Below are 288358 nucleotides of genomic sequence, written 5' to 3' on the forward strand. Positions count from 1 at the left end.
AATTTGTGTAGTGGTATAATTGAGCAGTTCATTGTGATCCCTGCTTTTGGAATGAAACTATGGGCAGGTAGTTATTTTTGATTGGTGTGCACATAAATGCAGTTTTTCCGAAATGCACTGTGAACTTGAGTGAGGTTTCAGGAAGATTAACTTTCTACTATTGTTATTCACAGGCAGGTCAGCAAAGGTCCTCAGCACACAGTAGGTGTCATTTTAGGCACCATGGCTAAATGCAATGGACTTTTAAAAACATGATCCAAAACAGGGAGGATTTTTTCTTGTTTTTCTCACAGTGGCTTTCACTGCAAGTCCAGCCAAGTATGTCACAGTTGGAGCTGCAGGAACTTACTTTCAGCAGAGATGTTCTTGAAAATGTGTCCCTATGATATTGGTTGAAGATGCCTCTCCAACCTCTCTGGGGATATGTCTACAAAATGTACTACAAACAGATGCAAGTCACTCTGTCACTTGCTCCAAACTGATACGAAGCTCTGTGAACAATGTTCACATGGCCCCAAGTGGGCTCCTGCTTCCCAGCCTGCGTGCTCTCTCTCTCATCGAGGCTTGTTATCCCAATACCCTGCTGTCAGCTCTGAGCCCATATGTTGGCAAAATATTATGTATAGACATCTACTGCCTAAGAACCAGCCTCCACAGGTCCCTGAGCCCAGAGTTTCCCCAGACTCTCATCTCCGACATCAGACTTTTTTGTTTTCCCTGGGGGTGGAATCTTGCAGGTTTCCCGTGCTAGACCAGGATTTGACTACCAGAGGCAAAACAGGTCTGCTGTAACCATTTCCTAGCATTTGCTGAGGTTCTGACATGTGGAAACCTGTGCCTGATCTTCTCAAAAACAAAGAATTTTTTGTTTAATGAAGCTTGGACTGAAGTGATTTTTAAAAAGTTAGCTGGCATCGTTAGTTGATGGAACCCGTGGGTTCGGGCTGTAAATCCCCCCGGCTAGCTTGGGATTTAAGCCCGCACGGATCCTACATGGACGAAGTAAAGGACGAGAAGCGCTCTTTCTCCACGTGGTTCTGATGTCCTGTTTATTAGCTGGAAGGGGACATCTGGATCGTAGGGTTTCCAGGTGAAGAAAGAGGGAGAGTTCCAAACTCAAGGGACATTTATACCCGCGGAATGGGAGGCGGGGACGGAAGGCCGCAGCCAAGGGGATACCAGTGGGGAGGGGCGAAGGGAGAGGCTACAAGGGACAAACCACCTTACCAGGGGGTACCATGGGAAAAGTTCATCCAGTGCAGAACATCTAAATATCTATATAGTGCATCACAACAGTTAGTTTCATCTAATCTGACACTTTCTCAAAGGCAAAATTAAATAAACTTTCCTCTTCTGTGTATGAGTGAGGTACTATTGAGAAGAACTAAACAACTTCTGGTCCTTGCTGGGACCTGAAAGCCACCGTAAGCCAAATGAAATCCCCATTTCTGCGTGTCCCTGACCACTGATCCACCTCTCATTTGAACTGTGTAAACTCAAATCACACGCTTCTGCAGTTAGTTCAGTGTTAGAACCAGCTTACAGTGTAGCGCTGAGAGAGGAGCACCAGAACACTGTGTAGTAGCAGAAATAAAGCTGTCACATACAAATTGTAAGGACAAGAGGAATTGCTTTGGCAATAGGATCTGTCAGAAGCTCCCAGATATAAATAGGAGCGTTTCAGGTGTGTACTCACTGCGCCTAAAAAGTAGCCTATAAAGATCCACTCAGATATCTGTTACTCTTTAACAAAAAGAAAACCACCACTTCACACCAGCTGGGTACCTTGGTAGGTCATCCTTAAATATATAATGCCTGGAGAGCAGAGGCACTGCGCTGGTACTTGCTGCAACAGCACTTTGTGTGCTGCTCCTCTCTGCTCAGGGGTTGACTCCCCTCCCTGTAGATGACTTTGTTGTGCAGAGCAGCTCTGGATTTGTGCAATCAAATTGTTCTGAAATAAACTCTATATACATACATATATATAGAGTTTACATACATATATATACATATATACACACACACACACACACACACACACACACACAAACATCAGTCATTCAATGACATTTCACTCTAATCTGTCCCAAGGGGTCTATTAACAAGAATTTCATTTACCTTGTCTTCAGGGGTGGGTTGTAACATGAGGGGCTACAGTGTTGCCCTCATTGGAAAAATATCTTTATCCCAGGCTTTGCTGCCTCCATACAAACCTCCTTTTGTCCAGTGTACAAGCTGTACATTGCCTGTTTAAATTAGGAGTGGATGGGCAGTGGGCAGTCCTGCTGGCACTGACAGATCTTCATTGTCTTGACCAGCCTCTCCTGGGACTCTTTCCCACTGCCTCTGCCCATGGCTCCAGGAACTCCAGTTCAGCTCAGGGCTTGCATCCCATTCCTGGGTCATGCTGTGGGCATACTTTTCTTTAGTCCTGTCTTTGGATTTATCTTCTGCCGCTCCTGTCTTGATCCCCTGAGAGGTCCACAGGACTGATTTGTGACATTGCCTGCTACAGAAACCTGCTGCCAGCTCCCTGCTCTGCCTGCCCCATTTGGGTGCTGTGGGGCTGCACCCTGGCTGGTGAGGTTACTGCTCTGCCTCTGCCGTGGTCAACCTTGGCCCCGGCTTTTGTTTCTTTCCAACACCTGGCTTCTCCTGTTAAAAAAACAACAGCAAGCAGGGCTGGCAAACTGAAGGTGCTGGTAATATATCTCCTGGGCAAGACTGATGCAGGGCATGCAGTGCTGCTCAAAGATCATTATTTTTATGACTGTGGGGTCTAGAGGCTCCTGTCACTTCAGTAGCTTCTTGCACGAGGCACTGCCAGTGGAGAGTGTCAGGGAATCCCATAAAATTGCCCTGTCTCAGGAGCCAATGTGGATGTTAGGGGTGTGGAGATGATTTACCAGTGCTGGTAAAGAAAGTGGAACTTCCCGTGGAAAAGTAAGAAATAGAGTTCAGCTTGTCAGGGACCCTGTCTTTTTTCTCAATAATCATGACATCCAGGGTATATGTAAATCAGCACAAGGCACCTCAACAGACTTATCCTGTAGTTATTCTGCAGGGTTTCTGCTTCACTTCTGTGCCTCCAGAGTTAGAAGATACTTGTGAAATATGCAGGTGACTACAGTGTCAGGATGAATGCACTGTCAGGAAATCAGTAGATATGCATTAGGGGAAAACCATAACAGGGAAATATATAAGGGGATACTTAAATATTGAAAAGGAGGGTTGTGCATCTTCAGGACTGGACTCTCCTTTCAGCTTCTTTATTTAAAATGTATCTGCTACTGCCCTGCTAATATAATTAGACATAGGAGAATAGCTATAGGTAACAAACATGATATGGCTTTGGAAATTTCTTTGTGTGACTTGTGGATGGAAAATCAGATTATTTATTCAGCACAAAACTGGCACACATCTGGAAAGGAGAAAGATTGAAATGACTTCAAGCTTTGCCTGTTTATTTGCCCTATCTGTACATGATAGGCTGCTTCCCCATTCTGCTGGTAGAGAAAACAAATGGATTGTCCAAGAGAGCAATTTCCAACACATTAATGGTAAATTGAAAAAAAAAAAAGCATCAAAACAGGAGGCTTCACGTCAAGAACATCAATTCCCTTCACTCCCCATTTGGCCTTGGACAGCCTTTGACGGAAAGCACTGCACTGAAGTGAATGACAAGTGGAGAATGAAGGTGATGCATAAAGGTAGTGTGGGGAAAGAAGGCAACCAATATTGGACCCTTACCAGTAACCCATGTGTCTTGTTGCTGGGATACAGTGGAGATGGATGGGAGAAGGCAGGAAGAAGTCATCTGCTTGAGGAAGTTGCTTAATAGACAAATAGCTAAGGCAAAGGGACAATTTAGAGGCCTAATAGAGAAATATAATCAGATTCCCATCAGCTTTTTCTGGACAATAACTCTGGTGTGTGTTCTGGTATAAACCTGATACCCAGTGCTTTACATCTCATGCTTTCAGCTACATTTTCAGAGGTCAGAGTGTCTCCAACAATGTGTTTTAGAGCAGCAACTCCTAGTGCTGCCTTAGGACTTGGATGCTGCAGTGTTTCACAGAGCTAAGTAATAGAAAATGCTTTAAGGAGAGTCAGGGAGAATCCAGGGTGTGCAAGATCTTTATTTATTGTTTGTTTGGGAGATACACACAGGAGGCCTGAAACTTGGCAGGGTTTATACAAGGAAAAGGAGTCCAGCTCCAGGACCCAGAGCTGAGTTGGTTTGCCCAGCCATCCACTGGGATTCTGTAGGGGAGACAAGAATTTAATCCTGAGTTTCAAGCCTCAGATGAATATTTCACCAACAAGCACACACTTTTTATTGGTGTTTTTGCCTGCAGGTGGTCAGAACTTCACAAACTTGATCTTGACTTCAGACCACTGCAAAGCCAAGGCCAGCAGATGAACCCTACAGAGATGGAGAAAAGCTGCACGATGGATCTTTTCAGTTTCTTCATGCATCAAGATGAAAGTCAAGACAGAGGGACATGAACATTGTAAAGGAACATGCTTTTAGCCTGCAGTCTAACCTCCTGGTTCTGTTTTTTTCTACTGCCTTTGGACATTCACTAGTGCAAAAGAAAATATTGATTTAGATATCTGTTGTAGCATTGTATCTTCCCTATTAAATACAGTGGGGAAATTGAGAATTCTGAGTATTGAATTTCAGAAAGAAAAAATTTATCAGCTACGGCAGCAGACTTTTCCAAACCACAGAAAGCACTATCAAAACATAAATGTAATATCAGAGCAGTCATGTAATTTGATTGGTTTTCTTCACTACCTTTCCCATGGTCCCACACTACAGCCAGCATTTGAGCTCTCTTGGCTCAGAAGATGCCTGCAGCATGGAAGAATGATGTGCACTTCCAGCTGTGCCCAGCTGCTCTCCAGCCAGCAGTCTGCTGTGGGGCAGACCCATTTTTTCAGATTTCTACCAGCACCAGTATTGGAGGGTGTTGGCTTTCTGATAATGTGATGTTCAAACTGTAAGGTTTTAATTTCACTTCACAGCAGCCCAGCCAGCCACTCTCCTAAGATGATTAAATGTTGGTTTTTGCCTGTTGAGCTCTGGCAGAGTGTTCCATGAGTGCACTCATACCCGGAAAGCTCTTAGAGCAGTTGGCTGGCTCTGGAAGTACCCTGCCAATGAGAACTGGAAAGGCTGCAGTATTTATCTTGCTGATTTGTGGGCATTTCATTTTTCAGATGGGAGCCTTTGGTTGCAAAAATGCCATTGACAAAGCTAAAGCAGCTGCTGTGAGACTTTCTCAAAGGAGCCTCTCTCCTGGACGTCTCAGGGTATTTTTAAAAATTGGTGCACATGTGAGTCACAAAATCTCCCTGTATTATACAGATGCCTAAAACAAAGAGGAAAAAGAAAAGCATACCCAGACTTCAAGAAAAGTTCTTCCTTAGTCTGGAAGGGACTGAAGGCTCTGGGTGATCCTTCTACAGTACCATACAAGAGGAAGGAAAAAAGTCCCACCTTAGCCTTGTTTGGAAAATAAAGTGGGTAAGAATTTATAGGTATTTCTGGTCTATTTGTAAATCAAATGGTGGCTGATATCTGCATCAAGGAACTTGAGAGAGCATGAGGTGTCTTTGCTGGGATGAGAATTAGACCCAGAGTTTTGAAGAATTGGGTTTTTGGTGTTGAGCCAAATCCTACAGCACCAGAGCATGGCCAGGCCTTACCAGGTCAGGTTTATCCTCAGAGGTGACTTTGTGCAGCTGGAGATCCAATACCTTGTTTCTGAACCTTTTTAGAGAAGCAGTGACTCAGCTGGAGCTCTTGCATCTGCTTGTGCCTTGAAATACAGAGGTACAGGTTAACTTTACCCTGAAGACTAAGAGAAAGCTGTCTCTTTAGCCAGCCTAATCTTCCTTTCACTCCAGAAAGCTCAGATTGGGTATTTAGTCCAGCAGCAGAGGATCACTTGCTTCACATTTGAAAGAAAAATCAAAAAAATAATTGCTAGTCGACTGTCATTGTTGATATCTTCTTGTAGAAGATGCAATTAAGGCTAAAAAAATATTCTGTGTCTGAAAATGGAAAAAAAGCAATAAAGAAGATTATGGTAGGGAATTCACTTCTCCTGAAACATTTATGTTTTGGAAGGTCAGCAGATAAGACATGTTGCAGGTAATGTGAAAAGATCACTTACAGATCACTTAGTTCTTACTCGAGCTAAATAAATTTAGTTCCAAACAGTGTTTTCTGCACAAGCCCCTTCTATGGCAGCAGGGGCTGCCTCTCCTGGTTGGGTGCTTGGGACACCCTGCTGTCTTCAGCAAGGCTCACAAATGTAAATCAGTCACCACCCTTGGGATATCCCAGGCTGAGGAGACACAGAAATGAGCAAGAGAGTAGGAACCTTCTTCAAAAAAGGCTTCCTGCAGATGGCTGAGGTCCACTAAAGTACCACTGAAGTGTAAACCTGTTCTACGCTCAGCACCAAGTGAGGAATGAGAGTGAGAAGTGATGTCCAATCTCAACAGAACAGATGGTTCTTGGCTCCCTTCAAGCAGACCTCATGCTCCTGTGTCTCTATCTTTCCAAAGCTGTTTTTGAGTCCATCCAACAACAGGATAGCAGCCTGTGCTCCTCTGGGAAGAATATCTTCCTTAAAAAAAAACACAGCACAGCTGGCTTCAGCTAAACCAAATGATTCCAGTAAAAGCCCACTTGGGGCTCATTTCACAGCTTGGTACTGTTGTCCTTAGCTGAGGTGGCCAGATTGTCAGAGGTGCTGGGCACAGGCATCAGGGAGTCTTTTTCATTGCCATTATTTTAATTGGGTGCCTTGAAGGCAAATTACTTCACAGGCTGATTAAATTTATGAATAATAATTATTTCATTAAGGTATACTGTACAATTAAGAACTTACCTTCTTATATACATATTTTTCTTTTAATCTTGTTACTTCATGTAGTATCTACAGAATTAGCCACAACATTTCTGTTTAGGAATGATCAGAGGCAAGCTGAAAACTAAAGCTAGAGAATATTGCAGTCCTTCTGCTCCTAATACTAAACTTGCAAATTCACAATATTAATTACATGTACAGGTGTTGTGCAGCCCATGCTACATTTGGTATGCTGTCTTAAGAACTGAAAAATGGTAGTTCTTTTTTTTTTGGTTTACACCTTTTTCTTCCTAAGGAAAGTGCACATTAAGAAGACTTTAAAATGTTTAGACTTGCGAGGATGGAACATATTTGTGCTCACAGTAATTCAAGGTTTTCATACAAGTGCTGAAAGTTTTTTAAGGTGCAGAAGACAAGAGAGCCAGTGTGTCTCTTTTTGGTGGGCAAGTGCTCTTGTGTCCTAGGATGGCTTTGAACTCCAAGTTCTGTGGGTGAGAAGAGCTCTGCTGGCACAAGGCTCACTTCAACAAGGCCCTGGGAAAAACATGGATTCAGCTTCTTCTCTGCTGTTAAAATGAAAGACTGAAATTAAGCATATTGCAAGTCTTCAAGCAATTGCTGGGAAAACTATCTGACAAAACAGGAGCATTTCTGATTTGGAGTGTGGGATAAAGAAATCCACACTGTTGGCCTGTTTATACTCAAAACACCAGCACAAGGAGTGCATTTTGCCGCTCACTAACACATCCTTCCTTGTTTCTTAAATGGTATTCTTTATGAATCCTCCCCTTCAGTCTAACAGCAGGTATATCAGATACTGCCCTATTTATGACTGCACAGCAGGACTTTGAACCCCCTTACACTTCTCAGAGAGTCCTGGGGCAAGCGCTGCAGCATACACCACCCTCCCTGTTAAAACACCTCCTAGGTGAGGAAAAATGACTGTGCCTAAATTCACCTGTTACTGATTTTATTTCTAGCCCCTGTTTCAGCTGGGGTTGCAGGTCTGTGCACTAATTTGGATCCTAATAGCCCAGGATTAGTGAATGTGTTCTCTGCATGGCTGCATGAATGAGGTCTGATGTAGCACAGCAAAACTGAGACTCTCTGTGTCAAGATACTCACCATCAATGATGAATGGCTGGAGCTGTGTATTAATCTAGGTCTGGTAAAAACAGGCAGAGGACTGTCCATAAGGATTTTTTTCCAAGGATTGCTATCAATACCATTTATCAGCTTAGTAGCATGCTATAGGGGGAGGTCTGGTTGAGGCCTCTCTTAACTTTCAGCTCAGGAAGGCCCACAGCAGAGGGTGTGGGGGAAGTTCTCGCCCCTGCTGGAGAAGCAAAGCGTCGATAAGGTACACACAAGTTGGCAATTTCAGTTCAAGCTTCCCGTAAATAAGCCTCAGCCTTCTGCTGTACATCAGGGTGATGAAGAGGCAAATGGTGCAGCTCAATTCCCATGATAGCCATTTCTTTTTCCTTTTGACTTAAAGAAATGTCAGCCCACTCTTGACACATTTGAAATATCTGCACCGTGGCCTGAAAGACCTGTTTCAGGACTTGTTAGAAGACATATTTCATGTTCCTATTTAGGTCCTTTTTATTTTTTTTTTACTGAGTCTTGGATAAACTGTTTGCTAATGATTTGCTTTAATGTTTCAGACTGTATTGCAGAAAACACTGCTCTTAGTCATACAAAGTAACTGCCAAGATACAACTCTAATATTAATTAGCATGGCTATCCAAATGAGAACAAAATAATAAAGATCCTCTTCCCAAGTCCCCCACTATTATTCCCACATCACTCAATTCCATCTTTCTTTACCAGAGTTCATTTCTAAAGTATATCCAAAAAGCACATTCCAGCCATGTCTGTACACTGAGAAGCTATTCTCTTTCTCCACTTGTTTTACTGGAATGAGTCACAATAAAGCAATTTATAGCAATTTATACAGGAAAAACACCACTCAGTACCTCATCTGTTAATATCTTTTTTTTTTTTCTCCCACTCATGCCATAGTTGGGCTGTGGGAGATCTTCTCACACAAAGGTATTTCCTGCCAGGAAATGCAGAAGCAATGCTGTTGCCTTTCCAGAGTCTCAGATGATGTGTTGTTGGCCCTGCCTTGCTCCAGCTTCTGCCTTGGGCCAGAGGAAGTGATGCCTGGGTCAGCAGCAAATTTGGGAGCTGCCATAACAGCACCCAAACTCATGTCCAGAACACCCCCCTTCTAGCTCAAATCACATGAATTGAATAAGAAAAACTGCTTTCCTCAGCAATCTGAGTGTTTTTGGGCCATTAACAAGCTCTTGGTCCCTCCCAAGCTGCCACAGATCCTGAGGGCAGAGGCAGCCCTACCAGTAGTAGGATTTTTTTCTTTCCAGACACTGCTCAAGCAGGTTTCCCAGGGGCAGTGGCAGAGCAGGTAAGATCCCAGCTAAGAAAGACACAGCACTTTCTCCTCCCATCCCCATGGTTTCAGCTTGAACAGAACCAGGAAGTATTTTAACCAGATTTCTCCTACCTGAAAATATTATTTTATTTGGTATTTTCCTTTGCTACTAAAGTGTTTCAGACTATTGATCTTTGCTAAATGGATCTAGTCAAGGATGGCTGTGCAGTAACACCTGGGATGACAATCCCTGGGGAGACTGAACTGGGAGGATATCTGCTACCAGCTAGAAAGTCACTTATTGACTGTGCTTGGCTCTGAGTTTTTGCTGTATCAGCTTGCAGAGGAGACTCAGGCAGAGCTGGGGGTCACTACAGCTTTTATGCTCGGGCAGCACACTGGGCAGGTCTGCTCAGACAAACTCAGAGGCTGACTCAGGCATAAGCCCAAAGCAGCTGTCCTGCTCCATCCCAGGATAATGGAGAGGAGGAGAGAAGAGAGGAGCCAAGTGCCAGAGAAAGGGCTTGTGAGTAACGGTGTCCTTAGTGCAGCCTATGGTCAAGCGAGTCATTGCCCATAAATCTTACCTGAGCCTAAACATTCCCTGCCCGTGCCAGGGCAGAGCAGGAGCTTCTCAAACCCACACTGCGAGTGAGGAATTGCCAACCATTTGAGAACAGGTGGAGCAGTGCAAAAGGGAGCTGGATAAGGTTTAGCTGGCTGGCAGCAAAGTGAGAGGAAGAGGAGTTGTGCTCCCTGCCACTGCACACAGTGGGTCAGACACAGCAAGGGGTGCAAGGAGCCAAATGCTGAACATCAACAGCATTGGAGGGGTTGTGGGAAGTGGCAGGAGCTCTTGGCAAAGGAATCGAATAGGGGCAACCTCCAGAAGAGCAGCAGCAACAGCCCTTATAGGGGGAATTTTTGAAATGCCAGTGCAATTTTTCAGAGTGAAACAGTTTAATGATGTTTAGAATTAGGTCACTGGCTGCCTTGGGAACTGTACCTTAAACTTTGATAACCCTCATTTTGGGAAGTAAGTGTCAATTAGGGCTTATTTAAAGGTGGCTGACCTTTTTAACCTGCACTGCTGTGTGAGAGATGGTCATGATCTACAGAGAACCTTGGGAAATATGCCTTATTTACCCAGAGAAAAAAAAATTGCAGAGCAATTCTCTTCAGTTTTCTAAGATTCATGTGCCAATGCAAGGCTGAATGTTCCATCCCTTGGAAGTGTTCAAGGCCAGGCTGGATGGGGTCAAGTGGAAGGTGTCCCTGCCCCTGGTAGTTAGGCTGGAGATCTTCAAGGTCCCTTCCAACCTTCTATGATTCTGTGTATCTAGGATTCTATGATTCTATTCTACTCTATTTGGCCTTCCCAAGGCCAGTGCAGATTGATAAAAACAAAGGACAAAAGCCCTCCTGGCTGTGAAGGTCTGTCACAGAGGAGAGAGAGAGCCAGATGAAGTGAGATCCTAAATCCAAATCCAAGCTGGTGGCCACGGGAATGTTCCTCTTGGTTCCCAAGCAGAGCAGTCAGCCATCAGATCTAGTCAATTCCTCTGCCTGTTTCTGGGAAATAATTCTTCAACATTATGCCAAATAATGTGTCTTATTTCTATCCTAATTCTTAGTGAAACAAGGTATTCATTAAAGGAGATTTTTGTATCTGCAGCTTTCACTCTGTCTTCTGAGACCTATCTGTCCTGGTTTCAGCTTCCTAGTAGCTGGTGAAGTGCTGTGTTTTGGATTCAACATGAAAAAAGGGTAGATAACACACTAATGTTTTAGTTGTTGCTCAGTAGTGCTTAACCTAAATCAAGGACATTTCAGTTTCCCATGCTCTAGCAACGAGAGTGAGAGGAAAGATCGTGTCTTTACAATTTGCTGGGTGAAATGGTGCTTAATGTCTGTACTAACTTTGGACAGCAGGTTTGTTGCAGAGCCCAGACAGCTTGGCTCCTGAAACAAACAAGTGGGTCTGCACAAGCCAGAGTTTCTGAGCTTTGGGCTCGAACAGGCAGCCCAGTTAGCACAGATGCTGCCTTTGGACTTTGCTGTTCCTAACATCCAACGAGGAAGGCAGAGACAGCAGCCGGGACAGCTGTACACAGGTGGCCCCATCACACTCAGGCCAAGGTCTCTACAGCCCCAGAGATTTGGAAATCTCAACTGGAAGAAAAGGATGGGAGACCTCGGCTACTAGTAGCCACGGACAAGGACCTCTAATAATTAATGGACTAATAAGAAGGGTCATTGGCTACTTTATTCTCTGTATTTGCTTGCCAGAGCTCCCTGAGGCACAGCACAGTCCAAGGAGCCCCTGGGGCTGCAGCCCCTCCAAACCCTGCTGCTTCCCGAGCACGGGCAGCTCTTCCTCGCCCCTCTCAGTGCTTCTGGCAGCACCTCCCTCGTGCCCTACATCCACATCCAGGAGGGGCGGGATGAAACAGGGATGGGACACCAGAAAATCCCATTTCTCCCAGGAGAGCGGACGGGAGCCAGGGAGTGACTGAAAATCCACCCAGGACGCCACGCGACCGATGGACGACCAGCAGCCCTGAGAATCCCGGCGGGCACGGTGTGGGGAGAAGGGAGGAGACGGCCCCGTTTTGCCCCGGTTCGTCCCGGTTTCCCGTTTTGCCCCATTTTGCCCCGCTTCGTCCCGGTTTGTCCCGTTTTGTCCCGGTTTGTCCCGTTTTGTCCCGGTTTGTCCCGTTTTGTCCCGGTTTGCACCGTTTTGTCCCGCTTTGTCCCTGTTTTCCGGGGCCGGCCCCGCGGGGCGCGGCCGCGGGCCAGCCGGAGTGGGGCGGGCGGGAATCTGCAGCGGGCGGTGGGAGCTTCCATACCGAAAGAAGCTTTGCTTTGCCAGACCCCTGAGGCAAGCTGGGAGGCAGCCCAGGCTGTCTAGGAACGAGGCGTGCTGCTAGTGCGGCTTCGTTTTCCGGCACGGCTCCGGATAGTTTGTCGGCTGCCGGGAACTCCTGTGGCACACACACGTGCGTGCCCAGGGTGACATCCTTCTCCGTGCCCAGGTGGAAGGAACACAGCGTTATTTTTTCCTAATCTACATTAATATCAGCTCAATCACAGCTGTCTGACACTGCAGACGGAGCAAATCACAAGATCCTATGCAGAATAAATCCACATCATCTGGCTTTAAATACCAAACAGCCTAAACCTGCCAGGACTGTTGGGTTTTTAGTTAAACTGTTTGGCGTGAAATGGCCAGCAGAGAAACTGCTCCAAAATATGCTGCCCAAATGCAATAACATTTTATCTGAAGGGAGCTTGAAAGCCCAAAATGGCTTTCTCCATGCCACAGAGTTGTCCTTTGACATTTGAGGCACATGGGACAGAGAGTTGGGATGCTCTGCACCCCACAGGGCTGCCGTGTTCTCTGATCTCAGTGCTGTCGCAGGGAAATTCCCACTTTCAACCTCCTCAGCTCTCCAGATCTGCCCCTGGGCCCAGTCCAATGTGGGCAAAGCAACCTAAGCAAGCAGTGAGAGGTTTCTAATGTTTATTTACACCGCTGGCTCTGTCTCACCGTGAGGTTTCCCATCTGTTTGGCCATGTACACATTAATCCCAGTGAAAACCAGAACTTGGCACATCCCACATCCTCAGAGGCCACCAGCCCCTGCAGTTTTCATTGAGCATGTATAGAGTTACAGGCAAAATCTAAGCCCGAAGATGGAGGAAGGAATTCAAGTCTTTGGCAAGAGGCGTTTTTCCACTTGGGAAATACATGGGAGTTTCCAACTTTTCTGGGACATCTCAAGCCTCCTTCCCTAGTGAAAAAAATGCTTTTATGGGGAAACAGCCAATCCCCCCAGCAGCCACAAGGCTGGATACCTGCTCTGTGGGGTGGTAATGCTCCCCTGTCCTCCCACACCTGGAAGCATCACCTGGGGGTCCTATCATTCCCACGGGCAACATCTGTGGGCAGCAACTGCATATGCTGGCAAAAAGCTATTTTTGAAGCTGTGTTCTTTCCTGTGCTTCTTCTGCCTACCCCTTTCATGCTCACACAAAGCCTCTTTGGTCTTCATTTAAGAGGGCTCAGGAACTCCTGTGTTACCAGCAATACCAGTAGCACCCCTGTGCTAAAAATACTAAGCAAGGGGGGGGGGGGGGGGGGGGAGGGTTAAAGTAATTTTGAGCATTTTCCACCCTAAGGAAGAAGTTTGCAGAAAAATATTCTGAGATCCTTTATCTAAATCCATAGTCCTGTGTTACCTGGTGGGTTCTTAGCTGCAGGTACCAACGTGGATCAGCCTGAATGATTTTTTGGACCCCATGTTCTTTGCTCTGTGCCATTTTTCTGTTCCTCTTGTCTTTGCCTCTCTCTAAAGAAGACTTCTAATGGCAGATAAGGAAAGCTGTCTGCAGCCACCCTGGCTGGATCATCACCCACATTCCTGCTGGTAACCCCCAAGGAGGAGGAAGCATCCAGCCTTGCTTCCAGGCATTGCAGGTGTGCCCTGAACTGCTGCAGTAGAGGATGACATGATACCAGAAGATGGGTACCATGTGGTACCACCTATTCACCACATGGGGTGAATAGGGCTGGAAAGCAAAAACCTCCTGAATATTCCTCAGTTTTGCAGGGATTGCTCTGGCACAAATGCAAATGCTGCTAATGCCTCCTCCTTCTCCAGAGCTGACATTTCCTGAGCAGAGCTCTCTTCTTTGACCTCTCTCTGTAAATATTGACATTGCATTCACAAGGATAATAGATTTCTGTCTACACTTACCACAGCTGAATGTTTCCACCGGGACTGTTACTACTTCTTATGGCTGGAAATGTACCTGCACCAGCTGTGAGGCTCAGCAGAGCCCCCCTGCCAGCCCTAATCCTCCAGGCTCTAAACAGACCGCCGCTGCTTTACCACCGCGAAGCCCTGACTCATCTTGAGACAGTGGGAAAGGAATATTTTCCTGACCCTTTCTTTTTATGGGGTAAAGAGAAAAACCCCATGAATTTGACTATCTTCCTCCTAAGTCACTTCCTCTGTCTAAAGCACATGATCCCATGGCAGGCATCCAGCATGAAAAATGACTTGTCTGCCACACATGACCCATACAGCTCCCCAGAATAACCCCACAGTGATGCCTGAGCCTCCCAAGGAATATTCCTCCGAAGGAAGAATATTCCCAAGGAGGAATATTCTGAGGTTTTGGTTTTCCAGTAACAATCCAGCTATTTCTCCCCAAAATGAGATCACTCCTCATCCCCATCACCCAGGGATGAGCCTCAGTACTTGCTCTAATGCTTTGCCTCCAGCAAAACTTCACTGCAAAGCATTGCTTTGCTCTTTCAGCTCAGGGTGGTCTCTCTTGCCATGCCAGAGGCCTCCTTTAAAAGCAAAATGATTTGGTGAAGCCAAAAAGCAGCTTTCTAAGTCTCTGCTTTCCATAATATGAACACTTGGCAGGCTCTTGGAGGACAGCTTAAGGCAGGGCTTCAGGGAGGCAGTGCTGACTGGAGTGCAAGCACTGAGCTGTACACTTGAAAAAGAGTACTCAGGAGCTGGTTTTGTACAAATACCTGTTTTCCCCAGTTGCCTTGGCCCCTTTGCTGTCATATTCAGGCCTTTGTTTCCCCCCTCTCTCTCCCTAAATGCATCCTGTTGTGACACAGCCTTTGCCTTTCGCAGGGTCAGCACAACACTCTCAGGAGGGGTTTGGGGTTCAACACCAAGTGGCCAGACTTGCATGGCAATTTCCCCCTGGCTTTCCCTTGCTCCGTGCTCCCTCCCATGTGGAGGCGGCGTGTTATGGATGTGCCAAAAGCATCCTTTCCTTGCTGCCAGCTCTGGCTCATACACAGGAATAGCCACCCCCCCCCCCCCCCCCCCCCCCATTTTTTTTTTTTTTTTTTTATAGACATCTGGCATGCACTGAGCAGGAAAAATGTGGCAAGCTGGAATTTCCTTCACTGGGAGAAGTGCACACTGTTGTTTGGGCCAAGCCTAAAGTTTCTCACTTATGATTTTTGCATATGAATGGGAATTCAGGCTTGGTCCCTGGAGGGACCATCATTATATGCATTAACAGACAGCTGGGCTTTAGAAAAAGGGGGAAAGCAGAAAAAAAAATAGATGTTTATTCTGTACTTAGGCAAATTCATATGAGGGGAATCATCTCCCATTCTCGCTGCAGCACACTTTACTCTCTATAGACTCTGAATATATTCACTCATCAAGGCATATTGAGTAGCTGCTTATTAGCACAAGTTTGGTTCCCTTTCTGCATCCCTCAGACACACACAGAGAAATACAAGTCCTCGGTGTGGCCCATCTGGAGTGATTCTGTAGCTTTCTCTTATCTGGGGGAAGCACAAGATCATATTTCTAGAGCATTAAATTTGCTTTGATAAAGGCTTTTACATTTTTCAGTTTTTATTACACATATATTTCATATATTTTTTAAAAATATCCTCACATATTTTTTATAACCTCCCTTCATGCTGTCATGTCTCAAAGCTGGGAAATTTGCACTGTCTTGTGCCCTTACAGGGAATGTAAAAGGGCTTTACTGAGGGTCAGATTCTAATGAAGGTAATTCCAATCAAATCAAATCACAGGCTGAGGAAACAAAAAAAAAAACATTCTTTCATTTGACTCCTGATTTATCAGCTCCTATAAAGTCACGCTTCATCAGTGGGATGTTTCTGCAGTGAGCACAGTGACCTTTGTTTTCATCTCTCCTTTAGACAATAATATCTCTCCTCCCCTTGAATAGGTGAATAATTTTGAAAAAAGAACTTACACTGAGATAACAGTGCCATCTTGGGGACCAGATGCCCATACAATGCCATTACTGATGGAGGCGTTTCACCTTGCTGCCTTTTCCTTTTTTTGCCTGTTTTCATTTGTCTGTTTGCTTTTTTCTTTTTATTTTAGCTCATGGGGAGCCCAACATGGCTGCACAGAAAGTACCACAACCGGGCACTTCCCTTCCCAAGCTGTACTCAGGCTTTCCAAATTTACAGGGATCACCGGGATACTTATCTGGCTTTTTCAAGTCTTATTTTTACACTCAAGCCTGCTTCTAGTGATCAGGTTTTATATTTTTTTTGTTTTTTCCCCCCTTTTTTAGCGGTATTGGGATGTGACTGTCCCCAGACCATCTTGTGAAACGCTGGGGTGCTTAAATCCCGTCTATCACAAAGACCTAAATAGCGTCACTTTGAAATAAGCTGCGTTTTTCAAGGGAAAGGTCTGGCTTTAAAGAACTAGGGTGCAGTGCCAAGAGGGCTCACAGTATCCCTGGCTGGTACCTGGGGGTCTCAGCCACTGCTTTCAGAAATCTTTCTGTTCCTGAAGAAGCTGCGCTGTTTATCAGCTGCTTATCAGCTACAGCCATGAGGATCTGCGGAGCGTGGATGATAAACTAGTGGGAGGCAGGGCTCTTTTCTGCCCTCGTACCCTCTGCAGCCCAAGCCTGGATCTGAATGCACTCTCTTGCCATAATTTATTTCTCCATTAAATTTCTGACCAGGGCCCTGGCTTTGCAGCTATTGCTGTCAGCCTTTTGTCTTTCTGATTATGCTAACAGCAGCACTTGAATACTAATTGCCTTCCCCGATGAAGCAATCACACAAATTCGGGGTCCTAGGGAGGGATGGACAGTACACGAGGGCTTTGATCCTGGTGCAGGGGATGCAAATGCAGGGGCCAAGGATGCAGAGTCTCTTTGGCTGCTGCATAAAATGGGAGGCAATGAAGCACAGCTGGCAGGGATGGGAGAGGGATGGTTTTTGCAGGACTCATTTCTGTGCCCTGAAGCAACTATTCATGTTGATTTGGGACACTGCATCTCTAACACTTCCAAGGGACAGCCCAACTTTCCCTCTGCCAGAGCTAGCAACCTTTCCCTACACAGAATATTTACAATTATTTTATTTGTTATTTTTATTTGATTGTTTTTTTCTGGGATACGTGTAGTTGTGACTACAAAAAGATTTTGGCTGTACAGCCCTGTTCTCCAAACCCTGGCTTTCAAAGGGATGAAGGGACCACTAATGCTTCCCTTTCCCCTTACTGGGCCAAGGAAAGGACTCACAAGGGCACGTTCAAGACCTAAAGTCACTCAAACCCAGGTTTTAGCAGCTGCTGAGCAAGGCAGTCCTTGTGTAGGGCTCAGTGTGCACTCAGATGCTCACAAACTCTGGCTGTGAAACCCTGGTTTTCCACTCCAAAATACTAAAACCTCCCAAAAAGGGCTACTGTTTCCAAGCCAAGTAAACCTTTTTTTTCCCCACCCGGGCACCATGGACTGACCTTTACTCACATGGTCTGTGAGTGCCTTTCAAGCCCAAAAGCAATGGCCAAACCAGGATGAAAGCCATGCCTGTGGCTCCCCTCCATCTAATTTCTCCTAATTTCTTGCCAAATGCACTTTATCCAGTCCATTCAATCTGCCCTTCCCTGCTTTCATGGCTGGTGACTGCCCAGTGGCATGGAACTTGGGGGATTTTAGCACTAGTGAAAACACCCATCCCTTCTGCAGCCAACCTAGCACTGCCTCCCTCCTCTCCCAGCTGGGTCATTAATTCCTCCTAGGACAAGAACACTAATGAAAGCCAAATCCTTTCCAGTGCCACACCTTGATCATCTCCATCTATCCCCCCTGTCTAGCTGAAAACACTCTTTTCTACCCAATCCAGTCTCACTTCTTGATTATTTGCTGTCATTCACCATTTATTAGCCCTAATTCTAATGCCCTAATTCTTGTCTTAATTATGAGGTGATCACCCAGTGCTTCTGCATGTGTGTGCACATGTAGTCATGCATCTCTCTCTCAATATATTCCATACATACATATCTGCCTCCTTCCTTCTCCTCCTCCAGTAACTGTGTCCAACCATGAATCATATGCCATTTGAAAGGTATTAGCAAGCCCTGAGGAAGTCCTGAGCTCCCACATATCTCATGGAAAGGGACCACAGGATGCCACTTTGGCAGCATTTTGCCCACTGGATGGGGGAGGCTGCTCTCTATATTTTTTTTTTATATGAACATGTAATTTCCCTACCTTCTTTTTTTTTTTTTTTTTTTTTTTTCTCCCAATGAAATATTTTTACATTGCATGCCCTTTTTCTCAGCAGCTCCACACATCATATTTCTTGAGGAGCAAATGATTAAATTTTAGAGCCTGTAGTTTCATGTTTAAATGTCAAGCTTGAAACACAGACCTCAGAAGAGAAATCCATAGAATTTCTATTTTCTTGTAATAAATATGGTCTTTACTGGGAGCAAACCAAGAAAATGGCAGGCAGCCTATCTCACAGTTTTTCTGCTTTTTTTTTATTTTCAGCTTGGAAGATTTTTCCTTTGGTTTTGTAGTTAAAAAATAAGCTTTGAGAGAAATAAGTCATATTCACCAGCACGAATGTATCTGCTGGCCATTTAAGGGGGAGCTTGAAGAGTTCTGGGGTAAAAAAAAACCTGGTTAGAGCTGTTAATGGGTTATGAAAGCAGCACACCAGTGTAAGAAAACATCTCCTTTTCTTACACTCAATTTGCTGAATATTACTATAGCTGATGCTGTGAGTAACTGAGCTGATCCCAGCTAGAGGTGAGGAAATAAAGCAGTAAGGAAGTCACCTACATGCGTGCCTTGTTCTCCTCCATGGCTGGCTCACAGGACTTTATGGGAGGAAAAGAATGAGCTGTATGTTGATGGGTTGTCAAAGGTCACTGTTGGGGCCTGCAGCCATCAACATCCAGCGGCTTCCAAAGGAATTGCACCAGATGATCCCACAGGCAGTTGTATTATAGAGACAATGGGTGCATTCAGTGAGCACCACACACTTCACACCTGTTTCTCCAAGGCTTTTTTCCCCTGGAAACCCCATGGCATGCAATAACTGCAAACACACCCTGGTCTGCTATCATGGCTGCTAAAATGAGCAAAGCTTTCTGCTGGCCACCATGCTGCTCTGGCTCCCTTTTCCTACCCAATCTCAGCCTGAGATTGTTTTGATACCTGTCTTCATGTACATGAAATTTAAGCTCTGTCAGCAGATGCATTATTAAAATTGCACACTTGGAAGGAAACATGCACCTGCTGAGGGAACTGCAACATGGAACACCACATTTTCAGCACTCATCCCTGCACCGAGTTTTCCTGCATCCTCTTTTTCCAGTGACATTCTCTTTTTCCAGTGCTACCTCACTCTGAGCTGTCTCTTTGTGCCCCAGTGCCATTCACTTTCTACACTGACCTATCTGCTGGTGCAATAGTTTGTCCTAGCATCTCCATAAGTCCCACACCGCATCCGAGGCATTGTGGGTGAGGTGGTTCCTCTCCTGCCCCCCACACATTTTACCAAGCAGAATAACGTGTGCCCCTCTCCAGTCCTCGCGGTCCATGTCCCTCCACTTACCAAAGATTAATTGTTCTGGCATGAGGTTGTGCTGTTTTGGCTGCTTCCTAATGCACCTGAGGGTGACTTTGAGAAGGCCCTGTTGACTTGGAAAAAATCTATCTCATTCTTTCATCTCTTCTGCTTGCTTCCCACTTTTTTTTTTTTTTTTTCCTTTGTGGAAGTATCCAGTCACAGTTTATGCATTGCATGCTATTTATGCAGCTCAGCCCATGAAAAATACATGAAGAGTCCCTCACTCTTTCTCCCCACAGCTTCATAAATCTTGCATTGCTTTCTGCATGGCAGCTCGGCTTCATGGGGTGATGGGGAGCAGCCTCCCCGCTGCTCCTGCCCTGGGGCCACAGCATCCTCTGGGGATTCTGGCATTACAGGCTTGAACCCTTCCAGGTTGGCAGAGGAGGGGAGAGGTTCAGAGCCCCCTCAGCCCCATTTTTATATTATTGGGTTGGAAAATAAGTCCATGTTACTGTTTAGCTGCCTTGCAATGTCTCCAGCACAGCCATCATCTTGCCTTGCAGGTTTTCAGTTTTACTGAAAACAAGAACGATGCAGAGAATATTACCCTGAGCACAGCTTGTTAAGCATTCACAAGAGCTGGTGTTTGCAACTCGAGATGCAGCTGCGCATTTATTCAGGGACCAGACAGGGGCTGTGCAGAAGAACCACCCAAAAACAAGTCAGGCATGTGCTTAAGGACCCACTTTGAAGGTGAAGCACCTTACCTTTCTGTGCAGGTAAATTTACTAGCTGGTGCCCATGAAGTGCAAGTGCCTTTTCTCAGTCTGAGCCCAGCAGAGGCAAATACTGATTTGAAATTTAAGAGCTGGTCCCAAGCCAATCTGAGCACAAAGGCTCAAATTGCCTAATTCCTTAGTTCTCACTTAAGATGGACCATTGTGGAAGGAGTTTGCAGCCAACTCTGACTTTTAATGAAAGTTTCCCCATGATTGTATTTTCCCCTTGGCAGGCTCTCTGCCTCCATGAAGCTATCAAGGATGATGTCTGCATGGGCAAATTAACAGTTCTTCCCTCTGTCCTCTGATTCCTTACAGCATCTGCCTCCATTGTGATCCAGCAGCAGACAACCTCAAGCTGAACAAGAAAACACTGAGTGGGGACTGGCATGTCAATCCACAGAGATTTTATCCAAGCTGCTGACAACCTCAATTTGCTAACCCAATTGACCTTGTGCTCCCTTTAATACATAAGGCAGCATTCCCCTGCTGTCCCAGCCTGCCATGCCTTTCCTGGCCACGGTGTGAGCGTACCACTACCCATCATCTGCCACATCTTCCTGTCATGTCAGGAGACACAGGATCTTTATCTGCACCTCTTCCCTTTCTGCTCTAGCAGTGGACAAGAAGATGGTGGCTGCCCATCACCACCTCCATCAAGACCTTTCCAGGTCAGTCTTTTCCCCCTTGGCCCTCAGCCTTTCCCGCCTATGGCTTTTCTCACCTCTCTTTAAGGCTGGCCCGTGCCCCTCTGCAGCATGTGGTTGCCCCCAAATCCATGGAGCAGGGGATGTGGTGGTGGGTGCTCCAGCTGGTCATGGGTTTGCTGGGGTCCCTCCCAGAAAAATTCAGAGAAAAATCCCATCTTGGGAGGAAAAAAAAAAGCATAAAAAAAAGGTTTTTCTGAGTGATATGTGATGAGGGACTGATTTGGGGCTTGGTTGGTATGGCAGGCCCTTTTCACAGAAACTAGACTAAAAATGTGTATTTCCCCCCCAAAACAGAGAGAAGTTCAAACAGCCTGTAACAAGGCCAGATGCATTCATGTGGGTCTACATGTCTCACTCATCCCAAAGGCCTCTCCCTCAGGGACCACAAGAGTAGCACCACACCTGTGTTTAGGAGAGAAAAATACAGAGAATTTATTTCCCTTCCATGGGGGGAAATCCTGATACTTTGTGGAAAGTCGAGGGGTCAAGCGTATGTGTGATCCACAACTGGATGTTGCTGTTAGTCAAAGGTTTTTATTTTTATGAAAATATAGAAAATTTTGCATCTTACACTACAAAAAAAAAAAAAAAAAAACAACCCCATGTACACAGACAAAATGCACAGAGAGCATCCAAAGAGGGGGAAAGGGGAGGAATAAATACAGCAATGCTACAGTCTCCTATAAGTTAAAACACTGATGCAAGGAGCTGAGACAGAGGCTGCAGCTCTGGCAGCACTGGATGCACCAGCTCCTGTTCTACCTGCTCTAAGGAATTACAATAAAGGATTGGCAACTAAGTGTTAATCTTAAGACTGCTACTGATGTATTTTACATCTGCCTTAACATCTAATTTCAAGCCCACAGCAGTCAAAGGAGTCACAATTTCTTGAGCACTGGGACTTTCTACATTATATTCAACACTGAATAGACAAAAAAAAATTGACCTTTATTTTTTATTCTTCTCACTATTAACATATGGGAGGAATAAATAAAACTTTAAACTGATTTTTCTCCCTTTTATATCAGTCTTCCTTTTTAAGGCTGAAGTAGTTTTTCCAAGTGGTAGTTACACAATGAAAGGGCATCAGTCTACACAAGCCATTCTTGGGGACACTTCCTTCTCCCAAAATGAAAAACTGTATCAAAAAAAGCCTGTCCACCTTTTTATTCTTTGAAATAACTCCCTCTCAATTATCAGCAAAATATACTGGAGAAAACGGAATCTGTTGGCTCAGCTGTAGTGAGCTGGAAAAGCAAAGTGCTTGGACTTACCATGGGCAGGAAATCCACCTACAGCCCTTTCCAAGAACATAACCAGCCAAATGTTGCTGTCATCTTGTTCTGCTGCACCCCAATACATACAATCATGCCCAACACACAAAGTTCTTGCAGCTCCTGGATGGGAACTGAAAACCTCCATTGTCTCTGTAATTTGCTCATGGACATAGAAGCTGTAACCTTTGGACCCTACACATTAAAACAATGTTTTATTTTTAGCCCCAAGACAAAGTCTATTATACAGAGATCTGTAGCAAAAACAGCTCTTGAAATAAATAGAAAAAGTTATTTATTTATTTATTGGAGGAAGCAAGAAGAGGTGCCCAATTTACAAATGCAGTCTGGCTTAAGAGCAGTTTTGTTTTCCACTGGTTTGTCATTTTGAACGTTACTCCAGAATCTGGTAGGTATTCCAGCAATACAAGTGATGAAAAGAGGATTTTGCTTTTAAGAGCCCAGGAAAAAAAAAAAGGACCAAGTTCAATTCCTCCCACAGAGCCAACAGGACAGGAATGAGTGGAGAAGATGGGCAGAAAGTGCTACATATTTGCACACAGCATATTTGCACAATGCCGCCAATGGATGCAGGCAAACGAACGATTCCTCCTGATGAAACGAGCTGTTTCTGTCTTCCTACATGTATTTTCCCAAGTGTTGCAGACAGGGAGGCACAAATAATCTCAAGAGTCTTGACTCTTCTGCTGACAGCTCTAATAATCTTATTTATTATATGACAAATCTCTTTTCTGCGACGAAATTGTTATGTCTTGATACCCTCTTCCTCTTTTGTGGTCTGGTGGCTGCCAAAATGAAACAATGGGATGAGAAATGACACTATCAAGATTTGTTAGACCTCACTGTGGCTCTTTTCCCTCCTATTTCTCCTGATTCCTGAGGAACTCAGCAATTGCAGAGGCGGAGGGGGCCATTTCAGGACAGGAAAATATTGCCTGAAGAAGCCCTGCTGTAAGCCAACAAAGCCCTGCTGCTAAGGAAAAAAACCACTCAACTTCTTCCCCTTAGGTGCTTCCCATCTTTAAAAAAACATTTTGTGTATCAAATCTCATCCAAAGGCTGGGGGAAATGAAAGAAAGACTTTGAAACAGCTTCAGGTGCCTTGCAACACCTGTTTCTGCAGGACATGAAGGACACAGGCCTCCTTTTGGCTGTTTGAGCTCTTTGGGTTTGGCTCTGCAGCATTGGGGATGAAGGGACTGGGACTCTATATATACAGCAACTCTATATATTGATGTTATTGCTAAGGAAGGATGCCACAAGATGCTGTCCAAACTCTAAGGAAGCAATACATTTACAGAAACAACAAACCCTTGCAATCCACTGAGCTGTTTTAAAATCTTTATAAAAATCTTCACAAAATAAAAGCCCAACCTATGAATACCAAATTAACTGTGCTGTTTAATCCTATCTACAATAAAAACAGGAGGACAACCCCAAAATATTTCTTGGTGTGATTCCCAGGGGACTGGGTTGCCCTCAGGTCCCTCTGAAAGTACCAGCCATGGGCTTTAATGGATATGCGTTGAGCCCCAGCTACATCCAAGTCCTGATCCAGCTGTGCCAACCCCAGACGAATGGCATCTCCTTGCCCTGAGGATGCCATTGCTGTGAACATGTTGGGCTACTCTGCTCTTCCCTCCTCTCTATGCTCTGTCACGAAGTGGCCAGGTCCACAGCAAACCTAGAATGCTGAGAGACAGCTTAGGACAGTACAGTTCCAAAAATAATCCCACTCCCACCACTGTGGGAGAAATATTACTAAATCTCCACACTGGATGCCACAGGCTCATTTCCAAACTGTGCCCCAGGACTTAACCAACATCATCAGAAAAGGAAAAACAAAATTCCTTCCTTCCAGCTAAAACCACCTCATGCTTTCTCTCCTGGGCCCCGGGAACAGAGGCAATGGCTGCACTGGGTGACAGCTACTGGACTGAAGCACCTGTGCAGAGGCGATCCCCTGCCACCTTTGGCCAGGAGACAGAAAAATCGATGCCACGTTGTTGCTGGAGGCCATCAAGAACCAGATGTTTTATTTCTCTTCTTCTGGATGTCCTCAACTCATGGTGCAAAGGAAGAGGGAGGGAACATCTTTTATTTGAGCAACTTCCTTCTACCTCATATACATAATGAAAACTCCTGAAGGCTTTTTGTGTTGATCAAACCAAACCACAGCAAAAATACAAAGCACAGAGGTAACACAAAAGGGAGACTGAGTAAAAGAGGGAGGAAAGAAGGAACAAACCAAGGAAAGAGCCCCAATCTTGTACCTGATGCGTAGCAAACTGTACAGTATATACATCTTCAACATGTATTATCCTCCCCAAAGAGCAAATAAAAAGAACTTGGTAACACAGAAGGAGGAAAACAAAATATACACCCTGTATTGTATTTGCCATGGAGCAAGCGACATGTTTATATGCTAGTCTTCTCTATAACTTAATGCTGTGTAACAGCATTTTTTTCATTTTCTTTAAATTTACAAAACAAAATATCTATCGAGAAATAATCTAATCATATTGCTCTTCAATACACTTCTGTAGACAAGTAGGACTCGAAGTTATACTTCAGCAAACTGCAGCTATTGGGAGTCCATGAACGACCACAAAAATCTGCCATTCAAGTCAGTCCTTGGAAGCATTACCATGTGCTGCTGTAATTCAGTATATAAAGGTGCTATATATATATATATATATATGTACCTCCCATGTACAGACAACACGTGGTGGAAGGCTTGTCATCACCGCTGGAGCTTAAGAGACTGGTTAACCTCATGTACAGCAGATTTGTTTCCACGTTCCATGCATCTTACATTGACTTCATGAAAATAAGGACACAAATAGGAAGAAAAGCAAAACTTTAGTCAAACACTGCTTTAGAAATGCTGCAGCAGAGGCCAATGTCCTTCAGTTATAGAAATCACTGAATGTCCCTTTTTATCTTTTCTTGGTTTTTTTTTAGTCAAAATAAATCTCAGGGCTAGAGTACAAAGTGCAGGACCGACCCACTTGAGGAAGCAACTTTAAAAACCGTGTTACAACGGCACCATCCCATTCACCAACTGGACCTTCATCTCTTGAAGGCTGTTCATTATCTTCTTCTGGTGACCAACAAGTGTCACTCCCAGACGCCTCAAATCCCTGTGGGAGAAAGCAGACGTTGGTTCCATGGACCTCTTAGGCACACGTCGCCGCGCACACCACGCGCCGCAAGCGCTGCTGCCGCTGCCAGCGCCTACCTGTTATCACTGGCAGCTCCCAGAGCCAAGTTTAGTTGGCAGGTTTTATTTTCCCCATTTGTAAATTTTTTTTTCTTTTTTTTTCGTTTTTTTGGCTGACAGCACTTCAGAGAGGTGATGTGATTTGAATGAGATCACCTCGCTGGCCAAGGAGAAAGGCCAGACAGCAAAGTGTCAGCATCATCTTTGGCCAAGGATTCTGCTAGGCGTGAAAAGTCCTATTTCCAACAGGAAAGCCATGTAAGAAAGCCCATGTTGCTGTTTCCTCTTCTCATGGGAGAGGCTGGCATTTGATCTTGGATATGAGCAGTGAGAAGTGAGGACAATCCATGCTTTCTTCCTCTTCAGATGAGGGAAAGCCAAAGAAACACAAATGGCAAAAGCCTCGAGCATGGCCACCATCCTGATGACTCCTTAAAATCAACAAGAATTAGCAAAGCAGCTCCCCTTTGCGTCTTTGCAAATCTTCCCATAAACCCACATTTGGTTTTGCTTTGGAGAGGTGAATTCTAGATGCCAAGGGCATTTGTGTTGATTCTGCCTACTGGGCTACCACTACAGGAAAGCTGTAAAATGAGACAGTTTTAATGTAAAATGCAGGATCAGGAGGAAAGATTGTTTGTCATCAACTCCACCCTCCAAAATTCAGGTGTATAGATGAAGGTAATTGCTTTCATGTGATTCACATGAATGGCATTAAGAGGCACCTCCAGGCTATACAATTCATCCCATCTAAAGACAGGAGTGGGACAAATCATCTCCTGGAGATGGCACAGCAGGACCTTGGTTTATCAATGACACCTCTAAGCCAGATAAGGCCATCAGTTATGGCAGAGTGTAACTGTAGAAAATTCTTATAGAAAAGTGTTAACAAAGAAATTGTACAAATAAAAGCTCAGCAGAAACATCAAGACAGTTGCATATATGTTTCCAGCCCAAAACACAGAAGCTGTTAGAGAAGCAGGTTGACTATAAGAGATGTGGTGTTTTGTCTGAAGACTTCCACTGATAAAAAAATATCAGTCCCTCACTTTCTACCACCAGACTGGAGTGAATTAAGGATGTTTCTAAGTTGTGCCGTACGGTCCTGATACACTTGTGAATCCTCAAGCTGCTGATACCCTGTCTGCAACTCCTTTAGGAGAAAGTTCTCCACCAAAAGCCACTGAGATGTGGCCTTGATCACGCAGCTGCTTTTTGGAAACCACGCTGCTGCATTCATGCAAAGGCTGGAAATCCCCAGCAACACCTGGGAGCCCAACCATCACCTGAGACATAACTGCAAACCTGGCCCACAGTTCACAGCAGGGCTGTGTGCTGGACTGCAGGAGAGTACTTGCAAGGAGCACCAAAACATTTTCACACGAGCTACCCATGAAGGTGGGCCTCTCTCAGCAGCTTCACATTCTGGACAGAAAATCCTGTGCAAGTAACAACCAATTATCCATGTTCACAAATTACACAGATGAGTGCTGCTTTGAATAAAAAGCAGTCTTGAGTGAAGGCTAATACATTAACACATAAACTAGTTGAAGCCAAAAGCTACATCTGTACTTCTCCAAGGACTGTCATGTTTTCTGCCTTTTGATTTGGAAAATACCAAGTTTTTTGCTTCAGGCTAAACACATAATTTCATTATTGTACTCTTTTTCAGCAATGCTTCTTGATGTTGTAAAGGGAAATCATAACGTAAGGGGCACAGAGCAAAGGAGGTCAATGAGACACATCAGCAGTGCTCCTTACCTGGCAGAGAAAAGGCTGCAGCACCTGCAAAAGGTGTCTACCTTCTCAGGGGGACATGCTTTCATTTCTGCCTCCACTGAATTGTGAAACTAGTTCAGCAACCCATCTTAATAATGAAGGAAAATGAAGTAATGCTATTGTTACATGCAATTTATTTTATGTACACAGCACAGTTGGAAGTTCACACCAGAGATCAAAAAAAAAACCAAAAAAACAAACCAAAACAAAACAAAAACCAAACCAACCCCCGAAACCAACACAGTATAGGACCTGATTTTTAAAAGAGACAACATCCATCTTCCCCCTGCTGAGTCCTGCTCTGCTGGCACTTTTTGAAAAATCATCTTTTTTTTTTTTTTTTTCTGGGTATCTAAAGTGCAAGCTGAGCTCTTTTGAAAATCCAGTACCATGTATTTCACAGATGTATAATTTCTGACACTCTCGCATGTTATGCTGGAAGAAAACAGCCTCAAACTCGGAGAAAAGCATGCATGTCTTGGCCTTTCACACACAGCCCCATCAGTCCAATAAACCCCCCACCCAGTTCCCTACACAGCCTTTTTTCCTCCCCATATAGTATCCCCTTAACTCAATATCCTTGAGGAGCGTCTCATTGATTTACAAGAGGGAAAGAAGAAAAAAGAGTTTCTGGTTTCAGTACATTAACCAATACATTAACTGCTCACCAGGGGATTCAGTCTCTCTTTTTTCTTTTTTTTTTTTTGAATATCAAATCCTCTCAAATGTGAAGCCACCAGCCAAAAGCATGGGGGACTCCTTAGAGAGGGAAAAAACACTACTGTGGGGTCTTGCACCTCAGCAAAGATGAGCCAGAAGACACAGCTCCTGAACCAGATGCTTGCCAAGTATAAAAATCAGCAGGTTTATTCAAAAGCCACCTTGCACATATCAAGGACAACGACAAAACCTTCTAAAAACTTCCTAGAGAATGTAGGAACTTTAATTTTGATGTTTCAAGCATGACTTACAGCACATTGCATGCTCCCATGCATCCAGTGCTAAAGGACTTAAAGTGGTATAAGGCAGAAGACAATTTTGAACAGAACGGGGTGCACAAACGAGCTGGTCTGGGGACAAAAATTCCCCAACAACTTCTGTGCCGAAGTGCTGCAAAAACAACTGCCTTTAAGCTCCAGTCCAGAGCTGCTTGGCTCCTGTTACTGCAGCCAAATGGAAATTTCACTGGGCTCAGCTCTGCAGAGGTGATGTGTGCAGACACCCACAGGGGCTTTACAATAAAAATATGCATTCCCTGCAGGAAAAGGCACAACTGAGACCCGCGGGCACCTGCGATCAGGATCCAGGCTGCTCCTTGCTGTGGAAGTGACCTGACCCCTGGTGTTGGGTTTTGTGTGTGCCTCTGCAGTGGAGATCCGTGCACCCATGTGCTGGGCGGTCTCCCTGCTTCAAAATACTTGGCCTCCCCAGCCATGAGACAACTTTTATTCTTATTTTCGGGAGGAAGTTTATCTTTTCACTTCTTTCATTCATGTAGGAATGGAAATTAAAGCAGGCAGGAATTTGAATCACTTGTCAACAAGGTATTAAAAGGCTTACCTAAGCTGACCAAAAAAGCCAAGGAAATAAAGGGGAAAATTGGTGTCAGCTCACCCCAAGCAGCCTGTACACAGCTGCATGCATGCTGCTCTCTTACCACTGCCAGCTGGAACATGCCAGTGACAACATGGTCTCCCCTTCCCTGCAATAGCCTCCACTTGCAAGGGTTGAATTCACAGTCTCCATGTTGTAAGAAATAGGTTTAAAACATTTTATTTACAAATAGAACTACTTATACACCATGGACCAGTTTGCCAAACACAGTGTAGACTAGGACTGGATTGCCACATAAAATACAACCCCCTCACCAGCCGGTTTACTCATGCAAGCAAAAGGGCCACAGTCCTGAAAGACCTCCGAGGTCAGCAGCCGTCAGCCTACCACAGGTATTTCGTATTTCATCTCCCATGCAGGGCAGATCTCACCACTCTTCTGCACGTGGTGTAGCTACAGCTGCCCATGCAGATTGGGACTACTCATGGAGTTAGTTAGTTGTCAGTTTGAATGAGGGGAAACAAGAAGAACCTCAAAGACCTTCAGACGATGCTAAAGAGAGAGGAATCCGCTTGCTAGGGACATTTGCATGAAATGAGGACTTAAAAAAAATTGTTTTAAGAGTTCATCTGCTCTTACTCATAATTCCCATTCCACTTGATTACAAGATGAGAATTTGTTCAGAAGCAGACACAGCATCAAAATCCCAGGACTGAGATTTCAGGTTAAGAATAAGCATCTAGAGCAGGTGAACTCTTAAATGTTCTTCATCCAGTATAACTTTCAATAAATAATTTATTTTATTTTAGAAGAAAAATATATACAATGCAAAGCAACACAACACATATTATTACAAATATTCAGAGCTCTTCATCTAATAACAAACAACAGGGTGTCCTGAGATTCAGTGAGTACAGATCTTTCAAAAGGTGAAAATATGTAGTCCACATGGTTAGTAAGTGGTCCAGTCAAGGGTCAGACTGAAACTCATGTCATGGATCTATCTATTGTTGAGTATTGTCCTGGTAAAGTTATTCTTGCAGTGGATTGAAAGAGCTCCAGACACACTCAAAGTCACTAGGTGGTCCACAAGTTTAAAGAGCAGGTCTGGTCCACTGGAAAGGTTCCCTTCAAGTCTGATATCCAGTTGGAAAGAGAGGGTGGAGGGTGAGGCTCCACTTTTCACAAGGTGATTCATCCCTTTGCAAGAATTAGAGCTAAATGTAGAAATCACTCTTTGTTTGAACACATACATTTTCAGGTCTTTAAGTAGGCAGAGCTTAGGACTTGGGGTGATATCCATTAATCTTAGATTTTTAATATTTTGCTTTCAGAAATTTGTCACTAATACTACTATTTTCTGGAATAAATGCATCAAACCATCAGTTTGAAAGAATCAGAATGGTAATCAGGATTTTGCTTCTCATGCCAGGGGAGGGAGGTTTAAAAAAAAAAAGAAAAAAGCAAAAAAAAAAAGCTGAACATCAACCATCTCAACCAGGTCCTGTAAAGAAGCCACAAGCTGGGCACCCACAATTACCAGTCTAGTCAGTGTCATGGCCAACTCCTCCTACAGCACTAGTAGATTTTTTTCAGTAGATTTTAGAAATTCTTTACATTTATCATTTTTGTCCTGCTTTTTCTGGCAGCAGTTATCCACCTAATTTCTACATCTGTCTCCTGCACGGTTTGAATTTGGCAAAGATCATTTTGGATGGTATTTGAAGGCAACCTCTTAAATTGCAAAGACTGATTTACTGATGTCATTTGGGGAAAGCAAGCTACTTTCAGATGTTCAGATCATCTTTTCACCCGATCCCCCCAAGTCCCAGCTCTGGAATATACAGAACAGTTGCCTCTATTAAAAATGACAAGGAACATTTAACCTGAATTCTCCTTTGTAGAGTACAAAATGTTTTGTTGCTCCCTTTTACAGGGAGAAAAAAATATTAAAACTTCCAGAAAACCAACCCCTCTCAGTATATCAACCTCTAAAGAACTTTGCTTGTTCTGGTGTTTATTTTATGGAGAACCCATGAGAGTCTCAGCTGAGCCCACCAGGAGCCATTTTTCTCCCTTACTTTATTTTTTAAGGGCAGTCTGCCAGTTTACTTCAGGCTGAATTCAGGACTTCATTACAAGACACTTTTCCTCTTAAGCTACTGTGATGGTTTCTCTTTTTGCAACAGCTGAGAATATGCTGTTTTTTTCTTTTTTTTTACTGTTTCTGAGAGGGATGAGAGAAGTTTTGATTGGGATGGGTACTTGGCCTTTGGATTAATCTTCCACAGGTTTTCCAACAACAAACCTGAGTGGGTTCAAGCCTTTTTGCCCAGCCATCTCTGCAATGCAAAGGTGTGTGGGCTGACAGAGAAGAACCAAGCAGGTATCTCTGCAAGAATCTCTGTCCATGGGCAGCTGGGGTGGGGAGGAGGAATTTATTTGCTGACATGCATAACTAGCTGGAATAGGTTTCAACATTTTATCAGCTTCAACTGAAATGGAAGATGGGTCCATGAAATCCCTCCTTCCAGCTTAAAAGAAAACAAACCCATAAGCTCCCCCAGGCTGGCAGGCATCAGCTCCTTTGCACTGCTCTGCTGCTCTAAAAGCCCAGAAGGAAGCTGAAGCTGAGTAGCTCAGACATGCTGTCTCCACTGGGACCAGTGGGATGACATTTGTGCCATAGAGGACATCCTGGGACCTGGTGAGGGGGCCTTTGAGGAGGTTTGCAGCTGGTGAGAGTCAGAGCATCTCTGGCAGCTATCAATTTCACACCAACTCGCCTTTCTGGCTAGAACTGTTGCAGGTAATGGGTTTCTTGGTTCATTGCCAATTAGAAAAAACATTTAAAATCACTTTTTGCATCACCTGAAAAGATTTTGGGGGACATTTTTTAAATTTCTGGAATACTAAAAAGTAAACATAGGGAAATAGTTAAATTTTAAAGTCAAATTAAGGATCTTACTTCATAATCTGAAATGTTGCACGTTAGGAATTTGAAGGTCAGGAATACTTTTGTCAGCAGCATGGCATGCTAAGACAGTGTAGGAGGGATAGCAAGATTGCTTTAAGTTACACAAGTAAGGAAACTTCTAATTTGCCGTTGAAAACACCCACTAATTTGGGTTTCAAGTCAACATTTTCTGTGACCCAAACAAATCATTTTACTTCTGACCATTTCATGTAGAGCTCTTGAAACTGCAGAAAATTCTAAAGAGGAACAAGGTAGAAGCCTAATTTTCTTTTTTGACATGACTAATTAAGCCAAACAGCAATAAATCTGTGATGGATTTTAGACAACCTGCATTTTCTACCAGAAGTTGCTCTGGTTGTCAGATTGGGGTGGTACTGTGGAGGGGAATGCTCCAATGTTTTCCTTTTCTCATGAATTACTGCTTCATCCTCTCCCCCTTCTTCCCACTCAGCCTCTGGCTAGCTATTTCTGCTGTGTGGACTCTGACCAGCCTGGGGATGGATGCCCTCTTCCTTGGTCCATGTTTGCAGATCATCAGTCTAAACTGTGGAATCCTCAAAAGCCCAAATGACGTGACACATAATTGCAGGACAAGGCTGGGAAACAACATGTAAGGGTCTCAGGAGCTGTAAAGAGGATCCAGGTAAGAATCCATGCACCCTGATTTCCCAGACAGTTGCTGGAGAGGACTTCATCCCTAGCTCAGGGTTTTCATGTGAATGGCTGAAAAAAGACTGGATGAGTCCAGGGGCAAATATTGATGGTGTGAGTGGAGCAGATAAAATCAGAGTGAGAGCAGATAGGCTCCTGCATTCCCTCTGTGTATGTAATGGAAAACTGAACTCCATGGAGATGTCACTGACCTGCATCACACTCCTGTGCTGTATGGTGAGCTCCACAGCAAGCACTGTGGCAGACAGGAGGAAATGCTGCAGCTCCGTGGGGTAGGGGGATTTTTCTTGGTTTATTCTTAATCCTCAGAAGCAATTCTGTATGTGCAGTGGCAATCTGCATGTGGTCAGAGGAGACACAACCTTCTCCAAAGCAGCACAGTACAATTCTTCCCAGTCTGCCTTAATGCCTGCAGTGAGCTAAGCTCGAATTAACCCAGCTAGAGCGGCAGGCTTTGAGGGGAGTTTGAGACAGCGCAGGCAGCAGCAGCAAAGTACTGACACAATTACACAAGCAAGGCAGGCAATTAAAGGTGCAGCACAGCAAATTAGCAGCCCTGAGGCATTTACCAAGTCATTTGAAGGCTGTTGCCTCAACTGCAGTCACACCCACGTGCAAAAGCCACCGGCACATTCAGAAGGAAGGGTCTCGTTCAGGAAGCCTGTCCTCTAGAGCTGTGGGTTGCTGATGCTCTTGCGCTGGCATCAGCTCTTACCTATTCCTGTTTATGCTGAGTACCATTTCCACACCTTACTGGGCTTCACTGTTCACTTGCTTATATCCAGATCAGCCATGAAACCAGCTCATCTGCTGTGAAGCCAGGGTGTCTCAGCAGGGACCTATACATTTACTAGTAGGGTTGAGGGTTTATTTTGTTGGTAATCCCAAATAATCAACTGCTATTGTGTTAAGAGGATGGGCTGGCAATTGCAGAAAGTCATGCATTAATTTCTGTGAGTAAAGGAGACAAAATACTGGCTGCCAATGTAGTAATTGTAAATTTTAGTCTTGCCTCCACTTGTTATCAATAGAGATCCTGTAAGGGAAACTGCTGACTGCAAACACTGGATAACGTTTTCCCTTTCTGCAGCCTCATCCTTACATATTCTTGAATGATTTGTCTTTCTCCTCCCTCCTCCCGTTGCAATTCCAAGAAATGAGGTGAAAATGATCTGGATACTACTCACTCTAGGGTCACCTGAGCCACTGCATCCATTGAACTGTATCCATTCTCCATGAAGATCTCTGTGTATCGGCCCATTTTGATGGCTTCCAGCCACTCACCCACGGACCTGTAGGCACCACTCCCGACTGGACTGTGCTCTACCAACAGATTTGACACTCTAAAGGTAAGCAAAAACAAAGAAGCAAACAGAATCAGTATTGAGAGATACACAACATGACTCAAGTTGCTTGCATTTTTTTATGGTAAAGATGATTCTTTTGTTCCATTTTTAGTGATTGCTGCAGTCTAAATCCTCCTAGCAGGCTTGATATGAAATGTATCAAACACAGCACTTCACCTGCAACCTCAACTATTCTTGAGTTAACTCCTGCCATTTCCAGTCCTCACCACGAGCAGAAAGAGAAGGACAGGAGTGGCATCCACCCCAGTTACCTCCTGGCCACAAGTAGGCTTCCCCAGTCACTCCTAATTCAAAGTCTTTGCTTTGATGACTCCTGCTTTGCTCTCTTCCTCCACCTTTAAAGCTCCTAATTAACTTAAGACAGCGCAGAGCCTGGAAGCTGAAACCCAAATTACATTTCCCAGCAGCAGCCATCAATGGCAGGCAGCTGTTCCCAGTCCAGGGAGCATTAAACAGTCCAGGGGCTGCTCCTGCAGAGTCACGGGAAGGGGGGCTTCAGATGCCGACAGCATCCAACGAGCCTGCAGGGAGCAGCAATGCTCCAGCCCTGCAAACAGAGGCACACTCCTGCTCCCACACCCTCACTCCAGAGCCTGCCAGGCAACTGCTCCCTGCTCAGCTATGCCACGCACGGAAGAAGCAATTCAGGCAAATAATAACCCTTCACCACAGCTGGAGCACTGATACAGTACCTGGCACAAGCAGGGTCCACCACCCCACTAATGATGTGCAGAGAGCAAAGAGGGCTTGTCCAAGGTCAGCCAGGAAAGAAACCAGATGTGTTCCCTACTTTGTAAAAGGGGACACACAGCTAACACAAGCCCTGTGCAAAGATTTTTACCCACAGGTAAAAAAAAACATTTTCCAGGTCAGCCTCTGATGGTGGCTATTATACTTAAAATACTTTCAACTGGAAGGAGAGCTGGGATATTATATTATTATAGCACTTCAGGAATCTTCATATATTTTATGAGCACATTAGTATTATTTGTTTATTTAATAGCAATGCTGAAGGGTCTAATAAAATGTGAATACTTGCAGTACCAAGAACATAATGGCTTCCCATAACATTTTATACACATGAGAAATTCAAAACTCCTAAGTAATCATAATGAGAAGTGGATTTTCATCACTAATGTCAGGAGGTACCTAGTGATATCATAGCACACGCTGTAATGTAGAGAGTGACTTCCTCCCTTATTTGCATTAATGAGAATTTCCATAAAGAACACATTACATATATAAAAAAAATCCTTTACAGCTGCTCTATATTGAAATTATGATTCATTTGGAATTACTATGGTCTGGGCACAGCAATCTATGAGAATAGAAACACAGCCCCAAAGCCTGACTGTTTAGGTGCTTCATCCTTATCAAAAATATCCACAGCAGCTCTGAAAAGGAGAGGTTTGGAATTGCATGGACCCATTCATGGAATAAAACATCAGCAAAGTGCTTAGCAGCTCAAAGAAATGGTTTCCTGCCTATTTTCCTCATCTGTCATAACAGTTTGGTATAAAAGAGTGCAGGAAACACCATGCAACAGGCCTGGAAAATAACTGTTCTGAGTTGAAAATAAAAGAGAAACCTCACATATTTCATGCTGTCATAAACCTTTTCTGGCAGGTTTGCTGGCACTGACATTACATCTAATTGCTAATAAGAATAATTAATTTCTTCTTCAGATGGTAAATGGCACATGTAAAATAGCCTGAGGAACCAGATCTAGCTTGTATATAAAAATTAACAGAAATTTCAGGTTCTTCTCTTTCAGTGCATGAAATGCCATGCACAGGGACATGCCACCAGAGGAATGCCCAGTTGCAGCACAGGAGATGTGCCACATGCAGCTGTGCGAGGCTCATTTGGAAGGTGTGGGGACAAATGACTACAAGCTCACAGCAGTGTATCTCTTTTGGCCCATACCACCAGTCTAACCTAATCTTATCTCCCTCATTCCTGTTTAAAGAAAACAACATATCTTTTTTTGTCCCTCCTCTGAGGATAAACTTTCCTGAAGGGCCTTTTCCATGGTTAATCTGAGGAACTCCACTGCCACCAGTGAAACAGCAATAATATACATATATACATACATATACATATAACTTCTTTATGACCTTGCAAGGGACTGCGTGATTAGCAACACTGATGAAGTAAATATGTGCTTGCAGTGAAAATAGAAAAAGCCTCTCCAAGACTATTTAGCTCTTTCTCCCCAAGTGCAGCTGTATTTCTTGCTTGTGTTTACCTTACTTGTAGCTGTGTAGTTATTCAGATTCATGTTTAAATACAAACTGGCTGTTCTATTCACTTCATGTGGTTTTAACAAAGGGTTTGTGTACAATACTTTGGTAACCAGAGACCTCCTCTTCCAATTACCACGACTCTCACGACTTGTAGTGGTGGCTAGCATGCCTGGGAATAGTTGTGAAGGATGTACCTGGAATCCACAAGCTTTTGCACACCCTGAGAGCTTCCCCAAGAGGCAGTCTTTGTTTGTATTACCAAGGTAAAGTCAACAGGCAGATAATTGGAGCAGTATTTACTATCTACCTTGTGCACTCAAGTCTTGCCTTCTCTAACCTTGCAACAGAGCACAGGTAGTTTTGTCACAGACAAAGTACTGCCGAAACTCTTGTTTCTGAAAGACAGACCATGGTAATTTTCTTTGTGGTAGCAGCACTGCATTTGGAGTGAGTGCCAACTGCAACAGAAAAAGTTGATATGAGTCAACTCCCCTGGACATAACAAAGCTGAAGGAACATTCCCCCAAGAACACTCGGGCTTAATAATCAGCAAGAATCCAGCCCTAGGGTGGGTGTTCAGACAAGGAGCTTGCTCTGAGAAATGGTTCTGGGCTGAGTCTGTACCTGCTTGATGCATTAACCAACGTCTTCAAGCTGCTGGGGTTACGGATGAGCTTGTCCAACATGCTGACAATCTCGTCAAACTTGGGCCTGCTGTTGCGGTCTTTCTGCCAGCAGTCCAGCATTAGTTGGTAGAGAGCAGCAGGGCAGTCCATGGGACTTGGCAGGCGATAGCCTTCCTCCACAGCTTTAATCACCTACAGGACACAAAACACAAGGCTTTTCTTCCCCTCATCTTTTTCCCAAATGCAAACTGACTTTAACATAGAACTTTGGGATCAGCAATATTGTCACAAATCTTTCATATTTTCCATGAGATGTGTTGAATAATTTTATTTTTAGTCATTGCAAAGTGAATGTAGATAGCCAAAGCACTGCTGCAACCGAGAGGCCAGATTGCCTGGTTGCACTTGTTCAAAGCTCAGTTGTGGTCTCTATGTTATATACCAGGAAACTCCTGGAGCCTATACTACATCCATGAAAAAAGCCTACAGGGCTTTCTGGCATCTTCTTGGAGTGCAGTGATTTTGTTTATTCAGATGTTGGCTTCTTTTTAAATGAAAAGGCATGTGCTAGACCACAAATTTGTATTACAGTAATAAAAGTCTGACTGTATTTCAAAAGAGACTTTGAATGCTAATTGATGGATGGATTCAAGGCAGAGGCAGAACAACCATCTCATATATCATTCAATACTGTCTGGGTCTAGTAGTTTCTTAGTGTGGCCACATTTCTGCCAGGAATTTAAAATGTCAGCCCAAGAGTATGTAAATTAAAACCAGGGGAGTTGTTGCACTGATTTCAAATACAAACCATCGAGGGTTTTCTTTTTAAAACAAGTGATATGCATGTGTGGTGCCTGCCCTCTTGAAAGGCAGAAATGAAAAAATGAGGGCAGAATCGAAGAAGGCAACTTGTTTTCCCCAGTTTGGGGCAGATCTGTGGCAGGGCTTTAAGCCCAGCAGTTCCCATTTTTTGAACCACTATAATTTTCAGGAGAATGCAGCTTGTGTTTCAAGCCACAAGGCTCTGTGTCTGTGCCAAGGGAGTCAGGGCAGCCCATCTTCACACCCTCCACTCCCCCAAGATTCTTTGATGAAAAAGAGCTGGAAGCAGGTATTTGCTATGACCACATGAAAACCACACATGCTTCACTATCCACTCCAAAGACTACCTTAAATGCCATTCACTCATTTCACAATTTGAAAACATCCTGTGTTGAAAAAGAAGGCTCTATAATTAGCATGGAGATTGCTGTCTTGGTCTTTAGTGGCTAGATGAGTAGTACAGGATGAGCTGTGTCAGGCTAGCACTGCATTTCAGAAGGCTTCAAAATTCAAAATAGAATGGTTTTAAATTGTCCTCCATCACAGAGGACACTTTTGCTAAGTGTAAGAGTTGCAGGAATGAGCCAGGCTGACTGAGCAGCAGTAGTGGGAACCTCAAACTCTCTGAGGATGTACACAGCAGAGAAGCAGTTAGGTGAGGTTTTACCATCTCCTCCAAGGGTAAAAAGCACAGCAGAAGATCTGGGCCACAACATGTGCAGTCCTTTTGTGCCCATCTGAGATTTCATCTTTTGGTGGAGCAGTTGCACCACTCTCCACCCAACCTGAACTTGGAAGGCAATTTCTTCTATGGCCTGGCTGTTGCTCCCAGCTCCACCACACTGTGCTATTTATACTCTCTGTTCTTCACACCATGCTTTTCAGCTGGTCCCTGATTCCAAAGTTGCAGCTGCCCTATAAAGAAAAAGCTTCAGTGTGGCACAGCCATGAGAATGTTATTTGCTGTGTCCACCTCTGTATTTATAACAATAATGGGTCGTCCTCCAACTGTAGCAAAAAGAAAATAGTAGCAAGACAGGGAGCAGACCATCTGGCACCAGATCAGAATATCTGAACTATATCTGCAGTGGGGTTATGTGTGCTGGATATTCCTGGCAGTAACATCACAATCAATAGCGTTAACTCAATTTACAGGATGTCATCCGTCCTGGTGATATGCAAGAAGCTAGGATGCTGAAATACACTCTTGCATCTGAAGGTGCCTTCAGGCATCTAGCAGTAAGAGGAGCAAAAAAACTAAAACAACAAAGACTGAGTCACTTGCAGCCACCAGAGTGATTAGAAAATAAGAAAACTGGACATTTGCTGCTCCATTCATTGGTGTGTACTGTGAGACTTGTAGATTTAGAATTTGCACCTAAGGAGGCACTTTTGTCTCTCTTCCTCCTCTGTTCAACACTGTTCAGACTGGGGTGACTGAACTTGATGTTTAGGAGAGGACAATTTGGTATACCCTATTCCAGTAAAGCAAAGCAACATTCAGTGGTGTTTTCATAGATTCACCAGTCTGAACACTAAAATTCAACCATCATGATTATTTAGCTTGTCAACCTGTGCAACACAGGCCACAATATTCCTCTCAATAATTCCTGCATAAAAAGCCTTATCTTGTGGTCAAGCCAAAGCATATTTTTAGAGGGCCATCCAGAAACCAGCATGACTTTAAAATGTGATTTGTAGCCTTAAAACATTTTCTGCCCTATTGCACTTCACCTCCTTTAAAGCAAGCCATCTGTAACAGGGTGAGAATAATTTTGCTCATCATCAGCTGTGCTTGAAAACTATGTGCTTTAATTACAAGCCATACAACAAGAAACTCTTGTGCAACAGAGTCCAAAATTTATGTGACCCCTTTTTTCTCTGCACAAAAGCCAATGTTGTATCTACCACCACTGACTCTTCAGTCAACACAAGCAGAGGAGGAAAGAAGAGGAGGCCTTCAGGAGCTGAAGGAGGAAGAATTGCCCAAGAAATACGCCACAGCACTGAATTAAGTTCCTATGCCACCACCATCTAGGCACTTACCACCTGCACAATGGGCAGAGGCAAGTAACAGAGGTTACACAAGCAAAGCCTAAGCAGGAACTGATGCTCATAAACATCTCATTAGTCCTTTGCTTTCTGCTTTCACTCCAGGCAAGTCTGTGCCCCACAGAACATGGAGGCATTTGGGCTTTTTGGAACAGTTCTGTAAAGTGTGGATGCTCACAGTGTTATGATTCAGACAAGGGAGTCCCCTGGCCACAGACCATTACCTCACTGGCACCAGCCTCAATCTTAGCCTGGCATTTACTGAACAACATCTGCGCTATGCCAGTACATCAGCATTAAAGACAGTTACAGTGCTCAGTGTGAACGAAAAAGCTTGGCTCTCAACTGCTGCATTCTCTGCACAGACTATGGAAGCAAGTCCCTGTATTTGATTAAGATGAATCCCTGTGTAGGTACATGCTGCTTTACTGAACTTCCTGCAAATCTGACAGCCTCAGCAATGCAGGAGCAGTGGGGCATTCATGCCAAACAGCGCGTTCAGGTCCCTGGCAGGAAGCATGGCGTGACCATCTCAAAGGTACCACTTGTTTCCATGCCTGGACTCAAAGTGAGATGAGACAGCAGCTCAGTGTGACAGGTAGTAACATCCACTGATGGCAAAGGCTTGCTAACAAAACTCAGGGAGAGCAGAATGCTCAGCCAGAGCCTTTGCTGCCAGTGAAATGGAAGAAAATTGCTGGAATAAGAAGGAACACGGCTCAAAAAAGCAGAGAGGACGAAACACCAAGTACTGTGACCAGAGGAAACCCATCCAGCAGTAAGATCTCCACAGGTAGCAGGGCTGCCCCACATGCCCTGTTGGTGAATCTGACCCCATGAGTAGCTGGTATTCTCACAGACCTTCACAAATCATAGTTCTCAGAGATGTGAAGAGGAAGGAGGGACCTAGAAAATCTGGCTACCCCAGGCTTAAATTTTTTTAGCCTTAGACAAGGATAGATGTTGATGGTGAGCTCAGGGTAGAATGCGGTAGGATCAAATGCTGCAGTAGGATCAAAAAGATCCTTACCCAGGCTGGGATTGGACCTGCAGTCAGGTGGGAGAGTGTATTCCCAGGTATCTCTCTGTTTGGAGCTGCTTCAGAGGCCTCGAGGTCAGAGACTCAAAGGGGCACTGGAACCCAGGAGCAAGGGGACACAACTGGAAGGGTACTGTACAAATGAATGAGAACTTGTGCAAGTACAGACTTACAAGATGTTCACAACTGAAGCAAAACTATTCTCTTGAGATCAGCAATGCAAGAACAACCAAGATTCTTGGTACTCTGTGGACTGCTGTCACTAGGTCAAATCACCCAGCTTTTCTGCCGGGAAACAAAGCCCTCACCACAACTCTCTTGAGTCTCTGCTTTATGTGGCTGCAGGGGTTTGAACACACAACTGAAATGCTGCCAGTTTATCAGCATCTATCCCCTGGCAGGCCTTTGTCATTAAGCAGAGGAGGGACAGGCTCCAGCTCTAATAGCATTAGTGAAGCTCCAGCGGTCTGCTGGGGGAACAGGCTTGTCTCTGTGCAGACACATTTCCCTCTGAGCACAGCTTGTTCTGGGTTGCTGCAAAAAAAAAGAGCATCAAAGGGGAGGATCATTTCTGTCTGGCATGGGGCAGCAAAGCCATTTTTACAGCAGCTCTCCTCCTCTAGTCCCCATTCTGCCTCTCTGACAGCAGAATGAATGCTGAGCCCTCAAAGTCCCATCACACAGCAGCTCTGGCACATGCTTACATCTTGGTTTGTCATTTCCCAGTAAGGCCTCTCGCCGTAGGACATCACCTCCCACATCACGATGCCGTAGCTCCAGACGTCGCTGGCAGATGTGAATTTGCGGAAGGCGATCGCTTCAGGTGCTGTCCATCGAATGGGGATCTTCCCTCCCTAAATGGAAAAGAAATGGAGAAAAACCCTAAAAAATAGATTGCAGAGGAGGGCAGAGAACATGTGAAAAAAGTCAAAACAGCTCTTCTCAGAGCACCAAGGGATGTTATTTTCTCTCTGGAAAGAGACATCGAATTTTAAAGTAAATCTGTTTGACAGCATGGGGCCCCTTTCCACATTATCTCAGCCCATAAGCATTTGTAGGCTGCCTACTAATTGGCTGTCCTGAAGGTTTGTTGTTTGAATGTTGTTTGAATGCTGGGACATGTATAGGATCAACATCTCAATTATGTTGCACGGATTGGTAAGGGAATACAGTTCCTCCATTTCTGAGAGCGAGCGGGGGAGGAACAGACAGTTCTGAGGCTGAGGAAGACTTTGATCTAACGAGGGCTTCATGCAAATTGCTGCGGAAGTAATTCCCTTTTTTTATTTTTTCTTTCTTTTTTTTTTTTTTTTTTTTTTTTTTAATGCAGTCCTGGTCCTGCAGAGAGATCTGTGTAGCAGGCACAGAAATCTGTGTGCGCAAAGACCAGCCGGCTTAGCCTCTGCTGTGGGACTCAAAATGATGCCACAGCTGTCAAATGTGCTTTGCTGTTTCCTTTTCTCCTTTCTATCACTTTAGAAATCAAACTTCAGATCAGGTCTGAGAAGGGAAAGGGGAGGGAAAGGAGAGTCTGGATTAAGGAATACTTTTCTCATTGGGTTTAAAGAGCTGTCTCTCTTGATTTATATTAAAAAATATTTTGCTGTGAAGTCCCTTCCTCTACGTGTTGAGCTAAATATTGGAAGGTCTCCCTGAATGCCCCCTAACAGTGTTTGTTATTGGAAAAAGACAGCATTTGGAACACATTTTCAAAGCAACTTTTAAAAAGTCTCTTCTTCCCATAATTACTTATTCACAAGCTCAGCAGCGCATGCCTTAAGTGAAGGGCCAGATTCTCAGCAGTGCCAATTAGCACCTGGCAGCACATGGGAGCCACAGCAGGGCTGGCCAAGAGCCCTTCAGCCTGCAGGGGAGTGCCAGTCCAGCTGTGCACTGTGTCCCATCATGGGGCCATGACTGACAAAAGCTGAAAGGCCTTTCTAAGACGTCCACAGGAACAGGGAACATGACTCAAAACAGCTCCCATCTCCCTCAAAACAATACCCTTGGAAAAACACAGTAATAAGACATGCCCAAGGAGTGCCAATCACTGCCATTAATATTGGAGGCTCTCTTCAAGTCTGTGCTGTTGAAGGTGGGTCCTGCCCACCCCCTCTCTTCAACGCCAGTGCCATGTGGGCAGAGCGCTGAGGTTGGAAAAGCTCTTTCTTGGGTCGGGAGAAATTACTCTCATCCAGGTAATGCTGAGGGCGATGTGCATTATTTACAGTGGGCATTCATTACACACTTAACAATGTTTTAAAAGGGTCAAATTGTTCAGAAGACCATGGCTTACATTACAGGATGGGTGCCAGAGCAAAGCAATTGCTTATTCTTCCCTTTGGTATTCACCAAAGAGGACAGAGTAGAGCTTGGAAGCACGGCAACTTTGCAAAGTTTGCTATTTGACTCCTGTACTCAAACTTCAGAGTTAATAATTAAGCTCTGTGTTATTTGGCCACCCCCACTATAAATTAAAGGCATTTGCAAAATTAATCTGGTGACAATTAACTGTTATCACCTGATCTAACCATCTTGCACAGTTTAGAGGCTCAAGATTTGTAGTAACTCTTTGCTAGAGAGCCTGAACACCAAAATGTGGCAAGAAGTGCGTTTCTGTTGAGCTCAATCAGTTTGGTATCCCCATTAACTGACCCTGGTTGTGTATGCTGCTTCAGGGTCATCTTCTAGGACTCTGGAGAGACCGAAGTCCGACACTTTGCAGACCAAGTTGCTGTTGATCAGGATATTCCTGGCGGCCAGATCTCTGTGCACGTAACCCATGTCAGACAGGTACTTCATTCCTGAGGCGATGCCTCGCAGCATCCCGACCAGCTGGATGACGGTGAACTGCCCATCATTCTTCTGCAAAAGGAAGGAGACATTTGATGAGCTGAGAGCCTCTGCACCCTCAGCATTGTATGTGCATGAATAAAAATGCAAAGGCAAGTCTCCAAGGAAGGAAACCAGGAAAATTAATAATTCATTCCTCTCATGCTCTGACCATGAAGCTTTTCTAAGTTTTGCTGTTTAGATTAAGATCTCTAGAGACAAAGCTAAGGAAAAGCAGTTCTTTTAACTTGAGATCAAGGAACGAGCTGCATCTACTGGTGACTGATAGAGAGACTGCGACCGGAGCAAACACGTATATAAGGTGTATAAGGGCACCAGGCTGGGCTGTTTCTCAGTCAGGCAACTGAATGGCACCAAGCTGCATGGAAATCCCACCTGCAGGTGTTCATGAGCACTTGAGGGGGTAGGGGCTCTTCTCCATGTTGCCACATTGCATTTCTAACCACTTCCCTCACTCTCCCTTCTCTAGCTCTTACATTTCATGGAAAAACTCTGACAAGTCTGGGCTTTGCCATGATGCAGTATGGGTCTGCTCCTGAATCACAACACATTTTGCAGGATAAGTTCATACCTTCCACTGCCTTTTAAAATAAACGTAACATCCTCCAATTTATTCTTACCTGTTTCTATCATTGCATGCCCCAGGTCCTTCATGATTCAGTGTAAATGCAGATCAAAGACACAACTGAGCTACTCCTGCCTCCAGACAGCACCAACACCCAAAAAACATTTTCACTGACATTAACCATCTACAAAGAACCCCAACCTTAACCAAGTCCCCAGGTCTCCCTAGAAAAAGGATCTAAGTAATACCTTTAAAAATGTATCCAGAGAGCCATTCTCCATGTATTCAGTCACTATCATTACTGGTTTGCCTAGAATAAAAAAGTGCACGAGTTTGTAAGGAATTTATCTAAAAAACATGAGCAATAAAAAAGTCTTTTAATAATGTCTCTGCATTGGGATATACAGCCATGCAACAGTCAATCTACACCAAGACACTGCTGTCCCAGCAGGATGACAAAAGTTGTTCCCAGAATACATAGAGAAGCAGGGAAATTGAGGAGGAGGGGATGAAAAACTAATTCCATATTATGGGTGGGGTACCAAGCCCTATACCCTTTAGATGATGATTGAGAAGGATGTTGCAAGCTGAACCCAGGCAGCCTTGTTCTTGTCTCTGCCAACAAGCTGAAAGCTTGCAGAGGCCAAACTGGACAAGTCTTTGGACCCTTCCCTCAGGCTTCAACCCTGAAGTAACCACAGGAGCGCAACAAGAGCAACAAGGATGTTCTGAAGCTTGGGCTTGGTAGCCACCAAAACCAAGACTAGGAAAGGATGGGATTGCATTCCTTGTAATTCAAGTAATTCCATGTGACTACCCTTGTAAACACATCTGGAAGTAAGAGAAGGAATATTTATATTGCAGAACAAAAGCTCATTTAGTGTGGAATGAGTGCAAGCGGAAATCAAAGTAAAAGTTCTTAACAAAAGACCTGGTGTCCTATTGTTGACAGGAATAATAATGTTTTTCCAAATCTGTTTGATTAATTTTCATGCCCGAGTCATTTTAATGGTAATTATATATAGTTTTTGCTCAGTTTTTAAATCTAATTTCTCGCTAGCTTGCCACAATGGCGTAGCAATAATTAATGTGGTGTGCTCCAGCCCTTGTAAATTCAATGAAATCTTATAAGAACATGTAAATTATTTTTTATTTAAATCAATTTCCATTAGCTAGCACGAAGCACAGACAAAAGAGAAGCTGTCAGTTATTTGTAAAGTGCATTATAAATGTCTTTTATAGAAATGATCAACGAGAGCTGCCGTGTGTCATAACATGCACATGAAGGTAAATACTAAAAATCAGCACATGTTCTGCCCTTTAGATAGATCTTAATTTTCCCATTTTTGATTTCCTTAACTATTTTGCCTAATTTACTGCTTAATTATGTACATAACAAAGGTAATTGTGAACTTGTCAATCAAAATACTCATTGCTGTGCAAACGTTACCTTTGCAGCATGAAGGACTTGTGTTGCTTCAATTTGTTTATGTTACTCTCACAGCTGCTGCCCAAGCTTGAAACTCACCCAAGATATTACTTTGATATGAGAAATGCACCTTGGGACCATGAAAAATATTGCTGAATCCCAAATGAAAGATGGGCCCCACCTTTAAGGATGACAGCCATCTGTCTATGCACAGCACAGGCTGAATGTAGGAGGGAGGAGAGATCTCAGAGGCCATTGCTATTGGATAGCAAACATGTCAGTGGCTTTGCAGAGAAGAAAACTCCAGGGATATCTCAAATGTTAATGTTTTGTTTTGCTTTTAAAAGCTAAACACCCAACTGTAGCATGGGGTCCTTTATCTCTGACACTTCAAGGCAGCGTTGCAGGGAGAATGGTGTCTTGTTATGCCACCACCCTGGGGGACCTCCTCCAGACTCCTGCCTTTGGATGCCATCAGAGAAAAAAACAGTAAGATTTCTGGCACTTATGTTTCATTATCTGACTGCTGCAGGTTGGCAGCAATCATGGAATAAATTAACCTCATCTCCAAGAGCATGGAAATAAGGACACAAATAGATAACTTTCAATAAAGTAAATTAAAAGTAAACATCAGCCCTTCCAAAGTGCTGGGCCAATTCTCTGTGTCACCAGGGCTTCCTCCTGCTGGCATTACATGGTCATAAAATATATGTGGATGGCACTCATGTCAGTGGTGTGCACGTTGCATCAGTGCAACCAAATGGGATGCAAATGAACTACCTTTGTAAAGCAGAAATAGCAAAGGGTTTGTCTGCAAGAGGACAATGAACATGATTAGTCCAAATTAACTAAGGTGTTCATTTGAACTATATTAGTTAAATACAATGATATTCTCATTCAGAATTAAAAATGGCCTAATTCAATTTAACCTGATTTACTTCCAAGGTAAATCATGATGCAGCGAAGACATCTTACCCTAAAGATCTGATTCTGCAAAAGGCCAATGACCAAGATACTAAAGGGTAAAAGAAGTTAAATTCTTAGAGATTCATAAAAGTTGCTTTGGTTCATGTAAAAGAAAAGGGAAAACCTATGAAGATGCTACAGATGTCTGCTGGAAAAAAAATTATGTGCAGCAAACAAATATTTACTGAGCTAATGAGAAGCTCTGGGTACATACTGAATCCAAACTCTAGTTGCTCCAAGTCCAATTTAGAAGCAGGGCTCCCTGTGTTTCCACAGCTTTTGGAGCAGACAGCCACTTTTATAAAGGCAGCTTGCTAGGGAAGCACATTCTCACTAAAAGTGGGATTTCCAACCCTCCTCTGAGGCCCCAGAAGGACTCAGGCCAATGCCAGTAGCAGCTTTCATGGATGTATAATCATCACTAGTTCCCTGCCCAAAATTCCACATCCCTGCAGGGCTAGAAATTGGAGCTCTTATACAGGTTGTCCCCAAGAGATTTTGGTATTTATGAAAATTTTGGGAGAAATCCATTTTGGTTATTTTTTTCTTAAAAGTTTCAGGAAATGCAATTTCAAAGAAAAATGCAAGAAAAGGCTGTTGATTACAAAACAGCATTGATTTTGTGGAGATTACAAGGACAAACAGCTGGAGCCTCTGCACCTTCTGTATTGCAGCTCTGAAAAAGAACTAATGTTGGAGGTGCTTCCTCTGAGGAATGACAAAGGGTACTGAGAGCAGCACATGGCCCCAAATGCCACCATCTGAACGGCAGCAGCTAAGCAAGCTCTGACATTGCCAAACATGAAGGCAAGAGGGGAGACAGCCATTCACACCTGTGAGGCTGGTGCTTCTCCACTTAAAACACATCTTAAAATAAAGAAGTAGTTATTTATTTTAGAATTTAGAATTAGTTAACAAAATAATCCTTGATGCCAATAATGTAGATCCTCCAAGGCTCTAAAATGGACAAGTAACAACCACTCTACACATTTTCCACGGGCTCAGCACAGCATCAACAGTCTTGTGCTGGGCACATTCGGATGTGCTGTCCCTTTCCCTGCCCTCATCTTTAGTGCATACTGCAATTTGGAGAAGAACTGGGCTGGAAAAGTTACAGAAGGCTGTTTCGCTAACTGAGCAGTCAGACCTCAGTGACTCTCGTGCTGGGATGCCCTCAATCCCTCCCATACACCAGCATCATGGGCAACTATTATCAGGGGCATCCCTAGCAGATCCCGGAGGGAGCTTGCTTTAATTGTGGTTTTATACATTCCTGACATCTTCACCTACAGTCCCATTCTTCTTCCCTCCTTCTGGAAAGTTTTTTTTTGAGAAATGACGAGAAGTGCATTCAGAACAGGCATCACCTAAGTCTTTCTCCCTTTACCAACTCTCCCAACAGCCAGAGCTCACAGTGAGGAGCCCACAGCAAGTTGTACCCACTTTTTGTGACGACACCTTCCAGGTGGATGATGTTGGGGTGGTCAAACTGCCCCATGATGCTTGCTTCTCCCAAGAAATCTCTCCTCTGTTTCTCCGTGTATCCCACCTTCAGGGTTTTGATTGCCACTGGAAACTCACGCTTTCCCTGCAGCTTCAGCCTCCCACTGCAGACTTCCCCAAATTCACCTGCAGAAGAAAATGAGGAAGAACAGGATCACACCACATCAAGGAAACACATGATGTGCCTGTGTCTACAGGATGCAGCACAGCCTTGGCTGATGGAAAGCTCAAAGGGTTGCCCTGCATTCACAGATACGAACTGCTGAACATCGCAGCGATGACTGTCTCAAACAGCCACTGCACCACAAGCCAAGTAATTCATAAGCACAAGAAAACTTTGAGTAAATATGTAATTTTCCTATATTTAAGTTATGCTTTATATTCCACAGGGTTTCCTTCTCAATCAATATTTTTGTCTACTATATGAAAGAGCCGTCATATCCTATACCACTGCCCTGTGTGGATAGCTGTAAAACTCAAACCACTTCTTAACCTTCCTTTGGTAAGTTACATAGATGGAAAACTGTCAGCCTTTCACAGTAACATATATTTTTATAGAGTTTTAAGAGTTTTATAAACACTTTACAATTTTATTACTACCTTTCCCAAAAAGTAACCTAAATGGATTTTTTTTTTTCTGGTGAACACTAAATTACATCCAAACCCACAATTTCAGAGGATAGAAAGTACTCCTAAGGTTGGTTGGAAGTCCAAACAAACAGCTTTACTGGAAACAAAATGGGAGTTTCTTCTTCTAACCAAGGAAGTTTTAAGCTTTGGACTTTGGCTTGTGCTTCTTTAATGTCTCAAGTGACCTCTTATTTTTAATTTTTGCTTCAAGACTGCCCTTAATGTTGGGGGATAAAAAGGTTCAAACAGTAAAAAGAATGTAAAACTTAAGTGACTCCTTTCTCTTAGCATTCATTGAAACAGCTCAGCTGACCATTTGGGACCATTTTCTGGACCATTTTCTGGAATTTTCTGAATTTTCAATTCAGCTTCTGAATTTCAAAACTGCAGACAGTGACAGGTCTGTCCCAAATTTCAGCTGGAACATGCTCACCTTCCCTTGCAGGGTACCTAACAGCTCGAATATTTCATGGCCCTTCCCAGATCTCTCATGCTAAGAAAGCCAACCCTTCGTGTTGCAAAGGGCCATGGAATGCATCTCCATACCAGCTCCAATAACTCTTTCAATGGTTATGCATGAAGCTTCAATTTCCTTAGCAAACTCGTGGACAGCTTGATTAGGGTCCTCGTAGGTGTGGGGGTCAACATAGGTCCTCACTCCAGGCAGCTTAACTGCAAACACAAATAAGGCACATTTAATGGCACACGACATCACGGAAAATGGGCATTACACACTCCTGTCCCTTGCACTCTGCTATGCTGGAAATTTATTTCCATGGTGAAAATGAGTATCATTCTTGAAAAATGTTATTTAGTTTATATGGGACATATGTGCAACTTTGGCATATTTAGAAAAGCACAGGACTGCTCGGCTGGAATGATGTGCAGCTAAAAGCCCCTTTTGGTGCTGTGTAATGGCTTGGTCCAGCATCTGGTAGAAAATAATTCCTTTCTGGAACTAGAGAGGGTACACCAGGAGGAAAAGTAAAAATAGCAAAATGTTACAGGAGTAACTTGCAAAGCAAGCTGGATGGATGGGGGTTGATGGAGAGCTGAAATAAATTATGCCCTACCAGTCACACATCAGCTAATCAATCGCCCACATTATTTCAGATGGAGTTACTGAGATTTAAAAGAACTGCATGTTTGCAGTACAAAGCCTGTGGGTTGTATCAGTATAAATATAATCAATAGTGTTTTTTTTCTCCAGGACTTGAGAGGGGAAAAAGTATTTTCATTATCCATATTATAAGTTTGTTTTGACAATCATTAAGGCTACTCACATAAAGAATTGCTCATCAGTCTAATGAGACAGCTACATTACACTGTGGCTCTTAATTGATTTGCTTCCTGCTGCCTTCATTACATAGCACTAATGGAAATTTGACTTTCACTCACAATGTGTTTGCCTTTTCCACCCCAAAAGGCACCTCACTGTTACCCATCCCCAGATCCCACAGCTCTTGATGAAGGAAGGACTGATAGCAACCACAAGATTTACTTTCTAGCATCACTGCAGAGGGGTTTTCTATACAAGGGCATTAACACAACATTTCTGAAACCTTCCTAGGTGCAGAAATAGGTGTTACTCCTCACACCTCTGCAGAGGCATCCAAGCTGAAGAGTAGCAGTGGGCTTGGTCCTCACAGCTGCCTAGATTGGGTGAAGCAAAGGGTGAAGCAAAGGTTTCGCACAGGTATTTTGGAATGATGTCTCCAGACGACAAAAATGTCAAGTTGTTAGGTGCTGAGCAGAAAAAATTAATAACATCTTGGTTCACACAGCAAAGACAGAGGAACAAACCAAAATGGCTCACTAGAATGATCTGGTGCAAACATACAGGTATGAATAGCTCAGCACATATAAGGACTGTTCAAATCTTCAGTTCTCCGTGGGGCTTGCAGCAGGGGCAGGAGGGAACTTCTGCACAAACAATTCTTTTGGGAATTACCACCAAAAGCAGATTTTTTTTCTTCAGAAAACCACCTCTCAGTTGAATTTCTCATTACCACAGAAAGCCAAAACCACATATATATGTTTTCTCTTTACTCACTGTGGCCATTATGAAAATGCATCTTTTCTTCTTCTGGATCTTGCTTAGCCTTGCTATAGCCACATCGCCTGGGAAAAAAAAACAAACCACAACAGAAGAGTATTTTTGTCTCTGGTATGGCAGAACGCCATTCTTTACTTTGAATCATACAATGCTCAAAAACCCAGAGCAGTGACGAACCCAACCTCTCTGGTGGCTCTATTGCTGCTGTCCCAGTTTTAGCTCATCAAACTGGTTGCAGTTTCCCTAACGGGATTCAGGGCTCAAGGCCCATGGATTTTCAATTGGACTCGTGTTTCCAAATCCCACAGATGCTTCTGAAAAACTCCACTCTACCTGACATTTAATGCAGCTATTTTTAAGAAGAAAAGAAAGCGGGCACAGGAAGGACAATGAAAGGGGAATGGGATGAAACATTAGAATTGCAGAAACAAAATCTCCTGGACTGCAGAGCTTTTGCAGGCACTGCGTTATATGTCTTGCATGCTCCCCTTCATCCACTGTGCATTTGGACAGAACTTTAAACTATGGTATTTTAGAAAATGTCCTTGTGTAAATATTAACATCTTATAGACATGCAAAATAATGGCTTAAAACAAAGCAAAACCAAACCTGTTGCCTCACTGCCTTCAGGTGTCTCCTACATATTGTTGGCTCTGCACAGCATTTCATGCACATCTCCTGTCTTTCCACAGGGGAGCTACCATTCATGGAATCCCCTCTGCCCAGCAGAAAACAGATGGAAGAAGGCAAGCTGCCTGGCCTATCCCGCTCCATTAGGGCCAGACAAGGATGGTGCTGAATACTACCATGGAGTTGCAACTACAGTTGTATGGAAGTTGCATCTCCCCCAGGGAATCTCCTATTAGTTTTTGGTTGCTCTTCCCTGACTCTTCATTCTTCTCAGTGGTTTTCTAGGTGATAGTTTTGCATTAGCATTAACTGTCTGCTTTGGTGGCACTTCTGAGATCTGCTTCACTTAGACAACCACATAGAAGCCCCAGGACAACTGCAGTGGCAAGAAAAATTGCTACACACACACACACACACATTTAAAAATACAGGATGATGTATGTAGGATACACAAAGATATGCCTGTCTTTCCAAGGACCTGATAACATAACTGGAAATGGGAACAGGATCATCCTACAGAAAACTGCATGAACATGAGACTGAAGGACACTGCTTGGTAGAATGAAAAACCTGGAACCAGCCAGCATGCAGTGCAATCACTAGCTGGCACTCCTCAAAGAAAGCCTCAGGCCACTAAGAAGCCACTTAAAGCTGAGAAACCTCTCTTCCATTGCTTCCATGAGTTTTGAGCTAGGGGCATGTGAGCAATCCAGCATCACTCACAGCAAGGAGGAGCATATGATTAGCAGGAACAAAACTGCAATTAGGAGGAGGCAGTAACAGGCATCTGCATGAAACATGCCCTCAGCATGAAGTCCTATTACAGGGAACTGCTGTCTGCCCAGATGAAAGGGGCCAAGCAGCCTTTCGGCTATAGGATTCTGGCACTGGGTTTGTGAAATGATCACAATTACAGACAAAAGCCCAGACACGATGAGACCCCACCATTGAGCTGGACTCAGTTGAGGAGGGGAAAAGCAACATGAGCTTCTGGGGGTATTCCTGGGAAGAGGAAGCTTACCTTGGGGACAAAGGAGACCTGTGCTACAGGGAGAGGAAGGAAAAAGAGATTGCAAAGGTTGTGCAAGCACAGGGGAATGGATCAAGAAAACAAGGGAAGGCTGGCAGGCAGTCTGGGGAGGCAGGCAGGGAGATAAAGAGGTTGCACTTGATAAACAGCCAGGCTATACATGCAGGGCATGATTTCAGCAGCAGCAACCAAGCTAGGACCATAACACTTTGAATGCAAACCCCACAAGAACAGCACTGAGGTGCCCAGAGATGTGGCTCAGTTATTTGCATCTCAGTGCTCAATGCCTTGTTCTAAAAGCAGCAGTGCCATTTCCTGAGATGGGGTCCTGCATAATTAACTCAAAATCTAAGCACTGGGTGTACATGGAGACCCTGGGAGTAAGGGTCATTTCAAAGCACATTCTGGTGTTCACAAACCCTTGGTGAGAATAGATTCTTCTTCTTCATCATACGACTTCCCCTTTAACTAAATAGAGAGATGAGTCTCAGTATCAAGTCTCACTTCTGGCAACCCCAATTTTTTCTGCTGCAAGTTGCCAAAATTACATCAGCTTTCTGCAGAACTAATTTTTCTGGATGGAGGCGTATGACTCAGTTTACCTTTTAAAAATACACAAATAACTCAATTCATCCTTCTACCAAAGGCATGTATCCGATAATTCTTTTGTTTTGCCTTTTGGAGCAAATGTCCTTATCTCTTCCTCAAGTTTGGAGCACTTTGCCTGTAAAAATGCTTTTCTAACATCATCCTTTCTACGACCTCCTACGCATCTCCCAATTCCTTGACCATAAATACAGGAGACAGAGAGACGCCATCCCCTGCACACAGTGATCCAAGCACACCTTGCTGCACACCAGTCCATGTTTTACTGCCTGGGGATGTAGTCCAAGGGCCAACACAAACCAGTTGGCTGCAGCTGCCCCCTTCTCTCGAGCTGGGTAACACATACAGCAGCACATCACATTAGCATACGAAATCAGGCTCTGGGACGCCTGAAGCATCGTTAAAACGAGCCTTGACAAGGCACATCAAAGTGAAATGGCAGCTAGTGGACTGTGACTGTCAAGCAACAGTTGGGTGTCACTAATAAAGCTTGCTGCAAAACCTACCATCACTTGTGCCCTTCACACGCTTTCTCAAACTACCCAAGAGTCCGCGCTGACTGGGGCCAAACTGTGCTTCTTCCATTCTTGACCTTCAGATGCTTTAAATAACACACACAAGCAGTTTTTTCTCCTTTCTTCCCCAACTAAATCTCATAAAAATCTGTAATTTTGGGTTAACAGTCCAGAGTCACTTTGTGAATCTTACTGGCAGATTAAAGTATGTAAATATTGCGGCTTTGAAATATATTTTGGGTGAAAAAAAGCTCTCTACTGTTTGTAAGATAATCCATTTCTGCATGTGCATTTGCTCTTAATATTTATTGGTTAAGCTGTGAGTCAAAAGCTCCGATGGAAGACTGATTCTCTACTTTATTATCACTGTACAAGCCATAGATTTCCTATATCTTTTCTGTATCACGCACAGCAAAAGCATAAAGATCCTGACACTCACTTCATCTCCCACTGAGCTGGAGACGCTCAGCCAAAGAGTTAACGTAATTCAGCAGTACACCTGAATCTCAATTCATTTACTCCTGTTGTGGGTTTGTCCCAGTTTCTCTATGTGGAAAGCAGATGCCTTCCTTGCACAGCTCTGTGTTTTTCAATAAAAGTATCAGAGGTAAAAAGAAAAGTGAGACTTTAAATATTCTTAAGGCATCATGTCTTATTTAAAAACTACTTGCAGATTGGCAGACAGCTCGTAAAATATTTATGGAGCAGATTGTAAAAGTGAAGTTATAAAATGATCCCTATATAGGTTTATAAAATATAAAATGGACAGGTAGAAAGATGAACAATCCAGCTGGGAAACCAATGCCCACTACCTTCCATGCCAGAAGCCAATTCACAGACAAAAATCCTTCACAAAGTGAGGCAGAAAGATGCTTGCTCTCCCTGGACTGATAGAGATTCTTTTGTTTCAGAATACCCTTGCTGGGTTGTGTGTGGCCCTTTGGCCACTCAAGGCATTCCCCTGAAAACCACAGAATGCTCAAGGGAAAGAGTTTTCATCTCCCTAGCTAGGGCCACCATTCTGGTCACAGCCCAGGCAAGACATAGCCAGGGGACTGTGAACCTGGACCTTGGATGTCAAGCCTTGGGTGATGATGTGAAAAAATCTTGACATACTTTTTTTACAGGCATAGGCCAAAGCATTTCAGCACACAGCCAAGGCATTACTGGAAATGCAGGTGGGGACAGCATTGAGACATCCCTGATGAGGAAAGCGACTTCACCTTGCCAGGTGCAGTCAGTACCATCGAACAGGTTGTGCCCTGAAGCAGCATGCAGTCCCTCATCCCAGTCTTGCAGAGATTTACACATGTATTTAATCTCTCAAATATGAGATAAACGAAGCACAGGCACTTCTCTGAAACAGACACAAACCACTTTTTTTTTTTTTTTTTTCAGGGGTGAGACCTTCACTCAGAAGCATGTCTTTTACAATAAATCAACTTAGAGAAATGCTTCCAACCCATCTCAAGCTGTCACTTTACAGGAGGTATGCAAGAACTGCAAGGTTATTGTCTACAAGGGGTTAGCACTTATTTCAGACTATTTGTTTCAAGATGTTAAAGCAATAAAGCTGCATACGTGTTGCAGTGCAGGATCGTGTTCCATGCAGAGGAACAAACAAACAAGCATGGATCTCTCCATCTGGCCAAGATCCTGCCGCCTCAGCTCAGTGTGGAGACAATAACTTGCTCAGTGAATAGCTTTATCCTTGATAAACAACGCTGATACTGAGAGCCAGAGGCAAAAGACTACCACTAGTGATGTTAGTCTGTGTTCAGCATTTGCCTCTGCTGCTTGCAATCCTAGGGCAAATTCAGTATCAAAAAGCCAGGGAATACTCAAGGGACTGGTGTAAACTGAACAGCTTCTATACTGGAAGTTGATTTCAGTTTTTGTTGTTCACTTTCCTCTTGCACAAGATCAAAAGAGCAGTAAAAGGTCTGCTGATGACAAGCCAAGACCTTTAGCTCAGCTCAGGAGACACAGGAGATGGCTGGCCTGAGAAGAACGGGGCAGATTCCCTTCCAAAGGGCTGCAGGCTCACAATCTTCTCAGCTGCTTTCCCAGCACTGCTGTCCCCCTCTACACTTGTGTGACCCTGTATTTGACCTCTGATTAACTTGGATGCCTTACAAAGGAAGTTTCACAAATCCAGCAGTGGTATTTTTAGCCTTTAGTCCTTCCCTGCCTTTGCGCTGAATGACTCCCTGCTTTCCTAAACCACCGCCAGAACAATTAAAAATAATTTAAACAAGATACCGTTTTCCTCTCTTGCAGGAAGCTCCCTCTGAAGTGATTTCCATAAATCTCTCTAAAGAGGTTGTCGTGCCTTCCCATAGCACAGCCAATGGCATCCGTGCCTTGAAGTAACTTCTCCCATTTACCCCTCCCAGCCTGCTGCCACATTAGTCTCCCTGCACCTTAGGAGGAAACCTGCAGAGGGTGTTTTCCAGGTCAGCCAAGTTTTCCTTGTGTGTCTCTCTTCTTCATAGCCATTCAGTCCAATCCTGGTCTTCTCTGAGAACTATTTTCCATTGCTGCCATCCTCCAGTTGGGGGCTTTGGTTGAGGACATTTGAAGCATGACTTGCAGTGAGGGACTGCCTCGTACCTGCACTGGTACCACAGGCATGACAGACAGTAGAAGCACTGCAAGGTTTTCTTTCAGAGCAATCACTGCCAAAACAGTGGCCCACATACCAGAACAACTTTTTACAGGCACACACTTTGAGCTGAGCATCCTTGCTTGCTAAATCTGCTCTTAAGCACTGAAAAGTCACAAAAAACCAAGTGAAAAATATTCCACCAGGGAGAAAAACCAAAACCCAAACTCCTCCTCTATCAAAATAAAAAATACAGCATCAGAGGACCCAAAAATGGTCCACCTTAGCAACTGCTATGCCCCATAGCAAGGAACTGCACCACAACCCAGCTACCACCATGCAAAGCCTCAGCATTCCTCAGAAAACACAGCAGAAGAGTTCCACACCTCTCACCAGCTATGCTGAGAAAACTTCCCAGCTTAATAATGCATGTGGGATGTCTCAGAAATTCTGTGGTCTCAAGCAGCTATCTGATGGGGATGGCGATTGCATGCGTCTCTTAGGAGGCTTAGGAAGATCTCTGCCCACACAAGTATTACAGTTGATTCTTCTTTGGGAAGCAACTCAACTTGCATCCAGTCAAACCAACAGAAATTAAAATCACCCCTCCTTTGACCAGTTAGAAAAGAGGGGAGAGTACAAGAGAGCAGAAAGTGGTGAGGCAGCCCAGATGGTGGCAGAACAGGACAGCATGCAGCACGGACACGCACCTCAGGACACCCGCCGAGATATGTCCACTGCTGCTGGAGCATATCGGGGGCAAGCAGCACCATGTCATTGCTGTGTATGTCATACACTGCCATGTATGTCCATGACATACACTTCATTCCACTGACATGCATGCCACATGCCACTAAATAATACTTTCCTGCTCCCGCCTACCCCCTGCCTCCTCTGGGGGCACATTTCCTCCCCCCGGCCCCTTTGGATGCCAAGAAGCAGGACTCGATGGGTGTCCAGCATCCATGGTGTTTTATCAGACACCTGCTGCAGTGTCTGGATTGATCATTACACAGAGGGTTTTTGCCCCTGAGATCCCTGCTCTTGCTGAAGATACACTCTGCTTCAGGTCATGCTATTTCCAGTTGTTGAGATAGACAAGCTGGGTACAGAGATCAGATGAGAAAGTGATTTCCAGGCCAATACAAGAAAGGAAGGGAGAGGCAGACTGTGCACAGAAAACACGGACGGAGGACACGAAGTAGGAGCCAGCACGGGTGGGAACACTGACCATGTTAGGCTCGGATAGGCAACAGCACGCAGAGAAGAAGCCCACCCACAGCCATGATCGCAGCAACTGAAAAGCAAACAAAAAGGCCCAGGATAAGGAAAAATCCCACCGCCCTGGCAAGGTGCAAATACATTCACAACATTTCTATATGTATTTTCTTCCTTCTTATTGCATTTATTGTTGGGACCCGAACACCCTGGGCTGCAAAAATTTCATGGCATATGCTATTGTTGGTGAAACATGCCTTGGGGAGAGTGTCTAGATCCTGGTGCTGTAAAGCAATTAACCATGTGCTTCCTGTACTGGAGTACCACCATCAGGATTAACGGGGCCACCCATGTGCTTAAACTTAAGCACCTGCCTTGAAGCAGGCAAAGTGACTTTTTTTCCACAAGCGTGCATGTGGTACAATTGCCTTTAAAAAAGGAAAAGCACTGGATGAATAGGAGCTCTGCTTTTGCAGATCCTTATGCACGTACTCACAGAGCCCTTTCTGCATCTCCCATGTGTCAGCGAAGCCTTGCACATGTTAGGTATCTGCAGAAGCAGCACCCTGTGAGAGCATTCAGCCTAAATAAACTTAAAATATGGTGAGCTGAAAGGCACTCCATGCAGCCACAGCTTGCCTTTGACGACTGCTCAGCCATTACTTTTATCAGACCATGGGTTTGCCTGGCATCAGTTCTCAACCCAGTGCTGGCTGCACCTCAGTATTTGCCCGTTATCCTTGTCAGAGAACTTGCACAGACAATTTTTCTATTACCACATCTATTAAGATAGTTCATCCTGGAAAAGAACATAGTGCAGAAGAAACAACAGGAAGGACTTCAGTACAAGCAGGAGCCCAGTGCTGCAGGTATACTTCAATTAAAGTCAGCTGAAGATCTCCTCACTTCATTTCTCCTCAGTCATCACAAGAAGTCATTCTTGAAAAAAATCCTGTGCACATCAGATTTTTACACAGTATGACTTACAATGCCTAAATACATTAAAATAGTTTATTTAGACAAAATTAACATTCTACAACTGCATTGCCTTAAATTATGATGCAAAACAACTTCAGGCATGCAATGATTTACAGAATTATACACTGGATTATGCGCTTACTTAAATTAAAACTGGTGAAGAATGTCTTCTAAGCTCCTTTTGCATCAGCAAAACAACTCGTAACATTTTCTAAACAGCAATGCCAATATCTCTAACTATAATTAACAATATTTTCTATTTTCATAATGCCCCTACTTGTTCAGTCATACTAATATGGAAGGAGATCAGCCTTCACTAACCCACTCCATAGATCCAAGTTAACACCAAGTTAACACCAGAGATCCAAAACTCAGAGGCACACAAAGGGAACCCAAGCCCATCTTGAGTCAATTGTGCCACTTTCTTCCTTTAACCTTGCAGGATCTGAGTGCAGGGAACTGGTGCATCTCCAGAAGATCAGCTTGGCTGTGACCCTTCAGCTTACGTTTCAGCTAGGAGGACCTTTCCCCCCCAGGCATTTTCTAATGTTGCTGCCACCAGACCTTCCCACACCTCCACACCACTCAGCAGGCAAAGTCAAAGTTTTCCAAACAACTGTTCAATTACCCTGAAAAGCAACCACTTCCTTAAAATGAAGAGAGCTCAATGTTTCCCTGAACAAAGAAACCTCTTTAAGACCTCATCAGCAACAGGGCTGCTCTGAGACTAAATCAGTTCCCTCCACTGAATCCAGATCTCGCTCTTTTTATACAGAGTAAAAAACAAATGTTCAGGTGCAAGAGAAAGGTACTTCAGTGTAGCCTTGCTCCTACAAACCCATCAGCTGTGCACTTGTGGTCAAAATACTCTGAGGTTTAGCATTAGGGGAAATCTAAAGTGCTTGGAAACAAACGAAACAGGATCAGCAGACAATAAAATTCACTTTCCGGTCCATGGAGCACTTGGTTAGGTAAGTGAGCTTACTAATTGGTCTGAACAGTCAGGACAAAGGAAGATTTATTACTACTTGTGTTAAAAGGATGGCTTGATTTGGCAGATAAACTTTAAAATATAAAAATCCTGAGGCAAACAAAACCGATGTTAAACTCAAGCAAAGCCATCATGCATCTTGTGGCCATCGGATTTGGGTGCCTGATGGCTTCTAGGAGGAGCCCAGTTCCCATCTCCTCCTTTCCTGCAGGGCTTTCTTAGTCTAAAATCTGAGGAGCTGAAAGCAAAAGCCTTCCAGACAGGATCAAATGCTATGGATAAGATTGAAATGCTTTTTAATGAAATACAGCCAGACTTCTCCAGGGTTTTATATCTTTAGCCATTAAGCTGACCTACACTGGAAAGCAGAGTTGAACCAAGCACTGCATACACCAATTTTATCTGCAAAGTCTCCTCCAACCTCACTGAATCAACCAGTAAACTATGAGGAGAGCTAGTAGGGGCTGCTTCTGGTCTGATCAGCTTTAGCAGCTCTGATCTGCTTTAGGATAACAGATGACATGTCCATGTAACAGCAAAGGTTATTGAGAAAACACCTGCAGTGTTAAATCCCCTTGGCTGGGAAAGAACAGGCTCTGAGGTGACACCATCTCCAAAAGCCAAGCTTGCTTGAAACAAGGTGTGACACCTGCTTCTAGCCCTGGTTTCTAGGAAAGGGCTGCAGATGGGGAAAAAAAAAAGCAGAAAAGCAGAGTAACCTGCAGCTGCAGTGACACCTCCAGGACCTCTGTCGCCTGCTGACACTGCCCTGCTCCCTGGCCAACCCAACTCTGCTGCTTTCAGCTATCTCAGGCACACAGAGACAACACTCCTCCTGTTCTAGATAAGGTGACCTGCACAAAGCTTATGTGGCTTGCAAACCCAACTGTCCAGAGCACAAACTTTAATAAACCTGTGCGAGGAGCACTTATCAACACCCTTGGCATTGTTTCAAACCCTGGGCTTGGTTAATGAAATGTACATATATCATGGGCCCCAGCAACCGTGCCTGCAATTAATGTAATTAATTTACCACAAGTCTGCAGATGACCCAGAGAGCATTTGGAATTAAACTACATTTTTAATGGCTAGATAGAATTCAGAGAGCCTCTGCCATATATAGATGTGGCTTTTAAGAGTTATAAGCTGAAGTCTTGGAATCATGATAAATGGAAGTCTCATTTGTTGCTTTTAATAAGCTGTTCTAATGGGATGTTCTTCAGAGGCTTGCAATTAGAGACTGAAATACTTGAGGGTGCCTGGGAAGATTTTTCTAATCCTTCATACAGCCTTGAGCGTTGGTAATGATTGCTTCCTGCATCTCCAGGTCAGGAGGGCAGCTCTACACCTAGCAATTCTTGAGTCAACACGCTTGCTCTAAACATCAGAGAAATACCATTACACACTGAGAGCTGCTAGGAACATATTCCCACTTTGTCCCAAAATACACAAATGTTTAAGGAGTCACCTGCTCTTCCTGCTGGGCTATCCTAGTTCATACATTAAAGTGTGTCTCTGCACTGTTTGAGAAAAACTGAGAACGCAGAAGGCCAAGCAGATGACAGCTATGCAGTCACTATGGGGAAGGAAAGCAATGTCTTCAGGGAAAGGAACTGCACTTGGAAAGACCTCTGGCATTATACTTTTCTATGTCTAAGACATAAGAAAGCAGAGATAACCTTTTTTCTAGGTAAGAGGCCAAATGCTGCTACATGGTGAAGCCCCAGGAGAGGTCACACTTCTGATTTCAAAGCAAGGTGAAACATCCACATATTCAGAAGTGCAGAAGGACAAGAGTCTGACTTCCTTCTTCATTCTCTACCCGCTCCACAGTCAAGAGAAGACACTGTAAAATCCCACCTTCAAAGACTACATACACAAGGGGTGCTGAGCAGAAGCCTCAAGCTGCTACAAGTTCCAGCTTGAAGGGCAGCCCAGTTCCCTTCTCCACGTGGAAACAGGGCTTGCACAATGCCATCAAACAAATCACCTGCAAGAAGGCGAGGAGGTTTCATCACTTACTGCTGCACTACCCCCCATTTTCCCCACTCAGACAAAGCTTATACTGGTTGATATCTGTTCATCACAGTCCTTCCAGCCCACTCCCTTGGCTGCTGCCAGAGGAACTCAGAAATAACTTGATAGCTCAGTTACAGATTTGGTCAACTCTCACCTTCTGTCTGGGCCAAAGTCATCCAAAGGCAGATTAGCCTGGGTCCTTCAACCTGTCTTGAAACTGCAGAGCACAGACTGCCTTGAGCCTGGCAAGTTTGCACTAAGCCAAAAAGTGTTTAGAGTAGAAGAGGAATGAGGTGTTGGAGCAGCCAAATTTGACAAGCTGGTCTTGAGAGGATGTTAGAGACAGGTGCTATGGGCAGCAGACTTCCACAGAGACCCTAGGAAGGTATGACCCCGTGCAGAAGGGTGCACTGGAGCACTCTCCCTTCAGAGAGCTGTACTATGCTGCTCCTCTCTGGGAAAATGTACCAGCAAAGAGGCTGTAAATAGGATGAAAGTAGTGAAAACCTTGACCCCAACAGAAGAAGGACCAGACCCTGCCTGCTTTTGGGTGGATGGGAATTTTGACTTGGCAGAGCAGTAGCTTCCTCAATAAAATCCTTCCTCTTGTCAGGTGAATCGTGGGGAATATTTGGCAGTAGGTAGCATAATAAAGCGGCTATAAATCACAGGAGACAATGTCCTGCAGGAAGAAGGAAGAGCAGACAAGAACGTAGAGATAAAAACCTTTAAAATGTCCCAACTAACAAAAATTGTGACTCATGCTGGAAAAATTCTCTATGAAAACCATTATCTATGGACTGTCTCCCATTTCCTACGGAAATATAGAAAAAGCAAACTATTTTAAGCTCTGACACAACTTGGAAAATAGGATGGAGGGAGGCTGTGGAAAAATTCATCTATTTTGACCTTCCACATCACAGAAAGTTGTAAACACTCTCTCAGGACCTGGGACATACACCACAATCTTTCACCCTCTCTAGTCCCTGAAAGTCACTTTTTAACAAGATGCACATATTTGTGTCCAGAAAGTAGCCCTCTGCCACCACAGGCACAGATATTTAAAAGTCTAAATCAGCTAAGGTCAAGGATGGATACGCTGGTGTAAGAGCCTCTAATTGCCAATACCCAGGTGGCAAGATTTGTCTTTGCTTTGTCTTTCAGAGGCTAGCTCCTTACCAGAAGGAGACTTTCTATATATGCATGACACAGGGTGAGGAGGAGTTTTTTTGCTGCTTCAAATTTTTTTTTCCCCTAAGTTCTATGAAAAGCTCCCTCTGGTTCTTTGGAAGATCACTTGAGATGGAAAGGTCATCCATAATGGGTAGTTGGCTATAAATGCAGATGCACAGTTGACTTGGCTGTTTTGAACAGCTTTTGCAAACATGCACAGCATTGACCTAATATCTTCCCCACTTTACTCTGTAAAAGCTCATGCTTTTGTTCAGTGCTATGAAGTTTGAAAGCTTGAGGGACTGGAGGGACCAGCAGTCTCTTAACACTGACCCTAAGACCTTGTCTGTTTTGCAAAGAGGGCCGGGTTTGAAGGACAAAAGAGGAGTACTGCTCTAGAGCAGCTGGTCTCCTCCCCAGACTGCTGAAAATCTGGCTCTTTACCTCACTTTGTAGGGAGAAAGAGACTGATACCACACAACAAAAACTGAGGCACTTTACTGCTCCCTGTGAGATGGAGTGCAAAGATGTTTGTCACTGGACTGTCTGACACAGACTTCAAAACAAAAGTCAGTAATGATTTTAGATTAATACGTACTTCAGTCAGAACAGGAATGGTAACAGACATCTAATTCATGCATTGCTAGGAAAGCCAAATTTATAGATTCGCTCTATCTGTAAAATGCACAGCACTTCTGAGAACACATAATCCTAACAAAACAGAGATAATAACAACTCTGTGTTCTTTAATTGAATACTTGTAGCTGGTTTAATAATAGATTTTCAATCCACTTCTCTTTTTTATGCTGAGACAACTGCAGTCTGATTTAGTGAATCTCTTTGATTTGCGATCCCAATTGTTATATTATTAATATGTCCTTGATGCAAGGAGCAGGATAACTTAAAAAAGTGATCAGCTATTTCGCTTGGCATTTATGACCTTGGTCAGAGAACGTGTTATTTACAGGAAGTTTTCTGGAGCATCTGCAAGTAAATCAGCTCTGAAATGCAGCTTAATTGTTTAGGGCAAAGCACATTTAGTTTCAAATTCCCAGGAATCTCCAGCTTCAGACGCAAAGTGCATTTCCACAGATGGACGCTGACATGTGGAAATGCCACCACGACTACTGTTCAGCTGACCTTTGGTTTAGGGCCAGCTGCCAACGGGAAATGCCAAGCTGTTACTTATATTCATTCAAAAGAAACGAGAAAACTGCAGAGACCTGAAAACAAAAAAAAAAGAGGACAGAGGTGTGGCCCTGCCTTTGGGAACCTAGCCAAAAAAAAAAAAAAAGCCTGCAAACTCTCAGCCCTGTGACTGCAAACTCCTCACAGAACTGCCGAGAGCAGGTCAGCATTCCCTTCACACTGCAGAGCTGCTCTCAAGCCTCTGCTTGCTACAGCCTGGCACTGGGGAGGATAGGTGTAAAGAGGTGCCATACAGCATCCTAGGGAGGAATATCCTGAGGTGTCCAGGGCCTCTCAGGGACCTGGGAGCACAAAGTAGCCTATTGGCAAGAGCTGGCCAGGCTACATTCTCAGTGTGGCAGAGCAAGATGGTTTTTCTCCTTCTCCTGCTCTCTTACATCAACAGAAAAGACAGGTCTGAGCTTTGCACAGCTTGCTTGGTGTGGCAAGTAGTAGTGATTCCAGCTGGAGTTCAGAATAGCTGTTTTCCTAATAGCAAATACAGGAAAGAATTAGGAAAGAAAATGCAATCCCCCCTGGAACCAGACACTGGAACAACACAACCACTCCAGAGGTTTAATAGGAAAACATCTCCCAGAAACAGGTTAACTGCTTCAGAAAGGGATTATCCCATGACTTGGAACATGTTTATTGTCCCTGCTGTCACAGCAGGAGAGTTACTCCACAAATTGTCTTGAATCCATATCCAAGGCAAAGCAGCATGAGTAACACATCTCCCTGGCATCTCTGCTTTCTTCCAAACCAGAGTAATTTCTTTGTGTTGTTTTGTTTAATTTCAAATTGTCTGTCAACTTTCTGCATTTTTGGGGTTTATTTTGGTGTTCTCACAAGTCACTCAATGTACTAGATGGGCTTTAAAATTCATGGGAAGTCAAACTGGCAGAGAAGTCCTGTGGTTTTGAAGTCAATTTTCTAATAATGGACCAAACCTTGGTGCGGGAGGCTTCTCCACCAGCTCTAAATGAAGGACTGTGGTCTTTTCAGTTAGGGGAAGGGTTGAAAAGATAAAAATGGATGAAGAGCTCAGCTCCCTGTGCCTACCCTTCCCAGATATCCAGTGTGGCACCATGGAGAATGTCCCAGGAACCTGCAGCTGCCCTGGGGTCCACAGAGGGAAGTGTGAGTACAAGGCAGGAGGATTAAGGTAGCAGCAGAGGCAGCAATAAAACTCTAGCCAAAGGACACAAGGGCTTTTCATAAGCATGCCAAGAGATAAAGAGCTAAGAGGAAGCACATCCTGGAAAGCACATCAGGCAAGAGGACAGAAGGATGTAACTAATGAGAACTGCTGACAAATGGCTCCGGGTTTGCAACTGCTTGCTGAGACCAGAAAGAGTAGCAGTGAAAAGGAGACTTGCACAGGTACATCCTCCTCAGAGGGGTACTGAGCCCTTGCCAGCGACTGTAGAAAGAGCAGGAGCTACTGGCAGCCACACAGCTGTGATTCCCTATGGCCACAGAGGGATGTACATTCCTCCACCTGTCATTCACCCCCCAGAGTCTTCCTTGCAGAGGTGCCAGGTTACATCCACAGCTTCCCTACAGTCACACATGCATTCTCCTGTTTGCACCAACACAAGCACACATCCAGGCTGGGGGAAACCAAGGTTCACATCCACCTGCTCTGACTGAAGAGGAATTTCAATCACAACCCCTAGTCTTTAAGGAGAGACTTGAATCCTGTCTAGAGTGTTCAGAGCCAAGTCTTTTGACTACAGCTTTCCTGTAGGCCCCAGTGTGAATTGCCTGTAGCCATTGACTCACCCCACTCCCTCTCTGCTGCTGCATGCTTCTCATGCAGCATGAGAAGCATTTACTTATCCATTTTTAAGCCAAACAAGTCACTCAAAGCAGACAGGAGCTCGAACAGCTGAGCTGGAAGAGACTGTCAGTCTCTGACCTTGACTGGAGATGAGTCTGGCAGCACACTTACCTTTCAAGACAGGAAATAACTGTGTCCGTGTCCTTCCACGGATGCCTTATGCCTGGGGACAGAGTTGCTCCGCCTGGCAGGATTTCACTGCTCTGCATTTGCAGACTGATACCTTACCTCCTCTGGGAAATAAGACCCTCAACCAACAAATTCAGTGCAGTTCCTCTGCATCTGTAACATCTCTTAATGTTTACAATATCCTGTAAATTACAGCCACCTTGCTAGACCTGAGCTTAGGACAGACCTGTATCATAAAAGCAACTGTGGGCTGATGGGTACCTTAGAAGCATAAATGTTTATTTTGCACTGAAAACAAATCCAGCCTTATCAGCAGATGTACTTCACAAGGCTTTGTGGAGTACTTCACATATGCATGAAGGATGTTGCATTGTTTGACTACTGCTGCTAAAAAAAGGTACTAATATACAGGTAGAATATGAAAAAGTGCCTTCCATGCTGGCTGCCAAACAAGTTTAATGTTGCAGTACAAACTTATCCTGATAAAAGCCAGATTTTGCCCAAGTACCACAATCTCTTGTTCATCAAAAAATTCCATCAACTTCCATTAGAGTTGTCAAAGATGGTATAGTCCAGGCTTTCATCACTTGCCTACGTTTAAGCACATGAGAAGTCAATGGGATGGTTTGAGGCAGAGTGTCTCCCTCTGTGGGGGAAGCTCTCTGTATGATTTACTAACGCTTGGGGGACACATTAGTATCGTACACATGAGAAATTAAATCCAGATCTGACCAAAATGTGGGGCATTTGGCCATTTCAGTGGCTTTATTCTCATTTTCTTTGCACGTGTTTTCCTGAAGTTTTCTCCGTGAGCAAAGTCCATTGCAAGGTCTGAGTACAAACATATGGGGGTGAAGATATTTTACCTGTAATAAAATGTTCTGCTTATTTTTAAAGGAATGTGAAAACAGTCCTGTGAGAATCAAGTCAAATAATCAGGGCCAGCCTACACACAGATGACAATCATTGGGAAGTGAACTACATCTGTGAGAGTGCCTTTGTCATTCCTGCTTGTCCAAACAGATCAATCAGCCCACCCTCGTGCTGTTTTACAGTGCTACCGCTTGACAGCTTTGTTCACATGCTGCTTTTGCCTAAATCACACTAATCAGCTGGTCAGATAAAAGTTATTACAAAAGTTGAAGAAGTATAAATACACAGCTTCTTCTCTTACCTTCCGCTGAGAAGGAAACCGATAACAACAGCCAGCAGAATGACTCCCACTGTTACAGACACAACAATTATAGGAATCTGGCTTTGGTCGCTGGATGCAGCTACTGCTGAGATGAGAAACAGAAAATGGAGATTAGGGTTAAAATGACAGTCAACACTCATTTGAGTCTTTCTAGTGAGGCTGCCAGCAAGGTTTCAAGTCTTACCAGTTCGTTTATTCTTTTACGGTTTGTGTTTTCCCCCTTTTGCTGTCTGTTTCTAGTTTGGAAAGGATATGGGTGCAAAGGAAACAAAACCATATGCAACACTAAGCCAAAAACCCAACAAGATTCCATCTCATTGCTGAATTCAGAAACCAAAGCATTGCAGGACGCAGACTTTGAGTTTGTGAAGTCAAGTTTTTCTCCCTGAGTTAGCTGCATTAGAAATCAGAGATAAAATATGAAAACCCAACAGGCTCTCATTTGGATGAAAACCCAACAGTCAGAGAGAACATTAATGAAATGTTATTGCTAACAGACACAAGAAAAATCTACAAGATAAAAAGAATTACCTGCACTTCAAGAAGCTATAAATAATTATAAACTAACTCCTTGTGGCACGTTTACCACACGGCCATGAAGTGCCCTCTGTAAAACAGGAATTTGCTAAGACATGTACAGTGGTTGATCTTTGTATTGGCCAAAACTAGGGGAAGCAAAACTCTTCCAGTCTGTGCCTTGTAAGGAGTCCTCCTGCCAAAAGGCAGGAGACTAAGCTGGTGATAAAGATGCCAGCAGAAAGTTCAAGAGAGCTGACTGAGAACTGAGTTTTGACATGGGTCAAATAAGAGCAGGTGACCAAGCTCCTGTAGGCTGCAAAATGGAAACACTAATACCACTCGTGTCTTGTTTATCTGCCCTACTTGGCAGGGGAAGGAGCCCATTTCCCCCCAGGGGTTTGTATGTGGGGCTCCCCAAGCAGAAACCAAAGCCTCCTCACCTTGCCCTCTTGGCTGCCAGCTTATTTAGCTGCACGTATATAACCGCCCCAGGGTGGTTATAACCACCCTCACATCCTCCCTGCAAGACCAGCTCCCTGGCACAGGAACCACTGCTCTGTGGGGGAAAACCTCATTACAGCTCTTAACCTCCTGCCAGCCCAGGATGAAGCTCCATCCACCCCAGAGAGCAGCAGGAATTGATTGCTTACTGAAGAAGCCTCTAACTAAATGATTAAACTAAAAAAGGGTCCTTAGCACAGGATTAACGTTATGAAGGCTATAAAATAACTGAATATGGTCCCATATTAATTGTTAAAGGAAAGGAAAGACAGAAAGGTATGGCATTAAACATTGATCTGCACTGGGCTTCAAGCAGCTCTTCATATGGAAGCTCTCTGGTGCTTAACCACGAGCGGGGTGGACCTGCTACAGCAGTGTAAGTGATTTCAGAAGGACTGGTCCTGATACATTAAATATTTTATGTTAATTGCTCCAAACCCCTGCCATCATCCAGAGATTTTATTAGCGTCACAAAGTTATGGGGGCTCCTTAAGATGGTGTTTTATTGCTTTCTTGACAAAATAATTTTAAAAAAACCATTTAAGGGAGAACATTAAGCAGTGATTGGTGGTTTTTTGCACAGCTCAAGGGGTGGGGAAATGAGATAAATTCTACTGCGATCTATGGCAGATGAAAAGCCAGAATCCATAAGCCAGGCTGGGGCTTGCTGCCATTCAAAGGGACACCCCCTTCCCCCACCCCCCGCATTACCCCTTCTCAGCTTGGTGATATGTCCCTACTCCTGCCCAGCAGACCAGCTAGATTAGCTCACCAATCCAGCCAAAACACAGTTCTTGGCAAGGTTAGTTTTTGGGGCTAGACAAGCTTGGTGGCATTTGGAAAGGATGAAGCAACAAGTAGATACACCCAGCAACACCTTCCACTCAAATAAAAAAATTTTGCTGAAAATTGAAGGCCTGGCTGCTTCATGGTGCTTTGCAGAATTGCACAAGCAGGGAGAAGTATGTAAAAATTCCCAAAATCTGGAAAAAGAGGGAAGTCCAAAACAGCTCTCCATTGCATTTCTCAGGCTGTTGTTGTATAATTCCTCCAAACGTATTAAAGATAACTATAGAAACCTTGCGAACTGGAAACAGAACATGTTGTTTAGTCCAAACGACTTGGAAATTGTTTTTGTTTCTCAGAACAGCCACTGAAAGGTTTTCATCTGTGCTTGAATAAAAGTAATTTGCTTTGGTTCTAACAAGAAGTTCAGATCTGTACTCTGATTTAGCAGTGAGATTTCGATCTGTGCTTGCTTTCAAAATCTCCAGGATGTTCAGGAAAGCAGTGGGAGTCAGGTCACACTCCTGACACTAATATTGACTTTATATAGGGCTTTGGGGAAAAAAAAAGCTTTTTATAAGGTTTTAAATGTCAAACAGAGCTGCATTTTGCAAGATACTGAGGCTTATGTTGTATTTCAATCCTGTTAAGTGTTGAACTATCTGGTTAAGTCTGGCCTCAGCCAGAGCTTGAGTCCAGCAGATAAACAATTCCCATTCCCAAACTGGGGACCATGCAGTAAGTATTCCTCTGACTATACCAGCAACTTCTCAATAGTAGAATACCTATTCCTCTGCCTTTAAAATGTGAAAATGACTGGGACGTGGGTATGACTAAATGACCCATAGAATTTCCAGTGTTTAAAAGTATTTCCACGTGATGTCCTTCAAAAGTCCTGATTAACACAGATACTTACAGGATGGGCTTGATGAAAGTGCCATTATTTTTGGACCAGGATCATAGGAAATAGATCAACTGTGCATATATTTCATGTGTTACTCATTAATAGACCAGAACACTATTACTCAAACAACTCTAAGCTAGAAACTTTCCAACTGAGAAAAACTATACAGAATAATTTTTTTGGCACAACATGATTTGGTTGCTAGTTATGGAGCACAATTAATGGTTAATACCTTAAGAAATACATTAAATAGACTGTCCTTACTGCATTAATGTTTGCATTGTGATGCAATTTTCACCATATTAGCTTAATCACTGGCTCCACAGCTACATTTGCACATGTGTAATGACTCCTTGAAAATCTATTATGACTTCAAAGGCAGCATGCACTGAAAAGACAACTCCGCATCTTCTCCCTGAAGATGATTAATTTTAAATAAACTGGAGTAACAGTAATCAAAGTATTAATGAATTTAAATTTCCAAGGAAAACACAGCAAACAGTCCCTTTCCCACAGGAATGATCAGAGTATTTCCATCATAAAATTCCTCTTCCATGCACACAGTATAAAAATTAATAAATGACAGCTGTACAAACTAATAGAGAGAAGACATATTTTCTGGTGGACAAAATTGTACTTGACACCTTGGCAAAATTCTGTATTTGGAACAAAAAGAATTTCCCCACAGCTGTGCCTAAACACAGAAGAAAGAGCAGCTGAGCCTCTGTGTGCCTCAGGAGTTCACCCTGCCACAGAATCTGTTCCAGAATCCAGCCCTGGATAAGTTTCATTAAAAAAAAATAAAATAAAGAAAATTTAAAAAAACCCACAAATGTAACAGGCCAAGAAGAAGTCCTGTACCTGCAGTACATATTTTTTACCATTTCTGATTACAGCCTTTTTCTTGAGGCTGTGGCCTTGGGAGCCAACAGAAACAATCTTTTAACTTGACAGGAACTCTCCCCAGAAAACACAAAAGACACTAATGCTGGTTCAACCCTTCTCCTTGCAGAGAGGCACCATTTCAGGGTTTTTCCCCCCAGATGGATATATTTAAGAGAGCTCAGCATTCTCTGCAGCCAGCCTTTAAGGAGCAGGTCCCATCCCTTTGTCCCTTCTGAGAGGAATGACTCTCTCACACCAGGCTCCTGTAAATACATGATTTTTCTAAGCATGGAATGCCATGAACATCTGAAGCCTGAAGATCTCCTGCCCCACCATGAGGAAGCAAAGGACAGATATGCCAAGTGCAGAGTCACGATGTGCCAAACATTTCCAAAGTCAAGGGATGAAGCAACACAAGGAAGTGCTCTCTGCAGCGGTATCGATCCACTGACTGTTTCAGGGCAGCGCTGCAGGGACACGGGTGACAGTAATTGAAAGCACTTACACACTGGGCTGGTTTCGAACTCGAACCTGCGGCTGAAGCCCCCGTAGCCGGCAGCTGTCCGGGCTCGGATCTGGAAGACGTACACTGAGCCTGGCTTCAAGCCATCCGCCGTAATCGTCGTCTCTTTGGACTTGATGATGGTGTAGCTCGTCTCCTGGTCCTGTTCCCAACACCCCCCCAAAAACCACAAAGTTCAAACACACACAGGGTGGCTTCTCAGAGAGCTCACAACCCACAGAGAAACATGACAAAAGATGACTGAAGTATGCATTTTTGAGAACTTCTTCCTCAAAACCCTCTCCCTCTCTGAAGGTCCTTTCTGCAATACAAAACGTGAGATCTGCTTTTCTCTTTTATAATCAATGATTCTAGGAGGCACACAACCAGCATCTGCAGTAGAAGCAGCTTTCCCCTGCTCGGGATGTACGTGGCCTGGGGCAATGGAAAGGTTTATCATACAGAGATCAATCCCAAGGCACAAGGAAGATAAAATAAGTCCCATCGCCTTAAAAAAGGATTTTGATTTACACCAAAATGGCTTCCCAGTAGTGTAAGTAGACCTAAAAGAGAATAATGTATTACACACTATACAACTTTATGCCTGCATTTCTAGAACCATGAATTAGACCTTGGGAAGAGAATAATAAACCAAAACTCCAGGAAAACACCTAATTTTTGCACTGTTCTTCTGAAGCAATGAACTTGAAGAAAAATTGCTGAAATAAATCTTCATCTACATCAGTTTCTAATGTGAAACAGTTCCAGTACTTTGATTAAAATTTTGTTGAAATGCTAAGTAATTACTCTTAGAATTATTTACTGTAACACATAATCTAGACAAGAGCTCATAAATTAAGGTCTACAAATTTGGAAACTGCTTTTTATTCACCATATCCTCTCATATCCAAATTATTATGAGTTAAACCAGAGTTTTTAGTAGTTCCTTACCAAGATTTCTGGATAGCTCTTAGAATCTGAGCTCATTTTTCTTTTTTTAAAATTTAATGGCCAGCTTCCCATTGACAACAATATGCCTGGCTAAGGTGCTGGAAATTCCTTGAATGTAAGATTACAAAATTTCTTAATAGAAGCCAGTTTTGGAGAAATGTGTATACACCCACCCACACATGTGCCCTTTTTTTCTTATTAAGGAGTGATCCCTCTTATAGGAATGCAATCTGACAAAACTCAGTTTTCCCAAACATTTAATATAAATCGTTCTTGTCCCTTGGAAATGAATGTGAATTTACCCTTATGAAGGGCTGAAAACTGAGAGAATATAAATTATAGTAGCAACAAAGAAAAAGGATTAAGGACAATACCCCAAGCCTATCTCAACTACTGGTAAAAAAGCAGTAAGTGAATATTAGGTCACATCCTTGCTTGTATGCCAGCCAATTAACTTTTCAATACACTGTTGGCTTCTGCAAACACTCGGACTCTTGAGCTTTTCTATGGAAAATACAAAGCTTCACTCTCAGCCTGAAGAAATTAAATCAAGACAGCATAAACTTGGACTGGCTGGAGCTACCTCTCCACAAAGGACTCACTCTTGAAGAACTATTTGCTGAAGCTATTTGAGACTAGTTCTGGACTATAAATACAACATTTTAAGTTCCCTCTCCTGCCAATTTGTTTGAAAACAAACTAAGGAAAATGAAGAAATACACATTTTTTTTTTCATTTTAATTATTTGCTTTACCTTTTTTTTTTTTTTGTTTCTAAAAGCTGTTCTTCCCAAGCCATTCCATTGTAAGGATTCAATGTACCCCAAGAGTCATTCAAACAAGTTAATAAAATAATTAGTAATGGATTATTTCCAGCAACAGAATAACCTGATTATTGCTGTGTCTTCAGCCCCATTTAAGTCACTCACATATCTATTTCACAAGCTCCCTCTTCTGCACAAATAATGTTAATTTTATTTTGATGGAGAAGATTTATGAAATTCTTTCCCCTGTTTGCATGGACTGCTTGAGCAGGTCCTTCCCACGGTCAGAGAAAGAAGATAGAAGGAGTAAGGATCTAATCCTGGTCCATGGTGAGCAATTTCACCTGGATCACAGATAGAGCTAATGGAATATCTTCCTTAAAAGAGAAATTCAATCCCCCTAAAAAAAGTGAATTGTGACTCAATTTTATTATTTTTCTTTTGTTTTCATGTAGAAAGCCTGGATGTTTCTGAGGAAAAAAGAACACCTTACAATTCCTTACAGCTAAGGCAAAAAAATTGCTATTCAATCGAATCCTGAAAACCTGATTTTTGGAAATTTAAGATTTCTAGAGATTTAAGGCCATATCACTCAAAAGACACAATTTTGATAAAGTGCATTTGTAACCATTTTCCTTTAAATGACATTAATTTTGCAGGAAGATAACAAGTCACTATTTGAAATGAAGACTAGGAGGGGCAAGTTTTGTGGGGAGACTGCTTCCTTTTAAACTAAGAGAAAGAGCTGGAAAACCCAGGCAAGTTTTTAAGCCAAGATGCCCTTCTTCATATCAGAGCACATGCAGTCTCTCTCCACATCCTCCTTCTCCTCTTCTTTCACAGTGGATGGAAAATCAAGTGAGAACTTGAAATACCAAAGGCAAGGGATTGCCTGATGTTTCTGGGAGGAGACAGATGCTCAGTCCCCAACCCCTTCTATTTTTAACAAATGAGCAGGCTCTACCTTAATGTGATAAGGCTGGAGAAGAATCTGACATGCGGATTTAATGTATTTGTTCAAGAGAAGTGGCACACTAATGGAAAACAACACCCTCATTTCAAGTCTTCCTAATCATTTACTGCAAAATCAATCTGACATTGATTTATGCATAAAATCTCTCCATTCCCTTCCATGACTCAAATAATAATAACTAAAAGAAGAAAACAATAAAGAGAAGGTACTTGGGAAGTTCAGCAATCAGTCCATCACACCTTTTCAAAATATTTGATTTCGTATTCCAGGATGATGCCATTGGGTCGATCTGGCTCCTGCCAGGAAAGGGAGATGCTATTTTTAGTTATCTTCCCTTTTTTCACAGTACTGACTGGAGAAGGTGCTGCAAGACAGGAGAAAAACAGAACAGATGAAAACCATGGTTAGTAAGATGGTCTGCCTCAGCCAAAGTCAAACTCATCAGTGCATGCTCAAACACAAGGCAATTCTTAGCTACTGCAGATCAGTGGGGTCTGTTTTCACCTTGGTGGTATTTGCCCACTTTTAACAACCAGACTTACACAGATTTGTGGTAGCATGACCACCAAGGCAAAGTAATAACATGAACTACTATCACAGCTTACACATTAACCCCATCTTTTCAAGCAATTTTCAAACACATCTAACCCACACCTTCTCTTTTCAAATGTGTCAGGGGTCTACATTATCAGAATTACATATTGATTATGCTTTGCTTTCTTTTGCCTGCTTTCAAGGCATATATTTTTCAGAAGACCATAGATTACATGGGCTCCTTAACTATTTTTGGATTTTAAGTAGTTTAAGCTTAGGCATCTTTCAGCCCCTTCCTTTCAGAAGCAAGGAATAGTACAACCTTTATAATTCAATTGCTCTCCATAAATATCACTGGGGTGTTGCAGGCTCACATAGTGATGCTAATTCCTTGCAAATGGCAAAAGATTTTAATGGCAATCACAGTTTGGAAGTTCTCAGTGTGCTTGGGGAAGACACAGCATGAGAGCAGCCATACAAGCTCTGCTTATTATTTTAAGATGCAGCCCTGAAAGGTTATCTGCCCTTTGCAGCACACATGTGCATCAGAAACCGGCTTGATCCTTTGTATTCAGTCCGATGTCTGCAGAGACTTTTGAAGTTGTGGTTGCTGCCACCCCTGCCAGCTCTCCAGCAGAAGTTGCTATGGGCAATGCAACCCTAACAACCCAGGTGTTTCATGCCACTGATTACGAAACAACACTGAGAGAAAAGAAAAGGGGACGCGAGAAACTCATAGTCTCCCATTTGCAGGGCCAAGAGCAGCTTCTCCAGAGATAAAAACAGGTCATGCCTGGATGAGGGACTTCAACTCATCCTCCACACAGGCAGGCTCCTGCAAGGATGACAGGGGGCCTGAGGAGACCCATGGCAAAGACTTGTGTGGCCATATGGTAAATGGAATGGAAAGAGCAGCAGCAAACAATCACATTTCATCTTCCAAAATGTATTTGGAACAATAGAAAACAACTGCGTCTATATGCAGGACTAGCTAATTATCTTAACACTATAAAAAACCCCAACCCATTAAGAGAAATAAAGACAACAAATACATTAATTTTTCCAGGTCTGATTTTAAGCCAAAAAGTAAGGGAAGAGCTCTAGACAATTATTCTTGGACTGAAGGCTAGCAGCAAGACTTCTCTGTTAGAGCAAGTTGCCACATCTCAGTCTTGCTTCAGCCCTAGTTTTTTACACTCCTGTTTACTTTCCCCACTTGGCTCTTGAAGGATCCTGAAAGGTGTTGGCTATTTCCATACTGGTTTCTGCTGAAGAGCTGGCATCAAGCTGTACAGACAGTGTTTGCTTTTTAACTGTGCATCCACCACTGTGCTTACAACTGCTCCATTGAGTGAGTAAAAACCACCTTGACTTGAACGATGACCACATTATTTATGCAGGCACAGCATGGTGATTGTCAACTGTTTTCCTCTGCCAAAGTCACCTTACCCCTCCCTGACTGTCATCCTATATAAGTTTTTGGGCTACATGAAGGTAAATAACAACCTAAATACAAACTGCTAATCTGGTACAGGAATTTCTGTTACTTAGCCTAGGTGCCTAAATATGCTCTGTGTGTACATGTGCACAGCAAACTGAGTTGTGCATCTGAGACACGAGATTTGTGTACACGTGTACGGTCAGATATATTAGCTCAGAGAAGACAGAGAGAGTAGGTAGCTCCATCAAAACAGAATGAAGCCCCTTCTGATGCAAGGGAGCTACATAATTTTCAGGGCCATTGGATAACAAGCCTCGCTGTATGGTGATGGTGCCAAGTAAAAGAAGACTGTACAACCCTCGTTAAACAAATGATCACTTATCATGAGCCACTCAGATGCTACCATGTACAGGGAGGAGCCACCAAAATACTCAAAAAAAAAGGACCTATGCCCTCTGGGACTGATCTCCAATACCCCCAAATTCCTGAAATGCCTATCCCATGCTTACAGAGCTGGCAGCAGAGGTCTGGTAGGATAGAGAACATTAGTGCTGAGCATTAAACCATTTAAAACTCCTATTAGCAAAAGTAAACTTGAGAAGAGCAGTGAGGGGAGACCTCAGTTCTCCCTGGTATTGAATGCCTCTCAGGAAGGTGAAAATCATGCAATTCCCAGTATCAAAATCACCTGATAAAACAGTGGATTTTTCATCCACTTTATTGAGGTTTCCCAAAGTGTTTATAGGACTGAGGCTCACAAGTGCTTTACAGCCAAGAAAACAATGCAAGTGCTCCCAAACTCTGCTGCAAAACCTTTCCCTAAGAGGTTCAGGGCACATTAGCTCTCCTTTACGTGTACCTGCATAGTACAACACAAAATACACCACCAGCCAACCCAAACACACCCATCAAACTTGCTACACCCCTAAACTAGAAGATTCCCTTTAAAAAGCATGTGCAAAAAGCTTGGCTAGTGAGCAGCTTCGAAGACTTAAATCTCTGTGTGTGCAAGTCTCTAAAACGTTCAATTGTGGCTCACAGAATGCTCTGCTCTACCGGGAAATGGATGGAAGATAAGAAATGAGTAACCCAACTCTCGAAGTAAATTAGAAGAGGAGTAACTGTATCCTTTCTGAATCTCCTTCAAAAGAAGTGTTAAAGTGTAACCGTGAGATAAAGTCCAATTAAGTAAATTCAATAAATCCCAGCGGTGCTGGCATGATACAGCAACCACTCTGCATCCTCAATGCACAGAGATTATGATGCTCTGAAGTGAAGGAAGGAAGGTATAAGTATTTTAGAGTTTTCTTTGTCAAACAAAATGTAATTCAATCCAGGCAAGTGGACAAAGTCTGCAATCATTCCATCTTAAAAGCCTGCAACTGGATACCGTGCTATATGATCTCAGAAAAATAAAAGGATTACTTAAGACTTGCTTTTCAAAGGTCACTGCTTCTGCAAGGGCAGCATCCTCTTAATAGAAAGAAGTCAAACCACAGAGCCCTTCCATTTGGAGTACAACATGCAAAAAAATAAATTCACGTAAGAGTCAAGATATATAAAGCTGTAATATCCCATGTTTCTTACGTAAGCAGACAGAAGTCTTGTTCAACTCCCTGCCTTGACACAACAAAAGGTGGGTGTACATTGTGAATTGTTCGTGTTCTGCACACATGCATTTATTTCTCAGCAACACAGTCAAGATCAAAGAGGGATATTACATCATTTATGTTTATGTTTGCCATTTATGAAAACAGCCATGCATGTGATGAAAGCAAACAGAAGATGTAACAAGGTGTGAAATTGCCAATGTACATTTTTGCTTTCCTGAGACCAAAAATTAGTCACGAAGCAAAGAAAAGCATAGAAAACTGATTCTTCCTTTTTTTTTCTTGTTCTAACATTTCTTAGGAAGAGTAAGGGGACATACCAAATAAATAAATAAAAGTTTCTGCAGAAGACACATCATTAGTCACATCTGAATAACTATAGGAAATTATTTCACAAGGAACAGACTTTTTAGGACATTACTCTGCAACCTTTGATAATGATGTCAGCACTGAATTAACCATCTAGGCACCAAAGGCCATATTTACAACATACTGTGCTGTGTCCCACTAATATATAACACACAATAATGCTTAGTGGAATGAAATGCTAATTATAGTTTAAGAGAAACCAGTGTTATCAGGTGTACAATCACTGTACCAAGACAAAACAAACAATCCAGTTTCTACTTTTCATGGTCTATCTAATGCTCTCTCCAGGCCAATTACTTTTGCCCAGGTATTTTTCACTCTGGCAGAAACAACAGCTAATGGCTCCCCATCGTACTCGGTCCCAAAGTCATAACCTTTATCTGTTACTATATAACCAAACAGTTATGTTATAATAACTTAATAAAACCAGGTAAAATTGAAGAAAATAAAATCTATATTAGACGAGTAACCACAAGGCAAGTAACTCTGGTTTCACTTCAAAAGCCTGGCATATTGTAATTTTTCACTCAGTTTCTAATTTCTTTCTCAGGCCTTTGGTGACTTCAACATTTGAAGCAAGACTTGCCTAATTCACCAAGTCACACTAAAGGCATTGTGAAATTGCAGGTGGCTTCAAGCAGTAGGTAAATTTAAAAAATACAGGTATGTTAGTTAAAATAGAAACACTGAAAGGGGAAGGGAAAACAATGCTTTCACTGTATTATCTCTGCATGTCTACATAGGAACTTTTAGGGCAGCTTAACATCCAGTGGCTCTCTTAAAGGCACTTTTACTGTGAATATTACACCTGGGTCAGAATTTAGGATTTAATTCATAACTTGTCTTTCGTGCTGCAATTTTTCATATCCCCAAAGTGCACTCACGTTTGTCTGATAATGGATTTCAAAATTCTGTGTCCCTTGAGAACAAAGAGTTGCAAACCATGGCTGGCTAGTTAGGCAAACAGGCTGGGCCCCAAGTTTGCAGGTGCTTGTAAGTGTTTTTGGAAACTGAGTCCAGGGAATGAAAGGTCCTTGTACTAAGTAGCATTAAATGCTATTTCTATTTAATCTGAGATCTTTCATAGGACTTCAATCCTGCACAGACCCTAAATAAGGCAAAGAGGTAAATTTTAGCCCCAGGATTAGATTAAATCCAAACACCTTGCCAAGTAGGAGCCAAACCCTAAAACATTGTTCATGTATGGAGATAATTTTCTTTTGAATGATTCTTCAAAGCATCTCTTGTGTAGATGGGGACTTCATGTTAGTCCTTTTCACACATCAAATATCAAAAATGAGAACACAATCTTCAAACTGCTTTGGCAATGGATATATAATATTTCTTCACAACTTCTACATTCCAAGATGAACCCCTGAGGTGTCAGGTCTTAGATCTCTTTGCAGTCTGAAGGGACATTTTGAATGCCTCTGGAACCTGAGATGCCCTGACCTGTACCTTGAAAGAAAACAGGTTCTTCTCAAACAAGAGAGAAGAACCCAAATGAAGCACTCTATAGCCCTGACAGAAGGGCAGGGCCTCATTTTTGTAATATGAATCCATGACTAACCCAAGCAAGCAGATCTATCTCATTTGAAAAGGGGTGATCTTTCAGGTGGCTCCCATCCTGGTTCCTCTAAGATTCAACACAGTTCCTTAAGCTCAACACCATGACATGACTAGATATCCAAGCTGGTCATGGCCAATGCACTCCCAAGACTTTGCTGCCTCCCAGATGAACTTCTCTCTAGGCTTCTAATCCTTGGATTTAAGACACCAGAAAAATCCCTTGGCTAAAGGTAAAGAGAGCAGTGGGGATGCTGTGGTTTTGTGGACACTATTAACCCAATGCTTTTAATTACCAGCGATCCCACTACAGAGAAGTGCTCTTGTGTCGGTAAACACAAACCAGGAAAAACACTTTCAATTCATACTCACATTAGGGAAATAACAGAAGTAATCTGCATGTAATTTGCATTAGCACAGGCATGATGGCTCATCTCTTACTTCTGATCTCTGTTAACAGCTCAGGAGATCTGTGTGGCTATGCACCAATGTGGTCTAAGGCCTCAAGATTTACTGTGCCCCAATACTCAGTGTTCTTGCAGTAATTGAAGTGTGTTTAGGGGAAGGCTAGGTGTGTGTGCACTAAATTCAATAATTCAAGGCTTTCTTTTCTCTGAGTATCTCCTAAAGAAGCTTGCAAGAGAATCAGCAAAGACAAAAAACAGAGGAAACCACAGCAACAAGCTAACATCAACTGACCCACCCGTAAGGACCTACCGCTTCTTACGGTAAATCTTCAGATGAACACTCAATGATATTTTGCTACTCCTGTAAAATGGTTTTAAAAGAACAAATAGCAAAAAATGTGTTGCTGCACATGAAAAATCACTACTGAGATCCTTCCTGCAATAATTTGTGTTGTAAAAATGTGTCTCTAAAATATTCTTTGTTATTATGACCAAGTACTGAGTATTGACATATAAATTACTAAAACAAATCCATAGCTTTAAATGTTTGTATGAAGTCTTTTCCTCTTAATCAAAATATGTTGTTAATTGTGAAACAGCAGAACTCAACACATATTCCTCAAAGGACAGTGGATGCAACCAGTGAAAGCTTTGCCATCCACAAAATTTTTTACTGTAACAGAATATTGCTAAGTGCCTACCTAAGTGCCTACCTTTGTGGAGGCAACTCAGGTAGGTGTAGCAAAATCTCACCTCTGGCACTCTTCTCTCTTGCTCACTGCATGAAAGTTTCCAAAATTCACTGCTTACACCAAAAGCAAGCAAATAATTTCTACAAAATCTACCATAAGGAAGTTACTTTGTTTCAGGGCTGTCATATATTAAAACCACAAAAGGATTACAAGCAGAGCCTACAGACACCACAAAATCCAGGCACAAAACTACAGAGCCTTTGGGGTAAGACTGCCTTGTCATTCCTCATGTGCACACCACCCCATATAGAAGAGCCAGAATATTTAATGATACCTATCATATATCACTGCCATCTCAAAGAAACACATAACCTTTGGCAAGGCTCTTAAAAGCACATGGTTTCAAAAAATAAATTGGGTCCTTGCCATTTGCCTTCTGTTTACAGAGTTGCACAGACACGCTCTCGGCTCCTGCCAATCATGGATGAGAGACATGAACTCTTAAAGAATGGAAGCTGCCTGCAGAGCCACAAAACTTGCAAGCACAAGGCCTGAGGAAAACATGACCAGATACCACAAGAGAAAATTTTGTAATATTGAGCCCACTCATCTCAAAGGAGGGGAAGTATTACCTCCAGCTTGTCCATCAACAAACACATTCAAGTCCTTAGCAGGAATATTGGTATACAACAGTTTCAAGGAATTTTAAGGACTCTGTATAATGAAGGCTACAAAGAGCACCATGATCTGTAACACCAATGGAGGTAATTTCTTTCTCTTGAAACCTGGAGGCTTGCAAACACTCACCTGTATTTTGCAGGGTGCAAAGTCCCCTTCATACAGATACAGGCTGTTTGGAAAAAAATAATTCAAAAAATTGGCCTGACAAGACTGGCCCTGACCATAGTTCATTGTTTGAGGAACTTTTTTTCAATTTCCAGGCCTAACATACATTCATTTGGATTTACTGCAACATCAGTCCTGTGTCCTGCACAGCCAGTTCCTTTTAAGCTGCCATTTACTGTGATCCTCAGAATAGAGAGGGAGACATTAGGGCATCACAGGTTGCCTGGGCTCAGGAAAAAGAGGCACCCCTGATATCCCTAGCAGGTACTTGCACTCATGGCCAATGTGTATCTGAGACAAATATTTCCTGAAGCAGGGAAGAGAGCATGAAGAAATATCTTCCTATAGGGTGCAGATCCACAGGAAATTCCAATACTTGATTTTGTTTTTCTAGCGCCTCTGGAAATCGAGATAGTAAGTTTTTCTGAAAGCTGGAGAACAGATTGTGGTTAAGACAAGAGCCAGATTTTTTCACACCACAGAAAAGTTGTAATTTCCCTATATTCCATTAGTGGTTTAGCTGTGAAGCCTAAGAATAAATACTATTGACTTACAAGACTTTCATAAATTCACTCCTAGCAAGGTGATAAGGACTCCAGCTCTGATCCATCACAGCATTTTTGGAAAATGCTCAATTTTAAGTGCATGAGTGCTACCACTACTGTCAGCATTTTGCTGGATCATAGCCACGGGGCTCAGCATTTTGCCATAGAATTCTCATTATTGAGTACATTTATCAGACCAGCTTCCACCACACTTACCAAGGAGTGCCTTCCCTATCTTTAGTAACCTAATATCTGATTTGCATTTAAGCGAAAACTTCCTTTTAGAAACCACATGCCATTAAGAACAAAACAAAGCCAAACCACAGCTACTGAATTAAATGTAAAATGTGCAGGTTCCTGCTCCCTACTATCTCACCTTCTTAATTCCTAAACTGGCTCCTTTCTTTGTACAAGACTTGCTGAGCCCCTTTTCTAGCTGTTATCAAACTCTAAACCCAGCAAATTCATAGACCATTTTTAAATTGTGTGGGAAATTTCCTTCTCTGCCAAGCCTGCCACTCTGTATGATACAGCAATCAGTCTTGCTGATGAATTCTAACATTAAAGCCAAATTACTGAACACTCTAGTGAAATTAGGGGCAGCCAAATTAATTCCTTATGTTTCCACTTGAAGAACAGCTACTGAAGAGGTGCATCAGGTCAGAGTGAAGAATAGGCAAAGTCCTTAACTCCCACTGTGGCTTGTTTTAGAGTTCCTGTGGTATTTGGTCTCTCTGAATACCACCACTGTTCTTATCTCACCACTCATTCAGAAATGGGACAAAAGCATGAGCCCACCACTTGTCACAGAAGCCTAAGCTGGTCACAGCTTTGCAGAACCACAATCCAGACCTCTTCCATAAGTGAGTTCCCCAATGAAGACTGGAAGACTTGAAATATAATTCTTAAAAACAAATAAAAATATATCAAACAGGTAACACTAGATCAAACCCCTATATCAGTAAAACCTCAAAATTACTAGAGCTGAAATGGAAAGGTTTATGTACCTGTGATTATATAAAACCCTTGGTTTGAGACTGACAGTGGCTTCTCTGGATCACACCAAATGCTGCCTAGGCTCCTACTGCTTTTAAGGGAAATGGCAGACAAATAAAAAAATCTAATAGATCTCATCATTGCTGCCAGCTATGCTGGGATATCCTGCCCAGTCTTTTGGCATTAAAGTCTGATCATGAGCAGTGTTAGTTCTAAAATCTCAGGTTCCAAATGTTGAGATGAAGCTAACTACCAAAGTCAGCATAAATCCAAGTTTTACTACATGTGTTTGGGAAAACACCTCTTCATACTATCAAGTGAAATCTGTGTACCTTCAGCTTCCTAAAGGGTAACCTCTGCAGTGTGAAACATGGGAGCATGCAATGCCCCTTTGGAAGGAAGGAAGAAGATGCAGCTTCACAGATAGTCTGAGTTGGAAGAGACCTTAAAGATCACCTAGTTCCAAGCCTAATGCCAGGGGCAGGGACACTTTCCTGTTAGACCAGGTAACCTAGAGCCTCTGCCTGGCCTTGAACACTTCTAGGAAGGTCACAACCACAAGTTCTCTGGGCAGCTGGTGCCAGTGCCTCAACATCCTCACGATAATTATTTTTGGCTTATATCTAGTGTGAACCTACCCTCTCGTAGTCTAAAGGCATTACCCCTTGTCCTATCCTTACAGGCCCTTTTTGTAAAAGTCCTCTCCAGCTTTCTTGTAGGCCCCCTTTGGGCCCTGGATGGTGCTGTAAGGTCTTCCCATAGGTTTTCTGCTGTTGGTTCTGACTTCAGACTGGTAGGAATAGGATGAGTTGAGTTTCTTCCCCCCTTTAAGTCAGCAGACTGTGACCTCCTGGTACACCCTCCCACACAAACTGCCATGCCATGCCCTGTTTCCCTCCTGGTCACTCACAGCTCTCCCTGGGGCTGCTCTTTTTGGCAGTGGCACTCCTGTCCCCACAGACTCATCAGCCACTCCTGTACAAGCTGTGGGCTTCTGGCGGGTCTCGGCAACCCCCAGGGGTGTCCCTGGCTCAGCAAACCTTCCTGTACCTCTTGATGCCCTGCTCTGCCATGGAAAGCACCTTGTCCATGCTGTTTGCTTTGACAAGTCCTCAAACCAGGGCTTCCCAGTAGGCAAAGCGATTTATCAGGTTTTTGGGGAGAAGGAGGAAGCACTTGAGGGAGCTCCAGACCGTGCCCCTTTCTGGATGTCAGGAAGAACACAGTGCATTTTTATGGAATCCAAGAGGGAGTTGGAGAAAACCTACAAGTTAAGAAAGCTGTGAACAGAGACTGGGGAAAAGGAGACTGAAAGAGAATATGAGTCTCTGGAGCAGGACAAGCACAGTATTAAATTTAGGAACAACTTTCTATGGACAAAAATAATGCAGCATTGGAAAAATATCTCCCAGTGAAGCTGTGGCCTCTGTGGAGATTTTACAGCAGGTTAGATGAGCACATCCTGAGATCCTTCCAGACACAGGGCTCTACACAGACACCTGGTTATCACAAGGTAAGTGATAAAAATGTAAAGAATCTTGAGATCCAAGAGACATATATGTAGTGCCATTTACTAGCTGGCTTGTTTGTGCCAGGAGACATGACAGAAAAATCTAAATTACTGAAAATGGCGAGTCACACAAAAGGATGGCACTGGGATAAAAGCATCAGACCAGAGGAAACAGTACTCTGCTTTCTGGCTCTGCCAGAGACTCCTAGTATGACCATGGGCAAGTCGCTTCATCTTTCTGTGCTGTTATTTGTGCAATGAAGATAATGATAATTCCTTTATCTGTACAGACTTGAGGGGCAGGAACTAACTATTCAGGTGCTGCCAGCACAATCTTTGCTTTGGCCTGCAGGCACTGCTGTAAGGCAAATAAAGAAAAGAAGGAATACCTGCCAGCATAACTCCTGACAGCTGGTTTCTTCTATTTAAATCACAAGCAACCTGGTGACGTCACACTGCGCTCAAACATGGAACAAAACCCCTATGTGAGTGACAAAGAGGAAAATTGTGGGGAAATTTGTGGCAAAGGCTTGTTTTCATAATTTAATAACTCTCTCCAACTTCTGTTTCCAAGGGGAAGCACTAGTTCTGTGCTTAAAGACAAGCACTGCAAAATTGCTTTGCTGAGGGAAAACTGCAGAGATCACGACTGAGCAACACAAGCTCAGAACATCAACCTTTAGAATGGGATAAATGCAGCTGCATATGAAAGCACAGCTTTTGACTCTCCCACCCTGCAGAGGCATCATTTTTCTGCAGGAAGCAAATACAGAGTCTTCTGACAAAATATGGCAGGCTTTTTCAGTCCAGTTAGTTACTCAAAGTGTTGATAAGGATTTCGAGACAAACTTAAAATATGCCAGAACGTTTCTAGCATGAAACCCCAATTTAAGGACTGTACAGGGACTCTTTAGTCCAATTTTTCCCCTTACTGCTCACAGGATATGTCCTAAGCCCTTGTCTACTTAACTGGGTCACCACAGCCCGTGGAGGTCAGGGCAATGCAATGGTACCAGGAGAACAGCCTGAACATCTGAGGGTGGGATTGCCATCCAGAAGCCAATGGTTCCAGCAGAGATTCTGTCTGTTTCTTATGGTATCTGCACATGCACTCTCTAATGTATCCCGAGGCTTTGGTGACACGGCTCATTCGGCATTCCCATGACATTGTAGAAAGATGGAAGAAAGACAAGTTTCACAGCATCCACAGTCCTCTCTGGGTTCACAGCCACTCTAACAGGATTTGGTTTTTGGCAAGTTCTCCTTATACTGATCACTCGCTTCATCTCAGCTTTGTGGCTGTTAGAAGAGAAAAGGGCATTTTAACATCAGTCCTCCTTCTGAGGGGTTTCTTGGCTCTCTTCTCCAACTTGGACCAGGGAATGACTTAGATAGACGTAAGGAAGTGCCCTAGTCCTTCCAACTTTATCATCTTCATCTTTATTCAGTGTGAGGACTAGACCGCCAAAAGATTTACTGAGAATTAAAATACATGTAGGTATGGCTTCATGGATGCAATACATAAAACACTTGCCTGTTTGGTAGCACCCTGCACATTTGTGACTCTCCTTTGACCAACCTTCACACTGCAATTGCTCATTGCATCTAGTGGCTGGCTGAAATTGTGCCTTGAAGACATCTGAAAGTAGTCCAAACAGCAGATGACAGGATGGCATGGATACTAGAGATCACTGCACCAACACCAGCTGCTCACAGGCATTTTCCCGTCTCCTTCACAGAACTGTGATGATGTTAGCTGCCACTTGCTCTTGGAAAAAAGCAGCTTCCAGCACCACTGAGAACTACCCACCCAGTACAGATGGGAGCTCATGAAGGTTTTCCTTCAGATGATGCCTGAGTCATCTGCAGGGGTATCATCTCAAGCTCAGACATGTACAACAGTTTGCACGGGTTCAGGCTGCTGAGATTGAAGAGACAGAAATCAAACCATACAGGTTCCCCACTATTCTGTTCCCCAGGTTGTTGCCTATTAGCATGGCTCTCTCTCCCTAAATGTTCCCTGCATAAATGTGAGATTAAAGCAGTAAGTGGCATTAAAAACGTGAATGATGAATGCTATGCATCAGGCAGGATGATTAAATAACTATGTGTAGATTCTGGGGCATATTAGCTTCTCTGCCTTCTGACATGATAATTGATCATTCCTAATCTATAGCAGAAACAAAACAGAGATTACCTCCTCTCAAACAATTCAGCTTCTATTCTCCTTTGTTCATTCCCCCAGCCCCTCCCTCACACAAGGGGGAAGCCCATTAACTAGCTCTAACTGTTTTTAATTCAGTGGTATTGAAAATGGGATCCTAGTAATGCACGTAATTGATCCCATTTCACAGGACTGCCTTCCAAGGAGCAGTAAAGGTGAAGCATTCACATCATCAAGGTCACTGCAGTGAATGCAAGAATAACAAAGACTTGGATTTGCATCAGGATTCAATTACAGTGAAGTATACAAATGTTGCTTGACTGCCCCCCCAAAATGAGAAGTACTCTAAGAGAGCTAAACACAGCTAAGCAGAATTAATAAAAAGAAAAACATTTAAAATGGTTTTGTTAAAACCCTGTACAAATACAGTGGACTCAAACAGAATGTGTTTTATGTTCATTTAACTTGAATTTGTAAATTTATAGGCAGCAGGTAAAGCAAGATAATTTTAAATCAATATACCTAGATCTTAAGGCCAAAAGAGATCATTTAGCCCTCCCACAAAACACCACTGACTTTTCATCTTCCTTTAAATCAATAACAATTCACTCCTGAGGGCAGATTACCAAACTTCACCACACAGTGACTTGCTGCTCCATCGTGCCACTTGGTTAAAAGAATAAAACATTTTAAGAGATAACTGAACTTTGTTCTAGAAATTAGTACTGAAGAAAAAAATTTGTTTTTTAAAAAAATCAATACAACAGTTACTGTCTGAGAGCATGAAAAACAAAAAAGACACTTTTAAATATAGATATACACACATCCACACTTTCATAAGCCACACAGAAAAAAAAATCAAGAAGAGCCTGAAGAAAGGACGTATGCTTAAAGTGTAGTTTTTAAAGCTGAATGTCCCTTGAAGACTGCCAGTAAATTTCCAAGCAATTTGGTAACATTTATCAGTTCATAAAAATTACAAAAAAGCTTGATTTTACAAGGCCTGCAGATGCTGAACTATCACATCTGATCAGTGGGAACTGCCCACATGCATTTTTATGCTCTACAGCACTGTAGAGTACAGAATTCAGCTCTGTGGATTACCCTCCTATGGGCCTGTTTCTATCAGTGAAGAATGCATCTGAGGAAAGAAATAAATTTTGCCCAGTGTTATCATCCACTTGAACTATCACATAACTAAGAAAACAGAAAAAAAAATTCCATCCAGTCATTCAACTGCCAAGCAACTCTTCGCAGAGACTGCTTACTTTGTGTGGTATTCAGTCACTTCATTTACTGTGCTCCAACCAAAACTACTCAGGCCATGTCTAACTGCCAGTCTAACTGCCAGTCTAACTGCCAGTCTTAATGCCAGTCTAACTTCTTGAGCATCACTCTGATAAGAACTTCATATTACTTACTTCCTTCTGCAGCTAAATGAAAGGAATGCTGACCACATAGGCACATCTTACCTTGTATCCTGGCATGGTTTCCAGTGGCTGGTTAGTCTGGTATCTGCTGCATAAATATGGACCACAGGTTCCCTCTGGATCATCAGGATGCTGCTCATTTTAAAGATGCTTGAGCTAGCTGCATTCTCTTTTGTTTATTCTAAGACTATGGCCTTTAAAGTCTGGATGTGACATTTAAAAGGCCCAGTAAATGCCATATCCTCTCTCAACCATGAACCTTGTCTAACACAGCAGTGTATTATGATCTCAATGATCTAATTCTTGAGATCATCTCTTTACTAACAAGACCCAGGATGGCCACTATGATAAAGCTCTGGGAACTCAAAAAACATCTCAGTCAGTGACCCAATAATAAATCTGGTGTTCTCTGCTTCATCTTTTCCTCAGTAAGGCATGTCAAATCATATACTACAACTACATACTGAATGACCTGGGCAAAAGGATTTTCAGAATGTGGGGAAGACACTACATTGATAAAATAACAAAAATCAAAATGATGGTATTTTCACTTGCTTTCTCAATACCCTGGGGAAAAAAATTATGTTTAGAGCCAAAATTTCTAGAGTCCAAACAGAAACACAAGAGCAGCTATGAAAACATCCCGAGAAAAAAATGTGGTGATCAAACCCACCTGAGACATCAGGCCCCTCCTTGCATTGATCTACATGAGAGGCTACTCACCGACTCCATCAAAAGTAGCTTCTACACAAGCAAGACAAGAATTTGATCCACTATGGGAAGGCAAAATGAAATACATCCCTCCGAGTACTGAATTAGCCAAAGAAATGAATGAAACAGCAGATCACTTGCACCTATGGTCAGATGCAGCTTTACACAGAGAAAATCTGCCCATCCATTTTGGAAAAGATCCTATTTATGGTCTTGTACTTCATTCCTTCATCAGGAAGGACTTGGATGTACACCAGGATTCAATCCCTAACCCTGTATTCCTGTGTAGAGCTCTAAAAAGCAGTCAAGAAACATGGGGACTAAAGGAAGGACACATATAACTAAGTTACATTTGTCTCCACCTTGAATCCAGCAAAGCAGAGTGCCTCTAGACCCTGGTGACTTTTGGTCTCTTCCTGGACCTGCTTATGAACTGATGGGTGACCTTGGGAAAAATCACTTCACTCTCTTTTGCAGCTATAAATGCAAGTGCAGGAGGGACACTCCTGCTGCTCACAAAGCACTATGAGGCTTGCAGTTAACATCTTCCACTGCAGCATGTACACCCTCATCTTTGGTGGCATCCTGAAGTAGTTGAAACAATCTCTCCCCTGAGATTTTATTTGCCCATTCCTTCCCAAACATTTAATTAAAAAGCCCCAAGTGATGAGTTTCTAGCTATGATCTTTTACTGAAAATCATCTTCCCCTGGCAAGTTGTTCCCATCTTATTCCTAGGCAAGACTTCCAGACTTGCTAATTTCTGCAACACGCCGCTTCTACCTAGACTTTGACTTTCTTTGATGGGCTGACAAGGGAACATGTTTAATTCCCTGCAACATTTTTTTTTCATTCAAGGTGGCAGAACCCTGTGCCTGTGCCATCTATCTGGGGTTACTTTGCAGGCCTTTTCTCAGGGGCTCCCCAGAATCAAGGTTTCTCTCCTCCAATGCTGGCATGCAGAAATACCCTGCACAACAGAGCACAAATGGAACACTTCTCCCTCCTGGACCCGGCCATTTTATTTATTTATTTATTTATGTGTGTAAATAAAACAGGCAGAGGTGAATATTGCAGCCAGCAACAGGTAAACCTCTGGAAATGCACAAATATCAGGAGCCCACAATATTATTGCAGCAGGGCTATGGAAACCATCTGGTGCCTCTCCAAGTGTTCTCCAACACCTGATGTTACAACTGCTTGGATGATGGGAGCATCTCTGACAGGCTCTTAAGTCTCCTAAACTAGATTAATCTATATGCAGCATACAGCAAAGCTACAGATACTTCCTAATGGTCTGAAGTGCCAACTTCCATGATAAATATATGCATCCTATGTGCAATTATGCTTGTATCTTAACAGTGTTGAGATGGCTGCAAGACACTAATGATCAAATAAGAATTTTGCAATTATACTCCATCATACCTTCCTCCTGACACAGCTACTTTTAAATAAACAAGGATTTGTTTTCTGCATCACCAAAGAAAGAGGAGTTTTCTCCTTTGCCTTGTTCTAGCTTACCAAGTGTGATCATGGAATTAAAGAAGAGAAAAAAAATTCCACTCGCTGAAGTACTGCTACTGTTTCACTGAAGCCCTTTCACTGCTGTTTAAGAAACACTGTTAACCCTTTTAGGAATCAGGGGGAGGACAATGTTACCTAAAACAAAAGCAATCTCACTATCCAATACCTCCTATTCTTCAGCCAGAATTTCAGTGTTGGTCATGAACTGTCTGCAGACTTACCTTTACTTTAATTACCAATTCCACAAGATCCAAAGTATTGCCCTTTTCTCTAATGCTGATGTTGTTAGACAAAACCTCTTACCTGCACCATCTGTGGAGATACTGGCAAACAGCTTACACCACAAGTAAAGAGCACAGAGATGCTTCCTTCTGAGAGAATTGTGCCAATGCCACTCAGACATGAAGGCACTGTCCTTGCAGTGAAGTCAGTGGCAAAGTCCCTGGTTTACTAAAGTGCAGAGGGAATTAAGCCAGTGCTGAGCAATTGATATATCTCCCCTTTAAATGTTACCTCCTAACATAAAAATAAATGGGCATCATGACCATCTGAATAAGAAGCTGTTTAGGTGAGATTATAGCAAGGATAATTCAAACTAGTCCAAACCATTCCATGATTCTAAATGTGAGCATCCGCAGCAATGTGAGAGGATGCGCTGATGACAGCAATATTTTCCCACTATTCATGCAGCATGGAGACAAATATTGTGATCCGTCTCTGTCTGCATTTTCTGGAGTTCCATTTTATGACACAGTTAATGAATTAGCAAAAAAAAAAAAAGAAAAGGAAAGGAAAAGTAACAGCCCTGTACTGCAGCAATTGCAAATGATCTTTGGCTTCCATCTTGGAAGAGGATTAACAGACTGTGTTTGACCCCTTTATACGCATTTTGCTTGTGACAGAGGGAGGTGGAAGAGAACTTGAAGTAATCATCTAAAGATGTAAGTGTGCAAATGATGCCATGATGTATGACTATCTTGTTTACCATAATCCTTAGCCATAGATATCACTGTGGCCTTAAAACATGCTGTACATCTTTTTGTTCATCTTCTCACCCCTACTTTCCCTTCTAATTGCAACTCAGTCTGTGAAATGTAATTAAAGCTCTCATAAATACTGCCAGCAAGTGCACCCTTTTTCATCCAAGTAACTACTAACATCTCGGAGAAGACCTCATCAACCTCTGCTACAATACAGACCAATGTATCTTCTCACACACCCCACTCAGGATAGGGAAGTCAATCTTACCACTTTCCACATAATTAACGTCATCCACGTTAGGTACTTTTCCTTCACCACTCCCTCCCCTTCTCTGACACATGTATTACCCTGTCATCAGCTGCTTTCCTGTCATTTAATTTATTCTGTTTCTAATCACTGAGCAAAATCCAGTATTTTCGAGAAGACCTGGAGCAGTCCTAGGCATCTGCTCAGTCACAGGTTTCTTCTATTAGAAGACAGCACTTTCCACTCTCCTTTAAGAGGGATTATTTCCTGCAATCTACAGAGTTTATTCATGCCTGGAGTGAAAAAAAAAATACCCTTTTCCATTCACAGTAAATGACTGTGACATTAACAATGAAATTCAATGGTACTTCAAAGACTCCTATGGGCCCTAAAGGTTGTGCAAGGCAGCCTGGGGACTGAATAAAGCCCAGTTAACCCAACAGGTGGCTTCATTTGCTCTGTGAAAAATAGCTGCTGCTTCTTTTGGAGGGGAAAACACTCCTATACTCAGCCAAACAGCAGCTGTAAAATTGTCTGACTTGCGGCATTTCTAAAGTTTTCAAGCACCCTCATGGCAAAGGGAGAAGGCGGCAGGGGTGCTTGCCAAAGCCTTCCTCCTGCTAGGGCAAAGTGCAGAGAACTTCCATGGTCCGCTGGTTCATGAGCCATGTGCATGCCTTGTCCCCAGGATCATTACTTCTAGGAGGCACAGTAACTGGAGATGGAGACAGGGAGGCAGGAGACCTGATCATTCCATACTTCAGATATTTGGATATTCTCCCATCCAATCCTGGGCAAAGCCCCTTGGGCACCTGCTTGGGGCTCAGCCATGGGGACCAGGGAGCAGAGGGCTGTGTGACCCTCGAGCCTGACACAGCCCCTGGCTGGGAGGCAGCCACCTCACCAGTCCCTGGCAGATGGGCTCGTGATCTATGTTAAAAAGTTGAAGAAAAGCAGAGGAACCGGGAGGAGCCCCCAAAATCTTTGCTAAAGTGCTCAAGCGGATAAACACAGTGCCAGTGTCTTTAGTAGTTTATCCCTGCAATCACTTGATTTTGTTAAGTGCTTTTTTTTGGACCCTCATCAGTGAACAGTTGCCAAGCCACTCTAAATACTATTACTGCCAGAGGCCAAATAAAACTCAACTGTATTTACTGAACAGGTAGCAATGGCTCTCTTGCTAGATACCAAATCAAAACGATCAGGATTTTATTTACATTTAATCGCCTGGGCAGTGGAATTTGTAACAGCTTGGGATGGACATTGTCACATTATTAACAACTCCCTTTCTAGAAGACAAAAGCACAGTTCACCGAGCAGATGTATTGAAGGCAACACCTTGCACTCAGCTGGACTTGGATCAAAGATTGTCTCTCCTGACAGAAGGTGCAAAAGAGGAAAGGAAGAAATTTTCACTATTGCAAGCAATTAAGACTGGGAGCAAAGGGGCCCCCTGTCACACATTTCCCCAAGCTATTCAGCACACTTTAGCTCACTAAATGCTTTGGATAAATACACTGTTGTCTGACGTTTCTATCTCTAATGCTGCAGTGAAACTGAAACCACAATAATACTGAAACCGATTCAGAAAAAGCAACCCTGAACCCAACAGCCCGTCTCCACTGGACTCTGGCCAGCCTCTTTTTTCTGCTCTTAAGTTAGTTTGGCAAACAGGTTAGGAAACATTTCCAATGCATCTTAGTGCTCGAGCCCTACGGGAAGAGTTCAGCAGGGGCAAGGAGCAGCAAGAAGAGTCCCAGTCAGGGTATGTGTCCTCAAGCCTGTCACACCTACCTCCATGGCTCAGTTCCCCTATCAATGAGCCAGGTGCCTGAAAAACCTCCCTGATGAAGGCAATGCATAAAGTTTTAGGCATTGAAACAGCAATTTACTGACATTTGGTATCCCTTCCAATGATGCTGTATCCATCAGGTCTGCATACAAGAAAGCTGAGCCAACTTGCATTAATTTGCATAACTACCATGTATTTAACGTCCCCATTTTGTCCTAAATGAAGAACAGGACACTGTACAAACGGAATTTAAAATAGCAGTTCTCATTCACTGACCAATATCAGAAGATAGAGGAAGAGTGTGAGGCCACAACAGATGCACAATTGTTACCAGAGCACAAAAAGTATTATCATCTGACTATTTTATGGGGGATTTGTTTTGCTTTACAGAGATGTTCTGCAGGGGTTGCAAATAGCACTTAAAGCCTTCAGGGCTATTTGACTCTGGCAGAAGTCCCCCTTGGAGCTTCAGCCAACATGTAGCAGAGGGTTTGGTGCAACACCTCTGTGGAAGGCACCGGGCATTTCGTCCTTCATGCACACCCAGCTTTGCTAGTTGCTGTCTGCAGTTTTGGAAGAGGTGGCGATAGCTCTGTGCCCTCATGTGCATCCTTACCCAGTCATCCTCTAGTTCCTTTCCATGTCCTTGGCAGGGGCTGAGTTGCACCGGGGACAGAGGGATGTACAATAAATTAAATAACCCAGTCATTTCTGCAGCTATAGTCTTCCAGTTTACTGAACTGGGTGAGAGCACGTCTCTGTGGAAACTGTCCTTGCATGGCCAGGTGTTTAAAGGCTCAGACCATAAGTCTCCAACAAGGACAGCGAACAATTTCATGCTCTTGGTGCCACCCCTCAGGAGAACAAGGCAGAACCATGGAGCTTCATGGCTTAATGATCCAAGCAGGAGCCCATTGTGGGGAAGGTAGAGCTCTGGAGATGACAGGATAATGTGCAGTGCAGATCAGCCCCCTGTAATAAGCCACACTAATGCTGAACTGTGTGGAAGGCAACTCAGGAAATAGAATAATTAATAATCTACTTGGCTGAGCAGCACTTTCTCTGCTTGGATTGAGGCAGACTGCAGAAAGTTGGAAAGAAGCTACAAAGAAATGGCACACAGGGTTCCATAAACCCTTGCAAACTGAAGGAGGGAGGGCAAGCCCAGTTTTGTGTTTTTACCCGCTTCAGCTTTGCTTCCTTTTATCTCCTGTAGGGGCAGAGAGCAAAGATGCACAAGATTTGCACAGCAGGATGCAGAAGCACAGTGGGCAATTGTGCTGTGTATTCCTGGGAAGGCAGTAAGCAGTGCTAGTGCCCTCCACTGGCATTTTCCACCTGATTCCCTAATTCTCCAAATTTACTTTTGAGGCATCGTTCCCTCTCTGCAGAGCCCAGGGGCCAGATGCAAAAGGCTCCTTGTACCACTCTGCACACCCACCACCTCTGACCAAAACCCACAGGGCAGATTTCGTCAAATGCATGAGAGAATTTGCTATTTTTTCCATCCATTTCCCCAGACCAGTGCTCTCTCCAAGGCTTGCCAAAGCACTTAGAGAGTCCAGTGTGGTCAGCCCCTCTGCACAAAGAGCAGTGGCTCACTTCAGTTTCCTGCACTGCAGCAGAAAAACCCTCACCCAGCACCACCATAGCCAGTGGGTGCTCCACATCAATTTGTACAGAGCCTTTTGATCAGAGCTTGTATTCTTAGAAACTGCCAAGCCCAAAAAAAAGAGGAAAATATATAAATAATAACACTTCCCTTCTGGTGATTTCTATTGTACTGATCTAGCCGGAAATCCCATTGGTTACTTGCTTTTGATCAGGACTGCTCCTCCAGGACCAGGAGATGCAGCAAGCATTCAATGACGCTGGCAAAAGAGCACATCTGAAGTGTGTTTTAATTAAAGCCTTCCAACTCTTGAGCTTTTTGTAGTATTTGCATGTAGCTGAACTTTGGCCCAGCTGCTGTGGAAGAAATATCATTTATTGCTGGGTTGTCTGTCACCTTAGTGCTACTCTCAGCTCTTCAGATAGAGCTCTCCACTCCCTGTCCCCATGTTCTCCCCAGAGTGGGGAAAGAAAGGGCAGTAATCTGGAAAAAAGTACTAGCCAGCCCTACTACTGCTATTATATTAGCCCTTTGCAAGAAATACAAGTGTCAGAAGTAGCATTTTGGAAACCTTTCAAGGAATGAGCAAGGGGTTTGCTGTCGAAATATATTGCAATAGCAATCACAACAGAAAACGTGGAAAAACATTCCAAGCCTCATTGAAACAACACCTCTCCAATGAGAAGCAATCCAGGTGAGAAAAGCACTTCAGCCTGATGCTATAAAACCCTAACTGTGAACCTGTAATTCATGCACATTGAGAGCTGGAGCTCAGTTCTGATACAGCAAAATCCTTCCCGGGATACAGAAGCCAGCCTGCTGTGTGGGTGCAGACACCAGGCACAATAGCAACCAAGGGAAAAAAATCTGGCCATATGAACAAATAAATACTACAAACTGCTTACTAAAGAAGGGTCATGCTCACGGCAAAAGAAAACAGACAGAAGGAAAAAGGGACCAGAGAACTGCTGGGTAGCCTTGCAGCACAGAGAGCCACCCTCTTCAAGTGGGCCCTCTTCATGTGGGACCAGTTCAGCAGCAATTTGGCACACGGACATGAAGAGTGAAAGGCACCTGAAGTGTCTGAGCTTTACCAAGCTGTCACAGATACCCACATAAAACAAAGGTGGGTAACCTCTGTGTTCTATCCAGCACGTGTCCACACAAAAATGCACGGAATCACAGAACCACTAGGCTGGAAGAGGCCTTCAAGATCATTGAGTCCAACCCATGCCCTAAAACCTCAACTAAACCATGGCAACCCCAACTGAACCATGGCATACACGCTGTTACACCTTCAACACTCCTAGAAATTCATTTCATTAGCATGATGGGTGCATGGGAAAGGAGAAATGCCCTGTGAAGCTGCATACCCTGAGTAGTGTTTCTATGGGACAACTCTCTCAATGAACAACTACTGAAACACAAATGTCCAAACTCCTGTTTCCTCCACTGCTATATTTAATGTTTGAGGGAGATTACTATAAAGAGCTTACTTGGTTTGGTACTGTAGCCAGAGAACAAGTGGGTTTTATTAAATGTCTGCAAGTCCACTGCTATTTCTCTAACAGCACTGAAAGTATTTTTACATTCTTTTTTGGCTGTTTCTGAGTCCTGATGTCTTAAGAGTACTCTCCAAAGTATCATTTATGCAGACTGTTAAAAACGAAAAACTACTTTTAATGCTAAAATCAGAGAAATAACATGGGAGACAATGGAATTACCAGCTTGCAGACTGAGATTAAAGAGCTGAATGGGACTTTATCAGCAGAGAAATTCAAAAGCAACATTCATGGGGGAAAAAAAAATCCATAAATTGATGTCATCTGGCCAGTAGAACCATTTCAGATGCTTTACTTTTGCTCTCTGCCAGGTACTGCGCTCAGCACAATACAAAGAGAACTCACTGGCCTTGAAGAATGTGTTTTAGGGGATTAGAATTAGATTAGTATAAGATTACTTGGAAATCCTTTAAAAATATGCCAACAAATTGGGAAATAAGATTTTAAACCAGCTCCATCACTCTTGTAATGTAACATGAGTAATGCCCTGCAAAAACACAAGTTTCTTAAAGCTCTGACCTTGTGAAGTTCTTACTACACCTGATCGCAGCATGGCCTGCTCAATGCTTCTTGGAAAAAACTCAGTATTTGCTACTCATACACCTCTAAAAACCTGGTCTCAGATTGCCCAATATCTGCTACTTTACCCCAAGCCTGAGGTGATGTTGCTGCTGGAGATTCCAGTGGCTTGGGGATGTTACAGAGCAGTGTCAATCCTGCTGGTCGCAGCATCTCAAGCCAAGTATTTGGGCAGCTCTTTCTCCCTCACACCCATCTGCATGGCACCATGTGGGTGCAGTCCATGGATTCATTTTCCCCAGGTATAACCCAGGATTTACTTTTTGTACCTCAGGCCTCATGAGTAGCACACTTTGAAGAAGACTAATTGCTTTACCGTAAAGATGTTTGTCTCACTGCCACTGGGAGACGGTAAAACCTGCACCCTTCTGCACAAGACACAATGGTTGTCATCAGCTGAATCTCATCATGAGATCTTCGGCATCCTTCTTTTTCCCTTTTTCAGGAGGAGGGTGGATAGAGACAACTATTTCTTTCTATTTTTATTTTCATCTATAAATAAGATGTTTTAATTTCATGGCAAAATTGAAAGGTCCATCTGAAGATGGAGGAAAATGGTTTTTATTCCATCTTTTAATGTCCTTATATATCAACCACAGGGTTGTCTCACATACTTCCAGAAAAAAATGTCCTCTAACTAAAAGTCATATTGTAATTTGGGGTTTTTTTCATATTCCAAAGACTTGTCTCAGTATTCAAGCATGTATTTCTAATATGTGAAGTATAACAAAAAGACTTATAACAACTATGAAAAAGTAGCAATTACCAATAGGGGAGTTGTAAATAAAACTGTAAAATATTAATGTGATCCATAATTCATTTGGTAGCAGACATCCAGCCATCTGGGCTGGGGTGAACTCATGACTCCGGAATAGGACGCTGGATGAAGATTTTGCATTCAGTATAAATGCAGCCATCACCAAAAAACAACAAAAAAAAAATTCAAACAACCAACCTTTTGTACAGCACCAGCTTTCAGGTTTTACTTTGCCAGTGTGTTTGCTTTTCACAACCTGCAATTGCATGCTCAGATTGCACAACACCATGGTTCAAAAATATACCAAAATACTTCTTGAAGCTGATTACCAGCATATGCATGGAACTTCACAAATGAAATTATTCTCTTTCTGGCTGAACCTTCACTGGCAGATCAACACTAATTTTCACATTTCCCTGAACATGAAGGCTGTTCACAGCCAGCAGAAAGATCCTGCTACAAGGGGCAGTGCAGGGTGCACTCAGCTTCAAATAGAGACTGTGGTCTCTGAGGCTGTACAGTTTACCTGCACATATTAAAATACCCCTGTAGTCACACATCCTGGTATGGAAGACATTCTTTGCTTTTAAGATAACATTGTTCTAGGTTAAATGCTGCAATACCTGGGTTAACACACTGGAAGCCAGTGCTGCATCTCTAAATGGCAGTGCTTTCTACAGAGATGGGCAATTGCAAACCTTAAAACCTCTATTTATGCCACTAATAGCTCCTCTCTGGCCAGTGTGAATCTAAAGCAGAGTTTAAACTACCAGACATACCAAATTCATAAAGGATTGCCTGCAGCCGTTAGAATTTTCTCAGAGTCCATAAAATAATTAGACAAATTCATGCGAGAAAAATCCATTAAGGGCTATAAAGCACAGAGAGGTGTTCCCTGGAGGTTGGAGAGCGCTCTAAGGAAGCCCTGGGACGTGTGTGCTTCCTGCTCTTAGCCCTTCTATGGTATCCACTACTGGGAAGGTGATGCAGCCCATTGGATCAAGTATGGTTACAATGGATGTTTGAAGGCAAGCCCTGCTTTACATGCTGGTTGTGGAAAGGCAGTTTTTCAGAAGCGAGCATCTGCTTAAGCTTTTGCAGATCCTGGGCTAGCAGTTCTGGCTGTAAAGTAGAGCTGCAAGACAAGTCTTGCTTCTTGTGTGAGATGATGGAACATGCTGCCTCTACTGGAGCATCCCCTTGGAAATTTTATGTTATTCCTGAAGAAAATAAGTAAACTGCTCCCTTCCCACACCAAACCAAACAAACCTGTGAAGACTTCAAAACTGGAAGAATCAGACCCTGAATTTTACAGGACTTTAACCCATCAGTTCCTGAAGGCAATCTCTGGAAATGTGGATCACATCTCTTGCCTCATTTTCTGATGTCTTCTTCCCAGACTGTGCAGGGCTGTAGTCTCTTGGTTTCAAGAGCATGCAGATACTGATGTAAGATTGCAGCAAGCTCTACGTTGCAGGTTTCCCTTTCTAAATCACCCTTGGCTGCTTTTCAAAGAATGTACACATCCTGACTGCTATGGAAAACACCTTCTCCCTTGCTCCCCTCCAGTGCAGCATCCCAGCCTGTGCAATGAAAGGAAGGACCGTGGTTTTCAGCACACTTCCTCACACCAAGAGCCTTCTGGCTGCTCCAAGCATCTAGTGGTTTTTGGTCAAATAACCTAGCCATGCCTCCCAGACAGCACTACAGGTTGCCAGGTTCTGTCCTCCAACACCTTTGCTTAAAAAGCACTGCTGCTCCACAGGATGCAACTTCTATCTCTGGTTTGGCCTCAGGCACGCAGACTCCTTGAAGCATTAGACATATTAACTCCTCCTCTGTTAGCAGACACATCTGTACCTTTCTTCTCCTCCTTGCCCAGAAGGAGGGCAAAAATATCATACAGGTCACAGAAGGGGATTGAACAGTGGCTTCTGACTTTTCAAACAGAAAACAAGCAGGGGGTTTATCTAAAAACACACACAGAGAAGGTCTTTAAGTGCAAAGGAGTCTGTGGCATCTGGGATGCCGGCAGGAGAACTGCCCCACTCTCATACCCCCCACCTCCAGGCCAGTTCTGTGCCTGAAGCCATTCCCAGCATGGGACTTGCTGACATCAAAAGCAAAGAAAATTGCTTGGCTGTTTAGGCTGGCACAAACTCCTGGCAGGTTTTAAGCCTAGAAAGGTTTTAAACATTTCATCTTTCCAGCGTGCTCCTGCAATGATACAATGGGTGCGCAGGCAACTGTGAATCAAAACTGCTTGCTCCCCATGGAGCCATTACGAGACACGCCTCTGACCAGGACGTCATGGGGGGGTGCTTTCTGTACACAGGGCAGATAAGATGAAAGATCTCAAGGGAGATGCACATCTCTGTCCAGAGCGACAGCATACCTTAATCATCCAGCTTGGTGAAAGCGCTGAGAACAAAAAAATAAAAAAGTTATGCAGCTGCCACTTGAAAAGCAAACTTCAATATTAGCAGCACACACAGACTGCTCTCTGGGAACCATTTAAATAGGTGGCAGTTTCAAAAATATGAAAACTTGAGCAAAACCGTGAGCAAGGGAAGGATGGCTAACTCAATCCTATCATTGCCACTTATGAATTATTCACTGTGCTCCAGCGCACGTGCACGAGGCACACTCTTTAACACACTGTGAGACTGCATTACAGATGGCTCCCTGCCATCTGTGCTGGGAAGTCCCTTGGACACATATTTTGCAGCAATGCCACGGGGAAAAACCATGCTTGGGTCAATTCTTGTGCCTACAAAGGGAAGAAGGTCTTCTGTCTGCCTGCTGCACCTCTAGGGTTGCCACAACGGAGGCCAGCACAATTTCTATCTCTCATGGCTTGTGGCATTGCTCATCCTTTCTAGACACATGTTTTCCAGCAGAAAAACACCAGCAAAATCCCACAGAAACAACAGAGGTTTGCAGATTGCAAGAGGGCTACAGGAAAACTAGTCCTGTATTTGGAGCCTAAGTCTACTGCATCCTGCATGGATCAGCCCCATCCCAAGTACTGCCAGGTCTCCAAGGACTGGAGGAACAGAAGAATGCTGGGGTCACCAATGGAGATTAGCAATCAGCCTCTTCTTGTGCACAAAAGTTTACTGTTCCCTCTCTGCATTTCCAAATTTGATTTCAAAAGTTCAGAGTAAAATTGCATCAGTCTGAAAATGCCAGATGGATTGAGAACACCAATTCTTTTACTCATTATTTAAATAGAGACGAGAGGAAGAGGGACAAACTGAGGGACAAACTATTTTGGAGAGAACCACCCTTTTTTTTTTTTTTTTCCCCAGGAAGGAATCCCTTTGAGAGTCTAATCCAGAGGTAGTTTCTGCTGCCAAAAGCTGCCATACCCAGAAGAGGTGGTGCACATAAGGACTCACTGCCTGCACATTCTTTACAGTTCTGAAATGAGCATGGTCTTCTTGGGATGGACAAAAGCCAAACCAACAAAACAGGCCCTGGCATTTCTCTGCAGTGCTGGGTTACTGAATATGTGCCAGCAGGACTCCAGCAGCCAGACCTATCCCATGGCATGCAATTTTTCAATTTCCTGCAGCCAACAGATCTTGTAGCAGGATTTCTCCTACTGCTGCAGTTGGCCTTGTGTCACCAATTCAATTTCATTAACCAACCTCTGTGAAAATATAATCACCATCAGAAAACCTGTGCAAGGGAAAAGATGAGACACAAGAGCTGCACATCTTAGAGGTAATTCCAGGGGAAAGGTGGGTGGCCTGAGATTCCCTGAGGCCAGATGTGCCCTGCCTACTCTTACTTGAGAAAGGACCATTGAAGTCAGTCTTTATATCCAGAATCAATGGGCATGGAGCACTCCATTACTTGCCTCAAAGGACATTTTTTGGAGGCACCTTAAAAAACTAGATACTCACTTTCCATGCTCAGCAGTTAGTCTGATTTGCAAAGTCCCTCTTTCCATCTGCTTTATTTCTGGCATGGGCAAACCGATGATGGCCCAGGGGAGTGCTGAAAGAGCACATCACTGGGAAGCCCATTTGATGCTACAGCTCCAGCAGACAGGCCAGGCTCACGTCACAAACACATGTCGGGACCAGCCAGAGAGACAAGAAAACAGTCACCACTGCTTTCTTTACACTGCAGTTTGGTTGAACCTCCTGTTGAATCAACCACGAGAGCGCACCAACGCAATTTCCACACCACACAGTGTATCAAACACCCATGGCTTGATCCACACGTATCTCCTGTGACTGTGGCTCCACTAAGATAAACAGGGAGACTTAACCAGAAGCTACACCTACCCACTTGTCCCTAGCATGGGACACATTTGTCACAGGTTTCCCATTTCCTCTAAGAGACCTTCCAATACAAAGCTGCAAGTGATAACTGTGCAAGGGGGTTATTCTTGGCCTGATGCACAGACACAGCTACGTGGATAAATTCTGCTGCAGCTATGGAGAGTATGTGACATAAGTCACAAAACAGGACCTTTTCCTCACTGATCAGCGAGGTATCATCTCCTCATGCACAGCTACATTTACTGAGATTTACGTGTATTTAATGCCACACATCAGGGAAAATCCAGTGGCAGCAATGAAATACCAGTGCAAACCCATGAACAGGAAAATATACTTCCAACAGCAGAGTTACTGGCAGCAGCCTTCGCAACAGGAAAACAGCAAACAGCATTAGGACCATGACACCCACTGATCTGCACTAAACAGGTGCCTTTAACAGGTGTCATACTGCTGTCCTCTAATATTCCTCCAGCAGATTCCATGCCACATCTATCTGCAGCTCTCCCAGCATGCCTTTATTTCTTCTCCTCAAGAAACATATGAATGATCTGTCCAACACTTCAACAATCCAGTTTAATTACCAGGACAGGTATCTGCATTTCCCTGCTGCTGGCTGCCAAGCCTGTGCACGTACACCTGGGTGGCAGGAATGAGATGCAGCCCTGCTTCAGCTAGAGTTTTTCTGTTCCACAGTGAGGATCTGCCAATCTACATCCAGCTGTCACACTGAATTGCCACTGAGTTTCCTGGCTGAACCTTGTCTGGAGAAGGCAGGGGGTGGCTCCAGTGATCTGGCAGCACAGTCCTCACAGTCTCAAACGCCACCTGTTAATAGTCTTGGAAGGGCTTCATGGTAGATAAATGCCACTGGGGAGCCCTAAATTAAATGGCAGGAAGTAAGCCAGATAGGAAGAGACCCTAAAACACAGAGCATGAGGGACCAGAGAAGGATGGGTCAGTCTCCAGGGTTTTACAGAAGTTGCTTGATGTGCCTGGAGTGTTGATGCACATGGAAGGAGATGCAATAATGTTCTTGCCTTCCACCATACCTCCAAGTGACAGGGGACAATGGCAACTCCATGCCTGTGTCCAATGTGACAGGTCATTTCAACTTCTGGGCAAAGGAAGGGCAGACAGATCAGAGCCCTGGACAAAGGAATAAACCACTCTACATGATCTCTGTCTGTACAGTGCAAAACCAAGAATAACACAGTATGAGTGAAATCCTAACCCTATGTTGTCAGGGAAGCAGTGACAATGTACCATACCTCATCAGCCTGAGCCCAGTCACTTTAGCATCACAGTGTAGAAGAGGGATTAACTTTCCCGAAGTCACTAAAAACAATTTTCTTAAGGTAACTGTTTGTAAAGTTTAGATGTTTTAGCCATTTTTAGTCACAATGGACTCTTAGAAATTTCCCTTTTCCAACAGGAAAGACAGCCTTTTTTTCCTGGTTTATTGGACAGATACACCAACATGTGAAGAAGTGGAGGTATCTCCATAGATCCTAGTGTAAAAGGAAAAAGTCACAAATCCTAAAAATGTGTCCTGCTGAAAGGAAACATGCTGAAGACTGCAGTAATTATAACCTATGAGACAAGCACTGCCCACCTCCCACCCCCCATATTTGAAGAAGCCATAGTCCAGCCCTCCATCCTGGAGACATCCACCCATTCCAAAGGGAGGTCTGCACTGGGTCTGATTGGCTCAGGCTCCCACCCCTGACATTCCCCCAGGTTGAAGATCCACTTACCTGCCTGGTTTGTGGTTACATTTACAGACACAAACTGCCGGGCTCCGGGGTTCTGGTCGGACACTCCATTCACTGCCTCAATTTCAAAGGTATAGTTTGTATGAGCAAGCAGATCCACCATCATGACAGAGGTGTTTTTCAGGCCGGTTTGCTGGGGAAGGTACCTGACATGACCGCCACACGCCTCACACAGACCCGAGTGTGAGCTGCACTTCTTGCATGCAATATAATAAGACACATCTTTCCTTCCACCAGTATCAGCAGGAGGAATCCATTCCAGAAAGACACTAGTCTCGTTAACATTTGAGATGGCACTCCGAGGAGCAGAGGGGGGTCCTGGTTTGCAAAGTGAGAAAAACACATGGTAAAAACAGTATCATCAGTCATCCTGCTCGCTACTACTCTCTAGGGCTGAAAAGAGATGCCCCGTTGCTCACGGGGACCATTTGCAACAACACCTGAAGAACTGGGAAAACAGGGATTTGTTTTGAGCACTCACCTCGCTCAAGAGATCTGTGTTGGGATGGAGTCACCTGCATGGGAGGACAAACTCAAACTCAAGAGAAGGAGCACTACACCCTGGGGCATTGTCTCTGGCGCTCTCCTTGCTCTTCCTGAGAAGGGATTAGCAAGTCTTTGCCTTGTCCAAGTTCCTGTCGGCTTCACCAGGGGCAAGATTCCTCCTCCTCACCCCACTGCCCCTCTACCACTAACCCCTAGGTCCTTAAAAAAAGACACACACTGGGGTTTTCACACCACCCAGGTACTCAACTCAGATGCCAACTCTCTCCTCTGTATGCAGCCACCTCTTCCCATCAGCCATTTGGCAGCAGTGAAACCAAAGCTTAGCTATCCAAATCACACTTAAGTGAGATGCTCGATGTAGCCCAAAGCAGATGGTGATCTACACGGGCCACTGGGAACACGGCTGCATCCAGCCACTCCATGGCAATCCTCCTGGTCCCCGCCAGGCTGTGGCACGGCTGGTTACCCACGCCGCACTTGCTTACTTTGCCAAGCCTCCCTGCTCAGGATGCCAGCATGGCACTGGCAAGGCTATCCAAGGAGGAGCAGCTGCTGCAGAGGTACCAGAGCACCTGCACAAAGTGGGCTGCTTCTCTTCATCCTGGTGGGAAAGGCCACGGCTGGGCAAGCAAAGCCTACCTGGAGGCACCTTCAAGACTTGCTTCCTCGCAGAAGGTGCTGCAAGGCTTTTGTTTTGAACAGGCTTGGGCTGCACATGAAGGGCAAGCTGCAGATACACCCTGAAGACAATGTGAAAGGACAAGCAGGAGTCTCATGCAAGATATCCTCGTGTTAAGTACTCAGGGAATGCTAATGAACGAGGAAGAAAGAGGAAATCTATCAAAGCAAGCCAGGATGGATATTAGTCACAGCACCACCAGAAACTATACAACAAGGGCTGGGATTTTTGCGAGGGAAGGCAACACAACACACTCCTCTGCAGTTTGAATGAAGTTGTCAAAACCCATGAGCAGCTCCTTGAAAAGGGTCCAACAAGTAGCTTCACTAGCTAGACATCCATATGAATCTTAACAGGCTGACTCAGGCTGTCATCTTCTCATTTTGTTGTGATAACTAAACTCGATTCGTTATTTAAAACAGGCAGTGTTGCAAAAATGAAATCACCTTATAAACCAGAAGCATTCTCCTCCATTTCCTTTTTCTATTTCCCTCTCTGAGTCTATAAAATTTGTAACACTGATAAACTGAAACACTGTAATGATTTCGACTCAAGCTGTTCTGATTCAATGAGAAACTCACTGCCAGAGGAAATAAATAATCCTGATGTATTTTTTCTTTTGTTTTTCAGAGGAAAAGCACTTGACGAAAAAAGCTAAGTTGGCTTAGGAAATGCCAGATCATCTTTGTTTTGTTCTGTGATCCCTTCAGATCCCTACAAACAGAGAGCAATCCACTCCCAAGCTGCACCCCAGGGATCAGCACTATTGAGCTAACGACACCAACATAGAGCCCAAGTCAGGTCTATTTTCTGTAGTGTCATACTTGTACTGATATAATGGAAACTATGGAATTCATCACTGGAGCTGTATGGAGTTAAATGTGCTGCACTTGAGGATTTTTTATACGTTTTTTACTGGTTAAATTGCCCTATTTTTTCTTCCACTGGATGAATGCCCTTTTGCTGATGCCAGTACTCCAGGAAAAAATAGAGAACTCAGGCACAAGAAACACTTACTGGACAATGTGTCTTTAACAGGGGATAAATTATTACTTTTGTAAAGTCACCAGAGGTTTTCACTTGCTTTGTACAGAAAAGTCAGCTACTCTTCTTGAAGGCTTGAAAACATCAGCTTCAGTGGAAATGCTTTAAAACTGGCTTTTGCAACCTATAAAATTAGTGTTCTCACAGGGCCTCAGAGAAAGGTCTTTAGTAGAATCCTGAAGCTGTACCTGAATAAAACTTGGCTAAACCCCAGCTGGGAGAACAAAAAGGTGTTTTACCTTCAGAATAGGGGGGCCCTACATCTGCTAAGGTGGTCTGCTTTAATTTCCAAACTCCTGTTGTCAAGGGCACAGATATTAGTCTACTCACTTTTAAAAAGATATATATAAGTTTTGAATTTGCTACTTTATACCCTCAGATTCACACCTTTTGCACCACAGTTCTCTGACAAGAGGCAAAAACTTTCTGAAAACAAAAATATTGGTATTTTCCTTGATGGACAGCAAACCTGTTTACCAACGCCCATATTTTAAAAATATAACCTAAGAGAGAAATTACTCTGAAGATAGAAATACATGTATGTAAGCACTCGAAGTTAACTGTAAAGTTTTTGCAAGTAGACTATTACAGTAAATACAATAAAGTCTCTGATTTGTCCCATGTGTCATAATACTACAAATATTTTCCCAACATGCTCTGAGCAACAATAAGGCTACTTGTAAGAGACATGAGGAGAAAAGAAAAGGGTGGAACTGTTTTGGTTTTAAAGAGATGTTGTGCAAGGAACTGAAAATAGGGTTACTTAGTTAAGAAGAAATAAAATGCAATTACTTCCTGGAAGATGCATAATAATAATATTAAAAGAATTCTCAAATATCCATCAGGACCAAAATTTTTTCTTTTTTGTTTGAGAGCACTAATTATTTCAGACTGCATCACAGCACTATTAGTTTCAAAATTACCAATCATTACTTAAAAAAAATACTTAAGAAACTGGAAAAATTGAACAAAATGTATTCCTCCCTCGCCCTGTACTTAAATGAGCAAGTGACAGTGATATAGCAGCTAGTTTTCTTTAGTGATGCTGGTGGTGGTGGTGGTGGTGGTGGTAGGGAGACTCATGCAGCTTGGAACTGAAAAACACTCACTTTAAATTAAGAAAATGTGATTTTACAGCTATACTGAGTGGCAAGGGGACTTTGCAGGTGTAGATGTGAAAACAAACATTGATGTATTCTCTAAAATTAACTGCATTTCTTGTTGAAGGAATGCTATGAATATTATTAACTCCTGTGGCAATAAATAATAAAAAACATTAAAAAAAAACCCCTTGCAATATTTTCCTATCTATCACTCATGACTCAAGTCTCTCTCACTTTTGTTTTAGTTCATGATGAGCTGTTGCCTTCCAGATATAACTGGACTGGTTTAAAACACCTGTGTTGCTACCTACTCTTTATTGCCCCTGCCAAAATCTTCTACCCCTGCTGCTGAGCTGGCGCAGCACATGGAGCCCCTCCTCATCACCTTCAGCACAAACAGAGCAGTATTAGGACAAAATCCTGAGAAAATATGCATGGGGAAGCTGAGGGTGACAGAAGCACATGGAGAAGCTCAGATATTCCACCCTGCTTTTGGGGTGGTAGGCATGAATGCCAGCAGAGGTGCTGCAATGTCCTCAGCTGTGGCTCTGGGGTTTGCAGTGGGAAGCAGAAGCTGAGCTGTGCCTTGCTGGGTATTAAACTTCTCATCTGCCCCAGCAGGACTTGGTACCCTGCCAAGCCATATCCTAACACAGCTTCAGGCACCACGTCTAGGCTTTAAACTAGCTTACAGTAAGCTCTCAAAACAAAAGTAAAACCCACACTGAAAGAAAACCACCCAAACAGTAAAAGCCAACAAACTTAGACAGTCACCACCAATAAATAAGCACAAAATCCCCAAACAAACAGAAAAAGAAAATCCCATGGCATTTGCAGAGTTGGAAATTACAGCCTTCATCTAGAGGGTTTGAACTGCGCTAGAAACCTGGGAGAGACAGGCTCTTGAACTTAATTTCTTTTTAACAGGAATTGTTCACCTCACTTGCTTGTGCCTCTCCAAACCCTGCCAATGTTGCTCAGGCCATGCATGAACATCCTCCTCTGGGATGGCAGCTCCCTCCCTGGCTAATGCACCAGCAGGACAGACTGCGTGTGTACCTTTCCGTTCTGAGAAGGGCAGAGAGCAACACCACTGATGGAGGGCAGGAGGCACAGCGGACACCAGAGTCTGGCATAACTCTCTCTCAGTTGCTGGCTTTGGCTCTGTCTGTGCAGAAAAGCCTACTTTATGAGTGTTCCAGAGCTCAGTGTGTTTCCCAATACCATGCTGGACCACATTTATCTGAGTTTTTAAAGTCAGGCCAAGGGGTAAAATGAACATCAATAAATGCTGGTATCAGATTTTTCATGCTATAACCCACCCTGGCTATGACTCCAAAAGGCTCTGGCACACCTATTTAATAAACTGGGAAGTGCTTGCATGACTCACCCCCCAGACCTCTTTGATCTGACAGCACCAGTGACTCCAATGCTGCCTAAGGCTGCCTTCTCCTTCCCTGCAGCACAGCTTCCAACAGCCATGCTCCTTTGCCTGGTGAAAATCAAAGGCAGAGTTCAAGGGGCCCAATTCTGCTCCAAGTGCCTCCTGCAGGCAAGCAGGGAGCTGCCAAGGGCAGTTTCCTTTGAGAGAGTGCGTCTCCAACAGGAACAGACTTTTTCTTTCTCTTTTTGAAGTGGAAAGATGAGGAGATAGGAAGGACATCTGCATTCACTGGGAAAGGCACAAAAGCTGCTACCATCCCTACATGATGCAAAGTACTTCCCTACAGTATGGAAGTCACCACTGCACCATTGTCCAGTGGCTCTGGGCATGTATGGAGTCATAAATCTACTTTCTCCTCCATTGCCTAAGATTCTTGGAAGCCCCAACTGCTCCTGCACCAGCAGCTCAACTCCATTTCAGTAATTTTCAACCACTTCTGCACCACAAAAGTTACATTTGGAGCGTGACAGTCCCAGCTGAGATCTGTGCTATTCTCGGCAGGACTAGGTGGGGGCATGGAAACTGTGGCCTTAAGTATCCAAAACAAACTGAACAAGGGACTTTCAAGGTACAGCTGACAGGACAGCTCATGGATGGCAGAAGAAGGGTAAAATTAGTGATTCTGATTACACCAGCTCCACCCTGGAGTCCCAGTAGCCCAATGTGCCTGTTATACTGCCCACCCCTACACCCAGGCGATAAGTTTGACATTTTGGAGAAGCAGTTTCCATCACAGAGTTTTGAGAAGAGTGGCCATCTCCAGGGATATTGGAAAGATATGACTCTCTCCCAGCTGGTTTACTGAAAATAAGCTACGGGATGACACCAAGCAGGGCCATGGAGATTCTATCCATGCCTACTGCTGGCCAGGACTACGCGAGGTTAATTCTGTGTGTGTGCCGCGCCCTGGCACCCGAGCACACAGCGGCAGGGATGTCTGGTGCCATGCTAATGGCTGAGTACACCCAGCAGTGCAGGGGGACAGATGGAGCATTTGCTCATTACATAAAATCTTCCTGGCTTGGATGGCAGCTGTCAAAGCTAAAAGCACTGAGAAGCCTCTTCTTGCGTAACCCAAAGTACAGTGGACAATGACAGCGACATTACAAGTGTGTCAAGACTAGCTCAGACTCCAGTGCAGAGCCTGAAAAAGCACATTAGTTAGTATCATAATGTCTAGTCACAGTACAGGAACAGCTTGAAAGGATTAAAAACAACCCTATAAGCACATGCTTACTTGTACAGGCCATTGTAGGTGGGTCTGATTCCTTCCTAAAATAGTGTTCTTCACACAGGCAAGATGTGGATGCTTCATCAAGTGTGTAGCTGTGAGGGGGACATTTGCTGCAGGATGGACTGTGGGGTGAAGCTTTGAAGAACCCAGGTCTGCATACTGTGAAAAGAAGAACCACAGGCTAAGCTCTCCCATCATAAAATTAGTCTCTTCACATTTCCTTTTTAAAAACCCCCATATCTTCAGCTATAAAACAGACAAATACTCACGAGCTATTTAGTTTGCATATTTTAAAACAGTCTATGCCACTAGCAGATAGTGCATACTTAAATATCTGCATGAAAAGAGAATGTGAATTTGTTGATGATTTCTTTCCCCTAGCATCTGCCATTGCTGGATATTTATTTTCCTTGTTGAATGCATTAGAGGTAACATCATCTGGGCTCTGCTTTAGAAAACATTACTGTGATTTTTTTTTCGTTCAGTCTTAGGAAAACAGGTAAAATACATTTCTTGGTTTTTTTTGTTTAAGATGTTCTACACCCAGAAATCAATGTCTCAGCAAACAAATAGCAACACAGTGGTGGAGGGGATCTCAAGATCGACATCTTTAAGACATTGTGATAAGGCTACTTCCCTAGGGTCTTTCCCTCTGCAAACCTGTGAGGAATTTTAAAGTGCTCCATATGACAGGCTGTTCCGGGTACAGTCTGAACCAGGCATGCTAACAATACAAGATATTTCTTCCAGCTCCAATACATATGCATGACGAGGCACAAGGACTTGATCTGAGAGCTACTTTTTTTCTTACAAAAATCCGCGGCTATGGGTGGCTTGGGATTTTTTTTTTTTAAGTAGTTTGAAATGAATACAGTAATATCTTGTTCCATCCTCCTGAAACAAGTGCTTTTTCACCTATGCAAAGCTCTCTGCACTTCACCTGTGTGTGCACACTCTGCCAGAAGCAGTGATAGCCACATTTTTGCAAGTGTTTTTATATGAAAAAAAGCCCAGCTGGCTCTGTATCCTACCATTGTATACAGAATTACAAATGCACTGTTCGCAAAAGGAGGAAATGTTGATTTTCTGTTTGTCTCCAAAAGCAGAGACACGGAGACATGCTAAAGCAGCTGTAAAGTGCGGTTACCTTTCTTCCTTCTGAATTGCTGTAAAATATTTCTGCCCAGTATGATATTAATGATGCACAGATCTGCTAGCAGACTTGAAGAAGTTACCTGTAAATCCCAGAGCCTTTCCATCTGCATTCAAACTCTCCCAGTTGTAATTAGCTTGCAAAGGAAATGAGTCCACAGCGAAAGCACTAATATTATCCCATCAGGAATGTCCCAGACAATCACAGCATGTGCTAAAACTCAGCAAGTGATGACAGAATTCATCTTCACCATAGGTAAAGTATAGGTTTTCACTAGTGATCCCTTTCCTCTGATGGACCAACTAAGACAACTGCTTCTAAAGTTGGCTCTGCTTCCTGCAGTACCAGAGAAACCCCCTTGACATCTTCCTTTTTACGTCAGTAGTTTCGCCACCAAAGGTGAGACACTTGCACGTGAATTCCCAACTCCCAGAGCTGAACTGTAAGTCTTTGGTGATGAAGATCACTCATGCATCCAATGTGTGATTCAAGAGCATCCACCCAGACCCCACCTCCACAGCTTTGCCTAGACTATGCACCTCTTACCACACAGCCCTGAGCAGGTCTCAAGCTCAGCACAGGCTGCCAGGTCACCCCCATGGATCTGCAGCTGCTCCACCCTGCTGTATGGGGCGATGAGCTCCCTTCTGACCTCCCCAAACCAACACCCTCCCACTCTATTCCACAGCTTCCCTTTCTTCCCACAAGACAGGCAGAGAACAACTGGTTGGACTGGAGGGATTTACAGATTTTAAAAACCCATTTTCCAAAATTTATCATCATCCAACTAGTGTTCCATTGTCTGTGGTATCCATCTGCAGAGTGCAGTTGTTCTGCTTTGTGCCCAGACACCAGGACCAGTGAACAGATCTAGGGCTGAACCTGTTCTTGATGGCTTTTAGCAGACTTGCCACAAGCTGCCCTCATGATTTATGGCTCATCCCTCAGTTTCCAGCACATACTTAAATTCTTTTACTTACTTTACAATCACCTTCAAATGCTGTCCTACCTACAGCAAGGATTGTTATAGAGTCTCTGGAGAGTCTTCTGGGAGAGCAGACCACCGAATGGTACCTCTCCAGCCCACAGTTTGTATTTCAAGGCCAAATCAAACACCTTTGCACACACAGACAACAGAGGTGGGGAAATGAAAGCATGAAAATGTGTAACATGTAATGACAGCAGTGCACATCTATTGTGTACTCAACGTAATTAGCCCTCAAAAAAGGACCTGAATTTATCTCATTATGTTCTATCAAGACAGACAGAAAATCATTATAGCACAAGAGTTTACTGTGCTTCTATTTTGTGCAAAGCAGCAAATGCAAAATAAGTCAGTTTTCCTTGACAGATTTGAAACGAGGTGTAGCTTGTTGATGATGGTATGATACGTAGCTCAGCTCAAAGGGAATGTGTGGTTTTCATGAATAAACAGGGAGCCAAGAGATGCACAAGGCAAATAACCCGGGTTTTAATGAGAGATGTGAAATAGAACTGAACTAGACTAATTTTTTGTATAAACTGTAGGCTCTCATGGGTCAGGCAAGTGCCATTTATATTCAAAAAGTATTGGGAGGAATGCTCAAGAGCATTATGCTACCCTGAAGATTTCAGCACGAGTCCTCAAAACAAACAGGCAGCAGAGCAGCATCCTGTTGGACAGGTGAAATATTCCTGTGTGAGTAAGAAAGCAAGAATTCAGGGACAGGAGATAGGTAATGCAAGAAAGGGGAGTATAGAAAATCAAAATAAATGCAAGAAGCGCCACAGTGAATGGTGTTGGCTGAATCCACACACCTGAAACAGGTGCTTTGGGGAGGACAGGGGGATTTTCAAGGTTCCCCAGCAGAGTCTTCCAGGCTCTCATGACCAGCAGTTCTTGATGCAAGCCACGCTTGCACTAGCACGCTCAAGAACAGAAGCAGCTGTACCTGCACGAGTGTCTCAGGCACAACTTGTATCTACTGTGACACTTCCCTATGTATCCTTAGCTGTGTTTTGTGCTCAACACAAAGGAGAGGACAGCCTGTGAGATGGTTCAAGCAGCAATCGTTTAACAGACAGAGATGCTGTGACGGAACAGACCCTGCTTAGATGAAAGCTGACCCAGGGGCACCCTACGCCTCCACACTGCAGAGCAAGTACCAGAGCAGGTGCATGAGCACAGTCTTTGCTGAGCTGAACAGCCAAAAGCAGCAGCTGGTACCCTGTCCATTTTCTGCCACTGGTGGCAATGTCTCAGACATTTTGAAAATTTGTTTCAGAGCAGAACAGGGCCAAAACCAACTTACCTTGCATGTACCTTGGGTTTTGGTCTCTTATCTTACCATTCCTCTTCTGACAGTCAATCTTATAATCTCTTCATGAAGTATACATGACTTTATTTAAAATTACATGGGTGTCTGATGTTTAATTCCTAACTAAATCTTATTTTAGTCTTCTTATATTTTTATCTCATTATTTCCAATTCACCAGCCATTTAAAGGATACACAGAACTAGCACAGTACAGTCATACAGATAATGGTGCTATCTATTTTTTAAAGGGGAGCAGGAGAAATAAGATGAACTTAAGGTTCCCCATAATCTGCTGCAAGCCAGCCGAAAAGAAACCAAGTTTGAAGCTGTTGGTGAGATCTGCTTCTTTCTTCTCAATATTAAAACTCTTTAACTGATTAACAGCCAGTGATGTGTGAAAATAGTCTTTAAATTAAATCGGCTGCTAGAAAAAAAGTTATTATTTTTAGAGACAGCAAATACACCATAAACAACCTGCTAGTGTTAGGGACAAGTGGGATGTGTTTCTGTTAGTAGCACATCCATTATTAGCAAATCAATTTCACTCTTTTTATTTTTAATAGCAACCACAAAATGTGGCATGCACAGAGCATTAACATCTGTGCAGCCTCTTGCTGCACTCTTTAAAGGGGCCAGAGAGAGATGGCTGTAGTGAAGGATGGCAGCAAGAGCATCTTGGGATTGCAATGGCATGAGCTGATCCCTTAAACCAACAGCAGCTGGATTAGAAACTGTCTTTGTACCTTGCAAAGGGGAGCCCACAAGAGCCGTGCTGAAAGAAACCAGCTCCTGGAAGGAATGTGGGTGGATGGAGGCAGAACCACTGGTCCTCTTACAATGGAAACTGGCCTCTGCCAACAACATGCTGAATGTGCTATACCAGTACTAGAGACAGGGAGTACTGGTGAGGAGACAAAGCAAAAAGAGGGGAGAACAAGCCAGTAACATCAACCAGCTGGAACTACTTGCCAGATTATTTTCTGCAAGCCTTAACATCCAGTGATTTGCAGCTGCATCTCTGTTAACCATCCCTTCCCTGAGCTTTGGCTGAAGACTGCAGCCAACAGGAAGGGCTACTCTCCAGCTGCCCCATGCCTTCACTGCACACTGACCCAAGGCAACACATGCTGGAAACAAGGACCACATCCATGGCTTTCCCTCCTCACATGACCATGTCAGCAAAACCACCCAGCTCTCACAGAATCATTAAGGCTGGAAAAGACCTCCAAGATCATCGAGTCCAACCTGTGACTGAACACCACCATGTCAACTAAACCACAGCATGAAGTGCCACATCCAGTCATTTCTTGAACACTCCTAGGGATGGCAACGCCACCACTTCCCTGGGAAGCCTGTTTTAATATTTGAAAACCCTTTCAGTGAAGAAATTCTTTCAACGTCCAACCTGAATCTCACCTGGTGCAGCTTGAGGCCATTTCCCCATATCCAGTCACCAGCTGCCAGTCAGATGATTTCCTTCCTGAAGTATGTCCAGCCTTCCTGGACCCTTTTGTTATTAAGGACTGCATCTGAATCAGTGTCCTGAACAAGCCAAAGTCTGCCCCGTGGAAGTCCAAGGCAGGTTTTGTAGACCCCTTTCTTTACCTCATCAAGAAGCAAAAACTTTATAATTCCTTGGTCACAGTGCCCAAGGTGGCCTTCGACCCCCACATCTCCCACCAGCCCTACTCTCTTCACAAGCATCAGTCTAGCAGGACACTGCCCCTGGTAGGCTCACTCAACAGGTGTGTCAGGAAGACAATATTCCACACACTCCAGGAACCTCCTAGACAGTCTCCTCTCCACTGTGCTGCATTTCTAGCAGACATTCAGGAAGTTAAAGTGTCCCACAAGAACAAGGGATAATGTGAAATGTCAGCCAGCTGCTTGTAGGATACTCTATCGGTCTCTTTATCCTATAATTAGTGTTAGTGGGAATTCCAGTTTTGTCCCTGTAGAGAGAGAAGCTAGGAAACATGACCCAATAAGCCTTGAAACCCCAGGAGATATAATAAAGGTCCAACTTATTACTCTCTTCACACTCTTGTGATACTGGGAGGATAAGCTCACAGTACTTAAGTGCTTAGGATCAGTAAAGTGACCTTTCATATGTCCCAGAACATAAAACTCAAACAGGAATTACACTGTCTCCCTTGCAGAGCTCCAAATTAGTCTCCACAGTAATCAGAAACCACAAGTGTAACTCATAAGGTAGTGCCACTAATCCATAAATAAAACTAAAGGACTAAATCAAACAAAAATTAATGAGAATAAGGATGCCTACCCTAGGCAGAGCACAGGTTATCTGGCTGAGGTTTCCTCCCCAGCCTGGAAAGGCCCCTGGCTGTCCCCTTTACCTTTCCAGACTGCCAACTTCTTCACACGGGGACACAGAGCTCAAATTGTCACAGCTTTTAAAAGTAAGCATGGTGTAGAACTCTCTGCCCCATGGACAGACCCACAGTTCACAATGAGGCAGCTCTCAGCTGAAAGACAAGCAGGATATGGAGGCATGTGAATGTGTGTTTTCAGCTCTGTAGCTCACCAGCTCTGCTTTCATTAGCACATTGCTCTGGTGCAGGGAATATGCCCTGAGAGTTGAAGGATCTGAGCAAAAACAAGCTACAAATAAATCAACCCCTGTTCTCTGGAGTTGCCATGCCTTGAAGTGTTTGCACTGAGGAGAGGGTGCTGCTGCCTCTTAGATGAGTCCAAAACCTATAAAAGGGTTTAGTGAGGTACAGTCTTTACAATGTGGAATCAATTAAAATGCTGAGAGGCTCCAAGCCTCAGCTTGTGCTCCTGACACGCTCTTTTACTTACAAGAAAAAAACAAAACAGAAAACCACAACGGACTGTCTTCGTGTCTCCCAACAAGCATAAACATATGAATGCCAAGCTCTTCTAAAAAGTATTCAAAGAACTACAGGAACCCACCACAGAGCATCCTTCTGCAGAATTTACAAGCAGGCTTCCAAGAGCTAATCCAGCCCTCCCTATAAGATTTCCTGAACTGCAGGCTGACACCGAAATTGGTGCCAAAGCTACAAACTACAGAAAAATGTGTAAAATGCCCCGATTATATCTCTCTTAGGCTTGGTCTCTTCTATCTGCAATAGTGCTATGTTGCTTCCTGTAGCATGCCTTGGGGATTTGAAGGGAATTAAATAAATACCCACTAATAAAACATTGTAATTTGAAGCTGCCGGTTCACTTCAATCCAGCAGATTTGCCAGCATCTTTCAGGAAGCCCAGCACCCAATACTGCAGTCCAAGAGCTGCTAAAAGGTCCTTTTAAATGATGTCCTGGCGCTTGCTGGACAAGCGAGGCATCTGCACTTTGAAAAAAATTCTCAGCCTCTAGCTTGAATCTCAACCAATTCATGCATCTCAAATAGGAAATATTCTTTAAAGCTTTTTTTCTTTTGTTCTAAGAAAACATTGTCTTTTGATGCTGTCCTGCCCAACCCCACACTAACTCAGGCTGAATTATTTCCACTCTGCATTGAAATCAGCTCTAGCTCTGAATACAAAAACAACCTTAAAAACTAGAATATAAATAAGTTAATGCTTCCAGTTCCTTCCTCTGAAATACCACTTTTTTCTATCACGTGGCTCGCTAAATTGTCACACAATAATTTATTACATAACCGTAGTTGCTAGAAAACTAAGAATTAACTGCCACTAATGACATTAATGTCTTTCTTCTAAATGGTATAAAACTTTATCACATGGCATCACTGAAAAATCCATCAAATTCCCAAGTAATTCAAGACATAAAAATACCTAGAACACAACACATTTGAAAACGCTCATGCTTACATTAGTATCTTAATGGGCTATATTTCTGCTCATTCTGACTTTGCTCTAAAGAAGATTTTAAAGCAATCAATGAGGCAAAACCTGAGTCAAGCCTAAACTCTCAGCAGTGTGATGGAGGAGCAGGGAAAGAGATTTATACTGGCATATATGCAAACCCACACTATCATTTGGGTTGATTTCGCAGAAGGAAAGCAAGCTATGGAAAATAAATGGTCTTAGGGGAAACAGAAGATTTTTCAAAAGCATTTAGCACTGCTCAGGCTTGCTCCCTGTGCCAACTGCAGGGCTAGGCAGCTATGCTTTGGTTTTGTGGGGTCTTCCTTTTTGTCAAACTTACCTGCCCAAAAAAAACCTGAGAGAAACTGGTGCATTTCTAGAGAAAGCACTTAAGGTGAAGTGTCATTTCCTAGCAAATCCAAAATTTCTGTGACCAGCAGCTGCATGCTCTTGCAAGCATGTACAAGGGCTCCTTCAGCTCTCAGCACAGACAGCACCTGCAGTCTTCCTTGCTCTCTGGCTACAAGGGACAGATCCAGGTTGATCTGACTGAACCCCAACTATCTGGCTTACAATAAAAAAAGGAAGCCCACATCCTATTGCTGCAGCTTTTCTGCCTATCATATTTATAAATTATGTATCTTCACAAATCTCTAGGTCCACAAAAATCTGTGTATTTTTACTTTGTTCTCTGGGGTGTGGGACAAAGATACACTTAAATTACTCCTAAATTACTGTCTTCGTTTTTTTAATGAAGACAAACTGAAATCATTTTACTCCTTTAAACAGAGGAAGCCATGATTTACAGTGCTGCACCTAAAGGAAAAATACAATTTAAGACACAGAAGGCAGCAGAGACACATTTGTTTCCGCACGCTTGTAAACATAACTTAAGATGCCTGGCTCCACACGTAATCCAAGAGGCACAGGAGTCTATTTTGGGGGTTTCTGCACACAAAGACATACAAACGGGTTAGCCTTTGTTATGCGAATGGCGACTTAAACATTCAAGCTGCAGTGTCGGGCTAAGCGAGGGGAGGATTGATGGACAAGCCACAGAACTCCCTCGAGTTCCACAGCAGCATTGACTGAATAGCAATAACAAGCATAGTCCCTAAAGGCAGCTGGGGGGACAGGATCAAACTTGAAAATGATGCAGCCAAAACCCCCATGTCCATCTGTATACTCCTATTATGGACAGTAATGCAAAGATCAGTTGGCAAAATCTCCTAGAAAACAGTGCTCCTCAAAGCTACATGTCTGCTGGCACAATACTACAATGAAAGGGTTTTAGTCTTATGGTTCAGTCTGCCATAAGGATCTGGAGCCCAACTGGCAAAGAAAGAAACATTCTTTAATTATGCTGTGGTTTGGACTGCAAGCCATTGTGGTTAAGAAATATGATGATTGGGAGGATTTATTTTGATGATTTATGCCATGTGTGTTTACCAATATTTTAAGGTTTTAGCCTGAACTAATAAACTACATAAGCAGACAGTAAAGAGAATTAAAAATTCTTAAAATGTTTCCCTCCAATTGACTCTACCTTGCTTAACTTCATTTGTGTGAACAAGATTTCTTGCTGGTATAAAACCAGCCTTTCCTCTGCTGACTATTTGGTCCAAAATAGGCAGCATCCCACCAGTCTACAGTAATGCTAACACCTACTCAAAAGGATCCTTTCAAAGCTGGCGTCAAATGTTTAAGGGCTTGTTTGCTTCTAGCTTTATGATCATCTGTCTCAGGAGGCAAATTCGGCAGGATTGGCTGTAGACAATTTGGTTTAAAATTGTTCCTCTGTAATTTATGGCTGAACATATGTCACTCCAGACACATCTATTCAAATTCCATCAGAGGGCGACGGAGATGGATCTTTTATAGTCCTGACCGAAAAAAGATAGGAAGGATTTATCCGGAGTTGACAGAACTAAGTGTGCTAAACTCGTTTATGCACAGAACAATGACTTTGGGGAAGTGATGTCTCTTGGTGTGTGGGGTTTTTTTTGGGTATTTTGTTGTCATTGCAAATTTAAGGTACAGGTGATGCTAGCCAATTTTGCCGTGGGCAGGCAGCTGAGAGGGGCACAGAAAGAAACATGGACATATCTCTTGGGGAACACCTCCCTCCAGTCATGTCTCCTTCCACAGAAGCTCATGGGCTTTTGCACTGCAGCACGCTGGTTGGAGTTACAAAAGGAGGTCTCACTGAGCCAAATTCTGCCCTGATATGCATACCACAAGATGCTCTGCCTTGTTAGAAGGCCACAAATCAAGGAGAGTGCAAGAAAGGTATGGCAAATATTAATACCTCGAGAAATTTAACCAGGAAAGCTGAGCAAGCTCTAAACACACAACCAAGCGCAGAAACATCAAACAGTTGCAGATAGAATGCTTCATCTTTTCAGTTTAATTAACCAGACTGACTAGTTAATTAGAACCAGACTTAAAAATACTGATATTATTTGTTAAGTTGATTAAACTATCCCTTTGGGTCAGATGAACACTGCAACACTTTACAGCTCATCTGCCTTGCCAAGTAACTCCACCAAACAGCTTCTCTTTAGCAACAAGTTCAACAAAGGGCAACCTGAGGCACTGCTGTCTCTTCCCATGCCAGCCGGACAATACTGGGAGCTTTTCTTCTGTGCTGCAATCCATCAGAGAATTTATTTCAGTACCATCTCTCCTGTTTCTGGAGGAAAACTTGCCGCATACAAAACATGCTCAAACACAAGATAAAACAATGTAACTTGACACTTTAAACCCCTTGGTTTTGAAGCCAATCTCAATACTATTTGGGCAGGGAGCCTAATGGCTTTTGGATGCTGGAGTTGGGTCATCCTTGCCATGAACTTGCTAGAACTGCCATGACTCCAGCCCAGTCACAAAAAATCCAAAAGCCCAGAGGGAAAAAAAAATACAGTTATATCCCAAGATGATGTTTTATAAGACATACAAACATTACTTTCCATATAACATAAACATTACTTTGCATACAAACAGTACTTTTCTAAGACAAAAGCATCTATTGAGAGGAGACATCCTGATAACAGCCCTGTCCATTGCCTCTTCTCAAAGGCTTTGTTCTTGCCCCAAAAATGGCTGTTTGACATATGCAACTGTTCCAGAAATTCACATATGAAGCAAAAAGTAAAGCAAAGCAAACACTGCCTTCCCTCTTGCTACATGAAGCCTTATCATGATGTCCTTCCTGCCAAATCCATTTCCCCATACTGTAAAGTACTAGCCTGAAGCACACTTTGCAGCAGCAATGCTGGCATACTCACAGGCTTTTTATTTAAGGTTGTGAGCTGCCAAAGCTTGATTTATGGAGATTTAATTCTCAAACTATTATAAAGGAATACTGTTGCTCACATGTAGCTCACATGGCTGCCCAGCTATATCTAAAGAAATAAGCATTGCCTTATGAGCTTGTTTGCCCTGGAAACCCAGCACTGCATTCATTTGTAATTTTTGCTGCATCTCTGCACCCTTGCATTGCATCAACTTGAACAGTCTTTCTAAGGCAGCTTGGGGAAAAAAATCCAAATCAAACCTCCTGCTTTACAGAAACCATTCACATTGGATTTCTTCAGGGGAAGATTGGAAGACACCGAGAGGGGAGAAAAGGGAGCAGCTGGCATGGGCATAAGGGAACTGCACCCCTGGTTTGGCATACCTATACCTTACAAGAAAAAAGATTGCAACCTGCTGGTCTAATGTCTCATACACCACCACCCTCAACAGCGTGCCACTCCTCATTGCCAGTTCCAGTTCCACACCTTGTTTCCAAAGCCTTGTCAAGGGCTGTGGCATCTGTCCTGTGATACCCAGCAGGAAAGGGTGGCACAGGAAGGTGCTGCCTGTCCTCTCAGTAGCCCTGAAATGTAGAGACTGCAGAAGAGCATGAAGAATCAGTCTTGTCATTAAGAAGAGAATGCCCAAAAAAACCCAAGAGGGAAAAAGAGGTTACTAGCCCTTTTGAGAAAAAAGCCTGAAAATGAGAAAACCACCAGCAAAGACAGCAGGAGGCAAATGCAAAACATTGAGTATTAATTATTTTATTTGAAGAGGAACACCTAGCACTGAAAGACCAAATAGGAGTTTCTGGACTCAAGTATGGACTGGTAATATTCTCCTCCCTGTAATCTCTTGGCCTCCCCTATATCTAGCATCCATTCCATATGGATGTACTTTTGGATGTTGGTTTCTTTTCAGATGCACTAGAGAGCTGCCAGAAACTTCTGTGGCTCTGACACTTAGCCCAAATACCATCTACAATTTATTTTTTTTCAAATTTGTGCAAGTGGTAAAAATACAAGGTTCATTATTCCACACAGAAATTCTCTCATCCTCCAGCCAAATTTAAAAATAAATAGTTGCAATTAAATGTGTCTCTACATTATTTATGTAGATGCATTCAATTTGCAGAAAGCTGCTATAAAAATACTCCCCTTCAATCCATGGGAAATTTATTGCACTTTTATTGTATATTTTCTTCTCCCTGCTCAAATGTATGTTGCTCCCTGGCTTTTTTTCACCCGTGTTACTTAATACATTATTTTCCAGCCACTGTTTCTTCTACATTTGTCTTGAAAGAATGAGGGATGTAATCTAAATCCAAATGTTTCTTGATTATTTGTGAACAAGGCTGCTAAATGATTACTAGACAGATTCTAGTATTTCCCTTGAAATCAAGCACCACTCCTTGTCTCTGCATTTGGCTCTTACAGCTGTTGGGTAAATGATATGCACCAAGGCTGCCCAAGGCTTCTGCGTGCATATTAATTCTGTCAGAAACTCCAGACACTAAAGAATTGCTAATTTAACAACAGACTGTGAAATTATTTTTTCTTTCTTTATTAATTACTGTGCTATTTGAAAGTGACTTCACTGCCCCAACTGTATCTGGCATGAAGAACAGGGGGTATTTCATCCTGTGAGGAAATAACTTCAAGCTCTCTCCCCAGCAGTTCCTATATTCATAACCAGATATAAATATGTGAAACAACAGCTAATACAACCAGGTTAACTTGCTGCAGGTGTTCCTCTGTCAATTTAGCCAGGTGATATTAGCAAAATCTGACAGGGAAGCACAGTGATATATTTCATTTGTGCCTTGACATTTTGATTCTGTTTGTTAGAGTGTATGTGCAGGGATCTGGCTTTTTCTCCAAGACCTCTATAGCTGTCAGTCTGTACAAACAGGATTTGACAAGATGTCCATTTAGCAGGATGGGAGGGCAAAGGAAAAAGAAAAAAAGAGATGGAGAAACCAGGTATCTGGGTAAAGCTGCACTGCAGTGCAAAAATGGATGCTTTTCACATGCAGAGCAAGTCCAAAAAAAAAAAAAAAAAGAAAGAGCAGCTTGATATGCAGGATCTGAGACAGTTTGCATCCTTTAATCAATAACTCCTTCGAGAAAGGTGGCCAAGAATAACATAAATAGATGGCAGAGGAGAAAGAAGACAAAAGGTGAGAGCTGGAGAAGGCACACGATCACTGTACACTCATCCATGGAAGGCTTTTTGGCAAGTCTTAATTATTTTTTAAAAAGAGAGATTAAAAAAAGGATGCTTTCATTTCCTCGAGAGAAATTAGATTTAAGAATAAATCTAAATAGGAAGTTTTGCTTTCCAAGGCTGCCTTTTTCCAGCCTGAGGAAAGAAGCAGAAGGTGATGAAGCTGTCTCTTCCAGGGATAATATGGGAATTTAGAAGCCTTCAGCTTGTTTCTCCCTGCAAAGAACTTTGGACCAGAAGCAAGCAAAATGATTTACAATGAAACGGAGTACAAAATAGCTACAAAGATGAAACAACAGAAAATGAATGCAGCATTAAACAAGACAGTGCCCAGAATTTAAGAGATTTATGGCTACTGGCTGGTATATAAAGATAAGAAAGGGATTCTGATAGTCTGGGTGATTCCTGCATCTCTGCAAGCAAGGTTTAAAAGCAACACTGAATATACAACTCTAGTTAAAATTAAAAAAAAAAATTAATTAGCGGGGCTTTAACCACACTTTACCTTTCAAAATGTACCTCTACACAGCATCAGCCACAGCAGTGCTGCCTACAGGCTGCACAGCCAGGCAAGGGCTTGCTTCTTCCTGCTGCAGAGTGCATGACAGCTGCTCCTGCCAAAACTACACCAAGCTGCAGGGAGACATCTTCCTCCTGCCCGCTCCTCTCAAGGCCATGCAGCTGAACACACAGTTTTCATGGCCCAGGACACACGAGAGGATCACAGGACGAGTCCAGCACCCAGCCACTGCCCAGCTCACACAGAACCAGCTGGGTGTTGTCTGATGGACAGGAGAGCTGGGCATCCCATGGCTATGGGAGGGCATGTACCATACCACCACACACACATCATTCCACCACAACCTACAGCTCAGCCTGGGAGCAGGACCAAACCACAACACCCACAGCAGGGCCAGACACCTCCAAAGCCACCAAACCTGATCCCAGACACCAGGCATGTCTGCAAATGACCTGCCATCCCCCACAAAGGGAAGGCTTGAAATAAGTTGGTTTCAAAAAGAACCCATGACAGGCATCCCTGAGCAGTTTTGCACCTTCACAGCACTCCTGCACATCACCTCTGGCACAAAGGGATGAAAGGGGATCTCAGCTGAGCAGAGCCAGTCGTGTCCTCCTTACCTTGCTGCTCCACCGAGGTAGAAAATATGTATTACTCATGCCTTAAAGTGCTTACAATTATTGCTGCAAACCCAGTAATCTCCACTGATGTAGGTAAATTGCTGATCTCTCTATCACTGTTACTTACAATGCAAAAAAACCTTGGGTTTTCTCCGCAGCTTAATAAAACCTGCGGGGAATTGGGGCAAGGCTTTCATTCCTTATAGCCAGCCTTTAATGTAGAAGTCTAGATTTCCTGGAGGGGAGCTGAATAGTTTAGGATAATTAGTGATTTACATATAGAGCTGTCAACAAAGATACATGGTATTAAGTTACCGTGATGAAGGGCTCCACCTTCTCAGTTGCTACACTGGATTTGATTTTATTTAAAAATTCTGTATTTTAATTCTGCTCACATTCTGCAATCGCTAGTAAAGTGGCCTGAAGCGGACAGCAAGAGGAGAGCACTAAATCGAAGGCTTAAATCACTTCTTCCTCAGTTCCCCCTGGCAGATTTAAAGAGCAACCTGGCACTAATGCTTTCAAATAATATACTGCTGGACCTGACACAGCAGAGAAACTCTGCTTCAAATCACACAATGGTCCAGATGACCATGCAATTACAATTAACCTCCTGCCCGCTGTGCCTAATGACAAATGATCATGTGAATGATAAACTCAGGAAAGGACCCAGGTATCAAAAAAATTATTTCTGATTCTTACATATTTAAAAAGCCATTTTCAGTTAGGAAAAAGCCAAGGGACACTAATTTTAGTTTTGCATCCAAAAGAAATGAATAACCCTTGATAATACACATGCAGGCATAAGCACAGGCTGTCAGCCTTCTAGCAGCAAGAGGGATGCATGGAAGTCTCTTTCTGCCAGAGCTCTGTAATCGGAAAAGTACCAATATCCTCCACTGCTATAAATCTCAGCCCAGAACGGAGAGCATGAATTTTGTCCATGTTGGATAAAAAAAGGTAATATAACCTCAAAATAGCATGCAATATTTTTTGGCACACTTACTGGGCCCATGGGGTTCGCATTACAAGGTCAATAAGTAGGGAGTTATCCTGTGTTGTTCCGTCAGCTTTTGTGCTTCTCCTGCTTTATGTCCCTCATCTCATACTTACCTCGAGACCTCTCTTTACCAAGGAGAAGCCCCCTCTCTATGGTCACACAGCATCTTCAGAAGAAAGCAGAGCTGTTTTCCAATCTGCTCCCTCTGCAGAACAGGGAAGCACAAAGATCACACCATCCTGGGAAGTGCCGGGGGCACCTGTTTCCTTTGCTGTACTCAGCTCTAATGGGGTAAGAGTTTATTTGCCCCAGCTGTGCTCCTGGTCAGATGATCTGTCAGCAAAGCACCTGAAGTGATGGCTCCCTCAATTGCTTCAGTGAAGCAAGCTCATTAATTTAAATAATTTTTTAAGGTTTTTGAGAAGACACTCATTCTAATTACTGTCCAGACCTGACAGAGCAGAAACCTCTAGTTCAGGAGCAGCAGAGTGTGTGTGTGTGTGTATATGTATTTTTACATTTATATGTACAGGACATGCTTATGCAAATTCTATTTCCCATTCTTCCTAAATCTGGCATTTTCCAGATCTACCAAGAATGGCCGAAGCAATATGGATATGGCCACTCACCATTTGAAAGCATCAAATCACTTGCGGGCACTGCCGAGACCTCTTCTGAAGCAAGAGCAAGCCTTTAGGTCCTCCTTGCTCCAGAGTCAAAGGATGCAGCAGCACCAGGCACCCACAGGCCATACCCCCAGCCAAGATAAATGGGCAGCACCACGCTTGGGCAGGCCCCTCCTGCAGAGCCTGTTTTGGCAGGTATTTATGAAGTTGTATGCTGAGCTGTTTTATAGCAGCTAATCACAGGCATAACACAATTAGGAGATAAGCCTTGTAACACAGAACATTATGTATAAGGGTTTCTACATATATTTATAGCACCTGTTTCAGCATGCCTTCAGACAGAATCTTCTCATGTAAAAGAAATATACTGTACTCTGGCAATTTATTCTGATACTTGATTAGGGAAACATTGCTTCATGAATTCTAAGCCATGACATTTCCACTAATCTTTCCATTTCAACAGCACAGAAAGGAATGTCTTTCATATCTTCATGCTTATCATTTTCAAGCTGAGTATATTATCTACTCGTCTCTGGATTTACTTGATAGCTCTTAAAAAAAACTAAAACAGACCACCACAGTCTGTGAAACTTATGTGTGGCTTACTTGGAGAGCTGTTTGTCAATACAAAGATGAACAAATGTAGAAACTAGCTCTCATCTTTATTCCAACGTATGTCAAATAAATAAAAAATCCAGATTGCTATCTGTTATTTCCCTTCAATGAGACTGCTGCTTGAAAGGTTACAAATTATGATGTTTTTGCTTTTGCAAAAGGCCACACATTAAACGTCTCCTATTGCCTTGCAGGGATCAAATGGAATCTGTTTGGCGTCAGATTTCCTAAGCTTGTTTGCCAGGCCCTCCAATGCAACAGCTACCCCTGCCCTGCACACCAGCCTGCCCCTCAGAGACCTTACCCTGCCATCCTTGCAGCACCCCTCCTTCTGATCCCCAGCCCCACAGGCATTTGAACACTTACACACATAGTCAGGAGCTCCTCAGCTGGAGTTTCCAAGTTACAGATTTAATTTTTGTTGCTTGTCAGGTCCCTCAGCAGTGTGAGCTGTTCTTGTGTGCCACAACACCTTGTCCCCTCACAGTTTTACCTGGGACTGCTCTCTAACCATGGAGCATCATATGGACCTGTAACCTAGAACACAATCCCATCAGCTCATGAGGGAATAAAACTCAACATGAAGGTGTGTCCTGGGAGTGCACTGCTGCTCACAGCGCCTGCTCTAGGTTTTTCAACGGGGCCAAGCTACAGCCAGCACAAATCAGGGGCCTTGAAAGATGCACAGCACTCTGCTTCAGCCTATGAATCCATTCCCAAGACATCATCCCACCTGCTAATGTAAGAGAAAGAGCCTCTGCTATCATTAACTACAACAATAGTGCCTTTTGTTCTGCCGTAATACACACCTAGAGCAGCCTTTATTACATATTCAGACTCAACCTGTCTTTGGAATTTGCTTTCCCAATAGCTGTCATGCTCCAACACTTGTCAGTTGACTCAGATAACAAAATATTACTCTGATATTCACAGCACAATTTGGAAATTCCCTACACAAACTACAGGGAATTCTGCCAGTTCTGAGATAAATTAACTGCTTATCAAAGGCAAAACTGACAAGGGTTATTGGTTTGGTATTTTTTTGTTGGTTTTTTTTTTTTTTTTTGCATGAATCCATTGTTTATTACTTCCCAGCCCCGTAATGCTACTTAGCTTTTTCATGATCCATGCATGAAGACATTTAGATATATCACCTCGGATTAATAACAACACAATTACAACCACTTAATGTGTTTAAGGGAACAGTCCCAGCTTAATTTCCAGTAGGAGCATGCTCTGCTAGCAAGGCAAAACCCATCAGCTTGTGCTCAAACCTTCCTTTAGCTGCTTAGCCAGAAGCTTCCCTGCTCACCAGCACCAGGATGAGAGCTTAGCTCCTGATCCCAGCTCCTCAGGGCAAAGCCCACATGGCTTCTTTCAGGGTTTGACTGCAGCTCTTCCTTTTCTTGTACCAGAATCAATACCACCACAGCTCCTTCTGATGGTATGCTGAACTCTGGCAGAGTATCCTTCTTTTTCCTCATGAAATCAACCTTCTGGGTCACATTTTGGGGGTTATCTTCTAAAAAGCCCCAAATTGAGCCTGGCATCAATTGAGTCCCAAGCCCCAGAGTTTTCTCAGGACTTAAATGCCAAAGCATTTTGGCTTCCCGTGCCCCAGGAAAAGAAACTTACTCCGGAGACCTCATGGGCATAAGGATGCCAAGTCCTCTTGGCCTGAAGGACGTAAGAAAGCTACCAGCAGGTTACCAAAATCAGCCCTACTCATACAGCAGTCCAGGCTTGTGCTCAGCAGCCTGCCTACAGAGAAGCTGGCACCCCACCACTAAATAACCCCTTCCTCTCTATCACACATAGTCCATTATCCTTCCAACCAATTTCCAAACCTCTCTTTCTGGGGTGTGTGTGGGGAAAAGTATAATGTTTCCAACATGGAACAAAAGGGTGGGCATATTTCAGTGCCAGAGCAGAATTGATACTGCCCACACAACCTGGGGTTTGGAAATAATGTATTTATAGAAGTACATTAAGACCAATTTAGAAAAGGTTGATTAGATAAAGTAATGCTCATTCAGGCAAGCCTAAACAATTTTCTTATTTCATTGAATCAGCAATAATGTACTCCTACAAATGCAATAAATATATATCTAATCACCTCCTCCTTCAGTGACTTCTCCCCTTGTTCCTTTCATTTGGCAGCATTTGGTTTGGGTTGTTTTCAGAAAGGGAAAAAACCCCAGTAACTCATTTATAAAACCTTCCCTTCCTGGTAATTTTATTTTATCTCTGTAGCATAAGGCAATCTAGCAGAAGCAAACATTGTTTACTTGTTAATACCAAGCCAGAAGTCTTAAAGAGAGTCGATGAGACCACAGAGGAAAACTACTGTTTTCTTTGTTATTCTGCTGGAAGACCTGCGGTAACATGTCAGACATCAGTGGAGTCTTTTGGGGAAAATACAAATAGTTCCTCTGTTTCCATCCATATGCATGGGAAATCAAGCTGGTCTACAAGCACTGCAAGATACCGTGTTGCTGCTCCAGCGCATCTTCTCACACCGTAAGAACACATGCTTTAAAGAAAAATTCACTGCAATTTCCAATTCAGAAATCAAGGTATTTTTTAAATCCTGACTGTTTGATTGTGTTTCTGGATCTACTGATTATCACAAGGTACATCTCAGGAGATACACAGTGCTAACTGTAGACGAGGTTTCTGTGCCTGAGTCCTGGTGCCCCACAGCCCCCTGGGTGAGCCCCAAAGCCAGGATCCAACCCAGTGGCACTCAGATGAACTGAGAAATTGAGGGGCTGCAGGCAAATGAGGGTCCTAGCCAGACATATGCATACAAAATCCTTTTGTTTTTGTTGCCTGGTGACAACATCTGTTATTAGGACAGTGGCTGTTTACCTGTGGGTAAACATGCTTTCTGTCTTAAGAGTGCCTTCAGCTCAATGCCACATTTGGATCTCAGACTCCCTCCTAGCCTCTCCCTTCCCTGGTGGGGTGGGGGGGGGGGGGGGGAGAAGAATTGTTTTTGTCACCTCCTTTCTATTCAAGCATTTGCTGCTGAGGTATGAGGGCACATATATGTTCCTGCAACAACTGGCATGAAACATAGACATGGGGAGATTTCTGCTGCTGGGCAGAATTTTTGCAGCTGTGTTTGTGCCCAAACTAAATTCCCAAGCTACACTCTCTATGAAGCCTCTATCAACCAGCAGCATAGAGAATTGATTCACTGAGTATACCCTTATGAAGAGAGATATTTTTTTATCCCATGCTACAAATTCAACTTTAATCAAGAATACTGCTTAAGCAGGCTTTTTATTTTCCATATCTAAGTCCAGCAAATTTCTCTGGATCACTTTTGATTCAGCAAGGGGATGTTACTGGCTGCTACCAGAGCTTACTCCCTCCTAGCCAGAAAATGGCACCATTTGGCCTCTAAAAACAAAAAAGGTTCCAATTTAGCAAATAGTTAGCATCCCTTGCAAACAATAATCTTGTCCAGCAACATGCTAGGTAAAAACTTTTGAAGCCAGAACTGGGTTTTCACAAGTCCTGTGTGTACACTCATAAAAACCCAATCTTTAACTATTTGGTGAGCAATGTCCAAATCACTCCCAGTACCACTAACTGTTTTGAAAAGTCCTACACTTAAGCAAGAAATGCATGTGGGGTAAGTGTCTAGTCTCTCCTGGGGACGTAACAAATGCTCTCGGAAAACCAGGAATTATTAAAGCTACCATTAGCTTCAGTGGGATAGAGGTTTTACTCCATATCTTTCACTTACGTGCCTGGATGTAGCTTTGGAAACCTACCTTTAATTTGCTTCTCTTGGAAATCTAACTCTAAAAATTCAAAACAACCAACAAAAGCTTAATGAGGGAAACCAAATTAGTCAGACTTGCATAGCTATACAGCAATACAGACAGCTGACTGGCTACTTCTAAGGAGTCAGCATGAAAGCCTGGAAGAGATGATTTTCTGGTTTAAGGCTTGCACTATAATTTTGTTTGACTCAGAATTAATTCTGCTCAGAACTGAATTGAAAACAAATGAATATTTACATTTTTTGCGCTACAGTCAACACCCAAAGCAAGCTCAGCTCATCCTGAGGGTGGCATGGATGTAGCTCAAAGACCCCACTTGTGGAATCTCAGCAGCATGGGAAATAACCTGTTCTTTAATTTGTTCAGCAATGAAAAACAGGGAAGTAAGAAAAATCCTACTGATAAGAGAGATTCAGTCAAGAAAATTTCAGTGGATCCTCCAACTCTAGCCCCAAGAATAGTTCCTGTTGAAAACGTCAGGATGTGTTTTCTTTATATAGTTGCAGAATTTTTCTGAACCATCCCTGGTAGCTTTTCTCCACTATGTGCACTTTACATCCTTAGGGGAATACTCTTTCCTTGATGTTTTCCCCTGGAGCATCACCCAATCCTGAGCAACAATGCCCAGCATGCCCACCCTTGATGTGACCAAGACAAAAGTCAACTATGGTACTCCCAGGCAAGAAGGCACTGAAGAGAGCAAAAAATCCATAGTCAGAGAGAATGAAAGTCATGATGAAAAGGTGTGAAGCTTTTGCTTGAGAGAGCCAAAAGAACTTTCCACAGAGAAAACTAGGGAAAAAAATTAAGCGTAGAAGTAAAAGAATGTAGGGCCAGAAACTTGCTGGCAGTGCTGTTCTCTAGAACTCTATTGGCCGTGTCAGACAAATTAAGATATTTCTGCTTACTACCTAGCTTTTTTCCCCTGCTTTTTAAGGATTCTATTACAATAATAACCCCAGAATACCTTGCAACACTCGCTCTCACATGCATGCATAGATTAGGTCTAATATAATGCACTTCCCATTACTGAGCAAAGGTGTGAGTGCACCTGCTCCGCATTGCTTCAGGCAGACAATTGCCCTGTCCTAACCCCTTCTGCAGCCAACATGGCAAGCAATTTATCACCATCATCTAACTTCATTCACTTCCCTGCTGAGTGACAGCCATCAAAAGTCTCATTATTGGCGTGCTACTAGGTGGAAAGGCAATCACATCACCTAGCAAGGTCTTAAAGAGGACAGAAACTTCCCAAATCCCATTACCTAGAGGCCCTCCCTCCCCCAAGGTGAAGATTTGAGCATGTTTGTGCCGCAGATGTCAAATACATTTCTGACCCTTTTTAATCTTTCAACCTTGCTTCCAGGTGAATGAAGCAGGAGAGTCCTCCTGGAGATGCATGGATTTGCTTCGTGGAGTTTAAAACCATCAACAGTTGAATTTGCTGCATGTTTTCAAAGCAAATCCACTTACCTGACTAATAAGTAAGCCTTCTGGGCAGGGAAAAGTCACGCAGAGATTTACCCTTGGCAACTCCAGCACAGTGGCAGGAGTGCATTTCTCTACAATGCAGGACAACTATTTTTGTGTATTTGAGCCTATTACTGGAAGCAAAGACAAAACTCTTCCAAATCTACCTATTCCGTTAATTTTTGCGAGTGAAACGGCAAGGGAAACTTGTGGCAAATGGAAATCACAAAATAAGATTAACAAATAAGTTTAACAATGACAAGAATGACAATCAGCAGTCCAACTCAGTGGCTCACATCATCAGGCAATGCTACCAAGTCAGGTGAGGCAGTGGCTGCTGCCAGCCACAGCTAAGCACGAGTCATTCTGGGTTCATTGCACGGTTCTGCTGCAGCCGTGTCAGTCTGAAACACCACCTGCGGACTACTCCTGACTTCTCCATGGTAGGACCTGGAAGAACTGTGCTTTTTAACAGCTACACATCAGGGAGAGACAAGACAGAGACAACAAACCAAACAAACAAATTCAAGACATCATTTTTTGGCCAGCTCCCATGAGTGCAGTGCAGTGAGAAAGGCTGGCTTAGTCCCTTGAGCCTATGTAGTTCAACTCCCAGTCTGAATGCCAATATATGGGCTACCCCTGTATTGAAAAGGGTCCTGATGAGTAGGTCAGACCTCCTGGCTTTTAGTGTATGCTGCTCTACAGGACAATCTTGCCTTCGAGGTAAATTCATTTACCTTTCAGGAGCAAGCACACATGCCTGCTGCAGTTTGCATGCATCCTGCACATCTCCAAGCATCAGGACTCAGACTTACTGATGATTTCACCTACTATCACAAACCAGAGGCTCTTTTGATGCTGTTCATGTGTGGGAAGATGTGAGCAACTCTCCCCATGAACATGAGAGCAGCAATCACTCTCTGCCATGGGCTGCAAAAACTGCCAGAAATGTGCATCCTGGTACCTTTGGGATCCAAGGGAGAGCTGCTGAAGCATTTTCATGCAGGGACTATTTAAAAATCTTTTTTTTTCTCTGTTTTTTTCTTTTTTTGTTGTTTGTTTTTTTTTTTTTTTTTTGGAGTTTAGAATGGAGTAGTCTGGTGCACTATGCTGACTTCACAAAGCCAAAGCACCACTTTCAAACTTGAGGACTCGTAACACAGATTTATATTGACAGTCCAATGACCTAGTCCAATGGAAAATCAAAGAACCCAAAAAACCCCCATTCTATTTTCTTCCAGTGTTCGTTTTACCTTCAGGATTCCTCCCCTTGAATATCAGAATACCCACACAAGGGCATGTGTGCATACGTGAATATATACACATGTTAAAAAACATGCAACAGATACCACTCCCTGGCCATTCAAGATGTTAGTTACATCTTTCTGTATCTCGTTGTGTTGGAAGAGGAGAAGGTTTTGTTTCCTGCTTTTTCTTCCTGGCTTTGGTATGACAAGAAACTTAGACTGACTATTTTTCATGATGCAACACTTGGAAAAAAGGATCTGCTTAGCACAGAAGGACTTTCCATGTGTGGAAAAGGCAGGCATAAATGGTCTCCAACATATCTGTGAAATTGCTAGACTTTTATTAAATAGTTACTAGAACCCAGAATTTATTATGCTAAGAGGGACAATGGGGCACTGGGGGAACTTGGACACTCCAGTTACTCATCATCTGAATTCTTTTATAGCAAAACAGTCTGATGCATCTATAATTATGGTTGCTAAAATCTTTTCTCTGGAAACTACTTTTTTCTAAATGATCTTTCCTCTAAGAATTGCTAAATAATTAACATGTTTAAATAATTTCCACTCCTTGTCCAAAGTTCAGGTATTTTCATTCTACAAAAGGTTCTCTTAGTCAAAGTTATGAGAAAAACTTTATAAGGTTCTAATTCCATTCAGAAACATTCATGGAAAACACTTAGTAGTTGCTGTAATAACTAAGTCCACAGCACTAAGCCTTGCTGATGATGCATGTACTTCATATACCCTCAAAACACTTAGTTACATTCTTCCCATACAGCACCATGGCTGCCTCTTTAGGCTAATTTACAGCAGCATCTGGGACTTTTGGTCAAAATTCCTCTGGAGAACAGATCAGAAGAGAGAATGGGACAAGGGCTGAAACAAAGCCAGATCATAAGAACAGCTTACAAGGCATAAATTAACCTTTTTTCTTCACAAAAAACACAACATCCTCCAATTGACTCTGCTACAACTCACCATCAAACTGCAGCAGCTACCAGGGCAAATTAATGATTCTTTATTTTTGTGCAAGCGTGCTAATGAGGTTCACTCCCTTTGTTAGCCAAGGTGATCTAAACTGAGACTGGCAGATTTTTCTCTCTTAGTCCAGAGAGGTTTCCTGCCTGCAGTTGGGCCTGCAGAAACGTCCAAGAGAACAAAACGTACCCCAGTACAGGAATCCACCAGGTCTTGACCTCAGGTCTGAAGCAGAGCACACTCCACAACACCTGCTTATCAACCAGGTATTTAGATCTTCATCTCCTCGCCGAGTTGTGAAACATTATTCAGAGGTCATGTCTTAAATATATACTAGATAGCTTCACAGACACACCCATACCTAAACACACATCCATCCACAGCCCAAATGTGTTGGGATATTTTTGTAGGGCTTTTTTGGTGGGCTGTTTTCAAGGATATTCAAAGTTCAGCTTCTGCCAATTCCATTTTTTATCTCCTCTTTTTTTAAAAATCAAACTGCATTTCAGCTACAGATCATCTCTACAGGAGTCAGTTCTTATTATCAGTGGACTTCTTAATTAATGTTCACCCTGTCTTTTTCTGTTGCTATATTGAATTTGAGTGCATATGGCTTAATAGACACACCAGATGCTGCTTCCCTAGGTTGTTTAGAAGCTAATGCTTCATCATTTGAAGGTTTCTAAAAAAAAAGAGAGGCTCATTATTTAGTAGATTAGCCATCAGTTCAGAAGAGGAGACAACCTGGAGGAACTACCTTGCCTGGCTGGAAACCGAAGTCCAGACCTTAGGAGGGGCTGTGCTGCTGCTTCACTGGAGAAGGAAGTGGGCAGGCTGGGTGCCTTCTTTTTTTCAAAGCCTATTGACAGTGAAATAATGTCTTCCAGAAATAGCATCATTTCCTCCCCTCCTTCTTCAACCAGGCAAGGGCTGAACCCAGTGGATTCTTGACTTCTTCCAAGGCTGGAGGCTTTTTCTGCTCCAGTCACTTACTTCCCGTTTTGCCCTTCCTTCTGGTTTAGAAGGTGAATAGAGATATAAAACCACTGCCCTTAACAGCTGCCTTGCCACCCACAGAGATACCAGCAGTCAGCCAGCAGTGACATCTCAGACTCAGGCATGTGACAGCTTGAATCACTGAGTATGGTGATACCTATCCTCAACTCTCCTCCCCCCTGACCCCAACAGGTCAGGTAGAAATGTAAGCAATTCTTGCTCTCTATTACTGATAATCCCAGAAATATCTCACATGTGTCACTTTAAATGTATGAGGTCACATGTATTCGTTTAGGAAGTAGACAGGCAGGAGTCCAAGTATCTTTGGCTGCAAGGAACATGGGTGATGCAGTAAACCACGTGAGTGAAAGGTTGAAGTTTATAAAATGTTTTATAAACCAGAGTTGCATTGGTAAATGCATACAGTACAATCCAGGCACCAGAAAAAAGTTTGTAGTACATGGTGGTACTGTGCAGTCAGACAACCCACTTGTGAAATGCACTGAAACAACAACCACGTTTGTAGCATCTTTAGGCTGAGCCAACTCTAAACAATTTTTTTATTTAAGAAGATAAATAGGGAGGATCTGACAAGTCTACATCCAATGTTGTCATAGATTACAACTACAATACAGCCTCATTGCAAATAACCATCAATAACCTTGTGTTGGGTTAAGATTAAAAAAAACGAAAAAGAAAAAAAGAAAAGGAAGAAAAGAATGCAAAAGTAACCCTGCCTCCCCTGTCCTATATTGAACCCCAAAAATCCCAGCCACGGCCCAATGCCTTGCCACATCATGGCTGCTGTTAGCACGATGCTGACACTCCTAATATCAGAAGCTGCTCAGGCTGCTCTCCAAAAAGAGCTCTTCTCTGTCTCTCTCAGTCTCTTTAGAAAGCCTCAGCATGCCTGGAGGAGCTCGTAGGGATGGGCTGCAAAGACACACTCTGGGACTGCTTTATTTTCTCATTACAAGCAGGTGACATGGCCCCCAAGAGCAGAGGCCCACATTGTGCACATGCACAATTTCTCTGTAAAAATGTTCTCCTTTTGGCATGCTGGCAGCAGTTCATAATTATGAATTCATAGTTCACAATTATGGTTCATAATTCTTCCAAAATGGAGAGGCTGGAGAGACAGGTATCTAGAGAAAGAGCTGAATCAGCATTTCCCTTGATTTTCCTTCATTTCACGAGGAGTCTCCATATGGAGAAAGTCTAAACTTCAGCTTTTTGTTTTCAAATGAGTTTAAACCATACCTCTAGTTTATTTGGAGCAGGTGGTGCAATAAAAATACTAAAATGAGTTTATGGACAGGATTATGTGACTTAGTGCTTCTGTCAGACAAGGACTAGCACGAGAACAGTGGAAGTCCTCTCTGCTCTTCAGCCCTCTGCTTTCTAAGCTTTCTTGCTCAAACCAGAAGAGAAATACTAACTCATAACCTTTAGGCCAAGCCAGCCGTTTCCTGGCCCTTGCTGCCAGGCTCTGCAGCCAAGGCAGAAGCCTGGGCTAGAGCATTTGTTCACTCCCACCCAGCAAGAGAGGGTTTCACTCGCCCAAAGGCTCATCGCCTGCATCAGGCAGCCCGTGGCACAAATGGGTTGTCCTTGAAAGACCAGAGCTCACTGCTCCACATGAGCATGCCAGGCTCCAGTCTCTCTCTGGAGAGTGTTAAATATAAGCTGCTTTAGACTTCAGCTTCTGGAAACATGACATGCTGACAACAACATGAGGAGAGACAAGAAATTTGTGCAAAAATAGCTTATTGCAGCCCAGCCAACCCCCAACACATTTTGCCTCTCCACTGCTATCACACAGGAATCTTCACTTTTAAAAGGCAAGAGTTAAAGCCAGCTAAGAGAAAAGGACACACAGAACCTTGAGGCTTACAATGGTAGAAATACAGAGGGGAGAAAACATAATGACAGAGTCTTCACAAAGCATACACTGGTCCTGAAGAGGTCCCTAGGTGTGCTTCACACAGGCCAGGACTAACCCTTCAACGGCAGCTTATAAACATGTTTTCAAATAGATAAGGCTTAACATTCCCACCCCCAACTCAAGAGCAGATCGGGTAATTTCCCACTGATGCCAACTGATTAAGAGCCATAACCTTAACCAACAGCCACCTAGAGCTTGATCCCTGCAGCCCCATTTAGGCGCTCAAAGGACCTCAGCTGCAAAGGTGCTGGTCCTGCATCAGCCAGGAGGAGCCACCATCTCAGACCTCCCACGCTCACAGGAAGGACTACTGTAATCACCCAACATCATGGCAATTTCTGCCCAGAACCTTTTAGAGACAGCCCATCAACCGTAGCACAGCTGCAGCTTGTCCCAAACTGCCTTCATCCAAGCTCAGGCACGCCCTGGAGCCACAGGAGATGAGTTATCTCCTCATGCTGTAGGCAGCTCTCCTGGGCATGTTTCTCTGAAGGGCTGTCATGACCTCTGCAAAGCTCCTGCTGGCCCAGCAAAGCCTCCTGCTGCTGCAGCACCTTGGCTGCCCGGCCATCTCTGGTGGGGTGGGTCTGTCACTGCACAAGTGCCTGGGATGGTCCCCGTGCATTTGCTTTGTAAGATGGCAGGCGCCACCTCTGCTGCCAGAGAAGGGAGGTCTGACAACACAGTTTTACAGGGGGGATTGGAGCCCTCATCCAGTCCATGGTATGAGTGTTTCATTGTGCTGGGATTGGAAGGCTGGCTGATGATTTATAGAAGGAATGCAGTGACCTTTGGCTCATTTAATATCTGCTTAGATAATAGTCAGCCTTTGATGTACAAACTCATTCAACAGATTATTCCTCCAAGGTGTCTTTCTACCTCTAGTGCAAATCAGCCCAGAGATAATGTCAGAAACATGAACATATGCTTCCTTTCAATCTGCTCCTTCAACACATCCTGATACACATCACCTCAGAGCTCCCATCCCAGGGACATGTATGGATACTGCCGCATGTATTGCATCAGCTAGGTATTTCCAGAGAATAAAGCTGTGCACAGGCATAGCTCGGGGAAGGGGGGCATGCACCCATGCACATGCATGAGAAGCATGTGTGTCCAAGAAGTAAAAGCAGAACAGCACTTAGAACAAGAAAAAATACATCATCTTTTAAGTGCAGCCACCTAATCTTTTTTCTTTCAGGTCTGTGAGGCACAAGATCACATTGATAACACCATCTTATCAAGTCACCAACCAACACTATGCGGGGTGTTGTTGCTATTTTTTTTATTGTCAGAGAAAAAAAAAACCAACCTCTTTAATGAAGCTGTTCAGCCTTATGTTTGAAAAGCAAAAGCAGGAGCCGACCTCATCAGTGTTTAAGACTTACAGGGGCTGAGAGTGTTTTCTCACTGAGCATCAATTCCAGCTCTTTGAACCAATTGCCATAGATTCCAGGAGCTTGCCCACACTACAATTTTCACACTTAGCAACTGTAAAATTGTTAAAGCGATATCTTTCCACACGGTTGCTCTGTTATTAGTGCTTAGTTTGGCATGCCACCTTAGTTACGGGCTTTAAATGCCACTTTCCGGGGTAACCTTGACCATGAAATCGGAAAATCAGATCATTTTCTGGTCTTTTTTTTTCTTTTTCTCTGGATAAGATTAGATTTTGCTACGCCTGACTGACAAATCTCATTTGGGATTCCAGAGGAGGATGAAGCCCTGACCTCCTTAAGAAGTAGGAGGCAAAGATGTCTCAAGCTATGATAAGAAAGAAAGAGGTAATTTCAACACATCACCTAACAGGCAATTAGTAATTAATTTGCACTAAGAGACAAACATGCTTGCAAAATATGTTCAGACAGTGCTTCCCTGTCAAGTCAGGCTGCTTAGTTTTATTTCTCTAAAATGATGCTAAAACATAGGAGGTTTTCTTCTTTCTTTGTTTATCTATGTCTGTTATATTTATCTCAGGGAAACAGAAGGATAGGAGTTAGGGGCTTTCTTTAAATATTTTAACTAAATGCAATGAAGAAGCAGCCCACCAGCATTTTTAAGAATTATTTTTAACCATGTTTAAGTGATTATTTGACCTTTCTGTAGCTACAATCTTTTGACAGCTCATTATGTTCCAAGCATGTTATCTGTGCTAGATGCAGTGTTACATAAAAAGGATGACAAACTGCACATCAACCATAATGAACAACAGACAAATGTCAAGAAATTTAATTTCTAGTGTTTAGTCATGCTCCCACTGAAAGTTAACATCACATTAAATACTATTATGGAATATCATTCAAAATGACAGGGCAAAAGCTCAGCTGCTCCATCAAGTAATATACTTTAAACTGCAGGACTTCAATGGTTGGTCCATAGAGCTGTAATAACTGATGATATGCAGGACCACCCACTGACACCCTGAGACTTGCTGCTGATTAAGTAGGAATAAAAAACCGTATCAATTCAGCAGAGATGCCCTGTACTAAGATTTTCATTCTGGTTATTATCCTTAACATCCCCAAAGAAGAAAAGAAATCAATCAATATGCAGAGGCTGGAAATATTATAGATTAGGAGGATTAAAATACAAGGCACTCTAGAGAGACTGTAATCTTTGCCAGGAGTTATTCTATTCTATTCAACTAGAAAGGCTGTAGTAAAATTTAAGTACCCCCAAGAAGCACAGGCTCACAGGGTTTCCCTCCCTTCAGGAAAATGTCCTGGGAGTCCATTCAAACCTTAGCGCAAGTGCAAGCTGAGGAACCAACTGGAAAATGTACACATATGGACTGACTTCAGAGCTATAAGCCCCAAGAAGGCTTCTTCCCGAAGTAGCACTTCCAGCTCTTTGAACTGACTTCCACAGAAAGCTGTTTAAGACAGGTTCGAAGAGCTGGGAAAAAGGGATGGTCTGTCCCAGAGAGCAATTCAGAGAGGAGAGACTTTTCCAAGCAAAAATTAGCTTGCAATGGGAACCACCCCTCCAAACCCACCTTCAAAACCCCCACAAAGCTGACATGCCAGTGTCATGATAGGAATGCCTGTTTTGTGCCTTTGCAACCTTGCTGACAGTTGGAGGCCGCTAAACTTTTCCACTGGTGCCAATTATCCCCAGGCACTTGAGGCAGGGTAAATGAGGCACACTGACAAGTGACAGTAATTGATTTTTCAGCATGCATTTTTTATATTTAGACAGGGAGTGCCAAGCTAATGAAATGAACTACTAAAGTACAAAAGTGGATTACAGCATGTCAAATAGTCTGTGAAAAGCACCCATATCAATGTCCTTCAGTCTTTCACTGCCACCCTGCCTTGCAAGTACTGCTTGACTTTGACTTCAGTGGTCTTACCAACGCAGGCTCCTGCAATCACAGTCAATCAGACCAGGACCAGCCACTGCTGACAAGGTGACCATAAGGAGCCCCAAGGAACAGGGAGCATCAGTTCTGGAAAAACCCAGTAAGGTGAAACCTAACAAATACACTACAGACAGATGACAAAAAAAGACTTCCTCAGCCATGACCTGCCAATATTAAATGCCAGAAGCCATAGCAGCAATCAGTAACCCCCTCCAACATCTTGAGCAACAGTTCTGAATTTAATAAATAAGCCAATGCTGCTTAAAAGAAACCTGAAATCCCTTTGTTTTAGTGGTTACTGCACAAAATGTAGACTTGGGGATTAAGGCTTAAGGGCCTCCTGTCAAAAGTCTGTGCAAGTGTCACTAAAAGCAGATATGTGAGTAATAATACGGTTTAGTCTTTCCTGTCACTACCAAATCTCCATGAATTTTGTGCTCCAGGATCACATCACAACTCAGAGAGAAGCAGGAATTTGGAGACTTATTTCATATCATCGCTGTCCAGCTCACAAATGCTCTATGCAATGCAAAACCGTAACAATTTACTTTCTCATTAGACATTCACAGCTTTCCCTCAGACAAAACCAGCCATGCCATGCTCCAAGCTCAGCCCAATGTTGATGTTCAAGCTGGGATACAGCTTGGCTTCCCCACCTATGTCACAGCCTGGCACCCATTTGGACAAAATATGAGCTGGCAGTTTCATATGCACACCTTGCACAGAGGGCATTCCTTATGGAATATTATTTACGGGTGAGGAATGAGACAGGGCAGTTTGTGAACCTTGTCCAGCCAACACTCCACTCTCCCAGATCTGCAGCAGGAAGCCAGGAGACCAAATTCCTCAGGCATTTGTTTCTTAAAAAGGTAAAGGTTTATTTGACTGTTATCCCAGTTAACAAACAGGATAAAGGATTTCCATAGTGAAGATAAATGTCAGTAAATTTCATCATTCCCAGCTATTTTGCTGCTTAAAGGGCAATCACATGATTCAGATTCTTTTTCCAGGAAGAAGAACCCTTTCCAAGCCTGGTGCTTATCCCACATCTTTTTGATTTGTCTCCCCCTGACTGACTCACCCTACCTGCTTCCCATGTGATTGACTATTAATAGCATGAAATTTCCTATTTAATGTGACAAAGTTCTTTATCTGTTGGCAGTCTTGTATTTGATCTTCATCTTTTCTGCTTATCCTATGTTTTTGTTATGAATAAAATAAAAAATTAAAACGAGTAAGGTAATAAAATGAAATGAGATCATATAATGAATATCTTGGGCATTGCACATAGAAGGAAATTAGAAGGAGTTCTATAGAGCTGCATTTTTATTCAACAGGATATTAACACACACATGTGTCTTCAAGACCTAAATCAGAGCATCTTTTCATCTCTTGCAGTGACACAGGGGACTTGCAGGAGAAAGAGGATGTGGACAGTGTTGTAAATAAACTGTTCAGCAATGGAAAATATAAACAGGTAATAAATACCAATTTGATAAAGCCCAAGTTTCTGCCTGTTCTTAGATCAGACATGGAAATCAAACAAATCTTACTCTGGTATGGCGTGATGTTCATTCCTATTGCAATGCAGCAAGAGAAGTGTTGGGAGCAACTCTTAAAGATACAGTGATTTTGTCATCACGGAGTCTGCTTTTTAATGAAGAAGTTTGCTCTATTTTTTTAATGACAGAATTCCTGCTAAAAAAAAGATTTAGTATTTCTATCATGAGGAGGATGAATTGCAAAGGAGAGATGTGCACAAAGCACTGCTGTGTACGAAATGAACAGGTTTGAGCTCATCTTTCCCTCTTAGATCTGGAAAATGCTACAGCTGAGGGGAAAATTAATTTAAGGTTGAGATGACTCCTCTTTGCTCCTAGCTTAACATGCTCTTGGAGAACAGAGACACGAGGAAGATCCTGTCCTGCAGGTCCTCCTCCACAATACAGGCACTCTTCCTTCTGGGATCTACTATGTCCTTTTGCTCTTTTCTCAGGATTCATCAGAAGCAGAGCTGCATTCCTTGTCCTTTGCTTAGTTTTCTTTCTACAGAAACATTCCAGATCTTTTTCTTCAATTCTCCCTGCTTCTGTGAGAAATGCCACAACTCAGTCAAGGCTTTATGCTTTCAAAACCAACCCTCAGAGTTACTAGTCTTGCAGCAAAGAAGGGAGTTAGTGTTATTAGTCATATTGCTCTCCACCATTCATGTAAATGAATCTCATGGATAATAAAGCATATTTTCTTATACAAAAGATGTTTGTAAAAATTTTGGAATCTGTAAGGCTCAGAAGTGTCTGAACTGTTGCAATCCATCACGCCTGGGGCTTTCAGGGCCAAGGGTTGATCCTCCCCTCTGGTGCAACTTAATAAGAACTTCAGGTTTTGGAAATGAATTACAATACTACTCACCATGGACCCACTATCTTTACCTTCAAAGGGACTCTATAAAAATGAACCAAGTAACCTGCACTTAACCTTTTTATCTACTGAACTTTTATTTTAAAAGCTAATAAAACCAAACCTATGTGCTGCCTGTAGTACAGCGCTGTATTTTCTTAGCATAATAAACAGCCTATTTTACAAGCTACATAATTTATGTATATGGTAAACCCAGCAGAGAAAACTTACCATGATTAATAAGTTTAACATTTTTACTTAGGTCACATAGTCACTTTCCAAAGACATCAATAAAATGTTTTAGAGTTAAATAACAAATCAGTCACTGACAAGATACATCACTGTAATGGGCAACTACTTTCCAATTACACTTTATTTCTGCAGAAGTCATTTTGGGGAAACAGCATTAATTGCCATTTGGAATTGATAGGGCATTACCACCAGGCAGGGAGAGAGGCATCTCAGTTCAAAACTGTAAATGTCCTGTGTGATGCCAGCATGATACTTAAGTTGAAAATAAATCACAAGCAGCATGAAGATAGCAGGAGTAATAGTTCCCTCACTCCCCATAACAGATGACCTAAATAAATGAGAAACACAGCTCCGTAAAAGGTAAAATGATGCTTCATCTTCTTCTTTTTTTCTTTCTTTTTTTTTTTTAACAAGCTATTTTTTCATCTAGCAGCTCAGCTGCAGATTTTCTGTGGCCCTCACTGACTGCAAATATGCAAAGGTATTGGTTAGCTGTAATGTGCCTTCTAACTAATACAGACTTGTTCCAAGGACAGGCAAAAATGCACGAAGTATCAATGATTCCTGGGCAGTTACAGTTACAAGATGGCCAAAAGGAGCCAAACATTTCCAGAAAAAACTTCTTGCATCAAAATAACCAAAAGAGGAAAAAAGCCAGGATTGGTAAAGCAGAAAATCTTTAAAAGATATTACAACTACCCACAGTTCTAGAAGTTCCGACAGTCCTACAATTTGGAGTGACTTGCTATTTAGACAGTACAGGAGAGGGAGCTATTTTTGGGAAAAACCTAACACAAGATTGAAAAATATAAATTTCAAAATACATCAATTTTAAACATATAAGAAATATCAACATATTAAGGAGAAAAACACAATTAGAGAGCCTGAGTTCCTTTGACTGTCCCCCACACAGCACTTCCGTTCTCCCATCAGTTTAAGTCAGAGGTATCTAACAAGGTCTGGTCCTTCCAGAGTATGACAGTGTCACACAGACAAAGTGTGGGGAATAATGGATAGTCTTCTAGGGCTGAAATCCAAGTCCCTTTGTAGATTCAACTCCATCTGCCAAAAGACTCTAGAATGCATCTGCACCACAGGCCGGCAATCAGGCTGATGACCATAGCTCAGGTCAGCACAGCTACCTGCTGTGGCTCTCAAACTCAAGCATCTCAGGAGGATTAGGAAAAAAACTGTTTGATTTTCAGTTCAGCTAAAGCTTTATTAACAAGTCATAAAATGCCCAGTTGCAAACTATTGGTTTTTTTTTGTCTATTATACCTCTTTTAAATTATTGAAGCAAAGCAAATTTCTGGACTACACTAAAACCTGAGGAAGTCTGAATCATTCCCTTTCCCCGAGTTTTGATCTATAAATTTTGTAAAAGTCAGCATTAAGGACACATAAGAAGCAATGAAATTCAGGTCATTGTGGCTTTCCATAATGCAGTTAAGCAGAACTATCAATTCACTGATTCGGCACTGGGCAGCACCTGGAGGTCCTGCTGTAAGAACTCCAAGGGGAAGCATTAACTGGTCAGCACTATCCAGCAGCCAGCACGGTGGATTGTCCTGGCCTGGGCAGCACTGAGGGCATGCTCCACAAACAAGCCAGGCAGCTCTTCAGCAGCAAATCACCCATTTCCAAAGGAGCATCTGTGATCTATCGTCCCAACAGCTGCCCTCGGGTCTCTCCACAGTCTTTCCACAATGCAGTGTTTCCAGAGCGATTTCACAGGCTGTTCATTTTCAATAAATATTAGCCACCCAGGCTGCCTGTGCTGCACATGTCTGTGTGCTCTGCATAGTGAGCACATGTGTGAGTGCAGGTCAGACCATCTCCTAGGAGTCGCAGCAAATTCCAGGTTTACCTACTAATTTCAAACCTTCTTTTCCACCTGCTCATCTCCTTTCCCTTCTTGTCACTAATTCTTTCATGGATATGAACATCCAGGATGCGGCAGAAATGCTCTTGGACTCTCAGCTGATAGCTAGCATTAGTAAGGGCAAACAGATGGGTAAGCAAAAACCAAGTGCCAAGCACACTATTATGTGTAATATAGCAGTGCTGATATGCCCCAGATAAATGTCTGTGCCATTTACTATACTTTACTCCAAAAGATAGTAAAACTTGGCTGAACTGACAAGAAGGTGGAAAACAAGAAGAAAAAAAAGACTTGCCCAAGGTCAGAAGAACTGCTTTAAATATCCCAGCTTCTACTCCTTGTGCAGAGATGGATATGTTCACAGGACACTGCAATGCCTTTCCCAGATTTACATCAATCCCTTGCACTTCCTCTTTAGTCCTCAGAAATCAGGCTGTGCGTCTTCCTAAAAATGCAGGCTCAACAACACATTTGAGTCATAAGTCTCCAGAACAAGCCTGAACTTTCAGACGGAGATGCAATTTTGTCCCCAACGCTGCCTTTTGCATGACTCACTTGAAATTAGTCTTCTCAACACTCATTTGGGCACCTGAATAAGTCAACCAAGTAGAATAAGCCCTTTTGCTCTCTCAACTACTACTCACTTCAATACCAAGTGTGACTGTCAGGGCAATTGCACAGGAGCTGAAACATGGATTTGGGTGTCTCAGAGCAGCTACTGCTTAATAATATGCCCTGATGGTGATTAGTGTTTCTTCTCCAGCTACTTCTCCAGTTGCTTGTCACAAAGATGAGAAAATATCAGAATTTTTTCTTTGCCCCAAACAGCACTACTTACATTTTCTTTGATAACTAGCTGCATTTCAGCATATGGAAACAATGTGTAAGTAACCACAGAAATACATGAGGATCTGCCTCCTTCCTCTCCCCTTTTTCACGTAATGATTCCCCCTTCCCCAACCAGCCTAGCAGGGAACAAGGTGGCTTAGGTTCCCTTTGGTGAAAAGGGAGAACACCTCTGCTTTTACCAAATTTAATGGACAAGATGAGGCTTTCTGAGTACCCAGCACAGGCTTTATCTGTTCAGGCAGACAAAGCATCCAAGCACAGCCAGAGGACCCACAGCCCTGCCCAGTCCCAGTCCGTGCTTCTGAAGCACACAGATTATTTAGTATAGACAACATAAATTCCCCTTCCGGAAGCACAATGCAGTTATCTCCAAAGGCCTAATGCATATCCTGAAACAAGCTCTTCAACTACATGAGCATTACAAAATACTGAGAAGTTTCTAACCTCTGGTTTGTGATTTTCTAATTACCCTTAGCTTCCTTTGGGTGCAGAGAGAGGGAACAACCTGGCATAGGCAATTTCTAGCCAGACAAGAACAAAGGAAAAAATGTTGAGGTTTTATGGGCTGAATTGGAAGAGAGGCAAGATTTGCAGAAACTGTGAACTATGTCTTTTAGAGGCCAACATAAGGGCCCTGAGAACAGTTCCAATTTTTTGATTATTGGAATTTTGCTTGCAATAGGAGACTGGTCACATGGAAGAACCCTCCAGCTGGGATCCTGAAGAGCTCTCAAAGGTTTGGTCCACTGTGATTTCTCTCAAAACACAGAGCATGAAGTTCAAATACATGAACAGATATAAGGCTCCAATTCCTTCTCAAAACACCACAAATTGTTGCACTACACTTTCAGAACAAAGACAGAGGATTATTACATCTATGAGCAAAAAAAAACCCCAACCCACATCCATCCAGGAAGAAACTAATTACAATATGAAAAATAATATAATATCCTAACACGCTTTGGGCATTGCAATAGAAAATAAGCACACAGGGAGAAGAAGAATACGGTGATATCTGTGCTCTTGAGCCTTATACATAATTTCCCTAAAGCAGGTTATTGGGAAAAGAACGAGTAGTGGAGCACACTAAGCATGAAAAAAAGAGATAGAACAAAGGGTATTTCAAGGACATATTTTCTGAACACAATTTATAGTTGTATTGCTAGCACTGAAGCAATGGAAACAATTTCCACACTAACCTAGAAAAATCATGGGGTTTACACACGATGAAAACACTGTTTCTATTACTATCAGCAATACTGCAAGAAAGTAGATGTCCTATTTAAACTCAGTGATAGCCATAACATTCCTATAAGGCTGTACTCTTATATGCTTAAAAACACAACTGGAGTGAACTAAATCCAGCCATGGGTAGTCAAAATGAAATGTTTTAACAGGTAAAATGGTCTTCTAGCTTTATTCTTAGGTAGTGAATTTACTTTGTTTTATAAAAGCTGCTTTACAAAACTTTCTTAACTCCTACCATACCAGCCACTATTTCTCATGCTTTTTCCCTAACAGACCTGAAATTTCAACCAAAAATACCTAAAAAGTAGCTTTCTACTGGTTTCTTAAGGTCACTTGAGACTGTCCCACCTCTTATCCTAAAATTACCTCCTCAAAATGTACTTCCATTTGAGTAGTGATCATAATTCAGCTCCCACACTCTCCCCTTCTCCTCTTTTTGCCCCTTTTTCTGCACAAAAAGACTCAAAAACCCTGAGAGAGAGAGCAAAAGCATGTTGCTAGAATTAGACTAACAGTGTTTTGTAAGTATGACTGAATCAGACAGCTAAAGGAAAGAAGACTTCACAGTTCAGCTTTTGCATTCACACATAGTAAGGTAAGTTCAGAACAAATGGATTAAGGCGATTCCTAATACCCAGCAACACAACCACCATGCACTTCCAACACACCAACTCCCAATCCTTTCACCATACAAACATCAAGTATTGACTTGAAGGAAGAGGCTGGAGACAGTCTCAGATGGTCCTTCCCTTCCAAGGTCTCTGTCTGTCCTGCAAGCCCAGAGAAAACTAAAAAACCCCCTCAGGAGCATATCACCTCCTTGGACAGCTTCATCGCCACAACATGGGGTTGACTGCTGACAGAGCATCCAAGAGCAGAGACATCAGGATGGGAACCCTTCAACAGCATTAAGGACCAGGCAAAACCGTTAAAACTGTAATTCACTGAGCTGGGGTGATAGCTGTCAGGGCTTCAGGAAGTCCTCACAGAAACACAGGTCTTGGACGGTGAAGGTGGGAAGACAAAAAACAGAAGCCATCATTCCCCACCGTTTGCAAGATCAATTAATTACCAGTTTGTTCTTTTGAGCAAAATCAGACCGACAGCACAATGCTGCTCCAAATTAATTCACAGCAGTGCAGGAACAACTAGGAAAGACCATGGCACAGAAATGGCCAGAAGCATCTGCTGGTTAGCCATGCCCACTCCCACAAGCACCACATCGCCCTGTGCTGCTCGTGCCACAAGCATGGTTCCTCATCACCTTATGGTCCTCCTGCACATCACTGAGCACTGCATGCTTCTCATTCTCCTTCATCCCAGCAGGATGCTTCAGCAAAACCTGCTGGATTCCTCTTAGAAAGATAATTTACTGCAGAGGATCTCTCTAGGTCACGTCACAACCAGCTTTAAGACTGATTTGGGTAGCCTCCAATATCACTGAGGCATCCAGCATCCTTTGTTGTGAAAGATATGAAGAATTTAGGCATTTTAAATACTCTATACAGTAAACTGAATCTGGAGATAAGGTCATTACAGTCACAAATGCTTTTAACTGGTATTCTTGCTTAAATAATGACAAGTATTTCTCTTAGGAAATTCCCATTTTAGAGTGTTCTTTACATGGACATTTGCTGGCCATACCCTACCACCTAAAGGTAGGTATTCCATGATTTTATCCATGCCAATTCAGTACCAGATCCAACCACCATCAGTTTTTTCAGGATTTCAAGTGAGTTCTAAATCTATTTAAAGTAATAAATAATTAAAATAAATAAATAAATAAATAAATAAATAAAAAAAAGAAAATAATTCTCTCAATATCCACTGCATGCCACCACCTTAACTACCATTTTCAGGAAAACACAAAAAAGCAGAAACAACCTTAGGTTCACTTTTTGGAGAAAACTTCGCAAACAACTCCCACCAAATAAAAGACTGTTGTGAGACAGAGTTTCAAGCTGATGAAGTGCCTGCAGCTCCCCATGAGCTGCAGCGCACCATCATGCAGATGGTGCAGGAGAGACTGCACTGCAGACCTCTGGAACAGTCGGCACCTCCAGGGTTTGGTGTAGGTGAGCTTTGAGAAGACGGGTCAGAGACCACCTCTGCCCCAGTATAAAGATTTAAAGCTGGAATTTTCAATAAGGGAGGAGAGAAAGTGGTCAAACATTTATGTATCAGAGCTCAGGGAAGAGCTACAGCTATAAAGAAATACTACCAGTTGTGTCAGGACTTCCATCTGCTCCAAAGAAAGGCCGCACAGGATTGTTATAATTCAAACATGCTCATCACTCCCTAAAATAATGAAGTATTTCACACTATTATTTACAGGAAACAGAAAACCACTTCTAAGCCAAGGCTAAACCAGTTAAGGCATATATGATACATGCCACATATGATACAAATAGGTATACTGACTGCTTGCAGAGTAATGCCAACACAGAAATAGATGAAGTGTACCTCAGCACATAAATAATAGTGCTACAACTAGGAGACAGCTTTCAACTTCTCATGAACAGGTTCTAACCTGGACTGAGTTTGGAGTTTCATGTAGACAGCTTTAGTAACTAATATAACGGATATAAAAAATCCTAAAAGTTTCCTTCTAGGCACATCATTACACAGGGATTAAGGCCTGTGCTCAGCTTAGAGGTGTATGTCCTCATTTAGAAAATTTCAGTTGCTCCCCATTGTTTTTAAAGCTGAACATTTGTTTCTGCACTTTAGTCATTTGATACTCTCAGTATGGTAAAGAGAAAAAAATGCATCAGCCTCAAGGTCTTCTACAACTTCTAAGTATTCACTTCACCTACACTGGCCTTGCAATGCCACATTTTCCACTACCACATCTGCTTTAGTTACTCCTTCATGGCTAGCTGCCTGGTCCTGGTAAAAAAGTCTCCTATTTTCATGAGGCGGCACTAGCTGACAAAATAATTGACTCCTGGGAGCTGCATAGATACAAAGACCCCTAATGTATTATTAGGTATGATGTCATCTGTGAGGCACAATTTAATGACTATTTATCATGTATGAAACACTTCGTTTGGAAACATGCAGCATAATTTTTCATCTTCAGCCTACTGGACAAGATAAGAACTCGCCAAGTGTATTGATCTTATATAATTTACTACACCATGGGTAATATCTTAATTTGCTGGGAAAGAGAAGTGACAGAATGGCAGCACTAGGGACTAACATTTGTTTTTTTCCAACAGAGAATTCATTTAGTCTAGATAAAAGCAGTATGTATTCCCAAAACTCACCTCTATTATTTCAAGTCCTCTCAGAGCCTATTTACATTACAGGCTCTGATACAGACAGCAAGACTGATCTTCAGATGGGTACAGCTGTTTGCCCCTCTGATGAAAAAGACATTAGGCACAAAGCACTGAGACGTTAAAGGCAAATGGTTTCATTACACTAATCTCACCTCACCTAGGAGTGAATTCAAGTCAGAAAACCTAACCCAGTTTTTCCTGGAGCCACCCCCTCAATTAGAGCACTGAGCAATAGGTATCAGCTGCAAAAGGTTTGTTTATATTTTACTGCCACTCTTGACAAGACTCTCATCTTCATCCTGGTTTGTATTTTACATTAAATGACCCATCTGAATCACAATCTGCATCCTTCTTCTTCTTCTAATTAGGTTTGCAGGCTTCGCCTTTGCCAAGCAAAGATTTAAAACGAAAACGAAAGGCTCAAAATCTCTGAGGCAAATCAAAGAATTCAACAAATAAGTAGGATTTAAAATTCATGATTTTCAAGCAAACTGCACAACTTCTGCATGCATACATTTGCAATACTGTGATGCTGATAACTGCAAGAACCAACACACAGCCAATGCTCTACACATATCCTCATATCTTCCTCTTTTCCCACACTCCCACATCTATATACGGCCATCATATGGTAATTACATCTGGTCACTCTTGGCTTGAGACAAACTGGGACTTATCAACTGGAAATGAATATCAACCCCCTAAACCCTACCATTTCATAGACTGCATTCTGTGAAACCATCAACATAAAAAGGTTAGGAAAAGCCTCACAAGTTGCTAAATCCCAAGGATTTTCCCACTTTTTTTCCCCACAAACTGAAGGAATATGTAGTCTGAAACTTACTCTTTTCCAAGATGAACCTATATTTAACATGTTTAAGCCCATGTGTGGAGTCATATCTCTCACGAAGCATGTATGTTGCTGTTTCCCTTTTGGCTGCTTGACCCACACACCAACCCTTCCCCAGTCACCATGTCCACCTTCCCCCAGGGAGACTGGGAAAACCCACTGAACTATGTGTTTACTGACCACTTTTGACAAAGACTTCTTGTTAATAATTTATCAGGTTTGTTCTAGTAAGCACCACATATATTTTTAGGGATGTGAACATCTTCCCCTCCTGCCAACATCCCTTCGACCAGAAGAAAGATAAAGCCAGAGCATGGGTTAACACAAAAACTGCAAGCTATATGCAACTCAGGCTTATAACATTTTCAGCATGAATTCTTTATGTCCCTAGTTAATAAGGTAGGCTTTATTGAAACAAATCAGCCTGTATTCAGTTTGTTATTTTCCATGAAAACAAAGAAAAAAGAAAACTACTGCTTTTAAAAACAGACCAGAAAATTCTGGTCAATCAAAGCCTGCAGAGAAGATAAACTAAAAGATATTTTAAAGTAATTATACACTGCACCTAGCAACCTCCTGGTTTTCAACACTTACTCTTGATTCTCCCATGTTACATCTTATTTCACATCCAGCAGGATCCTGCAGTAGTATATTATTCAAAGCAGTATCATGACTGTTGTTTTCAATGCACTAGGTGGATCTGGTTATTTTGCAGACTCTTCTTTTTGCACTGACTAACAGCCATAATGGATAGCAACATCTCCCAAGGGAGTTTTCCAAGCCTTGTTAACAAATCAGATAGCCTTCCCCTTCCTTTCCACAAACTTACCAAGAAATAAGGAAACCAGTTTCTACTTCAAGGCTGTTTTATCAATTTTATTGCTGTGAACAGTGAAAAGAAGGTTTGTGTATTTCTTCCAAGGTGAAGGTCTCTTGCTGATGACATGAAAGAACTGATTAAAAATAAATTAATGCACTGGATATGTTTGACTTCTCTCTAAAAGGGTTGGCCTCAGAGACTGACCAGTTGCTACTGGAAGGAGAATACCCAGTACGTACAAAAGTTTCTTACAATCTTGCAAGCAACCTGGTAATGTTTCCCAAAGCCTAGGCACCAACAAAAATAGCTTCCTCCAAAAGGCTGACTTTTTCAAGGGTACAAATGGATACTTCCTCAAGTCCAGGAAAAATTACAAGCGACACCTTCCGTAAAAAAGCAGAAGACAGGGCATTCTCAAAGCCCCAGACCACACCCACACTCCTCACTCTCACATGTACCTGCTAAAAAGCTGAAAAAACCAACTCTCATGCTTTATAATATAATCCATCCCTCACGCAACTCAAGCTGTGCCTTCCCTCCATCACCCTCTGAGGCTCATATCATCATGCACCTCCTCCTCAGCAGCTGGAAGGCTGGAGTGTTCTCCAGTCCCACTCACTCAGCTGCTCATGGGAGGGAGCCCAGATGCTGGGTCCTGCCACTCCACCCATCCGAGCTGCCTGGGATGCTGCTGGGAGCAGGAAGGGTGTTACATCTCCTTTCTTCCCGCACACGCAGAACAAAACTGCCTGTTGAAAAAAAAAAAAAAAAAAAAGGCATTGATTCCACTTGCAAGGGACCCTGGTGACACTGTAAACCTGATCCCAAGGCAAAATGCAATCTGCATCCAAGCACATCAGCTCTTCCTGATGTGGATACCACAGAAAAACTTCAGCACTGGTGGGGTCTCAGAAGTGCATCGGAAGGGCTGTGGTGTGCAGAAGGGGGTTTATTCCACACCCTGGTGCATCAGGGAGGAGGGAGAGGGGCAGTGAAAATGCTAAGAATGAGTGGGGGGGGTTTCAGGAAAAAGCAGAGCCTGGCACAAGGTACCAGAGGGTGAGTGGGAGGGAATGAGAGCAGACATGTACTCGACAATTATAGCTGCATTTCGAGCAGCTCCAGCAAAACGCGGTGGTGTGTGTGACAGCAGAGAGGAGAGCCAGAGGCACTGAGGAAGCCGAGTTTCATTCCACCTCGGATCTCAAGGGGGACAGGGGCAGGAGGCGGACACAGGAAGCCAAGGGAGGTGGTGAAAATGAAAAATCCTATTTTTGTACCTTAAGAGGAGCTACGGGTAATTCACTTCAACGTGCACTTGGTTCAGAGCTCTTCACACTCCATCTGGGGGAGGAGCTACGTGGTCTCCACTCCTCTATCACCATCCCCAAAGCAGAAAAACCTCCCTGAAGCATCATCTCCTCTCTTGTGCCTCAGCATTGCTCTGCTCCAGCAGCACCACAGCACTCTGTAGCCACTCTCCCCTCAGTTTTTTCCTTCCCAGGCCAGATTTTTTATAGAGGAGGTCACCAGAACCAGCAGAAAACGTGCTAGTGACAGAGGCCAAGCACCACAAAGCAGCAGAACATTTGCCACTGATAATTTATCACAGCTACACAGTGGCACTGCTGAGAGAACGCACACACCGACTTTTGCAGTCTCTGTCTTTTGATTATTAAAAGGGCCAATTAGCACATAAATTGAGCTGTGAATAATGAAAGGGATTTGAAAACAGTAATAATTAAAGAGCAGGACAGTAACTGGGCTCATGAGCTGCCCCTCATCTTCCCTGGCCTGCTTGCCAAGCTGCTCACATATTGATGCAAGAAAAGCAGCAGTGCTCATTAACTGCGTTGTGGTGCTCAGGAGCATCCGTGCCCTGCCAGCCCCGAGCTTGCAAGCACACAGGCTCCCTGCCCCTTGACGAGAGACACAGTATTTATTTGCACTTCTCTAACTTGACACAGCACTGAGTCCCCAAGGAAACTTCTCACCTCCACCTCCTCAAAACACCTTAGGATCCACAGGTATTGCCTGATCTCAGCTAGATGGTGGGGCCAAACCCTGAAAGGGAAGGGGTGATAATGCCAGGAAGAGGAAAAATGCCAAAGCTCAGCACCCCACCCAGCTTTCCCTGTGTCAGCCACTGACTAATGAGGAGTATCTAATGGCAAACGATGTTCTCAGTCCTTAAGCTGCTCCCCAAGGAAACTGTCAGCATCTTTTATTTACAGACTGACGACAATCCCTAGGGAAAACACTGCCGACTCCTGCGTGGAGCATGGGAAATGTATCTCTTTTTAATCACCGCAGCACTGATTCATCTTCAAGGCTGGTGCAGTTTCCGCTCTTTGTTGCTCTGAAGCGACTGCAGTGATACAGCTCCCCTGTGAATACCACTGCCTCTCAACTGCAATATTTACTATTAGGATGGCTAAATACACTCACTGGCATGCAGGCAGCTCCATCCTGACTCCAGGGGCAAGGTCCCCTCAGCTCTCTCATAGGAGGAAGCTTGGCAAGGAAGGGAGGAAGAAGATGGACCCACTGTGCACTGAGTATAAATGATGACAGGTCTACAGAAGTTGAATGAACAAAGTATAATAAGGAAGTCACCAAGATTTCCATGGATGTTTCACATATATAAATAAGAACACGATCAAGCAATGTTCTCCCTTCTTCATTTGAAACCTACCAGTTTGATTACTTGCTATAAAAACTACCTTTGGCTAAAAAGAGGGAAAACTAAAATACCACAGGAAAAACATAAAAAAAATTACTGGAACTTACTTAGGAATAAACATTTGTAATAATGAAAACAACGGCATTTAGCACTGTGGGATACCTCTATGTGCCAGGCTGATGCAGCTACAAAGCTCCATCTCCCAATGCCTTGCAACCAGCAATTTCAAGTACAACACCCTTGTTGACAAGATCAAAAGGCAAGGATATAGCCAAGTTCACCAAAACCTCACAGGTAAGGCTTAAAAGAGAGTAAGAGTCAAACCCATGAACTCTTTCAGACAGGCTGTAGACACCTAGAGCACAACAGAAAGGCTAGGGTTTTTCTGTGGTCCTACAGAAAACACAGGGCAATTAATACCTTGTATAGACTCAGCAACAGTTTCCTCGTCACCTCTGATGTTAACAACTTTTAACAATAAAAGTGAGAGTCCATCAAATTCATGCAGGCAGTAAACAGCTTTGCAATTAGTGTGAGCCAAGTTCCCTTGAAAAGAGGTACATGCTTGAGGAGAGACAGAGGAGCCAAGCAGATTTATATTGGCTGTTTTAGCATTAAATCTCTTCAGAGCTTTTAAAAACATTAAACTGAGACCTTATTAAAAACTCGGTATTTTTATTTCACCAGATTAATGACACTTACAGTACTAAATTCAATCTGTAGTTTCAAACACCACCAACAAACACAGCTCTATCTAAGTGTAATTAAAGAACTAGTCATCATTTTGGAGAAAATTTCTGGAGGCACACCAGCAAGCTTGATAAATGAAAGGAACTCACTCTCATATGGGAATTTGAGAACATATATTTTATGATTTTTTTCCTTTCTGTGTACAATGAAATATCTTGATAGCATTACATTATAAAACAGTTTAACTGAAGGGATGGAAGGCTCACAGCAGGATTCACTTCTACACGCTAATTAATTATCACTTATTGGAGACTTTGCACTTGTATGTTTTGGCTACAGGAGCTGCAAGTCTGAGAGGTTTTGTCTAAACAGTAGATTGCCAGTTTTACACAAAGTCAGGAAGAGCTTTTGTTTTCATTTTTACTTGAGGGGAAGAGATCTAGTTCTGTTGTCACAGAGGCAACATGCATGGATTCACTTTCACTCTCTTTTCAAGAGAATTAAATATGTAGAAACACCATGCACAGTGGCATGCTATTTTAAAGCAAACACTGGAACATGTATTCAGATCTGGTGCTTCAGCAAAACAGAGAAGGCTGCAAATTACCCTTTTCAGTAAGTCAGCAAAGAACAAACTATTTAATCCAGCCTGATCCAGGAGAGAAGATACAGATAACTAAGTAATACCATGTACTTTGTAGTGGAATTTCTACATTTTAAAGATGTCTTATTTCTCCAATAGCCTAAGACATAACAAAGTAAATACTCAGATATTGATGATGTTGTCCTGCCTCTAGCTTTCCTAACCTGGTTGAGAATATCCTGTAAGACTGTAAGAAGATCTAATACAAAATTTAATCAGGTGTTTGACTGAGCTACAGTTGAAATCCTGGCATACATACATGGAAAAAAAAACTCCCTCAACTGTAAATGACAAATCGCATCACTGAAGCTATTGCCAGGAAAGCGAGTCACTTAAGATCAGCTAAAATATAGAAGACACATGCCTACACTCACTAATGAGAAGGAATAGCAGTCATGTATCTGCACAGGCATGCAGCTTAGAAAGTACACTATGAGACTGGGAAGCCTGATCTTCCACCGAATGATACATGATTTTGGCAATTCCTTTCTTTGTTTTGCTCCCCATTACCAAATGAAGATAATGACATCCCCAAGGTACAACAGGTATCAGATCTGGTGACAAAAGCCCTGGAAATTCCATCTCAGAAAGGCAAGTGTACAAGAAGCATAACTGAGACTGACTGCTCCGTCCTTTTTTCTTCATCATCAGCCACAAAACTCCCTTGTGTTTGAAGAAGCCTCGTGTTAGTGCTACTAACATTTAGGTTGTTGCTATTTTAAAGCCCAGGAAATCCTACATTTCCTTATTGCCTTTTACAAAACACAAACAAGTTATTTACAGCAGAACCTGATACTTTTCCCTTAAGAAATGAAGATTCAAAATATTTCCAAACATGGTCATTTAAAAAGCATCTAGGAGACTTTAATTTCTTGCTGCCATTAGAAAATAAACTATCAAAGCAGAGTCCAAAACAAAACAAAAAAAAAAAAAGGAAAAAAAAAAAGAAAAGAAAAAAGAAAAGAGGATAAACCTGAGTTTATCAGGTCATTTTCATTAGCACCAGCACCACATCCTTCTTTAACAAGAAGATGTAAAACATTTATCAGATATAAATACAAGGGAAAGACACAACGGAGTATCCACAATGCCTGCCAAATGCCACATCAGTAGATTCCTGGGAGTGCCATGTCCCAAATCTGCAGCTTCTGGGTGGAACAGACCTCCCCTCCTTTGGGCACAGCCTCAGGTACACGTGTTGTTTGCATGTTTAAAGACATCTGAAACAGGCAGATTCTCAAGTGGCTGGTTATATCTGTGTGGCTGAAGCAAAGATGATGGGCTTTTTCCCTTCCTATGCACACTCTCTGATTTCATTGTTCTTTCTTTACTCATGAGGTCAGACAGCTGTGGCAATAAACAGCTTTTTCTTGCCTTCAGACTCACACACATATAGACCCGCTGCTCCAAAACAGAAATATAACTTTTCTCTGAAAAAAACTATGGCTTTTGTTACATTCTGGTACAGACTGAATGCCATTCCACTTTTTCCAAGCAGTGCTCATGTCATGTAAACCTAAGAAAAGGGAGAGGAGGAGAGGGAGTGAAACTCTTCTATTATTTATCAGCCACATAATCTAGTGTTTGCCCCCACAAGCTGTTTCAGAGATCTATGGATGCAGCATCTGCAGAAGATTTTCTCCCATTAATACTTTTAGCCATGATGATTTACAACACAACACAAAATTCACACGCCACTGAATGCTGTGAATTTTTGGGTTTGTCCTCAGAAATTATTTGAAAAATTAGATTCCTTTGCCATTATGTTGTAACAGTGTGCTACAAAGTAGGATCTATACACTGCACATTTATCAAAGCTCATAAGTTATTGATGTGACTCTTAAAGACTAAGCTGATTAAGCCATTCCACTTTTGGTGATTTACATAATTATACTTTATGTACGTTTTACTTACTATTCTGGTGCCTACAACCAACTTTTGAGGAAACATTGCGTGTACTCCTTTTTACCTGGAAGCAATCAGAATTGCTCTACAAATGCACTTTTATACAAGAGCAGAGGTCTTGGCAAGAATCTCAACTACTTGTTTCAAAGCAGTGGGTAATAACCAGGAGAAAAGAATAATACTCATCATCACCTCTTTATAGTCCTGTGACTGCTCATTTGTTTATATCACAACAGCATCTAAATAAAAGACCACAGACATTTGCTAGTTGTTTGACAGATAAGTGTAATTTGGGCACTTATCCACCTGCCTGTTCTAACCAAAAAGCTGTTTCCAAACTGCCCCAGAAAGCCCTGGACACACCAAGGGTACTCGTTTTCAAAGCATGTGTTCCTTTTCTGTTATCTGACACAAATCAAACATTGTGTTCTGCATTCCACTGTGAAAATCGTGCTCTTGGAATTCCCCTCCATGCCAGCTGGGAGGAGGCAAGCAGAAAAGCAGTCACCTAAGCTGGCTTCTCCTAAAGGGAAAGTCAGGAGGGGAGAACAATGCACATACAAAACAAGAGGGGCAGAAGGGAAGTGAGTCAGGGTTGCCGGAAAATATTTACTTGCAGATGCGAACACAAAGGAATCTCAAGCATTCCTTGCCTGAGCGGTGGATTTGTTGCCACAGGCTATTTAAGGTAGAAATCTGCCATATTTATCCTCCAGCCATGTCAGTTGAAGTTATTCCCCCAGGGCCCTGACAGCACAACATCACTTTGCAAGACATGCCCAGCTGTGCAAGGAGGCTCCCCATCTTACGTTAGAAAGGAAGTTCATGCCTAAATCCTTTTCAGGACAGCAAGAGAGATGAGAAAAATTGCAAATGATCTTGAAGCAAGGATGGCAGAAGCAGGGACCCTGAGCCCCCTAGCTCCATCAAAATTGGTTTGTGTGACCTTTGGCAAGTCACCCAGTTTTGTGTCTCAGTTTTGCCTCCCAATACCCACCCACACACTTTAATGCACTTGTGTACAGCTGACAGAAGGCTGGAAAACTCTTCCAGAAGGCAGGCAGGGTGAAACATCCGAGCTTGAAAGCAGCAGTGAAACAAGCCCCAGATATCTTTCAGACTAATATTATTCTTTCAGTAGGTGTGGTGGCAGAGAGGGATCACCATGTTTTCCAAGTGCTGCTCTGGAAGCTATGCCAGACATCTTCAACACAGTAATCTCAGGATATGGGACTGACTCAGACTCCTGAATGCTGGACAAAGAGGGCAACAGGACCCCAGAGGTGAAAATGAGCAAGGATCAGATGAATCACCTCACTGTGTAACTCCTCCTCCTGCGTGACTCTCCTCTAGTGGACACGCTATCAGCGAGAATCAGCTAGTGCTGGTTTCTTGCTAGACCTTCTGCAAACCTGTCAGCCAGCACTGACAGCTGCAGCCCACATGGTACCCTGGAGCAAGGCAGGGACCCTGGAACTGCAAAGTAGCCAAGAGCACCTCATGTTTAGCCCTTCTGCTTGAAGGAGCCCTGCTACAAAGACCCTTCCCCTGCCACAAGCGTCAGGGTGGGAATCAAGATGCTTGAGATCTGTGCTGGGGTACTGCAAGCAGCCACAGTAGCACAACACCACAGCAGCAATACAAGTTCAGCACTGCATGCCTGCAAAGAAATACTGCTGATAATTAGCACTGAAAACACTACTATAAACAACTGCACTACTTGTGTCACTAGTGCTATCCCCAGTTTGGGGCAGGTTGAAGATGGGCATTAATAAAATCATCTTGTAGCTCCCATGGTCCTTCAGGTTTATGCCCAAGCAAGCCAGGAGTTAAACATTAAAATTATAGTATACTTTTCACACCTGAAATATTTTTCATCAGTATCAGAGTGCCCAGATAATTTATATATCACAAATATGATTTGGCAGGATTAAATTTGAAAATGATCTATCAAGGATTTGTTATTGGAAGGGAAAACATTTGCAGCATACAACAGACCAACAGAAGAAAAGCCTGATTGCTGTGATGAATAATGCATATTGCCCATGGTACTAATTAACCTTATACTCCAGTAAGATATTATGGAACAATAAGGCTAATCTGATTGTGGCCTGACACTCTTCCCAATGGCATCTGGAAATCAGTCTTTGAAACATGTAAAATTTGAATTTGTTAAACCAGAAGCCATTGCTGAATAAACTTTCAGGACTATTTTTGTTTCTCTATGTCCACAGCCCACACTGTTTTCATGCACGTACGCAGCGCAGAACACTGAAGGTGACTCCACGACCAGAGATGCTCTAGCTTGGCTTTCCATGGGCCCTCACCCACCTGCCAGCAGCACACAAGCAATAACAGGGGGCCTCCCACTAAATCCCACAATGCGCACTCAGTCCTACAGACAGAACTGCAGTGCGACTCTTGGGCTGCCTCCGCTTCTTGCCAACCTGAGTGGCAAAATACTTACAGTAAGCTCAGTGAAAATGAACACTACAACTTTAGGCTGGTGCTTTTATGACTCCAACCTAAGAGTAAATGCCTTCACTTGAAAAAAATCATTCTAGTTTGGGCTGGTTTTTCTTTTCTTGTAAAATACTAATTTTTCTTCTTAGCACAGAGCTACATGTGGTATTAAACAGAGATGCCACATTAGAGGCATCATGTTTTTAGTGGTGTGCACAGTGCCCACAAAGTACAGCAAAACAACTTGCACGTACCTGAATGGCTGAAGACAAAGGAGGAGTCATGCACAGGTATCTTGATAAAAACTTTTTGTGTCAGTTTACAGAGTCATAGAATCAAGTTGCCAGACAACACTGGCCAGTGTTTTACACACCAAGGTCTGACCTAGCATGGCCTTCTATTGGGAAAAAAAGACAACAAAAAACTAAATCTACAACAAAAGAAAAAAATACCCAAACCAAACAAACAAAACAGGAGAAAAGAAGAGGCCACCAAATCAAACAGTCCCACAATATTTCAGAAGGGCAGGATTTGGCAGGGAGCACTTCCCCCCATCTACCAGGGCACTTAACATGCTGCATCAGAGCCAGTGCGTGACCCAATGCCTTCACCATCAGGATGACACAACTCGTCAATGCCATTAGCCACGGTCAGAGCTCTGTCAATAACAGACTCACACAACGATTTCACTAGACCCCGAGCACCAGATTTCCAGCTGGCAGCCATCCCACATACCCCAGCAAAAACACACCAGGACTGACTGCTGAGTACTGTGTTACTGATGCATCCAGGAGACAAGAGCCTGAAGACATCAACGATGAGGCTGCCAGGTGCAGAGCTCTTGCTCAGTTGAGCACACAGCAGCACCTTGGGGAAGGCTTCCTATGATGCACCATGTCCTGCAGTCAGGCTCAAGGGCTGCTATACCATTTTAAACTAATTACAGTGAGAAGTGACTCAAAAGTTCTTCCTTACTCTGTTCAATGGAGAAGAGTGCAGAAACAGGTGGATGAATGTTAGCCTGTGTCCCCCTGCATTACACGAGAAAAAGACAACACAAAATGCCAGAAACTGATATTTGGGAATTTTGGAGGAGATCAGGATCAGACCTCTTGCAGACAAATAGATCTGAGTTATACCAATTATCATGAACTAAATTTCCTTCCTATAGGCTGTGTTCTGCTGGCAGTCAGTACAACACTTGATAAATATATAGGCCAGGAAATAATTTAGTTAACATATCATAAAGGATTATCATCTCCCTCCCACCAAAATCAATGATAAAATCCCCACTGACTAAAAAATGCAAAAGATCACACTGCAATTCATTTCTGCCAGGAAACCTGCAGCCAGATGTATCAGTCTGGCAGCACTACCCTGCAGCAAGGTCTCTCAGTGTTATTTCTGCCAGGCTCACTAGTGCAGGCACATCAGGATGGTTTCTTTCTCTCTCTAGTACTAGCTAGACTCTCAATCTGGACCAAAATGCCTTTGCACATGAATGATCAATTAAGTCTCTCGAGCATAAGCTTGTCTCCACATCTGCCTGTGTGGGCCCACGCTGCCCTGACCCAAGCCATATCTGTAGGCATTACCCCCATCTAAATTCCCTGCTGACGGCTTTGTTGAAGGATGCTGCTGCTGTCACAACACAAGAGCAGGTCCTAGCTGCTGTGACACTTCATTTGTCTGGGCAGCAGCAGTGCCTGGAAGGATGACTGCCCTGTTTTAGTGGAAGTATGCAAGATAATCAAGGCCAGCTAAGCAAACTAGTTTTGACACATTAAATCATGCTTGAACTGTGAAAGCAAAGAAAAATAATGTAAAAGCTCTTGGAAAAAAATTACAAATAAATAAATAATATGGGCCAGTCTTGTGCCCAGGGAGGGGAGAAAAGCTTTTATCTAAGCCTGACTGAGGGCTTCAGGTAGGCAGAGAGGGAAAGATTATTTTCCAAGACAGACACCTGCCTTTTTCTTCATAGGTTTGTAGCATTTCACTTCTATAAAGAGTCCCTTGTTGATCATCTGCTCTGGCAGTAAAAGAGCATCAGGTGCTCGAGCAAAAAGCAGACCCAAAATCAGGTAGGACAGGAAGAGTAAAATCACATCACCTGTCTGCTTACCCCTTACCAGCACACTCATGCGCCTACAAATGCCCTGACCAAAATCTGCTTTGGTACTGGAGGGTCCCATGATTATTTTGGCTACAGTACTCTGTGAGCCTTAAGCTATTTTTGCCTCAAATTCCCTCTGCAGGCACTTTGCTCTAGACATTGCAGCCTGCAATGACAACACTCAATCTGCTGCAAGTCAACCATTGCAATGCAGGAAATCCCAGCAGCACAGGGTCACAGGGCATCTGTGGACCTTGGCAATTATATATGGCATCTCCCCATCATCCTGGACTTCTTCCTCCCTGCTGTGAATTTCTTCCAGTAATTAACATGCCCAATTGCCTTGGATTTATACTAATAAAACACTGGCTCCTGTCCCAAGATTCCAACATTGCTGTCGCTTCTTGAACCTGCCAGAGCCCCAGTGGTAATGAAGTCCACAGTCCTAGCTCTGTTACTGCCTGGGTTGCAAGCTATCTCAGAAGCAGTTTGGAGCTGGGAAGCTGCAGCCCGCAGGTTGCTTCCACCAAATTACAAATTAGCACATTCCCCATGCTCTGCAGTAATTAAAAATCTTCCTTTCCACGCAGCTTTTGAAGGCAACACTGTGACCTCTGTCACCATTGCAATGGGATGACAGACTGTCCAAGGCAGTGTAAGCCCTCGAATGCGTTATTTGTGGAATTAGTACGGTACCAGAGCGACTCCTCAGCCCAGGCAGGAGACAGGGATTTCACCTGGGTAGCAACCATCACTTGGAGTTCAACAAAGATCATGTTGGCTCCCTAGGCAGGCTCCCTTCATTCGAGTAATACCAGTCACACACATGCAGAGGGACTGGACAGTCTGCTGGGGCAGGGGATGCTTTTTTTTATATATGCAGAGGGTCTGGTAGTCAATAATGCTGATGTTTTGGCAGTGAAATGGGCCCTTGGGCAGAGATGGATTCTTTGGCATGGCTGCCACACTAGGCAGAGCCTCTAGGTGATGTGAGAGTCCTGTTCAGAAAATGCACCTCCAGGCCAAGTGTTTTTTTGAAAGAAAGCATCTAACTGAGGCAAGCTTTTTGAAATGACAATTTCTGTTCAAATTCCATCTCTAGAGTAATGTTAATTTCACTGTTATTTCCCAATGAATCCTCCTGGAGAGGATGATCTTAAAAGGGCTTTAGGTTAGTCTATGGGCATAAAAAGAGCACATGAGATCAAGCTGACACCCAAAATCCTGGTTCAGGTTCTAGTCTCTGGATGTCACTGAATAACTCAGTCCCCAGCCCAAGGCTGTTGTTTGTAAAACTGGGAATAGTGACCTGACCTACTTCATGAAGTGGGTAGTTCAGGATCCAACAGAGGAAAGCCCTTCACATGACCTGGAAGCGGTTTTAATAGTCTGCATTAACTATTTCTTTCCTCACACTGAAACACTCACTTCTCAAGTGGCAGCTAAAGTACTCATAAGCTAGTCAAAGCCTACTGCGAGGACTTGGTTCAGGATACCCCTCCAAGCGTCACTGCAAGAATGGGTCACATCTCAAGTCAGCACTACCCCGAGTGCCACACTGATCAGACAAACCTGTCAGAGAGGCTGAGCCCACCACCATCACTGCCACAGTGGGCTCTGTGAGGACCACGAAGACGCAGATGAAGATGCTCTGCTGATGTGTATCCTCTCCCACCCATCCTGCTTCCAGGAATATAACTGTGGGTGGCATGAGAAGGCATGCAGGCAGGGATAGTCTTCTTTCAACCCTCCCAGCCAGGGAGTTTGTCCTGATACTGCCACTTACCTGCAGCTCTTAAAGCCTGAGTTTTCAGGAGAAGGGTAGTACAATTTTTCTTGGCATTAAACTGATTGACTGTCATTTACAGTGAGAAGAAAGTTGTCACCTTAAATCCCAGTTCTTCAAACTTCAGCTGCATTTTTAAGGACATAAATCTATTAAGACAGGTGTACGAAAGTAATAAGGGACATCCACAAGCCTTGAATTGCCTCTTTTGTCTTGTTCTTTTTTTTTTTTCTCTAATCTGTTTTGTGTATACATTTTGGGGTTTATGTAACACCTACCCCTCTGAATTTGCTCCAGTACTAAAAACCTCTTAACCACCCTGAGGGAAATAAAAAATGGAAGCTCATCAGAACCATGTTCAATACAATCTGTGTTGTTCATACATACAATTCTGTCTATACTAGATTAACATCTTCAGTGACAGAAAATGAACAATCTTCCAGCAAAATAAACAGGTATCTCTTTTATCATGAAGAGCAGATTCAACTCTTTCTACAGACATATCTATTACAGTTTCATTGCTCTTACTTAATTTTACTGAACACTTACCTTGTAAAGGATACAAGTTTATTCAGCTAAAGAAAAAAAAAAAAAAATATAAACTGTGAATCTGTCCATACAAGGCACAATTGTAGCCTGCTTTTGTGAAGCCTAGATTTCAACCTCAATTTTAACCCAGAGCAAGTGAAAATGGTCAAGATGTAAAGCATGCAGAGAGGAAAGCTTATTATTGAAATGTCAACACATCATTAACTACTGCTAAGTGTTTCTAAACGAGAAATACAAAACTGAAAACCCAAATTATGAGTAAAACAATAGTACCACTTCATTTTAATATCCCATATAAATTAGGTGGAATGAGGGTTCTGGCAAACGAGCTCTAGCAGGCCCTTGGCAGTTCAAGTGGTTGCAGCGACCCTTCTGTTACAGATCACCATCTAGGGAGAGTGCCCCCAGGCCAGGACATCAAGACAAGCACTCCACTGATCACATCAGTCATGGGCAAACTATCCAGTTTTAGAGAGCCAGCAGCAGCTTCCAGCACTGGGGCAGAGTGGGCAGCTGGGGACAGCTGTATCTTAAATCAAGGCAATTAAATTCACTGCATTGCCAACAAGCATTCATGCACTTTATCCTTAGTGGTTTTCCAGAGTCCTTAATTGTTTCAAAAAACCACAATTAATAAGTGAGCTGTTTCCAAGCCATTCAAAGTCAAAGCTGGCAATCAAAGGAATCTAACCACACCATGGCCAACATTCCTTTTGTCCTGCAACACCTCTGCCATCCCATAATTTAACAAATTCCCTAATCTACCAATGGATACAGTATCTTCAAGAATGATAAAACCAAACAAAGGCACCACTCAAGTAAATATCATTTGTTATCTAGGACCAGACTAAAAAGCATACCCTAAGATCTGTCCCAAAATATCTTATGGTTAAGAAGCAAACATGACCTTCACAGTTTACACTGCTGAAGCCATTTCCAAACCTTATTTTGTTTGCACTGCTCAATCTGTACTTTGTGAAGGGAATAAAGTACTTCTTAACTGTCCTTCTGAAAGGTGACTGCACAGCAGCCAGACTGCAAAGAACAGGAAGGTTAAGTTGGTCAAAGCAGCAGCCTAAAAGCATCACTGCAGAACAAGGAAAAGATCTTCAGTCCTTGGGGTTATGAGTATACAAGGCAGTGCAGAAAGTTACAGCTCATTAGTAAAACATAAACTATTGCACATAGATGGACACTGTGCCTCCTATAATAAGGAGGGCAAATATACCCACACAAAACAAAACAAAGAGAGCAATGTTTAATCAGTCCTGCTGCAATACAATTTTGATCTGTGCAAAACATTTCCCTGCTCTCGTTAATTATTTCAGCTGCAGAACAAAACATCTAAATATATACATGCACACATCTCTCTACAGAATAAAACCCATTCTCCCTTCAGTGACAACTGCATTTTGCATTCAAGTAACTTTCTTCACATTTGAAAAGAGAATACACACTGTGTGGCCAAAAATTCAGCTATTCTGACAATAGCTGGGTTTGTGACTAATTAAAATTAACTAGGTACTTCAGCTCATAATTATATAAACACCTAGCATGCTATATTCCCAGCCAATTTGGTTTTAATCAGAAAAATGCACAAGAAGTATGAATGATGGGCAAAGAACTCCCTGGAGGGGCAACTGTATTTCCAGATTCAGTATTCTCCATATACCAAATATTTCCATCACTGTTTTTCTCGCCATGTAATCACCTCCCAGTAGAACAATTAAAAAGAGATTTTTTTAAATTTTTTTTTTTTTTTTAATATCCCCGGACTTTGCTTGCTTTCCACTCCCCTATGAAGGTAAAAGCACACTTGCCTTATCCACCTGAGTCCCAGCTGGGAAGTCTCCCACAAGACAGGCAGGATTTAGCAGTATGCTGCCTTTCTAGCATAGGTAACAAGGAGGAGGGGGGGAGAGAGAGAATTCAGCCAACACGAGGCAGAGAGGCAGGCAAGTTGTGGAATGGACTGAAGAAAAGTTGCCCCCTACTGCAGCTATAACAGTCATAAAAATGGAAACGGTGCTCTGGAGCAAAAGACCAAGTTTCAAAATGAGATTACCTGTGCAGCAGCATGTTTCCATTTCTAGAAAGAAGGAGACAGGGAAGGCAATGGCTGCACTGTTGTCCTGCACTGTGTCACCTGAGAAAACCATACATCATATGCAAATACACAGGGTTTTCTTTATTGTGGTATCAGCTATCTGTTTTATTCACACGTCAGGCCTCTGGGATGGCTGCTGTGCAGGCTCAGAAACACAAGAGTTGTAAAGCATGGCTCTGCCATCACTCCATTTTAAGTCCTCAGTTGTCTCCCAGCCCTCCACAGATGGTACCTTCTGCTCCTCAGCAGCCGAGGGTCACTACCTCTGCCTGCTGGCTCCTGCACAGCTGTAAATAAATAATTGCCTCTGAGTATCCTTCGAGTGGCTCATCAAGGGATGGCAATCACTGCTCTGGGAAAGTGCCTTCAAATAGTCTGCACTGATTGCTCTGCTTTTGGAGGAAGATGAGTAGTTCTGCTTCACCCCCAATCAGCCAGCAACAAAATCATCCAGGAACTGATTCAGCAGGTAAACTTCTATACTACATAAGCTAGATGTCAATTAGTTTTAATTAAGTCCAAAATAAATGACCTGTGAACACAACATTTTTCTGCAGCCCTTGTTTTCTGCAAGAAACTCATTTCTCTTGGCAAGGGCTCAGCTGAATCACAACACAAGTAATGAACAATCAGCAAAAATAAATATGGTTTTGTAAATGCATTGAGGTATGTTCAGCAAAGTTGATTAAGGGAAAAATAATCAAACAAACATCAATATTTAAGACAGCAGAAGGGCTTGAACATTCTAGAGGTGTTTTACAAAAAAAAAAAAAAAAAAAAAAAAAAAAAAATCCAGGTATTTTTTCTGGCAGCAGCTCCTTTCCAAAACCACAAACTATACCCTAACCCATCTTTCCTCCAGCTCTCCCTCAGAAGACAGCAAGGGTGAAGGAAGATATCACTGAGTTTTCCTCCATTATTTTGTCCACCTCTAACATCTGTAAGCTTGTCTATACCTGCTAGCTAGCTAAAACCAGCTGTACTCCTTTTGATGTGTCTTCAAGTGGCAGCATGCACAGAGAGTGTCATGACCTCCTGAACTCATTACTCACCTTTTCACTTTGGCTCTCCTTCTGTGTAATTTTTCTTTTCTTCCATTTTTTCTTTACTCAAATATTTAATTTATTTGTGCTTCAGCTCTAAAGTCATCTGAAAAAAAGATCAGGCTCTGCCAAATCAATTACATTTGCAGCCCACTGGGCACTAGCCAGACCTCACCACTGCAAATGTGTTTGGCTCTCATTAGCTTAACATGTCAACATCCCCTCTCTTCCAATTGCACAGGCTCAACTGTCTTTAAAGGCATAAAAGTAAGTACTTCTTGCTGCTCACTGAAAACATATTGGGCTGAAGGTGAGGATGAATACAAAGAGAAGTGCCACAAGGTGCCCTTCTCACAGTATTTATTTCCTACACAAACCCCAGTGGTGAGTGCTGCTATTTACAGTAAGCAACTAAAACAGAAGTTACAATAAAACTCATCTATGCCAGTGCAGGAAGAAGGAAAGCAGAGATTGGGCGGACTTTTTTTTTTGGTCAAACCCCTAAATGGGTACAGGGAGAAATGTCAGTGGTGCTAAACCAATTTTTACAGCATTTTAGGATCTGTCCCTCAGCCCTGGTTGAGTACTGCCTGCTAGGGCAGAGACCACCATTAGGAGACTTGAAACTGGCCAAGCAGACTTGAAAGCAGGCATCTTCCTCAAGGATCCATTCAGAAAGCACCAGATGAACTGAGGCAAAGCCCATAAGCATCAGTCCTTTAGTGGTACCAAACCACCTCTGGAAACCAGCATAGAAATTCACAGAGCAACTGCTTTAATTTCTCTTATTAACTAGCACAGCAATATATTCTTGTGAATAATGAACCTTAACACTGGTCCTTTACAAACATGTCCTAACACAGTCACAATTTACCTCTAGCTGTCCTTAGCAGTTGCTGATGAATGTGCCAGCTTGCCAAAAGAGGTGTAAAATTCCAAATAGTTTGGGTTTTTCACAGTAACTACTTCCTAACTGCCTATAATAATTGACAGAGTGAGCACATTATATAAGGAGATTAGACCATGTCATATTTACAACCTCAGAGTCCCCAGTGAGAGAAATTGCTCAGCTGTTACTGTCAGTGCCTTCTTCAAACAGGAACCCTGCTGACAAGATGATGAATTCAGAACATCATTGCCAATTAATGATTTGTAGGCAGAAGGGATTTCAATAGTTCCCATATGTTTGTGAGGATGACTGGGATTTACATCACCTCTCATAAAAGAATGTAGTCTGCTCTGTCCAGACGTGACACCAGAGATTGGAAAATGTCATCTTTGCAGTAGAAATTTTAATAAACAAAGCCAGGCTCTTCTGTGTTGGAAATGTTTCTCAAAGCATGGTGATGAAAATCCTGCTTACTAAGTGGAAGCAAACTGGGAGACCACTTGCAAGATGCACCCAAGTGATTTACAAACCACAGGTCAGAAGTTATTTAGGTGTTTGTGAAAGCTACACAGCAGAGTGCCAAGACCACCACTATGTCAGCCAGGAGCATGGAGTGCATTCCCTTAGCATCAATCAGACCGTGGAAAAAAAAATTCAGCATTTACAAATACCTAGGACCTTTCTTGGTGTTACTTACTCTGCTCAGGGATGCAAAGTTTAACTTCACTGTCCCAGAAGACAATCTCATCTTTCTGAACGTAACAATAACCAAACCAGAAAGTGTTTTACTCACATGGGATATCGACATGAACTCCCATACACGCTGAATACAGACCTCCTGAACTGCCTAAGGCTGAATGCCTTCTATAAACAGAACATCTTGGAGCCAACCAGCAGGGAAAGCTTAGTACAATGACCTGGGGTAAACGCAGGACATCCAAATGGGGCCCTCAAACAGAATTTGCCATAGGTACTCAAGTCCCATTGATTTGGTGATGGAATTTAGGGCTATCCCACAAAAAAAAAAAAAAAAAAAAAAAAAAAAAAAAAGAAGAAGAAAAAAAAGAATTACTGGTTTTAACACCTCTAGAGCAATAAAGTGATAAAAATCCTATAAGAATCCTTTTGAGGGTGCAGGCTGCAGTGAGGTAAAGAGCAGTTTATGTGGATATACCTTAGGAACAGAGCAGGGATAAACCACCACAAAGCATCTCTACACTTCCTAATTATGATCACAGCCCTGCTTAACATAAATTGAGAGGCCATATACTGTCCTATTAAGAAAAACAAATTAAAAAACCAATCAACCTACACCCAAAACTGGAAAGCACAGCCTTTAATCACTAAGGTCTTCTGAAAGCACACCCCAGATTGCTATCTCAACACTGCAACCCCTCTACAGGCAGCCCAGCTTCAACGATAGTCTCAGGTTTCTGGTTTAAATCTGTATTTTTTGGGTTAGGTGGTTTGGTTCATAGTTGGTTTTTTTTTAATAGTGTTTTTTTGTTTGGTTGGGTTTGGGGTTTTTTTGGGGCTTTTTTTGTTTGGTTGGTTTTTTGTTTGTTTATGAGACCTCTAAGTGTTCTTTGAGAAATGTAGCATCAGAGGACAGGACTTGAAAGGTGACTCACAGAGGACTCCTTTCCTCCAAAAATTCTAGACCTAATACCAAACCAGTGTCTTGTCACTTTGTGACATGGTATTTTCTGCCATAATTATGCAAAACCTTGCTCATCTATCGACCAATATCCCTCGTCTGTGGCAGTCTATATTTCCTCAGCTTGGGATAATGTTGATCTTAGCTCCCCCACCGTACAGTATCAAACACAGAGTCAGTGTTTTCTTCCCCCCTAAAAGGAGAATATTATTAGCACAGGAGAAGCAAAACCAAGACAGATTTTGCTGTAATGATTACATCTGTAGAAAAAGGAGACTGTTCTGGTCAAAAATACCACTCCACATGCTGTTTAGTAGAGGTTTCTCCAACTCAAACATTTCTCTCAAACATTACATTTTCCCTCCATATCAACCTTTGAAGAGATTTGAACTCTCTTCAGGGTCACAAGCTTGTGACCGAGGACTAAGGGATCAAGACCACAGTTTGCTGAGGATAGGCACTGATCTATTCTTTGTACCGCACTACAAACAATAATCAGTATCTGGAGTGAGGTGAAAAGAAAATGCAACACAGACTTCAGCTGAAGTGGAATTCCCCTGCCTTCCCCACAGTATCTATTACAATCCATTATTAAGTGGCTGCAAAGACAAGCCAATTGAGATGGAACTGATAACCAATATATATTAATTTTGCAAAGAGCAAACTGTATTGAAATCATTGTTTACCTTCTCTTTTGCAAGCAAATTAGTTTCAGGCTACCTGTTACATATTTACAACAGAAGGGCAAATTTTATAAACAAGCATGTAATACAGCAAACCATAAAATGAGATTGTACACTCAGAGTACACTGTTGTTCTTTGTAAGTATTCTTTTTAAGGTCTTGAGTTTTACATCTCTAGATCTCTTGCACAAGGCCTCTGATGATTCAGGAGACCTGTGCTGACCAGCAATCTGGCAACCTCAGCCAGCTACTTGTGGGAAAACTTCAGCACATATGGAAGCATTTTTATCAGTGGGACTTTTAGTTTAACTCTGAACAGCTGAGCAGCTTTGTATTAAATTATTTACCAGAGAGGAAAATCAATCAACTCACACCACATCAAATACCCAGCCCCCCATAGAGTGATAAAAACAGAAAAACACTCCTCCAAATACAAAACCAAAATGCATCTTCTATAGAGAGATTAACTTCAAACATTCCCTGGTACAGTCCAGAAAGAAAAGAAACCAGGCTTCTAAGACCCATAAGGAAACCCTGATACTGAGGAAAAATAACATAAATCTCTAAATAACAGATAAGACTACAATTGCCTCATGGACCCAACAGTACAGTGCTCTAAAGGTAATAGAAGAATGCCAGATTCTCCTTGTTGGCAGCTCTATAAGCACCAGCAGCACCTGCACATAGGTGTCAAGTGCCACAACATCCAGCCCAGATCTCTGTCTTCCCGCTGTAACACTTACTCAAAGGACCTCAGTGGAAGTGAGAACCTGATCCACCACTGTCAACTCAACCGGGCACAAAAAACATGAAAGAGTAGAAAGCCCAGACTGCACACCACCTTGGAAGCTCAGCACAGCACCCTCCCTGGGAACCCTTACCTTGGCAGGTGTTGTTCTTCTCCTCATAGCCTGCCTTGCACAAGCACTTCCCGATGGGCACCAGCCATTCCCCCTCTGCACTGCAGTGCATCTTGGGTGCCTCCTCAGTCACCGAGTGGTTGATGCAGACACCTGACACCTCCAGGAGCTGCGAGGAATCCGCACCCGTGATGGTGTCAGGGAAGCGGGCCAGGTTGCGGATCACCGACGGGCACTTCTTGTAGTACACACGCACGGAGACCAGGGCAATGCAGGCACCCACGTCCTGGAAAGCGAGGTAAAATCCCTTCTTTGTCAGGGGCCCAACGTCTCTCACCTCCGTGTTGAGCTTCATCACTCTGTCGCCAAGGTCTAACTCTGTGAAGCTCTCATCAGCAGCAATGGTATCAATCTTGATGTACTGGTTTTCTTTGATGTTCCTCCCATCTTCATCATCTGATTCAAAGTAGTACATGTTAAAAGTCTCCTTGCAGGTCCCAAGTCCTCCTGGAAGGCTGTTACAGTCCCTCAGGGTGAATTTGAGCTCAATGAAGATGCGGGATGCCCCCTCATTAGAGATCCAGCTGGTCAGAAGCCAGTTGTTCTGATTCTGTTCCATTACCTTGCATACTTGGTATGTGTGTATCGGAGCATAGTTTTCATCCACCTCACCAATTTCTTCCCACTGCATGAAAAGGAAAAGTACTTTTTAAAACAGTCACAACTCTTAGCTTTCCCATCTAAAGAGCATCTTGGGCTTCAGAACTCAGGACTTTCAGGGGAAAAAATGTTTTAATTGCCAAGCTTTCTGTACTAGAGGCTTGATACATTCTTGGTAAAGTCAGATAAATGATCCTTTATAAATAGAAAAGGATGCTAGTTAAAACTCTTTGTTTTAGACAGTTCAAAAGTGGGAAAACATATTGCTGGGTTTGTCCACTACTATTCAGTTAGTAAACAAAACAAAAGCAGATGGGGCCATTTCTGTGAGCTTTTCCAATGCATCCACGGTTCGTCTGTCCCCATGCCCCCAGGCTCCTTTCTACCATTTCCTCAAATCACTGCCCCACATAACGAAAACCACACTTCTACAAGCTATTCTCCCCCACCAAGCAGCATGCCAGAAAATCAGTGGAGTGATACACTAAATAAATGAGTCTTTGCTATCCCCAAGTGCACTAGTCAGTGTAGTTCTTGCTCATGCAAAGAGAAGATTACTTCCAATACAGGTTACAGGGATCTGCAAATCTTGAGCTGTTTATGTGCTACACAGGTTTTTAATCAGAGCTTCAGGCAACTTTTTTGCAGCTTTGTGGGAATTGCAGCAACTGCTTGTTCATTTTATTTTTAGCCATGCTCTGAAGGGCATCACTTGGAAGAAATGCTTTTTCCTGGTGCAGCTCAGAGTCAGTAGCATCACAACTCTGCCTACCACAGATACACATTAGCGTTTCCTCTCTGCTTTTGATGATCCTAGTGTTGCATTAAGACATTAGATTAACCATCTAAGTGCAGCAAAGAACACAGGAGAGCGAGTGTTGGTTTCAGTTTTGTTCCCTTCTACTTTTGACCCACTCATCTGCCACCCAACACCTCCTCCATCCTCTGCTCAGCAATGTTGCACACACCTGGTCACAGCTGCGGATGCAGCACAAAGGAAATGCACAGAGCATAATTCAAAGGCACTCCTGTTTCAAGCTGCGTATCTTCTAAGGGCCAAAGGCCAAACTTTTTCCTTGGAAATACAGCCTGAGATAAAGTTGAGAGTGTTCTCAAACCAGATGCCATTACTGCAGAGCTGAGATAGAGCACCCTCAGAGTCAATGTAACAATGAAGAATTTTTTAAAAATGAAGTGCTGTTCTTACATTTTGAATTAAAACGGCAGTAAGAAGTGACATGAGAACATAACCCGATGGTACAGTCAAAAATGAATTACAAACACCACCATCATTTCTTTCAAGAAACATTTCTTCTCCTCCCTAGCCTGGGATGTGAAAGTGGCGACTTGTGCAGGAAGACATCCCCACTGTGAGGTGCAGAGTTCATATGCACCATCAGTCTGCCAAGTAACTCAAAGACATTTTTGCCATGGCAAGCAGTACTTTCATTTGCAACCCTTTTTTGCGTCTCTGGGCTTAAACAGGCCACAACTCTGATTAAGATGTAATTGTCACTGGGCAGCACCACAGAATTGGACAAAGATATGTCTGCAGTGAAAGCCAGGCAGATCTGTGCAGGATTCATGCCTGACTTTAGGAGAGGCAATTAACAATTACCAGGAGTGATGTGGTCTTCAGGGCAGCCAGGACAAGGGTGAAGGGAAGGAGAAATCTTGACTCCATATTTCAGAAGGCTGGTTTATTATATTAGGATATATATTATATTAAAAAAATATGATATATATTATATTAAAAAAACACACTAAAACTATATTAAAAGAACAGAGAGAAAGATTCATCAGAAGGTGAGACAGGAATAGAAAGGAATGTATAATAAAGGCCTGTGACTCCTAAAGAGTCTCAACCAGCTGCCCCCTTGACTGGTCACTAAGTAGAAACACCTCACATTGACCAATCAAGGAAGCACCTGCTGCATTCCACACCAGCAGATAACAATTTGTTTACATTTGTTCCTGAGGCCCTCTCAGCTTCTCAGGAGAAGAAAATCCTAGCAAAAGGATTTTTATAAAAATGTCGTGGTGACACCAGAAGAGCCACTGAGAAAGGATAAAAGAAAAGTATGCAACATAGAATAATTCAGCAGCTAGATTTTCTATGATCCAGTAAATATGAAGGTCTTGATATATGAAAGTAAAAGCAGAAAAACTCCATCCTTCAACTGGCATGGTTCATTTGAGTAATAAATATACTGTACATATATACTTTCAAGTGAATTTGTCTAACATCGTACTAGTTACAGCTAGGATAGAGTTAACCCTCTTCACAGTACCTCATATGGAGCTACCTTTGGGATTGTGCTAGAAACACTGTTGATGATACTGAGATGTTTCAGTGACTGCTGAGCAGCAGTTACACCAGTCAAGGCCTTTTCTGCCTCACAGCCCATCCCACCAGCAAGGAGGCTGGGGTGCACAAGAAGCTGGGAGAGGACACAGCTGGGACAGATGATCCCACCTGGCCCAAGGGATATTGCAGACCCTATGGTGTCATGCTCAGCACATAAAACTGGGGCAAGAAGAAAGAACTGGGGACAGAAAGAATCTTGGCATTTGCTTTTGCAAGTCACCATTATATGTGAGGAAGCCCTACTTTCATGGGGATAGCTGAACACCTGCCTGCCCATGGGAAGTGGTGTTTCTAAGGAATTTCTTGGTTTACTTTGCTTGTATGTGTGGCTGTTGCTTTACTTATTTCTTTCTCTCAACCCATGAGTTTTCTCACTTTCACCCTTCTGATTTCTCACTCATTCTCTGCAGGGGAAGTGAATGAGTGGCTGTGTGGTGCTTAGCTGCCAGCTGAGGTTAAACCACAACAGTCCTTTTTGATGGCCAGTGTGGGGCTGGAAGGGCTTGAGATACTGACAGGTTTGATTCCAATGTGCTAGATTGAAGTTATAGCTGTTATTGTTGTTGAGCTATTCACTGACTGGCTCCTGGGCTTGCCATGGGGCTTGATTGCCTCACTGCACACTTAATCCTGGTGCTTGTTAGTGCCTGCTCCTGGGTTCTGCTGCTTGCTGAACTGCTGACCATCTTACTCTGCCAGGCCTGGCAACATCCTGATGTCAGCAGTGACAAAGCACCAGGCTGGCAAATGGCCAGGCCATCACTGATGTTGCTGTGATGCTACACTGGCCATGCTGGAAGTGCCGTGTGAACTCAAGTTGACGGGAATGCAACCTGGGGATTAGTCCACATGGGAGAACAGCCCCAAGCAGCTGTGGATACATTCATGCTGCAGCAGGTGCATCTCAAAGCATCTGTGGCTGTGGTTATGTCAGTGTTGCAGCAGGTACACCCCTGAAGAGACTGTGGCACATAGATAAGGCTCCACTTTGAGCAGGTAAAAATCCTAAGGGACTCAAGTCTGTGGCTAAGTCCAAAAAAAGAGCAGGGGCAAGGAGAGGAGTTCATTGCGACATTACCCCGAATGGTCTAGTCCATGGATAGGGACTGTAATGAAAATGCCACCCTGCTTACCTGGAAATGGCTCAACATCAGCCAGCCCATGGGAATGGCAAATTAATTCCTTGGTTTGCTTTGCTTGTGAGTGCAGCTTTTACTTTATCTATTGTAGTATCTTCATCCGAAGTCATGAGTTCTCACTTTTACCCTTCTGATTTGCTCACTCGCCGGTTGGGAGTGAGAGAGGGGCTGTGTGGTGCTTAACTGCTGGCTGGGGTTAAAGCACGACACTATTTAAAGGTGAAGTCCTATTTTTATAAAGGTGGTGGTGATTCTCCATTTGATGAAAAGGGAGAGTAACCCTCCACTTCCCCCAATCCACAGAGAAGTCCCTGCCAAACCAGCCCAGGGAACAAATGAGCACATCCCAATATAGCCCCGGAAAGACATAATGACTTTAACTTTGCTTTTTTCTGGCTGAAGGTCAGAGGATCACTCGAGCAAGTGCTGACATCAACAAGCATACATGAGTAAGAGTTAACTTCCGGCAGGAAGCGGTGCAGAGCACCTCAGGACTGGAAATGGCTCAGACCAGTTTTATCATCACGTGGAGATGTTTATGGATGGCCACAAGGCACACAGTAAAATGCTGTGCACCATCTAAAGATCATTAACGTGTATTTCTTTCATAGAGTTGACATTTACAGTGACTGTGATGTTGCAGTAATATCATTAGTGACCTAACTTGGAAGGCATGCTGAAAAACATCACTTGACTTTTTTCATACTTGCCAGGTCAATTTCCAAGGACCCAACCGTGATGCTCCCCCGAGTTACGCAGTTAAGCTCATTTCCACCGCTGCTTCGGGACTTGTGCTTTTGGGAGCGAGTACAAAGTTCATTTGTTGAAAAACGAAGTGCAGTGATTCTAATGGTTGCTTTCATGCACTGAGAGCACTAAACACCATGAGACTAAAGGTCCAAGCATAAATACATCAGTGAACTGTGCTAGAGTCTTATCTCAGCTGCAAGAAATGGCACACGGCCTAACAGCTCGGCTTCAAGATGTGCTGCACTTCCAGCACTGCTCCCCAGATCAGAGCAAATCCTGTCATCACCACCTGCCATCAAACCTAAAGCAATCATCAGAGCATGAGAAAGGGGAGGTGCTAATGAGCTAAGGCTGCTTATCTCTGTATAATTCTCAAGGGAAAGTCAACCAGATTTTATCAGAGCAGCCAGTATTGTGCAAAATCTCTGCTCTATCATTTAATCTTCTTCTCCCCTATCTGCATGTAGGACTACACCATTTCTTTCTTTTCAGCTGGATCTGCCTCCCCCCAGAGACTGCAGGCAAGCTGCCAACCTTCTGCTTTTACATCCCTCCACGAGATGGAGACGACAGTAAGAGCCCCTGCACCTTCTGCCTGGTCCCAGCCTCCTAGTCACTACAGACCTCAGAGAAGTACTTCAGCCAACAAAGAAATACAAACCACAGGATGAAATGCAGTGCCTTACAGTTAATGAGAAAGAAATCCCACCACATTAAAGAGACAGCATCTAGATGAAAATTATTGGTATGAAAAAAATTAGGTACAACTGAGAAATTGTGTAATGTTATAATTCCTCTCTGCAGCACGTATTTTTTGATATATAAATCAACCCCATCTGCAGGATTAAAACAAAAGTGCAACCATTAATTTGGTGGTAAATGTTTTCTCTACATCTTTAATAGCCCTAAGAAGGAAAACACAAATGCATTTCAATGGCCTGATGTTAAATCATTTATAGAAGACCTATTTCTGAATCAGAAATTTCCAGCACACTACTGCTGGCGAGTGAAAATGCAGCTCCATCAATAGGAAGCACACAGTTCATACAGGCTGTCTGTCTAGAGAAAGGCCAAAGATATCACACATCTAAGTAAAGATATAAGAGTTAAAAAAGCATTCAGGGGAGCAGCCTTGGGTTAAATGGACAATTTTAAAACACATTCACCAGCTGTCTGCTACTCAGGCTTGTTTCTAATCTCGGAGATTCCAGGAGTGCAATTTGCTACCACAGCACAGCAAAAGGCTGCTGCCCCAAAACCAAATACTGACAGCAGGGATGAAAATTTCAGAGCTTTTGTTTATTTGGTTTTCAGGGAATTGGGGGGGTTGCAGTACTAGTTTTTGTTACTGGTCTTCACAGACTCATTCACTTTCTTTAGCATCCACTGAAGGCCGTATAGACATTTCAAGCCTTGTTCCTAGTTCCACACATCCTTGCACTGCTGAAAAATAGGCATTTAGCAAAATCCTAGGTATCTTAAGAGGGAAAGGAAGCTTAAGAACATTAAGCAAAGGTGTTCCTAAGACTTACCTGAAACCTTCCCAGCAGGACTCTCTCGCTCCAAGGGCTATGAATCTGCCTCTCTTCCCACTACATATTTCACAGGCTCCATGCTACAAGAAGCCCCATCGTCTCCTATTTAATTTCTCCACCCCACCACACAGAGCTCTGCAACATACCCATGTTAACTCAGGTATGTGCTGGCACAAAGATGTAAAACTAGAAAAGGGTTTACGTATCTTACCTTTTTTTCTTTCAGAAAAAAGCAAGCCTGGCACAGATCTCTGATTTCAGGCTTTGAAAGTGTGAAAGCATCAGAGATACCCTATGTGCTTTGCCCACAGAACGGCAATTTTAGCTCAAGATACTGCTGTCGAGGCCACCACGAGCACATACTGGTGCAGAGGACAGTGTAGCATGGTGCTAGGCAATCCCTATGCCAAGTGAAAAGGGGACACCTGACGCCCTTTCAGAAGGGCAAACCAGCCTGGTGTTCAGCTCAGTACTATTTATCCTGCCCTTCATCCTGGTAACATTTGGGCAGACTCTTCGATTTCCTTTTATGCAGCTGATGTTAAGACCTGGCTGCCAATCAATAGCCTCCAGCTTAGCTCCCTCACAAATGTTCCCTCCCGCTACTCAACTTTATCTTGCAATCTGCTTCTTCCCTCCCATCACAAAACCCAAAAACTTGTGGGTTTGTTATTTTTTTTTAGCTACCTGCTGGTTTCCACTTGCTATCTTATTACACAGCTAAAGCAAACAAGCAGCAGGCTTTCCTCAGCGAGGTTTCAGTGACTTCAGTGAGGTCACATAAGGCTAAATCTCTAGTGAAAGCCAGGCAGAGCACTACACATCTTCTCTTCTGCACTGCAGAAGGTTTTGCAGGGCTGTGCTAGTTGTAAAATAAGGCTGACTTTGTCACTATCTTACTTATTGCAAAACAGCACTTACAAACAGGCCAGTCCCTGTTTCAGGGACCTCAAATCCTGCCACCAAATACTGCCAGTGTTATCAACAGAAGCTGCGATACGTGGCATTGCTCAGATTTTCAGCTCGGGAGCTGGAGGATTAAGCAAGAGCTTGATTTTGCTGGAGGTGTTTCAGTCTTCTTTAAATGGGTTTTGCTTGCTCAAAGAACAAGAACACAAAAGACACAGCATCCAAAAAGTCATGTTACTTTCAGCTCCCTCTACAGCAATGATTGGCAGGAGCAAGAGTTTAGTCTTGAACACTGCCATTGGAAGAGATGCATGTATAACCTCTATGACCTACTGATCATGGCAGAGTCCCCCAGCACCTGGATGAGGAGCTTGAGAAGCCTGGTTCCCCCTCACAGCAAGGGACAGTGAACCAAATCACGCTCAAGCGGCAGAAAAATGCAGTAACCTGGAACAATGATGCATGTTCGTTTGCAAGCCTACTCTTTGCAATGGGGGAGCAGTGCAGGGAAAAGAGCAGAGACACCAAAATAACTTTGTCCAGCTTTTTCCATCAGTATCAGTGCTTAAAACAGCACTCTTGGGCAAGAATTTTCAAGCATTTCTGCCAGGGTAACCACACAGGTTTAAAACCCAAATTCTGCTTTGGGGCAGGGTGCCTGCTCACTGGGACAGCTCAGCAGCTTCTCCCCTCCTGCCCCACACCAAGTTGTGGAAGGATATAAACTAGAGCCACATCACTTTTTCCATAAATCAAAAATTTGAAAAACAAATAATCAGGAAACCAAAGCAATTAATATACTTAGATCAAGTCAGGAAAGAAGGGGAGGGATAAAAAAAAAATTAGTAAAAGAGAAACTAGTTATTTTGAGAGCCTCACAAACCATGTCCTTACCATCTTCTCTTCTTGAGTTTAAACAAAATAGAGGACAGATAAAAAAAATTATGAAAAAACTCTTCTGGAGTAAAACAAAATATTTCTTTCATCCTCAAACACACTTTCAAATTTTGGCTACCAAGCAACAAAAAAATTATTACTTGTGCAAACTTTTCCAATACCAACATCCACTTTTATAATGCAAAAGGTGAAGCCTTTTTATACTTTCTCAGCCTGGTTTTAGGGGCTTTGGAGCTCATTTTCCAGGCAGGAGCCAGTGTCAAAAAGAAACTGCAGGGAGTTCAATGCAAACAACATTTGGCAAGAGTTTACTAAAACCTTTAAATACCAGAAGCAGTTGCAACTGTCTGGGATCTTACTATTTCCATACATCTGACAGTGCCCCCACCCGAGGCTCAAGCCTCATCTGGATGGCAATTTTACAACTGAGGAATTTATACATACAGATATATATTCCTACTGACAGCAGCTACTAGTCAAGCAAAAAGCATAATGGATAACAGAGGACAGAAAGCATCTGATTAATCTCCCTGCTCAGGCGGAAATCTGGCCTAATGAAAGCTGAGTTTCTGAAGAAGGAACTTAATGTTTTCTGGTGGCTTGGCACATTCCCAATTTCTCCAACCAGGAAAATAAAGCAAAAATAAGAACGCTATGGGCTACTTTTGGGCTAGGCTTCTTATTTTACTACCGGATTGCAGTTTCCTGCTGTTTCTTACAATGCCACTCTGGTCACTAAGCTGCACAGTCCGGTTAACATACAGCTTCAGAATATCCTGAGGTCAATTAGCTGAAGTAAATATGAGTTTCCTCACTCATTACTGGAGATTTCCCAGCAAGAAGCTAAGGATCATGTTTAATACACTAAAACATGAGTGGAGGAAGCAAATAGCAAAGAGGTATGAACTAGAAATTTAAAGCATGATTTTGAGATGTGCCACATCAGACTAGTGAATATTTTTTCTCCATTTCTATATTAGCCAAACACATATTCCCTAGCCCACGTGTGACAGTTACCTAGCAGAAAGCAAACTTAGAAATTCACTTCCATTACCACCCCCTCCAACCACCTCCCACTAAAAGGGCAAATCCTCACCTCAGCAGAGTTACAGGAACTGCCACACATGCTTCTGAATGACCCCTTGCAATGTGTGGGCAGCAGAAATGCTAAGAGGAGAAAAAGGGCCTTGCTTCATGTTAAAGGCTACTCCCCACTGCATCAAGAGTTAACAAGACTCAATTTCACTTGGTGCCAAGGTTTCACATTTGGCTTTGCACTCTGGCAAAGGGCAGGAGAGTGAATAGCAAAGATGGGGAGATAATTGATGCTTCACCTCCACTATAAAAAAACCACACTGAAAATGAGCTGGATCAATGTTCACAGCACCACCACGCTCCATCCTAACTCCACTGCTGCCAACAGCACATTCCAATACTCAGAACAGCTCATCAGCAGACATCAGCTTTAAAAAAATGCAATTTTTAGAACAGAGAGCTTAAGCATCTGGGAGGATACTTTGGTATCTTACAGTGTTTTAGATATTTTTAATTCCACCCAGGTCAACCTTTCATCATCCTGTGTGCAATCAGGACTGCCAGAAAGCCTCCTCCTCTATCAGGTAATGCCAAGAAAGGTTCTCACACTGTCACACTGCTCAGAGCTGAGGGAAAACACCCAACAGGAGAGCCCCACACTGAAACCACGAGACAAAACATGACTGCTCCTGTCAAGAAGAGCTACATGTGAAGACATTATCAGTCACCTGAAGTTACATGGAGAACTTCATAATCATCAATTCCTGTTGTGTAAACATTTGAATTTTCTACTTGAACAATTTTTCAATATTCTTTTTTATTTGTAGTATGCATGTAAGGTTTGCTGCCACACCTTCCATTTCTGCAGCAGGCTGTGCAGGAGACCTCTCAGGGAAATTCCCTATAAGGCAAAAGTGTTGGCAATTCCTGGATTGCTCTGCACCACTAACTAGCTGAGAAACAATGCAGATTTCTGGAAAGCTGCGACAGCATCTCAAAACACAAGCAGCAATTTGCTACACAAAGTACCACCCAAGAAAATGGGTAGGAAAGAACAATTAAAACATTCAAAATTACTTTCAGTAATTTTTACATGCTTATGAAATGTATTATCTGTTCAGAAACCTGCACAATTCAAGCTGTTGAAAAATGGAGAAAGGAGAAACATCACAACAAAGTCTTCTAGACTTTTCAGTCTGCACACCAAGATACATGGGGAAAAAAAAAAGGAAAATGGGACTGAAGTTTAGCTCAGACTTTGACAATTTGCATGATCAATGAAAGATGTCAGCACCAGAATCCAAATGGAATGAGAACCCAGCTGGAGGCTAGCGGAACTGAAATGAAAAGGAGACCAGCCCCTCTTCAGCATGCCTAATCAGGCACTGCGCCGACCCCCTTCCCAGAACAAAGCAATGTGCTATCTGCAAACCCCACCTCCCCTCCCACAGGTTTGTTTTTTCAAAGGTTTGAAATTCTCTGTACATCTGAATTAAAACATCCATTTCAAATCACAGTCCAGCAATTGAGGGGAAGACAATGGAGACGAGCGTTAAAGAAGCAATGAAGAAACACAATACCATTAAATCATTTTTCACTGCCTAATGTTACACTCATGGCAGAGCAATTTAACAAAGGCCAGAACAAACAGTATTGACACCACATGGTTTAACACTGGAAGGCTGACAGAGCCAGATTTTCAGAAGGACTCAGAGCAGGACATAAATTTTAGGTTTCTAACCAAATGCTTGGATTTTCAAAGCTTTTGGGATATAATTCACATTACTCATCATCTGATGATACCAAGAGGTTCACAGAACAACTTCGAAAAGCAGGAGGAAAGGAAGTTTCCCTTATTACTTTAATGTTGTTCTAATATTTTAACAAATCAAAAACTATGTGGTGATTCTGTTTACTACAACTGAAATAACACAAAGCATTTGGTTTCTTCTTAATGCACAGAACAGCAAAACTCTGCAAAAACCAAACTAAAATCTTAATCTTTATGATTGCCATCAGCTTTTTCTAATATCTTGCAAGTGCGTACACATTTAAGAGTTTCCAGTAAAAGAGAAAAAATACTTGATCTGAAAGTGCATTTAATTAAAGCAAAACAGATTAAACTTCCTGGTTTTCTAGTATTTCAAGAAAGTGATACAATTATCCACGTGCTGCACTGGCAAAGCCTAACCTCTCAGGCATATACCGAATTTGACTAGACTACAGACGGCCCATACACCGTTTCAGACCCTCCAGCAAATGCATTATTTTGCCACTGCTCCCTGGTCTCTAATCTACCCGAAGCTTTTCATAGTGATAATATTACATTCATGGCTTAGGCCTTGACAACTGCACCCATAAATCAATTTTAAACCTCACATTAATCATCTTTCTGTAATCAGTGGCTATTCAGCACAAATTTACATCTCATTTCTGTTGGCCAAACAGCCACATTAGAGCTTTGAAGCTTATTCAGGCTTAAATGATTATATTCCCCTAATAAACACTGAAGTCCTCTCAGTCCAGCTGCTGTGAGCTGCATTAATGACATGCCGTGGCAGCAGGGGCCATCTGAAGTCAGCCTTGTGCAATGCTACGAGCAGCAGCCCCCTTGCCAAACAGATTTTCTGCATTTCCAGTACTCTCAGAAGAAATGAGAAGGATGCTCTGCCTGTGCAGACCCTCCTATGGGAACTGGTGTGTACACCAGACACACACAACATGAAATTTACTGCCCTTCCCCTTAACAGCTCCATTTGCCACCTCTTGAATACGGGGAGCTATGAGTAAAATATCCAAAACCAGATTTCCTGATTCCCCACGAGCTGAGCACCTTAGCTTACTTTGTGTTTGGTGACAGTTCTGTTCCATCTGAACCACCTACAAAACCCACTTTTCCCACTTGTCAGACAGCTCTAACTTTGTTCATAGCACCACCAAACTGTACCTTAGCATGCTTTTCTTTGATCACCTCAGAATTAGGAATTACATTTTTAATATCTGACTGCAACTTTCTTCCCAGTTTTATTGTGTGACAGATTATCACGCAGGATTACAGTAAGCAGCTAAAATATTATCAGTTCAGGGTAGATTTTGCATGTACTTGCCTGCAATCCCTATAGTGAAACAATCTATTCTGATTGAACAATGAATAATTATTTAATTAAAGAACCTTGGCAGGCCTACATTATTAAACCTGCATAAAAAGCCTGACATTGATTGTATATTCACTTTCAGTTAAGGTCTGAATCAGTATGCTAAGATCTAAAAATGAATGAACAGAATGGGTTTATTATAACTGTTGTTAAGTACTTACCCCACTAAAGGTAATAAATTATACATGTAGATGTCTGGTTTGCTTATTCCACAACATAATAAAACTTTTAGTTACTTTTTATTCTATGGGATTTAATTCCCATTGTGTCAGGTTTATGTTACTATTTAAATAAGGCACCAGAATTACACAGATGTAAATCTGCTGGACAAAGATGCAACCTAGACCTCAATGTTCCTTTTAATCTGGAATTGAAGAAACACAGATGTGCTCAATGGTTTGTGACAGATGTCCTATATCCTAACCATTTCCCAAAGAATATGTTCCATATAACACAACATACAATGCAACCTCCACACGCTCCTGGTATCTGGCAACCACTGAAGAACCACTGGAACATCAACATGCCATGGCTAGGAAATCAACACAATCATGTGCTAAATCCTCAGCTGAGACCTCTGAAATGCAAAAATAAATCCTGTTTCAGCAATCAGCTGTGATAATGCAAAGTCTAGGAAAGCTGCTTTAGTTTTCAGAAGAAACTGAAAAAACTCAAATTTGTTCTTAACCAAGAGGTAAACCATGGCTTAACTTGATGGTAATACTGCAACACATACACACAGAAAAAAGTTCTGTTTTCAGCTTGCTTTTGCTTAACCAACAAAAGATCCCAAAATTTAAATTGAATGCTTCTGAAGAGAAGGGAAGATAACTTTCTTGTTTGGGGGGGGGCAGGGCATAATCAACCACAGTGAGAACTTGCCACGAAGTCAAACCATCATTCATCATCATAAGGGGGATCCAAGGAAGTTTCAGAAGAAAATATCTAATCAGATAGCCAAGCCCATGATGAGCCACATATGTTCATCACAAAAGTAAGGTGGGTTAAAGCCTGCACCAACATGCCTATGCCATGTGGGAGTAGAGAGTGGGTACATAAATAATTAAGATTCATGTATATCGCCCTCACCAGGTTACAGTAAGAGTCTCTTCCAGACCCAAGTCCCTGAGGCACTGAGGTAAAGAACACAGAAATGCTGAAGACATGCAGTTCCTCAAAGAACAAACTATAAAAAATAATTTAAATAGAAAATTAATTAATTGGTCTATTGCTACATCTCTGGCTGCTCAGTTAAGCTACAAGCTCTAACTACTGCTATTTTCTATCCAGGGTACACTGGGATTAATGGCAGGTTAGAAGTTGGAGAGGCAGAGCAGAAAGAGGAAGTAAACATATGGACATGGGAAGGGGCTACATTTCCTATATGAGAATTCATATTGCCATCAACCAGCCCTTCCTCCAGCAGATTTGGGCTAAGATGGGAGATCGCAGTTTGTTAACCCCTGGTGGCAATGGACCTGCTGGATTCTGGCTACCTTGAATGTTCTGATCTGCCATCCTGCACAGCTCCAGGCTTTGGTGTTTCCTTTCAGTGCTCCTTCTCCCCTACCAGCCCAGCAGGCCAGTCAGAGAGACACAAGCAAGGGCCTGTGACTTGGACTTGCTTATCAAAGAGACATTCTCACAGTAGGGTCATCCTTGAATGAAACCTTCTCTCAATTTTCTGCAGCTTATGGACAGAACTCAGTTAAATTGCAGCAATAGCGTTTTACTGCTAGGCAAGATAATTCTGGTCTGGAGCCCGACTTTCGAGTAAAAAGTTATACATAATTTTCAGGAGTCCCTGAAAGGCCCTACTTGACACAGAAACTACAGCTGTTTATTTATCCAGCCTTATTCTAGGCCTTGCTTTCACTCTACAAAATGGACTGATTGGCCATTTCACACTAACAGGAAATTACAACCACAGTTTCACCATTATTTAGCAATTAAACCATTGAATCACTCCCCTTTCAATTTTTGTCTCGTCAGCTTCAGCGCCTTTCAGCAAACCTGGATACATACTTCACAAAGTGCTGAAGTTTGAAAGGAAAAGGATGAGTGAATGTACTTGGAAAAATAAATTCAAAGTACAGTTCTCAGAGGAAGAGCTAATTAGCATAGGGAACAGCACTTCTACAGGTTATATGGTTAGCTGACATAATTCTTCTTACCAATACACATACTCACTGCAAAGAAGACTGCTGAAGAAATGGTACTCTGATGCTGAAATGTTGCCCCCGTAGTGCACAACACATAAAGCTTTCTAATAATGTTTGCTCTCATCCATAAATTATTGTGCACAAAGAAACTTAAAACAGTAAGCAGTGAAAGAAATTTTGGACTAAGTAAAGGGATTAGCCATTTAGGGGAAGGACACAAAAACCTGCTGTTGCTTCTCAATAGCTTCCTCTTGCCTTGTGAGCAAGTGATATTGGACCTGGCCCAAAAGAACTCTATCACTCATACACAAGGGGAATTTTCATATTTGGGCCGACTGAAGCAATCAGACAGGCCACCCAAGCAAGCACTCAGGTGATTTTGGTTCTGTCTCCTCTGCTCAGGGATGCACAGTCCTGAGATGCTGCAAAGTGTTTGGTTTTGTAGGCATACCACCTTTACTTGCACAGCATCTGGTGCTGAGCCAGGACTGAATCTCAGCTTTCCTGGGGCTTTAAGAGGCTCCAAGGTTATATCTTCAACTGTAACAGCAACCTGTCTTCCTACCAAAACCTGTGCAGGTGCACTCATGTAGTAGCACATCCACCTCCTATGGACTGCCCTTACCATCCCACAGGTTCTCTAATGACAATCTTCAGAACAGCTCTAGCCCACATTTTCATGTCATAGAGCATCTTGCACTGTTCTGCAACTCCTACCTGCCACAGCAACCAGCTGAGCAGCCACTAAGATTTCCTTTTCCCTTTCACCTGGCTTCCATCACAAGGATGATTTTCTTCCCATTTGCCTCACAGAGCAAACAAGACACTAATTTACTTCCAGAATGAATTTCAGCAACAATTTACTAATATCACTTTCAGAAAGCCATTTTCTTTTCAAATGGCATCACTTCAGCTAGAACAAATTGCAAAGATCCCACAAGAGAGTCCACAGCTACTCAAGAGATCAAAGCCCTACTTTACAGCACAAAAACCCATTAAAAAATTAGAGAAGGCTGGGAGGTAGCTAACTTGCCTGTGGCCTCTTTGTCTGAAAAGCGTTGTTGGGAGGAGAAGAGAGAGAGGAGTAGTATGTACCTGTGAAGTTAGAAGAGGAGACATGGAAAGATCCATTGACTGAGAAGTGAAGTTTGACCAATTTGAGCTAGAAAGATTCATTTGTCCTACAATAAGGACAGATGGATGTTGGCACAAGCTACAAAGGGATATGGACTTAACACAAGAGGATAACTCACTGAAAGAAATCTCTCTCCAGAAGATGCACCGTGGGCCAAATCAAGGTTACAGACCTGCTGGCAAGGACCCCTGAACAAGTTTCTACACCATATGTGCCACAAGAGATTCAACTACATAATGCTAACAGACCCAGTGGCCTTAAATCCTTTGAAGGTACACCACCATTACCTTAGCCCACACACTCATGGATCTGCTCTTCTTTTTAAATAGTAAGGACTAGCAAATACTATAATTTTGTGCTTTTTCCCAAATAACTGTTTTACCCCACCAGCACTGAAACTGTGACTCGCTAACAGAAATAGCATGTCTAGAATGTCAATGATTTGTAATCAACATATTTGAACAGCAGGGTGTTGCCCAACTTTCTTCCTTAATATCATTTTGATTCCTTATGTATTTACTGTAATACAGGAAAAAAACAGTTCTCAGTTTTAAAACTCTGCAGAGCAAAGATGGAAGGAAATTTGCCAAGCAATATCTTTGGTTGCAGCACTGTGCGTAAAAAATTGTTCGCACTCTGTTTTGTCTCTTTGCTGCTTTATTTTTATACAAATAAAACAAAGGTTGAAGAAAAGGAAGGGAACAATCTGTTTTTTAAAGGCAGTAATCAAGACTTTGCTAACTTAGGTCATTCCCACCTCACTAAAGCACAGGACACCTACGGCATTAACCCCCATGTTGGATTTTAGTTGCTTGCTTTACTCGTGATCAATGGGGACACTATGGAGTCTTCCAGCAGGGTCAGAGGCACCAGGGAACTCATTTGGGAAAAGCTCCCCACATAAAAAAAAAGCTCAGCATAGACTCTGGCTTCTGACAAGGACCCTTTGTAACACCTGGAGAGATGCACAGGGACTTCTGCATATCCAGCTTCAGCAAGGTCAGCCTCTGCAAACTGCAATGCTGAGAAACACCCCAAGTTAGCACTGGAGCAGGCAGCCCTACAAGCAAAAAATCTCTCAGTAGTGCTTTGCTCAAAAGGGGCAGAGAACAGAGAAGTCCAAAAGGTTTACCTGGGCTATTGGTATCAAACAAAACAGCTTTGTGAACACTGAGCAAGGGCTGCTTAAGATTCCCTGCTTTCTCTTCAACACCTTCACAGCAAAAGCCTTTTACAAATATTACACAGGCAGCATCATAACCAAATCCCCTGGGGGCTAAAGACATTTGCCAGGTCAATACACTTATGCAGCTCTGAGAAACAGGCTCTGCCAGACTTACTGCGACTCCAAAGGACACAGTAGCTCCTGCCTATCTGTACTGCCTGTCCACATTGAGACCACCCCTCTGACTTAAATACAGCAGACTCTGAAGAAGAAGAAGAAGCAGTGTTTTGAAACTGAATACACAGGGCTCAGGAAGCTGAGCTTACAGCCTGAGTAATCGACATGGATATTCAATTATCATTAAAATTAATAAGTAGGACAACAACCAAATCCCTGGATGGGTTTTGATTATCTCAGTCTGGGTATTTATCAGAATTACTCTGACACACTGAGTCGTTGGGCTGTGGCTGACAGGCACAAGTCACTCCTTAGCCCACTGGAGTTTCCTCTGCACTGGAGGCATCAGGACATCCAACAGTAGGAAGAGACAAGTACCGCACAAGAAATGAGATGGGTATCTGCAACTGTACAGAAAGTTTTGATTTGGTCTGAAATCCATTCCCAAGTGAGCTATTCATTTTGTTCCTGTTCAGCAGCTGTCCTCTGCCTCACTATAATTCTGCAGACTGACAGCAGTCATTGCTTTTGCAGGAAAGCACCAACCTCCTTCCAGTCACCTACTCAACAATGTACCAGTGATCACAACTCATTTATTTCCTGACCAGGTGACAAGACTGGTCTAGTGAAGAACATAACTAGCAATTCTTTTCTAAAACTTCATCATTTTAAAGCTGATTTTCCCATCACTAGAGTGAAAATCAAGGTTTTGACTAATTACTATATTAATCAATTTAAGAATGCAAAATTAACTCCAGAATTGGCAGAGATATTAAAAGTATGTGTGTTGCCACTTAAGTTAACTACATTGAAAAATTCAGTTACTCAATCTGTCATCAAAATAAAAAGCAAACAGTAAACAGGCAGAGATTGTGAAGTAACTTTATCTTACAGGATTATATTTGTGGTTATGACTTTAATTGTGTAGTCTAGAAGGATTTGTGACAAACTGAATAATCTCGCATTATTGTAATGATTTGTAATCACAACACTGGCTACGATTTATGGGCTGAATTTACATCCACACTGCAATCAACTAAGAAAGTCAGCACACGCCCTACAGTTCTAACCACTTAAAATTATGTCTTGCAAGGAGCCCCAACAGCCCCCCAGTCTGGAGGTTTGAAGCCAAGGCAAAGCTCTCAAGTGTATCTTTCAATTTCTGAAGCAAATAAAGCTAAAATAAAACAAACCTCAACACCCCCAAGGCTTCTGAACAGAAGACCAAAGGTCATATTTTTGCTGCCCTTTACTGTTGACTGAATGGGGAGCGAGCCACGCTGAGCAGGCAACATACAGAGCACAAGTTATTTTGATGACCCTCAGCTTTAAGTGACAAAATTTAAGGACCTCCAGGCTCCAGCAGGAAACCATGAGAATCACATCACTGCTGTACCCGGAGTCTGCAGGCTGACCCCCTGCCCTTGTCCCAACCCCACTCTCCCAAATTAAAACATCAGGTCCCAATGAAAAAGGCAGCCAACACAGACAAAGTGGTAGTTTTTCTGAACAGCTGGAGGAAAAAAAAACCCAAATTCTTAAATACTCTTTTTCAAAACCAGACAATTTCACCCCCACACTTGGTCTCTGCTGAGTACAATTAGGTCTTGGGGTTATCATCCCAGAAGGAGTGGCACCTGTGCATCACAGAAAAAAATCAAAAACCTCAAAAAATCAATTAATTCTAAAGAGCACTTCCAATAAATATTTTAGGAAGTCCTGTCATCGCCATGCCTCCTCTCCCACCCTGCCCTCACTCACCTGTTTTTGGTCTAGCTCACAGCCTAAGTGAGGCAGAGGAGGGGCTGACTTGCACTAGAGGAACACCTAGTAGCCCTTTCTCACAACTAAGACAGAATTGAAAATGGATTAATGATATCTCAAATCATAGCAAGAAACACCCAGTGCCATCCTCTTCTGATAACTGCACCTTCTGTACCACATTCAATACTGTCAGTATCATGGGAAGAATCACTGGGGTTACAGGAAGATCTCTGAAGACAAAGATCAGGTCACTTGTCCCAAAATATTTTTGCTGAATTAAATGCAAATTTCTGCAGCATGAAAGTTCAGTCCTCCCCCCGCTTCAGAGCCAGAAGTTCTGATCTTTGCAAGAAAGCATCCCAAGGAGAGCAATTATCCACAGAAAACACACATCTTTATGTGATTCTGGTTTATCTTAGTGCAGCAAAAGATCTACAGGACACTATATGCTTCAATATATAGGTAGCTCATATACATGGAAAACCATAAGATTCAGGCTTTAGTATTGGGGAACTTCTCTAAAAATTTAAATTAATTTACTTTTTGGACAAGGTTTTTTGAACTTGAGTTTTTTGAATCCTCATTTTGTAAAGTCAATAATTAAATAAAACCAAAGGAGTTGCCTGGCACTTGCTTGAATAATGATGACAAAGAGAAATAAATAAGAATACATAAGCTAAATGCTTATCAAAGCATTTTGGCAAGAACCAAGTACCTAATAATACTTTTCTTCTTGAAAAGCAGCAAAAGGAAGCAAATAAAGGACTGTGTGGAGGTTTCACCCTGATCTGACAGGCTTTCACCCCGATCCAGGCTTTAGAAAGCATCCAGCAATCTTACTCCTCGCCATCATCAGCCTTCTCTGAGCTGTCCCAGGCATGCCCAGCTCAGCAGGCAATTTCTTCTCCTCCTCTTCCATCACACCATGCTGATCCACAGTCCCCACTCTTCTCAGGGGAGCTTGCCTCCTTACCAATCCCAGGGCCCAATCCTGCCTCCTCCCTGCACCTAACTGCCAACTCATCCATGGATTATTCCTTACTAAGACCACTGAGATCATACAGGGGTAGGTGAGGATCGAACTAACATGCAAATTGTCATTCACTCCTAAATATAGATCACTACTACATCACAGATGTGTCTTCAGTAAATCATCTTGAAATAGAATTAAGAATTAGTGATGTCCCATTACACATGGAAAAATAATTGCTCTCTACCCTAAATACTCACAACTCCCCTCATGATGGCAGAATCTTTATTTTTTTTGCGACTATTTCAGTGGATTTTTTTCCACCCAAATCCTCTGTCCTGGCAGAGGAAACAGCAGCCAAACCATGTTCTGCAATTCTTTTCTACTCCCTGTTCCTCCCATGGGGTGCAGACAATCAATCACAGTGGCCTGACAGCACACAATATCACAGTGGTATCGCAGAGATGACTGATAGCCAGGTGTCACCCACACTCTCCTCAACAGTGCTTCATCACTCATGTTGAAGAGCCTAAAGGCTGGTGAGAGGAGTTACCCCTTTCCTTTGGAGCAGAGTTAACACAAAAGCCTCCAAAGCATGGTTTACATCCATGTGTACTGCTCATATTTAATCTCCAATCTGTTTTGCTACAGTACTTTCAGTATTAAACCAACAGACCTCATGATTACTGTTTTACTTGCACACACTAAATCATACAGTTCAGTATGCCTTTTCCCTCAAAATGAAGATGTCTAAAGATAAATTAAGACTATTAACCCAAAATATATTGGGACAAGAAGAGCTTTGAAATAAAACACTGGCATTTTCTTTCAATAGCCAAGAACCCAGTCCCACCTTCCACTTTCATATGTGCATGTAGCCTTCAGCAACTGAAAAACACCCTGTTTTTCTGATCAGGACAAGCAAACAGAAAATCCTGAATGACTTCCATTAATAACTTGAAAAATGGATGGAAGTTTGTTCTAACAATTCTAGATATTCAGCTGCTGAACTATTTCTTAATAGAAGGATAATCACATATCAGGACTTTGCAACAGCACAACAGTCAATTGGAAAGCTCTTCTTTCATGTTTCCAGCTAGGTGAAGGGTCTTCAAATTAGCTCTCTAATTTTTAGTGTCTTCATTCACTGTGTATACACAAAGCAATGGCTTGCCATGAAGACAAAAATACCAGCTTCCACCTTAACACTATTTTTAGGAATTTTGCATTTCAAACGTTCTCCTGGACACTGGACACACCTACTAGGTGTTAACCTTTTTGAAGCTAGCATTCTTTCGTTTTCTAAAAAACAAAAACAAAAACAAAAAAAAAAAAACCACAAAGAAAACAAAAATGCAAAACAGATCAAAACAGGACTGCATTCTTGAATTTAGTTACCAGAAAAAAGAAAAAAAAGCCATTAACCTGAGGAAAAATATATGCTGTCAAATGGGGCCAGTGCATTTGAAGTCTTATAAAAGGATTATGCAATTAAGTGATAAGTAATCCACTGATATATATATTTGGCACATGAACCAGTAAGAAATATACTTCAAAAATGCAGAAAATAAGCTATAAAATCCTAAAGCATGTTTTGAAAACCCTGGGCTGTTGCATATGCATTCTGTAATGGTAATATTTTATTCTGTATAGTTTCAGATTTTCCATGACTACACTACATTAATACATTTTAATTGTATGGTTACTAACTGTTGGATCCCAATATTTCTGAAATTGGCACAAAAGTAACAAAGAAAACAATGGTTTTAGAAGATAAAGCTCTTCAAAGCTCTTTTATCCCCCAATGTAATTCCTAGACACTAGAGAAAAAATAAGACATTTTAGCATGAAAGGAGATTATTGTTTGCCCAATGAGCCTGTGTGGAGGAACCTAATGCTGACAACAGTATTTACAAAATGATATACTGAAGGATCAACCTTTATTTTTTCCTGTGTAGAATATATTATTCCTGTAATACAGTTCTAGCCCAGATAAAGATTTGCTTTATTCCTAATCTCACTAGTATTAATTTATTTTACAATACCTAGGAATACTCTAGGCATTTTAGATCTCCTTTAATAAGACTTACACCTCGCCAGATGCTGCTCCCACATAAATGCTGATTTATGTCAACAGCACACAAACCAAAGGGCAGCCAGCTGAGAGGACAGGACAACAAGAGCAGTCTCAAATGGAGCGAAAAGATTAGACTTCAGATACAAAAGGAGATATGAGAAAGGGCATGAATTAAATGGTAAGGCTATACAATGAGAACTCTTGTCTAGCATGAGTATGTTTAAAAGCAGATACATACTGCAGGTAATATGTTGCAGGTATCAAGAGTGGATCTTAAATGCAGGTTGATGAATGAGTAACAGTAACCTGATTTTAGTCAGGCCAAGATTAAAAAAATAAGAAAAAACAAACAAATAATAACAAAAAAACCCCCAAACCCTAACACCCCCCCCCCCCCCCCAAAAAAAAAAAAAAAAGAAATAAAATAAGCACACCAAATTTCAGAGGTAAACAAAAACTGATCTCATCCTAGACAGAGCCAGGACAAGCTTTCAGACACAAGGGCTTCAGACTTAGGGCTGCAATAGGTCAGAACAGACCACCTGGTTTGTTGCTTCAGAAGAGATGAACTCAGCTTGACCAGAGTAGCAGAGATAGTCTGATCTGCTGTCAGAAACCTCTTGTGACAGAAATCCCACACCAACCCCACAGACTAACTTAGAAGCCATCCATGCTCCATGAAATTTCATCTGAACCAGTCTAGATAAAACAAATTCTGCTTCTCTTGTCCTACCCATTGCAAGCCTGGATGAAAGCTTTTTCCCTTCCTCTCTGGTGGCTGTGGGCCAGTCCAAGACTCTGTGCTACACCCAACTCCATCAGCCTTCTCACACAATTCCCCATTGCAAAGCTGATCTCTTTAGATTTGGATTGGTATAACAAAGCTTTGTGAAACAAATGCAGCTCTACGAGCACCACCAACTCAGCAGGGAAATCCACCAATTTGGACAGTAGTCTGCTGGCCAAATTTACCTCTCATGGCAGTGCCCTACTCCCACTGAACTCCAGCATCTTCATTCTCACTCTGGGGCTTTCAGAGTTGGAAACATAAATTCAGTTCTGCTTTAAAACACAGTTTAGTTAAATACCACAAGGGTCTCATACAGTTGCACTGTTAACCTCTGGTTAATAAGCTCTTTCCCAACCTTGTTGGAGTTAAACTATACAAAACAAGCATGCATGACTCTGGCACACTAAGCAGGCAGCACAACCAAAAGATGACACATCATCATGGCCCCATGGGATGAGTAAAAATGACCATGTACATGAAGTACCAGAAGGACAGATATATAACTATATATATATATATATATATATATATATATATATTTACACACCTATATATAGATACTGCAAATCCTGGTGGGGAAAAAAACACCCCATATGTTTCAACTCTTGAGCTCAACATCATCCCACACATGGTTTGTGTAAAATTCTTTAATTTGGTATATAACAGAAAACATTAGGTACTACTGCTTGGGTTTGGATTGCGCAGTTTACTTCAAACCCTTAGACGTTCAGCATTGTTTCTTACTAAACTGTGCATGTACAAAAATGTGTACATATAAACAAAGCAGCCAAATTGCAGGTTTTTAGGCTGCCATTAACATTTTCTCAGCTACTAAGTATTACTTATTTCCATCATGCTTCCTGCTAAGGTTTAAATTGCATTCTTGTCTGTTAGAGTATGGCTGGGATATAGTTAATTTTCTTTGTGGTAGCTGGTGTAGGCTATGTTTTGGATTTGTGCTGGAAAGAGCGTTGATAATTCAGGGATGTTTTCCTTACTGAGGTTACTCAGAGAGCCTTTTAAGGCTCTCATCCCACCCTACCAGCAAGAAGGCTGAGGGTGCACATGGAGTTAGGAGGGGACACGGCTGGGACAGCTGATCCCAGCTGACTCATGGGATATTCCAGACCATATGGAGCATATAGAGCTGGGGAGAAGAAGGAAGGGAGGGACATTCGGTGTGATGGTGTTTGACCTCCCAAGTCACAGTCATGTGTGATGGAGCCCTCCTTTCCCAGAGGTGACTGAACGCCTGCTGGCCCTTGGGAAGTGGGGAAGGAATTCCTTGTTTTGCTTTGCTCGCACACGTGGCTTTTGCTTTACTGATTAAACTGCCTTGATCTCAGCCCGTGAGTTTTCCCACTTTTACCCTTCTGATTGTCTCCCCCATACCACCGGGGAGAGGGGCAGGAGCAAGCAGCTGTGTGGGGCTTAGCTGCTGGCAGGGGTTAAACCACAGAGCAGATCTCTCTGAATTCCTTTTCTACGCTGGTCACAGACGAGCAGCAGCATTTGCAGGAAAAAAAAACCACAGGCTGCCAAAAGTACTGCCCTGAAAATGCCAATTATAATCATAACTACATGACACAGCTCAATGGTGCCAAGAATCCTCCTTCTCCTTTCACTACCCCCCATCCCTCCCCCTTTATTTTATTTCTATCCCTGAGGGCAAGCACTGCCTCCAATTCAGGATTCCTGTGTTAAATCTCTATCTGAACTAGGACTGACAGAGAGCAACAGAATCTATTCCCAAATCATGCTGAGTAATCTAAAACTGCTGTTATTTTTAACTTTAAAGAGGCACCCTAGGGTGCCTATCCTCAAAAAAGAAAAAAAAAAAAAAGCCAGAAATGCTGCTTGTAAAAATAAAAACCTAACCAAACCAAACAAAAAAAAAAAAAACAAAAAAAACAAACACCTCAAACCAACCAAACAAAAAATCGAGACCACCAATATCCTACATAAAATAGAAACAACTTGTAGAATCAGTCTAGCTCAATTTACCCACCTTTCAGTATCTGGCCTTACTAACCCCCAAAGGAGGGGCAATTGCTTTCCTTCTTGCTGTCCACATGCAAGAAATCATCTATCTCCCTCTCACAACTCTTTATTCATTGCAGAAAATTAACATCTCCTCAGGTTCTTCAGTACATGTCTATTTTCCAGTTCGAGCCTCAAGAAAAAAAAAGCCATCACATGGAGCTGTGCAATGAGCCACAGCACAGAACCAATATTCCAAGGACCACAGAGACTTTCCTGTTCTGTGCTGCAGGAAGTTCAGGGAAATCAGTGTGAGGTGGAGGAGATGGAAGTGAACCCTTTATGCAAAAGAAAAGCAGGTGTGCAGCACTCTGATGTGGACAGAAAAAGAGTACTTCTGATCTGTAAATAAAGAAGTTTTAAAGTAAGAGTGAAAGGAGGGAGGGTCAAACTAGTAAATCAGCCCTATAAGAGCCACTGGAACAAAGATCAGACATAATTGCTGAATAAATCATAGCAGCTAAAAAAATATTTTATTTTAATTGGCAACTTTGTTTTCACTTGGCCAGACCAAGTAAAACTGCACAGCATGGGTTTGCAGGGTGCTCTGTAGCCCCTGCTATGGCTTTGCAGCAAGTTGAAATGCATGACACAGCCTCCTGCCCAGTCAAGGGAGGAAGAAGATGCAATACAGCCCACAAACACTGCCTGACCTCACCTGACTACTTCTGTCACAGCACTTGCTCTTGTTCATACCATTGCGAGCTTCCATATGATAGAAATGTATGTTTAGCACAGAGAAGCACCAGCACTTCCTGCAGGTCAGAGCTCTCCAGTGTCACAGCCACGTGCAATGCACACCCAAACCTCTGATGTGCCCACTTTGGGCAATCCTAAGCACTACCCCAGGAATAGGTCCAGAAGTAAGAGATTTTGCAGACCTGCTGTACAAGCCTTTAGTAGAAAACCTGACTGGTTTTGTTCCTGCGCTTGGAGGGCTTCCTACTGCACAAGAGGGACCAGACTTTCCTGACACAGCCTCTGGTAATTACAGTAACCTCCTTCAAGTTAAAACAAACTTACAAGAGCTGCAGAAATAAATCAAAATTGTCCCTCTGGCATGTAATAACAGGATCAATTCCTAACTTCAGTACAAAAAGGACGGCATTTTCCATGCTGACCATGCTCTTTTGTCAGGAAGAGAGGCCCTTTTCTGAGCTCCATGGCCATGAGGACCTCACAGGAGCTCTGCTCATGCCTTAACAGATAACATGCAGGTTTAAGAGCTGACTGCACAGCTGCTGCAGGCTGCTGAACCCACACAGGGCAGCCAGGAAGCCACACTACTGCAATTTACTTATCCTTCAGGGAAAAGCAGCAGAAATAAGAAAGCCCTTTCTCCTGCTCAGCAGCTGGTTCTTCACACCAGGAGGCATTGTTTCAAAGCCCAACTTGGCTGTAGCATATTTCAGTCATCTCATTCTCATGCATCCCTCAGTGCTCCACATGAAGGAAGAAGGGGATTTTTCCTATCTTTTATGTGCATTGGGAATATGAAGGCCAACTAGGCTGCAAGGATAATGGCCATCACCCAAACCAGTACCAAATAAGTGCCTCACCAGATACAGCGCTTCAGAGGACAGCCTTGACTGAAGTGCTGGTCTCTCTTCCCATAAAATCCACTTCTCACAAGGTGAGCCAGCACACACTGTTGAGCAGTGGATCAAGGTCTGATCTTGTGGGGACTTAAGCAGCTACAGTGCTTCTTCATTTGAGATGGGAGCACAAAACTGGTCTATCTTTATTCCTGATCTGTTTCCAGGCTGGAGAGTCAGCCTCCTTCCCATACAATGCTGCTTTCATTTCCCACGTGAGATCATATTTTCCCATTGTGTTCAGCAAAAATGAGATGAACAAGAGACTAAACAAGGGCAACTGGACCTTTCTGGAGCATGAAATGTTTTAAATATTCAATATACAAAAAAGAACACAGCACACAGCTGTAATAGAAGTTTAGACTATGATATCTACAAAGGATCTGCCAAAAGCAAGTTCATTTGGCTTGCCTGGATCTCTAACCCCAATTGTCTCGGTAGGGGCTTTTTGTGGGATTTTGTTTGTTTGTTTTACATGTGGAAATCTGCTTTCAAAACCCACCAGCTTGAGCCTTTGTGATATGAAGATAATTTCTCCCAAGCACTCCCGTACAATGCCGAAGACTAAACACTTGCTTTCTTCAACAGTAACTGTGCCCCGCTACAGTCTCCTAGCATTTATGGTTCTAAGAAAAGTATTTAAGTTCTGTTAAGATTATAATAAAAATGAAGTGGAGAAGCAGCAACACTGGAAGAGGACCAATGTATCTTCAGCTGGAACTGCACCACTGTTGAATAGTGACTGCACTCCATAGGATATTGTTTGCAGCAACAGTAAAACACCATGCATCAAAAAGCTTACTTCAGAATGTGGTTTGTATCCACACGCTCTGGCATTGCAAAGTGTGACACATCCTGACATTCTTGCTCCTTTCCTTCATAAGGGACTTTGCAGACATATACAGGGACTTCAAAAATTTTCCCTAGGAAAACATCCTGAGATAACAAATTTATAGGAGAATGCCCCAAAACACATGAGAATGACTATATCAGATGTTAATTAAAGCTCCCTCCTTTTCCAAATTCAAATCCTGATGCAAGAGTGACTTTAAATACTTATATTAGGTAAATCCTGTAAAAAAATTAGGCAAAGAGTGTGTAACTGCAGCGTAGCTGATTGCAGAGCAGATATAGCAATTAGAGAAGTAACTCTGGGAAGACCTTTTTTAGTGCTCATAAAATACTGCAAATATATTAGACAAAAAAATAAAGACAGTTGGACTAACCTCCTGGATTTTTATAATGTCCCATGAAAACAAAGAAGATTAGGATGAGATTTCTGGAAATTTGAAAACCAACTGCCTAATTCACTTTTAAACACAAAGCAGAAGTTAATTAAGGTAAAAAAAAAAAATCTCCCTATTGAGTCAGTAACCTTTAATTTGGCATTCCTGAGCGTACTTCAATGTGCTCTTTGGAAACCGAGCTTGGAAATATAGAAAGGTTTCCCTAAATAATGAAAAGATACAACTGTGGCTTATGTATAGGATAGTTAGCTTTTGATTCACTCATCTACAGATACAGACTCAGAAGTATTCTGAACTTCTCAGCCCTGTTTTTCTACTGGTGTTCTTTTAGGGGCATTGGGATATACCAGAAGTGGGCTTTATACCACAGGAAAAATACCAGAAGATGTTCAAAAAGTTAAAAGACAAATAAAACCATCCTTTAAGAAGGGGTATTGAGATCTTTATGGTGAACCATGACACCAAAATATTGCTCTGCCAGCACATCTGGCACTGGTCATTCTGATGGCCACACAAGCAAGTGGAGTAAGTTTTATTCTCAGCTTTAAATCAATAGATTAAAAAAAAAGGTTATAGACTAACTCTAACAGGATTAGATCTTGGAATTAATTGAAAATAAAATCAGATCCCTGTGTTGCTTTCACATCCCTGCTGTAACCAGTGCCTGTAAACATGCAGCTTGTCCAAGTGAGGCTGCCATTTCCACAACCTTTCATCCACACAGAATATATGGAAAGCCAGACTTGAATTTACTGTCTAATATATATTTTTTTTCCAAGGTTGGCTGAATTTTGTATAAACACCATCTATATAACAATCCAACTGGAGTCCAAGACAATTATGCAGTCTGTTTCATCTGGTGACTAAAACTCTGGAATGACACATTCCTGAGACTTGCTCTGTTGGAGGGCTCAGTCATGCAGCATTTCTAACTTAGGATGCCTTCTCACCTCACACAGTGCTCATGGCTTTCAGGAACTGACAGGAATACCCAGCATGGTGCAGAAATCAACCTTTCAAGACTGCACCAAATCTCTGTCACAGTACAGCGTTGGAGATACCCCAAACCAAAGACCAAAAATCACAGCCAAGACTGCTCGCGTGATGCAGTCAGGTCAAGCAGATACACTGGAGGGTATTAATGCATCTAAACTCCACCATTTACTTCAAGCATAAAATTAGGAGGCCAGGTTCTTTCAGCTACAGAATCACAAGAATGGGTCAGGTTGGAAAGGGCCACAGTGGGTCATCAGGTCCCACCTCCCTGCTCAAGCAGAGCCACCCCAGAGCACATGGCACAGGATTGTGTTCAGAGTGTTCTTGAGTATCTTGAGTGAGGGAGACTCCACAACCTCTCTGGACAACCTGTTACCCACACAATAACCCATGATCAAACACACAATAACCAAGTTCTTCCTCGTGTTCGGGTGAAGCTTCCTGTGAATCAGTTTCTGCCCTTTGCCTCTTGCTCTATTGCTTGGCACCACTGAGTGGAGCCTGGCTCCATCCTCTTGGCACTCTCCCTTCACTCACAGACATTGTTGTTTCAGTTGTCTCTTCTTGAGGCTGAATAGTTCTTAATATAGGCAATGGTAAGGGGCAGAGGCTCTTCAAGGTGCTTAGAACTTAGCTCCTGTTTCAGTGTTATCAGGTCCCAGAACTTTACCATGAATCTGAGATGTATTTGTGAACAGCCTTGTTCATTTAAAGCTAACAGTCATCTTCCAGATCTTGCTTTTCAGAAGCTAACTTCCAAAAAATTGTTTTCTACATTTACCGCAAAGGCTCAAGAAAAAACCCAAGAATTTATAATTTTAGAGAAATTTAAATAACCTCATGGATTTTCTTGGTGAGGGGGGAGGAGTGAGGAGGCTGACTCATGATTATTTTTTTAATACTTGTGGCTGGCTCTGCTGCATAAATAAATCAATCCCCTAGCCATACAGCTCCATTTCTTCAGTCACAGCTTGTTATTTTATTTATTTTTTCCTTCCATTGCCTACAAATCACTCTAGAGAGTTTTTAAACCCAGTAGTCTACTTTCCAAATGGAAACAATTAGTATAATCTTTGAGAGAGAAAGCAAACAACAGCAAAGACTTACCCCATTTTTTGGGTAGGCTATCCATCCTAGATCCCCCATTACTGTACGTGAGTCCAGTAAATTCACTGAAAATAGAAGAAAAAACTGTTAAAGAACACGGATGGATTACAAACTTCAGCAGATATTTCAAGGTATGGATGGCTCTGGTAGACAGATTGTTTATAATTAACCAAGGAAGTTGGATTTCTGTAAAGCAAAATAACAATGCAATAACTCCTCTAACAATGAGGTCATACCATGAAAACAATTCTATCTATCCATTAGCTTATTCCTTTGAGATCTGCCACAGAAATCAAGTTGCAAATGCACTGAACTTCTGCAAAATCCAGATCCTGCACATTCTTAGGACCTTGATCTTCCGGGGGGAATAAGTACATAATGCACACTGTGTGTTTATGTGTATATGTTGGACAGAGTAGATAGGTGCAAATATACACTCACAAACATCTATACGTATTTATACACACATTTCTTCTAAGGTGGCATGTATTTTTTTGGCATAATCAAGCCCTTAGCACAAAAATTAAACAAGAATTTAATTTTTGAAGTATTATATGCGTAAGTACTAATCTCATCAGCAATCTATAAATTTTTTCCTCTTCCACGTTTTTCTCCAAGCCTTTGATATCTTCATTATAAGCTATGCAAGAGATCTTTTTTCTTCTACACACAAAAATTCATGAACAGTTTTAAGTCACGCAAGTGACCAACAATTTACATTAAACAGCAAAAAAAAACCCCAAACCTATTCCCAAGTTTGTAACATTTTTTCCTCTCTTATTACCTAAAATACTGGGTAAAAAGTGAGAAGTGACTAAATCCACACAAACTTAACTCAGCTAAGAAAAACAGTAGCAGCTTCTGGTGCCGAGCTTTTACCTCCTGCACCCAGGGTTCTAAACCTCCTAGGCAGAAGATTGTCTCTGAATCATCAATTGTCACCCAAAATCTCAATTTAGGAGCAACTTTTGTCTACCTTAATAGTACACTTCATCAGATTACAACACTCACTTCTCTCAGTATATTTGTTTGTATAAGACCTCACTTTTTGTACTCATGTCCTTCCTGAAAAGGGAGTGATTTCCCTGGATCTTCAATTCCTGACCTCCACCCTGTGTGCTCTTTAAAAATCTCACTGGAAGTTTTGGTAGTTGGACTTTCAAGACTATCTAGCCCATGATTATCTAGACCAAGAACAAGCTTGAAATGGATGCTGAGGTTTTGTGCTCTTTCCTTTAGAACTGCAACGATGTAGGTACTTAAAGATTGCTACAGGAAAAAAACTAACAAACAAACAAAAAAACCAGGCTGTATGTACAAATTTGAAGAAGGCACGTATCATAACTAACCCTCAGGGTTACACCATTTATGGAGGCACAGTAAGAAAATCCAGAAGTACTATACTGCAAAGCCTGCTCCCTTAAAATATTACGGAATATTCAAAAACAAATGAAGGCTAAGCAACTGAGTTAGTTTGGGAAAAAAACCAAAGTTCTCTAAATCAATTTGGTCTTTATCATTGTACTGCACTGAAGGCTGACTGCTGTAGTCCCTTGTACACAAAACCAGGCCAAAACACAAAAAATACAACACAGAGCTCTCAGATTGGACAAACACTTATCTGAAAAGTGATTTGTCTATCCAGATATTTTCACAATGCATGCAAGTATTAATGCAGGACACTACCACATGGCATAACATGTTCTGCCTGGTCAAGTATATTTTTGTCATGTTGAGCAAAAAAAACATTTGGTGGCTCAGGGTTTTCATTTCTGGATTGCTTTCTCCTGCCAAAAGCAGAAACAGTTGGAAGCTGCCAGTGCTACCAAACTACAGGACATGTGGTGGAAGCAATACTCAGAGACTATACTGGACTATATTCACAGTAAGTAAACATACAATCATCAGGTGGCTTTCCACCCCAGAGTCCATGCAAAATAAAAGTACTGCTATCACCTACCACTAGATATGTCACCCAGTTATGCCCAGTCTTTCCCCTTATGAAGTCTCCAGGTAAAATGGTCATTAATTTCTCCTGCTTCAGCTGAAGCCAAGCACTGCCATCCAAGTGCCCCTGAACTACATTGTATTTTCTTGGGAGGAAAAGAATGACCCCAAAATATTCTTCAAAATCAGACACACATAACATGTCCCATATTATAACTGAATACTATTTTAAAAAGGAAGAGACAGCAGTGAAGTTGTTAAAATGGCAGGTTTACTCAAACTCCTTCTATTACAATCACTGTAATTAAACTGTGCAGAACAGTATATTCCTGTCGTTAAGTTGCAATGGATGCAAAACAAGTATTGATCTACATTGTACAACTTAATTAAAAGTTGTCCTGGAGATGCTACTAATGAATGTAATTAGATGCTGTGTTTGATGTCACAAGCTTCTTCATGACACGCTAATTAAGGAAAAAGCAGAAAAAGTGCTTTATTCGAACATCAGATCATAAAAAGAACATGATACAACTAAATATTGTATTATCTTTCTATCAATGACAATTTTTAAATTGCTGTTATTAACTTCCAATTCAAAATAATTTTCTGCATATGAAAAGATAATACAGCCCATTCAACTCTAAGTCAAGTCAGTGGGAATTTTCTGACTAGTGAGTCAGCTAGCAGAGATGAATACTAAATCCCCAGCTAGAAAAGACTCAATTCCTCTTCTATCCTCTTGCCTTCTGCATAAGTAAATAGGATGGAATACACCTTTTGACAGGCAGCATGCAGTAACTCAAAACTCATGTACCAGCAAGGCAAAAGTGACAAGTGACTTGAAGCTGTCCCTGGGTCCGGGCTGCTGTGGAGACCAGAGGGGCTCCCAGCACCGCTCTGAGGGGCTGCAAGGCACAGCAGACCCTGACTGCCCCATAAGCACTGCTCAGGGCTGCTTCCACACTGTAGCATTGAACCACTGCACTGCATCAATCTGCTCTGATGAATATATTTAGCCAGTTACCTAGACCACCTCCAAGGACAGAGATGTTTTGCTTTGAGAAGCCCCAAAATTCTAGTATATCAACACAAATTATCACTTGCTCCATCGAGATACAAGGTGTCTGCATCTTTCCCATCAGCACCCTCCCAGAATGTCACTGGGAATGTCTGTCCTTCACTTGCATCATTTGCAGGTCACTACCCCACCCCAATGCAGCCTCAAAACAGGGCCTCAGCATCCCCCACTCCAAGGGAGGGGTGTTTCCTCCAACAGCCCAGGTGCAGGAGTTCCCCATGGCAGTGGTGCTACACATACTTTGGGAATGCTCTCTCAGGCAGCCTGCCTGTCCTGCACTGCCCAGAGGTCCCTGGAACACACACTGGTCTCACTGCTGGAGCCCAGACAGGCTCAGCACCACCTCTCTTCCCATCACCTTCCAAACTGGCAGGAACATTATTTTCGCTGAAATGATTTTTATGAAAAAAAATGCTACTTGGCCAGGCTGGGGAAGAATCAGTGAGCAAGCAGCAGGTAAAATAGATACCTGGAACAGAGAAAAACAGGAACAGAACCATTCCTCCCTATTCAATCTGGGATGATGATAGTAAAAGGTTTTATAATCCTAAAATTCGGGGAGTTAGAAAGAAGCTAGACTTAGCGGGGCCCTGGAAAAATGTTAAAAATAGACTCTGAAAATGTTAGGCTTTGTGTTTGCCAGATCATGTGAAATTGCACCTGCATAAGTGGTATATGTTAAATGATATAACTGTTAGATGTGATGATTGTTTAGTAATTAAATATAATTCTTGTTTAATCGTAAGAAGAATCATGAGAAAACTATGTTAGAAGTTTGAGGGGGACCATGAGAAGCCCATGCTTGGATGAAACCTCTGTATACAATAGAACAATATAAATTGAATAATTAACATGAAAGTTACATAATGATAGAATATAAAAACATGTTCATCCCAAACCCATGTCGGAGTCAGATTTGGGTTTGTACCCCTGACACCCAGAGCTCTTCAATAAAAGCACCTGCATATAATCATTCATGATTATGTGTTTCTGAATGCTAACAATGACTGTGAGCTGTATTTGCTGTGGCTGTTTAATAACCAAGTAATCCAAACACTCAGGACACCAAAGGAGGTAATTCAGGAACACCACCAGCTCTGTGTGCAAGGCTTGCGTACTTCATAAGGTCTAGTGCCAGCTCCTGTGTAGCTGGTGACTCCTGGACTTGTCCCAGCACTGCCTACTCCATGGGCATAACCCAGAGCTGTACCCTGGGAGCACTTGGGATACTGCAGAGCAAACCATGCTGGAAAAAAACCAACCAAACAAAAAAAACCTCTTCAGAAATTACTAGCAATTCTTATTGGCCCATGATCTTAAAAGGCTCCAAAATAACAGAAGTCCTTTATCCCCACTTCCTTTCTCATCAGCCCCAGCTAGCTTTATCTCAACAAAAAAGCAAGAAACCTCAGACCCCATAAGCACACACTTAGCACCTGTATCTTTGCCAGCAAACTTGGAAGATAATATATAATATTTTTTGCTCATCTCCAGCATCAGTGCATCCATCCCACAAGCCCTAATTATTTCTAATGCTCAGTCAAGGGGAACACAAAACCACACAGATCTATATCATCATTAACTTCCATGCCTTCAGGGTAGGATAAATGATGATTAAGTCTAAAGTCATACCACAGCCCCCTTTTTTTTTTTTTTTTAATACAGAAAAATAGCCTGGGGAGTTTGCATACACTCTTGTTCTCAGACAGGCTGGTTACTACAGGTGAGCAATCAAGTCAGAGTAAAAACAGACGTGATCTAAACCTTTGTCCTGAACTCTATCTGGTGAATTAATAGTGGTTTTTCACTTGGGAGTCTCTGTCAGGGAGCCTGGATATAGCTTTTAACTCAAATGTCCTTGTCATGGTCATACAACTGGCACTGAGCAGCTTAACCATGGCTACACAGGGACCGTGGCTGGGAGGAAGCACATGAAATTCAACACTGACCTAAACCAACACTCCCCAGCACAGCAGAGCTCCCCACCTGGCACAGCCACCTAAAATATGTGGCAGCAGTAGCTTGCCCAGGAGAAAGCAGGACAGGCTTGAAATGATGGTACAATGCCTGAACTAGAAGCCACCAATTCATGGATTGTTTTGATCACACCACTGAAGTGAGATGGCTCCTCTGGCCCTGGGCTGGAGCAGGATCATCTGGAGCATCTTTTTTTCCTCACTCCATCTTCAAGTGGGAAAAAAACCAAAAAGCTAAAATAAAAAAAATCTCCCAACAACACTCAGTATTTTTTATCCTACCAGCTACACATCCTCCTGCCATTTCAGTATCTAAAGATCTTCCAGGAAATCCTTCACTGTTTACACTGGGGCAAAATCTCTGTACGCATACAAAAATGAAACTCTTCAGAGCTGCTGTGGTCTTTGAGCTAATTTCCAATACATCATACACTAGAAAAATCCTGCTTGTCAGTAGCACCATTTGCAAGCTAAGGTTTACCACAAGGCATCCTCTACCAGAGTATAACCTAACCAAGAGCTCTAGAACAGGCAAAATGGTCAGGATAGCAGAAACTGATGGAATTTATATCACAATAAAGCTGTATGTAAAGCTATACAAATCTCTTTTTATTTTATCTCACTGAAATATACCTAAAACAGGAGGGAAAGAAAATCCTCTGTGATCCTAAAAACCACCTCCCATCACAAAACAAACAGGAGTAAAGAAACCTTCCTGAAAGCCTGCACAGATGTTTCAAGACATCACATGATTTCTAAAGTAGCACATTTCGAAACAACTAACACTAACTAAACTTAAACAAAAGTTAACACTTAAATAAAAATGTTTTGTTTTTAACAACTGAAGGAAAACTCTTCTTTAATAAACTTGTTACAAATTGAACAGGAATCTGAATGTTATTTTTGGTAGCCTGAAGCCGAAGTCTGTTGTGAAAGAAGGTCATGCTCCTACATCCTCCTCCAGTCTCCTGGCCCCCTTTGCACACACACTGCAGGACACGATGCAGCTCCAACCTCTTTGTGAGTGGTCAAGGCAGCCCCAGCTCTGACCCAACACTCACAGCTCATGGGATCAGCTACATTTAAAGTGACATCTCACAGGAACACTCGCTGACAATTAAGCACGAGGTGAAATTTTCTGCTGGAAGGGGATCAAGGTACAGGACAAGATGTGACAGTAGTGCTTTGCACTTCATCAGAAGGTCTCAGATGAATCTGACTTGGGACTTCATCTCAGGTCATCAGAAGAATAGCATCACAGACTTTCCACCAAGCTTCATGCCTTTATTCCTCTCCACCCAAAGGAGGGGACACAGATGCCAACATCATTATTAACAGAGCTGCTTTCTCCTTACAGTGCATACACCCCCATCCTTCCTCTAGTCACTTCCAGGGGTCACAGCACTACCAAGACACATGGACAGCAAAGGAATCTTTATCGTCATCATAATGGGTCAAAGTTTTCCTGCTTCAGAAATCTTCACTGATTTTACTGCAGTTCATTGCTGCAGTTCATTCACTGTCCAACAGTTTTCCCTGTTGTGCCAAGTGTTTCTCTAAAAAGTACATATCCAAGGTACTCCAAGAAGTGACAGTAAAAAATAACCCCTGAAAGCAAAAACAAATGAAAAAAATCTAACTCTCGAAAGAAACAAGGTCATCAGGGAGTAGATGCCTTGAATTAATTAGCTACATTGAGCAGAGACAAAACACACAGAAGCAAGAGCCTCTGAAATATTTCCATCAGTGGAAACAAGCTACTTCAGAGTATAAGCTGTAGCAGAACCTATTATTTATAGCCCACTGGAGGAGGAAAGTATACACTACTTAATGAACTTGCAAACTAATATTAACTGCAGATTTATATTTCATTATGTTGGCTTCATTCTGATCCAAGTTATCATGATTCCCCTTTATAGCAAGAGCCAAAAATGCTTGAATCTGCATCACAGATTCATAGATTTTTAAGGCCAGATGGACAATTGCAATCATAACACCAACTAGAGAATTTAATCCAGTAATTTCTGCATTACATCTGTAATTTGCTTGAACACACTGTTTACAAGGAAATGATATTGCCCTTTGACAAAGTTCTTCAGGTTGGCTGCATTTTTTCCCCACGTGCACTGAACCAGCTGCAGCACCAGAGAGAGACCCAAAGCTCACTTTGATAACCTGATCCCCTAAAACAAGCAGAAAACTGCCGAGTTTTTCCTTACAAAAATTTCCTGTCAAAATAAGAGGCAGTCATTTGTTCTTCCCACCATACATTACTTAATGGAAGAAAGTGGTTGGATAAGCCTGACACCAAAGTGCCTGGAAACTTAAAAAATCCAGTAATGGTTTGCTTTTCTTTAATGGTAAACACTCCTATTCCCACCAAAATCACCATTTAATTGAAAAGGGCTTATTCACTCTGAAGAAAGCCAGGAAAATGCTTCCATTCTCACTCACCAAATTCACTGGAAACAACACTGTACCAACACAACAGCAGATTCCTGAGCTGGCTGCAGCACCACTTTTTTGGGTAACCATCTGGGCAAGTATCACTTTACCACTAAGAAAGAAAAAGAAGCTTCCACTGAATGCAACATGCAACCAGCACCTGCAACCTGACAACCAGCCTGCATGGAGAAACAAAATACCAGTGCTGTCCTGCAGAGCAGGGCCTCCAACCGCTGTCAAAGCATCTGCAAACCACTGAAGGAGGCAATTTCTTAAAGACCCTGCTTAAAGCTAGCACCTTATCAAGCACACACAGAGTCAAGCTGAATGTTAGCACCCCAACACTTTCTCAGTGCAATCAAAACACCTGCTAGCAGGGCTGAGATGAAATCTCACCTTCTTCCCTAAATTAACAACTAAAAGAAATACAGTCTGTATGGTCTCTGTTCCTAAAAGGTGTCCTAAAAGACATTGAGATCAATTTCTGTTATGCACATATCTAAACTGAAGAAATCTGGCACAGATCCATCCAGACCTGGCAAGGCTGTCAGCTTTCACCACCAGTGGACTTGCAAGATCTCACTGTCCACCACCAATAAAGCCTTCCTGTTAAAAATTATGACTACTCTGCTGCCACTGAATTCATTCAAGTAGAAAATAAGAGGAACTGGCATAATGCTTAGCAAGCATTTGGGAGAAAAAAATGTTTAAAATGATCTATTGGCTTTGCAGGGGTTTGACAGTTTATCCCTTCTATTTCTGTTGAGGGAAGAGGGTGGAGGTTGCTACTGGGAACATCACATTGTCAACACATTTTAATAAGAATCTGCTTTTGAGTATTAGTAAAGCAAGGATGGATAAGCCAAAACTACTGGGTTTTTTTTAGAAATTAGCTTACAAAAGCAGGTATGTAGATAATTTCCCCAAGTAGTCTCACTGTTTTGAGACAAACAGTTTTAAGAAGTGACACAGGTCCACTCAGAAGCATCAAGAAATGCTCATTACTGATGCTGAGTAATTAATTTTCTCTCAGGTGTTCCTCTATCCCCTCTGGGAATTATAAAGTTCAGACTGGTTGTTCTGATGTCTTTCCAACATGAAGTGATCCAGGTAAGAGAACCCAGTAGTTAACACCTTGGCAAAACTCTTCAATACTGCCCCCCTGCACCAAAATGGCATGAAAGCCTGCAAGCCCAAGGTTCTATCCTCTCTCCTACAGGTTCATACCTGCTACACAGCCCTAAACCGAGGAGCTCTCAGCTTCTGAGGGTGCTGTTTGCTGTCCATGCACATCCCCAAGGCACAGTTTGCTGAACCAGTTCTCAGGAGCTTGCCAACAGGAAGACAAGGAGCAGGAATCCCCTTCTTCCTCAGGAAGCCAGATCAGCTCACAGGAGAATTCCCAGATCTGTTGCCATACTGTCACCTTCTCCAGGAGGCATCATTCATCCTTCCAGCCAGTGGTCACCTGAGCAGCTCTCCTTGGTCAGAGTGCTCCTAACAAACCAGCTGCTCAACTCAAATGCCAGGCAAGAGGGAGAGAAAAGGAGCATGTTTTCCCCCCAACACCACTCCTGGTGAAACAGCACGCACTGAAATGCTCCCATGGCAATTATTCTGGCCCAAAGCATCTTCAGCCCTCTCTTCAAGGCAGAAGCAGGAAAGCTGTGCTCAGACACCCAGCCCAGGGCAGCCTGCAGCTCCCAGCACCCTTCTCCACAGCAAGCAATATGCTCTGCATCTCTGCAAACAGCCACCCACCCATCACCTACCACACCCAGCAGCAGCCAGGTGCTGTGAATCACAGTGCTAACATCCTCCTGACTGCCTGCTCTGGACCAGCTTCCTTGCAGGAGACAGGGATAATTGCTTTCCACCTCCAAGAGGGTAAGTGCATTAAACCTTCAGAGAGGTTCAGATAATGCACTGACCAAAGAGATAGCAAATACCAAAACTGAGACTGTAAGAGATATAATAGGTCAAAGAGACAACTCAAAGGGTAACAAATCCCTAGACAGAACTTAAGCTACTGAAGGCCAGCGCTCAGGTTTGCCAATACAGCTGGCTGTGAAAGCAGCTGGGGCAGAAAATGCTTTCACCTGTCACCTCAATGTCCAGCTAGTCACAGAGCAGAGTGAGGGACAGGCACAACATGAACACAAAGGACAATCCAGCTCTCCGTTCTGCCTGTGCCAAAAAAACAGGCACATCTTAAGAATAAAATATATTTTCAGAAGAAAAAAAAGAATTCTCTACAAGCTTTTTAAATACACATCAGTTTTTCTAGGAGAGATCAAAGAAAACCAATTTAGTGAAGAGAAAGTTAAAAAAAAGTGTTAGTTCCAATGCAGCAATTGACACAGTATTTCTGCAACATTCTCTGAGTAAAGAAAAATACCTAGCTCAAGTCCATCCGGGTTGAAATGAGGCCTCATCTCTCAGCAGCACTTATGGTTACTCAGAAAGGTGCATTTGTGACAGACTTCAATTCTGTGTTTACATGTTTTACTATAAGAACAACATTCTTTTTAAACCTTTTAATGGACAGTAGTAGGTTGAATGTCTACTGAAGAGCTGAGTGAGTACTTTTTCCTCCATAAAAGCAAGCACTTAACTAAGAAATTCAGTGCTTTGACAAAGTGACCAAGCTGTGTGTGTTTGGGGTTTCTCTCATTTTGCCCTTATTCCATATACAGACTTCAATTTATTCCTGAAGAGGAAGTGAGAACATTTTTTATAAATTGCAAAAAGAGTTTGGTTTCTTTTTATTTTGGGGCAGGGCTTAATTTCCCTGATATCCCTGAGCAATGTTTAAAGCTCATCTCTACTCAAGTACACGCACACTCTCACGCTTACAGGAATGGACCTCTAGAAATGTAGCTCCAAGTCAGAAAGACTGGGGATCTAACAGACCTGTGTCTGCTCAAAACCCTAAAGCCAACAGGGTCCAACACCATCACTAAGCTGAGCTAATTGAGCTGGACTTTCCCAGGTCAAGGGCTCTGAGCTTGCTCAGCACATGCTGGACACCAGGATTCTTGCAGAACCAGCATGGAAATCCTTGGAACAATAACGCATAAAAACAGCAAGAACAGAGCACAGGGCACCACGTCAAAAGCTGTCCTGCCTTTTAAACTTCTGCCAGATTTTATGAAATCCTGCTCTCACCTCACCACCTGTGCCTCCCTCAAGCCTGCTGCAAAAAGCTTTGTAATTTTTAGTGAAAAAATAAACATTTCACCGTTGGCAAGTTTTTTGTTTTTTGTTTTTTCTTTTTTTATTTAGCACAAAGAGAGTAGCAGACATAGAACTGGACTGTATACTGGAGCTAAAAAGTGAGGCAATGGTGGGAGAGTTAACAGTGGAGGGGGAAGAATCTGTCACACAAGCCAAATTAACCAGTTAACCCCTCTGTATATTGATGTGCAAATAGCTGCTTTACACATCAAATTATAGTATCAAAATTTACCACATTATAAGCAGTCAGTTACTGTTTGAGACAGTTTGACTGTTTTCTACTATTTATCACAATTTTTAAGATGAGCTTTGAAAGGAAACAGGCCCTATCTTGGAATCAATCTTTGCCATTGTTTATTTCCCTTTTTAAAACGTGTCATTAGGCAGCAATGCTTTTAGTCATATACTTAAAAGTGCTGAGTTTCAAATGTTGTTTTACTGTCAAAAGGATAGTAGTTCCATTTTAAAGCCATGACTGAGTCATTCTAAACCCCTTGAAAAGCTATAAATCACACATCAGACAGATCCCAAAAAGACCATTAGACATGAGCTGTCCTTCCTCATACCAGTAATTCCACTGCAGTAAATTTAAAAGTTAATGGGACTACTCCAGTGAGTAAAATAAACACATGGCACTGAGGCTATGCTCTGCTCTCATGGAAAGCACACAGGGAACCATTCCCATACACCAAATACAGAACTGATAACTCCTTAAAGCCTCCTTAAGGCACCGTGAGCACACTGAAATGTGTCCAGACTTACCTGCTCTGCATACACAAGGCATATCCATGCCAGCAGCACTCAACACCTACAGAATTACACAAAATGCTATAGTTGTGTGAATGCATGACATACGAAGCCAAGCTACTAAGTACAACCTAACAAGTAGAATGTCCTCATAGTGTGTATTTTTATCTGAAGCATTAGACTAATTTACATGCATTGATGTGAAAATTAAGACTATTTTCCCACCTGCTTTCACTACACAAAAAAAACTTCCTAAAAAAAGACTTAATTCACTAATTAAAGATAAACATTGTGATGTTATAGCAAAATATGCATTTATCTGTGTGCTATGACACAGAAATTATATACCACTATGAGAAAACACATACACACACATACACACTGAGAACAGGTAGGCTCATTTCAGGCTCTGGCATGAATAATTCCCAAATTACAACCTTCCTTTATTTTTGCCAGCACCAGACACACCCCTTTAATTGTACTCATTTATTCATTCATTCAAATAACAAGTGATACATTGAGATAAAGCAAGCTTCAAAAAGCCCTGAAACAATTAAGAGGGAAAGGGCCAAAGCAGGAGTTCATAAAAAATAATATCCTTCTATTTCTTAAAACAAATACAACACACTCCAAAGATCCATTTTGCCTTTCTCACCTTTGTCTATTTAAGTCAATGTTATTCTTTCAAACTGCATTTCTTTTGATTTACTTAGCAGTACACTTCATTGTTAAGCACAGCCTCATCAGCACTTTTGCTGAAAAGCCCAAAAATGAAATATACTTTGTATTTAATTAAAGTTATGCAAATATCTTGTGGAATTACTTTGTTACAAGCAATCAGATATAACACATCCCATTATTTTAATAATTTGCCCACATGACACTTTTTAAGGTCATCTAAGTGACGACCAAATGTGATCTGCAAACCTCTTCAAATCCACAGGCGATGTGTAACAAATCATATAGTTTAGGGTGAAGGGGGGGAGTCTTCAACCAAATCCGTCATTCACTGTGTTTCACATAAATAATTTATACAAGCCACTTCCCAAACCCTAGTACTTACAACAGAAAGATTTAAAACACATGCATTTTTAAAACAAAGGCAGTGCAGGAAGCCCAGTGGCATATTGCAGGACTGCCTGTCGGACCCTGTGATCATAGGGAGTGCATTTTAAAGCAATCATGCATTTCTGGAATACCAGCACTTCACAAAATTGCATGATACTTTCAGGGTACTCTTTGGAATATTTTCATCAGGACTAATTTCTGAATTTTTAACATTACTCAAAGCAAAAAGCAAGAATCTGGTTTTAAGAATGAACTCTGCTAAACAGTTAAAAACAATGGCTAAACAGCACCTGAAAATGCACGAAATAGTATTAAGCCTTCTTCTTTCACTACATGTTTTGCTTTTAACATATAAACTGAGGAAAGGTGATTAAAATGAAAATCTGCTTTATTTCACTATTACAGGAAAGGCTGGAGAAAAAGTAATTCATTTTTCCCAATGTATATCCATTTTTGGAGATATCCATGAAGGTGACTAAATTTGTGATAGAGGTTGGGCGCTCAATACTTCTCCATAAAAATGGCAGGAGCTTCTGAAACTCAGCTGCCTATGCAAAAAGCTACTTCCATGATAAGGAACTAAAACAATGAATTTACTTTTTTCCCCCCTCTGAATCATAACTTAGATTTTTAAAAGCATTTTCCCCTAAGTTCCCTCCACTAGAGGGTAAAATAGAGCATCACGTATTGTGAATTGTTAACTGCATGTATTTTAACCCACACAGTCATTGTGGGTTACAGTAAGATTTAGAGAAACAAAAAATATGATGCAGGGGTAAAGAAAAAAATTATTCTGATAATTTGTCATCATCTATAAAACGACTGATGTGCTCCATGCCTACACAGCACAGGTTATTGGCTAGCTGTTTACCCACGCTGAGTAGGATGAGTGATAATAAATCAAAAATAAACCCAGAAAACTCAATACCACCAACTTTTGAAAACATTATTCACTGGTCTAAGATGGCTACCTCCATCTCAGCAAAAATAAAGTTCCCAGCCAGCCGAAGAACCAACCCCAGGGGAAAAGCTCTCTCATCAGAGCCCAGAAGGAGCCAAGTTCAAACCCAAACTGGTGACAAGTGTCAGCTCACACCCCTCCAGGCAGGAGGGCTTCACTGCCCGAGGCTTCTCATGCACTGGGCTCCAGGTACAGCAGGGTGAGCCATTCCCAGGCACGGAGCGGCTCCCCAGCAATTGGCAAAGAAGACACGCTGCGAGAAGCACTTGTCAAATCACGCCTGTTTACAAATAAATCTCCTCGCAGTGAAGGACAGCACTTACTGAAAAAAAGTTCAGGTCCACAGTCAGACAGACCCCTCCTAGCAGCAGCTTTTTAGCTTTGCATTTACTGAGGAGATGGAAATTAGAGAGCAGCAGTCAGAAAAGTAGCAGCACAGACACTGTGAAGCAAGCGCTCACACTGCTCGTCATTACTGTAATATTCCCTTGCAACCTCCCTGTAAAGATGCCACTAAAGCCATTTGCCAGGCAGCTTCATTAATCCTTTCCAGTAGTTTCCTATCGTGTAAAAGTCCTATTCTGCAGCTGCCTGTTCACGCAGAGGCACCTCTGTGCTCGGCAAATGGTCCCGTTGACTCAGTCAGTAATATCCAGCTTTTCCGAGAACTGGCAAGGATGACTGAGACGGGGCTCGGAGCATCTGTTGGTCTCAGCACGGTATCATGGCAGACGGGCTCACACAGGACAGCATGCTTCCTAAACGAAGGTGAGTAACAGGGAAAGCCCTTCTCAATCAGCCATGCCATCTCAACAGCATTGCTCCCATGGGTGAAAGCATCTGAGATTGCACGGGGGCAGAAGGATTGGGCCCACTGTTATCTAACCGAGGCAAAGCCAAACCATTTCAATCATCTCCCAAACCAATGCACTTCCTGAACATTAGATATCTTTGTACACAGAGGAACAGTATTTCCCCCTTCCTCTGCACTTTTTTTTTTTTTTTTTTAAAGAAAACTGCAATTCACATTATTCTCGCTCTCAAAAATAAATTACAGCTAGCTGGTTACCTCAGGCCACATCTTTGAAATTCTGGTACGGTTTTCCTTTACCAACCCCTGCATACCTCCTCCTCCTTCTAAAGGAGTTTCACAAATAATTACGGTGCATCACGACGCCAGCCTGCTTCGAGCCGCTGGCATCCCTGCAGATGCTGAACTTCTCCACCCATCGCTTTCACATCATAGCCTGCCCGCGGATCCAAAAATATTAGAAAGCCCCGAGCAGTGCCCGCACCACGAACGGAGAAAAAAAAATCCCAGTCCAATTTCAAAGACTGGAAGCATCCTACTAGAGAAGAAGCCTGGACGCGTTTTTGGCCATTGGCCTCAAAGAGATCAAAGGCATAAAAAAACCCGTCCCCAGCGGCCGCGCTCCGCTGCGGGTTACACACCGCCACCGCCGCGGCTTCATCTCCTTTCTATACGTGTATTTTAAGCCACGAAGTAAGCGCACTGCGGCCAGCGCTTGCAGGGCTCCCCACCGGGAGCCTTCCCTGCCCCGCTAGACCCCTGCCCGGTGCGAACTCCCCCGTCCCAGCCCCGCCACCCCCGCTCCGGTGCACCTGCGCGACTCCCGGGGCAAACCGCGAGCAGGCACCGCCGTGCGCACCCACCCCGCACACATCCATCCCCCCACAGAACGGGAACGGCCGCTGCCAAGCGCGCCCGTGCCAAGGCATCTGTGCACACCCACCCGTGCCAGCCTGCCTGCCCGCGCCCCGTGCGGCGCTGCCTCCCGCGGCCACCGCCGCCTCCCTCCGCCGGGAGCCCCCTGCCCCATCGGCAGCGCCGCCCGCATCCCCGCCGCGGCACCCGCCTCTCCGCGGGCAGAGCCCATCTCCACTTCCCCCAGAACGTCCCAAAATTGAATCCAACGAGTCCGAAGCCGCGCACGGCCGGGCGGCCACCCTCCCGGGTGGGCGCTGCCCCGACGGCCCGGGCGCCCCGTGTCCGCTCACCCTCGCTGCCGGGGCTGGCCCGCAGGCTCCGGAGCGCGGCGCACAGCAGCAGCGGCAGGAGGCACGTCCGACCGGGAGCCGGCGCCCCGGCGCGGCCGGCCCAGCCGCCGGTGCCCCGCGGCCCCATCCCGCCGCCGCTCAGCGCATGGGGCGGCGGCTCCCCCCCAGCGCTGCCCGCTCGGGTCGGCTCAGGACGGGACGGGGCGGGCTGGCAGCGCGGACGGACTCGCTCCCCTCCGCTCCCGTCCAGCCGCCGACGCGACTGGGGAGGCAGGGGGCGGGGATGGGGAGGTGGCCCCGCGCCGCCGCGGAGACGCCCTCGACGGGGCGGACCCGCCGCCGTCGCCGCCGTGTGCGGGGGACGGCGCCCCCCGCGCCTCCCGGAGCCCCGCGAACCGCGGGTACCGCGCCGCGAGTGTCCGTCCTGAGGGACATCACTGGCAGCCCGCGATGCCCGTGCGAGGGAGCGGGCGGCAGCGCTGTCCCTGCGAGGCGCCCCTCGAGCCCGCTCAGGGGGGACGGGGAGCGCCAGATCTCCCCGCAGCAGCTGCGGGTTACGGTGCCAAAACCTGCACACGCACACCACAGCCCAGAGCCGGGAAAGCCGCGATCTCACAAGGCTGGCGAGCCTGAGAGGAAGGCTCGCCCCTGGCCAGGTAAGCAAAAATGCTTACAAACTCCGTAATGGAGCCGATAGAAAGATGAGTTTCAGGTGTATTTTACCCCAAGCCACCGCCAGAGCACAGCTTTGAATCCAGCAAAGCTAGTTTTAGAGAATCACAGAATGTGCTGAATTGCAAGAGACTCACAAGGATAATCAAATCCAACTCCTAGCCCTGCCCAGGACCATTCCCAAGAATTATACTCCGTGCCCAAGAGTATTGTTCAAACACTTCTACACTGAGATGTTTAAAACCCTAGTTTCCACCCAGGCCATCTCTCTAAAAAATTTAAAAAAAAATTTAAAAAATCCCCCAAAGAAATTAATTCTGGGAAGTTTATTCACTCACATTGGTTCCTCGTTTGAGGAAGCTTCTTCCAGATGAGCCAATAAAGAGCAAACCCAGCCTTGCAGGGGCATAAGCAGCCAGACAAGGTTAACCAGAGCCTGGTCCTCTCGTGCTGCCTCCTCTATTTCACCCCTGTTGATTTATAGTATAAAAAGGTTAATCTGAAGTTGAGTACCTGCAAAAGGCTCCCTCTCTCTCCAAGGTGCAACATTCAGGACTAGGGTTCCAAGCAAGTTGCAATATTGAAATATACAGTCCCCAAAGCCAGTTTGACGAGGACAAGCAGTTTTCAGCTGGGGAACTGCAGATAACATAGCTCTCTACACTGACATTACTCGTCTTTTGTTCCTTATTAGCCAGACAGCATGTTTCTTTGTGTCTTTACACCATATATGCATCTCTGCTACTTCTATAAACATATGGAATATGTTCATGCATATTATTTTCAAAAGTGTTGCAAGAGGATTCTCTACCTCAAGCTATTCAACATTTTTACTGCCACCAGGAGGACAAGGCAAGGACTGTTACTTTACATGAGGTACATCAGAAGAGTTGTCAGCCAGATGTAAAGCGTGGCATGCATCTCTTCACAGCACTACCTCAGATCTTCACTATTTGAATACTCTCCTAGTCCAAAGTTTGAAAGGAGGTTTGCTATCACACCACCCCTCTAAAAGGCACATGACTGGATCCTCAGCTGGAATAAATCACAGCAGAGGATGTCTGACCCCAGCCCTGCATCAGGTTAAGGAGTGGAGTGGCACCATGGGGAATAGTAATTTCTAGGGATTTGCCATCCGTAAAAGCAATGGTTAAGTTTTGCTATCCAGAAACTGGGACAATGCAAAAAAAAAATAAAAAAAATAAAAAGACATAATAAAAAACATCTTGCTAGCTCAGTTAAAATGATCAGATGACAAAGAACAAGTAAAATGGCAAGCTGGATGGGCACCTCTGCTGGACGAGGGGCAAGGCTGCTGTAGCTAGACAAGTCTCTTAACAGAATCTCATGTCAAATTGCTGTGTGCTCCCGATTTTCAATGCTGTTTGACAGTCACTAACTGGTGTTTAGACTGCCAGACTTATAATTTAGAGGCATTTCAGATGATGTGTTAGTGACATCTTAATTTTCTAGGAAACACTGAGATGAGCTTCGTATGAGTCATAAGCTATTTAAGAATAGCCACCATGCTTTAGGTTTCATTCTAGCTGCCTCTTTTTTTCCTACAGGAAACAAACTCCTAGTCCGCGGCATTTGTTTTGATCCCCACCCTGCTTGTCACACAGCGAGAGTATCCCACCTCATTTCACTGGACATCATTGAGTACTGATAAAGAAGGAAATGCTGCCTTATAAAGGGGGTATTGCCTTGTTGCCAATGCAGGGTATTGCAATTTTATGTACCTTATAATGTATCCTGTCTGCTGGGGGCTGTCTTCTAAAACTCTCCTCCTGGTTTTGCCACCAATCTTATTAGTAATCTGCAGCAGGCAACTTCCCCCCCGCTCCCATCCTCCTCAGATTTTGCCTCATCAGTGCACCCAGCAGGCTCTTAAAGAGAGGAAAGAAATTCTAGCAAAGTGCTGCAGCAACCCAGGTAGCCTTGATGGGTAATCAGAGAGAAGCTGGACAATCACATGGGATCCCTTCCTATTTCCCATCAAAGAGTGTATCTTCTATTGCTTTGAGCTAATTTACTGTGGAAATCACAAGGGGTTGGTCACCTTGCAAACTATTCAGGAACCTAAACCATGTCAGATTCATGCCTTTTCTCCCCATATCTAGCCTATATTTTGTCTTCATTTCAAATTTTTCTTTCTGCATCTCATTAACTTTTCCCTGCCCCTTACATTTGTGTCTTTTCACCTATGCAAACAGCATTTTCTCTTAATCATCACTCAGTTAAGATCTATATTTGGTCCTTTATATCTTTTTCTCATGAGTCATTCCTGTAGAGTGATAGTAATGCTGTTACACTAGAAAGTCCCTCCAGTTTTCCCAACATCTCCATCACAACATTTTGCTCAGAAGTGTAATCATACTAGTGCCATAATAAACAACTGTCTCTAAAATGCTTTTGAATATAGCATCTGAAACTGAAATGACAGCTTTGCCCTGTGTAACTTGCCACTTCACATGCAATCGGCTGTCAGCTATTACTTGTGTTTTAAACTATTTATTAAACCAGACATCTTTGGAGTTAGTGCATTTCTGATTATTTCCACTTAGATATGCAAAGGCTCATTTTTTCCAAGTTTATTTTCTCTCCTGTGTAGGTAGTTCCCTTCATATAATTTCTGTGTTCTGACTTGCTTCTAATTCTGCATTGCCAATTCATTTCATTAGCGTGCTGTTTATCCTATCATCAACAGTATACACTTGAAAAATAAATGAGTCTATCCTTCAGATCATTTTAGCAACCAAAAACTGCCAGCCAAATCTATTCCCTATATCATTATCCTTTACTGAAGTGTAAGGGCAAAATACTTATTACATCTCCATATTCAACATGGCCTTCATCCGAGAAAAGATTCAATTTCATACTTTAAATTTAAGTGTAAACAGTCCCACTAAAGCCATGTCTTCATTGCAATAATGGAATAGAAGACCCACTGTAATGTAGCAAACTGTTTAATTAGTTAGGCGTATAAGCATTTCCGTTTTCCTTTGAAAAGTCCTTTTCTTTCAGGAGTCAGAGAAGATGACACCTTTAAGGAATACCCTAATGAAATTTAGTAATTTGGTTTTTTTTGTTTTTCTCCACAAGCCCTTTGAAACAGAAGAATTACCTTCTGTTCAAAAACTAGATGCATATTAAAAGAAAAAGCAATCCAGGAGCAGCTAAGCAGCTTTGCATAGTAGATATATTTGGATTAGTACCATGACTGCGACTACAATTTGAACACAAAATGGCTGTTGTTCAACTCACACCACAGCAGCTTTTCAGGCTGCAGAAAGCAATCGCCAGAGCCCCAGTGGACAACAGACAAATCAGTGCCAGGAGCCAGCAGGGACAGGAATGTTACAGAGCCAGTGCAGGTGGGCCACCGCTTGGCCAGAGGAGGTATGTCCCTGTCTGTGCCCCTCGGGCTGCTGGAATCTTCACTCTGCAGTGCGGAAAAAGATGTCCAAATAACTCGTAATTTGCATGAAGAAAAATGAGCAAGTGGTAAATAAAGCACTGCCTGTGCAAGTTCACAACCCAGTCACTTGTATGGTCCCAGCACCAATTTATCTTTTGCCACCCCCACAAGACACAGGAGCTATTGGCAACTGTGCACTAAGGAAAATCTGCTCACTTCATTTACAGCCTGAAATTAGATCCAAACCCGTGAAAATACATGGGAAAAACATGTGAATATTTGTTTCAGTCAGAAAAAGCTTGGAGAAAGCATGACATTTCAGCTTGGCATTTTCTTTTGGAGTGCTTCATCACCAGCCCTCAGTCCTGATAAGAGTCCTTCCAAAAGCCCATGACCTGGCAGCACACTCTCCCCTTTGCAAATGCTGTGTCACTGCTTCCCTCTCACTGCCTTACAGTGACCCCCGTGGAGCCAGATCCCAGGTGTTAGCAGACCACTGCAGGCAGAGGAATGTTCCCTGTCCCCTCGGGGACAGTGTATATCACTTCACATGCCAATGTGGATTAGACTGATCAGCAAAATAATCCAGGTCAGATATGGAAGTACAGACTTGTGAGCACCAAGAGGAGCAGACACAGCTGGCACCACTTGCAGCCCACTCACTACTTAGCAAGTATTGAGGTGTTTCTTTGCATCACACCAAAGGAGAGCATTAAAGGGAACAAATGAAATGGCTTTGCAGAGATTTATGGAGATTTTCTAATGCAGAAAGTGGAGCACAGGAGAAAGTGCAAAGGCTAATTTGATTACACTGTTAGCCCTGTATAAATTTAATAATGGACTTGCTTCCACATTTCTCATCATAACCTATTTACATGCATCCACTAACTGCAGTAGCTCTGCACTCACACTCCTGAGCCGGTCTTCCCAACCCACCCCTGAGAGGAAGAGGGGCATTACTACTCCTGCACAGATAGACAGAAACAAAGGAGAGGTTAAAGATTCAGATAAACATTACTGAATTGATTATGGCTTCTCTAGATCTGGGACTGTGTTCTCTAAATACCAATGAAGTTATCTTATTCCTCTATCAGAATAAGAATCAGCAGATATTAAAGGGAACAGGGTTGTCTCCTCAGGACACTCAGTCATGAGCTATAGCAGACACTGAGCAAGCTTGTGCCAGTGACTTGGGTGCATTTACAAGTACCAAAGTGCTCTGTGAAAGTCTAGCCCTTGAATAACTTGCTCAAGGTCACATGGAAGGTGTGTGGCAGACCTGAATCAAGTTGAAAAGCTATTAGAACATCCATTTGCTTTTCATTCTCACTTTTCCTTTTCCAGCATGTCGTTTTTGATCAGGATCTATGCTATCAAATGTGGATATTACTGTAGGGTTCACATTCAGCACTTCACTCATTAAATGCACATTCTTTCAAGGTACAAATACAATAATGGATATAATGATGAAATTCGGTATATCATTTAATAGTGAACTACATTAATCTCCTGCATACAGTACTGTCCAGAACTCAGTTCCTTTCAGAACTATGTTTCATAAGGTCAATAATGCCTTCCTTAATTTCTAAGAGCAGGTTGGATGGCTACCCTGAATTTTTTTATTATAGGCAGACGAGTTTCATTAGCTTGAGCCACTGCCATGCATTCCACATTGAGGCCAACTATATCTATTTTCCTCTTGTTTGAGGAAACCAAATCCTTTTCATCTCACCTCACTCTTCCAAGAAGAGCTGTTTGATACTGACTTCTTTATTTCAATCTAACCCTAATAATTTCCAAAATAAATCACATCATTGTCAATCATATCATATCTCAAATACTTGCAAATGCTTAGCAATTTCAGCTGCCAACACACTAATTTATGTTCTTTGGAGATGCCATCTGAATCACAGCTATCGTCTTTGAGTCCTTTCCATCAGTTAATTGTAACTGTTTGTGAAATGCAGGAGCATATTTATTTTCCTCCTTCCTCTGCAGTGCTCAAGTTGTGCCTTTAGGTAAGTCTTCCATTCCAAACTCAGAAATACTTGCAAAACTCCAGTGTCTACTCAGAGAACTACTTCAGTAAGTGTAAATAATTTTCTGGCATGTGCTCTGATAAGTAATTTTTAAACAACAGAATGATAAAGTAGGATCAATGCCACCTTTCTGGGACAGACTGCTTCGTATGACAAATTCTGACACAAATATTGCACAGAGATATACCATGTGTTTCCTACTGTCATTCTTAGCTTTCAATGTTTCTTTCCTTATCTCACCCAAGAATCACAAATAAAATACTGCTGAAAAGAGCTAGATTTTTAAAAATGGAAAAAAAAAAGAAAAATCCAGCCATCAGCTCCTGACATGAAGTTCCCAAACTGAGGGTTTACCTACCATAAGGAACCAAGTCTTCCAGACAGACTTCTGCTCATTACAAGATGTCCATACCAAAGAGCTGGAGTAATTAGGTGGTATTGCAATCAAGCTATAAGACTCAGGTGCATTGATGTCTGTGTCTCCAACACAGACACCCTGCATAATCTCAAGGAAGCTATTTCTCAGCTGAGAATAACCCTTTCCTCAATGCTCAGCAACATGGTGTCAAGATGCAAATAATAAATACCCTGTTAAGAGACATGTGCTTTAAAGGGTCATTAGACCCGAGGTGGAGCTGAAGGGGATCATCAGCCAGCCTGGCTCTTGGACAATGACTATTCCAGTTGCATTTTTTCATTAATGTTTGTTGTCAATGTGGTTTAACAAGCCAGGCACTGATCTCTCCTCTCTGGTGGCCAGTGGCAGGACACAAGGGAATGGCCTGAAGTTGTGTCAGGGGAGATTTAGGTTAGATGTTAAGCAAATGTTATTCACCCAGAGGGTGGTTGGATACTGGAACATGTCCCCAGAGATGTGGTCACAGCACCAAGCCTTGACAACTCTATCAGGCACATGGTGTGATTCTTGGGATTGTTCTGTGTAGGGTGTTAAGGAAACTTTCCTGCCTGACTATTCATGGGACTCTGGCAGTCACACTCCTACTACCAGACATTTTAAATGCTGGGACTGAAGCCTTTTCATGGTGTGTAGCTCCAGTGACCCAACAGATGCCCCACCTGACTCCCTGCACACCTCACACACACACAGTCAGACCAGGTTTCCTTACCTTGACCTCAGGTTTCTCACAGCAGTCTCAGATGTCTCGTTCCATTAAGCCATTTTACTCATGGCACAGTAACACAGAAACTCCAGGAGCTGGTGCCTCTGAGAAAGATCCCAAGCAATGGAATCCCTGGGCTTTTATAGCCTCAACAGTCTCTGCTCTTCCTCCTCAGACACCAGCTCCTGCTGTGTCTCTGAGTGTCCAGTCACCTGGCTGAGCCACAGGTCCCTGTGCTTTGTTATGCAAAGGGTTGGCACCAGCTCAGGACCTCTTGCCTGGGGCTCCTGCCCACCCTGAGCTCAATCTGCAGCTGGCACTGTAGGTTACAAGCCAAGCTTTCTGGACCAAAAGTAGTCTTCAATAAGGGCCAGGAGCTGGACTTCTGGCACTTTCCAACTCAGGGTATTCTGTGATTCTAAGCAGTATCCTGACAAGTCAAATCCAGTGCTTGCAATCACTGGTGTGCCCTAATTCACCTCCCTATTCTTCTGAGTACGCCATTCCCTTGCCACGCACACTTTGCCTCCTCTTTCAAGCACAACTGCCCTTCAAGATAACCACTGTCCATCCCTACTTGTCACCCAGGTCCTCAGAGAAGCCAGCCCTTCTCATGACCTCTGATATCCCTTGCTAGATCCAATTCCAGTAGGACATTGGCTTTTCTCACATCATCTGTGCGTGCTCAGACAATGTTTGTATTCCTCACAGATTTCACTGAGGTATTACTGGACAGTACTGAGGTGTAAATACACCATGCATCATGACATGCCTATAAATGAGAACTGGCAGCCTATTTGCGGTTATTTCTCTTTTATAGCCACTTCTCCTTGCTCTTTAAACATTACTCCCCTTTCTGTCTCTAGTGAGATCTGGGCTGTGGCACCTTTGCTCAGTCTCCACTCAGTTCACCCTGCATGTGCTGTCCCAGACAATTCTGGCTGCCTCCATTTTCTGCCTCCAATTCTGCCCCCAGCTAAACAGAAGAATAGGTGATTACAATTTCATTCAATCAGGAGGTGAAGGAGATGGGACACATGCACAGCAAGCCGAGAAAGGAGTGGCAATCAGATTACAGCTGTAGCCTAGAGCACAATTCTTCATAATGTGAATTTATAATGGGTCTCTGGTCTAGGGTGCATAATAGACATTTTACCCAGAGTGCCATAGTCACCCGAAGACATTTACTTCAGAAAATACTGAGCCTGCTATAAACATTTAAACTTTAATAAAACAATTACAGATGCACTGATTGCATAGCTCCCTTAGACAGTGAAGACTTTAGACATAGGAAAGTGAGCAGAAGACATTATCAGGCCACTTACATAAAGATTTACTGAGAACTCACCCTTGTCGAGGTCAATGCCTTATCCATATCCAAGAACTACTCATTGAGCCAAAGCCATCTCAAAACATATCCCATGTCAGACACACATTGTCCTTTGCAGGATCAGTGTATTTAAAGAAGTCAAATCAAGAACCAGTATGTTCGTTTCCATTTTGTATTCACAGTACCCAGACCCCTTACACATCTCAATATAACATTAAATTAAAAAAATAACATGATGTCTTTGGGGGCTTCTTGCTGTTTCTGCTCAGAAACACTTTGACACTAACAAACAAGTTGTGTTTAAGTATGACAAGTTAGCTTGTCATATTTCAAGTGACAAACGTTACTCTGTCCACAGAATTGAAAGATAAATAAGCATTTACAGGAAGGAGAAGAGTCCAGTCAGGAGGAGATAGATTCCTATCTCTCTGTCTTGTTAACCTAACTAGTTGACTGTTTACATTTCATATTTCTAAACCAATTCAAATAGAATTATTCTAAACAAACATTTCAATACTAATTAAGCTTTTTCTGTGTTTTGAGGGAAGCATCAAATCCACAGCCCCTCCTTTCTGGTCGAGTCCCCCTAACCAAATGACAATTATTCAGAAAATAGGAGCATCTCAGAACTACAGGGATTTGCACCAGTCATTATCCCCTGGCCAGCACAAGCATCTGCACAAAGGCTGAGTGGGTACTAAAATTCCGTGCACAGTGTAGCAGCTAAACCTCTGTTCTCTTCTGCTTTGTTGCTGGTGGGTGTTGCATATTAATTTCCTGCATACCAGGCTCTCCCCATTTTGTTTACAGCAGACTCCATCCCATTAACTCTTTGCACAAACACCACCCCAGGAACAGGGCGCCTCTGCGTTGGGTACCTACTCTGTGTCTGAGCTAGCCCCCATTCCTGGATTGGTGGGAGCACATTCACATCATGTCACATACATGGAGAAGAGGCTGCTGCAGGGATGCCCACACCTCCAGGAGAATGGAACAGGCTTAGTTTATTTTTAGATTAGTAGCTACTTTTTCAGTATTTGGGTTTTACCATTCCACAAACCCTGGAGACAGAAAAACAACTGAGTGGAACAGGAGAGCTATACCAGCCATAAGATCTTACTTGGGCTCTGTTGAACACAGGAGAAAAGACTCCTACTTCCTAGGCCTCATTTATACATCAATACAGCTCTCTCCATTCTGCAACTGACCTTTTCCTAGGACTGATTCGAGACCTTACATGAACTTCTAAACCCAAAAGCCCTCAATGCCTCCAAAAAAAAATTCAACACCGATTTCTTAATTTTTCTCTAGCGCCTATCTGAATCATCCCTTAGTACTCTGCTGGAAAAAAAGCTAAAAAAAAATAAAATCCAAGACACTCAAAGGAACTGTGTTTACACTAGAAAAACAGTAAAAGATGCCAAGGTCACTTAACATGGTACTACGTCATAACTAGCTGTATTGCATACAACTATTCAGCTTTTACCTAGGTCTCTTCTTTGTCCTGAGACCAAAGCGAGCTGGACTACCTGTGGCATTGCTACTGATTTGTCTTGGTCTTAGAAGATACATTGTTATAACTAGATAGCTTGAGAATCTATCAGCAAACTGCAGGTCATAGTTATCTTTTATGGTCTCCATTGAGAACAAAGGTTTGTCTTTACGTATATATCCAGCTCCTTGCACGAGAGTCCCTGCTTTCACTGTGATCTGTTCTCTCCTGATACTCATACACCAATTAGGTTATAGCTGGGTCCCACAATATCAATCTTAGTTCAATTGCATTCAGCTAGCAATTCAGTCATGTCATCTCAGTCAAGTTTTATTCACAAAAAACTTCATCTTTCATTCAGAACAGAAATCCACTGTTCTGATAGCTATCATATTTCCTGGCCTTATATTAGGAAAGTGTGTGCTTGCTCACATGCTGAGCAGGCTTGGACTGTAAGCGAAGGTTTCAAAGCCATTTAGAAAACAGTGTCCTTGAATTGACTCAAGAAGTCCATTTCTAGAAACTCCATCCCAGGAGAAAGTCTTATTCAGCTCCTGTTTCCCACCACATACCTCCTTTCAGAAGAGAGCTTTATCACTCCCTCCCCAGCTCCATGCATGCACTAAGGTAAGGGCAATATGGAGCAGAACAGATGCTGTGGCAGGAGTGTATTTACATGAAGCTGCTGACAGCAGATGCCAGCTTGTAAAATTAGCCAATAAAAATACCAGCATCACTGTTTACAACCACTCTGAGCAAGACGGGCTGCCAGCAAACTGGAAAGCACATTGCACAGGCATACCAGGTTAAAGTTACAGAATGTGGAAAAGCATCATCATTTTAGGCTACCAGAAGTGTGATTCTCATTCAAGTACAGGGGGTGAACCATGTGCTGCCAAACAGTTTCAGTCCTTCTCCCTTTTGCATTCAAAAAAATCCTATTTAGTGTTAAAATGTCAAAGAACCAGAAACACTGTAAATACAAAAGCATGTGTATCGCTCACTATTGAAAGTTTTGTGTGCTACTGATGCCTTTTTCTGGTCTTAAAAATTGAGAGCCAGACATGGTTAAGGGATAAGGGGTTTCTACCTTGGCATTATAATAAGGATCCTTGTGGTGCACCGTTTCAGCAAGGTGGGATGCGCTGCTATGCACACACACGATAAATCATGTATACAATTTATAGACCTTACAAATTAGCATATCTAACAAGGATGCACCAATGAGAGGCTTGAATGGAGTCTTATCCCTAGGAATTTCCCCCTGGATGGGCCGAATCTCTGGTTTACAGGATATGTTCTAGGAAGGACCTTGGTTTCCCAAGGTAGTGTAGGGCTTTCCAGCCTCCAGCTGGAACCTAGTCCTAGAAAGCCTTTAGGGTGTTTGGTCTCCTGGCCTAACAAAATGCTAGGACAATGCTAAGTTGTCACACTTGAGGAATTACAAATATGCATTTTAGGAGTACTGAGGATACATAAAAAGGTATATAAAAGAACAGGCAAAAAATCGTTTTGGCATCACTATGACTCTGGTCAAACCTGAAATTTAGTGACACGTGCACTGCAAATGTGTTATCAACCAGGAAGCTGTTACTTGAACTTAAACCTCCTCTAGTACTCTTAGCAATTGCAAATATAATCCAAAAAAGTCCTGATTTTTTGTACAAAATTGTTGTCTGCATCTTATCCATGTAGATCTGGAGATATTGGGACTGATCCTTTCAGAATGTTAAAACAGTACTAAATTTTTTTACCAGTTATTTATCATTAATTCTTCTGAGTAATTTAAAATACCATTAAGACTAGAATCTAGACTAAAATAAAATTAAGACCCTCAAGAAAATTTTTTGAATTATGTTTCTGAAAATAACAGTCTGCCAAATAAGGCCAAGTTTTAGAAGATTTTTTTTCCTGTCCATTGATTTTCCTACATTGGAAAATATCAACCTTCATTAAAATTTCAATTAATACATTCTGTAATACTCTTAATTAGAAAACTAGAACTATAAAAGGAAATGTTAAAGTAACTGAGCTATTTCAGAGATTAAGTTTGAGAACAAGTTTTGATGGCTTTTACTTGCATTTTAAACAAACAGTCCTGAAAAAAATTTCACTTTATGAATGTTTAATAAGCTATTAATGACTTCTGTAAGCCTGTTGGAGGTTTAAGAAGAACTTTAGAAAAAGGTAAGTAAAACCTTTAGAATAATTATACATATTATATATAACCCATAATTAAAAGTAGCTTATTTTCCTCTAGAATCAAAAGCTAATGTCAGTTAATAACATTACATACCTTTGGGATGCACCCATGAAGCTACAGGACTGGATGAACCATATGCCTGCAATGCTTTTTCCACAAGAAACAGTCAACAGCTTCAGTCTTCTGCCTTATGGAGAAATACAAGAGAAATGAAATGAAAGGAATAAAATCAAAGTGCTGAAATCCTGTTGTCAGCAGAATTCAAAGACTTGAATTGAAACCAACACTTTCCTTCCATACACTGAAAAAGCTTACTAATGCAACCTATCCCAACATCAAATAAAAAAAAGGCAACAAATCACCTTCTACTCTACTACTCTCTTGCAAGAATAAGAAGAGCTTCCAGCTCGCACCCAAGCAATAAACAGTAGATTATATCTACTTTATGATTTTAGGCAGTAGGGAGACCTTTACAAGAGGTCTGTAGTTGGTGGCAATGGTGTTAATAAGCCCCTTGGTATCTTTTTTGTCAACAAAATAATTGGGTTTTCTCCATGAGCAGCTGTTGTTCATGAGTAGCCTGAGGCATCTCACCTGTGTAGGTGGGCTCTGATACTAGAGCATGTTTAAAACATAAAGTGGAATAAAGATTCTCAGTTTTGGGAGCTGAAGAGACCTTTCTTTCATATTCTAGTAAGTAGAGATGTTTTTTCTCTATTCAGTTTGTTCTTGAGAAGTAGCACTGTACCCTTTCCTTCTTAAGGCCCTCTTTATCCTATATATGTGTTTTTCTAATAAGTAACAGGTGCTTTTTTTTTTGCTTTCTTTTTTTTTTCCTCTGGGATGGTAGAAGGGGAGAGGGTGTCTGCTGCAATTGTTGTTTCAGAAAATTAGTTAAAACTTTGTGTCTTCCTTGGGCAGTCTGATTGTTACCCTAATTGTTAGTTAAGCTTTGCCTGCTAGGTACAGGAAGCTTTGCCTGCTCAATGCAGGGAGCTTCTCTGCAGAGCTGCTAATATATTGATCAAGGTTTGCTTCTCTACTTAAGCATATGCAGAACTTCATGCTGAGGAGAATTTTAGAGATGTATTGGAGCTGGTTCAGGTGCATAACATGAAGCATTGTGCAAGAAACCGCAAGAAAGGGACTTGGTTCTTGGTGAGTGCAGAAGAAATGTAGTCTGTTGATAATGCTTGATGTGATTAACTTAACTGATGTATATTTTTGTTCCTGTAAAGTTCCAGAGATTTGATTCAGACTGTTTATCATATTATGATATGACCTAGGGACTTCCTTCATACTCTCTGTTTATGAGCTGGTGTTTTATGGCAGAACTGAGGAGTCTTAAGATGCATGTGGTCATTAACTATGAGCCTGAAAGGATTGTTTGAATGTTTGATGTTCTGTATATCAACTTTCTCTGTCCTGGGGTTTATTATGTGTAAAGCAGGGGCTGCCACCAAGACTTCATGTATGCTTTTCCCTAAATAAAATTTTGGAAATAGTTTCTCACAGATAGGGTTGCACAGAATTGAATGGCTTTCCTTTCACTACTAGTGTGCTATTTTTGTAAACCTGTTCAATAACACTTAACCCTTTCACTTAATTTCATTCTGGTTTTGATCTGTTTATAGCAAGTTCTCCATCTAGATGTGTGTAGAGGCATTTGACAAAGTCTCTGGTGATTGATTCCTTGCTCCCGTTATGTGGTGTGTTTGATAAGGTGCTTTCTTGCCAGGATCCCTAAGGACTTGTGCTGTGCTAACAATAATTGGTAAGTGCTTTAAACTGCTCCAGGAGTTATATGCTCCTGGATGAGGAGGGTGAGTGATATGTATGTGGGAAGGATAGGGCTCATAATTCCCCAGCAGGGAAAACTTTTACGTAGCCAAATTCAGGGTTTATGAATCTGTTTGTCTCAGCAGTGGTAAATAGGATTATATGCAGGTTGTAGGATAGGAAGGATGGACTCTTTCTGCTTAACTGAAATTATTCATGTTAAATGAGACCAAAGAGCACAGAAAGCAACTGTCATGGACTTCTGAAGAGTTATTGTCTCTTTAGCTGTTGAGTCTAGAATTGAAATGAAGGTGAAATTAAGGCTCCCAAATGGGAAACATCTCTAAAACTTGGAAAAGACAAACATGGATCTACCTGAAGGATTTAAAAAGGTAACATATAGAAGCTACATTGGACATCTTAAAAGTGATTTTTAGCGCCTTTGTCTCTGTAATGTGCAGCATCTGAGGAAAGTTTCACTTCACTAGAAGTGCTTGTTCATGCTGTAAAACTCAACCCCTTCACAGGTTTAACTTCAAGAAACTGAACTCATGCCTGGATTTTCCTTTGTCAGTTTTACTTTCCTTATTGGTAATGTTTCCACAGTATTTATTAAATTAATAATTAATACCTGAAAAAATTCTCTTATATAGAAGCTGCTCTAATGAAAAAAATAATTGATTGAATAATGTTCCTTTAGCACATAGCTGTAATGGCCAGTTGATTTTAATGGTCTCACCATTTTTTAGTAGTCCTAAGGGTTCAAGATTTTTTCTTACTCATTCTAATGCTGTATCTGCTAGAGTAAATGTGGTGTGTCGACAGGCAAATAATTAAAAAATAAGCATTTAATTCCTGTAGTGTGCTGATAAGGTCTACCTTATGGCTTATTAATCAAAGTAAGATATACTAATTTGGGAGTTAGCTCATCACATCAGCCATGCATGGAAATGCCTCATAGCCTATGACTGTGAAGTCTGAGGTCTGATGTAAATGACCACTTAAGTCAATATCTTGTATTTAGACCTGAGCATATAAAAGGGCAAAGGAGTAGGATTTCCACCTCAGATGTCTAGTAAATAAAAAAATCATAGGTGGTATCTGTCAACCAAACTTGGTACGTCCACTTGTCATATGTGAATGGGAAACTGCATCCTTCAGCTGAAGTCCTGCTCTTTAGTTGAATATGACTGTTTGGCTCTACTTCATCTGCTTTTATGCTATAGTTAACTGTCCCTCAAGCGACCACAGTGGTGTGACTGCAACTTGGGAGGGAGCAGGTAGTTAAGCAGTAGTGTGGTTGAGGTTGGTGTATATGCCCAGGTATGATAGGTGTTTTCAACTGCTTTGTGGAAGTGGGATGAATATTTAGGTAGTATTGGCTTCGCTGTTTTATGACTAAGAAGAACAGAAGTTGCTATCGTGGTATCTGTGATGTACAGGGTTCTTTTTAAAAGAACTAGCTGCAAGTATTTTCTCCTGTCAAGTTTCTGATTTTTCTCTTGCTTCTCTAGCACTTTGCAGTCTGGCTTCAGGGCAAAATATTCAGCAGCTTTCATCTCAGATGGTGAGAATGCTCATGGGTTTTCCCCAAACTATATACTCCAGCATGAGGGAAATTGCAGTGCTAGTGGTTAACTGTACCATATACTTCTCGGTGAAGAGGAGAGGTTAGCCTTGGCTTAGGAGGTTTGCCTGATGTAAACATTAGTTTGGCAAGTCGTTGAACTGACACTCTTACTCTAAATGGTCCATGGCTGACCCAAACACCCATGGGGTTTTCCAAAATAAAGACTGACTGAAACTGCTTGTAGTGAAATGTATGACTTAAACCAAAGCCAAAATATCTTCTTCCTGGTTTAATTAAATTGAATTCTTTTTTGTCTATTTGGAATTCTAGATATGGTGAGCTAAAAGTTATTTTGAACTTTACTCACAGCAGGAAGCATGAATCATGTGTGCTGTGGTAGGCAGTTCAGGGACATCCAGGGTGCAGGACCTGGGTTTATAATTAGAGCGAGTGACTGGTCTTTGGTTTAGCCAGCAGGTAGGAGCTGGCTTGGGTTGTGTAGTAGAGGTGACTACAGGGGTGTCGTAGAGGTGACTACTGATAGCCCCTTCTGTGATAAGGGGCTATCAGCTTCCCCCATGTTTGATAGATCTGATGCCAGCTGGCTCCAAGATGGAACTGCTGCTCTCCAAGGCCAAGCCTATCAGTGCCGGTAATAGCACCTCCGGGATAACAGGGAATGGGGGAAATAGCTGTGCAACAGCAACTGCAGCCAGAGAGAGCAGTGAGAACATGTGAGAGGAACAGCCCTGCAGACACACAGGTCAATGAAGGAGCAGCAGGAGGTGCTCTGGGCATCAGAGCTGTGATTCCCCTGCAGCCCATGAGGAAGACAATGGTGAGCCAGCTGTGCCCGTGGAAGTCCACAGTGGTCCAGACGGATGCCCAGAGGAGATTGTTACCCCATTGGAAGGCCATGCTGGAGCAGCCTCCTTGGCAGGAGAGAGGAGGCTCCTGTGGCTCTGTGGAGAGAGGACCCCACAGTGGAGAAGGTTTGCTGTCAGGACTCACAGAAGAGAGTCATGCCAGAGCAGCCTGTTCTTGAAGGATTGCACCCCGTGGAAGGAACCCATGCTGGAGCAATGGCTTTCTTTGAATGTCATTGTATGAATGAAGTGCCAGACACAGAGTCTTCTTGTACGGTAGCTTCTCTGGTAATTTGCAAGCAGGTGTTCTACAAAAGCAGTATCTAGAGTATCCAGAAACTTTAAAGAAATCTTCTTAAATGTACTTCTGGCTTGCTGTGCAGTTCATTCAGACCTTGGTCCTAGAAGGTGAGTTAAGGATAGTGCAAGGGTCTAGCTCTTAGCTGGGAACTGTAGAAGGCATTCAAATCTGGTATACAAAAAACTACTTTGCAGGAGTACAAGATAAATGTGGTTGGAATGCAGGCAAGCTGCCAGCAGCCTGCCACAGACTGTTGTGTATCTGCAGGACAGTTATAAGTAAAATCAAATCAACTCCTTTGTATGCTTTTACTCATTCAAGGTAGATGTTAATCCCTTAATTTCTTAAGGCAATGACTCATCAGGTGTTAGGTGCTGTATGTGGGTTATCAAAAAGCATCTTGAGCAACTTTGTTGTTAACTGTTCTCACCAAACAAGCAATGTTGCTCGACTTTGATTTTACTCCAAGATATCCAACTACTGTAGCTCATGGAAAACCTTGTGTTGTATCAGTAGTGATCTTGTTCCTTATCTTAAACATATTGGAAGCATCTATAACATATGATATAATCAGAACAGATTGTGACCCTCATACCCCCTGATTTGAATTGGATTCTGGCAAAATTCAGCTCTATCCAGGGTCTTATAATTGTGTACTTAGCAATCATGTATGCTAATTATCTATAATCATGCTGTGTAGAAAAAAATTTTGTGCAATATGTAACTTCCCTCAAATGTATGGCTCTCCTAGCCACTTGGTAATATTTCTTTTTGGATGGTGGCTGGAGAGAAATCTTGCCAACTTTTCTTCTACTAGTTTATTTCTCTTCTGAAAATGAATTGTAAGATATCTGTGTTTCATTGGAAAACTACTGAGCTGACAGCTGAAGAAATACAGGAGGATGATGAGAAAGTGGTGGTGGTTTGATTCAGTAGTGGAATAATCATAGAATTGTTAAGAAAATACCTCTAAAGTAGAGTCCAACTGTTAATATTAGCACTGCTGAGTCCACCACTAAACCTTGTCCCTAAGTGCCACATCCACACTTTTCTGACTAGAGATTGTGATTTCACTGCTTCCCTGGGCAGCCTGTTCCAATGCCTGACTGCCCTTTCCTTGAAGACATTTTCCCTAATGTCCAATCTAAATGTTCACTGGTGCAACCTGAGACCATTTCCTCTTGTTCTACCATTTCTTACTGGTGAGAAGAGGCTGACCACACCTTGATACAAGCTGCTTTTAGATAGTTGTAGAGAATGAGAAAGTCCCCCCTGAACCTTCTTTTCTCCAGGCTAAACAATCCCACGTCTCTCAGCTGCTCCTCATCAGACTTATGATCTAGACCCTTCCAGGGCTCTGTTGTCCTTCTCTTGATAAGTTCCAGCCCCTCAATGTCCTTCTTGTTGTGGAACACCCAGAACTGAACACAGGATTTGAGGTGCAGCCTCACCAGTGCTGAAGAACAGGGGCACAGTCACTGCCCTGGCCCTGCTGGCCACACCATTGCTGCTACAGGCCAGCATCCATTGGCCTTCTTGACCACCTGGGCACACGCTGGCTCACGTTCAGCTGCTGTCAACCCCATGTCCTTTTCTGCTGGGCAGCTTTACAGCCACTTTGCCCAAGCCTGTAGCAATACCTGGGGTAGCTGTAGCCAAAGGCCAGGATCTGGCACTTGGGCTTGTTGAAACTCCCTGCAATTGCACGACCAAGTTCAAATGTCGTGTCTGATCTTGTGTTTTGCTGGAAGTGCTATGTGTGCTTATTGGCATTAAAAATCACATGGAAGTCATTGTGGGACAGATGGACATTGATCATGGCTCAGTGTTTTTTTTCTACAGAATATTCGGGAACTACCACAATTCCTTCTCTGGCAACATAACTTTTATTTAAGACCTTTGTCCCCATAAATAAATGTAACTTATCAGTCTTTCATGATGACTTATTCTGTATTTCATCTGGTTGGCAACATAAGAAGCTGAAAGTAAACTGTGATAGTTTTCCTTGCTCATTCTTTTCAGCTATTCAAGAAGATCTAAAGACTTCAACAAAACTCTGAAAACAACCCTTTTTAATTAAAAACTTGAGATTGAAAAAGGAAATGAGCAAAATTACTGGGAAAGAGTGCTCTTCTTTTTCAATAAGATAGTAGTTAAGGCTGCCCACCTCCTTTCCTTTGGCTAGTTTCTGCAAATGAAGTTTGCCCAATTATCTAAATACAGGCTGGTTTTTGCTATGAGGTCCAAAGTGTACCAAGATACAAAGAGGACTCTCTCTAGGACTTGATCAAGAGAAGACAGCTGGGAATACTTTTACTTTGCAGGCTTAGAAACAGGTTCCTCATTTTCTATATTCCTACTGGGGATCTGTGTGTTTCACTCTTGTGTTGAGGATGAAGTCGATGGGAGTTATCTTAATTAGACTGTATCATCATGTATGCACAGTCTAAGTGCTCACTTTTGTGCCTTTAGTCAATCTAGTCTTTTGAAAGCAGACCATGCTGAGTCAGTGGCGTTTGGACGTGTGGTTTTGATCAGTCTGGAATTTGACTGCACCAGTTCATCATCCAGTTCCTGGCAGCAGTGTTATTACCTGTGGGATGTCTTGGCCCCAAAGAGTGATGGGCCTTTTGGCATGGGTGAAGGTTTCACAGGAGGTTACTGAGAGTGACCTGAAGGGTGACCTGATCTTTTCTTTCCATTCCAGGCCCAGAAACAAAATGTTTTTCCCATGGTGATATTTTACTGTAAACTTGGTAAACCACATTAGGTTTGAGTGCTTAAGCTCTGCTGTGTCCTGGCCAGTCCCTTTTCAGGATGATCAGTCCTGTTCTTGCTGGCAGGCAACTATTTAAACATCACTTGCTTCTACAGAGAGACTCCTTACATCAGGTCCAGCCTATTTGACAATTTTGAACTAATGTCTGATTTAAAACTATTTTCAGCCTGTAATTACTACAATGAAAATACCAAAGAAATTGATTTCTTATATTCCTCCCGTTATATTACTCTGGATTCCTGTCTAAGTGCCGAGGGGTTAAATATGATTCATGTAATCTACTTTCCCACTAATCATTTATTCAATTGCCTATTAGAACTCAGGCAAGAAAGACCAAAAAAGGAAAGAGGAGAGCCCAACCTGAAGTGTATATTCAATAAAATGCTACAAAAAACAACCAATCATTAATTATCTAATCAGCATTCTGCGAGTCTTTTAGCCATGATCTCATTACTGTAATTAATTGCAAGAATCATTTTGTAAACAGAGCACAATAAAAGTATATGCAACATAACAGCATCCAAATTAAATCTAAATCCCAGAATGAATAACAGAGAAAGCTGGAAGATATTACTAAGGGAGGGCGTCATTAAAGGAGATCATATTTCAATGTCAAAATCTGGTGGGCTACTTGTGCTGCAGGAGTAAATCAATAGTGTTGCATTGAAAGGACTGGGCCAGATCCACTTTGGTGCAATTAATCACTACTCCATTAAAGCTTGGAGGAGTAGGGGCGGCTTCTTAGCCAGTAAAATTGGATTTTCTTTTTGTAGCTTCTGGGACTGGCATGTTGGCAAAGCTTCTGTGCTTGGCTAGTTTTTTTTTGCACCAAATAGGTAAGATTTCTCATGCACTTGAAGGATTTAGGAAATCTGGTCCCTTTCATTTTAGAAGTGGAGAGGTTCTTGAAGAATTTCACATGTCAAATGTCTTCCCTTTGGCTAGCTTTCTGTAGTCCTTCACTTCTATTTTTATTCTGTAGTCCTTTCCTACTCTATTTTTTAAGACTGTTTCTACAATAAATAATTAAAGTATGCAGACAGATCCCACAAACACCTGCCGGGCTTCCAGCAAAGTTATTTTATGATACTTTCAGGATTCTACATTTAATATTCCAGCAGCGCAATATGTTACTGTCTTTGGCCTTACCAGCCTTTTGGCTGCAGTATTTTGTCATCTTTTTCTCCTTTTCATTTAATTTTTCATTATTTTTTCTGAGGATCAATGTCAGGATTCATTTAGAAGCTATAAAGCAATATATATAAAACAGTCCCAACAACCATAGGCTTGGTTATGCCATTGATTTCTTTTCTGCATGGAATTCCCTGCTGTCTGCAGGGGTGAGTTGCTCAAAGATATTGATAGTGTGTATCCCTCTACAGGGAATTCAGATTTAAAACATGATACCTTCTAGCCGAAAAGGTCTGTGAGGAGTGCATTAACTTTGGGGTAAAAGCTGTATTGTACAAAAAACCCCACCAATACCCCCCACTTCCACCCCATCAGACTCTAAATTTTCCCTGACAGTAGAAATGAGTGTTCCAGCTGTAATGTCAGGGAAACCCCTCATTAATGCTTCCACCTCTCCCTGCTGAGACCTGACAAAGAACTGGGCTGTGGTCCAATCTAAGCTTCTTGGGACGGGGCAGGAGGAAAATATGCCTGATGGTTTTCTGTGTGGAGAATTCCCCGTGTCGGTTGCTCCAAGCCATGTTTGTTTTATCTGGACAGATTGGCCAAGGTCCAGATTTTTGAGAAGCTTTAGGACCTTGTCTTGCATTGTGCTGTTCCTTGCTAGCAAGTGCTACCTGCCTGCCTTGGTGTGGTACCGTGGCAATGTGTGGGTCAGGATGTGCTTTGGAAGGTTTGCCGTGACACTGCAATGTATTTGTTGAGCTACTGCGTTCAGAGCGCCCCTTAAATCCTCCCTCAAAGAAAATTCTTCAGAAGAAATGCAGAATGCCTTGTTAATTCAGTTTTTAATGTTGAATGCCCCATGGATTTCCCTTTGATAATCACAGTTTGCTTCCATGAGCAGGCGAGCAGGTCATACTTTCTTAAGTCTGCAAATTCCTTCAGGTAGAACTGAGTGTTAGCCAGTTCTGTGGATGAAGGGAATAATAAAAAGGGGAACTTTGGCCTCTGCCTGTTTTGCAGGTATATAAATAGTGGAAATACAGCTGAGCCAGAGAGCTGCATTTTTTTGTGACGAAGAGAAGACATTTTAAGTCACTGACTAATTTTGTTTTTAAAGACTTAAATATCCTTACAGCACTTTTTGCTTTGGAAGGGTGATTCTAATGTTTTATAGAGTCAGCCTCATGTTTAAATTCATTTGTCCTCAACAATGCACTGCTGCTGCATTTAACAACTGTATTTTAATGGTAGGGTTAAAATGAATGCCTTTTTTTTCCCAGTAAAAATAAAAGTGCACCATCTATATGAATTAATAATTTCCAAAGTAATAAATATTATGAACCTATTTTAAGACACACTGGGATAATTTTTTTCTGGTTTCAGACCATTAGCCAATTTTTACATATGCTCTGGCGTACTGGAGAGGTGCCACAGAGGGGGGTCTGCATTTTTTTCTAGTGCAGCTGTTAGATCAGTTGCATATCTTGATTGATGCATCATGTCAGCGAGCCCTGGGGAACATGCCCACTTCTCTGGCCTGAGTAAGGACGCCAGGACCCTTCACAGGACATAGGCATGAATCCACCTGTGCTGAGTCCTTGTGAAGGCTGGGCACAGAAGGTGTTTGGTTTCTTGTCCTGGGAAAGCTTTAGCATGTCCAGAAGTTCTTCATCCACTTTTGAGTTTTGGCAGACTGGGTGTCCAAGTCCTGCTTTGGATTCTGAGGCTCTTGGGATTTGAAAGAGAGGTAATGCCCTTTGTGTAAGGGCATCTGTTTATTTGGATTATATAGCATGGAAAGCATTTGTGGTTATATTGACCTTTATTTGTTTGCTGCTTCTGTGCAGTGTCTGAAATTAGATTACTTTTTAAAGTTTAGCTGCTTAGGAAGGTTTGGGAAAATGTTAGCTGTCATAAAATGTGGAGTGTTTTGTATTGGAAATAGACATTACCTTCCAGGTAGCAGTAATAGCTATTTTTCCTCAAAGAATTACATGGTACTTTCCACTGGCTTTAATCCTGACCCTCAAAGAATAGATTTTACCATCTGCATGATAACCAAGTTTGGGAAATAAGCTTCTAAAGGAATAGTAAATGCATCGTCTGTCCATGTGGGATTATTAAACTGGAACAGCTACATGGTATTTTGTCAGTTGTCTCCCATCTTCAATTTGAAACAGAGACAGCTCAGTTTCTCCATTTACAGCTTTGAATATACTTGAGAAACTAATAAACTGAAATGACAGATACAGAGGGATTACAGGATATCAAGCAGTATTTTCCAAATGGGGTAACAACTGCTATGAAAAAGCATTCTATTGTAATAATGGAAGTTATCTTCTTGCATCTTCTGCTTGCTGGTCTGGAATCACCAAAGAGATTAAAATTTCTCTGGCATCAAAATACCCGGCAAACCTGCTGTGGGTGGTTTGCCAGTGGTTACTGCTCTGAATAATGTAAATACGCCCCTCACCATTACACTGGAAAATATCAGATGAAGCACTCTCTGCTGCTTAGGCTGACATGAATCTTTTACTTCTCTGAAACCTCTCTTTTGCTGCATCTCTGTGAAACTAGTGAGAGTGATTCTGGGGACATCTCACCAGGCTCTGGGACAGTGATGAAAACCACTGGAATCACTGTCCCAATTCTTTCAAACCATTTGTTCCACTGAGGTGTGTGCAAAAACTGGAGAATAGATTTGATGGCTGTGCAGAACAGTCCCTTCCAAAGCTTCCATGGGGTCTGGGAACACTGCCTCTCTGACTGATGAGGCTTTACTGAAAACAAGTGAATACTGAGGCCAGGGCTAACTGAGTTGCTAGGACCTCAGGGATCTCAGTGCAAAAGGTGCTAGCAATAGCCCTGTGGCAAGTGTGCAACAATGAACATCTTAGCACTGAATTGTATTTGGAGGAAGTACTCTAAATTTACACTAGAAAGTTTTCCCTTGTAGGACAGTTTAATCTTTGCTGGGTCTTGCTATACTCAGAATCTCAGGACAAGAATGCTGTTTTTTCTTTTTTGATTTGGTTTCAATCTAGAACATGATTATTTGAAGGGAAACTTCGGGCATAACTGTAAGTACTTGCTTAGCAACCTTGTATTAATGGCCTTTCTGAACAAAGGTGACCCTGAGTACATGAATATTTTTCTTTCTCCGTTGTGTCTGGTTTTATGACTGAGCCAGGGATGAAATTTAACCCAGTTTGCATAGAATTGCATAAGTGCATTACAGGGACACTCCATAATACATAAAAATAAATTAAATTTAATAAGGGCCAGTGCTGGATTCTGCACTGGGATGGGGCACCTCTGGATGTATGTACAGACTGGGGAACGAGATGATGGAGAGCAATGGCAAGTTGAATATGAGAATTTTCAGGGCAATCATGTTCCTTTATATTTCTCCATTGCCCATGCTGCCTGCCCTGTAGCCTCCTTTCCTGCTGAGGAAGCAGACATAATCAAGAAGGAGAAACCCCAATTTGCTGGAGCAAATGGGTTTTGCAGTTTCCTCAGGCTCTAAATTTTTGGTAGAGTTATTGAGGAACTGGGTGTGGGGGTGAGATATGTGCCCTGGAAGTGGAGAAGGCCACTGGCATCTTGAACTGTTGTGACTGCAGGCAGGGAAAGGTGGTCAGGTCCTCTCTTGTATCCTGCCCTACATATTCACATTCACACCCCCCTCTCCCTTTCCTGTCCCTGATGGGCAGCGTGAATAAATAATAAATGCATTGCAGAGATGGGGAAGCTGCGCAGCTTGCAATTGACTTTGGTACACATCACCCTTCCAAAGGGTATAAAATGCTGCTGGAGACTGTGCTAACTGTGCAAACTGGCCTTCCAAGGTTGCAGGCAGCTTCCAGGTTTTGACAGTGACGCCTGCAGGTACATCCAGACTGAAGATGGGTAACACTCATGAGGATGAGGAACACTCACCTTTGGGTGGGTGAGGAAAAGCAAGCTCCAAGATTGATCACACACAGAGATCAAATTCTAAAGTAGCTCCATGGGTGCTTTGTTATTGTGACTTCTGCAGGGCCAAAGACTGTGGATGCCAGACTGGTCAGGGAGAGGGAAACAGCAATTGTTTCTCACAGTGGCTTGTGAGAATTTTAGGGAGTTGTAGGAATGTTAGCTTAAACAATCTGCAAGTGGTGTTTTTCCACTTTGTTTTCCTGTTCTTCTCAAGGACAGCATGTGAGAAAGATGTTTTTTATTAACAAGCCAATCAAATAGAATGTATCGCATCGGTCTATATAAACCGGAGAATCCTTTCCAATAAAGTTTCTTTTTCTCCTCTTGCGATTGGGTCTCTTGTCTGTTCTTGTGTCATTCTTGGCTCAAGGGTGACAAAAGACTGCGAATCTGTACATTTCTAGCCAAACCCACTTTATAATATAAACCTTTAGAGTATTATATACTGCATTGGAAATGTTTAGATACTGTTATTAGCCATAAGTCTTATCATAATTGTCCTCACAATCAGGGTCATATTTCTTGCACCCTGACAGAGAGCCTTTTCTCTATTTCTCTGCTGTCACTGTGTAAGAGCAGGGGAAATGAGGTGATATCCCCCTCTCCTACCTGATGGGCCATAGGACCTGTGATAAGGTTATCAGGAACTTTTCTGTTTAGGTAAAACTTCTTCATGTCATGTCTTCAGAGGCAGCTATCCTGGAGGAGAAAGTTCACTTCCAGATCAATTCATCGTGACTTGTTTCTGTTGCTGCCCTTAAATTAATCTTTCCAGGGCTACATGTAAGAAACTGGAGAATTGCTAATATTATACTTCTGGCAAATATATTAATTTCCATTTTGTGATTTCAGTATCTCTTCCCACTCAAACAGTGCCCGCATAAAGTTGAAGTTGTCTCTATCATTCAGCTTTGTTTAATGCACGCCTGCAATAAAGCTTTTAGAGCATAGTATCAATGCATTTATGGTGGCTCCTCAGACACCTCTTATCCATCAGTTTTAGTAGTATGGCACAGTCTGTGTTATAAAGCACATGTAATAAACATGTAAATTTCAGCTCTGCTGCTAAAACATTTTTTTTGCTAAGCAATAATCATAGGTTTTTAATGCATTATAGACCTGAAAATGTTAAATTCAAATATAAGGAAGGGATCTGCTGCTTTTTTTTTTATTTTTAGGAAAATTTTTCCTTACTTGACTCTGAATATCAGATAAGACTAATTTCTGGCACAGGACTTTTTGAAGGTTTTGTATTGCAGAAAATCTTGCAATCCTCAACACCCTCTTCATTCTCTGCAAACATTTAGAACAGCTATTTTCTCCTTCAGATGACAATTTTCATTTCAAGCAGGCTACAAGAGGTCATTTAGCTAATTTATGTGGAGATGAGGGAGGGTTGGTGGCACAGGCTTGAGAAATCAGGGAGATATGCAGCAAATAAGACTGCAAAAATAGTTGATGAAGTGCCATTGCTGTCAGCATTTGCAACTGTAGATTAAGGTGTTCACATCCTAATTTAGCCTTGTGCTTGAGGCACACCATTAACCTCCTGACAGCTAGCAAAGTGCATGCACTATGGATCACCTGATCCATTTTTTTTTCTTCCAAATGTTGACTGTTTAAGTGCTGCAGGAGTGTTAAAACTCTCTGGCCACAGGCTCCCGTTCTAATTTTAAACTGGAATGATTATATGGAGATATGGAGCTGATGCTATTGAAGGGGACAGCATGTTGTCTCTGAAATACAGACAACGTTCCCAACTATTGTCACACACATCAACAGCCTGGCTTCTCCTCTCCAAGCTGTGTGTTTCAGCAAATTCCAGAATAATAAAAATTCAGACCATGCTATCTTCTATGAGTAATTCTCCTGCTTATGCAATGTTATTCCAGGAACTGTACTCTGCCAATGCCAACAATTGGCAGAGATTTTTGTTCCAACTCTTGCCCTGCTTTTAAGCAGATTTTAGCTATCGCAGTAGATTATGCTGTGTGGGCTATTTGTTTTTCTGTGACAGTTATGTGTTAAATTTGATATTTGAAAGATAGCTCCTGTTACAAACCTTACATGCATTCATCTTGATATGGGGCGAATAAGAATAGAATCATTTTCTCATGCTGTGCATCAGTCACACAGTTTCCCTGAAATGTTTTAGGTATGTCCAAATCCAGCCAATAAATGGCTTTCATAAAAGTTAGCCTAAATCCTTGGATTTGAAGGGCAGTCAGTGTGAGATGCCAAAATCTGGTTCAGTAAGGCACAATGGACAAATAGCAGCTCTAGGCTGTTCTGCACCCAGGTGGCCATAGCAGCACCTTCCCTGCTCTTCAGCTTGTTGCAAGCTGATCCCAGAACAGGTGTAAAGTTAAAAATGGCCAGAAAAACACTTCCAGTGGGATTCACTATATGAACAGGTTAGCTTCAGACTGTTCCTGGATTTTCTTGTTTTCCCCTCTAAGATGCAGAGGTTTTCATTATACTTTGATCCTGTCAGTATTTTTCTCGGTGGGAAGAAAATATCGTCTTGAATTTGCTGAAGTTTTTAACAGCCTCCTGCTGTGGAAGAGGTTTTTTGCAGAGGCGCAAACCCGTAAAGATCTGTTAAGTGTAACATTGCTTCCTGCTCTTCTGGCATCCCTTTTCCCTGTGCTCCAGATGATACATGTTTGCAAGTGCATAAAACTTTTCACTTCCATGAAGCTTCTGGCTTTTTTTATTTGGGAACTTGCTTTCTCTAAAAGAAAACAAGCTAACAGGTGTATGCCTTGGATTCATTGATCCTTGGTGCTTGAGTAGTGACTAGTGAGTTCCAGGAGGGTGAATGAAAATCAAAGTACCCATGCTGCTGAGTTGTTTTCAGTCTGTGAGTTGTGTTCAGGGTGGATGCAGCTGCTAAAGGCTTGCTTTAGATTTTGGGGTCCATAAGGGAGTTAAATCACTGCCCTCATGGAATGAGTCACCTCCTAACTGGGTGAGTCACCCAAAACCAGTGAGGGTTTGAGTCATCCCTCAACTGGGTACTGACTACTGTGCCATGAGGAGGTGGTCCCTGACAGAATACCAGTGCTACAGTTCACAGGCTGAACCTCTTAGAGCCTGTTTTTCTGCAAAGGACACTGGGAGCCTGGATATTTCTCCATGTGGAAGAAGTATGGTTACATGTCAGTTCTTGGAACTGTATGTCTAAACACATGGAAAAAGAAGAAAAACCTTCCACAGGTTCCACTCTTGGAGAATGACTCAGGAGCTGCTAGCATAATGGAATGACTCTTCCATGACAGCGAACAGTGGGAAATGGTGTTATCGCTGCCTTTCCAATATAGTTTCTTTACCATGATCCTCTCCTTCGGACATCTGGGCTGTTAAGGATGCTTGAGAAGAGACTGGCAGTCTCTGAGTGTGCTTTGGCTCATTCTCAAGCTGTGCTATTCACAGTGCCTTTATCCTGAGCCGGGCTATGGTCATGCCTTACTTTGCAATAAAGTATTATTTCTGGTGATCTCTGCACAGAGGTGGCAGAAAGGCAAGATTTTTCTTCCAGTCCTTTACAAGACTACAGTGGCCTGATGAAGGACAAAGTCAGTATTCTAATATCACGTATTTGTGTCTCTGCTTTCTGCAGTGGAAGGGTTTTGCGCTCTTAAGAAACACGATGATAAAGAGGGGGGGATATATCTGTTTGAGTGTTCCTTGATATTGAACCATCATTGAAAGCCACTTTGAATAAAAATGCAAATAAATGGCATTGTTAGTGCATGATTAGAGTGTGAGAGAGTGCTAGTCTTTTACCATTGCAGTGACTTTTTGTTTGAGATGGAGATCAGGAAGCCCCAAATTCTTGTACTAACTTTACTGATTGTAATAGATTGCTTATAATGTTTGGGCACAAAGGCTTAGAGTGAATGGGTAACATCAGGCTGGTGACTGGTCACTACTCAGGTTCTGCAGGGCTCCATCTCCATCCCAGTTCTCTTCAACACCTTCACTAATAACTTGGAGGCAGTCCCACAGGCAGGGACCTGGGGTTCTTGGTCTGAATATGAATTGTTGTGCCCTGACAGGAGGGGCAAGCATGTCCTGGGGGGCACCAGGCATAGCATTGCTGATGCCTTGAGAAGGCTGACCTAGAACAGAGGCTGGACAGAGGTAAAGAATAAAGTAGGCTTTTACTAAAAGGCCTCAATGGATACACCTGGGGCAGTGCAGGAGCCCGGCCAGGGCTACAGCCTGCATGAACCTGAAATGGTCACAAGATGAGTGACCGGTCACGAGGTCTCTCACATTTATGAGTTCTGTTCCATTAGCATTGGAATTAATTGTCCAATTACAGCTTCATATTATGAAGTCACATCCTCCTTGTTTTCTCTCTTCAGTCCACATTGTTTATGCTCTTGGGCCCGAGATTAGGATCTGTTGTCCTTGGTCCCAAGCTAGAAAAGGAATTGTTTTGTCTACCTACTCTGTGAAGTATTAAGTACCATATACTTACTATCATATATTCTGAGCTTCATATTAAGTATTTGCTTAATATGAAGATCAGAGCTAAACACTAAAGCAGCACAGAATCTGAAAAATATAAAAGCTAAAAACTTAAGGCCCTGGTTGGGCAAGGGAGGGGATTGTCCTGCTCTGCTCTGCTCTGCACTGGGGTGGCCTCACCTCCAGTGCTGGGGCCACTCCTGGGTGCCACAATGTAAAAAAGAAGTTCAGCTGTTAGAGAGTGTCCAAAGGAAGGCTGTGAGGATGGTGAAGGGTCTGGAGAAGAAGATTTATGGGTACTAAAATGTATTATTTAAGAAACTGTCTATGCATAGACAACTCATTCTCAGTTCCACCTGTGGGCCAGCATTTCTTATTAAAACTTCATAAACAGTGTCTTTCAGGATGTCAACCTCTGCTTAGAAGTAACAGACATTACTGTGAGTTTCTGCAAGCACTTGTTCAGGGGAGTTCCACCTTGGGCATTCTACCTTGGAAAACAAAACTGTGCAAGAACAGTTCCAATGAAGCATGTCCATGGCTGAGATTGTAGACTAGAAGAAAGATTTCTATAAGTATTTCCAAATGCATCCTTTCTGAGGAAAAAAAAAAATCCCAATTTTTCTATAATGCTGTGATTTTATTATTCTTCTAGCTGCTCTGTCACATGGATTTCTGTTCTGCTTTTGTGGAGCACTGTTAGAGGTGTTTACTGAGCAGGTGGTGTTAGGTGGTTCTTCAGGATGTGGTGTGTCAGGTAACAGTTTCTGTAGTGGTTTTGAGCCACAGTCCAGAATTGCTTTTTCTGATCATGTAGGCAAATAGAATCTTTGATTACAATGAGGTAAGTATAAAGAGAATATTGCTAAGCTTTTGTATGGCGGGCTTTCTTAGTTTTCACTTTAGTGATTCTCTCATAAATCCATAAGGCAGATATTCTTGGTCCCCATTAACTTGTCAATGCATCAGTTTCAAGCTAAGAAAAGCCTCTCCACTATTTCTGACCCGACTGTATAGTCCTGCCTCTCTCAAGCCTTTATGGTCTTGCATTAAGAGGCAGTGCAGAAAGATGGTTTTTTGTAAGGATTTTATCCAGCCTATAAGGTACAAAATACTGCTGTCTCTATGTATGCCAGTTATGTGTGCATATGTATTTAAGTGCAGCTGACCTGAAACATCTCAATGACAAAAGCCATTTCTGTGCTGCTTTACAAAATATGCTTGTGTCCTTTCCTTCACTTATCACCACCTTAATATTTGTTTTAGCATACCTGAAAGTCCCCACTACAAGTGTTTATTCTCCTTAAATGCCTATCTAGCACTGTTTTACCTATTTGAACTATTTATTAATTATTTGTCTGAATAACACCCCTGGGTCCCAGATAAGGCAAGGTCACACTGAGACAAGTACGGTGTAAATACATGGCAAAAATCCCTGCGTTGAAGAGTTTCAATATAAACTCTATAAACTCTATTCCTTTGATCAACAATACACGATAGACTGCTGTGCCAATCTTGGTACCCTCTGAAAGTCTCAGGCTTCTAATTTATCCTCTGTTTGATCCTGTAAATTGCAGAATGGAGGCCAAGATGGCTGAGGTGGGAGGAAATAGAGAAGTAAAGTGGAAATAAGAGAAACAAAAATGATGGAGTAGTTTTTGTAACTTAGCAATGGCTAAACATTTGAAAAATGAGTGGAGGCGTGACAGGTACATAGTAATGAATTATATGGTGGATGAAAATAAGGGTGGGATGTTGCCTGTTCTAGCATTAGAACTTCAGGCGTTTTGGTAACCTAGTAGGTGGCTAGTAGGTAAAAGCTAAGGGAGAGTTAAAGGAGATAATAATCTGTCATGCAATGCGTAGTTAAGCTGTTGATGTACTTGCCACAGGACATGCAGAAAGCTTCTATGGGCTCAAAGTGTCACTGGACAAATGAATGCAATAAAAAGACATTGCAGGGGATTAAACAGACATGCTTCCTCTGGCACAGGATTGAGAAACAAATTTCCAGTGGGCCAGGAAGTAACAACTTTGCTCTCCAGTTTTAACCCCTTATGTTTGCAGATATCCTAGCCTATCCATGCCTAGCCACTGTCTGTCATGGAACAGCCCTTGCTATGAGACAGTACATGTCAGTATTATCATTCCGTGCTTTGTTATTTGTCATCATCTTCTTGGGGAAGTCTGGTATGCTACTGTAATGGTAGCCACTAGACTTTATTATTGTTAAATTTGCCAAAATTTTTTGCCTTGTGAACAAACACTGGCCTTTATTGCCCATTCCTCAACGCACAGTTGGTCATTTCTGCAAATGAGCCATTGCTCTTGGGCAGCTTGTCCTGGCCAAACTCTTAAAGTAAATGGGCATGTCCCTAAACAGGCATGTGCCAATCAGTTGGACCTGATCCCTCAGCTATTTCCAAATGCTGTATCCTGTTGACATTCCTGATGTCTACTGGTCCAGGGAGGTGCTGTTACTCCAACACTGAATTCAGTGAAACTACTTCAGAGGTCTAGAAAGTCCTATAACAAGGCTGGAAACAAACAAATGAAGGTAAAAAAAAGGCTAAAAGCAGATGTAGATATCAATTCTAGTTGTGCATAAATGTGTGGATATCTTTGGCAATGGATGGATTATAGTGGTCGATGCATCACAGGCATGGAAGGCCAGGATAAAAGAAGTTTGCATGGATGGAGATGGATTCATGTCCTGTGTCTTTTGGGCCCACTGGGATAAAATAAGGGAGCATAGGCATGCTTCATTCCCAGGCCAAAAAAGCTAGATATTTGGGTGTCTCTGCTTAAAGAGAGGCTATCTCAGTTGACCCAACAGCCTTATAAATTCTTCTTACTGCTGAGCTCCTTTCTTATGGACCTCGACCATGCTTGCTGATTGTTTCTAATTTCCCTTTATTTTTGACAAGTTATCACTATTTTTGTACAAGGTGCGGATTAGGAGGAGTACAGAGAAATCAGATAATAATCTAGAGAAAGATGCAGGAATATAAGTAATACCAACACTCTTCATGAAAGCAATATTGGTACTGTGCACTGAAGAATATTCTGCATACTGAATACCTTTTCTTCTTTGAGACCCAATGGGTAACTTTGATGAGCAACAGTACCTGTAGAGACACTAAAATCATCACAGCTGTCAGTTAGGCCTACGTTAATGTGTCTTGAAAGAGTGATTAATGGGTTTTGACAATATCATTGCATTTCATATTTAATCAGATTATGCATCTGTTAGGAATGGTGCACTCCTAACATCTGCAGTCAGGGCCCCTGATCTGCATCCAGATCATCATTTTGGCAGGAGCATGAAGCATGGTCTATGATAGACTTTTGATTAGTTAAAGCTATGTGATGTCTAGTGTACTTTTAAAATCGTCTATGTTCACCTGCACGGCTCCTGTATGTGTGTGTGTATGCTCATAGGCTTCTTTCCTGGTGAAAATCCTCCTATGGGAAAGCAGAGAGCCTGAAGACAAAGTAAATGGATTATTTCACTGAAGGGGAGGGGTCAATACAGTGCAATACAGTGTTGGCACATAGGTATCAGTATATGTGTGCCTAATGCTTGCTTCCCAGCTCTGCTAGGTGCTTCCTGTGTGACTTGTCTCAAGGTGGCTGCAGTCCAGCCATAAGGGGTTGCCCTGATTTCCTCTGGATCTTATGTTCATCTCTAATTTTGTTGGTAGCGCTTTTTGATATTGTGGGGCTGTGGAAGGATGGGGGCAACATCAGGTACTACTGTAATGGGGGTTTATCCGGCTTGCAGAAATTTAAAGGCTCATGATTTGAAGATGATCATATACCTATTTGAGAAGCTCTTAAAATACATGGGAGTCTCTGCCTGGAAATACATGGGGCTGTCCCAACACTTAGCCTTATTATAGTTTAAAATAATTCTGCATTGAATTCTTTCTGAAACAAAACAAGCTGCTTTGGCTGTCAAAACACTCCTCAAGTAGAGAACCTGAGCATAGTATCAAAAATACATATGGTCCAAGAATTAAAAAAAAATCCATATGGACCATCTTTTTTGATACATACAGCATGAATGTCCTCCCCAAATGCTGTCAAACATTTAGCTCTGAAGTGTCCTGCTATGCTGTTCAGTGACTGTGGATAGGGTAGTCCTTGTTGGCCAGGAGCAGGCAGGTAAAGGTAGTGAAAGTGAACATGGAATGCACAGAAGAGTGCACACAATGGTTTTGGTTTCCCTAGGCATCCAGCAGGAGCACCCAGTGACTGAGCAGCTCCCCTGACAGCAAGCTGGGGGATGTCTCAGGGAATTAGCAGTGCTCTGGAGTGAAATAACCTACTGGCATTCACACAGTGGGGAGCAATCATGATTCTGACCAGCCTGATTCTCTCATCCTTGCAGATATATCTCAGGGCTTAAAAGCAGGCTATGAAAGTACAGTCCAGGGTGAGTGTGAGCAGGAGCCAAGTGTGAGCCCTCATTGTCAGTGAGACATTGTCTGCCTAGGATCTGTTGGACTGTCACCATTGTTACATGAATGATACTCCTCTGCTAACCTGCAGGGTACACACCCCCCACCCCTGAAAATGTGGGAGCAGGGCTTGCAAGGGAGCTGCAGCTTTCATAGGGAAAGATCATTTCTAGTTTCACCTCCCTCATTTCTTCTTCCTGTCAGGGACTTCATGGTATGCAAGGTCTTAAGCAATCCCGCACTTCTTTTGGAAGATGAGGTCCCTGCTTTGACAGACTGAGAAGAATTAATTTTCCATTTAAATACCAGCTGTCACCCCAGACTGGTTGCATGACCATCTACATCTGCAGGGCAATTTTCTTTTCAGAAAAACAAGTCATCCTGTTTGCTCTGTGAATCTCTAAAATTGAGGATTATTGTTTTGTAAGTAAACAATAAGTAGTTAAAAGACATCCTGGTCAACAGATACAAAATAATAGCCTATAATTCCCTTGTTTTGACTATTGTAAAAAGCAGTATTTTATTAGACAGGCTTATGTCATGTCTTGGTATATATTTGCCTTCAGATGTGTCAAAAGGTGTCCAAATATCCATGATCAGATGCAGGGAGATGCTTTGAGGAATAATTATACACTGGTACAGCAAAAGAATATCAGTGATTCATAATTTTGTTATGTAAGTCATTATTGTCATTACTGGGGAGGGGACTAGAATCACTTTTTCCACAATGTTGTCTCAAAAATGGTCTTAAGGTTTTATTCCATGTTTCAGTACTTTCTGTTGTATTCTGGTTATACAGCAAGTTTGGAACCCTGATGTGGGAGATCCTGTTTTCATCTGATGTGGAAAATCTGCCTATTTGAGTGAGCTATTAGTCCAAACTGAAAAGACACAAAACAAAGGCACTGTTGAAGAAAGAAGCAGGATGAGGCACCTGGTTGAGAGAAACCCATTCAGGAAAGCATACGAATGCCTGTGTCCTTTCTCCCAACCAAGGAGCAAGGCATGCACTAACAGGAATGATTTCCTAACTTAAGGCACTTCTCTGATGGTTTCCCTTGAGGGACATGCAGGGCAGGTGTAAGTTTTGGAGAGGATGGACTGTTTCCATTTTTGTGGAGTATGATGTCTTGGGTATACTGAATAAACTGGGGAAAATCTTGAGAACAGAGCCCGACTGCATTTGTCTCTGACTATGGTGTTGTTCTAAAGACACCAGGTAAATGCTGGCTTAGTGAATCCTGTTGGCTAGGAAACCATTCCCCCTTCCTCTGCATCCTGTTTGCCAACAGGGAAACCTGTCTGAATTTTGACAGTTGAGTTCTGGGCCTTAGTGTGGAAACTGTGCCTGGAGGGTTTTCAGTATGTCCCTTACAGGCTGTTAGAATGAGGGATGCAGTTGGATTTCTTTTCCTTGAGTTCCACATTTTACTGTTGAAGAAATTTGAAGTGCTTCCAACTTTTAAGAAGAGTGGGAAAAAGCATAACCACAAAGGGTTGCTGAGCTTTAAAGCTTGAGAGCTAGTATAAAAACTGGCACAGGACTTCATTAGTTGTCCTTCATCCATTAACCTCTGGACTGAGTTTGCCATGGGGCACCACTGAAAGCAAGTTTTGTGCCTTAGACACTCAGACCTTTCTGCTTGCCTGCCCTGTAGTCACCCAACACCTCAGAGAATAAATCAGCTCCAGGTTCCAAAGCCTCTAGAAGTGGAAGTTTCCACATCAGTTGTCAGTCTACCAAATTGGGATGTGGTGGGTAGACATTTGACTGAAAGTCAGTGTACAAGTGTATGAATATGTGCCTATGGGAGCTGGATGGTCACAATCTGCTTCTTAAGCTTGATGCAAAAGATCATACCTACAGGGGTATGTTTATGCCTACTGTGAAATGAGCATTTGTCAAGCACCAGGCCGTACAAAATAGCAGCAGCAGTGCTGGTGCTATTCTGAATACAGCTGAGACCAGTTGTAGGCTGTAGGCTGCATTGTTGGGCAGAGTTTTTTGTTTAAGCATCTTGCCTCTGTTTTCCTTGTTGGCCTGCCTCCCTCAGGATTCAGTCTAATATTGCAAGCAGCTTTAAATATGCAAGATAAAAGCTGTTTGAAGAGTAGCACCTTGCCTGGCAAAGAAAAGTTTTGCTGTGCTGCTTAGATCCAGTCACCAAGCTCGAATCTAACTTTATTTCAAAAGAGCTCTAGTCTAAGACCTTGAGTGGTTAATATACAGTGCTGGCATGAAGATGGGTGTCATAACATCCCATATGCTTAGAAAGAGCAGTAGACTCCCTCTAACACTGGGAAGCAACTACTGTCACGTCTGTAAGAACAAAGCATGGCCTTGCTTCCTGCAACATCCTGCAGTGCTGTTAGAGTGATCTACTCGAAAGAAATTTATCTTGTTTTTCCCCTTTTTTGAGTTTTGTAAGTCACCAGAGTTCCATATTATTTCAAAAGTTTAAAAATGAACCAGTGAAAAGAATAGGAGCAACTTCCCAATGAAACCAAGTGTTTCCTGTGGAGCAATATGGTATCAAGGTTTTAGCACTACTGACTTGAGTTTGTGGAGTCACCTTCTATGGAAGCAATAAAAAGTTGTCTGGATGCAATTCTGAACAACATGCTCTAGGGGATCCTGCTTGAGTGAAGAGGTTGGACTAGATGACTTCCAACCTTAACCACTCTGTGGGTAGTGGCTCTGCACAACTGCTTATTCAAGAAAATGAAATTATCCTTGTGTATTTAATTTCAGTGGTATTTACAACTGCCTCGCTCAGGCTTTTCAGAAGATTACAGCCAATATCTGAGATGTGATGCTGCTCCACAGCATGTAATTTCTGTGTCTGTGGGGAATTCACCATCCCTTGGGAATTAGATCATCCTTACAGAACTAGATCTGCAATTTGAAATTTGTGCTCTCTGTGTATAGCCAAATGCATTCAACTCATCTGCCATTACTTTGGCTGTATTTTCTCTGGGCTTTCCAATTTTTTTTTTAGCAGTGTAGCAGCCTACTTGAAACTAATACTGATATCTAGTAATTAAGATGCCTGAACTATCCTATAGTCCTGCAAAGTCCATCAACTACTGTTCTACTTAAAGACAGGTTTTAGCAAAGCACTGGTATTAAGAAGATATAATTCTCAAGTTTGCTGCACTTTAGCATCTTTTGAATTGATTCATCTTCATTGAGGATTGCATACATATGTGTGTGTGTGTGTGTGTGTGTTTATGTGTTCATATAATGGAATGTCTGCCAGTTGCAAGGAGTACAAGGCTCTTGTGAAAACTGATGAACACACCAATGTCCATTATAAAAGCAGAAATTCATAATAACTACAGCAATGCAGAGCTGTTTTCTTTTTCAAGGAAATTTGCCATAAAGTAAGAATTGTGTTTCTTTTATTATGCAGCTGCAGTACTTACCATGCTGGAAAACTTTGAAAAATAATACAGAATAGATTTGACCTCAGAGAGGATAATGATAAATTAGAGTTGCTTTCAAGAATTCAAATTAGATTTGAAAACTGCTTTGTTTGATTGAGCCAAGATGATCTTGTAGAGAAAGGGGGAAATGATGGTAGCAAGATGGATAGACATTTGGCCATTAAATCCTACAGAATATTCTTTGTATTTTCTCCTGCTTTTCCCCCTGGTTTTGTTTACTCGTTAGCAAGCATTTGTGAGTAAAGTCTTCCTACTGTTTAAACTAGAGAGGGGATTTTTTTTTTTAGAGGAATTAGTCTTTAGGGGTTTTGTCCTTGCTCCCTGAAACTCTTCAGGACACTGAATAGGGGATCTGTGAAGTTTTTGTTTTCTAAAGGCTACAGAAGCTGAAAGCTACTTTTCTGGCAAACTAATAAGGGAGAGCAAAGGAGACAGCTAACTTGTAGGGATGACACAGAGGGACTGAGGGGAAAAGCTTGACATTCATTGTGAGTGTCTGGTGTGAGACATCAAGGGCAGGAACATCTCTCAGACAGCGGGCACTGTTGTGGGCTGAACACTTCCTTGTGAAAAGGCATCCTCCAGAGGCCAGCCCATCCCAAAACCTTCCCAGATGAACAAGCAAAATTGGCTGAGCTGAGTTCCTTCAGTCCAGTCTTTTACCTAGGATGAGGAGAAAAATGTCAGTGCTCAAAAAACAAATGACAAAGGCAAGCTGTTGCTTAAACTGCTCATTTTGCTCACAAGGGTCTGAATCTGTCTTCTGAGTCTGACTAGTGGAGTTGCTTTTCATTCACAGACATTTAACAAAGCAGAAGTATTGTAATAGGGTGAAAAGAAGGAATGGGAGTGAAAGATGAGGAGTGCTAATAGGCCTGAAAATGAATAAAATATAGCACAAAGAACAACTGCAGCAGTTCCTCCTTCAGCAAGAGTTTTCCATCTGTAGTTCAGCTTGATATTTTGAGAGCCTATTTTGCAGCTGAAAGAGACTTCACCTGGTAACTTTTTATTGTAGGAAGGTTGAAGTGTGATAGGAGAAGAAGCTTCTTCTAAATCACAAGTATAAATCAGTTGGACAAAATGGTTTCTCTTCTTATAAATGGCTAATTTTCAAGGGTAGCTCCTAATTCCTTTCACTGATTGAGGAGGGAGGGATTAGAGAATGAACAGTAGATTAGGTCAGGAGCACCGGTGCTATCCTGGGAACAAGGAGCAATTGGATTTCACTCTTTTAAGATTGATCCTGTGGGCTACAAACACCTGTATGGTACCCTAGAAGGCAGGCTTGGCCCCTGATGTCTCACTTCATGCCTCCTTCTTCCATTCCCTTCAGTTTTGTGTGGATCTTTGTTGCTGGGTTGAGGCCAGGGCCGCCTGCTTGCACGTGTTGTGTGCCCACTCTGTTTAATGTGTCCAGCATCCCCAGCCAAGCTGGTCGAGGCTCAGCTCTAGCTGTGTCTCCCTGCCAGGGCTTTGCAGCTGGAAATGAAGCCTGAATTGAAGTTGTCTGGATTTCAAATGTAATCTGTTTTCAGCAATTGCTCAACACTGATGTCTGCTTCTCACTCAATACTTGGTTGGATTTTTGGTGTCAATTTGAGCATCAGCTAAGTGAAAAGTAAGTGCTTGAAGAAACCCTAAAAACTGTAAGGTTCCCGCTTTGCCAGACATTTGGCTCTTGACTTAGTAGAGACATTTCTGCAAAGCTCAGTGCATCCACAGTATGCTTTTGAAATGGGGAGGAGCAGGCATACATCTCTACACTTCCACAGCTGTAAACCGAACCACAAAGCATTGTCACAGCTGTAACTGGCTGGGGTGTTCCTATTCTCAGCTCTCAGCAGTTATGGGGTTGCCACCTAGTCTAGCATCTGATTTTTCAGGCAAATTCTCTTTTGCAAGCAAAGATTTTAAAGCTATTTTAATGTGTTTTCAGTATGTGACCAGGTCAGTTGCTGCTTTCTGCTTTCAAGGAGGAGGGCATAAAGAAATAAGATCTCTGACCTTGAGTGGCCTCTATGAATAGGAGTAAATCAAGGGCAAACATAGGTGCAACACGAAGGTGAGGTTTTTAAAAACAAACCTCTAACAGTTTATTCTAAATTATCAACGACAGATTCTTAGATTTTCTGTTACAAACAAATATTTAATGAAGTCTGATGCTTTTGTTGAATGCAACAGCTGCATGTGACTTCAGGAGTGTCAGCTTTGGACTGGATAAAATCAAGACCCCAGCTAAGTCCTCACTATCTGCAGTGGCATTCAGCACTGGATACTTCATGGGGAGATGTAAGCATCATGCAAGCAAGTTGTCTATAAAGAAAGTTTTCCTTCTATTTCTTAATAGATGTTGACTTCTAAAGTAACTTCATTTACCTAACCCATTCCCTAAACACTGATAATGTTTTGTATCAAAACAAATGCTGCTATTTTGAATGCTTCTGTGGTATCTTCCACAGACATCTAATGGTAGAGCTCTGCAGATTAGTAATGGGGAAAGTGTCTTATCAATTCTCCATCTAGCATTTTTCCTTTTCAAATAGACCCCTAGACTTATTCACAATTTGAACAATAAATCTCAGAGGAGCTGGTTTAGAGTTATCCTCTCTGTAGCTGTTTTTAAAATATCACATTTTTTATATAGCTGAAATGCTCACAACAAACATTTCTTCTCTGGCGCATTTTCTGAAATTTGTGATTATCAGATCTCTGGAGTTTTGTTGATGGGGTTTTGTATGAACACTTACTTTAGAAAATCACATATTTATATTTAAAAACTGTATCATACAGTCAGAACTTTGGAAACTGCACTCAGTTTAGACTTCAACTTCCAAAGACAGAAGTTTATCTTATATTTCAGAAGCCACACACTGCAGTAAATACACTGTACTGGTGCTGCTATTTTTAATTTACTCCAAATGGAAAGTGCCTGTGGTTCTGGCTTAGCACCTGCCATAGATGAAATTATGGGTATTATAGTTCATGATTCAGACTGCCAAAACTGAAGGAGCTAAAAAAGCAGGGATAAGTCTTTTAAGCATTTCATTCTTAAGTAAAAGATGCTTCCATTTTTCAGGGACATAAAGAAAATCTGAGTGCTACAGGTGAAAATGACCCACAACCCAGACTTGTAATTAAGTTATGGGATTTCAGATGCAGTTGCAAAGAGTTCTGAACTTACATTTATTATCAGATTATTCTACCAGCATTATGCTGGTAGTAAGCCTTTAAAAGCTCCAGTGTTGATCCAACACTGAAACACTTGAAGCAGGAGTGCTCACCAACAGTGCTCTTTATCAGCTAACCTTGGCAGTACAGTAGTGTTTCCTCTGCTTGTTTGGTGTTCATCTGTTCATCAGAATCTACTTCCTAGGTGTCTGAAAGCCAAGAATACTCTTTGGAAGCTGCATTGCTAAAAAATGAAGTGGGTTTTTAATTTTATGCTCCCCATATTTCAGTGCATTATATCTACTCACCAGACTAGCTTATTTAATATTGCGCAGTCACTAAATTAATCCTTATTTCTGCTTTAGTGAGCACTGATGTGGCTAGAAAAGAAAAAAGGAAACACAATCATTTTAGCCACGAGGTAGTGTAGATAAGCAAACAAAACCAGCTTGTTTTGTGCAATAAGACACTAATGCTAATGAAAATACTCTGAAATAAAGTGCTGTGCTAAGGAGCTGTACAAAAGAAGCTGGTGGCAGCAGTCAAGACTTCCAGGTGATGCTGTCCATGGACTTCAGTCCCATATCCAGACTACAGATTTCTATATATGTAGCCAGGGGATGTTCTTGAAACAGCTGCCTGTCAGGTAATAGATATATTTGGGAGAATGGATAGATGCACATGGCAACACAAGGAGGAAATGCATGTAAAGGCCAAAAAGCATTCCTCAACAAGAGATCTTTGGGGCTTAGTGTGGAGAGGTGAGTAGGAAACCCATGATGAGATTCCTGCATTTGAAAATAGCAGTTAACAGGATAAAAAAGGTCAGAGAATGAGTGTCTGTGTTCCCAGAACTGAGAAAATAAACACACAGCCTTAACATACCCGAATTAGGGAGATTGAAAATGGATTACAGCAGGGAGAGAATACTCAGATTTTTCCACCAGAACCACAAGGTATATGGGGTGGAGGGTCCTCGGCTTTGAAAGATCTGACCCAAATGGTGTCTGAGATCTGTCTGTGAATATGGAGAGAGAGGTGCTCAGAGGTAGCCCTGTCCCAACTGTAGCTGTGCCTCTCTCTTGCTGTCCAAAGCGCTGAGCAGTTGTTAGGAGTATGGCAGTCAGTTTTGTGAGGTGCTGGCAGTGTGTCCCCAGGAGGCTGAGGAACAAGCTGGAACAGTCTCAAAGCTGACTTTGGGAAGTCAGCTTCGGGAAGCTGACTTCACTTTAGCTCACTGAGCATGTGTTAACAGCCACAAGTGATGGGGAAAGGGGCTTTGCTTTCAAAAGAAGCACTAGAAGCACCACTCCTCTAGAAGGGTCTTGGAAAAGACTCTGATGCCCAGGTTTTGCTTAATCTCTGAAAACTTGAAACCCAACTATTGTGTCATATTAACATCTATAGCAGAGCTATTTCATGCTGGTGCTAACTGCTCCAGGACAGGTCCCTGTAGACACTACTCAATAAAAATCTCTTCTAACGCCTTACAGCTTTCATTGAAAAGAACTGCAGTGAGTCCAGTCAGCCTTGTCCAAGGCACAGCACATGTAACAGACCTGTTCAAAAATGCACAACTCCTTTATTTTTGTAATGAGTTCATATTTCTGATTGCTAGCACAAGTGAGATGCAGCTAATAGTTAATCTGCTGAGGGCATTGCAGGTGCTCTAACAATCATACCCTTCCTTTCTGGAGGCAAAATGCCTAACTGTGCTTGGAGCACTTTCCATTGAAAAAACACACTTTAAGAGGAGTGCTGATTACACCCTTCCATGAAAATTTAAATCTACAGATAATGTGCTGTTTGTAACTCGCCAAGAACATCGCTCATAAGCAGTGCAGGAGAATCAATTCCCTCATTAGTAGAAATGAGTATACATCTTTTCATGAATACTGAGGAATATTATGTTATATGAGTTTTTTGTAAAAGGTCTTTTGATTGAGGAAGTGATTTGTATGTCTTGTCTGAAAATGTCTTTTCAGTTCTAAGACACATTTTGCAATACATAAGGTTCCAAACATGCTGAAAAATGAAGTTGCTAATGTAGATGAAGTTGCTGAAGTCAGGCTGATAATATTTTACCTGTAAAGTTAATATACTTCCACTGAGGAACCTGCATTTGTAATCCAAAGGTTGTGAAGTGATATTTTTTGAAGTGCTTCTGAACTTATTCTATGCATTTTTTCAATGCCATTCACATTGCTGCTGAGCTGAGGTTCAAAAGATCAAATTTTAACATCTTTTAGTGGCTTGAATAGCAATTAAATCCTGCTTAATGTGCCTATTATAAAATGTTAGAGGGAGTGACTGTAATTAGTATTTAAAAATATCAGTACTTATCATGCCATCTTGAAAATGAGACAGCAACTTTGTCCAAATCTAGTAGTTATTATGTACTTAATAGCCAAGGAATTTTAAAATTGGCGCAAACTTGTTCTTTCTGAAGCAAGGGGTAAAACTCCAGTTCAGTCAAATAGAAGGAAGATAGATGATGACTGCTTGTAAAGTTCCATCCATTAACATTCAACTTCAGTAGAAATTTTCCATATGTTTTACTTGCAAGACTAGATGACTGTGTTAACTAATTAGAAGCACTATTCAAATATTTACTATCTGAACATTCAAACAAATGAAAAGATTAATGAGATTCTACTGATTTTTCAGAGTTGTTTTTGTAGAAATAAAATCTATACTTTTCCGGCTGAAAAATAAACCTATTAGACCAATCATTACCAAAATCTCAATACCTGTCCTTAAAAATTCTGAGTAGCTATGAAGAACCTCCCCTCATGCCTGAAGATCTGAATACTTGTGGAAGGAACCTCAGGGGGTTAAGTGTAAAGGTGTTAAGTGTGTTTTTACACTAAATCTTCAGTGAGTGCACGCTAGCTCCTGAATCTAAGGTTAGCAGCCCTGGTGTTGATTGATATAAATTTTTCTATTCCTTACCCTTGTCTGAGTAGGGCACAGGCTCTCAGTCCCAGGCTGTGGGCAGTGCTCTAGACTTGATGGTTGTGAGGTGGTCTCACAAGTCCTGGCAGGGACTTCTCAGTCTCTCTGCATCTCGCACCCCAAGCAGCTGAGCAAGTACCCACAGGTACAGTATCAAGCTGCTGGGCTGCAGACAATCTGAAAAAAACCAAACAAATTAAAACCAGAACACCACAATCTGAACAACTTGAAAGGTCTGGTGAACTTGAAGCTCTTCTGTAACGTGTAATATTGAAATATCATTTGTTCTCCAACCTTAATGCATATGGTATTTGTTGAAATTGATTGTAAATGACATTTTCCCTGAGTGGCAAAAGCACTGAAGGCAGCCAGATGGTTAGCAGAAATATACAGTGTATTCACAGACCATGACAGTTTGGTCCAATAGCTTTTCTTGTTGGCAACTGAGTCAACTTTTTCAAACTGAGCATCTTTATCTTAAGGGTCTTTTCCAACATAAATGATTCCGTGATATAACTGCACTGAAAAAAAAGGCAAGTTCCTTGGAAGTAATAGTACAATTATTGTTTTTAGATGTCTTTTCCCTTCCACCTCTCCTGAGTACTACTACTTCTAATAGAATAAGTGGAAAAATATGTAACAATTAAAGTTACTAAATTATAATATATTAGACTAAAGTCCCTTCTTTCCATTTGAGAGGGCTGGCTTGTGTTTGCATACTAAACCATACTTTTTATAATCTCAAAGTGAAATCATATGTACCAGGAAGCATTTAAAATTAACAGAGGCCAGAAGGCATAATAATTGTCATTTAATCTTATATCAATTTTTTTCTCTGGGCTAAGTAATCCACACTCTCCCCAAGATGAGGCATGCTGGCCATTGGCATAATAAAAAAGCTCTCTTTGCAAAATGCCTAATTTGACTCCATTGAAAATTATTCTTGAGGTGGAGAAGATATCTTCTCTAGATATCTTCTGCATGTTTGAGCAGCTCTGTCATGATATAAAGCAGGTGAATACCTGGACTAAATTGTTAGAAAACAACAATTCACAGCTCTGGATCTGGCTTGCAGCTTTAAATATTTTGATGACACCCTGGGAGAGAGAAAAGATAGTATGAGCATTAGTTGTAGAGCTCACTTCCATGCCAAATCAACAGGGGTTTTTCTAAATAACTCAGTAAATCATTAACGTGCTGCTGTTAAAAAAATCCTCAATAGTAAGATGAGTCCCATTGTGAGAAGATGCTTCAAAGAAATAATTTGGAGTGGTTCAGTGCAGACACTTAAATTGATGCCTTTCAACTTTGCAATGCAGTCAAAAAGAAATTAGGATCTAGAAAAAATAATAACCAGAATCTTTAAATGATTCAGTCAACTCAGACACCTGCTATGAGTCTTATAAAAAGAGAGAGTGAGTAATGAGTGAACTGTTGTGAAAATCTTGGTATTTTATTGATGAAAATAGGCAAATTCCACGGGAGATGACATTATTGATTAGGCAGACACAAAGCTTCAGGAAATCGGGTTTCAGTTCCAGTATCCGCTGCAGACTCTGTGTGGTGCTGCTATCACTTCACTCTTGTGCTAAGTTTATCATACAATCTACAAACCCTGACTGAAACCGGAGCCGCATCATGCTACACACAACACAAATACCCTGGAATAGAGCCTCTTCCTCCAAGACCTTCCTGTGCAATTAAGCCACAAAAAGGATGAAAAGAAGATTGGGTTGCACAAAGCTGCACAGCAGCAGTATTGAATCCTGAAGCAGCAGTCTCCTGGTGCCCAACTCAAGGCCATTCTGCTAGATCCTAGCAAACCCGAGATTTGACATAGGTTTGCTCATGCAAATAGACCACACATCTTTCTATGCTACTGCAGTGAAATCTTACTTACAGGGGAATCATGAGAAGTAAACGGTCTCTTCAAATACTTTCCAAACAGAATTTTTCTGTGATCGGGGGATAAGGTTTATCTTGGTTTATTTGTTGCAAGCCTTTAGGGAAAAAATGGAATGGAAGACATTTGCTACATTTTCTGTAGCAGGCAGCGCTGAAGGGGAGGATAATATCTTTAAAATGGTGTGGCTGTGGAATGGCTGTAAAACTCTTGCTTGACAAATGTAATGGAACCAAACTTCAGCCACATCTGCATGTACCATTACTTGGATTGATGTGCAAGTATTTGTCCTATACTACTCATTACTTGGAAGTGTCTTGGATATCTATCAGAGTGCTGCAATCAGTCTCCAGTTGTTTTTTTTTTTAACGATTGGGTGCCAAACTTCTTTCAAGTATTTCAGTTTGTGGGGAAACTCTACTCAATACTATACTAAAATCAGAGCCAACAGGACTTACCCTCCCTGGCATTGTCTTATACAGGCAGTGGAAAAGAGATCTAGCACTTGAGTATAGCCAGCAATTATGGACTGGGACCAGAGTGCTGATGTGCCAAGGGTGTAGCAATCTGAAAGAGAGATTCATTGCAGATCTGGTTTATGCATCAATCTTTATCCATCAAAGTATTTAAACTTTGCTGAAGTCGTAAGTACATGCAGATGATTTCATGCTACTCCAAAAGATGAACCTAATTATGCTTTCTGCTGCAATCATTTGGAGATTATCTTTAGGGAGCTCTTCCCATTTGTCCAAACTCAATATCCAAATAGATACAGGAGAAAATATTGCAAAAGGTTTGTTTTGCTGATAGTGAATTAGACTGAGTGGTATGTGATAAAAACGTGGTGTGATACAAAAAGCACTTGTGTCCCACACTGCATGTGAATGCACTGCTTAAATGAATATGGTGAATTCATAATGCGGTGCAGCAGCTGCTGAACAGCACATGAATCTTTTGCTTATGTTCATCTCACACTGGAGTCATGACATGTTGGAATTTAGGCAGAGGAGAGCAAGGGTTACCTGCCAAAATTAACTATCCTTGTGCCCTGAAAGGAAACAGATCCCCTGCCATGCAGCAAAAGTTACGGCCACTACAGAATGACGTGAGTGGGAGGAGTGACCTGCCAGACCAGGAGCCCAGTTTCAGGGTTTGCTGTGGGATTGCCTGGTCAATGGACCCCCACCACTCAGGCTGAGTTTGCTGAAGGAACCTGAGGCATTCAGGCTCCAAAACCAGCAACTCCAAACTGAAGAAAGATTTTATTTGTGGTACTTGATGGCTTTAGCAAAATAATGATTTAAAGTATTGTCCCAAGAAAAATGAAGCAATTATTTCAGCTGAAACCCAGCTTTCTATGTGACTCTATCATGGCTGCTGACAGGGTTGTTTTATTTTTTTTTTGTTAAACAGTTGAAAACTGTCCCTCTAGTGAGGATCCCTCTCTACTGGTGCTCCAGGTGGCTATGTGATGCAGATGAGGTGTCAGGCAACTGAAGAACAGGATACTTAAGGACTTAAACATTGTAGGAGGATCTAGGTCACGGGATCTGGAGGTCTTGTGGAGTCTAGCAAGGATCCTCAGTGCAAACATTTTGATTTCAGAACATATTCATAGGTTATTTGGTCTGCATCCCAGTATATCATAAGACCTTAAACAATATGTAGCCCTCCTGTACTGCTAATAGAAATCCCTAGGAAATAGAAACAATTGGTCAGAAAGAGATGTGAGTTGCATCTGAACTTATCTAATGATGTGACACTACCACTGCCCCAGTATTTTCTTGCAGCAGTTAAGCTCCTTCACTGTTTAAAGTGGCACCCTCTTTAATTTAAATTTGTGTCTCTTCTCTGAGCTACTGTCTTATTACATCTTTCTCCAGTAGTTAAATGTATCTTCAATACCCAGAACTTTACCCACATCAAACTATTCCATTCTTAAGTCAACTTTTGATATTTGTTTTGGAAATTTAAGAAAGTACACTAATTAAGCCTACTGATGCAAGATTTTTTTTCCTTCCTCGAACTGCAAAATTCTGCTTCCTCTCCAACTTTTCAGTATCTTTTCTGTAAATATAAAAATGGCTGTATGTAGTATTTTAATGGTGGTGTCAGACATGTCCTAGCAAACACTGCTCTTCATTTGCAAGGTGCAGAGTTATGCAGAAGCTCTGTGGCAAATAGTTTAAGGCAAAGCATATGTAGAACACATTTTGAGAATCCTTTAAGGACCCAAAATTGGATCCTTCTACTGGCAAGAGCTCCTAAGTGCTCCCACATAACATCCCTTAAGTAGAAATACTTGCTTGGAACAGTACTTAGCCCATATGCAAGCTCACTTGGTGGGGTGCTGTTGTTGTGACTGAATTACTACAAGGAAAAGCCTTACCCTCTCTAGAAATCCCAATGCATAAATATGCTGCATCCGCTCCAATTTGTTTGCTGAAGTTAAGATAGGAAAAGATAACTTTGCACAGTTTGAGTTTTCCTTTTTCCCCTTTCCTCAGTGAGGTGGGCTGAGTTGTCATTTTGGCTGGTGTTTTATAAATGGAGATGCACCAGCATGACATCCTAGTGCAGACATCCTTCTTTCAGTAACAAAGTCCTTCGAGCATTAAGGGTCTGCATTGATGCTGGGAAGTTTTCCCAGTGGCTGCCAAAGGATTTAGGAGTGCCAAGCTCACCATTTCTCAGTGGTATTTCTGCTTCTATTTTCCTTCAGTGCTTTTTTCAAAGCTCTGCAGCAACACACTCCCATCATGGCAAAGGATCTAAGCGCTGAACGCAAGACAGAATTTGCTGCCTTGCCTTTGTACAAAACAAGCACAGAAATTAGGAGAGATTTTTCAGGACAAGAATCTCAAGTAAAAAAAAAAAAAAGTACTATCATATTGGGCAATGTGCCTGTTCCTGGAGATACTGTGGGTTTTGAAAAGCTTCTGATTTATCCAGTCTGTTTTGTAAGCCACTGGGGACTACATGACATGCTGCAATTCTGCTTGCTGAGACAGAGGCTTTACCACTCTCTGCTGCTCCTGTCTGCCTGACAGTAACTCTGGGAGCCTGGTTTAGGTTGTGCATTGGGACCACAGAATGGGGTCCCTGGGAAGACCCTTTTCAGGGAGAAATTGTGTCCATCCCTGCATCCTTGTAGCAGTATTTCTTAGGTAAACAATAAGGCCTACATGTGGTTTTGCACATTTACATCCCTACCTATCCTCTCACACAGGCAAACTGAATATTTATACCCCACTCAGTTCTTTCAGGCCATTAAAGCAGCCTGTGAACACCTCCACCACTCCCAGTGCACTGGGAGCAGCCTATTGATGCCATTTCATAGAAGGAGCAGCAGCTCCAGTGGTCTGAATCCAACCAGCACTGTTTGTTTTGCTGCCAAGGGGAAAGGACAAATCCTTGAACAAAATGGGCCACTTTAGGGGCATGATATGGTTTCAGTTCATCTTGTTGGTAGGGTAAGAAGCCAGAATTGTTTTGCATGAATCCGTGGGAGCAGAATTCGACCTCTGAAGAGGAAGATTAATTTATCCCTTATATTCCATTTATCTCTCTATCAGGTGATCTGTGAATGATGCCCCATGGGTGTTTCACCCCTGTGCTGGGACAGCAGAGTGTCATTGCATCAGTTGCCTATGTATATTTCTTTCCTGACTGCAGACAGGGAACCTCTCCTCTGGCTTCCCAGACATGTAGCACAATCCACCTTCTCCTCATGGCTTGGCATATCTGTTCAGGCAGAGTGTACACAGACCACGTTCATTTCTTCTTGTCCAGCTCATCCTTTGCTACCCTCAGAAATATCTTAGTACTTCATTACTGAATGGACTCCATTGGATTCCTTGGAAAGAAATGCACAGCTTTTTCTTCTTCACTTATATCATATGCTCTGAAATTCATACCCAGGTGACATACAGGAAGGAGCGAACTCCGGCCTTCAGCGACAGCATTGATGGAGAGCTTTGGCACTGAGTGCTGCAAGGCAAGCTTGCTCATGCTACCTCCATGCAAGCACACACCTGCAAACCCAGAGCTAAAATGCACAGAAAATCACGTTTATGTGGGCAGGGAGGTTGGGAAGACAAATTATGGAAGCAATTCTCAGCTATTAAAGTGCACAATCCAGCATGAGAACTCACTGGCAGATCAGGGAGTGCAGTTTGTATGAACTAATGCTCTAGCAAAAATTTACGCTGCAGAAGGGAACTTTGAGGTTCGGGGATGTCTTAGGATGGGTGGTTCAAAGCCAGAGGACATAAAGCTATCTCCTACAAAGTAGAGATCTGCTGGAGGTTTTGCAAGGTCTTCCATGTAGGGAATGAAAACAGGATTAAACAAATCCATTTATACATATATGAATATCCAAATATTTCAAGATTACGTGGAGATTGCAACAGACTGCCTGAAATGAGTAGTGGTGAATTCAATGAGGAACTGGCAAGGCCAAAGCAACCACAGAGCTTCTGAGTGTCTTGGAACATTAATCTTCTCCAAAACAAAAGAAATACAATGGGGTTTTTTGCATGCCCCGTAATCTACTGTATTACCAGCTTTGCACTAATAAAAACCTGTTGGGAGGGAAGTCCTTTGAAGGCAGTACCACCTATTCACAGCAAAGGCATCCCTTTGCCTACCTTGCCCTGAGTATGGTGAGCAGGGTGAAGCTTGCAGTTCGTGTGCATCATGATTAAGCCTGGAAAAGACCTTTAAAATCACTGTGCCCAACCAAATCCAGTGGCACTACTCTAATTTTTCATTTTTTCCAGGACAAGAGAAAAACTTGCTTCTCTTGATTCCTTCCAATCCATTTGTATAGCTAGGAGAAATGTAGGATTTTGTCCTCTCCTACATGAAGAGCTCTGAAACCCAGATTTACTTCACTAGAAAGCATTTAATCATGGGACTGTGATCTCATTTGGAGTGAATACAGCAATCCCTCTCCTTCTGCATAAGCAGTGCATGGAGTAGCTAAGAACCAATGGATGTCACAGAGGGAGAGAAAGCTTGCTTGCCTCTTTACTCTAGGGAGTGAGACTGTGAGGAATAGGAGCTGGGATTAGCTATAGGATTTAAATGCAGCCATGTGCTCTTAACCTAAGGACTGTATCACCCTTCCCCTTAAGCAGATGCTTCTCCTACAGTTACAACCAGCCTGGACTTTTTAGTCATGGTACAATTCACTGCCACTGAGCTGATCAAATTATCACAGTGTCTGGTTTACAATATCACTGATTAAGTCACAGAGGAGGAAGCTAATTATAGAGGAGCATGCTATTTGCACACAGGGATGCTGTAGCAAGCTCTGCAGGAGGCAGATGGAAGTATTTTGAAAAAAAAAAAGGCAGAAAGGCATACGGCAGCAAAAAAAATGTTTGTAGGAAATGCTACGGCTCTTCTTTCTCTTGAGGTATTTCTTTTGTATAGCAGAGATGGTCTGAGAAACACTCTCAGCATTTGAGGGTACAATTCCAAGAAGCTGCTTTAATTTTATTACTGGACATGTGATCATTATGCTACAGACTAGAATAGCTCAAGCTTGACTTTAATGTCAACCTGTCAGTGTATTCATCACTGAACAAGCATTACATAATTACACTGAATCACAAGATTAGAATATAGGAGATTTTTTTGGGGCAGGCGTGGGTATTTTAATCCAGAGTGATCTAATTAGTATTGATCCTTCTTTCTTTAACATGTTTAAGGGTAAGTGTACTTAGGAGCCAACCACATCATAAAAACAAGGTCTGGAGTCAAATGGAGGAGAGCTGTGGCACAACCACAGTGTGGGTACTTGCTCAGAAGATTCATCGAAGCAAATGGAACCATAAACAATGTACGGTGCCCTTGAAGGGAAACATTTTAAATGCAAAACAATCTAATATTGTACTTACAGCTGACATTTTCTGCAATAGCCAAGGATGCTCATGCACTCCAACTTTCCAATGGGAAGTTCTAAGTTTCCAGAATGTGAATCTGCCATTGCCTTACTTTGTCTCTTGTGTGATGGCTTATAAGGGAGTGTAATAAAGAACTGTTGCAGCTTTTAACCCCATTTGTATGTGTGTTAAGGCCAGAGAAATATACAGGGCCAGCGAAGGTTAACCTGCTTTATAAATCCTGTGGAATAAAGCTTTCTGACTTGTCACCATAAGATTAAAAAAAAAAAAAAAGTCTTGACCAGGATTTCATGGCAATGCTGCTTTGACAGCATTTTTTGTGAAAGCTGGCAGAGTTTAGCTCACAAACCATGACACGCTACTTTTCTTAGAGAAGATTAACAGACAAGGGGGGCTGAAGTAACTTTCCTATAGGGCATATATGAATCCCCTGCAGCCACATCATTAAACCCCCAATAGGTCAGCAGAAGTGTAGATAGCACAAGTAGGAGGAATGGGATTACTCCACTTTGGCTAGTTCTAGAAGGGCATTTAGCAGACCATTTTCAGTCTGACAGGATCAGTTAGCACAGTAGGATGGGAGGAAGGCCATAATTTCCTCTCTGTGGGAATGACCATTGAGAAATCAGGTGGTAGGAAAGGTATAAGCATTTACTTTGTAAGGGTGAGCTTAGAAACGGGAGTAATTTGTTTTGTTTCTGCTTATAGAGGGCCTAACTAGCAGTCAGCTGGATGCTGAGATTTTTTTTTTTGTCCACAGACTGTTCGGTAATTTTTTGAAGGAAGAATGGGACTAAGGAGAAGGAGATGTTGTGTGAACTACCTCTGTCTGGGTTATCAGTAATACCACACCTTTCATATCACCAGTAGAAGCCTGAGCTATCAGCAGACTGCTGCTGCTTGCAGTACAACACCCTTGCCTGCGATGCTGGAGATGAGACAGAGAGAGAGGCTGTCAGCACATGTTCACATGGAGGAACAAACAAACTGCTTGGAAAAAATGTATCTGAGACAGGTGTGACTCTCCTTCTGCTGGCATAAACTTAGCTTTGTTTGGACCTGCATGCAACCTGGAAATGCCTGGTGGGAGCATCCTGGAGCCTGGGTAGTCTGTAGTCTCCAGTTCCCAGAAAGGAGCTATCATAGAGATGTCATGGTTTAACCCCAGCTAGGAATGAAGCACAATACAGACACTCATCCTCTCCCCCGCCCCCCACAAGGGAGGAGAATCAGAAACAAAAAAATAAACTTTGTGGGTTGACATAAGAACTGTTTATTGATTGAAAGAAAACAAAATATAATAATGATGATGATGATAATGGTAGTTATAACAGCTTTAAAAGGTTCCCTCCAACTCAAACTATTTTATGATTATCTGAATTGTAATGAAAAAGAGACAGATGAAATCTGAGAAAAAACAAGTGATGCTCAATGGAGCTGCTCACCACTCACTGACAAATGCTTAGTCAGTCCCCAAGCAGGGATAGGCACATCCCAACCAATTCACTCAATTTTAGAGACTGACCATGAGGTTCTGTGGTGTGGAATATCTCTTTGGCCAGTTTGGGTCAGCTGTCCTGACCATGCTCCCATCCCAGCTTCGTGAACAATTCCTTACTGGCAAAGCATGGGAAAGTGAGTAAGTAACTTATTGGAAGCACTGGTGAGCAACAGCCAAAACATCAGTGTATTATCAACATTATTCTCATCCTGAATCCAAAACACAGCACTACACTGGCTACTAGGAAGAAAATTAAATCTATCCCAGCTCAAACCATGACAGGAGGGAAAATCGGTAGCTGGCGTCTAAACATTTGGTACATTGCAGCACGAAGTTTGAAGAGAGAATAAGCCTAACATATTTTTCTAGCTAAAGGTAATTAATTACGTGGGAAAACCCTGGCATGGAGAATGCCAACACCCTAAAGGATTACTCCTGTGTCTGTGCCAGAGAGGCATCCACTGGTGCCAATTTGTGGCGATACGCAGATGTTTGCCTCTGTGTGAGTTGTTGTTCCTCAGGTAAAAATCTCTTCTGCTAGTGGAAGTCTCACTTGTCTCTTTGAGATGCTTGCAAGTCCTGATAACAACCATATGAGCTGTATAGTCTCTGGACTGATGTGTCCAATAGTGCTTCCCTTTGAAGTGACCTGTGGGGCACTGAAAACTCTTAACTGGAGTCAATTTTTTTTCCACAATAGCTCATATGGGGCTGTGTTTGGCATTTGTGCTGGAAACAGTGTTGATAGCACAGGGATATTTTCAATAGTGCTGGCTACTATTGAAAGGCTTGTTCTGCCTCTCACCACACCCCACCAGTGAGGAGGCTGAGGGTGGCAAGAAGCTGGGAGGGGACACTGCTGGGACAGCTGATCCTAGCTGACTCAAGGGATATTCCATACCATATGGCATCATGCTCAGCACATAAAGCTGGGGAAAGAAGGAACGGCGTACCTTGAGAATGATGCTGTTAGTTTTCCTGAGTAAACTCTACACGTGGAGGAGCCTGCTTTCCTGGGGATGGCTGAGCCTGCCCATGGGAAATGGGCATGAATTCCTTGTGTTGCTATGCTTGTGTTCACAACTTTTAATTTACCTGTTTTAGTGTCTATCTCAACTCATGAGTTTTCTCACTTTTATCCTTCTGATTCTTTCCCCCACCCCACTGGTAGGGGAGTGAGCGAGCAGCTGTTTGGGGCTAAGTTGTTGGCTGGGATTAACCCATGACACTGAACAAGTGTGTGACTCTGCCACAGAGGTAAGAAAAACATGTCATGTCCAGTTGGGGCGAATTCAGCGTTCTAAACAGGTGATAAAATAGATACCAATATTCAGCTTTAGTCCTTCAGTACAGTAAGTTGCAAGACACCTGTAACATAAGCTTGAAAATAAGGCATGCTAGATAATTGTGTCCCAGTATTTACTTTCTGACCTGGTCTAAGGAGGATGTTTAAATGTGGAGGACAAGCCTGCTTAAATGTTCATAAAAGTCTCAGTATAAAATCCTAATGAGCAATAATCTGTCTCTAATTCCTCTAATGTAGTCTCTGGTCTGAATGATAGCACTTGTATTACTTTCTATGAAATACATTTACCTCCTGCAATTCATTTGACTGTAATTTTTTGCAGTTTATATTTGGCTGGTTTTGTTTTATTCTTAATAGTAGTTCTATCTAAGCACAGATACATTTCTTTAAAAAAACCCTAAACATATTTAAATAGTACTGAAATAAGATTCTTCTAGCTGTAGCTATAATAACACCTCTAATGTTTAACAAGCCACAAGAACTGGAAGAATAGAATAATTTATTTGGCTCATAAAAGAGCAGAAGTAGTTACATAAAATGAACATATCGGTCTGCTGTTATTCCTATTCCACACAGCTCCCTGTGGCTTATTTCATTTTAAGCTTATTTTTCTCTTTTTGAGGAAAATTAATTCAATGATGATACAGTTTCTTCTGGGTCAGAGAGACCAGGTTAGCCAGAAAGAAATGACTTCTCAGAAACAGAAAGATGATATGCTTCCTGGCTTTCAACCCTGTTACTAGGACAATAAATGGATATAAATTTCAACAAATACAAAATAAGCCCAATTGGAGAGCTACTCCAAGAGGGATTCTGAAATGAGACAAAAACAAATGGGCTTATAGAACTGTAAAACAAAATACTACATTACTTATGTCACTTCTCCTGAAGGCATAACAAGATATTAAAAAGTCATTAGCCATCCTAGCTTAGTCACCTGAGAATCTTTGGGAATGACACTTCAATTCCACTTTCTTAATGACCATGTGGATTTGTGAAAGTGGAAAGACAACAGAATTAATTTTTCTGGAGTGGTTTATTGCTGGAAAGATGGCAAAGTGTCCCTAGCAACTCTGAGACAAGGGCCTGCTCCAAGCACACACTTAAAGGTCAGGCCCATGTCAGATGTAGTCATTGTGGTTGATATTCCAGCCTGTGCCCAGACTGCAGAGGTAGTGCTGGCAGCTTCAGCAGGAGTCTTGTTATGTATCTAGCAACCTTCCCAGTCATCCTATCATTTTATGTCTTCTCATTTTATAAGGCTGTGCATTGTACCTCCCTAATTTAACACTCTTTTGAGGAAAGAGTAACATGTGGGGCTAGGCAAAAACTACTACTGGCTGTCTGCTGTTGGCCTTTGGCAGTCAGAGGTCTATCTTCCCAGGAGGGGATACTTTTGGGAGAACAGGGTTTTAGGACCAGATCTGCCTTTCTGAGTGGTCTAGTGGCTTACAGCTGGTATATTGGTATTGACTTGTCTCCACTGAAGTGCACAGGGCTCTGATCACTTTCCTTTGTGTGAAACAGTTATCTACTTGTCTAGGATGATGTAGGGGAAAAGGAATTTGTCGTTGTATATTCTACATTTTAGCCCAACTCTTTGTCCTGTTTGGGTGAAGGGAAATAGCAAACTCATGTACAAAGTAATTGCATTCTGTGACTTGTTGACTGGAAGCAAGAGCAATTTTCATAGTTTATTTGCTAGAGTGATTTCCAACTCTTTGAATGAAAGATGAGCTTGTTGAATCGAAGCCTACGTTTAAGGCCTATAAAACATGACATGTTGAGAGAAGGATGTGTGTGTGTATGACTAAATTTCCTCCAAGGGATTACACAGAGCCCCAGGCTGGAGCTATCAATACTGTAGGGAAGTGTTTCTTTAGCCAGTGACCAGATGAAAGCTGATCTTCCTACTGGGAGTTAGCACTGCTGGTGCTTTCAGTTCTGGAAATCCTTATGGCGAAGGGGATTGCTGAGAGCAGCCCCTGCTCTGCTTTGTGAGGTCAGAGGTTTGGCCTCTGATCATGTCTCTTGCTCTTCCTCTGCACACCCTTGCTGAGACTACAGTTTTGCTGTGGCTTCAGCCATTGACATGGTACTAGAGTATCTGTGATATCATGGACAGCAGGAAGCCAAGGTAATGATAGGACTAGGAAAATAGCTATTAATTCTGAATATAGTATATCCTCTGCTTAGATCTTGTTTGTATTGCTTCTCTCCATCAATTTTAAGTCCTCAATAGCCTGTCATTGTTGATAATTATCACAGCTGAGGAATCATTGCTGAATAATAAAATGTCTCTGAAGGAGACTGAGGGGCAGCAAATGAGGAGATCTGGTGTTCTGTGAATTATGGCAGCTTTGCTCTACTGGGAAAATATCATGTGCTTGCCTTTTGGCTTCTCCTCCCAGTCCTCCAAAATGAGGGTGAGGGGACCAGCCCTTGTGAGGGGACATGCTGGGCCTGGGCATCCTGCAGGGCTTTTCCACAGCTGAGGGGTGCAGCAGGGTGCAGATATCTCCCTGAAGCACAGAGGCTGCTTTCCCTGGCATGAGGGCTTACCTGCTCCTGGTTTAGCCAGGCATAGAGCATCTCCTCCTGCCTATGCCACCCACACAGAGCCAGCATGAGAAGCAGAAAAAGCATTGATGATGTGCAGGCCCTGATTGCACAGGGGTTTTTATGCGATAAATAAGGAAAACGAGCCTCTGTTACCACCACTGTTTCCAACAAAAATCCCAAATACAGGTCTATGCCACCTGCTGCGAAGAAAATGATCTCTACCCCATCCCAAACCAGCACGCTGGGCTGGTGCAGAGATTCACCTTTCCACTGCCTCCCTGTGTTAGGGCAGCAGGACTGAGTCAAATGGCTTTCTGCTGGGCACAGCCAAGGTGTGGGAGCTGGCTGTGTGAAGCTCTCCTGGCAAAATGAGGGCTTCTCTTTTCCCCCCTGTCATTTATTAATGGATTTTGGGATGTGCAGGACAATGGGGAGCTGTTTCTTCATGCTTAAATTTGCCTGGCATCTCACTTTGGACTTTTAACATGCCAGCAGTACAACTGGTTATGCTTTTAACTTGGGTGCAAGTGTGGTGAGGGTTGTTGTGGGGGATGTTGTTGGCTCTTTTGTGGTTTTGTTTTGTTTTGTTTTTGTTTTTGTTTTTTGTTGTTGTTGTTTTGTTTTGCTTTTTTTTCAGTAAAACCACAAAAAGAAGGGTTTATATTGTTATTAAACAGTGGCCATACTTAGGCATTTAGAAACTCTAGTTCTCTTTGGACTTTGGTCTGGCAGTGGGTTGCCCTGGGAATGTGCCAAGATTTCTTGCTCTCTCCAAGTTTCCTAGAATATGTAAGTTAAGTGCCTGAAACTTGTTGGGATGGAACTGGCCCTCAGGACCTGATTCAGAGTCAGGTGTTATTTCACAAGAGTGGCATCAGGCTTATATTTATTTTGGAATGATTTCAGGATGTGTTTTGATATGGCACCAAGTGATACTTGGTGTCTCCTGCAGGGCTGTGTCAGCTGAGTCTGTCCATTTGATGAGTAGCTAAAGGGAGACAAAGTACAAGGAATTGCAATAATCAGGTTGCTGGGGATGGGGCAAAATCAATATCTGAGGCACAATTTCAGTATTGGGAAACAAATGTCAGCAAAGTCAGGTAATATTCAGGAGATTTAGAATGTACTAGGGGTAGGGAGAGAGGAAATAGCGAGAGGCTTTTCCCTCTATTTAATTTTTTGGTGTATTTTTATTGTGGGCTTCTTGGTTTTGTTGGTTTGTATGTTGGTTGGGTTTTTTTTAAAACAGTCTTTAAGTTCTGCAGGTAATCCATAGTGTGAGTTCCAGTCCAAATTGATTTTGAAGGCAAGGTTTTATCCAAAAGGTGAATCTGTTGAAAAGAAATTGAAATGGACTATTAACTATGAGGGCAATGGGGTGACAAGGTATCATAACTTCAGATTTGAATGCATTTATGTATAAGAAAACTTGATTACATTTGGGTTTTCACTGTTGTATGGAGCTGGGGAAAAGACAGCCCAGCACAACAGCATCAAATGAGGTAAAACTGAAATAAATCTATAGAGTAATAGAAAGCTGTGGAGAAATGCAGAGTTTCAGTAAAGGGCAATATCATAAAGGCCAGCATGGACTATGGATTCAGAGCAAACTTAAATTTCAAGCAACTTTTTATGCAGTAACAAGCTGAGCTGGAAAGGGAGAGGAGGAGGATAGCAGACAATAAGGACTTGTCTCCCGAGTGCAGCTAAGTTCTAAATCAATCGTATGGCGCTTTTGAAATGCCAGTGAATGCTTCCAAGCATTATATTAAAATTTCATGATCAATAATGCTGAAAGCTGCACTACACACAGGCTAAAATAACAGCTGATAATTCACCAGTATATGAATTTAATAAAACATTGTTCACCCGTGTTAGCTGCGATGCACTGTCCAGGTTATCCTCTTGATTGGAAATTTCCTGTCAAAACGGTCCTTTTTTGTTAGCTGAGCATAGATCAAAGACAGCAGTGCTTGTTCTCTGGTGTATTTACTGCCAGAAATAGGTGGCTGTTTATTCAAAGTTGGTCTAGCTGCTAAGGAACATAGCTTTCTTGCCTTTCTGTAAACATATTATGGTCTGCGTCAAAGGAATGTCTGCAGGCCCATCTGAGTTCAGGACTCTATCATTCCAGTCAGCAGCAGTCCCTGTCCTAAAGACTTACAGTATAAATAGACAAGAACCAGAGGGCAGGGAAGTGGAAGCAGATATTTTAAAAGCAGGTATAATTGATTACACAGACTCCTTTAGTTATCCTTGGAAAACCCAAAGAATTGATTTTTAAACCTATTTTCAACACATAGCTTTATCTGTCCAAGATGCTTCCTGAAATGGGACTTAATTATCCAGGAACTTCTTAAAAGATTTGCCTGAAGAATGGGATTTTTCTTTTTCATTAAAAATTGTGGTATTTGTGAGGTGCCCTGGACGATGGAAGGAAGGACAGACTCTGACTGCATGTTCTTAGAAGGCTTCTATTCTATTCTATTCTATTCTATTCTATTCTATTCTATTCTATTCTATTCTATTCTATTCTATTCTATTCTATTCTATTCAAGAACACAGAAAGGATACAGACAGAAGGCTACAAAGAATGATAATGAAAACTCGTGACCCTTCCAGAGTCCTGACACAGCTAGACCGTGATTGGTCATTAAATAAAAACAATTCACATAAAACCAATCAAGCAATGACCAGCTGGTAACAATGTCCAAACCACATTCCAAAGCAGCAAAACACAGGAGAAGCTAATCAGATAGTTATTGTTTTCATTTTTCTCTGAGGCTTCTCAGCTTCCTAGGAGAAGAAATCCTGGCAAAGGGATTTTTCCAGAAAATATGATGGTGACAAAAACCACGTTTTTTTAGACTTATAAACTTGACTATAGACAGAAAGTTTGCGTGTTACATTACTGAGTGCTAAATTACTTAACTTTAGACTTCCAGGTAGTTACAGTCCCTGTATGATGCTGAAGCTTTGTGTTTACTTGCTACCTCACTGGTACTTTGTGTTTACCTTGCTACCTCATCTTTTCTTCTTACTGTTTATCCAGCATGTGAAAACATTCAAATCCCGCATCTGACTGAGAGATTTTGAAAGCAACTGTTTCCCAGGACTTGCAAATATTTGGCTGTCTGTAGTATATTTTAGGATGCTTTCACTGGTTTTTGTTGAACCCCTCCCAGTTCTCATAAATGAGCAAGAATTTGATGGAGTGCAAGTGAGGGCAAGACTATCTTTCAGAGTGGCAGCCAGGATGGGTGAAACCAGGCTTTTTAGCTGTGCAGCAAGAGCTATTTCTACTTTTTCATATTTCAGGGTTATTTGGAAATGGAATCTAGAATGCACTGACCCCTCTGCTCAATGTATTGGTTTCAGAAATGCAGATATGCTGTTCGATTTGTGGATAATTAGGTCCACATTGTGCCATTTGAAATAGCACAATTTCAGGTATAAAGTATGTCACAATTTTGTCACATCTTCTTCTGCCTAAAGGCATACTATCATTTAATGATGATGCATTCTCCTGACATATGGGAAAACTGGATTTACGTCGCTGTTTATTTTTACAAGTTGTTATGCTTAATAAACAAAAAATGAGGGAACAGTCTTCATGAATGTAACTCTCACATTCTCTGATGTATTTCATCTTTATTGATATGTCAGAGTTTTTGGTAATTCTGCAGTAGATGGCAGTTCTAGATGGTATTGCCTGGAGGATATAGGTACAGGCTTGCCTAATATTGGGGATTACATGATGATGTTGAGTAATGCAATAACATATTACATATTTTGTACTAGGAAAATCTTTCATTAACTCCAAGTGACTCTGACCATTAGAACCTTTAATGCACTCCTCTAATTAGCTGCTGAAGCCCCTACTTTGATTAGATGTTCACAACTTCATTGCATTGATTCTTTATGCCTTATAATGGCAGAGGCTGCTGTCCAAAACAGTTATTTTGTTGAAGTTTGTGTGTCTTGATATATTCTGGTGTTTCTTATATGGTTGGATATCTGCCCAGGATTTGCTTTGAAGTATGAAACATTAAACAAACAAAATCTGATTTTATTGTATTTGTTAGGGATATGGTAAGCCATAAAAATAAAACATATTGTAGGACTACACTAACTCACAGTAATGGCCTTGAATCCTTCTGTGTGAAACTACTTGTTAAAAATTAGCAAGAAAATGTGCATTCATAAATAAGCAGTATGTTGCTCATTTATCTGGACAATTGTTCTTTAAATAATTTATGGCAACACTTCATAGTGATCAAGTAGTACAGATACCCCAGTAATATGTCTTGCAAGTGTAAAGAGGGAATGGTAACACACATTTACTACTACGCCTTTTCCTGGACAAGGGCTGAGTCTAGTGCGGAAAATTATTCTTGTGGAATATGCGGGATGTTCATGAGTAGTGGTCTCTACACCCTGGAGATCCTGATGAACCTATAGAGAAAACTAGGGAAGACAGGATGTCCTGCTCTATATGGGTCCTGCTCTTATCATGTCTCAGGGTTTTCACTTGATTAATCCTTCTTTATGTTATTCCAAGCCCTGCTAAGGCAGCTGTTTGTATTCACATTATCAGCTGCAAGATTGGTCAGGCATTGGAATAAGTTGCCCCGGCAGGTGGTGGAGTCACCACCTCTCCAGGGGAAGGAAGTGTTTAAGAGGTGTTTGGAGGTGGCACTTGGGGATATGGTTTAGAGGTGATTATGGTGGTGCTGGGTTGATGGTTGGTCTGGATGATTCTGAAGATCTCTTCCAACCTTGAAGTTTCTGTGATATTTAAAGTTATGTTTAGCTTCTGCTGCTAAGTGTGAAACATATACATTGATGCCCTCAAAGCTTATCTTTTATTTTTAATACAACAGTTCTGAAAACTGCCAAGGAGAGGCAGGTTGGTGCAGTGATAGAGCATGGAAGATGAGCAATGACTTCCTCTGCTTCTCTTGAGTTCTGTGAGATGAGGCAGGTGCCAAGATTTTTCTGTGCCACAGCTCACTCAGTGTCATCTCACCTGATAGGCTGGGAATAATTCCAACAGGAAGCTATGTGGATGGATATGCTGTATGTATTTTAGAGTAGTCCAAAAGTTGCTGCGAGGGAGTTTGGCTCTGAAGCTGTTAGAAGCTTTGATATTGCAAAGGCAGATTCCATTACCTACGGGAGTCATTGTTCAAAACACTGGTGTTTCATTTCAGAGATTGTCTGAGCTGACCAAGAGTGGAAAGCAGTCTTGGAAAATTGCTACGCCCAAATAAATGAGCTGCTGTGGCAACCTGGCTGCACCTTTCACAGAACAGAAAGTGTGAGAAAGACATTTTAATACAAGTACCTTCTCCCCCTACTCCTTCTTTGCCAAGTCACCAGAAAAACCTGATTCACAGTTTGGGTTTCCAAAGCAACAGCCATTCTAATGATTCAATGACATCTTTTTCCTATATTTGTTCAATGAGGTGGAAGAAAGGTGCCACTTAGAATCAGAATGGGTCAGGCTGGAAGGGACCACAGTGGGTCATCTGGTCCAATCTCCCTGCTCAAGCAGGGTCATCCTAGAGCACATGACACAGAATTGTGTCCAGAGGGTTCTTGAATAGCAAGGGAGACTCCACAACTTCTCTGGGCAATCTGTTCCAGTGTGAACTTCTTCCAGCAAGGACTTCCTCTAGGTTTTTTTGTTTTGTTTTTAATTTAGACTTTATTTCAATACTATCTTCTGATATCAAATTTCCACTTCAATAAAAATAGATTTTGCACCTTGCTTTGACACTGTGACAGGACCCAGGAGGTATTTGCTCCTTGGAGAAACCCTTGCTGGTTCAAAAGCATCTCAGCATGGCAGGGCAGAGCAGTACAACATAAGGTTAATGCAGAGGGGTAACACCCAGGGGAAATGCTGCGAGAGACAGGGTTACATGTCCTAACTGTCACTTGCTCATATACAATAGCATATATTTGCTTATAAATGCAAAATACTTTGAAGATTCTTCGGAAGATCTGTCTGTCTTCTAGGTAGAGTTGTGATTGAGGGACTGTGGCACAAAATGTGCTCTACAGCTCCATTTTGAATCCTGGTAAAAACAGGCAGGTTAGGAAATGGGAAATGCCAGGCTATCACAGCTACCCCCAGATAAATTAGTTGATTTCAGCTTTTTTTTTTTTTTTTGTCTGTTACCCCTCACCAGCTTGTCCTACTCTTGCAGAAAAAACTACTTTTTTTTTTCTTTCCTGTCTCATTAATGGCTTCTTCATTTTAAAAATGGAAATTCAGGTGACTAGAACCTCTCCTGTACTAAGTGAATTTGATGTAAATTAGATTTAGACAAGTTGTTGAAGTTTTTTTGTTTGTTGTGGTTTGGTGGTGGGTTTTTTGTTTGCTTGTTTTGTATTTTAACAGTAGAATCTCTGTACAGTGAACTAGCTTGAAGTTTTCTGGCTCAAGGGGACTGCAATGTATTGAAGCATCTTTTCTTGACCAGAACACGGAACATATGCAATTTCATACAAGACAAGCTGAAAATTTGACAGGTTGTGACATAAGAAATGTTAGATCCTTCTTTTATCAGCTGGTCCAACTGGAAAGCTACACATCTTCCTTGTTGCCTCTCTGGAACTTTCTGTCATCTTCTGTATATGCTAATTCACAGTTGGTTTAATACATACTTGGTTTTGGGCCATCATTTGTTTGAATTTAATATCTTTTTTCTCCACAGGATGCTCCCCTGGAGTTAAGCTAAAGAGGATGTTTCATTCTTTTTAGGAGCAATGCTCATCTGAAGTCCTAAAGCCCCCCGTTCCTTTATGCCAGGAGCCTTCCTTTGTAGCTCTTCTTTTAAATAATTTATCCTAAACTGAAGACTGATTTTGAATTACTGCTGTCAGGAAGGATCTTGGTTTCCAGCTGACTTTCACTCTCCCCTGTTTATTATTGATTGCTCTGTGACAATCCATGTGTGGCATATAGTTAAGCAATCCTAGTCATAAACAGTGCATAGATTATTTATCTGCAAAAATTTGGGCAAAATAAAGTTCATTTTTCTGTTAGCCAGTGTGGTGGCTGTCACTGCAGAGTCAACACTTGCTCAATGTTACTGTGCATTGAGATTTGGGGATCTTTTTTCCTTTCCTTTTTTTCTTCCTATGCTAAGAATAAGGACATATCCATGGTAACTGCATGTTATGTCATGGCAAATGTTGAATTTCTATGTGTGTGAAACAGTGACAGCTGCATGGTACCATTTCTAAGCATTTTCACCTTATGTATGTTGGGCAGGACGAGAAGGTTACCTCACACATTACCAACTTTAAAGCATCTGAGATTCAGCATCCTGTGTTTGTACTTCTCTTCCTGCTGGGCTTTTATCTACAGCAGTGAGGTGCTGGGAAAATAAGTCTTGCCATCGAGCTCCCAGAGCTTGTGAGTCTCTGGAGAGTATAATTAATGTCCTTTGAGACATTTACAAGTGAGGAGAGAATGAGAGAAGTGTAAATTTACTCCTACTCTTTATTATTTCTGGACTCAAAAGCTCTGTGTCCTGCTGGTTTTACTCAGAATCAAATGTCACTTCAAAACATCCTGGAATTATTGACAACTTCCAGATTGCTGAACAGGACTGTGGCAAGTTCTCACTGGATGATCATGTCTGGATGGCAGTCTATCCCTCAGGGGAATTTGTAAACTATATCCCAGCTTGGTCTGAAGAAACAACTTCTAAAAGACTTTGCAAATGTTACCTGTTGATACCAGGTGTGGAAACGTAAGCACTGGTCAGTCTGTATATTCTTTCAGCTTGCATGGGGTTGGGCATTTTTGTCTGGTCCAAACCAGCATAGCAGCTGAAATGGTTTCTGCCCTGTGAAAGAATACTTTAATACAAAATTTTTTGTCTTTTGGAACATAGTTGATTGGGTTCTAATCTAATTTTGGGATTGAAAATCTCTCGCTCTGCCAGCTAAGTCACGCAGGTTAGTAAGGGCTGCTTCTGGAAACAGCAGTATGCAAATGCAAAGACAAGCTCTGAGGCAAGAGTCCTGGCTTATCAGGAGTGCTCCTCCAGAAACTGCCCAATGCAGTTTCATAGTCTAAAGGGACACTCATTCTGTTTAAAATGGACACCTCCACAGTGTGGTTCATCCTCCTGGAGTCAGAAAGAGCTTTCCTTGCTGTTAGGTGGTTCTAGGCTGACTTAGATCTCAGCTTGGGCACTTAGCAGGTCTCTTGTAGGGTCACCTGTACTGGACACTTCGTAGCAGTAGCTGGCTCTGAGCTGAATTCTAAAGCTTTGGTTTTCTGGCATCCCTCAAAACTCTGTGGTAGATGAGAGACCAAGACACAATGTTTGAGAAGGGTGTTTCAGTTCCTGCTCAATGCCTGGCACAGTTCTTTGTGTGTTACCTTCTGCAACAAATTTCTTCCAGGCAGTGCAGAGAAATTCAAAGAATTGAGTGTGTTGCTTTGTGTTGAAGGGGGGGCAATTGCTGCTGACTTTAAAATCTGAAGGGTGCAAATAGCGCTTTTTGTAAGATGCTGCAATAACAGGAAAGCAATGATAAAAACTATGCTGCAACAATTTATTGGCTTTTTGACTTAAAATGTTATTTAAAATAAATACTTTTTTAAAATTATGCTTTAAATTCTTCGTTTTATCACTGAGCGCCTGTTACAGGGCTGCCTCATGTATATCCTCCTACCTGCTAAGGTTTGGTAGCCAAAAGTCACTAAAGATGGATTTTCTATGAAAATATGAGTATGGCTGTGAATTCTCCTTCTTTGGTCCTGAAGGGCTTTTTCTATGGGATATGTGTGTTGGAAATACAATGCCAGTTGGTCCTGCCAGAATAGATTTTTTTTTTTCTCCTGGTAAAGTACTAGTAGCAGTACAAGTTGATGACCTTCTGCTACTCTCTGTTGCCACTGAAGACACTAAAGGTTTTGGGACATAAGGGAATGTGATAGGCTTTTCTATGCCAGGGTAATACTGATTAATGTTCAGAGCCAGGTACATGGCTCTTCTGACGTTTTCAAGGACATTGTATATATCATGTTTAGAATTCAGTGTACCAGTTTCCATTCCCATTTATTTGACTGTTGATCCTACAAATTTAGCTAGGAGCAGAAATTCTCCAAGTTCAATAATACACAAATTTCATTACCCATATTCACTCTTTGTCCCAGCCCAGCATTTAAAAAGTAAGCAAGCAGTGAATTTCATTATAATGTAGAATACTGGAATTATTTCTGGACATATTATTGAGACTCTGGGGACAGTAACTGTTTGATTTCTTGACGTACAAAAAGCCTATTTAGGTCATAATTACATCTGCAATGCTACTTACTCCTTGTAATAGATTTCAAGGAAGACTCAGCTACTTTTTTTAGAGGAGTGTTGTACTGTACAGTAGAGTGTGTTTGGTAGATGATAACCCAAACCACATGGATTCAGAATTTCTTTTTCTGTGTTTCCAGCGATGTTAGTGGATTTACATTTTAGTGTGAACATAGTGAACATTTTCATTTGTTTGCATGAAAAGTGAATTAATATTTTAGCTTTCAAAGAACAATAGCCTATAACCTGTTAATGACTTTTAATACTTTGGTTAAGGGAAAATGAGGAAGTAAAGTCATTCACAAGAGTACTTGGCTTGCTGACATAGGTCAGGTATTGCAAACAAACTTCTGACTTGTGATTCTGCCAGCAAGAACAGCAACAGCAGATCTGGGAGCCAAATGATTGGACTTTCAGGATTCTTTGTGGAAGCACATATGTATAAGGAGACAGTTCTTTGGAAAATCACTGCCACAAATGAGTTACTCAGGGTACGTAATTGCCTGCAGCACCAGAAACTTCCATCTGTGCCCACTGCCTAGTGTTCAGGATGTGACTTACATGTCTCAGTTTGCACAAACAAAGCGAGTGGGTGAGACTGGTGATCGCCTGTAAACTTCAGTGCAACAAATTATGAGAAGGATGAATGTGGTACTTGTAGTAATATGAACACTCTATAGCCTGTGACCTCAAAAAATTCTAAAACCTGCAACTTTCAAAACGATCAAATTAGTTCAGAAAGTAGCACCTCCAAGGCAGATTTTTTTTTTTCCCCCATTAGGGCCAGGACTGCATTCCAGGTGTCTGCAAAGGAACAAGTAAATAAAGAAGCATAAAAGTATTGAAAGGAAAGGGAGACCTCTTGCCTGCTACTTGTTCTGGGTATTAAAAGCACTACTTAGACCAGCTGTAAGAAGACCAAGTGTAAGCTTCTTGAATCTCTTGATGGTTAAGTAAATTATGTGGATGTGTGTGTGTGTAGATGGGTTATTTAGAATTATATTGTGGATTTAATTTAAACTGATCTTCAAAGGGATATCAACAAATGGTTTCTTTTGCCAGGGGAAATCACCTTTTATTGCCTCTAAATGAGAATGGTAATTAGGAGGAAGTTTGGGTGAAAATTGTTTCTTGGTCTAGCTTGTTACTTCACTATTCACAACATTACCAAAGGGAAATAGCCTTGTCCCTATCTAATCTGAACTCATCAACAAGTGCTCAAAAACACATGTGGCTTGTTAGTAACGCCTATAATTAAAAGGAGGAAGGGAAAACCTTCTTCGGACTAGCATGTAATAGGATGGGAATATAAGGGTTAGCTTTATCCCTTGCTTCAAAATCCAAATGGCTGAGTCCTCACTCAGAAGTGCTGCTCTCCTTGAAAATGTTGTTTGCCCATGAAGCAGAAGAGAAAATTGAGAACTACAACCTGAGCAGGTAAAGAAAAATGGTGCTGTGTTCTATGAAGCTGAGAAGCATATAGTGATGAAATACCACAGTTGCTGTAGCCTTAAGTGGATGTTCATAATCACCAATGTGGAACAAAAAGGGCCAGAATATAACCTAAAACCTTAAAGTAATAGAATTTGTCACAAATTTAGCACTTAAATTTTGACAGCAGCTGAACACCTAAAGACAGGATCATCTAATTTGCTTGCATCTCCAAGATGTTTATCTTCCTTTTATACCTTAATAATGTTGACTCTCATCCTGGCAGCTTTTTTTATGAAAAAAATGTAAATGAATGTGTCCCATTTTAGGTGTATATGGTACTTGTGTGCTGAAGTTTTGAGATAGTCTAAGGTGGCCTTTGTTGGTAGGACTTTGTGGGATAAAGAACCAATGCCTTTCCCTTCGTTTAATATTTATGTTCTCAGATATCCCTTGTCTGTTTTCACAGCAGCATAATACATATATCTTAAGGAGGAAATGGGGTTTTAATCTTCTGTGGCTTTTAAAGTATGATTATAAATAGGAGGGGAGAGGGAGGCAAGGGATATTGTGGGCATTTTAACAGACTTACTTAGCTGTGTTTCTAAGTTGTTTTACCCTTCAAACACAATTCCTTGTTCCTGTCAGCAGTGATTGTCTGAATCATACACAGAGGAGAAAAGGTGTTTGGGTAGGTGTTGATTTCTACCAGAATGCAGTTTTTGAAACATTAGTGACATTCTTTAAGTGTGCATAGTCAGCATAACATATTAATTCGTCGTTGCCTCCTCATTCTTTTAGCTAATTAAAGCAATTTATTGGGGCATGAATATGCAACAAAGATAACTCTCAGAAGATTTTTCTTTTTTTGTTCTGTCTTGGTTCTGAATGTAGTCTGCAATTTTTTCCCATATGCCATTCTGACTACTGGCACATAGTTTTTAATGCTGTAATCTTGCACCCTGTTTCGTGAATGTCTTTAATTAAAGCTTTGTAATTTTCTGGTGATGGTTATTTCTGTAGGTTTAATAAAAATAATAATGATACTAAAAAGAGAGTAACCCCTCCTTCCCAAAATAGCTTTCTCTCTGCCTGATTCTTGTATTTGTTGAAGGAGATGTATTAGGAATTTTAATACACGCTGCTTCTAAACCCACACATATCATAATAAGTGCATTTATAGATAGCAGAAAATTTTGTGAATAGCTAATGATGTGGGAATTACAGTGGAGATATCTGAGGGTAATCCATGGGAGTTTTCCACACTAATAACTCAGCAGGAAGTATAAAATCTCAGGTATCTATTAACTATAGTACTTCAATAATTGTGCAATCAAGACATTTAATTGTTAATGGTACATTTTTTTTTTCTGTCTTGCATCACCAGATACTTGACACCCTGGAAAGCACACATAAATGTAGAACAAGTAAGCAGATTTGCTTCATAGAGGCATCTTAATTCAGGTGGAAGTGTAGACTCATTTGTATTCTGCTTTTGCTGCTCTTGAAAATTGCTGGAGTACTCTGGATATAAGAGTTTTTGTCATAAGATTGTGGATTGTAGGTGTTGCGCTTTTATAATGTCACCTTGTCAGCATGTACCTGATCCAAAGAGGACTGGGAATATTGTTTACAGCTGTTGGGCCACATAATGAATGTCTGTAACTTAAGTCTGTGAAGTGATGCCACTTTACACTTGTCTGTCCAGAGTGGGTGCTCTGGTTGCTGAGCACTTTTGAGGAAGCAGCAGGCGCTGCAGTGGGTCAGGTCCACTGCCATCAAGAGGCAGAAGACAATTTAATAATGATACTGTCCACACAGATTGGACAGCTGGATGCTCCCAAAGCAGGTGGTAGAGTCTTTGTACTTGAAAGAGAAAAACTGAAAGTGAGAACTTTAAATTGGGCACATCGTTCCCTAGCAAAAACTTATGCAAATTAGAAACCTTTCATTAAACGCAAGCTAGAAGAAGCAGCTTCCCCTTTTATTTGATCAGATTGTGTGGTTTTGATTGAAATAATTTCATTTTGTACTGAGGGTTTACCTTTTTATAAATTATGTTTAGTTAACTTAAATGTAACGTGAGATATCTATCCCCAATCCCTAGATAACACTGGAATTATACTAGTTACAATTTGACAAATCCCTGGTAATTGTTATCTTGGTTGAAATCTAATTAATAGTAGTATAGCATTACTGTCATACCTCCTCTGCGAAATTTAATACTCACTTGGTGACTTTCAGACTGTAACTGCCTGGTAGGCATGCATGCTGCAGTGGCAGACTAAGAATATGCAAATCCCAAACACCCAGCAATTGCCCTTTACTGTGATGTACAACAATTCTAAGGAAGCTTCTCTTGCGCAACAAGGCATTGAAAGGAGTTTTTTTTCCCTTGGGTGAGGGAGAAAAAAGGGGGCTAATGGAATATCAGTGCACCCTTGGGAAGTATTTCTCTGGACTTTCTTTGCTTTAATTCTCCGCATGTGGTGTGCGTATAAATTGGAGAGACATGGTTTATTTTTTCATTTTCTATTTCCAGAGCCTCGTGAAATACATACTCTTCCATATGTTTGCAGGATTACACTTTGCTATATTGTCTTAAGTTCCTTAGGCAAATAAGCATCTAGTACTGTACAGCTGAAGCAAAATTTTCCTACTGAATTTAGCTCTGTTTTTCAGAAAGAGAGTGGAAGGTTCAAGGGATAAAACATGATACAACTATTCAATGAAAGATCAGAATTTCAATTCTCTCATTCTGAATGCTAAAATGAGTCTGAAACAATGCATGCTGATCATCAAGTTCTCTACCAAAACAATGGGGTTGACCTGAACTCATGCAATATAGAGAAGAAAAAGGGAAGATGAGCATTTGGCTGGGGTTTCTCATAACTCACACCATAAGGTCTAAAACAGTTCTAACCTATTCTCAGTGCAGGCAGTTGAAATTTTTTGTTTGTAAAGGATTTCCTCAGCCAAAGAGACAAATTTTTGTGTGGGGGAGTTACATTGCAAGCCCAGTGCACAAAAGGCTGAGTAGACTGTAGGAGAGCTCAGCTTTGGAATATGCATCTGTGATCAGAATAGAACCGTGATCTACCTAGAAAGATTACTAAGGAAAAAGTGAACAGAGAAAAGGGGCTTTTCTTCTCTTCAACAGACAGAATCTGTTGCTGTCTCTGGCTGCAACTGGCTGGAAGTTTAGTTAGTAACTCATTTGTTACAGCTGACTGCTAGGAGTAAGCCTGTGACTTTCTGGATCTGATTCAGGCTTGGATGTGCCCTTTGGGGTTCTTTCATTAAGGTAGTGTGGCAGAAAGGAATGCATCATGTTCCTATGCAATGAAGTCAAGACCACCTGGGAGCCACTGCAGCAACCACAGCACTGCATAATTGCAATGCAATAAATAATATCTGGTAGAAAGTATATGGTCTCCCATGGCTGTGTTGATCATTTCTCAGCTTATTAGTTGTTGCACATTCAAACTCTAATCACTGCTACCACAATGTGGGTTTTTTGGTAGGCCACCTAATACTGAATGCAGTATCTGGAAGGCTGCCTGCTCTTGCCTTGTGTGCTAGCCTTTTTTTGAGGTGCTAGAAGTTGATTGGTGACAAGCAACCTCTGTTAATGCAGATGTAAAATTGAGTGCTGGGATACTGATAACCAAGGAGAACACTTTGCAGATAAGCAAGCTTCACATTAGGTGGAAGATGGCATAGCATAATTACTCATGAATAGTACCTTTCCCTAAGCAGTTGCATCTGCCCCATCATCAGTTCAGCCCATTTCAGATGTTGGCAGAAGCAGCAGCATGTTTGCAAAAATCTTAGTGAATTAGTTTTCATTTTAGTCCTGATAAACACCTGCCTGAAGTGGAACAACAGGAGATTTAGATAGCAGGAGATGAGAAATAAATAGTACAGCCACCTTGAAAATACCTGGAATTCTTAAAATGTAGAAAACTAGTCACAACTTACAGGCAAACCTAACTTGTCTCTAACACACATCTAGTTTGGAATTTCATTGTACTTCTGATTGAGGAAAGAAAGACCAATTATCCCAGGAAAACATGGATTGCATTACATATGCATTCACTGCCAAAGGGGGAGAATGTCGATTACTTAACACAAAAGTGCTGAAGCCATTAGTACAGCCTTTTAAGAGTCGAAATAAACATGTGTATTATATGCCTGTAAATCCCAGTGGACAGCACAACTGGTGTCATATTCCACAGTGGATCCATTAGCAACATAATGTCATCTAACCACAGGCCACGCTAATGGTTTAAATTAGAATGTGTGTGGATTTTTTAATTTATAAAAGACACTGCTGCCTGATTAGAATAACCCTCTTCAGCATAAAGCTGCTGCTCCCGTGATACATCACTTCAAGCAATGTCAATGTATGGGAAGGTATGAAACTAAGCTTTCTGAGTATGCAAGGACTGAGAGTTAAACAAAATCAAATGTGTCCATGCAGTACTTTATGGCACATAAAAAAGGGCTGAGATGTCTTTAAAAACAACGGAGATCTAGTGTGAGCCAGGTGACAAAGGATGTACAATGGCAAGTTTGTGCAAATCCATTTCATAGCTGAAGATAATTGCCTCCACTATACACTGGGCAACAGTGTCCCACTGACAGTTGTGGTGCTAATTGCTTGGGTAGAGAAATTGGCAATTGTCAAGGGTCTGATGCGGAAAAGAATCTGTGTAAAGCAAGACTTTAAAAATCAAAATGATGACCTCAACACAGAAAACAGAAGGACGTGTGAA

At 42.3% G+C, this 288358-nt stretch overlaps 1 protein-coding gene across 9 annotated transcripts; it reads right to left on the reverse strand.

The window, feature by feature from the left end:
- Nucleotides 1-24505: 24505 nt before the first annotated feature.
- EPHA5 (EPH receptor A5) lies at nucleotides 24506-216729 on the reverse strand. 9 transcript variants are annotated; one of them, XM_038136663.1, is made up of 18 exons: nucleotides 216422-216709; nucleotides 200944-201008; nucleotides 171292-171955; nucleotides 109643-109798; nucleotides 103611-103946; nucleotides 73928-74052; nucleotides 71005-71164; nucleotides 66884-66989; nucleotides 57402-57467; nucleotides 50782-50849; nucleotides 49275-49400; nucleotides 48039-48224; nucleotides 44449-44510; nucleotides 43438-43647; nucleotides 41487-41636; nucleotides 36868-37061; nucleotides 33818-33973; nucleotides 24506-25568 (listed from the first exon to the last, which is right to left on the reverse strand). In XM_038136663.1, the coding sequence occupies exons 1-18, from the start codon at nucleotides 216546-216548 to the stop codon at nucleotides 25463-25465; spliced, it is 3063 nt and encodes a 1020-aa protein (XP_037992591.1). In that variant the 5' UTR covers nucleotides 216549-216709; the 3' UTR covers nucleotides 24506-25462. The 9 variants fall into 9 exon arrangements, with proteins under 9 accessions (XP_037992591.1, XP_037992592.1, XP_037992598.1 ...); XM_038136664.1 differs by having other exon boundaries at nucleotides 66884-66986; nucleotides 216422-216708; XM_038136665.1 differs by lacking the exon at nucleotides 24506-25568 and adding an exon at nucleotides 27545-30181.
- Between the last annotated feature and the right edge of the window lie 71629 nt (nucleotides 216730-288358).

The sequence above is a fragment of the Motacilla alba genome, chromosome 4 (genome assembly GCF_015832195.1).
Source record: "Motacilla alba alba isolate MOTALB_02 chromosome 4, Motacilla_alba_V1.0_pri, whole genome shotgun sequence".
In the NCBI taxonomy this organism is placed as follows: domain Eukaryota; kingdom Metazoa; phylum Chordata; class Aves; order Passeriformes; family Motacillidae; genus Motacilla; species Motacilla alba.

Coding starts and splice junctions, on each gene's coding strand:
- EPHA5 (XM_038136663.1), bottom strand. CDS start 216,548: ATGGGGCCGCGGGGCACCGGCGGCTGGGCCGGCCGCGCCGGGGCGCCG. Junction 103,947..109,642: donor ACCTACAATGGCCTGTACAA/GTAAGCATGTGC, acceptor TTTGCAAACCAG/GACCCCCCTCTGCTCCTCGG. Junction 44,511..48,038: donor GGAAGGTGTCGTCACAAAAA/GTGGGTACAACT, acceptor TTTTTATTCTAG/GCAAACCAGTAATGATAGTG.